Consider the following 288,358-nt stretch of genomic DNA (forward strand, 5'->3'; position numbering starts at 1 on the left):
TGAGATATGATAGAAGAGGAGTCCAGGTATGCAAATTAACAAGAGTCTAGACGTACACAGTTTTCATGGGCCACTGTGAGGAGTTAGAGTTCTACTTTAAGTGCAAAAGACCATCAACAAAATTGTTCAAGTAGGCACGTGACACCATCTAATTCATGTCTTAAGAAGATCACTTCTGTTGCCTGAAGGAAACCAACTATAGGAGTTTGACAACCATATGGGGAGCCTTCTCTAAGTAGTAAAAGATGAGGAAAGTCTGGCTCCAGTTGGTAGCAGAGGATATGTGGAAAAGTAAACCAGTTCCTCTGCATTTTGGAGATTGAGTAGACATCACTTACTGATGGATTAGGTTAAGAGGGGCGAGGCTGAGGGAGAGGGAGGAAACAAGAATGACTTTTTTGTTTCTGGTTGGAACAGTTGGCTGGTAGTGCCATATCCTGGGAAGGGGAAGCCTGGGGTTGGGAGTAGATGGTGGTCAGGACTCAAGTGTTTCATCTTGGTCATTCTAACTTTGAAGAATCTTTGAGACACCCAAGTGAAGATGCCAGGCAGACAGTTTGAAATGTGAGGCTGGATCTCAGAAGGAAGACTTGTCCTAGGATTTACAGATGATTTTTAAATCCGTGGGCTTAGGATCATCTTGGACTATGCTGTTATTATAGAGATACAGTCTGTATACTATAGTCTCTATATATTCCTGTCTTATATTATCCTTTAAAATTCAGGCCAGTTTATCAGCCAAGTTTAGAGATCTACCTGCATTATCTTCTTTATTAGTTTTCCTCAGGAAGGCACTTTTAAAAAGTGTGTTATGACACAATGTCAAATTCCTTTTTTCCTTGAAACATCTGAAACTTGGACATAGCCTCAGAATAAATAATACTCTAGTAAATGGTCTTTATTGAGGATGCCTAGGTCTTTGTTAACCTTTCATGAGAAAATTCTGATATATTTTTATTCATATTTTGAGGGTACAATCAAACAATAGGTGAATAGATCATGCAGCTTCCCAAGGGAAAGTCTCACCTGGATGTGCCCAGACCCTTCACCAATACACAAGACATCTTTGTCAATGGCTCTCAGGTTGTGCTCCCTACCACTTGCCTCTCGACAGGTTTTGGGCTGCCTACCTGGGTTGATTGTGGCAATTGCTGGCACTGAGCCCATTTTTGTATGACATAGGACTCAAGAGGGAACCCATTTCCCTTGACCTACTCTTGACAAAAGAATAAACCCACTGATGTAATCTCTCCACCTGAACCAGTGGTTCAATTTCTCCTTTAAGGGTTTCTAAGCCAAAACAAGCAATGACAACAAATCAATAACAATTATAAAACTATTAATACCTCAATCTCCTTTGCCATACATTTTTTAAAACATTATTTTTAGATCAAATAAACAGGGCATGGTATGAAAGTGATGTGCAGATGTGGTGGGATTGAGGCTAGACTGCTTCTCCATTTCAGTGAATTACTGTTCTGGTGATATTCAGAAATCCCTTTGGCCTCAGTGAGATGAATGTTCAGCCTGAGAACACCTGTTCCTGGGAGCATACCTTAACAAAAGGTATAGATCTGTGTGACCTTGAGGCAACATAAGAGTCAGTATTTCTACCTGATCGACTCTAAAGGTTGCTGTTGCTGGGAAGGACCAGTTTATTTACATTGCAAGCTGTTATTCGAAAGGGCTGCTGTGGGCTATATAATTGCTTCTTCAATTTCTTTCAAGCTAAGGTATCTTCACCAATTAGTACCATAGGAGTCAGCAAAAATTGGTGACAGTCAGTTGTTCATTGTGGTCGATATCATGCAGCATTTGAAGCAGCAAAGAAATAACCAATGGATCAATTCTAGAAGATGGTGAAAGGGGTAAATAAGACTTAATTGAGCAAGGAATTAAGATGCTAAAAATGTAAGAAAGTCCACTGTGGCTCAGACTGGCCAAAGGCAAAAGCAGGTGAAGAAAGCAAATTTTCTCAGCACATCTGCAGCAACTGGACTCTGTTATTTTTCTTGAGTGAAGGAAGGTGGGGAAAATAACTGAGTTAAGTTTCTCAAGTTACAGAAGCCTCCTGCCCAGTGCTGTTGAAAGCAAGTGCCTGCATTTGAGAAAGTGATCGTAGGGCAGTCAGTCCTCCTTGGGAAATATGTTTGTCTCTTGTGGGATAGATAGATAAGTTCTTCTGGAAGACTGTTTATTTGGTTTAAAGCACACTTACATAAAAAGAATTTGTTCTTGACCAACTGTGTAGAGCAGGATGGGCTAAGTTAAATTGAGGTTCAGATAACATAACTTAAGGTGTATGTCCAGTGTGGTCTACTTACCGTTCTGCACCAGGCTTCATTCTTCCAGGATGCCTGCGAGCTGATAGAGCAGCCCATTGTGGAGCACTTCCAGTTGCAGGTCAGAGGAAAACAGAGCACATGGAGGAAACATGAGAGAGTGGTCTTGAAGAACTTAAAGCTTTGCTCAGAAGATGCATACAAAGCTCATGGTTGTTTATAGCAGCTCTATTCGTAATTGCCAAAACTTGGAAGCAACCAAGATGTCCTTCAGTAGTGAATGGATAAACTGTGGTACATCCAGACAATGGAATATTATTCAATGCTAAAGAGAAATGAGCTATCAAGCCATGAAAAGACATGGAGGACACTTAAATGCATATTTTATACTAAGTGAAAGAAGGTAATCTGAAAAGGCTATGCACTGTATGATTCTAACAATAGAACATTCTCTAAAAGGCAAAACAATGGAGACAGTAAAATGATTTGTGGCTGGCAGGGGTTGGAGGGAGGGAGGAATGAATAAGCAGAGCACAGAGGATTTTTAGGACTATTTGTATGTTACTACAATGGTTGATGTCACTATATATTTGTCAAGGTCCATAGAATGTGGAACACCAAGAGTGAACCCTAATGTAGAAACTATAGACTTTGGATGATAATTACATGTCAGTGTAGGGGTATAAATTGTAACAAATATACCATTGTGATATGGGATGTTTATAGTGGGAGAGATTGTGCACATGCGGGGAAAGGGGATACATGGGAACTCTGTACTTTCTCCTGAGTTTTGCTGTGAACTTAAAATTGCTCTCAAAAATAAAGTTTATTAATTAAGAAAAAGTGGGGAGGAATACATCATTTGTTGTCACAGTTTACTGGCCAATATGGTATGGGGGAGTATATTCTTTCCATAAGAAAGGGAAAAGCATATTTTGAAGAATAACACAATATACCATAACAACACACTTCTTAAGATCAAAAATTATACCTGATTTATCCCTTTAACCACTACAGTGATTAACACGGTGCTAACATGTGTAAACATATAGTTGCTGTTCAGTTAAATTAAATTAATTAATCTTGAAGTAGAAGTATTTTACAAACTTGAAGGAAATAGACTTCTAGATTTAAAAATGAAGATTATTCATTGGTAGTATTTAAATTATACATAATTAATTATAGGTTGCAGTAATTGATGTGCATTTTAGTAGGTATTCACTGTGTGCCAACAGCAGACTCATGACATACAGAATATAGCTCCATGATGTAGTTGCTCTGAAACCATGTTGGAGATACACAATCACTTTGTATATATTGGATATTATGAAGTAGTTTATTTATTTGACTATAAAAGGCAAACATCCAGTGCAGTAATTTTGGATAATACATGAACATATTATACATATAATAATCATTTAATTCAACCAATCATAGAAAACCATTGTATGGTAAATCTGTTTTTGCTCACTATTCAGTTGCTTTTTAAAATTTTTAATTGTGATAAAATACACAGAACATTAAAGTTACCATTTTAGCCATTTTTAAGTGTATAGTTCAATAGCATTAAGAACATTCACATTGTGATGCAATCAATCTCTAGAAATTTTTCATCTTGCAAAACTGAAATTTTATATCCATTAAACAACAACTCCCCATTCTCCTCCCCCTTGCCAGTCCCTGTCAATCATCATTCTATTTTCTTGTTGTTGCTGTAAATTTGACTACTCTAGATATCTCATATAAATAGAATCATAAAGTATTCATCTCTTTGTAAGTTTATTTTCTTTAGTATAAGGTCCTCAGGTTCATCCATGTTGCAGCATGTGTCAGAATGTCCTTCTTTTTTAAAGTTGAATAATAATCCATTGTGTATATACCACATTTTGTTTAGCTATTCATCCATCAATGGACAGTTGTGTTGCTTCCAACTTTGGCTGTTGTGAATAATGCTGCTATGAACATGGGTATACAAGTATCACTTAAAGACGTGTTTTCAATAGTTTTCGATATATACCCAGAAGGGGAGTTGCTGGATCTTATGGTAATTCTATTTTTAAAATATTTTGAGGAATTGCCATCCTATTTTCCATAGTGGCTGCACCATTTTATATTCCCATAAACAGTATACGAGGGTTCCAGTTTCTCCACATCCTCATCAATACTTGTTATTTTCTGTTTTGGTTTTGGTTTTGGTAGTAGCCAACCTGATGGATGTGAGGTGATGTTATGGTTCAGTAGCTTTTCAATACATATATATAAGATCATTTAAAAATTATGTTAAATACTTTTTTGGTTAAGATGTCTTTGGCTGTCAGTAACAGCCTGGGGCAGGGAAGGAGTAACATTTTTCTTGCTAATATGATGTCTGAAGATAATAAAGACTTTGATTAAGAAAAATTTAGACATCTCTTTGCAATAGTTCAGTACTACATTATTCCTTATTTTTCTTCACCAATTTCTCTGCCTTTGCCTACTCCTTTAATGTTGTTAACCCACCCTTCTGTTCTCACTAAGCAAGTTAATTCTTTCCCATGGCTCCAATTACTGTCTCTTCACTAGTAACTCCTAGCTCTGTATCTCCAGGTTAAGGACTCTCTTCTGTGTTCTAAAACTGCATATACATCTGCCTCCTGTATATCTCCAAATGGATGTTCCATGGACACATGTCCAAAACTAATCTCTTTTTTTCCCCTCAAAACCTTCTCCTCCTTCTCAGTTATTAGCTTCACCATGCCCTGATCAGAAACTTGAAAGTCATTCTAGAATTCTCCTTCTTTTACTTTACCTTGTCCTATCTATTGCATTGCTTAACGACTCTTTAGCATTGCTATAGCCCTAATTCAGAACTTCATTTCTCTCTTGGAATGTTGCAGAGTTCTCTGAACTTATCCTGATGTTTATACCTAGTTTCCAATCCATCCTCCACACTGCTGACCCTGATTCTTCCCCCAGACACTCAATCCCTGTAGAAAATAATCCAATCTCCTGAACTTGGCACGAGAGACACCTCATTACCTAGTCCTTTCCTTACTTAACCTCCCCAGTGTCATCTCTTCTTCACTGTCCCCTCCCACTCTATGCTCACACATTCTGGACAGCTTAGCGGTCCCCCAAAACATCATGAGAGGATGCACTGGACTTGGAGACAGCCCAAAAGACAATTCATTCTTGTAAACAGGAGTCCTCACAATTAGAAGTCTGCCCTAGAATAAATAGCATAATATTTATGAAATTAGTTTAAAGTACATTTATTTCCATTTATGAAAGAAATTTCTATCCCAATTATTTTCAATAACGTTTTAAAATCATCATCTGGTCAATAACATGGCCTTGTTTTAATCTTTATTACATAAATTGTTTACATATGGCCTTGTGTGGTTTATTTTCACTCATTTCCCAATTATACCATTAAACTCTTGCGCTCTTTCAAGAGTCTAACAAAATGCCTGCAGGCATGTTTGTGACAGTGATGCAACAAATGTCTTTTGATGGATTGGTATCACCTACCTTTCCACTCAACCTTGCCCTATTTTTCTTCATTCTACCCTTTTTTTCCATTCCCATGGTTTTTATTACCATTCCAATGAGGGTTTAGGTAGTTAGAACACGGTGGGTGTTCAATAAATATTAAAGAAGAACGGCATACTCCCCATTCTAACTTAAATTTTGTTTCATTTGCAGGAGACTTTAGAAAGGTGGTTTACTCTTATTTATCTCTGAGTATTATGGAGGCAACATTTCTTTCACCCTAAACACTCTTGCTCCATAGATTTTATACCCTTATTATCCCTATTATGCAACTTTGATATTTTTCTATTTTTCTTTCTTTGCCTCATTTCCTTTGTTTTAACTGACATCTCCACTATTCTACACACAGCCATACTTTCTGTATGTTAATTTTCATTCTCGCATTTCTATGTCTTAGAGTGTTCTCCCAGGTAGTCATCTTCTAATGCCACTAAAATAGTTAATGTTCATTACTTCATTTCCTCACAGGTGCTTGGCCTGGGTGATCTTCCTCATTACTTTAAGAGCCTGAGGATACTCCTGCCCATATTTTCCCATTGTCACCTGTATTAACTCTTACCCAGCTCTTTGACCTTGGACAGGTCTATTGGCCTATGTAGGTATAGCTAACTTAAAAATGTTCCCTCGTTGGAACTCTTGCTTGTACATATTGCTAATGTGACATTAATCATGATAAACTGCAGTTGTATAATATTTGATAATTTCTTTTTCTTTGTGCTTCTCTGGCTTGGAGAGCTGCCATAAGAATTCCTATGAAGACTCCCCAAAACTACGTATTCTCTACAAAAATTATTTGAAAAACAGCACATTATCGTCACTTTTGAGGCATGTTTACCCTAACTATTCCACATTGCTACACAATTAATATGTGCTTATTTATAACTAAAGTGATGAAAGTAAAATGTGAAAGACAAATTTACTTGCCATGTTATTATATATGTCTATTTTTATTGTGGAACTTGTTTTAGAAGTCTCTGGAAGGCAAGAACCCTAAATATGTAGATTTCTTTTCCTGGAACAGCTTGTCAATTCTATGAGACCCCTGTGTTTTTTGTAAGGTCTGCATTGCTCATTCCCATGGCTCTTATTTTATTTATTTATATAATGAGGTAAATTATTCCCAGTAGCAACTAGCAATCTGTTAAATCCAATGTGATCAAAATGGAGGGGTTTTCTGGTAAGGTATGGACAAAATGAGTGTATTTCAATAATGTAACTGAAAAAGAATGAAAAATAAATATCCAATCTAATACCAGTTTGACCTAGATTTGGGGGAATCTGAGGAGGGCATTGTAAGATCTAACTTATCCTGAATATGGGGGTTGTATACTAGATAGGATCTCAAATGATCATGTAAGTTTCATTGTCTCACCATTACCTTGGCATTTTCTTTATGCAAAATCAGCATGCTGCCTGATAGCTTCTGAGAGTAGATACCTGACAATGAGAGCGGTAAAAAGAAAGGGAAACGTAGTGGTCTCATGGCTAGATCCAGGGAGTAGTCGTTCGTGTCTGTAAGTCTGGGTTCTGTTTCTGATTCTATCCTCCCTTCCTGGCTACAGGCTGGCTGCCTAAGCTTTCATTATTACTTATTGTATTGTATTGTATTGTTTTTTAAAGTGATTATTTCCATGGCAACGAGGCACTGTTCCAGGCATTAGGAAGGCATGACAGCCACAGTGGAGTTGGGAATCAGCAAAGAAGATAAAGGGAGCAGGGAGAGAAGGAGTGGGGGCAGGAAGAACTTTGAGAGCAAAGATGTAGGAAGATCCTAGCAAAGGTATTCTAATTTCTAATGTCAGCTAGTGGAAAATTTTAGTTTGTTCATGTTTACTAAGTCAGTGAATAAGATAGCTCGATTTTTTTGTTTGTTTGTTTCTTTGTTTTCTAATAGTAAAAAACAATAGATTACTATTGTGATTCTCTCCTGGTGAAATCACCGGGTCTGGCCTCCAGATACCACTAAGTAGTCTTTCCTGATCTGGCCACTATTCTTATTTTTTTGATTATCCAAATGATCAATGGAGATAGGATAAAATTAGCCATGTTAGTATGAAGAAATATAGAGGATACTTGATCTGGAGGCAGGCCTGATATTAAAAAATAACCAAATAAAACTCACACTATTGCTCTTCAGGCTCTGTCTGTTTTCTGAAGATGAAAGAATAAAATTCCTTTGATGAACTAGATATGGTGTATGAAAATTGATTTATCTCTGCTGTTACATTCTTTGTCATCAAAGTGGATGGCAGTGGTTCCACATGAACACCAAGATAGTTAACAGATCAGTATTAACAAAAATAATAATACAATAATAATAAAGGATTTCAACTTGCTGAGCATTAAGATCCAAGTGCTGGTCTAATCAATTTCAATATATTAACTTAGCAACTTCTTTGATAAGAAGGCAGTCTTTTGAAATCATACTTAGTATGTGCACTTACCTTCATGATGAAAATTTAGCTCTTAAAACTTCTGGATCCCAAGGATCTTGGATAAAACTGATATTAGGTATGTTAGGCATGTACTTTCCAATATTCATCAGATATAATACTGAATCATACATCTAATTCTGTCATTAGTACTTGACTTAGGAGGAAGCCACATTGTTATTGACTAAAGCTGTTTGGGAGGATGAAAATTGCTTGTTGTTGCAAGGAATAATTTACCATTAATAATTTACCACGATGGCATTACCATAGTGTTTGGAAGCTGTTTTAATTTTTGCACATCTGATTAGCAGAGTGAAATGGTGTTTCATACTAATCTTTTCCTTTTCACTGAGTTCTGGAGAACTAATCCAGAGATATTTTATTTATTGGGTAGGAACATTGAAATGATTACACTTAATCTTATCCTCAGACTTGGGATTGGATGTGCAGGTAGTGTAGGTTCAAATGGAGATGAAATAATTTAGCATCTTCTTTTCAACATCATAATATATGTGTTTTCTCCATCTGGTTACTTAAGAAGGTCACATGGTCACATTACATGGGTGCAAAAAAGGAAATATAATAATCTATAGGATTTGAGCACTTTGTATTTTACATAGCATAGTCACAAAACAATTCCATTTGAGCCGCATAAGTGTACAATACTTTACAGTATATAAATTTTTTGTTTTATGAGTGGGCATGCTTAGTTTTGTACAAACACATACAAAGCTTGTTCAGTGACTTATCAGTTTAGAATCTAGTGCTATTTCTAGTACAAGCTCCTGCTGTTTAACTGAAGAGAGATATCTTACGTACCAATTTTATTAGGATTATATTTTCTAAATTTAATTATGTAACGAAAATGAAAATGAATGCTAATGAATACCATGAAAATTCTATTAATATACTGAATATTTTGAGATTAAGTACACAATATTTTACTCATTAATAAATATGCTTGCACAGTAGTTGAATTTTAGAAGTTAGAACTCTAGAGATAATGACCTTTCGGTTAGATGAATATTTGAACATTATTCCCCAGGTAATGTTTTAATGTTTTGTTTGTGCTTTTGTTCTATCTGGATGATGATGCAATAATTCTTAGGACATTTAGCCTTTGTAAAAAAGAGTGAAACTAATTAACCTCTGATTTCTTTGCTAAACTCTGTTAGCAGGCAGATTAGTCATTTGACCTCTATCAGGCAAGATAATGTGGTGGAAAGACATGGCCGGTAGTCCTCTATGAATTCTAAATACAGTGACTGAAATACTGCCTGGCCTTATACACATTTCTTGGTTTCCAAGGTTCTTAGTTGCCTTGGCTTTGAAGTAATCCAACGTGTGGCTATTTAACCTGCATTGCTGAAGTATCTTGTCAAATTCATGTTTGATCAGGGGACTCATTCAGTAAATCTTTATTAAATCCTTATTATGTCCAAGATGCTATTCTGAATTGAGAATTCTATGCATGTGAGGTAGCCTAAAATATTAAATAAATGATATAGAAAAGATTTCATTTTTCATATAAACTTTTCCAGAAAATGGATTAGCATCGCTATCCTTGAGGATTAGCAAATAAATATTTTATTTAAACCCAGGAGCAAAAGACCAGAAATGTACAAAAAAAGAGAGCTATTTTTTAATTGTAAAGTAATTGGTTCTCCTCCAAATTTGTTCCTGTTGTTTTATTAGTCATATATTAAGGAACTTTTCAAAACAGTTTCATACGAAGAAGTAATACTTTAAAAAAATAGTACACTGTTATGTTTTCTTGGCCCCAGAATTATTAATGTTATTTTCCTCACAGTTATTTAATAGATTTTCCTTAAAGGAAAAATTTCAAAATGTAGAAATAAATGTTAACTATAATGTGAAATAAAAATAATATTTAATAATGGCTAAACTTTATTGAGTGCTTAATATTTTGAAAGGGCTGCAAGCCTAAGTTGTAATGTCTATAATTATCTTCATTATGTGTATATATGTGTGTGTGTGTATATATATATATATATATATATATATATATATGAAGAAATTAAAGTTTAGTGAGATGTGCTGGGAGATGAAAATCAGGTGAATCTGACTGCAGAGCCTGGGCTCCTGGTCATTTCACTCCCCTGAGTGAGATAAGAATAATTAGAAAGATATAAACACATGGTCAGAGGCTTAGAGTAGGAAGACACCCCTTCAGTATGAGGAAATCAAGAACTATTTCATTAAAATGGTGATGTTTTAATTGGACTTTGAAGGATGAGCAGGATTTGAGCACAGGTATGTTGATGAATGAAGGTTAAGAGCCGAAGGCACAGGAAGTGGGGGACTCCTGTCAGGTTAGTTCGTATGTGTTGGAACATGGAATGAATGGGAATGAAAAGAGAGAATGGCAGAGAGGTGAGAAACACCTGGTGGAAGACCTTAAGCATGAAATAATAGAAAGGCAGAATTAGTGCCACCAATCGAGATACTTTTACCTTATTCCATGGAAGATTATTTTTGAGGGTTTAGGGAGAAGTGTCAGATTCATCAAATATTACCTATAGACTGACTCTTTCAAAATATGCTCTGTGTAGCTTCTGTCAGTTGGACATTATTGTGCTCATACTTTACAGCATAAATGCACTGTTGAATATTTACAAGACTATTCATTTTTAAATCTATCATCTATCTAGCTATCAAACTACCTATCTATCATTCTGGTTATTTCTGAGAACAACTGTAAGGCCACTTCAATAGATTGAAGAATAGCCATACAAAGTTTCAAACTTCTAAGCCTTAGAGAACAAAACTGCAATGATTTTAGCATGGAAAACTTTCCAGTGGAGCCATATGTCAACCATTTTGAATAGTTCCTGTCAAATATGTATATACCTTTCAGTAATGTTAATCACCTGGCAAATACTACATAAGCTAGTTAGAAATGAATGATTATTGGTTGGAAGTAAATTAAATGAGTATTCTTGATTGTTGGCTACAGTTCCTTGAATTCGAAAATAGGGTGTGCCTCACACTTCAATACATCTGCTTTAATCAAAGCAGTAGGGAGGGCAGTTGCACGTATGCACCAGAGGAGAAATGAGTTGGTAACTGCATCGTGAAGCTGCCTTGTGGAATGTATCTCGAGAGAGGCTGAGTCCTGATGGCAGAACAGTGGACCCAATGACAAAAGACATACCTTATCTGTGCTGTGTCTGGGTGACGGACATGAGACTGGTTAAGTTGTGTACAAGCCAAGAGTTGAGATCCTGGGAAACATTAATGATACGGCAAAGCCTAAATGGGGTGAACCAATAGAAAGTCAGAAGTTGGTAAAGATTATGAAATAGTTTGTGGGGAGTATCTGCTGGATTAAATTCTACTCTCGATGCCATCCCTTAAGTGATCAGCTCAGTGTGCTTCTTGAGACGGGAGCATGTCTAGAAAGTGACCAACTTGCATATAGATCATCTTTAGGAATTGGAATAGGGAGTGATTTGTGAGAAGGAAGTGAGAGAGAGAAAAGTGAAGAAGATGTGTTAATATATATCTTACTTACTTTCTCCCATGACTCTTTACCCTACATTTTTATTCTGTTGATAGACTTACATTCTCCAATCAAGGGCTAATGTCCAGGACTCTCCTCTTATGCTTGTTGAATTGGCAACTTCTTAAAGGTCATTGTAATTTTGAAGAAGTTGTGATTTTATTATGTTTTAGTGGATACTAGAATAAGAATACTTTTCAAAATGTAACTATATTCCTTTTATTTTCCAGGGAGTAATATTTGGGAAGTCATCAAAGATTGTATGTTTGTGATGTTATTACTCATTGTTAAAATCTTTAGACTACTTTTAAGAGTCAAGAGTGAAATTTTATGTGACATTTATATCTATCTCATTTATTCTATTCCTAGAAGAATAGAAACTATTTGTGTGTAAGGAATACAAAACATTAACAATAATATTTTACTTGCATTGTTTTATTTCCTTACGCAATTGCATCTGGGTTTTAAACATGAGATTGATGCCTGCCATATATACTTTAAATGAATAAGCCAATTTACATTATCTATATATTTTGTAAAATTGGCTCAAATTTTCTAGTACATGTCTTTTTAAGGATCTCTTTTTTCATTTATTTATTTATTTATTTATTTTTTATTTCAAAAAATTTGGAGGGTGCAAGTAATTTTTCTTACATGGATAAAGTGTATCATGCTGAAGTCAGGGCTTTTGTTGTACTCATCACTAGAATAGTGTACATTGTACTCGATAGGTAAATTTTTATCACCTCCCTCCCTTCCTCCCCTCTTCTTAGTTTACAATGTCCATTACTGCTCTTTATGACCATAAATGTCCTTTGTTTAGCTCCCACTTCTAAGTGAGAACATGTGGCATCTGTTTTTCGATTCCTGAGGTACTTCACTTAGGATAATGGTTCTAGTTCCATCCAAGTTGCTGCAAAAGACAGTCTTTCATTCCTTTTTACAGCTGAGGAGTACTCCATAGTATGCATATATCACATTTTCCTTATCCATTTATCAGTTTCTTCTTTTATTTAAATATTTTTTATTAGATCTTAATACCTTATATTAAAATAGATACCTTAATTACTTATTTCAGCTGAGTGAGATTCAGTTATATTTTTGGAACATGGGCTTGGCAACTTAATTGACACACCTAGTGGAGTGTTCAACATAAACTATTGAAGAAATAGACCACTTTACCTCTGCCTTAAGGAAGATCCTGGTCTATCGAAGTCATTGTTTCAAAACTGAAAGTTGCTCCCATTTAAGCTTAAATTTGAGGCACAGACTTTATGCCCTGTATTCAGAGAAGGGATGATTGATGCGAATTGGCACCATGTCCTTATCCTTTTGTGTGATTTAAGAAAAAAGGAGAATTTGGGTGGGCAGACTTAAAATGGGTGGGTAGACTTAGAATTGATATAGGGAAAGTGCAAGAGAAATTTTTTTTATCAGGAATCAAAGACACATTAAATACAGAGGTGAGTAGTAAAAATGAGTGAGGTCCATGGAATGGTATTTATGGAATTGTGAGACAGCCACGCTGTTAGGAGGGAAGATCTGTGGTGAGGAAGAGTAGGAAATAAAAATGGATAAGATGGGTTCAGATTAAGTAGTGAGTTAAAGTTGACAAGAGGACAGGATATTTATATTGATACTTCTGGAATGGGTATAGTGTATCCAGCATCTTAGGTGCTTCTGTATTTTGTAGAGTGCTTCCTCACTACCTGCCCAGTCCATGAGCATGCTAGGAGCTATTTTTGTTTATTGATTTTAGCTTTGTTTTAATTATAATTCAGTTTTTAGATTCATACAAGATAACTCTTGATTTTGTCTTAAGGTATCAAACTAACTTGCCAATAATATAGGACTATCAAACTCACCCCAGTTTGGGTGTTAATACCATTTCCTGAGCATACATTTTTGATATTTACTTATATTGCATGATTTTATAAAGTTATAATTTATTGCATTGTTCCTTTTAATTTACCTTTTGTAACTGGAAAGTGATACAGAGTACATGTTCATTATAAAACATTTAAACAACAGAAAACTAAATGTGAAATATAAAATGTAAAATGTGAAAGTCTCTGTTCTTCCCTCCAGCCTCCCCATTCCATGCTCTTCCCATTCTAATCTTCCCTGTAGATAACCATAGTTTTTAGTATCCTTCCAGACTTTTTTCTAATACACACACACACACACAGATAGAAAGATTGATATATAGAATTCATATTATTCCATAATATGGGTTTAATTTGGCCATTTTCTGAAGTACATACTCAATAAGAGTTAACAAATTATGCTATTATTAATGCAATAATAAACATTCTTATACATATTTTATGCATATGTAATTATACTTACATGTGATGTATATCCCAAATTGTAGAATTTTGAGATCAAAAGGTATGTGCTCTTTAAATTTTGATTAATGTAGCCAAGTTGTCCTCCAAAAGGCTCTACTGATTTACACGTCTCCCAACAGTGTATGAGATTACCTGTTTTCTACTGCCTCACCGTTTCTATTAAGAATGTTTTCTTGGCATCCTTTCAGAGTGAATCATGAGTGTGTTTATATTACTTCAATGGTGTGGATTATACATTTTATAAGAAAGTAATAATTTACATGTCACAATAAAAGGATGATATAAAAGAATTATTTTATGAGTGATTGAAGATGAAGTTAATTTAAAAATCCTAAGGAATATAATTTCTTCAATAGAACTTGCTTATTTTTTAAAAGGAAATGTTTACTACTCATCTCATTGAGATCAAAATATACTCCATATTTTTTAAACAAATAAAGCAAAAAATCCACAGCCAATGACTAAAGGTTTTAGAGCTTTTATAAATACTTGACATTTTGAAGCAATGCATTTGCATGAGAAAATTACCTCAGAGTCTGGGAATAATGAATTTAGAGGAAGAGGCCAGTTCTTTTCTTTTTGGAACCTGATGCTCTTCTTGAGCTGATTAGAATTGTAGTAAATGCTCTGTCCAATTTGCAAAAGGCATAGTGCTCACTGGCGTTTCCTTATTCCTGTCTGCATCCAGGTCTGGAGGGAGCGCCCTTCACAAATGCAGTTATCCTGCCTGAACTCTGTGTGTGCATACATGTGTGAGAGAGAATGGGAAATGCATAACAAGGACCCAGAATATCCCTCTGAGCCCCTGGAAATGTCTGGGTTGCATGGTAGAGTTACAGACCTTAGAAGGTTCACTATGTGGGGAAGTGAACAGTACCTCCCGTTCAGTCACTAGGTGGAGTCAGAATTTTTGGAGTCAGAAGGCTCTGACAAGGTTATACTCACTCCAAATCACCTAATCTATAAGTAATCTAAGTAACCACCATCAAGGAAATTATATTTTAAGTGTGTTTTGGATGGTTGTGGGTTAATCTTTGTAACTCCCCATGCATGGGGTGTTGCACTTGCTATATGCCAAGTTCAAAAACCTAAAAACCCAGGGCACTGTTTTGTATACAGTAAGAACTTAATGAAGCTAAGTAAAATTTATTTCAGCTCTACCAAAAATTCAAGGAGGTAAATACAACCAATTAAGAATTGCTGACCAAGTGCTCAGACTCATTCTTTGAATACACCCTAACTTTCTTATAAGACTGTCTTTTTAAGACTAAAGACCATTTATTCTTCTGAATTGGAAGGTTTCCTGTTGATACAAGTTATATTTTGGTGAAAACTAATATTTCCTAAATCAATGAGTATTTCTTCATAAGAAATGACAAAGTTCACAGTCCTGAGATAGGAATAATAGAGTTCCTACAGCCTGAGATTGCAGTGCAGATTTATCACTTTGATTTCCACTGAAATTCTAATACCCATTTATAACAGTGTAAGGACATATGAAATAAAGCGAAGAGAGGAGAAACACAGAATTCAGCTATTTCTATGTGGATTCCACTAAGGGAGTTGTGGTTTTACATCATGGAAAATGTAATCAGATTGAAAGCTCTTGAGATAGAAGATAACAGGTTATAGAACTGGAGTATGTGCCAAGAGTAATTACTGGAGATACTGAAAAATAATTTTAGTAAGTTGCGTAGGAGAGCCCAATGACATTAACAGCTGGTTATTGCCTTGGCCCACATACAGTACTTGAAATAATGCCATTGTATATGCCAAGCATTATTTATGCTTGTGACAGCTTTAGGTAGCTATCTGATACTTTCGATGATCAAATATAATTCAATGTTTTCAGTTTGTTTTCATACTCTTAAAGGTTATTCTTATTTTAGAATCTACAGATGTACCTTTTATATTGATATATTAAATAGACATGTGTTATAAATTAAAACCATCTCTGTTTGCCAGATGTCTATATATCAACATTTGTAAATTGTGAGCTTAAACTGATGAGGAAAAAGGTTGTTTTTGTATATATATAAGCAATGAACTTGATATATGAATTGTCTTAAATATTAGCTAGAAATAAGAATTTTCTCTGAGAAAACACTTAGTATGATAAATTCAACTCTCAAATCATAACTTAATCTAAAGGATTTTATTCTATGCTTCTTATTCAGACTAGGCCTTTGCATAGACACATCTTGCGGTCTCATTATATGCCAGGTGCTGTGCTTGGCACTAGGGTGATCCTAAGGAGTCCTGAGCCCCATCTTACTGTGTACAGACTAGCACAATGCTTAAGACTCATAGTAGAGAGTGGAATAACATTATGCCCCTGCTTTTTTATTGTAATGTTGAAATCAAGTTGATCTTGGAGGCTCTAATAGATCAAACAATGCTTAGAAAACCACTTGCTTTAGAAAAAAGAATGCAACTTTGCTCTCAGGTTGGTTGGTCTCAGTTTTAAAAACCTGAATCTGACACAAAGGAAAACAACTGGATTTTGAAACTATATATTGTTGTGGCAGGGTGCTGAGCAAATGAAGGATGTATAATGTGTTTGTTTGCTTAACATCTGACTGAGTACTAGCAAGGAAACCTCTATTCCTGTTGAAGCTCTAACTGGGTGGAAAGTATCAACAAGATTTAAACTTTTGGATTAATTTAATCCACCTAATCCAAATACTGCTCTGTGGTCTTAGAATGTCATTCTGTAGCTTCATTTGGTTCTGCATCAGCATGCATTTATTAATATTTCATTAAAAACACCCTTGGAACTCTTGGATGAAAATCAAATCAGAGGAAAGTATTATGGTAAAGGGATAAAATTATGTATAATAAAAGTTAGAGGAAAAAAGGGCTCATAGTCACAGAGCGCTCAAATAAATTTAATTTCTGGATTTCCTTCCAAAATTATGTAGGTCAAATTGAATTTTTTTGAATCATGCATCAATTGTTGTTTGTTCAAAAAGCAATAAATCCTCTAAATAACTAGAAGAGAAGAAATGGCATTTTAAGTTTTTCTGATCAGTTTTTCTATTAGTATAGTTAAAAGTGATCTATTTCCTTTTCTTTATTTCCAATCTAGTAGGTATATTTAAGCCACAAATTTACATATTACCTTTAGTTATATCTCATTAGAAAGCATTTTGTAAGGTTAAAAATGTGGAAGTTTATTGCAGGTCACTCAGACAGTATGAATAAATGGAATAGAAATGTCTATACATCATTTCAAGACTCAACCAAGATTTGAATTTAAAATTTTGTTACAGGCAAGGAAATTTGATTCATCATAATGCTTTCTTTTGTTTCTTCTTTTTGTTTTCTTCTTTTTCTTTTTAAGTTTCAACAACATATTTCTCAGTTTTTTCTTTAAAAGCTTGAGAGGTTGATCTCGCCTCATGAAAGCAAGTTCAATGTTTTTCCCAACCACTTCTAAGAGTGCCTTGATCACCAGCTTAGTGGTCAGACTTGTCTGTTTCAGTGGCTTCATCAGTATAGTTCTTCTCTAGGAACCCACACACTGACTTGGCTCCCCAGCCTATGGCACTGGCCTTCCAGGCATGGTATTTGCTGAGGGGTCAGTCTGAGGGTGCCATCAAAGTGGAAACCCACAATTAGGGCAGAGATGCCAAATGGCCTGTGCCCCTTGCTCTGCGTATGATGCTGGTCTAGACTGGCGATGCAGTGAGTGATGTACTCCACTGGGACCGGGTCCTCTGCAGTCAGCCACTGGCCCTGGCCCTCCACCCTGGCCCTGTGGATGACTATCCTTGCTTGCATTGGCAGTCAGGCCGGCAAGGGACACGCACACAGTGTCATCCAAAGCACAGATCTCCCACGCTCATTAGACAGCATTTTTAACTCCCTAATATGATCAATGTTGAAATCAGTGTGTTTTCTCTTCCTCACTTCTTATCCATTTTTCCCATCGCATGATTATGTTTCTTAACATTTACTGTTTTAGCCAAAATTGTTTGATTTGTTGGATTTAAATGATATAGTCTATCCCTAAGACTTAAAGAAGAGGAAATGTGAGTCTTTAAGCTATATCTCATTATTTTACTCTTTCTCCTTCAACTTTTGTGATAGTATTTGCATTCTCTTCTATAACTATAGTCCTATATTTGTTTTAGCCTTAGTTCTGCTGTAGAATAGATTTAGCGCCCACTGCCAATCTCGTGCCATAGTTTTCCCATTCATCTCTTGGATGGCTCTAGTAGTTTCAGCAACTAATGTTCATGCAAAAATATTACTAAATGTTCTTTCATATTAAAAAATGTTGATATGTTGCTTTTTTACCTCCATACCATCTTGGCAGAGAGTTTAAAATTTCTATCTTACATTTTCTTTCATTTTTTGTTTGCAGGTGTGTTTTTTATGAATTTTGCAAGCATTGTTCTATCATCCTCTAGACAGTAATGTGTAGTTAATAGCTAGCCTTCATTCCTCCCGTTAGGTTGTTACTGTAGCCACTGTACTTCCTTGTCCCCTCTGATCCATCTTTGACACTATTATTAGAGTGATCTTGCCAAAATTCAGATGCCCGTTTCTCCTGATTAAATCCGCTCCGAGGCTCCCTCCTGTCTGCACTAAAAAGGATAAAGGCCAATCTCTTTAGCGTGAGCCGTGACCTGACTCTATGTTCTTTTCTGACCGTCTCCCAATATCCAACCTGAAGCAGGTGACACTCTTCTATTCCTCTTTAGCACATACTATTTGGAACTCATTGATTCAGCAAGTATTTATTGAGCATTCGCTGTCATGTCGTCACTCAGCTGAACCCCTTACAAGGTCCTATCCGGGCTCTGCCGCCACAACCTCCCCTAGCACATGTCAGTGGTAACACTTGGTAAGTGCTCGTTGAATGAGTGAAATAGTGATTAAGAACGATTTGTGTTTTTTGCGTGACATGTGTAAAATGGTAATATTAATATTTAGTTTTCAGCCATTTCATGTCTGATTGTGTATGCCTTGTGACCTAGCAAGCCCAAACTTCTCAAGAAATAAACCATATATTGTATTTCTCCTGTACGACATCCACCCCCATCATAACAGTTTCTATTCATTAGGCATATCACAGTTACGTGGCTTTCAAGTATATTGTTGATGTACAGCTTGACTGCTGGCAGAAATATGTGCTGTAAGTGTGATTTAAAGGCAGAGGTTATTTTCTGTATCCGTGAACAGCAACATGGCCTTAATATTCCATCTTTAGAGAGATGTATTATTTTAGGTTAAGAAGTAATACCCATTACTGTGTCCTCCTTCATGACAGGGAATTAAAACAGCAGTGCCTTGATATGAATTAGACCATGAAGGTGTTGGGTCCCTAGTAAGTCTTGCAGCAAAAGGACTTGCTGAAGGAAGGACTTAAAAGGGAGAGGATTTACTCAGAAAGCTGACCTTGCCTATTTCTCCATTTTGCCTCATGCTAATAACACATACAACATTTTTAGTCTCTGTGTGAAAGCTCCACAAATTTGTAATCTTCCTGCATTTTTATTCCTTACAGAAATAGATGCATAAAGTCCAAGTTTAATAAATGGCAACTAAAGAGTCAACAATTAAAAATAGTGGTGATAATGGTGACTCAAAGCTTAGGGCAATGATGAAATAGAGCAGACAGCAAATGATGATTGAAGTGGAGCCGGCTTTGAGTCATCCGACTCTCTGCAGGTTGAGCAGGTTATCTGTTGAAATCACACATGCATGCAACGCGATCTGCTCTAATAAATATTTTATGGATATGCAAACAAAATGCAAGCTTTAAAACCAAGATGCTAAAAGGCAGATTTCTTAGTGCCTTAGTGGAGGTAATAGTTTTCTCACACACTTTTCTCTTCCATTGCCTGTCTGTGAGAGCCAAATATTAATATGTTCGACCTCTTAAGAGAGGCTATTGTAATTACCTATTTATTTATTTTCTATTTATTTATCTATGTCCTTTAGTAGACTGTAAACTCCTTGAGGCTGCGGGCAATCTTGTTTACATTTACACGTCAGGTACCTGGCCATGACAACAAATTGTCGTCAAATGAATGAATGAAACCATTGCTCTTCTCTGCTGGTCACGCCACCCCGGACGTTTCCTGAATCTTTTTGTTTTGTTTTTGCTGAGCATGATTGTGTGTGTGTGTGTGTGTGTGTGTGCGCGCGTCCACTGTCTTGTTGTTATTGTGTGATTATTTTTGACTAAAGAAGGACACTGGGCTGACTATTGTGAACTAATATGTCACTGAAAAAATAGTGAGTTGTTAACTTCAGATGGAGGAGGAGGTGATTTGCTCTTCCCTTACTCTTTTGTTTTACGTGGATATCACAAGCATGTGTTATTTTGAAAAACAAAAGGACACATATGCATACACATATAACAGAATCAGGGAAAGGAGAAACTGATCAGAGAGAGGAATCAAAAGCTCTTACTTGGAAGCCCCTGTCCACTCCCGTCCTCAGGGTCCCCAATGACTCTACCACCTACGCTCCGCTATGGGAGATGAGCATCCAAGCTCGCTCATTTTTCTCCCTGGGGAGATGAGGCTGTAATTAGCCATTGGTACCATTAAGTCCTAAATCAAGATTAGGTAGACCAGGTGCGGTGGCTCACGCCTGTAATCCTAGCTCCCTGGGAGGCCAAGGCGGGCGGATTGTTTGAGCTCAGGAGTTTGAGACCAGCCTGAGCAAGAGCAAGACCCCATCTCTACTAAAAAAAAAAAAAAAAATAGAAAGAAATTATATGGACAGCTAAAAAATATATATATAAAAAATTAGCCAGGCATAGTGGCACGTGCCTATAGTCCCAGCTACTTGAGAGGCTGAGGCAGGAGGATCACTTGAGCCCAGGAGTTTGAGGTTGCTGTGAGCTAGGCTGACGCCATGGCACTCACTCTAGCCCGGGCAACAGAGTGAGACTCTGCCTCAAAAAAAAAAAATAAAAGATTAGGTAGATGACACAGGTAACATTGAGGACAAGAGAAAAAGTCATTGAGAAGCGATTCCACTTTAAAGGTGGTGCTTGGCCTGCAGGGTCTCAGTATAATGACAGTTTTAACTATTCCTGTCGTCACATCTGTCCTTCTGCCTTGCCTTCCTTCACGAGCTCCAGCCCCATCGGCAGTGGATTAGTGAACATCTCCACGGGAATGTTCAACAGGAACTTTCTGTTCATGATCTTACCATCTCCCTCCTACTTGTCCCTCCCCCCACCTGTTTTTCTGTCTTCTCTAGCTCAGTTCAGATGTTTGGCTCCTTTGTCACTCCTGCTTCTCCCTCCCTTCCAACCCTGAGTGTCCAGCAGGTTCCGCTGACTTTGCCTCCTAAATAGTTTTCAGATCCACCCCTCCCATGGTCTTACTACCTTTGCCCTAAGACGTGAATCCTCAGCTTGGCTTCCTCACCTGGACTGGAGCTCCGGCTTCCGAGTACTGGCCTGGCTTACGCTCCCTGCTTCCGCGGCTGGAAGAATAATCGCTCCGATCATGCAGTCCCTCCCTCCTCAAGGCTGCTCCAGCGGGACACCTGCCTGATCCTGTGTGTGTCCCCAGCCCTGAAATGCTTCAGCTTTGACACCGACAGCACCATTCTCCCTTTTTCACTGAGACTTTGTCCTTTCAACCTCATTCCCCCTAGGAACCCCTCCCCAGTCACACTCGCCAGCCCCTCCTCAATCCCTCAACCCCTATACAACCCTATTCCCTTTCACTCTGGGCAAAACTTTTGTCTTCTTTTGTCTACAAAAGCCTGGGCCCGTCTCCCTGTCAAACACTTGCTGTGGCATTGAAGTGAGGCATTTGCCTCTGTTCCCCACACGGCTCCTGGCTATTCAGTGGGTGTATCCATTTAGGTACAGGAAGAATGAGACAGGGTCCTTAGATGGATATCGTAATTCCAAGGCAAATAGACCACATTAAATTATTTGAATTAGGGAAAAAGAAATAAAAGTTGTGGGTAACTAAGGAACTAGATAATGATTCTAGTTCTTGATTATAATTACAACCCAAAGATAAGATTAGGCAGTTCTTGTCCGCAAGAGACAAGATAGGAGAATAAACATTATTATTTGCCAGGTAGAGGAGTTCTCACTGAAATGCACACATACATTCTCACGCACACTCACATGTGTATATACACAAATGCACATATATACACACATACATATTACGGAACATAGAGTTCGGAAAAGTTATTTCAACTGAAGAGTACATCTAGGACATAGGGAGCAGCAGTTCTATTTATGGCTCTTCCATCAGATGATTTCATGACCTTAGAGATCTGTCTTCACCTATCTGAACCTGTTTCCTTCTTTGATAAAAAGAGCTGCATATGGCTGATGTAGTGTAGGATGCTGGTCAGCTGAATTGGGTGAAACTTGCCTGTGGTCTTTAACCTGCTTTGTTCCACGGTTACTCCCTCATTGGTGTTTTCCATAGAAAAATAGAGAGAATGGGGGTCATGTGATCTGCTCAGCCCTCCTGCCTGTCTGTTTGTCTATCCATCTCTCATCTTTCTATCTACAGAGAGAGAGCCATGAATTTTAATAATTATTGTATTTGAAATAGCATTACATTGGGAGTTATTAATATTTACTTTATTAAAAACCTTTAGTGACATTATGCCACCTTTAAAATAAGAAAAATACATTATAAGCCTTTAGTGTCAAGGTTTTCTAGGGAAACACAAACCAATAAATTGTGTATGTGCTTGTGTGTGTGTGTGTGTATGTGTGTGTATGCGCGCGCGCAGAGAGAGAGAAAAGGAGTGATTTAAGCAATAAGTTCACATAAATATAGGGCCTGACAAATCTAAAATCTATAAGGTAGGCTGCAGACTGGAGACCCAGGAAGAAAGAGTTGATGTTGCATCTGGAGTCTGAAGGTTGTCTGCTGCTAGAATTCCTTCTTTCTTGAGATGGGTGTTTCTTTTTCTAAAGGCCTTCAACTGATTGGGCGAGGCCCACCCACATTGCAGAGTATAACCTCCTTTACTCAAAGTCTACTGATTTAAATGTTAATCAGATTTAAAACAAATACCTTTGCAGAAACATCCAGACATATTTTTAACCAAATATTATGGTACAGTGGCCTAGCTAAGTTGACACATAAAATCAACCATCACAATATCCAAGCCATAAAAATTAAATACCATTGGCTAAATTGGGAGAGAAAATTGTGGCAGACAGAGGGGAAAGACTTGTTAGAAAATTCTTAAATTTTCATAACAAAATTTAACCATGATGCTGTCTCTGGTTTACCATCATTAAACTTTTGTCTTGGGTGTTGTATTTGAATTGTTTATTCTCCTCTGAATCATGAATGTACTCTCATGTAATTCTGCTATATGTGTGTTGCTCTTTGCTTCAAAGGTCATTAAAATGTGTACATTGCTTTGTGTGAAAGCTTATTATTATTTATACAAATAGAGGTTGATAAAGCCAGAATCATTAAATTCTATTTATGAAAATTTTTGAATAACATATATGACCAACTAAATACTAAAGTAGTAATACCTTTTGTAAAATCACTTAAGCTTCCTGAAGAAGCTAATTTACTATTTCAGAGTATACCCTTTATCCATATATATATTTGGGGGGATAATGTTTGATAGAACTGCTATTTTTTTAAGGAATAACTTGATTTCTTAGTACTTCTGAAAGAAGTAGATACACTGGATTTAATTAGCAAGCTTTGCAATTTTTTCTTGTAAAAGAAAGCTTACTTAGTAAGATGGAGTGAAAACAACTTAGGATAAAATTAGGAAAATGATCATAATGAATACATTTTTGGACTCTAAAAGCAATGAATCAAATCAAACTAAGATTTGACATTGACCAATTTATTTTTAAAATAATTCTGAAAACGATATGCCCACTAATTCTTCTGAAATTATATTATACCAGTCCCTTTAATGCATTTGCATTGCTACTTCTGAATAACTAACTACATTATGTGTTAGATGTAATTGCTGTTTAAAATTAGTTTGCTTGATGGTCTTGAAACCAGTGCTTCATAATTTAGGTCAAAAAATAAAATGCCAGTGTACTAGATTAGCACAGTTTGTACTGTTTTTGCTCAGCAGCTGGAGGATAAGAAAAGTCAGTACAAGCATTTTTTTCACCACTGACAGAGCAGTATACTACATTATTATATGGAATTTACATATTATGAAAGTGAAGATCAAAAGATAAATTTTTCTGTGAGATTACCTTACTATTTGTCTCTGTAATTATTGTGTTTGATTTATGGCATGAAAATTGAGAAACCCTACTGACTTTTTGGATATAGCCTCTAGAAATATGTTTGGAAAGTGTTAGCTGTATTCTTAATGCTATCTCACATTATCAAGTAGAAAGAATTCAATTTTGTAAGAGTTACTGGCAGGTTCTTACCTATAGTGAGAATTTTTTTAAAAATGGAGGATGGGGACAGAACTAAATAAATGACTTTGAAATTATCTGTAGAAGTATCTCTATACCAGGATTTCTCAGTATTTTTTTTTATTACCCCACTGAGAATTCTTCATCTTTTCTTTTCTTTTCTTTTTTTTTTTTCCGACTTTTTTTCCTGATTTCTCCCCCATGGCAGTTTAATACCACAGATACACTGTGTCCTATGTATGTACTCTGGCCCCAGGAAGGCCACAAATCATGGTAGTATCTAAGATTTTTCATTCCCCGCAAGAAACAATTCTTGTGTTGAGAATGCATGACATCTTCTTTTTAGTTCTTATCTTTTCTATCAGATTTAGAAATGAATGGACTTTTATGCTGAAAGAATTCAGATTTTTTTCTCAAAACTACAATTATCTGAGTAAAATTAAATTCCCCAACTTTCCTTAAAATAATTCAAAATTTCTTATTCTCAGTAGTTTAACATAGATATATTTATACTGAAAAGTGTTTTAAGAGATTATTGAGTATTTTGGACCCAGATGGATTATATTTGGGGTTTCAGGATGATATAAATCTGTCTTATATTGGAACTTAGGCCAATGGAATCCAGATTTAGCACTGTTTTATTACAGAATGTGACCCCTGAGATGAAAATATATGAGTCATTTTAACATTATAGATACAGTATGTCTATAAATCTTTTGCCAAAATTATCGTGATTTGTTTCAATCTTAATTCCACTTGAAAATCAGAGTATCTTGCTAAAGAGATAAGAAGAGACATATTTATACTGACAATTTTAAAAATCTTTGAGTAGTTGCCAAACTATTTACATCATTGTGGAAATATAGATCCAATTTTTGACTTAATATTTTAGGGGTAAATGACATTCAGTTACTTAGTAAAATTTTTAATTTCAAAACTCAAGATTTTAGCAATATTTTACTTAAATATTTCAATTTTAATGGATAAAATTAGAAGAGGATATTTTACCGGCTCTAAAATTTTAAGGAGCAGTACTAAATAAATTTCTTTTTTGTTTTCAAATCTATGCCTATGCTTAGCACTGAATAGCTCAATTTAGTAATATTGAATTTCTAGTATTTGTGGCACATACACATATATATGCATATTTTCCACTGCCAATTGGGTCATTATAGTTTAATAGCTTTATTGAGGTATAAATTACATGCGATTAAATTCATTCATCATAGTTGTATAATTCAATGATTTTAAGTATATTTATAGAGTTATACAATCACCATTCCAATCCAGTTTTAGAACATTTTCCATCACTTCAAAAGGATCCCTTCAGCCTGTTTATAGTCAATTTTCCTTCCCACCCCAAGCCCCTGGCAACCACTAATCTGTTTTCTGTCTATAAATTTGCGTTTTGTGACACTTTATCACGATAATGGAATTCGCTGGCTTTGGGTTTAGTTTGCTCTTCTGTTTCTAGTTTTTTAAGGTGAAAGCTTAAGGTACTGATTTCAGATCCTTCTTTTCTAATATTGGTGTGTGAAACTATAAATTTCCTTCTTAGCATTGCTTTAACTGTGTCCCATAAATTTTGATACATTGTGCATTCATTTTCATTCAGTCTAATATTCATTGCAGTTTCTTCTTTGATTCATGTCTTACTTAGAAGTGTTTAAATTAATTTCCAAATATTTGTGGATTTCTCAAATTTCTTTCTGTTGCTTATTTTTAATTTTTTTTTCCATTGTGGTCTTAGAATGCACTGTATAATTATAGTACTTCTAAATTTATAAAGATTATTTTGGAATATATTCTAGGTGAACTTGATGAGAATGTATGCTTTGCTGTTGTTGGGTAGTTTTCTATACATGCCAGTTATTTAAAGTTAGTTGATAGTGTTCAAGTCTCCTATTAGTTGTTCTATTAGTTATTGAGAGTGGGGTATTGAGATTTACAACTATTATTGTTGAATTGTCTGTTACTCATTTTGATTGTCAGTTTTTTGTTCCTGGATTTTGAATCTCTGATATTAGGTGAATATACATTTATAATTTTTTATATATTTGTTTGAATTGAGTTATCATTATAAAATGTCCCTCTTTGCCTCTAGTAAAAAAATATTCATCTTAACATCTACTTAGTCTGATAGTTTATGACAGTTTCTATTTTTTGCTTTTTCCTGAGTATAGGTCACAATTTCCTGTTTCTTTGCATGTCTCATAATTATTTGTTTGAAAACTATACATTTTACATAATATATTGTAGCAGTTCTGGATTCTGGGCCCAACCATGTTTTATTATCATTACCGTTTGTTTATTTCTTGCGTGAACTACTGTGGAGTCTGTATCTCCTGCAGTAGATAGCTACTGATGACTCCATGCATTTTTAAAAATGCTTCTTGAATTTCAAGTTCAGTTTCCTAGAGGTTGCGGCTGTGTCAGGATAGCTTAGCTATACAGTGTATAGCTATAGCTATATACTTATCGCTTGAATTATCACAGTGTATATTCAAACACCTTGAGCCAGTGAGACTTCCACCTTTTGTGATGGATCCGTGTGTAGGTTAGGTAACACAGAGTTTAGTGACATTCTGCCCAGCTTTTTGTTTCCAGTGGCCTTGTTTCTCCTTTGCATGTATGCAAGACCTCATGGCCATGCCATCACGGGTGTGTGGACAGCCAGGACCCTCCCTGGTCTCCCCTGAATGTGCATGCCGCCTTGTCCATGTGTGCACACTTGCAGGCCACCGGGTATATGTGGGAGCTTATCAAGGCCACCGTGGACATCTCGTTTCCTGGACCTCCCTGTAAATTTCTGGCTAGTCTGCCAGTCCATTGTTTGCTCCAACCAGGATGGCAAACTCAGGCTAGCTGTGATGGTTGCCACAGACATTGCTTCCAGCAATGCCAAGGGGGTTGGGGTTATTCCTTGCTCCTCTCCAAGTCAAGTTAGCCCCCCAGCAGGGAAGCTGCTATTTTCATGGCTTGGCAGAGACTCTTGCTGTTCTTAGCCAAAGTTCGGCATTTTTTTCTTGATTAAATGGCTTTGAAATACTTGTACGTCTTTGTTTGATTTCCAGAGTCCTGAAATGGTTATTTTTTAACACTTTCATCTAGTTTTTTCCCCCAGTTCTCTTTATTATGGCAAAATACACATAACACAAAATGTATTACCTTAACTGTTTTTTAATGTACAGTTTAGTGGCATTAAGTGCACTGATATTTTTGTACAGCCTTCACTGCCATCCATCTCCAGAACTCTTTTTATCTTGCAAAACTGAAACTCAGTACCCATTAAATAATAATTCCCTATTCACCCCTCTCCCCAGCCCTTAACATCCACTTTTCTACTTTCTGTCTCTGTGATTTTAAATACTCTAAGTACCTCACATGAGTGGAATCATAAGTATTTGTCTTTTTACGACTGGCTTATTTCATTTAGCAAATTATCCTCAAGTTCCATTCACGTTGTAGCAAGTACAAGAATTTCCTTTCTTTTTAAGGCTGAATATTATTCTGTTACATGTATTTAGCACACTTTGTTTATCCATTCACCGATCGATGGACACTTGGGTGGCTTCCGTGTTTTAGCTATTGTGAATAATGCTGCTGTGAACTTGGGTGTACAAGTGTCACTTCAAGACCCTGTTTTCAGTTCTTTTGAGTGTATGTTCAGAAGTAGAATTACTGGATCATAAGGTAATTTTTACTATTTTGAAGAGTCACTATACTGTTTTCCATAACAGCTGTACCATTTACATTCCCACCAAGAGCGCACAAGGGTTTCAGTTTCTTCACATCCTCCCCAACACTTGTTATTTACTGTTTTTTTTTCCTTAACTTTATTTTATAGCAGCCATCCTAATAGGTGTGAGGTGGTATATCATTGTAGTTTTGATTTGCATTTTCCTAATGATTGCAGATGTTGAGCTTCTTCTCATGCACTAATTGGTCATTTGTATATCTTTCTTGGAGAAATGTCTACTCAAGTCCTTTACCCATTTTCAAGTTGGGTCTTTTATCTTTTGAGTTTTAGGAGTTCTCTATATATTCTGGATATTAATCCCTTATCACTGCGATCCTCAACCCCCTGGGCCATGACTTGGTACCACAGCTGCAGAGCTCTGAAGACCCTGCCCCCTTTCAGGGAAAAATTGTCTTCCATGAAACTTGGGGGAGGGGGGCCCACATCAGGAAGTGAGCAGTGGGTGAGCAAGCGAAGCTTCCTCTGTGTTTACAGCTGCTCCACTCCCCATTGCCGGCATCACTGCCTGAGCTCCACCCTCCTACCACATCCCCCACCATCTACAGAAAAATTGTCTTCTATGAAACTGATCCCTGGTGCCAAAATTGTTGAGGGCTGCTGCCTTATCAGGTATGATTTTCAGATGTTTTCTCTTATTCTATAGGTTGCCTTTTTTCTTTGCCAATGGTGTCTTTAGATGCACAAATTTTTGATAGTCATGAAGTTCAAGTTATCTATTTTTTCTTTTGTTGCCTCTGCCTTTTGTGTTATATCAAAGAAATCATTGCCAAATCTGATGTTGTGAAGCCTTTGTCCTATCTCTAAGGATTTTATGGTTTTAGGTCTTAGATATTTTTAAATTAATTTTTGTGGCATTAGGTAAAGGTCCAACTACATCTTTTTTGTATGTGAATATCCATTGTTGTCCCAGCACCATTTGTTGAAAAGACTATCCTTTTTCCATTGAATGGTCTTGGCATCCTTGTCAAAAATTGTTTGACCATAAATGTAAAGGTTTATTTCTGAGCTCTCTATTCTATTCAACTGCTTTACAATCTGTCTTTCTGCCAGTACCACACTGTTTTTATTATTGTACCTTTGTAGTTAAGTTTTGAAATCAGGAAGTGTAGGTTCTCCAGCTTTTTCTTCTTTTTATGTTGTTTGACTGCTCAGGATACCTTGAAAATTAATTATTATTTTCTATACAATTAGTTTTAATTTGGAAAAAGCAATTTAATATTTTGGTCCCTTTTGAATATACCATCAATAAAATATATTAATTCATAGAAACATTATTATTAAAATATTAATTTGTTAGACACTTCCCAGAAACTCTTTTCTGAAAAGTTTTTCCAAAATCTAGAAAGAAAAACTATAATTTCTGTTGATTTCCCCTACAGGGCATGTAGCTGTAGCTAAAGTTTAAGTTTATGTTTGTCTCATCATTTGACACTTCTCATAAATAATAGATAATTATAAACACAACTTCTGTTTATTCTTCTTCCATCCCATCAATATTCTGTTGCTTTCCTTTTCATTCCGTGCAGTAAATCTCTTTTGACTATACAGTGCCATGTTCCTAATACTAGATTATAGACTTCACTTTTCTTACCAATCAGCTAAACTTACTTCATTTATCTTTGTTTATCATCTTTTTTGTGGGTGTGTGAAAAATATTTCATTTAAATAACTTCACTTAAGACGAAACTCTTCACTTTCACTTTCATGAGGTCCACTTTTTAATTCGCATTGATTTCTATCTCTGTTTGCTCTCCCATCCTAGTCACCTAGCTTTTGTTTCATAAGTCTTTTCTGGACCCTCTCTTCTCTATGTCCCATTCTTGCCCTTTTTCTATTGTAATCCTATGTGAATGAAATAATTAATTCCTGTTTTATAATTTCTTATTTTAATTCATCCCCAAGCACACATATCCAATTTCACCCTGTCTAGAAACATAACATTAAGTTAACATTAGGAGCACTTCTTGGAGCTCTTTCCTCAACCCTCCTCGTTTTTTCTATCTATATTCTCTTTCTAGGTAATCTCATAGAGCCCAGTGAATTTATACACATTCTAAAAACTCACAGATTTAAACTCTTTACCCCAACCTCTCTACTAGGCTCCAGAATTGTCTACGCAATTCCTTCCCTGAGAACTACACTTGGGTATCTGTCGTTCTTCCTTGTCCACAGCTATTCAAGTCAGAAACCTAGAAGTCATATTTTGATGATGATTTCATGATCCCTCAAATCAAATGAATCAAATCTCTTTGTTTCTAACTTGAATATATATTCCAATTCTTTGCAGTTCTCTGTCTATCCATCAACACCAATCCTAGTCCAAGCCACCACCATCTCTACCCTGAATAAGTACAGTAGACTCCTGCAGAGGGCAAGAAGGTTTATCTTTTTTTCATGCATTACTAGGTTTATGACTGCTTTTAGGGAGAAGGGAGGGAGAAGTCAGAGAGACATTCCTACTTTTGCAGTTTTTTCAAATGCCAAGGTGCCATATTTTAGGATAGCATCTCTTGAACCCTATCATTCCTCACTGGTATCTTTGCTTTTTATTCTTCTCCCTCTATAATTCAGTCCCCAAATAGAAGCTAGAGTTTTCTTTTTAAAACACAAATTAGATCACTGTATCTCTTGTTAAAAAACAAAATAAAAACAAAAAACTTCCTTTTGGAACTTGAGAGGGCTAATAAATTATAATATAACTCTCATCAGCACCAGAGTTCTAAAGCAGTTGAAGGCAAAAAAGGAATCAAATATACAGAGAATGAAGTGTCAGCTTTGTTTCTAATAGAGCTCTTAGAGGATATGGCATAGTGGGCACCAACACTGGGCTTCCTACTGCTGTAGCATAATTAGATGAACTGACCTATGCAGTCACAGGTAGCACTGAATACCTGCAGGCCAGGTGCCACAGAGGTAAGTTGCGACCACAAAGCTTAACCCTGGGCCCAAAGCAGACCAGAGCCCTGCTCTCTGCAGGCCAGGGGAGAGGGCTGAGCTGTCCATGCCATGAACTAAAATAAAATCCTAAGCCACCCTTCTGACTTAATGTACCCCCTCTTGGCCAAAGGGATCCCAGAGAAACCTTAAAACTGAATTCCCAGCCATGATGGGATCAAAGGTCAGACACATCCCATTACACCCCCTCCCTTCCTAACAGCCATCAGGATTTCTTCCCTAAGGGCTAAACAGAAGGCAATGCCATGACCCACTCCTCCTTGTTTGTGGTTTCAGCACAACAATGACCAGCGTTCTTCTCTGATAAGAGACAACCATGGAGTGGTTCTACCCCGTCTGTGGAGGATGTGCAGTGAGGGGTCTTCACGTCCTCTACTTCACTTTTTGACATCAGAGGGCCAAAAATTCTACCCTCATATTATGCTAAGGCTGCCATTTTCTAAACATGGATCCCATGAAGTAGTAAGATGCTCAACTGTGCATGTGACTTATTTTTCATTTCATAAATATTCATGCTTCCTCCTATAGCTTGTTAAATGTGTATATTTGGCCACCCTGCTCAGCATAAATTCCTGTTCCCTGAACATATCAATAATTCCTTTTCCCTGTTCCTCAAAGCATGTGTTTCTGGCTTCTGGCTGGAGGGTCTGCCTCCCAGCCTGTCAGAATGGCCGCTTGCAGGTTATACCCATTTATGAGAAATAAAGCTCTCCTTTCCAAATGTGTAAACCTCATGGTCTTTTCAGTTGAAAATGCCCAGCTCTTCCTTCCATATTCACCAGTAAAAGGTGTGGGAGCAAGAGAGAGGCCTAGAGCGATAATCTAATCGGTTTCCCTTCACATGAAGAAAACACTATGGGTGGAGAGTAAGTATTCCACAGTACATCTCTAATGCCTTTCTTTGCACTTAGAATAAAACACAAACTCCTTGCCTGAGGTCACTAGGATTGAGTAGGTGTCTCATTCTCCACCTTCATCTTTTATAACCCTCCTGCCCACTCTCCAGGCAGCACACACACTGGCTTTCATTCTTTGTTTCTCAAACATGCCACACTAATCCTTGAAGGGCTTTTAAGTTTCTTTCCCTTCTTTAAGGACCATTCTACCCTCAGGTCTTGCATGACTTAATTCTTTTTAATTATTCACATTTGTGCTCAAATGTCACCTCAGAGTAATTACACGATCACCCAATTTAAAGGAAATCTTTCAGTCATTTATCATCTTATTATATTAGCTTCACAGAACCAATCATTATCTAAAATTATATTGTGCATCCATTTGTTTGCAAATGTATGTCATGCAACTCTTGAATATCAACTTCATGGAAGCAGTAATACTGACTGTTCTTGGTCCCCACTTTATCCCCAGTGTCTGGAACAGTGCCTGCTTCCAGTAGGCCCTGTGTAAAGATTTGCTGAACGGATGAACAGTTTATGCTTTCTATTACTCCATCTAATCCTTCCGACAGGCAAACCCTGAGTTAAAAGGGTAGTCTTGGGCAAACACATGCACAGATGTTTATAATCAACCAACTCTTAAAGCATTGACTACACAGTGGTTCATGTTTTAGATTATCTGGGTTGAGAGGCAGCTAAACGCATAGGTAAATGCCTCCTACCAGCTACATTTCTTGCTGCTGTAGGGCTGTGGAATCCCTGGGACTGAGTGGCAAATAGGCCTTGGGCTCCAAGGGCCCTCTTTGTTCCTCAGTGGACAGGTGCTGGGGAGCAGTGGGCCATCTGACCCACAGACCTTGCAGCCACGAGACGGTGTCAGCTGCTCTTGTCAGAGATGTCAGTCATGGAGCAGGTGGGCTTCTCTGTTACTGTGCAGAATTCTCAGGGTGTGGGATGCTCCAGCTACTCTAACCGTATCTTATCTGGAAATAGAGAATTTCTTGCATGATTAGTCAAATAATTCATTCATACTGCAATTATTTATTGAGTATCTTCTATATTCCAGGCATGATTTAGACACTGGAAATACAGAAGTAAAAAGACTCTTGTCCTGTAAAGTTTACCTTCTGGTGGGAACCTACAGATAATAAAGAAATAAATGGTATATATATGATATGATAGATATGATATATGATATGATAGATATGATATATATATATGGCATGGAATGATAAGAATCTTTCTAAAAAGGTGTCATTTGAGCACCTGAGGGGGACAGGGGAGAGTTATCCTTGTGGCTACTCATGGGGGGGAACAGCAAGTGCAAAGGTGCTGTGGCATGTACTCAGCACGTTCTAGAAAGAGAAAGGAGCCCGGTGAACTAGAGAGAGCAAAGAAAGGTGATAATAGTAAGAGATGAGGTCAGAAAAGTAACAAGGGACCAAAGTATGCCCCTTTTGGGGCAAAGGAATGTCATGTGCTAACTTGTAATTTAATAGGATCACTTGGGTCACAGCACTGAGCACACACTGTAGGGAACAGGACAGACTTGAGTGATGGAAAACCATTTCAAGAATCCAGGCAAGAGATAACAATGGACAAGAATAGGATGATACCAGTGAAGGGGATGGAAAATGCTCAGATTCAGCATGTATTTTTAAAGTAAAGCCAATGGGATTTTCTGATGCATGAGAGGAGAAAATCATGACATCAATATTTTTGACTTGTTCCCAGACTTCACTACTATACAACGTATGTATAGTACCCCCTAAATCTAATAAAATTTTAATAAAAGGAAAAAATGTTTTTGACTTGTGTTACTAGAAGTATAAAGTTGTGAATTTTTGACATTGGAAAGAACTGGAATGGGCAGGTTTGGTGGGGTATCAGGAGTTCCATTTTGGACGTGTACATTTTAAGATGCCTGTTAGTTATCTACATAGAGATGTGCAGTGGCTGTTGGATATAGATCTGAGATCCAAAAAAGAAATCTGGACTGGAGACATAAGACTGGGAGTTGTCAGTGAATAGATAGTATTTACACCTAGCAGACTGCATGAGTTTACCAAGGGAGTGAGTCTCTGGGAGATAAAGAGGAGCCTTCAAATGAGGCTGAGAAGGAGCCACTCATGAGAGAAAGAGGGAACCAGGTGGGTCCATGCAGAGAAGGAGTCCTGTTGACTCGGGTGTGATCACATCTGGCAAGGGCGGCATGGGGGCAGGAGTGGTAGATGTACAAGGTGAACGCCTGACTTCTGGACTTAGCAATGTGGTTGCCACTGATGATTTGACAGCGGGGTTTCGCTGGAGCTCATCAGAGCTGTGACTGAAGCTGTGCTCCAATCTGTAAGACAGCATTGTAGGAGAAGCACTAGAGACAGCAAGCAAATAACTTTTGAGAAGTTTGCTGTAAAGAGAGTAGAAAGGGAAGCAGAGAGCAGTAGCTAGATGAGTATGTGGGATTCAAGAGATGATATCTCTTTTTTAGTTTTTGTGTCTTTTCATTTTGAAGTTATAGATTCACAAGAAATTGGAAAAAAAAAAAAAAAAGATGTCCAAGGAGGGCACATGTACTCTAAACCCAATTTTCCCTGAAGTTAACAACTTTCACAACTATATCACAACCAGGAAATGAACATTGGCACAATCCACAGAGGTCATTACATTTTCACCAGTGATCCATGCACTCATGTCTGGGTGAGAGAGTGTGTGTTCTACTTAATTTTATCACATACATAGACTGTGTAACCATCAGCACAATCAAGACCCAGAACTCTTTATAACCACGTGTCTCCCTTGTGCCATCTCTTTAAAACCACATATTCTTCATCCCTGACCCCTGGCAACCACTAATCTATTCTCCATTTCTATAATTTTATTATTCCAATAATATTATATTAATGGGATTATACAATATATAACCATTGAGGGCTGACTTTTTGCACTCAATATAATTCCCTCGAGATTCATCCAAACCATCGCATGCATCCATAGTTCCATTTTACTGCTGAGTAGCACTCCATGATACAGATGTACCTGTTGGAGGATGTTGGGCTGTTTCCAGTTTCTGGCTATTATGAGTAAAGCTGCTATGAACATTTGTGTACATGTTCTTATGTGAACATAAATTTCTATTTCTCTGGAGCAAATGCTCAGGAGTACAGTTGCTGAGTTGTATGTCAAATACATGCTTAGTTTTTAAGATACTGCCACACTGCTTTCCAGAGCAGCTGTACAATTTTACATTCTCACCAGCAATGTATAAGTGACCCGGGATGTCCACTGGCCAGCATTTTGTGTTATCACTATCTTTTATTTTAGCCATACTGATGTGTGTATAGAGAGAGATTTCTTTTTTTAAATGAGAGTAATTGCAGGAAAAGTCAAGAGGCTCCCTCCACCTCTCATTTTTTCATAGGTAGCTTGAAGATTGTTAAAAACCCAGCCTATATTTTAAAATATTGAGTGACTGTTGTGACATGAACATACATACATGTGTATTGTGCATTGCGGGTGTGGAGGTGTGAAGATAGTCTTGATCCACGGAGATGAAGGGCAGAGTGGGGGCAGAAGCTGTGCTACCTCCCTCCCCATCGTAAGAGTTCCGGCCAACACTCCTGTAACAAAAGAAGGTTAATCAAAGTTTTATGTAACATGAGAGCCTTCAGAAAATGAAGACCCAAAGACTCAGGGGAAACTGTCTATTTTGATGCTTAGGTTTAATGAAGGATGGACAGCCATATAGAAATGTCACTGGACAAAAAGGGAATGATCTAATGGTGATAGCCTGGGGGGAACTCAGCAAGGCCTGTCTGTCCAGATTCTTCTTGGTCTCTCTGTGTGGCATTCCTTCCTCCTGGGCATAAGGGCATGATACCTTCTGGAATGAGGTTCTTAGGACAAAGTAGGCCGGAGAATTTCTTTGTGGCCAGCTCCTACACAGAAAGCTCAGGGAAGCCTAGAGGAATATGTTTAGGTTTTATGGCTGGCTTTGGGGGAGAGGAGATCTAGTTTCTATGACCCATCTTGGGGAAGAGAAATTCCAGTTCTATGTCCTGCCTGTGGGAGAAAGGGGAATGGGAGAAAGAAGGGCAGGAGAAGGTCAGAGAGACACTTTGCTTCTGAGGCCCTGTCGGTGCCCTTCAGCTCAAAGTACTCAGCACATCCAAGCGCCATACTTTGGGCTGAGCCCCGACAGCAGCGAGCTTGTGTGTGTTGCAGAACCCGCACACCTGTCGACAGTGGTGGCCGTAGCCAGCTGCTGCTGCTGCTTATGCCTCAGCCTGAGAGTCTCACTCTTTTCATCTGTGCATGTCTGGCCACTAAACCTTCTCAGCCTCTAGGGTGAAATTCATGGTAGTTACCAGTAACCTAGGAATTAGAAATTTGTGCTCTTGTGTTTGTGTATCTCTTGATTTGTTTGTCAGAGGGACAGAGAATATGTAATTTCCAAGTGCCTGAAAGTTGATATAAGCTTATTAAATACTGCTTAGCCGAACATTAAACTTCATGACAAAAAAAAAAAGAAAAAAAAAACCTTGGAAAAACAGAATGGGGAAATATATATATATATTTAAACATATATTAATAGACAAATGAATTATATTTTATATATCTCATGTGTATATGTTATATTTTATATTGTTAAATGTATATGTTGAAAATGTACTGGTTCAAGATTTCCACATTTTTAAGACACAAAATACTTTTCATTTTCAGTCTGAAAATAATGTTTTCTCTAAGCCAAATCTGCTCATCATAAAAAAATTACCAAAAAGCAAAAGGCTCCAGAGAGCCTTGGACAATGAGGGGGAAATTGTCTCGTAATGGAGAAAGCCAGACCTTAAAACTGCCAGTCACAGGGAGGTTGCAATCTCTTAGGAACCGGAAGGAGCCCATGTTGTGGTTGTTTTGCTCAGTATGAGGCTAACTCTCGAAGGTCCTTGTAAGAACTTGACTGAACAGGTAGCTACTTCAGGTCATTTGAAGCATGTTGGCTTGGGATGGGTGACCATCAAGGAATTGTGACTCGCTGCCCCACACTCAGTGGGAAGGCTTTACTAAGCCAACTTATCCCCTGGGACTTAGAAAGGAAGAACAAGATAAAACAAAGCAAAACGAAACAGGAGATAAACAGCCTGGTATTCTGAAGGCAGAGAGCGAACAGTTAAAAGACAGAAAGCTTTGGTGTGTGGAGATTTGTATTTTACATGCTGTAAATTCCTGACTTATAACAGATCCTTTAAAACCAAAGAGTTTCCTGAGAGCCAGAATTGTTGCCCAAGTGCTGGCTTTCTTGCATGTGGGGAGTGTATTTGATTACAGGTTTTTGACGTGCAGTCCTGCCCAGATGACTTTGGAGGAGTGAGTGAGGAACATCTGCAATCCATGTGGATAATTGTCACAGTCACAGAGGGCTTTAGTGCCTGTAAGTGCTTAGTGCCCAGAAAGTCACAAGCAGTTCCTCCTCCCTAGGAATTTACAACCGCACGTACGAAAGTCATGGAGACTCATATGCAGAACATCATCGGTGGAGAAACATTAAGTCATATAAGCATAAAGACTAAGGTTTATTTTTTATCTTTATTTCCACGAAATACTAGTCACGGGTGTGTATTTTGAGGGCACAAGGCAAGAGTGAGTACAGAATTCCAGGTGGTGGTTGTTGCAGGTAGAAGAACACTAGCTTTTCTCAATACCAATGGAGAAGCTTATGGAAAAGTCAAGATGTCAGTCAGGGGTGCGTACGTGGATGAGGGGTTGTTTGACGGCTGGAAGATGAAGGAGATTCCGGCATCAGGGGCTACTTTATAAAACAAGCAAACAAACAGGAATCACAGGACATGTATCTTTGTTTAAGGAAAGCCCCTCCATATGCTGTGCATATCTGTGTCCTGCACAGCAGGTAGAACAGTGACTTTCGTTGAGCAGGGCCTAAGTAGTGTTATTAGCTCGATTGATAGGACTTTCAGGAGGCAGAGGGTTGCCTTTGCAAGCCAAGGTTAGCGAAAGTAGTGTTGATGAGAATGGTATCTGCACAGAAACCAAGAGTAAGAGGCTGAGGAAAGGGGGAGATTGGGAGCGCTTTACTCTGAAGGCTGGAGTTCTTGGCTCGTGTACTAAAATGGACCTGTTATGTTGTAGGTAGAATTGAGAAGCCTGATATGATTCTCCTCTTTTAGGTTGCATGAGGCAGCAGGCAAAGTCAGGTAAGAAAGAAGTTTGGCAGGTGGTAGGGAGGCATGTCCTTGTTTTGATAGAGTTGGCAAATGCCTCTGAGTGATTTTAATAAGTGGCTTGATGCTCTTTCAAAAGTTGTGTGAAGTTTTCTAGAAATAGTACTGTGACGATTTTACCTCAGTGATGATCTTGTTCTGTTGCACCTCATAGTTCTATTTCAGATTTGTAAATTAAGCATGGCAGGGCAATCTGTGAGCTATGCTTCTTATGGCAAAACTGCTTGTTCTTAACAGAAAGAAAAAATTATTCTAAACATTTGAAATATGCCTAAAGAAACTCCTTACTAGAGGAAAGTTATTAATTGTAAATCTTAGCATAGTTCCAACAAAAGGTGTAAAATAAACAGAATAAATTTGAGCCTCGCATGACTTACATTAATTATTCCATTTGTAGCACTACATTTGTACAACAAATCTAATTTATTCATGATAAAACTCTAATACTTTGACAAATGGTTTGCTATTCAGACTTATCTTTGTTCAAAAGGAATCAGAATTAACTGAAGCAGAAATACATGGTTTTAGATATTGATATTTTTGGGTTTATTTTCAGGTGCCATAGATTCAAAAATGTTTTATTGTGTCGTGTGTGCATCATTTTAATTATCTTTTAAGCTAGAAACAGAAATTAAATCACCTAAGAAAACATTAGCTAGATTATGTGTCAGAATGAGCTAAGATTTTAGCATGTGTAATAAAATTAAATTAGTTATCTCACAGCTACTAAGAACTTACAAATGTGACCCTGGAATAGATAAGTATAGCTATTTTTATAAATTCTTACAAACCAGAAAACTCCTCTTCCAAATATGTCAAGCTTAATTTTCTGCTCTGTGGAGCACAGCTAGTGAGGTAGCAAAGCCCAGTGACATTTTCCACAGTGTGAGTTGCCAACCACTAGAAGCCTGTGGCAGTGTTTGAATCTGCAGCAAACACACTAACAATTGGTTGAAGAAAGATTATGTAATTTTACCTTAATATTCCTTTCTGTGGTGCTTACATCACTGTCACAGAATTATAAAGGCAGCATTGAGTGACTGCTAAGGTGGCATTTTCTTACAGTTATGAGCCAATACAATGTCTATCTATGCTTTCTGCAGATTACTTTAGTCAACCTCTCCAGTTTTTGCTAAACTCCTAAAGAAATGGACCATATTTGTGTGTGCTCATTTTAGTATGTGTTGGGACTCTGATTTTAGTGGTCATTATTTCTGCAGAGTGGCCTATATTAATTCCAGAGTCTTCTGGAGAGTACTTAAGAGTAAAATAATAACATGCCACTACCCAGGTTCTAATAATTCTTCAGTAATTAGATCAAACCTGGAATTGGAAAAATTGATAATAGCAGCAGGAAGGAAAAAAATTCACTCTATTTATTGTACGAATAGAGTAGAAAAAACGTGAAAAGAAGACCTCTACAATATAATGGACAAAAGTATGTGTATGTTATGAAATTCTTTTAAAGCTCTAGGGGAGAGATGATTACCCAAATAGTCCTCCTGCAGCATTCCAGTGTTGTTCCTGGATCTGTAAATGTCTTTCTCTGTACGCACAGTAACAACTCATTTACCAGCACTGCTGTTGAACGGAAGACTTATAAATAAGTCTATTTCCTAGATAACTGGAACATATTTCCATGGCCAAATTTATTTTATTATGTTTTAAAAAAATGAATGTATATTTATTTCCCAGGCTTCTTTTAACGAAGATGTTGATTATAATTTAACCCTTTCTTTTTGTCTTAAAGGTGTTACCTTTGTAATTAAAAAAATATATATGTATATATATATTGATGTCTGACCACATTCTAGACACTGTATTACAGGCCACGCAGGTAGTAAGTATAGAGACTAAGAGGGATCTTGACCATCTCACATTCTATTGCTTGAAACCAATACCTGTGTAACTGGTACTCACATTGCATGTGTTAGTTATGGATTTAGTTACATTGTAATTCTCTCTCTTCCCCAACAGAAGGTAAAATGCTCAAGGAAAGGGACTATATATTACTTACTTGTTTAAAAGTGAGACTTTCAGGGAAAAATTCATGGCTGGCTGCAGTTTAAGGGATTTCAAACTGACTAATGTTAGCAGTTGGAGTGGATGTAGATGGGAAATTCTGGAAATTTTACAATTTCTGAGGGAAAATATGATGATATTTACTTTTATGTTAAGGAAAATTGCAATAGATTGTTTTGCATTAGCACTTTTATTTAGCTAGAGGCATTTTGTTAGTGTAGGAAAATATTATAATGTTTCATTTTTAATTTGTTTTTTTCTTAAAAAACAATCAGGTTTGATACACGTATATTAAAAATATTTTCCTATGATATCCCAGAGTGCTAAACTTTATTGTCTCCAATAACTAATATTTCGCTCCATTTTTTGAGAAGAAATAAACACATCGAACAGATGGAATAGTTAGCATTTGTGGCAAAACTCAGCATATTATCTTTTCTCATCCTCCAAAGTGATAAACAGATATCCAAAGCATACTTTTTCAGGAAAGGAGTTGAAAAATCAAAAGTTTTTTTTTCTTCTGCTGTTCTATGAAGAAATACATTCTCAGAAGTTAATACTTATTTTTACTTACATCCTTTGGAAAGCTCTGTCTGATGATGTCTTAACAGTGTGTTTAAACTGTGAAAACTGACATACATCCAAGAAATTTTTTTCTCTTAATTTTCCAGTATTTAAAACCCACCTACAGTCAAGTGCACGACTCTTCAGTGTACAGCTTGGTGAGCATTACAGATTAATATGACTGGGAAACCCCACAAATATAAAGATGCAGAATATTGTCATCTGCCCAGAGGCCTCCCTTGTCACTCCTCCTAAATTAATATCCCTAGAAGTACTCACTATAATGAATTTTTTCACCATAAATTAGTTGTTAGCAGTTTTTGAATTTCCTAAAAATGGAATGATATACTATGCTTTCTCTTGATATTTTCCTCAATATGATCTCTATGGGGTTGATCCATGTTGTATGTAATAATAGTGTGATCTTCGTGCCTGCAGAGCAGTCAATTTTATAAGTATACCATGGTTTTTTGTGGTTTATTTGTTTTTATTCTCTTGTTTGTACCCTTTAACCAAGATCTCCCCTTCCCCCCCACCCCCAGACTCGAGAATCCCCATTCTTTCCTCTAATACTATGAATTTGTACCACCAACGTCATTTCTGCTACCAGACCTGATCCAGGATCACATATTGCATTTACTGGTAATGTCTCTTTATTGTCCTTTGACTTGGGGACTTCTCTAGGTTTTCTTACTCTTTCACGACCTTGACATTTTTGAAGGGTGCTGGTCGGTCGTTTTGGGGATTGTCCCTCGTTTGGTTTGTCTAATGTTTCTTCATGGTTACATTCTGGCTAGTCAGTCTCTGCATGAATACCCTGGACGCTACGATTTACCTTCTCAGTGCTTCCTATCAGGAGGTACACGACGTCGTTGTGTCTCATTCCTGGTGAGGTTAAGTTTGATCACTTGACTGAGGTGGAGTCTGTCAGTTTTCTCCACTGTAAATTTACATTTTTTCCCCTTGTAGTTAATAAGTGTCTTATGGAGAGACAGTTTGAGACTATGCCGATATCCTGTTTTCGCATATACTTTTTGCCCAGGAAGTTTAGCGTCCATCAGTGATTCTTGCATGTAAAACAGTTGTTACCTTGGTGTTTGTGAGGAAGTACTTTTTCCATTTCCATCATTCTTTCTTTCTTTATTAATTTGAATTGTAGTCTGAGGATGAGCTATCTCATCCTTACTTATTCATGGAAATACTTATTTGTAGTATGGATTCAGGATGTTTGATTCCACGAGATAAACATCATTGTTATCATTATTTAGTTTGTTGCTCACCTTGTTCTAGAATTGGTCATTGGCAGCTCCTTCCAGTCGGCTTCAGTGTCCTTTTGACGCACCGTCAAGTTTTGAGCACAGGCTTACTCTCTGGCACCACACGATCTTGCAGCCTTCCGTTTCCTCATCTTGCTCATCTCTGCTCATCCCTGAAATCAGCCATGCTTCGAAGGACTTCTGGCTCCTTTTATTGGAGAAAGGTGTTTGGAAGACAAGATCTGAGGGCTAGGTGTGCTCATTGCTCTTTTGCCATTGCTTCTAGGTCTTCTCTCAACTGACAGAGCCAGGAAATACGTGTGTACATACACATGTGTGCACACACCTGTATCTATTTTATCATCAGTGTAAACACACAAACACACACACAATCCTCTGTTCATACTGAAGTATCCGATTATAGTTCAGCATTGCAGGGTTCATTCTAGCCAAATCCCTTCCATGACTTGTGACTCCTCTTTTTAACATTCGGAAACCTTACTCTCATTAGCATGGATATATTTAATTATTTTCTCAATTCTCAAATACACATTAAAGTAGTTTCACAATTGCAATTTCATATCACTGTGGAAAACAAATCTTTATCCAGTGTACAGTATGTGTGTACAATGTTTCTTGTCTTTAGCCTTGGGGTATGTAGTCAAAATACTGTTTCCAAAAATTCCTTAGGTTAGTTCTATTCCTTTACATCCCTCCAATGCGGTTATGTTTTTTATTTATAATTCAATGTGCATGAAGACTATTAATTTCTGAATATTAATTTAATATTTTGATGCCTTACTGAATTCTTTTATTGTTTGATGTAGTATTTTTATGGGCTATTTAGTGTTTTTTAGATATCTTATCATCTGTAAATAGAGATATTTTTACCTTTTCCTTACCAATTCTAATACCATCTATTGACTGACTTTGTCTAATTGCATTTGCTAGTACTTTCAGTAATGAATAATAATGGAGATACTGGGCATCCTCCCCTCATTCCCAATCTGAGTAAAAAGACTTCTACTGTTTTCTGATTAAGATACTAATTTTAGGACTGTGGAATATTTATTTCTTTATGTTAAGAAAATGTGCATCACATTTATTTTCATGAGTGTTTTTACAATGAGTGAATGTTGAATTTCATTAAGGCTTTTCCGAATATATACAAATAATCATACTGTGTATGTTATTAATAGACTGCCTAACATGAACCAACCTTGCATTTCTGTAATAAATCCCACTTGGTTGTGTGCCTTATTTTCTTAGTATGACATTGTGTTATGTTTGCTAAAATTTCTTTTAGTACTTTTGCGTTGGTATTCATAGACAACGTTAGCCTATAGATCTATTTTCTTTTGAATAAATTTTTTTAGATTTAGGTATCAACATTATACTGGCTTAATGAAAAGGAATCAGACATTTTCTTTCTCATTTCCATTGCTTTGGAACAATTTATAGAGTATTAGGACTACTTGGTCTTTGCATGTTTTGTAGATGTTGACCGTGATGCTATCTGGATCCGGTTGTTTTTTATGATGTTTATCCTTAATAACTTCCTCTATTTTTTGTATGGAAATTGATATCTTTAAACTTTCTGTCTCTAGTGGGGTGAAATTTGGTAGTATGTGTCTCCCTGGGAAATTATCCCTTTTATCTAGATTTTCAAACTTGTATGCATAGATTTGTATAGAACAGTCCCTCATAATTTTTATTTCAATTCACCTATATTTCAATAGTTACTTTCTTCTTTCATTTCTTATTTTGTATAGTTTTGCCTTCTCTCTTTTTGTTCCTGGTCAAGGTTACTAATGGTTTGTTTATTTTGTTAAGTTTTTCAAAAAACTAAGGATATTGATTTATTAATAATTACTGTTTTTGGATTCTATAATAAATAATTTTTACTTTAATCTTCATTTCCTCCTCTATGCATTTATTTAGCTAGAAATTTAATTTGTTTATATTATTAATGATTCTCTCATTTCTCTTGATGAAAGCATTTAATTGATGTATAGAAACAATGCAATTCTACTATATCACCAAAATTCTTTTTGTGGAAATTAACCAACTGATTCATTTATAAAGAGGCCAGAAAATCAGACAGACATGGCTTAAGTCCCAACTCTACTGTTTTTTTTGTTGTCCAACTTTACCAAATTCCTAATTACCTGATTTTCAGTTTCCTTATTTGTAGACAGAAATGATAACATCTCATCTGAGGATTAAGTGAGATCATTTCTGAAAAGCATCAACCCAGTGTTTTGCATTGTGTATTCCATAAATGGGCCCTCTCTCTATCTTCCTGAGAGAAGGAATAAAATAATTACTCTTTATTGAGCACTGTAAAAAGAATTTTACTTGTATTAACTTATTCTTTTCACAACCTTCTGCAGAGGACATGCATAGTTTGCCCAAAGAGACAGGGTAGGTGACTGAGCTCTGACATGAAGCTCAGCTGTCTGACCCAGAATGCTTATTTTTTTTTATGATTTCCTTTTTTTTTTTTCTTTTAGAGACAAGGTCTTCCTCTGTCTCTCAAGGGATCTTCCCATCTCAGCGTCTCAAGTAGCTGGAACTACAGGTGCTCAGCACTGCACCTGGCTAATTTTATAATTAATTTTTGTGGAGATGGGGTCTCTCTCTGTTGCCCAGGCTGATCCCAAACTCCTGGCCTAAAGCAATCCTCCCTCCTTGGCCTCCCAAAGTGCTGGGATTACAGGCATGAGCCGCTGCACCCAACCAAAGCCTACACTCTTGATAACTAGGTTAGCCTGCCTCCAAACTAATGGTTAAAAGATAAGACTAGGGCTGCTATTCATGTTGTTTAACATGTATAGGTAACATTGAAAAAGTAATGATGAAGCTCTGTTAACAGAGTTCCCGTCCTTCTTTGTCCTCTTCTGTATTTCAGCACATTGTGAGTGGTGCTCCTGAGCCTATTCAAGTGATTAACACTTAGACCTTTCCCTGGAACGCTTCCTTGAAAGGACCAGTGTACATCCAATTTGCTTCAAAATAATTCCAGATTAGTGGAGCTGTTCCAAAGAAGACTACACTTGTCCCACTGAGACTGGGTAAGAGTTTGCAAATATATTTATCGTTTGCAGATGGTATGTGATGTCATGACTGGTTCTGAAATATTCTGCCTTATAAAGTACAAAGCTATATTAACTAAGTAGACCCATGAAGCGGGGAACAGTAGGCTATTACAAAAAGGCATCGGTACCTTAATTGAGATGTTTGTTATTAGCTAAGCATATGCTGACGTATTTGAAGATATTTTTATTACTCATGTAGAGGGAGTTAACATTTAGTGCACATGTAATTTCATGACGAGCATTCTTCTTTTAGAGTATAACTGTAATACAGTTTTATGAAACCTATAATTGCTGCAATCTGTGTTGTTCCTACCACTATAAAATCAGTAACTGTAAAATGGAGAGGCTATCTCTTGAAATTGGTTATGAAAGTGTGCCTATTGTGATTATCTATATGCAAATCCTTCCCTAACTGTGGGCTTCCCATACATGTACTGCTAGTGCATTTCTGTTTACTTCTGCATATCTTTTCCTCAAGCTTCAAAATTTTCTATCCCATTGCTAGTCACTCCAGTAGAGATCATCAAAACAGAGAACTGCAGCTCAGAAAAGAAAGTAAAGTTGAATCACATGGCAGGATAGGAACAGTTACTGCAGGGGATCCTTGGGAAGATGAAGAAGAGCAATGTGATGAAGACTTTGCATCTCTTAGAAGTACACTCCAGGGACTTCCATAAGGACAGAAATTAAAGGATGAAAATAGGTGCTTGGGCCATGACATGAACTTACGTTGGGTGGACAGGTGCTGAGAAATACCAGTCAACCAGAGTCTTTCCTTGTCAAGCGTAAAAGTCATTCTGCATCTCAAAGACCTGAGATTCTATAGTGAGTCAGTACCTCTGAGACATAAATTAGAAAGATGTTGAATATTTAGACAGAAGACTAGATCTCTGGAAATGCATATTCATCTACAATATGTAACAATTTTTGAAGTATTTTGTGGATGATGTAGGGAAGGGATACCCCAGAAGTTTCCTAGGGAGCAGGGCCTGGTAAATGGAAACTGGGAAGGTTGATGGTTTGTAAATGCCCCTGGTCATAGCACGGTGACTAGGAACATGGGCTCCGGGAACAGATTAGTTTCTCTGGTTTGAATCCTGACTCTGCCATCTTTTGGCCATGATTCCTGGGGTAGCTGTGAAAATTAAATGAGCTAACTTATAAAGCGTGCTTAGTACAGGACCTGGTACAAACTAAGTGTTCAATAAATAGGTATTATGTTAAGTCATTATACAAATATTTATAAGGACTTTGTAGGCTCACTAGTGACCTTAATACTGTTTTCTCTGTGAGGGCTTAAATTTATCACCTGTAAACTCTCCTACTATATTGAATTTTTCCTTAAGTCATAGTTGAGAAGACATTACCATATTTTTGGGTCTTAAATCTGGCATGTACTATATTTCTGGAGATCACTGATATTTTAATTTTTATCATCTCAAATCTACCACTTTTTAGCATCATAGTACTTGATAAATTACCTAACTTTTCTCAACCTTCTCATCTTTGAAATGGGAACAGGAGAATCTCTATCAGAATTATTGTGAAAATTAAATAATATAATTCACAGAGCCTGGCACAGAAGGACCCAACACTTGTTAGCTACCACTAACACTATTACCACTCTCATTATTATAATTACTCTTCTGAAATACATTCTTCACTACCTTTGGTGTGATTGCTACTGCCAGTCTTTAAATTGTGAAATTTGAAACAGAATGTTTTATGCAATTTTAAGTAACATATTAATATATCCAAAATCTCAGGATGCAATTTAACTTTTGAAAGCATAATTCATCATCATCATCTTGTACCCATGTAACACAATATATTTAGCTTAAGCACAGATCTCGTGTCATGATGTTACTAAATTAGCTCCAAGGACAACTGCTTTTAAAACTTCCCAGACGTGATCCTTTGCAGAGGAAATTTTACAATTTTAATGATTCTTAATATCAGAGTATGGCTGCGTCACCCTTATTTATAACTTTAAACTGCTGACCCAACCTGTTGAAACTATAAAATCATAAACTGAGGCATCAGGATACCACCACTGTCTACCACTCACTCCATGTAACTTATCTGACTTTGTACTACTCAGTCTTATTTCCATGGTTCTGAATGCTTAGAACTTGATTCCATGATCCAACCTTCCTGTCCAACTCTGATTCAGATTGTGTTCACCAGAGTACAATGCTGAGTTTGAAATAACCAGTGAACTTGGGGAAACCAAATATTCTGGCTCCATCTCTCGTATTTAGATCTGATGTTCATGCAAAGCTATTCACCAGGGTTTAAAATAATGTTCTCTATGAATTCTTATAAACAACGAAGTAAAATTTTTAAAAAATTTTCTCTTCATTTCAGATTCTTCATTTTTAGGTTTATTTCCAATGTCTCTTAAAATAAGTTAATAGTATGAGCAAGCAGGAATGAGAATGATATGTCAAATCTTTCAATATACAGCTAAAGATTTATGGCATATGTAGTATTAAACAATAAAAATAAATTTTCAATAGCTCTAATTTACCTTTTTATGTAATCTTGGCCTAAGCCAGATTCTTGACAGGAACAATGTATTTAAATTGTTTCATTGAAGCATTTACAAGTAAGTACAACATATGGTCTTTCAGAGTGGGCAACAAAGTAGCATTAGACCATCTGAACAAAGTAAGAAACTGCTTTTATTGAAAACAAAACAAAATTTTAAAACTATTCAGTCTTAGTAGTATAAAATATTTCTTTTCCAATTTTTAAAATGTAAGATCTTTGGGAGTGTATATCCAAATGCTTAATGCATTTTTCTGTTTATATTCTTCAACATAGTGTTTTATAGTTCAAAAATGTGAATAAAAATCTAATACAAAAAAATCCCTTTGCCTACCATTAGAATGCAAGCAAAATCAAGCTCGAGAACTGTGTTTTAGGTGATCCCAGTGTTACTAGGACTATTTCTAGAAATAGTCCCCTGCCACATTAGGGGATCAGAAGAGACTTATCACTCTGGGACTCTTGTATATTGCCAAGTATTGAATCTTGTGTTTTTAATTTTATGGACTTGGGAAGTAGTATTTATTTAGTGCTTACCACATGCCAAGAATTTTATCTGCTCAGAAATTCTGGAGATGACCTTGTGAGATAATGCCAGCTATTTTTTAAAATTTTTTACCTGTGGATAAATTGTGATTCAAAGAATTAAGTAACTTGCTCAAAGTTACACCACCAAGAAATTCAGAGAGAGAGAGAGAGAGAGAGAGAGAGAAAGAGAGAGAGAGAGAGGTCTAAATCATATCAGTTTAATTTAAAGCTACCTTTCATCATTTTATTGTGCTTTCTACTTCACTATTCTATCAAAAACTCTTTGAGAAAAAGTTTCCTCTCAAGTAAGACAAAATATTAATAAATCCATCTTATGTTTGATGTCTAACAAATATGCAATGTCAAGTATATCAAATACCATTTAAAATTTTTGCTAGACTATTTGTCATATTTCTTGATTATCTATGAGGACTTTTTTTTTTTTGGAAGGGCAGGAGTAGGATGGGGGTAGGTTTGTACAAGGGGAAGGCATACAGAGAAACTTCAAATGTCTGCGCATACTTTCAGTGTATCCCAGGACAGTTTTTGGGAAGAAAAATTCTACTACTTCTCCAATGTTCTGAAGGAAACTAAATATTTCGTTTTGGTATTAATGATTAATGAAAATTTAAGTTTCACTTAAATATCATATTCTTTCATTAGGTTAGTACCTAGTCATTTTGAGTACTAATTATAATGTTCATTGATAGTCCAATTATCATGTTTTATTAATTTGTTTAAGATGTGTTGGGAAAGTTTCAGAGACAAAAATCTCTTAATACCTAAGATATTTTTTTATTTTCCAGAATGAATTATAATAATAAGTAACTAGCCTATCTTCCTATTTAATCTTATTTCTACTTCATAAATAATGTCTTCCCATTTAGTCTTATTTCTACTTCATAAGAAACCAAATACTTTTTCGATTTTGAACATTTAAAAAAATTTATTTTATTTATATACCTCTATTCTGAAAATAGATAGATAATAGCAGTAATTCATAATCCTTAGTATGAATTGAGAGGAAAGAATATGGAATTTCAGACAAGTTTGGAATTAACTATACTTGTGAAACATTTGAGGATCCCTTAACTCAAATAATATTAAAACTTTAGTTGCTTAAACATTCTGGAAGCTCTTTTACAAGAGTCATTTTATATATAATCTCTTATTTATGTTCAATTCCATAATATGACTTTATAACAATTACAGCCTAATGAATTTTTTCTCATATTTTCTTTGTAAAAGTCAATATTATTTAGTAATAGCAAAATGTTTAGTGCATTTTTTGGCAGTTTTATTCAAAGAGATATTCTTGGGTATGTCAAATCTGACAGTAAAATTTCATGATGTTGAAGGAGTAGGGATGGTTATCAAGCAAAGAAAACTAAAGTGAGTTCACAAATATGTTCCACTTTTTTATGTTCACCCTAAAACTAAATCTGTTTATGTGAGAGAGTGATGGACTTGAGGGCAGAGGATCAAGTTGCTAACTGTGATTTTAGGCAACACACTTTCTTGACCTGAGCTGTAGAGTTTCTTTTTTTTTTTTTTCTTTGAAAAACAAAAACAGAAACATCACTCAATTGTTGTGGCTATTAAATGAGATAATGTTTATGGAAGTGTTTTTGAAGTTCAAGGCCCCATAAAGACAGTACATGTGAAGGTCGCCATTGCTAGTGGTGGACAGCAGTTCCCCTTCATCTGCAGTTTCGCTTTCTGAGGTGTCAGTTACCTGCGGTCGGCCATGGTCTGAAAAAATGAAATGGAAAGTTCCAGAAATAAACACTTCCTAAGTTTTAAATTGCACGCTGTTCTGAGTAGTGTGATGAAATCTTGCACTGCTCTGCTCTGTCCTGCCAGGGTGTGAATCAGGCCAGTGTCCACCGTATCCATGCTGTAGACGCTGCCCACCCATGAGTCACTTAGTATTTATCTCAGTTATAAGATGGACTATTGTGGCACCATGGTGCTTGTGTCCAAGAAACCCTTATTTTACTTAACGGTACTTTACTAATAAAACTGAATTATTAGTTACTGTTGTTAAGCTCTTACTGTGCCTAATTTATAAATTTAACTTTATCACAAGTACACATGTATAGGAAAAAAGCATAGTATAGATAGGGTTTGGTGCTGTCCATGATTTCAAGCATCCACTGGGGGTCTTGGAACATATGCCCTGGTGGATAAGAGGGAACTAGTGGAACATGAAAACTTCTCTTATAAAAAGAGTGTTAAGGGTTTAAAAGTAAAAGTCTTTAAAATCTTTCAATTTAAAGAATTGCAAAGTTAAGCATGTTTAGTAGACCAAATATTGTACTTACTGCTACTTCTTATGTCAAAGCATAATGTATTCTTCCCTTACATATGCAAGAATTTGTGTTTTTTTATTGGCATAATTTGCATATTCAGAGTAAATATGCATTGATAGTCAATATTATATTTTGTTAAATATTAAATCCATCTTGGATTATTGAGTTTTGAAGATTCAGAGTTCCCTCACATTGATTGGTGTCAGAGAATTTTAAGTAAGGAATAATAAAGAGTCTATAATTTCAGTGATTCCGAAGAGGTCAATTAAAATTATGTATATTTCATAATATAATTGGAAGTTGGAAATTGGAGTGAGCTCATTATTATGTGTGAGCAAGACATACAGAGAATTGATACGAGCCATCAGTTCGCCTGTACGAACTATACTTCTTGATGCCAGCAAAAAGTTTTTAGGTGTAGTTGAAAACTTGGTCCTTATACCTGAAAACTTGGTAGATTGAAACAGTCAGTAATTTATGTGAGTGGAATCAAAACCCAATTTTGTCTGAGTCCAAAGTCAGTGCTCTTTAGCACTAAACTATACCTTCTTTGTATATATTCTGAAAGAAATAATTGATCTGCAGTGTGTTAAATGACTGTTTTGTCCCATTAGTTGGACACATAGTCTCAGTATTATATAAATTATAGAACATTTGTAATAAGTTGTTTTCAAGGAAAATTTTATTATATGAGCAAGTAAGATATTTTTGAAACTCTACTACTAATTTTAGGTCATTTACCTCTAATAAATCACCTTTTTAATGTCACAATCAGTGCCTTGGTGACCTGTGAAGTGATTCATAGATGACTACATAAGAGAAATAATTTATTTGCATTCTGGAATCTAAAATTATACTTCTCAATCTATGTGTTAAGAAACAAGCAGCTTCTTGTTCTAAATTTATTAAATGTTTTATTCATTCAATTTCTGTCTTACTTATCATCTTGCTATTAAAAGGATGTACACTTATCAGTTTACTTTTTCATTGTGAACTCCTGGAGAGAACTGTCTATAATCTATGCATCTTGGCATCCATGCTCCCAGCCACAGACCTGATGAATAATAGGTACTCAATAGATATTTAGGAAATGAATGATTGAAGGAGAAATATAATCACATACATACTCAGGGTCATTTAACAAGCCAGTGTTATAATTGACAATAAAATGCTTAATTTTTATTTCCCATTTACTGTTACATTCTATACTTGATTTATTCACTCAAGAAGTATTTACTGGACATGTACTATGTACCAAGAAACTTTTCTGGATGCTGGAGATATATCAATAAACAAAACTGACAAAAAATTCCTACCTTCATGGACCTAACATTCTAGCTGATAAAAGTGCACCTGACCAAACTTTTAAATCCTTTAAAAAGAAAAACATGATTTTCCCCTCAAGAAATTATTTAGAATAATAATTTTTAAATGAACTGCCTTCACAATGGAAAGTAAATGTAAAGTTTCACAAAATACTCAATGGTCTATGAATTGAGAATGATTGGAATTTTTTAATGGATGCTAAAAATAATGATCAGATTAGTTTCTACTTGACATCTAATATTATCTTAAGAAATTCAACAGGGAGATAAAAAGTATGCTGTATGCTTCACTGCATAGTTTTCAACTCTGTTTTTAGATATGGTAATGTTTCAGATACCACTAATAATTTTTTAAAAAGCAAAACACAGAAGGAAAGGGAAATGTTGAGACAATAGGAAAAAAAAAGATGACCACTGGCAAAAGATACTATAAAAGGAACATTGTAAAGCACAGATTGAAATAGATTTTCATTTCAGCTATAAAAGTATGAAATAAAAAGACTACAATGGCTCCAATATAAGAAAGAGTAGCAGTTTGACATGATTATTCCAGTACTTCCAATAATGTTCTCAATGATGTTTGTGAGGAGATTATCAGTGTACGTATGCATGTATTTATTTATTTTTTAGGTTTAGGCTGACTGATAATTTTCCTTGTTAATTAGGATGGACAATTATTTCCTAAAACACAACTTCCAAGAATGTTTGTGTAATTTTTGTAGACTACTAGAGCTAAAACGTTTCTGTATAAAATGTCATATATTTGTATATTATTCTTACAATCCTTTTTAAGGATATAAACTATAATGGTTTAAAAAGTACAAATATAACCCATTCTTGGTCTCTCAGTTTATCAGTTAACAAAAAATTGGATCTTATCCTCAAGGAGTTTTCACTCTAATAAGAGAGATTAATAATTCAATAAGCCTCTACAACAACAAACTAGAAAAGTTTTGTTAATTTAAGCTATTTTGTTTAGTACATGTCCAGGTCAAGTGTTAATATAATATTAAAATGCAATCTAAAATAAAGCAGAGCGGATATCAGACTTTGAATTGATCATTGACCGAGCCACTTACATGAGATAAGATAAGATGTTGTAGGATCATTTTGTCATAAGAACCAGGAGCTTTGGTAAGGAGGATTTCTGGGGTGGCACACAGGGAATGTTCCATGTGGGTATGCACACTTTAAATACCTGAATGTGATAAATTGCTTATAGAATTTTTAATTCAAAAGCCCAATGGTGTGCATACTTTATCCTAACATCATAGCCTTTTAATTCTCTGATGTTGCTGATTGCCTCCATTAAGACACATTTAGCACCAAAAATTTTAGAATATTTGATTCCTGAGGACTTAAAACAGGATGTGGGTAATTCACTTTTCTTTTTTTACATAATCAGGTTTAGTGTATAAACTTTAATGTGAAGAACTGGAGTTAGCCACATTGCATTGAAAGAGGACCTTTCCCTCCAAACAGTACTGCCTTACAGAGGACTTCCCATTTCAGTCTCAGTAGTGTGAATTTTCAACTAATATATCAACCTAACAATTCAAGCCCACTTAGAACAAGCTTAACTGGTGTGATGAGCCTGCAGGCCTTTCCGAACTATTAAATTGTGTATTCAACAATTTTTATTACTTTTATTGTGCAAAGCACTGAGTTGATTCCTGGGGACCTTGGGGTGATCCTTGTCCTTTCTCTCATGCAGTGCGTCTTCGTGTGGTGGGAGGTAGGGGAAGGTAAGAGCAGCCTTATGGTTTGGCACACTTTTGCCATCTACTCAAATGTTTCTGCTCATTCTCTGGGATGGCTTTGACGCCAACTGCACAAGCATCTCTGTTTCTATTCTGGACATTCTCACTCGTAAGAAATCTGCTCCTGTAGGGATAACTGTTTATTGCCTAGGTACCTGTTTTTTTATTGTGATGAATTAACTGCTTACTGCCTTTTAGTATCTTCCTGCAGCCATTTGGTCTATAATACATAAGGAGAGAGATTCTTGAACCAACAATTTGTTTTTAATAGTATTACAGTCTCCATACATCTATTGTGTGGAATTATAAATAAATTCACATTCAATTTTAACAGTTGTTCAAAGCCAAATGTAAACACTGCTGAGCTTTTTAAAATGTCTCATGGCTTTCTTCATTGTTCCTTTGATTTTTTTTTCCAAAGACTTAAAGTACCACTAAGATGTATTGCTGCAGTCATATTTTCTATAATTCATATAAAGTCAAACTCAAAGGAAATATTGCTTCTATTTAAAAGCATTCTTAAGATAAAATCCTGCACACAGAGGCAGGTTTGAAAGTGAGGAATGGTATTAGTGGTCATAGCCACTGTTGTTTCAAACCTCTTCCCACTTTGCCCTAAGAAGGTGGGAAACCTCCGCTCTCTTGCATGTTGTATTCCTATACAGTTGGTCCCTCAGCAGAATTTGAGGTTCATCTGCATGATATGAGAGTGCTGAAGACACTTGGACCCACCCTAAACTCAGAATAGGACTTTTTTACAAACCCTTTTGCAAACTGAGGTCAGGAATCTCCCGGCCATCATTAGAGCTGTAGGATTCTAGTCTGCTGTGGCAACAGGGAGATATTTCTATAGAACAAAATCAGATCAGGAAATCCATGCTAATTCACAGGTTCCATGTTGTCCAATCGAAAACTTAAGTTATCTCATTTCTTTTGATCAGCTTGTATGCAAGTGGCATTAAAGCATTATTACAAAAATGTTAAGTGACACTTATATTGTCACAGAGACTAAGATATGAAATGAATTGAAGTGGGGGTCCTTCATCTACCTCTTTGTCCATTTATGCATTCAGTAGAAATGTGTTTTGAGTGCCTTTTATATCTGGGTGACATTAATATGAAGATTCAAAGGAAATTCTTCTTGAGTTTTGCTTTTTTTCAATCTAAAGATGTGGTTCAATATAAAAAAATGACCAGAAATTCTTTTCCTTTCTGTACTGATAGTGATGTTACAGATCTTCCTAACCAAACGTGGGTTGCTTTGGCCAATGGAACATTTGCAAAAGTAATTTGAACAGTCTTGAAACTTGCTTGTACAGTGGCACTTGCCCTCTGAATGTCTTTATTACCCAGCATCCGAGGGAGGAAGCATATAGGCTAGCCTGCTAGATAAGGAAGTGCATAGGGCCCACACCGGCCAACTACCAGACCCAGGGTGAAGCCATCTGGAAAGAGTAGCCCTTGGCTGACCCTCAAACTGACTTCAGATGCATGAGCTGACCCAGCTGAGATCAGCAGAACCCAACCAGACCAGACAAGTTGTGCGGCAGAGTCACAAGCTAAATAAATGGTGGTTGTATTCCTCCATTGGATTTGGGGGTGGTTTATTAAACAGCACTGATTAACTCACATGGGGCATGTAAGTAATGTACCTACAAAACAGTTACATAGGAAGGCAGCATAATATGTGGCTAAATATCACCACACTTACATTACCAGCATTTGCTGACAGAGAAACTTTTATAAAGATGGGAGAAGCTGAGTAAGAAAAGTTTAATTTTAAGCTCAATTTTTAAAAATAAATAGGATTGTGGTAAATGTAGGTAAGCAGAAATAACACTATAGGTGAAGAAGACATTAATTAATTTCAACACAGCTGAGAGGCCAGAAGAAACAATGGCACTTGAATGTAAAATCTCAGTTTGCAGTCAGTTTGGAGGAATAGATCAAGTGATGCCATATATCAAGTGACATAAAGGATGGCAGAAACAAATGTGAAATATTCAAATGTCCCTGGCCTTTATTCGATTCTGCCTTTAGTTTTAAGTCTACATCAAAAGAATAGTTGAAGTGTGTGGCCATATTTGGATGAGAACTAAGAAATGCATTTTTGGAAACGCAAGTATTTCTTGTTTTCACTAAATTAATCTTTACTACCACTAAAATGTGTTTTAAGTTTAATAAGTTTACAAGTTAGGAATCAGAAGTTTATTAAAAATAAACTTTGCTATTACTCTTTCCTTAGGTCTTCCAGCTCACAGTGCACAAAATATCATGCCTTTCTATTGAAATAATATACCCATAATTTTAGTTTTAGATAAATGACAAGGCTGAGCCAAATTACAGTTGTTGTAACTAATTACTAATCATGACGCATCTAATCAAAATTGTCATAACATATCTTGTTAACAGTACGTGTATATGAACTAAAATTTCAATTAATATGCTTTTTATTGCCACTAGATTCACAATATCCTGCTTAACTCCTACTCTCCCTTCAGATCATGGTCAAAGAATCCATCCTCAGGGAAGCCTTATTTACAACCTCTGTTGATTTCAGTTTTTTAATGGGTTTTCATAAAGCTGAGCTCACTGTCTTTATGGGAATTCTTTTAGTGCATATTCATGGAGTGATGTCAGTCTTCCCCACTGAATTGTAAGCTGCTTGAGAGCAAGGACCCAATATCTTTAAGCCTGCCATCTTATTCTCAGCATGGAGCTCAGTGTCTGGCGTCTCATATGCACTGAACAAATATTTGTTGAAAGGATGAATTAACAAAGAGATAGCACTTTTGCGTGCTTGAGGTCTTAATTTAAATTCTAACAATGGAAAACACTGAGGTGAATTCAGGCAGAGGTAACAGCTGAGACCCTAAATGGGAAAGAGTTTAATAGAATTCAGAAACTTTAAAACCAGATGGAACCAAAGCGTGGTGATCCATGAGGAGAGGTAGGCTTAGAGAGGGAGTTGGGCACCAATCATACAGGGCCTTCTCCACCATGGGCAGGAGTTTGCATTTTGTTCTAAGTGCAATGGGAAGAGACTGGAGGGTCCAATCCGGGCCATACTGTCACGTATGTTAAGATCACCCTTGCTGCTGTGCAGGAAATGGCATGGGGGAGGGCTGGAGTGGGAGCTAGGAGACAGGACAGGAGCTGTAGAATTGTGAAGATCTCGACCTCTTTTAGGCTCATGCTGTGCATGTGGAGAAAAGTAAATACATTTTTGATATTTTCTGAAGACTCATTAGGATGCCCTTGGTGGATGAGAGAAAGGGGGAATGGAGATATTTGCTGTGTTTCTGTCCTGAGCCTCTGAGTGTCTGGTGTTCCATTCACTGACATGCAGAGAGCCTGAGGGTGGGAGGGGCGTGCAGTGCTGGAGGCGTGGAGAAAACACAGCTCTGAGACACGTTGAACCAAGACATTAAAAGCAATAATTACAGGGTTTCTTTTTTTTTTTTTTTTGCATTAAATGCCTATATTGGGAAAGAAGAAAATATCAAATCAATCGTCTAAGCTTCTACCTAAAGAGACTATATAGTAAGAAGAGAAGATTAAACCCAGTGCAAGCGGAAAAAAGGAAATAAGTATGAATTAATGGATTGAAACAAAAAAAGGAAAATCATTAATAAATAAATGAATAAAATGAAGAGGTAGTTCTTGGAAAAGATTAATAAAATTGACAAATCTTTAGCCTGACTGATCAGAATACCGAGAGAAGAAACAAATTAATAACATCAGGAAAGTCACAGATTCTGTAGAAATGAAAGGATAGTAAGAGAAGACATGAGCATCTTTAAGCCATTTTGGGTTGGGAACCTGCTGCCTCCAGGCCACATGTGGCCCTTCAGGTCCCCAATTGCTGCTCCTCCATGGAATCCAAACTTCACAGAACAAATCCCTTTATTAAAAGGATTTGTTCTATAAAATTTGGATTCAGTCAAAAGGCCACACTCCAGGATCCAGAAGGCCACATATGGCCCCAAGACTGCAGGTTGGTAAATGTTGCAAAATCCGATATCTATTAAGGTTTTGAATCTATTGTTTAAAATTTCCCTACAAAGAACATTCCGAATTCTTCATGGATGATTACTACCAAACACTTAGGTGAAAATTATTTCCAATACTATAGGAACCTTTCCAGAAAACAGAGGAAGAGGTGATACTCCCAACTTCATTTATGAAGTTAGCATCATTCCATTAATAAAACCAAAGACTAAGATGTTATAACAAAACTAAAGACCAATGTCTTTCATGACTACGAATTGTATTTCTCTACACTAAGAACAATTGGAAATATAAATTTTAAAAACAATGAAGTTTATAACATAAAAATATTAAACAGAAATAAACTTAACCCTATGTTCAGCCTCTATAAACTGAAAACTACAAAATGCAACTGAGAGGAATTTAAAAAGAACTAAATGATAGAGAGATACTCCTTGTTCATAGATCAGAGAACTCAGTAGTATTAAAATAGCATTTTCAAAGTGATCTACAGTTTCAGTGTAATCCTAATGAAAATCCTACAAAACATCTTAGTAGATTGACCAGTTGATTATAAAATGTACATGAGACTGCAAAAAAAGAAAAAAAGGGAAGAGTCAAAACAATTTTTAAACAGAAACAAAGTTGGAGAAGTTATAGTACTTGATTTCAATCCTCACTATACTGCTACATTAGTCAAGACAGTGTGAAATTGAAATAAGAATACTTACATAGATCACTGGAAAAAAACAGAAAATCCACAAATATGGTCAGTTGGCTTTTGACAAAGGAGCCAAGGTTATTCAATACAGAAATGCTAGCTATTTCAACAAATGATGCTGGAACAAGTGAATATCTGTATGGAAAAAATAAAACCCAACCTCACATCCTACACAAAAATTAATTCAGACTGGATTATAGACCTATAAACTGTATATAGAGATATAAACTATAACATATAGAAGGAAAAACGGGGAATATCTTGGTGACTTTGGGTGAGGCAAGAAGCACAAGGCATAAAAGAAAAAAGTGATAAATTAGACTTTTTAGAGTAAAATATTTGCTTTTCACGATACACTACTTAGAACATTAAAAGACAAGTACAGACTGGGAGAATATATTTGTAGGGCATATATGATAAAAATTTTATATCCAGTATATATAAGAGCTCTTGTGACTTAAGACAACCTGATTGTTTTTAAAAATGTGCATTTATTTAAAAGGACGCTTCACCATAGACAATATAAGTACATAAATAAATGCTCACCATCAGTAGTAATTAGAGAAATGCAAATGAAAATCGCAGTGAGACACCACTTCACACCTACTGGGATGGCTAACATGAAAAAGACTGTCAATAACAAATACTGGGGAGGATGCAAGGCAACTGGAAATGTCATATGTTACTGGTAGAAATGCACAGTCGTACAGTTTATTTTAAAGATAGTTTTGCAGTTTCTTACGAAGGAAAGCAAATGCCATGTAGCCCAGTAACTTCACTACCAGGTATCTCTCCAAGAGAAATGACAACATAAGTCTACAGAAAGACTTATATTCAAATGTTCTTGGAAGCTTTATTTATGACAGTCAAAAATGGAAACACCCCTACGTGTCCATCTATGGATAAATAAGTAAGTAAATTGTGGAATATGGATACAATGGAATGTTAATCACCATAAAAAGGAACAGATTATTGATTCATACAATATAGATGCATCTCAAAATCATTTTACTAAGTGAAAAAAGCAGTAGAGGGGAAATTTTTTTCCTCTTAGATTCATTGGCTGGAACCCTGTAAATCAGACTGACAAAACATGGGTTTAACAAGAGAAAAAAAAAGAAATTTATTAACAGGTGCGTTGCCTATATACATGTGAGTACTCACTGATGAGAAACTCAAGAGGTGGATGGAATTTGGGGGCTAAATACTTAAGTTAGCATGGGAAGGGAGAAGGGAGAAACGGCACTTACTGGGGAAAAAGATCACTCTTGCAAAGATAAATGAGTCCTTAGGGAAATAGGTGAGGAATATGATAGTTGCTCTGGGGAAGGGGGTTTATGACAATTGAGTTCTTTGAGTTCTTCTGGGCAACTCTACTTTTAGGCAGATGAGGGATTTCAGGAACTCAGATTCCTTCAGTTCAAAATAATTCTTATGCCAATGTGACATATTTTGGGGTGGTATATCCTGATCCCTATCAAAGCCAAACATAAAACATTGCATACTGCATGATTCCATTTATAGGAAATTCTAGAAAAGACAAAACTATAATGACAGAAATAACAGTGGTTTTCAGGAGCTGGGAATGGGCTGAGAGCATTGACTGCTAATGGCCACAAGGGAACTTTCTGGGGTACAAAACTATTCTATATCATAAGCATAAAAAATATTCTATATCCTGAGTATACCCTTTATACTAGGGTATATTTTACAAATTAAGATGTATGTGTGCAATTGGTAAATTACATTTTATGCAGCTTACATTTCAACAGAAATATAAGTTCATATAATTCATACAGAAAGATTTGATCTTCTACAAAGACCTTAAACATTATCTAATACTATATTTCAATATTGTGTAATTTCTAATTCTATTAAAATTGATCAAAATTTTTTAAAAAAATTTAAAAGCTCTTGATTACTTATAACTTCATTAAGTGAAAAATGGGCAAATAGAATATAATTTTTTAAATTTTTATTTTTAATTGGTACACAATAATTGAATATATTTATGGGGAACAGAATACAATGTGATGTTTTGATATATGTATATATATATATATATATATATATAGTATAATGATTAAATCAAGCTAAATAATATATCCATCACCTCACATACTTATTTATTTTTTGTGTGTGGTGAGAACACTTAAAATATATTCTTTTAGCAATTTTGAAGTATAGAATACATTATTATCAACTATGGTCACCATATTGTGCAGTAGATCTCAAAACCTTACTCTTCCTGCCTAACCAAAAATTTGTGCCCTTTAATCAACATCTCCTTATTCCCCCACCTCCCGCGGCCCTGTCTTTGGTAACACCATTCTACTTTCTTCTTCTGTAAATTCAACATTTTTAGATTCTGCACATCAGTGAGATCATACAGTATTTGTCTTTGCGTGCCTGGATTATTTTGTTTAGCATAATGTTCACAGGATTCATCCATGTCATTGCAAATGACAGAATTTTCTTCCTTTTTGAGGCTGAATAGTATTCCATTGTGCATATATGTACCACATTTTCCTTATCCATTCATCTGTTGATGGACAGTTAGGTTTATTCCGTATCTTGGCTATTGTGAAGAGTGCTGCAGAGAACGTAGGATTGCAGACATCTCTTCAGCATGCTGATTTCAATTCATTGGATATATACCCAGAAGACAGATTGCTGCTAATTCTGTATTTAGTATTTTGAGGGACCTCCATACTGTTGTCCGTAATAGCTGTACTAATTTACATTCTCTGCTGCAGTGTGCAAGGGTTCTTCTCCACATCCTCCCAACACCTATTTTTTGTCTTTTTGATAACAGCCGTTTTGACAGGTGTAAGGTGATATCTCATTGTGGTTTTAATTTTTGTTTCCCTGATGCTAGTGATGATGAGTATTTTCCTCATATATCTTTTGGCCATATGTATGTCTTCTTTTGAGAATTGTCTCTTCAAGTCCTTTGCCCGCGTTTTTTTTAGAGACAGGGTCTCACTCTGTCACCCAGGCTGCAGTATAGTGGCACAATCACAGCTTACTGCAGTTTTGAATTTCTGGGCTCAAGTGATCCTACCCCTTCAGCCTTCAGTAGCTAGGGCTACAAGCATGTGCCACCACACCTGGGTACTTTTTAATCAAAGCATTTGTTTTCTTGCTATTGAGCTGTTAAGTTCCATATGTATTTTGGATAATAACCCCTCAGATGTATGGTTTGCAAATATTTTCTCCCAGTCTGTGGGTTGTTTCTTCACTCTGTTAATTGTTTCTTGAGCTGTATAAAAGCTTTTTAGTTTGATGCAATTCCATTTGTCTGTTATTGCTTTTGTTGCATGTGCTTTCTGGGAGTCATTTCCAAAAAATAATTGCCCAGACTAATGTTGTGGAGCTTTTCCCCTATATTTTCTTCCAGTAGTTTTACAGTTTCATGTATTAGGTTTAAGTCTTTAATCCACTTTGAGTTGATTTTTGCTTCTGGTGTGAAATGAGGGTTTAATTTCATTTTTCTGTACGTGCCTATTTAGTTTTCAAAACATCATTTATTGAAGAGACTGTCCTTACCCATTGTGTATTCTTGACACCTTGTTGAAAAGCAGTTGACTGTAAATGCGTGCATTTATTTCTGGGCTCTCTATTCTGTTCCCTTGGTCAATGGGTCTGTTTTTATGCCAGTGCCATATTGTTTTTATTATGATAGTTTTGTAATATATTTTAAAGACAGGTAGTGTGATGCCTCTAGCTTTGTTCTTTTTGCTCAAGACAACATTGGACTTCATGCATAAAGAAAATACTTCTGAAAATTCTTTCAAGGTGTACACTTAATTCACTGTATGATACCTAGAATCAAGGAATGTCCTAAGTGATAAAATATTAGTAAATTCTTATAATGGTTTCTAAATTCTTATTATCTTATTTTTTATTATTGAACTGAATTGGTTTAGTATTTTTCCCAGATGGTCTGCTCTGAGTTTTAGGAGTGTTAAAAGGCTATATCTTCAGTGTCTCTATGGATACTATGAGGTTTGGAAGTCATGAATGTCCTTTCAGTCTGATTTTAAAGTGAGTGTGGTCTGTGGGGTGAAGACTGCTTTTAAGTTGGAAGTTGCTAGAGATAAACTCTCCAGTAGTATGTGAAGCAGCTCTGCTGTTCTTCACTCTAGTTAAAGGGTAAATAATAAACTACTTCCATCCCCAGCCTAGAAGCTGCTGAGTAATTTTTCTGTAGTTGCATTTCTTTGTGATGATTTAGTGCTTTCAACTAAGAGTATAAATCCAGTAACTGTTAAAACGATGATGATATATCATAATACTTATAATTATTTGATTTTTATGGCTAACACACATTGAGGCTGTGTAAATCATTTCTATCAACTCATTTTATATTGATATTAATCTCATATATTTATAAATTTATAGTGAATATTAAATGCTAACCATACTGAAAAATCTCTCATCTCAATTCTGCATATTGAAAATGATGTTTTTGTTATTTGCCTCCATAGTCCTCAAACTAAGAGATAGGAAAAGGGGACTGATGACAGTAATTTTAAAAATACTTTTCTTTTATGAATGATGACAAAGCCAATAAGCATTTTCTACTTGTATCTACTGCTATTTACTCAAAAAATTTGTTCCATCCTGGAATTCTGGAATTAAAAGTGTTATAAAGGTTGTTCTAATGTTAGCATCCAGAGAAGGTTTATTAAATTTCATAAGGCACAATAGATGCAAGGCCAGCAATGGCCTTTGTAATTTTTCATTTCCTTTAAACATCTAAGAATCATAAGTTATCTTCTTTTTCAATCTTAGGAGTTTTCTTTTTTGCAATGGGGGGGGAGTGGTGTGTGTGTATAAAATTGTAATTAGGGTTTCTACCACAGATGTTCTGAAAGCTTTGAAAGGACAACTTTAATTCATTATATATGAGGGCAAGAATGAATTAAAATCAGAGCTTTTGATTGTGTTTACAGGAGAGCAAAGGGGGTGGGGGCGCAGGCATGTTGATTATACAGTTGCGTATTCCACATTTCTCCTGCTGCCTCCCACTCAGTTTCCCTACTGCTCTGGCTAAGAAGAGAGTCAGAATGTACTGTGGGGGTGTGTTCAAGAGAACAAGAGAATTACAACTCTTGAGACAATGACAGAATATGTCATTTATTAAGCTATAATGAAAAATAAACATTTAGTTCAAAAAGACTTTAAAAAGTAGGCCCAACTTAACCTGTTCAGCTTTAATGCATCTAGAAAGAAAAAGAGAGCTCATCAAACAGGCATCTTCTTCCATATTTGGAGTTGTTATGGTCACTTCCGTTAGCCCACCAGCTAAAATGACGCAAGCAGCTGGGAAAGTAGTGGGAGGAAGAGAAACAGTGGAAATATGAGCAATTATACAGTATCTCACTCTGTCTCTCTCATAATTACTGCCCTTCGAAGCATGCTGTGTGTAGGGGGAAGAGGACCTTTTACTGTGCTCCCATAATACTTTTGAAAGTGAGTCTATTGGAATTTAATTAACACCTGATCATTGAGTTCTCACAAGAAAGGTTTTTTTTTTTTCGTTTTGTTTTATTTTACAAGAAAGTTTTAATAACAAAGACACAGTTGAAGATAGAAGGGAGAGGAGACAAGTGATGGATTAAGTTCCCTCTCGAGTGGGAGGGCTGAGACTTGAGACGAGGTGCATGGATTGGCCTCAGAACTGAGGAGGGAAGGGGCAAAGCTATTCATGGAGGAATGAGAGATGCTGAAGTTTCCCCCAAGTATTGCTGAGTTCTGTTTCTAAAATTCCAATGTTGTTCTCCTTGTTTGAAACATTCCATGACTATTGCCTTAAAGTATGTAAACAAAATGGGACTTAATGACACAAAGAGCCAATGGGTCTCATCTCTTATCAATGTTTTCTCATTCTCACTTTAATGCTGTCCCTTGAAATACTGAACTCTGAGTACACCAAGTAGAGTTGAGCCTTTTAGAGAATCTCTTCCTCTACCTGTGTTCCTGTCAATTTGTATCAGAATCTTCAGGACCCAGTTGAAATGTCTCCACCTTTCTCTAAAATTCTATGATAATCACCTCCAAGAGTTCAAATTAGTTTCTCCTCCTAGGACCCCCCTTCTTATTATTAATATGCCTCTAATGGAGCTTGTCTGATGTGCTAGTTTTATCAGTTTGGCATCCAAAACTAGACTATGCACCACTTTGTCTTTGCAGTCCTCATGTTCTTAGCATGATTAGGCAACCACTGAAGGTTTAAATTAGAATATACAGAAGAAAATAATTTAAGACAGTACAATCATCATATAAAAAAGCACAAAAAGCTTGAAAGGCCATATAATACAATATAATATTACTGTTATTTTAATGTTCCAGAGATAATACATTAATAACTATTTAAACTGTTACAACAGGGGTAATTGTTAGTAAAACAGGCAGATTATAGAAATTTTGTTTTAAAAAAACTCTTAGATATATCTTTTAGAATTAATTTTTAATCAACAAATACAAATTGTATATATTTATGGCATACAACATGATGTTTTGATATATGTATACATTGTGAAATGGCTAAATCAAGCTAATTAACATGTCCATTAGCTAACATAATTATCTTTTTCATGTAGTGAGGACACTTAAAATCTACTCTTACCAATTTTCAAATATATGGGACATTGTTATGAACTGTAGTAACTATGTTGTACAATATATCTCTTGAACATATTCCTCCTATCAGAAAATTTGTGTCTTAAAATGAAAACATCTGCATTATCTTAATCAGAAGTCCTGTAAAATGTTTTTGATATATATAGTAATAAACATAAGACACATAAATACCTAAATCATAAAAGACTGTCTTCAGTAATACCTTAATAGACAGGTAAGTACACTGAGAATTTTTTTTTTTTTAATTGAAATATGGTAGCCTGCACAGCACCCACCTCAGGCGGTGCAAAGGCAGTTTATGTGACCAAAGCGTTTGTACCCTCGTAATATTCTGAAATAAAAAGTATATATGTAAATAAAAAATAAGTAAATAACAAATAAATATGGTAGCCTAAGACTCCCATTCCCAATGAACTTGCAAATAGAAAATAACATTTTTGGAAACTAAGTAAAGGGGACCTTCCTGTTCCTGATTTTCTTTGCCTCAAGATGGAACTCCCACGTCTTCTCCAGAAAAGCCTTTGTGTGTGATACTTTCCCCTGATCTGTTATCTCATGCAAACAGAGCAATTCCAAGCAATTCCACTTTGTGTAAGCAAAGAGTCAGACTGAAAATTGGTTTAATGCATTGTTCTAGAGTCAGCTTGCACCTGAATTGGGCTTTGATTTTAATATAATGTTACAGCTTTCAGATTTCCTACCGTCTTTCAAGCAGTGCAGTTTCATGGTTCAATAGTTCACATCTTAATAATTCTTATTCTCCATAAAGATTTGTAAATTTTGCTGTGTCGAGCAATAGAAATGCACTAAATTTTCCTTCAAGTTATGAATGATGAAACTATTATATAAGAAGAATGCTTTAATGATACTGGAAATAAGAAGATTCCTGGGCAGTGTTTGAGCCATTTTCCATATCTGGATGTGATGGTATGTCTTTCTTCTTTAACATCACTTTCTCATAGTAGAGAAATATATTTTTACAAAAGATAACTTGTAGTTCTTTTTATCTATTTTACTTGCTGTTCTATACATGCCCAACTGCAATAGCTGTTAAGGAATTATGCTTCAGCTCTCTGCCTTTCCTCCCCATCCCATATCTGTACTTGAGATTCTGGGGGAAATAATAGAGATGCTTAAATAGAAATAAAATCCCGGGGAGGGGGATAGGAAGTATACAGTTCACTTTTGGGAGCTTATTAACTTTCAGACTTTTTAATACCAGTGAATTCAGTGAAAGAATTATTCATGAAAGAGTGACCACAGAGCCCTGGAAAACGTATTTCTTCCTCCAATCTTTTTATTCCTAACTTCAGGCACAGAAAATAGGGCAAAAAATAGACTCCTTTACTGTGACAGTGTGCAGGAAATCACATTGTGTCAAATTTCAAAGGTAATTCCATGTCATGATACCTTAAAAATTATCACGGATCTATTTCTATGTCATGTTATGATTAGTCATGGCCTGTCAAATATTATTAGGGAAGAGCAAACACATTAGCAAGTCCAGCTCGGTGAGCAGAATATATCATTCAAAAAAGATGATAACAGATGGAGAATTATATAAGCAGGTGAATTTGTCAATAACAAAGATCTGACGGCAAGGAATGAATGGGTGTCCCAGCAGGTGACAAAGCAGAGCAATAGGGAATCTAAGGTCATGACGGTGAACATGTGTGAGAAATGGGAAAGAAGGCAGAACTCTACTTCCCCCCTCACATACACTTTCAAATTTCACATGGAAATATTAAAACCTGGCCTCATTTCCAAATAGGCAGTTGACATCTCCACAGATGGTATCTCGAGTCTGAGGTGCCTCCAGAGTGCACCTAGCCATAGACCTAGGGGTAGGTCACGAGGAAAGGCTGGTGGAGGTAGGGGAGAGGCTGCTGGTAGAAAATGATAACAAAACCTGTGAATCCCTGAAAGGGGGTGACAACAAGTTGATGTCCCTATCATAAATAAGCAGGGGTGTTCAGCAGGGATACGGACATGGGGGAAAATCGTGGATCTAATGGCCAATTGTGATACAAGGGCAGCAACAGTTCTCAAGAAGAGGTTGATCCTGAGAATTTAATCATAAGCGGGTCACAGAGTATTCAGGCCCAGGTTGTTAAATCCTTCCTGCACATAGTCAGCACATGCTGCAGCCCTGCAGAGAGGGAGTTTTCAGTTGCGGGAAACCGTGCCGAAGCTGACACTATTTACCAGTGGGCTCCATCATTGTTGTCTTCTGTGCCTAGAGACCCCTCTGCTCATACCTGGTCCTCCGGGACACAAGGGGAACACAGGGAAAAATATGAACACTTGCTGCAGTCATCGTGGGCAGAGAGAATTGTGGTTTCCTAGGATATTGCTGATACTGAGTGGTAGTTTAAACAGGGTTGCTAACTACACCTGCACCACCCTACCCCTGCCTGACTCCCATCTTCCCCATCAAACCTGTAAAGCCACTTTACCACAGGATGGGGAGGAGAGATAGAAGCCACTTGTTTTCTGTATTGTACACCTGTGTGTTGTAACTAGAACTTGTGGTATTTTCATATCCAGTGCAAAGCGTTTAAACGGTAAATAGTTCTTTATTATGATGCTCCTGTAAGATTGTTATTATTACTTTCAGAGCGCGCGATGCTATGCAACACATAGATAAACATTAGCAGTCCACAGTTAATGAGAAACACTTAGATGAGAATATCAATGGGATGGATCCAGTTGGGCATAGGCAATATGCTTCCTCTGGCTTTCCTTTTAATCCATTGTATTCTCAAGTAGGAGAAAAGCATTATAGATAGCAATGGAAGATTTTTAAAAATTATTTTTCTTGTGCTTATTCTTTCTGTTTGTACCTTGTTTTTCCTTGTGTTTACATCAAGAACCTGTGGTACAGTTACTGGTAACATGTTTAGTAGTGACAGATCCCAATCATTCTATGAACTCTTCACTCCATCTCGTGGGAAATATCACCAGTTCAGCCATTCATTCAATCACTATTTACTGAGCACTATGTTCCAAACATTGTGTTTCTTCACTCCTTCCTGCTTCAGAGTCAAAAAATTACTATGAAATGTAATGTAAATGCTAAAGACAAATAGTATGAATATTTATAAAGTATATTTCAAAGATTTGTGTAATTTTACCAATTTTTCTTTAATATCTGGTACCCAGGCTGAATTAACTTTCATTAGTTTCAGCTTTCAAATCACTCTATTTTAAAATTAATTGACCTTCAGACTAATTTTGAAGGTATAATTGCAATGAATTTGGTAATTATAAGCATAATAAATAGCATTCAATGCATAACACTTAAAGGATTATAACTTTTTACTTGTCTACTTCTAGAAAGCATTAGAGGCAATTTACAGTCTTAAAATTCCTGTAAATCAGTATAATTAGGGTGGTCAAAAGACATATCAAAAACTAATTAACAGAAGAAAGAGAAAATTACCATGTGCCAGGGATGTTTGCTATTAGTAAGTAGGCATTTAATTCACTGCAAAATGTCTGGGTAGTAACATGTAGCCCATATAGTCCATCGTATCAGAAATATACAGATAATAACAACAACAATGATAAATTTGTATCCCATTTGCCATATGCTATGTACCATTATATGATTGATTACCTTCTTACAACTCTGAGGCTCACTTTGCTGTCACTATCCCAGTCTGGCACATACAGAAATTGAAGTTAAGTAACTTACCCAGCTAGTAAGGGACAGAGTTAGGAGGCCCCCCAAGCTATTTGACGCCAGGGTCTGTGCTGACAAACCCTTTCCCAGATTATCAAGTTAATGTCTATATTATGGATAATATTTTTAATATTATGGGTAATAAATTTAAATAATTCCAAAAATTCAATTTTGGGGAAAAATAGATATTGTTCTTTAGATACATGTTTCTCATATTTTCCCCCTATAAACACAGGAGGAATAACCATGTTTTAAATTATTGAAATTGGCCCATTTTCTTTATATCTATAGACTCTGGGTATTTTTCATTTATCTCCTCTTGTCAACGTACTCTCTACCTCTTGGATTTTTTTTTTTTTACACTTTTCACCGCAGCCCTATCCTGCATCCCACTAAAATAACTGGCTACATTTTATGTCATAATCACTCCTAAGGCTCTGTGTTCTGGGTGTTCTCGTTGATTCGATAGAGGAATATTTACTGCGTGGCTCCTTTATCCAGGCACTGAGCTAGATTCTGGGGAACCAGTGGGAAATAAGACCAATGAAACTGGTTCTTACCTTTTTATAAAGCTTATATTTTAGAGGGAGAGACATGCTGTAAATCACAATTATATGATTCATTCTTTAATTACAATTATAGAAGTCCTATGAGATTGGAAAGCCGAGCAACTTTATATAGTAGGGGATTTGGAAAGGCTTCTTGGAGGAAGTAATATTTGAGCTGAGGAATAAATAAGAACAACAGAAATTACAGATTTGCAATTTGGGAAATGGTAGAGGTTCATGAAATCTTATTAAGTTTTCAGAGTAGTTGCTTGGTTTATCCTTCCAGACGTCCTTTCTCAGATCATAGTGCGTCATGAAGTAGTTATGTAGTGTCCCCCAGTCATAGTTTGGAGACTTTAGAATCTGCTCACCCAACTCTGAATCAATTTGCTGCCAGTTGGCTCAGAATATAGATAAAGCTCAGTCATTTGAAAAACTAACTTCCAAATTTCCTTTCTAGATGCCAGTCCCTTGGCTTTGCCCCATTTTATACCTGCGGGAGGAAGAGAGGCTTTCTTCAGCTCACAGAGGTGCTTCTCTTCTCTCTACCCTTGTGAGTCTTCAAGATTTGCAGTCAAAGGTCTCCGACTCTGGCATCTGAAACTATGATGCTTACCCTTGGCCCCATGGTGACGGAGGACAGTTCTTCATCTGACCTCCAAATGACATCCCCCCTGGACTGCGCTTAGCTGAGACCTGTCTTTATCCATCCTAGAAGTCTTGTTGAGCACCGATCTGGGCAAGTTCTAGTCAATTCTTGTTAGTAATTTCTTTATTCAATGCCCCTGCAGCATTCATCCTAGCCATTTTAATGTCCCAACCTTTGGCGAAGGTCAACTTGTTACTTATTCTTTTTCTATTTATTACAAGAGTACATTCCATTATTTCAGGAGCCTCTCCTTTTGTTCAAAGGATAGCCTGGGTGAATTTTTGTTTCTTATCTCAGGAATGTACTCCCCCTCTATAGCGCATGGCTGCCTCCCTCTTTGCTCAGAGAGCTGTTTCTCAATGGTACCAACCAGGACCACCCTATTTAATATTACAACTTACCCCAACTTCCATTCCACAGCTCTCTATCCACCCAGCCCAGATCTATTTCTTCTTTATTCCGTAGCACACATCATCTTCTAATCTACCATAAAAGTTACTTATCTAATGCATTTATTATCTGTCTTCTAATATAAGCTCCATGAAGGTAAATGTTTTTCTATTTGTTTATTGATAAACGCCAAGCACCATGAACATGGATAGTAAGCAATAAACATTTGTTGGATGACTGAATACAACTTATAGAAAATGATACAAGCATTATTTTTTAGTAGACGAAAAGATGGGTCATTTTCTAAAAGCCTTTAGAAGACTAAAAAAGTGAAGTGAAGACATAATATGGAAGAGCAGAGCTTAAAGTGAATTTATGTGTCCGTATGCAGGCACACGTGTTTGTGCAACTAAGATACCACTATAGTTAACAAATTATTTTTAATTTTTCCTAAACAAATTTTCCAAGTGCATTATTATATTTTAAACACATGTAAATTCTAAAAAAAATTAGAAATAAGGATCATCTGTACACTGGCACTGAAATGATTATATCATAAAATTATTTAGTAAAAATGGTATCAAAAATAAAATGTGTTAAAACTGGGAGTTAAATGTAATGCTAAAAATGCTACAATTATGTTTTGTAGTTTTTATCAGAAATTTTGATTCAAGTCAATGTTTCAAAGGTGAAGTTCAGATGCTCCTTCACTTATGATGGAATTACATCCCATAGCAAAGTTGAAAAATTGTAAGTGGAACCACCATAAGTTGGGGACCATCTGTACCTCCTTATTTAGCATTGTGTAATCTTTGTGTAGGATGGAGTGGTAAGACCATGTTCAAATGTTAGACCTGTGTACAAATCCTAGATGTTGCTGCTGCTTAGTTATGAGACACTGAATAAGTTCTAAAATACTTCTCAATTTTTTATATGTAAATCATTTAGAACAGTGCCTGGCAAACTCTTATTACTGAGTTATCTCTTAGAAAAAAATTTATTTTTTGAGACAGGGTCTTGCTGTGTAGCCCAGGCTAGAGTACAGTGGCATGATTATAGCTCCCTGCAACCTCAAACTCCTAGGCTTCAGTGATCCTCCTGCCTCAGCCTCCCAAGTAGCTGGAACTACAGGTACACAGCTGGCTAATTTTTTCTATTTTTTTGCAGAGAGGAGTTCTTGCTCTTGCTCAGGCTAGTCTCGAACTCCTGACCTCAAGCTATGCTCCTGCCTTGCCCTCCCAAAGTGCTGGGAAGAAAATTGTTAATGAAATTATTGGCAAAAGGAACCCATGTCTAGATTCAAATGTAGAATTAAGCACCAGTAATGCACTACTAAAAATGTTCAGGAGGAAATGATACACTAGTGGACTATAATTCTAGTGTTGGAATCAATATAGAAATCTCAAGAAGAAAATAAACAGAACTTGACTCTAATAAAGCCCCTAGACAATTCAAAAAGATTTGTTACAAAAAGATATTAAAAACCTAGTATTACTATTTCACAAATGTTGTTCACATATATTGTGTTCTGTGCTATAGATAGAAACTGCAAAGGCATCCCTGGCCTTTTGGGCTTATAATCTAAGTAAAGCCTACATGAGTGAAACAACCACTATAATTATCCCAGTGGGCACTCTAAAAAAGTGAGGCTGTTGCGTAAATTAGGTTTTATGAATTGGAGGGTAAAAAGATTTTGCCTTTGTCAAAGTTTAGCTGTATGCAATAAAATGCTGAATAGTTCTGCTCAAGTTAGTACCCAGTAGCTCTGATGGCACATGAATCTTGCCCAGTGGGAGAACATGTCCTTATCAAATATAATAGGATGCTCACACCTAAAGTACTGGAATTGCACATTGACTGATGCCTAAACCTCCTTTGTTTAATGCTGCAGAATTTTTTGAGTTGTTTTTCTCTTTAGACTTAGGCTTTAAAGGGAAAAATAAGTCAGCATTGTTTATACGCAAGCATAGAGTAAATGTGCATTTAGTGGGCTAAGAAGAATTGGAAAGAATCAAACCCAGCAGAGAGAAATAGTAAGGTGTTCCGTCAGGCATATAAGCAGTTGGAGAATTGCTTAGATGGTGTAAAGAACTAGGACAGGGAGGATCTATCTTATATTTAAGATTGATTTGGAAAAGCACTGAAGCAAGAATGAGTGAACCTTTTTTGTATATAGAATAATGTTTGATATTTAAATGGGAAGGGACAGGGTGACATTTTTGTTGCCTTCAGGTATCTTGTGTTCTTATCTACTGAGTGCATCATTATATGCCAGGCAGCTAAGCACAGGCTACAAAAAGAAATAAGAGGGTTCCCGCTCCTGAAGAACTCACAGCCTAGAGTAGGAAAGAGTGCATAAATATGTATGCTACGGTAAGCACAGTGCTAAAGATGTGTTTAGGGTATTAGGAAATCAGAGAAAAGAGGGGAGTGAGGGAAGCCTTCTTGGAGAAGTGACAGATGAAGTCATTTTAAAGAATGAAGTGGGAAACTTTCTGAGCAAGATGGTAAGATTTTTGTAGATTAGTTAACGTTTTCAAAACACCCAGCTAACTATACACACATGCACACACACAATAAGGTTAAAAAGAGAGTAAAAACAAAAGAGAAAGTGTAATCTAATGCAATTAAAAAAAAAAAAAACTGGCAGCCAGCCGAGGAAATGGGGAGTTATCTTCTGAATGAGGACTCTCATTTTCCACAGGAATGATGCCTTTTTATTATTATTATTTCAAAATAACAAGAGGGTACAAATGTTTTTATTACATGGATAACTTGTATAGTGCTCAAGTCAGGGATTTTAGTGTGCCTGTCACCAGAATGGGTAAGGTTTTATCCCTCCTTACTCCCCTCCTATCCTCCCTCTTCTTGGTTTCCAATGTCCTTGACATCTCTTTGTGCCCGTGTGTGCCCATCATTTAGCTCCTACTTATTAATGAGAACATGTGCTGTTTTTCCATTCCTGAGATACTTCACTTGAGATAATGGTCCCCAGTTATATCCACGTTGCTGCAAATGACATGATTTCATTCCCTTTTATGGCTGAGGAGTACTCCATGGTGTGTGTGTGTGTGTATACACACACCACATGTTCTTTATCCACTCATGCATTGATGGGCACTTAGGTTGATTCCATATCTTCACAATTATGAATTGTGCTTCAATAAACATCTGCGTGCAGTTGTCTCTTTGATAAAATGACTTCTTTCCCTTCCGGTAAATATCCAGTAGTGGGATTGCTGGATCGAAGGGTAAGCCTACATTTATTTCTTTAAGGAATCTCCATACTGTTTTCCATAGACGTTGTACTAATTTGCAGTCCCACCAACAGTGTATAAGTGTTCCTCTCCCGCATCTGTTGTTCTTTTGACTTTTTAATAATGACCATTCTGACAGGGATAAGGTGATAGTTCATTGTGATTTTAATTTGCATTTCTCTGATGATTAGTGATGGTGAACATTTTTTCTTCTTCTTTTTTTTTTTTTTTTTGGCCATTTGTCTTTCCTCTTTTGAAAAACTTCTGTTCAACAGGAATGATTCTAATCGACCAAACCCTTGTATAAGTCCTCAGTGAAGTGTCTTATAGGTGAGGACAGAGCCCAGGTATTCTAGCAAGGATGGCGAGATGCCCCAACTGAGGCTTTCCTGTATATTTTCCTGATATTTAATTAGAATGAAAATATGGATAGATCACAAAATATTTAGCCCTCAAAGCTTAGCTTGGAGGGGAAAAATGATTTTATATATTGTTACCATGTCCAAGAAACAAACCGCTCACACTATATCAGAGCAAATACTCAGGCCCTCCTTCTCTAGACTTTGAGAAGAAATGGTGTAAAGAGAAAGAAGCTAAATGGTATCTCATATAAATTTCATTTTCAAAAACCCCATGGAGTCTGAAAGCTCCCATTTTATAGGTAAGAAAACTGAGATTCAGAAATACTACATAACTTGTCCTAGGTCATCAGAATAGGAAATTTCTGGAATAACAATTTGACTCTTCATTCCTAGAAATCCAAAGCTTTTTTTTTTTTTTTTGTTACATATCATGTTGCTTCCTTGGCTTTCATAATTAAGATATCTTTCTTTCTCCACTGATCTTGAAGACACTGGGCTAAGGAAGAAAACATACATGTGATAAACAAATTGTTTCCCCTCCCTTTGCGTCTCAGTTCTGTGATCGGTGTTCTGGCGAAGGCAGAAGCTAATTTTTAGAATGAAGTGCTTAGTTTATCCTGACTCAACCTTCTGGGGTTGACCTACTCATCCTGCTCCCCGCTTGGACCTTTCCAAATCCCATCAAATCTGCAAACTCAGGGCAAATTCTCCTGCGCTCTCTTGCTTCCAAAACCTACCTCAGCATTTTAAAACTTTTCTCACCTGATTCACAAATTCAGCACCGGCTTATACTCTGCTACATACTTAGTGTTATTTCTACGTGCACTATTTCCATTTACCCAAGTGGTTTGAAGGCCTGTCGTGCATGATTGTGCCGTAACTTTCTGCTCTGGAGAAAGGAGATGCTGGATGAAGTGTACATTCTCAGTAGATGCTGTTATCAGAAGGATACTGGTAACCAAGTCCTAAATCGTAAATGAAACCACGTGTGTCATCATATCTTAACCGCTTACATTTTATTTGATGACTGTGCCGGTCTACAGTTTATAGGATGTTTCCATATAGATTATTTTATTTTATATTGCACCAAATGTATCTATATGACTTGGTTTTTATAATGACTAGGTGTTTATTTTCCAATTCACTTGTTAATGAATGAAGCAATTACAACTGTTCTTCTGGCCTCTGGATCCTTAAAAGGCTTGGATTTCACACATTTTACTGTTTAGTAACTTACTTTAGCTTTGTTGGAGCTTTTAAAAGGTGAAGTTCATTTTATTTGGCAAAGGGTGGGATAGCAGTTCCTTTGCCCGAAGCTTTGTAGTTCTGTTAATTAGGTTTGCTGCCAGCTCTTCGCATAGAAATTGAAGTTGTCCTTTAGTGTTTTTCTTTTTCCTTTCCTATTTGAGGCTCAATCATAGATCTATTACTATTTGTATGAATTTAGACCTTTTAATTTGTGAATATTGCCTGATCTTACTTTATGATTCTTTGTCAGGAGAGTTTGAGGATAGTCCTTGTGTTTTTATTGATAATCTGATGGAGAAGTTTTATGATTTCCCTACACCTGAATAAAATCGAATGTTTAAACTTATACGTATGGTACAAAAATAGAGAATTCTCCCTATACTGCGGGTTTTCTAATTAGATTTATCCTCCATAAAATTGAAAATGTCACTAGTAGTAGCTATTACAGCTTACAATATACGAATTATTTTAAAGAGCAGCTGTTAAATACAGTAGTTTTGATCACTATTTCATGTTTCTGGCATATTTATTAGCTACCTTTTTATTACTCCAAATAAATTTATATCTGTTAAGTACTTAGTAGAAATCGGTACAATTATAGAGTCCCTCTGTATGGCTTCAGCCGTTTGGACGCAGGCAGTTTTAGATGTGGAGCCAAGACAGCAGAGGGCGGTGGGCGGGCAGAGTCGTCTTTGGGTCACATGACCTGGCTGCTTGACCATTCGTTAGACATGCAATTTTCCTCAAATTACTGAGTCTCTATGCGATTCAGTTTTCTCACGTGCATGAGTGAATAGTAATAGTGCCTTGCTCATCAATTTGTGCTAAGATTCAGACAGGACGACAGGTGTGAAGTGTAGTACAGAGACTGGCATAAAGTAGACCCTCAAGTTCACCACCTGGTGGGCAGAGAGCTGGGTGCAGAGTGCAGAGACCACGGGCCCTGCAGCCTGGCTCTGCCATTTCCTACTTCTGCGACTGGGCACACCTTTTCCCTCAGCCTTAGTTTTCTCCATCTGTTGAAAGAGATCATATTATACGGGAGGATTGTTATATATAAATGAGATAATGTATGTAAAGCGTCTAGAGTATTGTGTGGCATTTAGTAGGATATAAACAAATGGTGGCTCTGTGGGTGCAGAAATATTTGACAAATGAATGAATTGATGCATTTCAAAGGTGAAACCAGAGATGCCATTTGAGAGGCTTTTGCAGAACAGAGTCTTTGGTTGAGGTGACATGACGAAGGAGTAGGAGTTTGCCACCTGGCAATGGGTATCCGAGTGGAAAGGAAAAGAACCTTCTGGAATGTCTTAAATACATGTGTCTCTTCAGTCTACAGCACCAGGACTCTCAAATTCTATTGGATTAAGTTTGTCTTTAGGGATGCATTCTTTCGAGGAGATCTGGATATAAACAGCGTCTCTATCCTACAGCGTGTTAACATATTCCAAAAGGCTGTCCCACAGAGAGACTCACTGGGTAAAATCTAAAATTTCCAAGGTATGAATTTGGGTGGTTTTACTTATTAGCACCAAACTTTCAATGGCTCTGTATTTGTATTTCTTGTGACTCAATTATGAATTCAGATTGTATGCCTTTTACCATTCAAATGTTGAGAAGGAAAAACAAAATGAAACAAAACAAAAGCTCATAGGTTCTCCAAAGAATTTTTTTTTTTTTATCATTTACCTATAACATAAGAACATAAGTAATCTGTTCCTCTGGAATAAACAAGGTTAACAGACTTAATAAATTCTTATGAAAATTACTGAAATTGCCTCTGGATAGATAACTCATATCCCAGGGTTTAAGGTAACAAATGTAATTTGAAACAGGCACGTAAATCTCCGAAAGAGGCTTTAGAAGAGAATGTCAGTCAGCTAAATCCTTAAAAGTAGTAGTCTAACTCCTCTACCTTTCAGGAAATCTGTTACAAAATGTAATAAGTTATAATACCTTTTAAATTTAAATTTTATTTTTTTTCAAAGCTAAACAAGAAAATAATTTAAAGCCTAATAGTTTTACAAGGTTTCTGTTTCCCACCCCTCCTCTCCTTGTACCTCTTCTCCCTCTGCCTCCCTCTCCTTTCCCTTCTTTGTCCTCTCTTTCCCTGTCCCTCTCCCTCTCTCTCCCTCTCCCTCTCTCTCTCTGACACACACACACACAAACTCTTACTTTCTCTTCTTTTTCTTCTCATATCCTTCTAATATAATTATAATAAACTTTTTGGAGAGATGCTAGCCTGATTGTTTGACAAAGTACAGGAAAACCATAGGTCTTCCTGCTTCTTATATAGGCTGTTCATCAATCACTCTGCTTGTACCCCACTTTCCTAGGGACCTGGGAGATCTGACATGTGAATCAACTTGCCACTAAGCTTTCTTCACTCAAAGCTTAGGCAATTACCTTCCTGCAGTGAGACTAAATGGCTTTTAGGCATCCATCATTTTTCCAGATTCAAAATTTTGTCTTGATCATCTATCTGCTTTTCTGTAATTCTCTCTCTCTCATACACACACACACACACACACACACACACACACATACACATATACACACATACACACACGTTCCAGGAGTTGCTTCATTAATGACAGTAATATCATTGTACTCAATACCTTCCCCAAAAATAAAACCTAAAATTCCTCTGACCAAAACAAAAAACAAAAACAATAATCGTATTACATTTCCTTGTACTCTCCTCCCAGTTTCCAGGTACTATATTCTTTATTTCTATTGTCATTTTACGGTTTTATTTTTGTTTTGCCTTAACATTGGGAGTGATAGGTAATATCGTGAAGTGATTTAAAACATAGGCTTTGGAGTAAAAAACACCAGAGATGGATACCTCAAATTACTAATTCTCTGATATTGGGAATGGTACTGAATCTTTCTGAGCATGACTGTATCATTTGTAAAGCTGGAGTAATATTATAAGAACAGTATTTCACTCAGAAAATTACCGAGAGGATCATGTCGGATATATGCACACCCCGATCATGAGTTTTGAATTCAGCGTCTGTTCCTTTTTCTTATCCCCACCATGAAGCCTGGCACATAATAGGAACAGAAATATTTATTGAATTAATTGCATTATGAATTAATTTATTTAATAGTGTCAAGGCTGAGAGGAGTAGGTGAGGAGGATAATATACAATGTTAGGAAGACCTTTAAATTAGTTACGTTAGCAAAGTTAAAATGACTACACTTTAGTTAGTACTATTTTAAATACCAAGATAATAATTTTAGAATACATTACTTTAAAGAAGCTTCTGTGATATTAATGGTGTATACACCTGTACAGTGAAATCATCAGCTAATTTTACATTTTACCAAAAATGTTCACAGAATTACCCAGTAATTGTTGTTCAAGTAGGATTGAATTATGTGTAAGATGATAACAACTGCAGACATCAATACAAATAATCAAAAATAGATGTCTGAAAAATTGTTTGAGCTGTGATTTATAATTATTGAGGGGTGGGTTTTTTTTGCCCCAAGGGCAGGACACTGGAATCTGCATTTGTTTTATTTTGATAACATGTATATAACATAAAATTTACCATTTTAACTATTTTTAAGTGTATAGCCCTGTGGTATTAAGTACATTCATCTTGTTCTGCAACCATCACCACCATCCATTTCCAGAACTCTCTCTCTTCCCCACCTGACATTCTGTACCCACTAAACACTGACCTATGACACTCAAAACAACTTCTCAGTGCTGCACAGTTTTAAGAATTCAAACTTTAAGATGTAAATATTAAGGTCAGCAACTGCTTACCACGAAAATGTCTGAGTGAGGAAAATTTGCATTTTCAATTGGGAAGTATTTAATATTAATATATGTATAATTTTGCCTAGATAATACATGGGTTTTCTTATCTTCTTGGTATTATCTTACATCATCTTCTCTTGAACACTTTTCAAAACCACATGCTAACATTGACCAAGAATGGAATTAAAAAGAAGCTTGGATTTTCAGACCAATATGGTATCCTAAGCCCATTTGCATTTCTCCCTCTTCTAATATACTTCAGAACAGACTCAACTAAAATAATAGAGACCATTTCTCTAACAGGCACAGAAACCAGGGACCATTCCTCTTCACATAATTGAAGGTCAGTAGGGTTGGAGCAGGAAATGAAGTGGTATGCCACACCAGTGTCCATTCTCTATGTGAATCCAGTTGGTGAGTGAGTCCAGCCGTGTTGCGCTACTTCTCCTAACTTAACGTTGGCCAGTTTGGAGAGGAAATTGGGACTGTCAATGCAGTGGTGCTCTAGCTTCTCACATGGCACTGCTGTCCTTGGGGACCAGCACCCTAGGGTCCTCACTGCTCCTAGAGAGGCAAGCCTAACTACTAGAGGGAAGTTTGTGGTAGTAGGTTCCTGCCAGGTGCCTCTCTCAGCCATGGCTGTTAACATACACAAGAAAGATTGCCCACTCCGGTGACTGGAGCTCCCTGCTTTCAGCTGTGACCATCTCTTTACACCTTGGTTCTTTCTCCACAATAACCTGGACTCCCTAAGTTGTTAATGAAAATAGTAGAATAATATGTTCCTCTTCTGGCTCAAACAGAAAGAAATGAACAAAAGCCACACATTCTTTTCCAGAGCTCAACTGAGCTACCAATTATTGGACTAACTGGACTTCATTCATCCATTTACTCATTCATTTAGTCAACAATTGCTTTAGTGGCCTCTATGTACCAGTCACTATTCTGGAAGCTGGGAACTCAGCAGTCAACAGAAAAGGTTCCAGCTCTTACATAGTAATGGAGGAAATAAACTTGAGGGAGGAAAATGCTACAGAGAAAGTTAAACAGGCAATTCAATTTATAATAGCTACAAAAATTAACATACTTAGGAATAATTTTAACCAAGGAGGTGAAAGACTTATACACTGGCAACTATAAAATGTTAATGAAAGAAATGGAATAAGACACAAATAAATGGAAAGATATCCCATGCTCATGGACTGGAAGAATTAATATTATTAAAATATTCATACTACCCAATGTGATCTACAGATTCAGTGCAATCCCTATCAAAATTTCAATGTCATTTTTCATAGAAATAGGAAAAACAATCCTAAAAACCATATGGACCCACACACACAGACACACACACACACCCAATAACCAAGGCAATCATCAAGCAAAAGAACAAAGTTGGAGGCATCACACTACCTGACTCTGAACTATACTACAAAGCAATAATAATTAAAACAACATAGTACTGGAATAAAAATAGACACATTGACCAATGGAACAGAATAAAGAACCTAGAAATGAACCCACACATGTATAATCCATTGATTTTTGACAAAGGTGTCGAGAATACACAGTGGGGGAGGAAAGGTTTCTTCAGTAAATGGTGTTGGAAAAGCTGGTTATCCACAAGCAGGAGGAAATGGGACCCTTCTCTCACACCGTATACAAAAATCAACTCAAAATGGATCAAAAACTTACATGTAAGGCCTGAAACTGTAAAACTACTAGAAGATAACAGGGGAAAGACTATTCAACATTGGTTTGGACAGTGATTTTTTTTGTACTTGACCCCTAAAATGCAGGCAACAAAAGTGAAAATAGACAAATGGGATTACTTCAAACTAAAAAGCTTCTGCACAACAATTAACAGTGTGAAGAGACAACCTACAGATTGGGAGAAAATATTTGCAAACCATACATCTGATAAGGGGTTAATATTCAAAATATATAACAAACTCTAATAATTCAATGGCAAGAAAACAAATAACATGATTAAAAAGTGGGCAAGGGCACTGAGTAGACACTTCTCAAAAGAAGACATACAAATGACCAACAAATATATGAAAAAATACTCAACATCACTAATCATTAAGGAAATGAGATTAAAACCACAATGAGGTACCATCTCACACCTGTCAGATTGGCCCTTACCAAAAGACAAAAGATAACAAGTGTTGATGAAGGTATGGAGAAAAGGAAACCCTTGTACACTGTTGGTGGGAATGTAAATTAGTATAGCTATTATGGAAAACTATTTTAGGGAGGTTCCTCAAAAAACTAAAAATAGAATTATCGTATGATCCAGCAATCCCATCTTTGGGTATCTACCCAAAAGATTTGCAATCAGTATGTCAGAGAGATGTCTGCACACCCATGCTCATTGTAGCACTATTCATAATAGCCAAGTTATGGAATCCACCTACGTATCCATCAGCAGATGAATTATGAAATTATGTTATACGTACACAATGGAAGACTATTCAGTCTTTAAAAAGAAAGGGATTTCATTGTCTGCGACAACATGGATAGATCTGGAGAATATTACGTTAAGTGAAATAAGTCAGCACAGAAAGAAAAATACCACACGCTCTCACTTTGTGGACTCTAGAACAATTGAACTTGTATAAATAGAGAGTAGAATGTGGTTACTAGAGGCTGAGGGGTGGGGGGAATGAGGAAATGACTGTCAAAGGGTACAAAGCCTCAGGAGGAATACGTTTTTTTTGAGATCTATTGCATAGAATGGTGAATGTAGCTAACAATAGTGTATTTCACATTTCAAAATTGCTAAGACAGTAAGTTTCAAATGTTCTTACCACAAAAAGTGATAGATTTTTGATATGTTAATTATTCTGATATAATTATTCCACATTGTATTCATAAATCATAACATCATTTTGTATCCCATAAATATGTACAACTATAATTTGTCAATTTACAATCAAAATAAATAAATAAATAGAAATTTCTTAAAAATTAAAAAAAAAGGAATAAAATGATGAAAAACCAAGTGAGTATCTTTGGATTGAGTTGTCAGAAAATAATGTAGCCTTTGATCTGAGAATTAAATGACAAAAAATTACCTAACTTTTGCAGTAGAGGAGAGAGATTTTTCAAAAAAGAACATCAGAATGACCCTCATATGCAAGAACACATAACTCTATGACTCATTAATAAACCTTCAGGGGGTGACAGCAAAAGAAAAACATGTTTTAACACATAAGGCCTCCAAGTGTATGCCCATGTATGTATAATACCATGACAAAGACCCCATCTCGACACACTCAGGGAAAACATTTTAAGAGCATAAGTAATGGTGATTAATAATACTGTTAGTGCCCAGAATCAAGTCTGAACTATTATTGTTAATGTGGATGTAAAGTTTAATACAAATATATAAAAAAAAGAATTTCTGGAGAAGAAATGCAAGGGTTTTTAAAATTGTAAAATGAACAGTGGCATGTGTCTATGTTTGCTGGAAATGTGTGTGTGTGTGTGTGTGTGTGTGTGTGTGTGTATGTGTATGAAGGGTAGGAATAGTTGTTGGGGCAAAGCAATGAGTGAAATTTTGCTCAACATTTTGTCTTGCGTGTAATATTGACAGAGATTCAAGTATTTTAAAATTTATAGATAAACCATAATAGAATATAATTACTATGTAAAATTTATAAGTGGCTTAAAAATTTTTCAAAATTACCATTTTATCAAAATGAGGCAAAACTGATATAATAAAACCATAATCACAAGAGCATTAAATAATTATAAAAAATCAAATACTGTTATTGGTGTGGATTACATCCTTCTACTAGAAGACATTCCCTCTTAGAATAAATCAAAGAGCAGTATTTATATGCTTTTGTATAAAATGTTCAAACAAAAGGACACACTACTTGCAAGTAAAGACATGGGCAAAGCTTTATCACACAAATGAAAAAGAAAATTTGCTAGTACAAATGAGATTGCTTTTTCCTTTGAATGTTCTAAATGGATTTTACTGGTATATAGGAGAGCTACTGATTATTTGAAATTACACATTTACTTATTTCTTATTAATTTTATAATTTTACAATTGATTTTACCCTAAGGAACTGCTTAGAGCACTCACTGTGTAACTTTTTTTGCAATAAATAGTTAAAAATATAAACCTTTATGTATCAGACTGGTTAAATAAATTATAGTTTATATGAATACTTCAGCGTCATTAAGACCATATTATCCTAAGGTAACTTTTTTTTTTGGTAAAATCTTGCAGGGAAGAATATAGAACAGAGATAAATATCTTTTAATTTTTCATTCTATTTTATATATGCTGAGTATTTTTATGATGAGTGATAACTATTTTTTAAGTGGATAATTATATTTTAAAAAGCAAGACATATTTCTACTTGGTGACAATGTGACAAAATGAGCTTTTTATTTTTATAGATGCTCAATACAGATTATTATTTTTGGTGCAACTAAGATATATAGCATTTGAAATTGAGGAAACTCTTCTGAGCTGTACTAAATCATGGTCAGGAGTACCCAGTTTGTACCACAATAGGGAATTTTGAATAAATGGTACAAACAGATAGAAATGGTATCTTCCAAGAAATTGCAAATCTTTTAGAGATAGATCAGTTGAATTCTTTCAAAATGAATTTATGTCAGCAGAGCACTGTCAAATGGAACTACTCTTACTAGAAATATGTGAATAGAGTATATTTCGTGGTTCATAAATTTTGGTGTGCATCAGAATTACTGGAATGGCTTATTAAAGCATAAATTGCTGAGCTCTAACTCCAGAGCGTCCGATTCACTAGATCTGGGCTGAGGCCCAATAATTTGCTTCTTTAACAAGTTCCCAGGTGATGCTAATACAGCTGGTCCAAGAATCCACTTTGAGAACTTCTTGTGTTAATTTTGAAACTGGAAATGGTCTCAGATCACAGTTGATCCTTGAACATTTATACACAGAGTTTTTTCAACCAAACACGGATCAAAAATGCAGTATTCGCAGGATGGGAAACCCACGTATATGGAGGGTCTACTCTTAGTATATGTGGGTTCTGTTAGGGCTGACTGCGGGAATTTGAGTATGCTTGAATTTTGGTATATGCCGGGGTCCGAGAACCTATTCCCTGAGTATACCAAGGGCTGACTGTACTCTGCTTGCAAACTGACAAGTTAGCCTGGCACAGTTTTACACACATATACTAATAGCAGACACCAGAGCTTAGGGCAGAGACAAAGAGGCAGTCAGAGAAGTGTCTTTTCTCTGGTGTTTAGTTCTAGGTCCCCCACACCCCAGTCCCCACAGGGCAATGCTATAAAGGAGAGATGTTTACCTGAACTTGCAGTTGGTTTGCATCACGGGAGAGGAACCCCCAAATTAGAAGACTCTAAGCTTTCATTGGTTGCTGGTGCCTCTGGCTGCCCTCAGGAGAGGAAGGGGGGGAGAGAGAGAGACAGGGAGGGACACAGATTGAGTATCCATTATAACTGAACGTAAGCAAATCTCATCTGGAGAACAGGAAGGAGAGGGCTTTGTCTTCAAATCTCTCCTGTGCTCTCTACCTTAATAGAGACACTAATCTCTAGCATCTAAGACTATCTGTTATGTAAATATCCTTGCAGGACTCTTTGTTCAGAAGACTCAGAACCATACAGAAATGTGAAAATAACTAGGATAATAAATAACCAGGTATAATTGTTTCCCAACAATGGGCCTAGAGGATATGTTAACATGCCAGCTATTTTAAATTTCTAAGTAAATATCTTTTTCATCTTCTCTTCATGAATAAGTTTTAACAATGAAGTTTTGTTAATTTTCCCATGTGTACATTATACTTTAATAGTTTTTGCCCACAACCTGAAGCTTCTTAGGCATCATTAGGCATTGAAGCATTTTGTCCAGGTCCCAGTGTTGTGTGGTGGGAAGTGTGTGGTCTTCAGTCACCTGAACGGGAATCCATTGTTAGCAACTCACTTAAATCTCTCTGAGCCCCAGTTTCTTCATTTGTAAAATTAGGACCCCTTCCTTATACTATTGCTGAAAATAAAAATAATATTTATCTAGTGTTTTGTGTAGCACCTACTGCATATCAGGTGTTCAAAAACTGTAATTATAGTTATTATTTGGTGCACAATGGTCATAAGTCCTCCGCTAATCCAAACTAACACACAGACCTATTCCACACTCAGTTTAGGCGAAGCACCTGTCAGGCTCAAGTGCCATTACCAGAAAAATAACTCCGGATGATGCACCACTTCTGGTGAAGTGCTATTTGGTGATTAAAGATGTTGGAAGTTTAAATCCAGGTATAGGAGAGCTGCTTGGTCCGATGCCACCTGCTCCACCATTCAGTGCACAGGTGATGGGAAAAGACCGGAAAATATGATTTCCAATGGCAATAGCCTAGCCTTGGGAATACAGTTCCAGGGGGTTATTTATTCTTTTGATGCTGAAGTTGCCAACATGTAGAGGTAAAGAATTACTTTGGAACACAAAGTGTTTCATCCAACAGAGAATGTAGACATTGCAGAGCTATTAATCAAGGCAGCCATGCTGAAAGTGGTTTTTAACTACAGGATTTAGGAGAAAAGGAAACTGAAATTAAACTGTAAAATGATTCGAGATTGAAGGAGGATGAACTAACTGAATTACAGACTTTAGAAATTCAATAACTCTTTGAATGTGTCGGTCCAGTTTATCTGCTCATTATTAGAGTGTTTTTGAGGCCAGCCTTCCTTTAATCTGCCTTGTCCTTCCCACCAGTGTGGATCGACTTTGTCACTGCTCCACTACATGTGTGTGTGCACACGCACGCACTTGTTTGTACACCAGCTTTGGGCTGTAAGAGTTATAAAAGTGAGTGACACAATCTCAGTCTTCAGGAAATTTATAATTTATTAGAAGGTAAAGGAAGGCAGTGCATATAATTATAATAAGGCAAAGTCTAACAAAATAAGACAAGGAGACCTGGGCTGCAATGTGTGACTATCCAGAGAAGTTGGCTTGAATGTTGTATATTTGCTAAGAGCCCAGATTATGGAGTGAGAAGCACAGTTTTGACTCTTTCTCCTTATTAACATTGATCCTGTTATATTTCTTTAAATCTGTTTCCTTGTTGTTGCAATTGTATAATACAGTGAGAAGAGATGACTGGCTTATAGTAAGAACTCAATAAATATTGAGTCTATTGACTCTCGTTACTTTAATCATTAGTCTCTTTAAATACAGTTAATAAGAGCTTTTCTTAGCAAGTGTAGCTGGAGGCCTCTTAGAAAACTGTAAGATGATAGTAACTAACACTTATTGAGCATAAACTTGTATTTTAAGCATTCTGCTAAGTGCTTTACTTATCTTTATTTGATTTTATAAACAGTGCTAAGAGCTAGGTATTATTTTTATGCCCACTTTACAGATAATGAAAGAGAAGATCAGGGAGTGTATGTATGTGATTTGCCGCAGGTTGCATGGCTAGTGAGTGGTAGAGCCAGAGGAAGTGGTACTGGCTCATTTGGTATTACAGGTCTTTGACCTCCATTTATTTGTTCATTTGTTTGTTTTACTCTTTTATGCTCACCCCTGCACCCTACTAGAAAAATCAGTCTTCTGGTTAATCTAGTTATTCGCTACCTCAACAAACATTTGTTGAGTTTCTAAGTGCCAAACATCTGTGCTCTGGGGAAATAAGGCATGACTCCTGCTCTGGAAACACAAGTCAATGCAACTCAACAAATATTTATTGAGGCCCGTCTAAGAATCTGGCCCTGGGACCACCATTAGTCTACCAGATAGCACAATGTGGTGTGGTTAAGTGCTGGAATGCAGGCAAACTTGGACCCCTGTGGAACCACAGGGGCAGAACAAATAAAGAAACTGAAATATTTTGTGTCTGCACCAGCTGTGTGTGCTGCACATTCTTATACTCAGCTCTGAACAATCGCAGAGGACACATGTGGTCTTCCCACTCTGCCCCAACTCTGGCCCTATGGATCAGGGATGCTATAGGGGACACTGTGACATTCGAGTTGTGTCCAGAAGAATAAGTGGTGTATGTTGGGGAAAGCATTTTAGCTGGGAATATATCATAACAAATATGGTCAGTTCTGGGAAGAATGTATAGTTTTGCTTGATTAGAATATAGTGTATTTTCAGAAAAATGAAAAGGAAGTGAGATGGGGAAGTTGTTTAGAATCAACTGATAAAACAAAGGCTTTGAATATCATGCCAAGGCAAATTCTTGATTTGCAAGTGAAAAACAAAGATTATGTCCCCAAAAGGGGGGTTATGAGATACTTCAACTTTCTGCTCAAATTAAACCGTTGGGATTTATGACACACTGATTTGATTATAGTTTGAGATGGGAGAAAAATAGAATGCAGACAAAGAAATAAAAGAATACTAGGTTTAAAAGACATAATTTTTTTGGCATATAGGAAAGTCTTGTAAATATGGATTAAATTAATGAAATGAGGTAGAATTACGTTATTTTAAAGTGACCTATCTTGTTCTTAAAAGGTTGAGTTCTCTCTTTGGCACAGGGTAGGGCAGAGATGCAGAAAGAAAGTAGGGAGAGGGAGGGGGTGGTTGGGAATTGGGCTGCAGAAAACCATTGAAATACTACATTAGGCATGACAGTTGTTAATACTTTAAATGCTATAAGGATTTTTCTGAGCTAAAGCTTTTTGTCATAAAGATATTGCTTCTGTATTCAGGAAAACATAAACATAACCTCTTTAGCAAATGTCAGATGGCCTTATACACATCTGAATGAAAATGAGACTTAATGACATATAGTCTCAAGAACCTGGTATGTGACCTAATTGTTTTGTCTTTGCATACAGATATCTCCAAGAGGACATTCTGCTTTTAAATGATGCATTATTGTTTTGAAGTGTAGTTTGATCTGATTTTGCAAAAAGCAATGTTCTTATTTTGATCACTATAACTGTGATCTCTATTAATATCATTGAATTTATCACAAACTAGATATTATCTGTCCCTTCTCTGAAAAATGAGGAAATTTGATCAGAGCCAAAGTTGACCAACCACTGAGTCTGCCAGACAGTTTTCAGAAATACTATTCCAAGTAGTCTTTTCTCTATCCCAGAATGGCAGATGTCTAAGCATCAATCTTCACATTCTTCATTATGGGAACCACACCCTACCTTTGCTCTTTTGCTTCTATTATCTTGGTCTATGCAGAGCAAACAAATTTCTGTGGCAGTTTCCAGATACTAGAACCATAATTACCTTTGCCCTTACACAGAACCTTGAACCCTAAGGGATTCCATTTCTTCTTTCTTGGGTTCTTCGTAATATTGTGTGTGATGTAAACACAGCTTTATCTTAATGCGTAGGTAGAAGTCCACTTTTCAAAGCTAAAGGAAATCTGTAAGCGGACTACACTGGATCTTCTGTGCTCACTGTGTCGTGGGCAGTCCTCAGGAAGACTGGGACAGGGGCGAGCTGGGTATCAATCAGGTATTGATCTTGCATTCAGCAACAGCCTCTTCCACAGGTTGTTTTGGCCCATCTTACAGCATTCCTCACCAGCTTTCTCCCTGTTTCTCCCTTCTGTGAGGAAGGCCTCTTCTACAAGGTTTTTGAGCCTCTTTTACAGGCTGTTTGGCTCCACCTCGCATCATCCCTCACTGGCTTTGTAACCTGTTTCTCAATTCTGTGATTTTTATTTCCCAGTGGAGAGAAAAGATTACCCTTGAAATGCTACCTGGCCTAATTTTTACTTGCAAGAAAATGTAATATACGTGTGTGTGTGTGTGTGTGTGTGTGTGTGTGTGTGTGTATTTAACCAACAGCCTCATTTCTGGAAACATTAATTTAAAATATGTAGGGAAGAATTTGTTCCAAAGACATAATCAAAGAGCAGTATGGTAATAGATAATTTTATTCTAATTTTTTCAGGTAATAAATTAGTAAAGTATATTATGGAATCAGTGAATATAAATCATAAAATATTATAAGAGATCATCTGACAGCATAGAAAATGCTCATAATGTTACTACATTAAAAACATGATAAAATACAGTCTAGTGCTCTGATTTTTAAATGTTTGTATATATATATTCAAACATCAAAAGAAAACTTTGGTACCTGTGGCAATCACTGAACATTTTGATAATGGGTAATTATATTGGCTTTTTGCTTTTATTTCTGTTTTCCCAAAGCAACTACATTTTGCATATATTAATAAATTTAAAAATAAAACAAACAATGAGAAAGATGAATATTTTACATAAACAGGATCAACTTTTTATTACTCTGGACCATTTTTATGGTTGCTGACTCTGCTTAATTAGGGCAATTCCATATTACTTATGCTATTTAGCTCTCAACAGTTGAGTTCATTAATGGCAGAAAGCAATTCTAATGTATTGCCCAAGTTTGGGAACTGCTAGTCTACAAACAGCTTTGATAAAATAGATTTCCTTCCTAATTTTATTTTTATGCAATTTAAGCTTTTTTGGTTTTGTAGCACTCTTCCTTCAAGATCAATGCTTCAAAATTTTTCTCACATTTATAATTATCAACATTCATTAAATTTGTAAGTGTATATAGGACTGGTACCTCATTAGACCATATGCTTCCTCTGCCAGCTGAGATTTTAACAATAAACCTAATACAAACTTTCAGTGAGACATAAAATATTACATAGCATCATATTTCTCATGGTACCTACAATTGTACCTACTTTATTGCAATAACTAAGACCTATTGGTGGCATTAAATATGTGTGTACATACATATGAAATAATCCAAAATTTATTTTTTAAGGGACTGCTATATATACATATACACACATCTATGGCCTATCTGGTAACAATTGGAATTTAGAAAGCTAGTTTTCACTGGGCCTTCTGGTTGTGAAAACAGTATACTGAAGTGAATATTTAATTAAGTAAATATTTAATAGTCTCTTATGATAAAGACCACATCTATATACATCACACCAAGCAAGAAGAGTCATGACCACTCAGGCTAACCCCTCCCTGGACAAAACCAGAGAAATGCCAGCAGCTTTGTACTTATATGTACAAAGACTTTCTGCTTCCTTTCTAATGAATCTTGACATCTACTCAGTCTGTATTTCAGTTTCCGTTTGTATTATTTGCCTGAACTGGGCTGAGAGCAGGAAGCCCAGATGTCATCACTAATGCCATCACACATAATAGAAATATTCCAATTAGATCCCTTGTATTTTCAACATCTAACATGTTGGGCTAACAGAAAATATTTGTTTTAAAATGAAACCTAGATTTCTTCTCTTACTATGCTTTTGATTTTTAAAAAGATTGAAAATATAATACAACTGCCTTTCAGTTTCTATTGTCAAATGTCCATTTCCTTCTTAACAGAAATAAGAAATATCAAAGCATCCTGACCATGTGCTGCAAGGCAATTTGTGTCAGGGTTTTTCATCACAGATTGAAAGAGTTAATAAGATAGACCACGTGTAGATTTTGTTTTTTAATTTTTTATGTTTTTTAGAAAATTTTCATTGGTCCCTCCTCTTTCAATACTCATTATTTGATATTAAAACAAAATATTATAAACTGTCACCCTAAAAATATGGGCAATCATTTTGTGACAGCTTAAGCATATGGCCTTCTCTTTGTTTCACTTTCATTAGATTTTAATTGGCAATTTACATCTTTACCCTTGGGAAACTCAAATATATTCCTTAGACTGAGTGTCTTTAGTGAATCCTAGGAAATGGTTCAAGACAGACTGAAATTCAGTGACCGTGCACCTTCTGTCTGTGCACATAGAGGTCCTGCCTTTCTGTTTGGTATCCAGGTTGCATTTCATCTCCATATAAATGTACTCAGCCATTGTCTCTTGTCAACCAAAAAAGAAGGGCAGATGGTTAGATTTTACAGATTATCTCAATTAACATTAAAGTTTTATATAATGTTCAACGCTCTATTTTACACCCATATTTTTTCTCACTTGAGTAGTTTTTAATAATGTATTTCTCCTGATACTGTTTCTCTATTAATTTTGGAAAGTGCATGCACAGTATCCAGCATCTAAATACTAACCAAAAAAAGTATTTTTTGCAAGATTTGAAATGGTCACATTTTTCTTTCTGGTGACAAGAACAGAGACCGTAAGTACCTAACTGCAGTTTAAGCCACTGTGTTTGGAAAGCCTGGTTTTGCAGGGGGAATGTAATTTAACAATCACCAGATGTGGTAGGGCTTCTTTAAAATAACTTCTGGCTTTATTTCCTTTCTATATAGAATGTTATAGAAGAGCAATCTAAGAAAAAGAGAGTATATTTCAAAAGATAAAGAGTCTCAAAGATAAAAATTAAAAGGAGACAGAAAAATTATCTTAATATATGTATGTTGTGATTGGATACATATTTATATTATTTTGTGTACAGAGCTCTTATAATTATTGAAAAGCCAGGTTGCAAAATAAGTACAATTATTCATAAGTGCAGAGTGACTAAGAGGTGCTTAAATTCATAGTTCTAGGACAAATGCATTACCACCTAAGAGAACTTCAAAATTAGGTTTCCTCATTTTCTCCTCTTGGTTTGTAATTGAAATTTATTTTCAAATTATTTTTCGTGAAAAACAAAATCAGTTTCATTACTTTAAAATCTGTTGAAGGAAATACCCCCACCCCACCCCGCACCCCCACTGATAATCTCCATACTGTAAAGAACTTTGTGATGGTTGTGGGGATCAAATTTGGGCCCCTAGGTGTCCACATGGATGTTAGGCAGAATCGACATTATCATAGAATTTGGGGAAAAATTTGTGATTTTGACCATGTTTCAGCAGCACTGTCATCATATTTTATTGTTCTGATTTCAGATAGCTCCTGTCATTTGGACATTAGAAGACTGTCAGACATACGCTAATCTCTGGCCACATGAGCTTTTTCAGTGTCTCACCCACTTCCCTTACTTGTTGCTGATTGTTGCTGCATACATAGGTAGAGAATTGTTCACCCTTTGCAGGATGCTGTCATAACCCCGTGATGCCCCCCTAGACAAACACACAAAAAGAGCAATTGCACATAAGGAAAACCTGGCCCATCGTCATTCAGCCAGTCCTTCACTGCTTCCCGTAGAGTGTGCAACTTGCCCTCCGAAGGTTCTGAAATAGGTCAGAATAGGGCAGTATTTTAGTCATCTCCAAGAACCCTTCATACCCCAGGCCGAAAGTTCATCTGTTATTCCATTTTCCATCTGGCATTTGCTCAGACACTTAATGCAATAGAGTAAGACACGAGAAAGTTTGCAGTGAGCACCGCATGAGAGAACACAGGTCAAAATGTCCAGCCGCTACACAAAACTTCCCAAATTAGATGAGGGACCTCCATCTAGCATTATTATATCCCCCCACCAAAGAAATTGAAGTTAAAAATGAAACCTGCTATACCAATCAAATTCCAGTAACACCAAAGACTGGAATTCTTGCCTCTCAATTTCTTTTTGTACTTAGCCTGAGGCAGATGATGAACCATGCAGGAAGTGGACCGATTTTAATCTGGCTTCTGGTGTACTCTACGTTGAAATGGTTCTGAACCTCAGACATTCATATGTCTCTCGCTCATATTTTTTTTTTCAAGAGCCATGGAACACATGAAAACATTACAGAGCCAGGCCCACCCACAGAATTTCAAAAACACGAGCAAATCCTCGGGGCCTAGAGCAGTGATCCTGCAGCGGGGGAGTTCTCATACATGCCTGAGTTAATACTTAACATTAGCTGGATCTGCCCTTCAGATATCAGTCATGGACCAGAGTAGAGCTTTGGGGTCATTCGGAGGAAGGAACATCTAACCACCGGGAAGGAAAAGCTAAAATACTCTCGCCTCTGGCCTTTGCAGGGTACTCATCAGTCATTTCCAAGTTCCTGAACTCTATTACTTGTTAATTGAAATTCCTTTGGGAGAATTTTCCCATTAAAAGATTAATTGTGACACTGTTCCTGCCATATCCTTAGAGAAAATCCCCCAGGCACAGAGCTACTTTCTCATCGAGTGGAAATTGAACCTCACCTGCCTTACTGCAAACTTTAACATTTGTCACGTTGCCACCCTTATTCTCCTGATCTGATTCAGGTTCCTTCTTTGCCTTAATGCTGAGCACCTGCCTATGCGATGTTTATTCTGTTCCCAGTACCCCAAGGCCAAGTCTGTATTGTGACAGTTCCACTGGCTTTGCTAGCACGATGCCCTCTCTTGTAACAGGCAGCTCTTCATGGCCTTGAATTTGTCCTGCCCTTGAGTCTGAAGGGGACAGACTCCCAGATGCCCCTGTGGTTCGCTCCCTCATTTTCTGTTAAAAAGCCATTTCTTTCCCTAACCACTGTATTGCAGCCTCAACCACAACGCTCTATATTCTTCTTTCCTGTTTATTTTTTTTCTTTTAAGATCCTCCCTAACAGAATTATTTCACTCGTGTGTCTTGAATATTTTCCTTTACCTTCCTGAGAATGTAATCTCTGGAAAGACAGAGGTTTCTGCCTGTTTTGTTCCTTTCTGTATCCTTAGCATCATGCCCGGTGCCTGAAGGTGCCTGACTCTCGCTGAATATTTCTGGAATGAGTGACTGAGCCATCAGTCCCCAAATCCTGCTCCTCTCCCTGCGTTTTCCCCTCCCCAGCAAGACCCCCTGACATTTTTAGCTCTGTGCCAAATGACTGCTGTGCTCTTCTTGCCCTGAAATTCTGGAGGCCTGAGGACCTCTGTGTGTGTGTGTGTGTGTGTGTGTGTGTGTGTGTGCATGTGTGTGTGTGTGTATGTGTGTGTGGCGGGAGGAAGGAGGGGGATGCTTCCTCCTGGGCCCCTTAGCTTTGGAGTCACTCTCAGGTGCCTGACCTGAGTCATGTGCTGATGCTTTTCCCCGCTTGTGCCCTGAGAGACCCGGACGAGTCCTTTTTGCCATATTTTTACCTGTAGCGAGGGATCAGCCTCTGACATTGTATTTCCTTTCAAAGGGGCTCGGCTGGGTTTACATGCTCGGTTTCTTGTTTGTTTGTTTGTTTGATTTTATTACCTGCTGCCACTTTGGCGCATCTCTCCTCTGCCACACGATGCTGTTGTGCTCACAGTCATTTCTCCAGCCTCCCTTTTTGGCTTCCGCATCCTGAAATTGCTTTTGTCAGCATTTATGTCCAGACTCAGTCCTTTGAAGGAGTCCCTCAGGAAGAGATATAAAGTCGTTGTACTCTGAGTTTGCCAAAGCGTCATTTTGTTTTTCAAATAAATTTTGTCCAGATTCTTCTCTATGGGTGAGGTGATTTTACCATCTGTCCAGGACCGAGCTGCATCAGTCCAGGCTACCTGAAAAGTCCCCAGGATGTACATAGTTCGTTTTCCCTTAAAAATCTGTCTGAACTCTCCTGTATGTTCTTAAATATTATCCTCAGATAATTTCTCTTTTCCCTTTACTCTGTCAACATCTAATTTTCTTTTCAATTCCCTTTTCTACCCCTGTCCTCACTTTAGACTTTTGTTTTTAACTAATCCATTTCTCTTTGAGTCTCATTCTGGGATTCTAGATAGAAAGATATATTAAGCTGTTAGAATCTTCAGTTTCCTTCTTAGTTTTGAATTTGCAGTAATTGCACTGAACTTTCTCTGTGTGTACTTACATGGAAAACATTGATGAGATTTCCTTTCATCCTTCTTTGGTTTTTAGCAACTAGATGTCACACCTGTGGGTCTGGGTCCCTTGTATCCAAATGATGATCTGGACTTAGAGTGAGAACAGCCAGAGTCACCTGAGACCTGTGTGGCCATCACTCCAAAGGCCTGTGGTTCTGAACCCACCTCCTTCATTGTACCCAATAGAAAACAGAGCAAGGCAGCTGATCGGGTGTCAGACATAAGTGCCTAGTGATTTATGGATGGAAAGCTGAAGAGTACCAGCTTCAACATTACATGCAATAATTCTGCTCCTTCCATACGTCAAAGGCCACAGTGGTGCCTGTGAGACTTACACCTTCTAAAACTAGAAACCACATTCTCCCCCCTGTAGCTTCATTAGCACTACAATTTAGTCTTCCTTGGTGCTTCAGTTCACGATCTTCTTGCTCATAAACCTTTGGTGAGATAATGTATTTTATTTTTTATTTTTATTTTTTTTGTAGAGATGGGTCTCACTGTGTTGCCCAGGCTGGTCTCGAACTCCTGGCCTGAAGCCATCCTCCCACCTCAACCTCCCAAAGTGCTGGGGTTACAGGCATGAGTCAACATGTCTGGCCGATAATATGTTTTATGTAGTAACCAATTCCCTTCCCACTATTACTTTTCATTTCTTCTGTGTCTTTCCATTCCCACCCCTACCGCCACCCACATTCAGCTGGTATTTACTTACTGGGCCCAGTTTACCTCTGGGAAGAACTGGCATTTATACCTCTGCTGCTGAAGGGCCTCTCCCTAGTTGGATGGCCACACTTAATCTTTAATTGGAAATGACCTCCGGTCAATGCTTCTGAATCCCACCCGTATGTTCTCTTGTGTGTTTCCTTTGGTGAAAGAATCATCTGTATTTTTTTCCACATTCAAGCCCTTGTCTTCTATTTAATCCTGTTAGCCTGTCAGGACTGAGTCTCTGTTTTCTTGGATCAGACAAAAGCATATTTATTCACCAGTTTGTATACGGCTATATGCCGTTTGAAGTTAAAGTTATAAATGCTTTTATTAAAAATAGTGCTTTTCTATTTACTTGTTAACCTCACTGAATAAAACATTTATGCAAGTACCTGTTTTACCAGTTGTATCTTTATCATGTTTAGTATGTTCAAAAGGTTCTTTATCCCACACAGCTTGATCTCTTTAAAACTTTACAAACTACTGATGAGGAAGCCTTTCGTACTCTGCCATTTAAAGTTGCACACAAGGTTTCTTGAAGAAAAGGTTGGATAGAGTGAAATGGAATGGAATTGCCTTCATCAGAGTTGGCAGTCCCTGTCAGTCATTTCTTTTTATATATATATATATTTATTTTGCAGAGCCTTTTACCCATGGATGGTAACTGGTATATTTTGGTGTTACTGCTGATTCAGAAAGCCAAAATAAATCAAGTTGTTCTGCTACATCATATCTCTTAAAATATTTAAAGACACAAATATCTCCCTAACCCCCCATGTTACTTAATAAACATCCTCACTTTATGTGTCTCTCATATTGCAAGCTTTCAAAAGCATTTCCTGTATTCTGAAAGCACTTTAACTCATAAATGTTTCTTTTGAAAAGTGACCCTCAGAAATCAGTGTTCTATATCAGATAGGGTTTGATTTGCACAGAGTACAATGAGATTATTACTTTCTTTGTTGTGTTCACTACTTCAGTGCTGCAGCCTAATATTTTATTAGCTTCTTTTGACAGCCATGCACACAAGAGACCAACATTGAGCCTGTAATCCATTTCCTATAGCTTGTCCCATTCATTTTGTCATCTTTCCCATGAGAAAATGTCCAAACAACTTTTCCCCATCCCGTGTGGCTGAAGTTGACACTTTGAACAGACTGATTACTATTTTTGAAACTAAATATTGTACAGTGACATGTCTGAGACAAAACAATCTGGACAGTTTATTATATTGTCTTCTAATTTACGACATATTTCCTGAAATTATTTGCCATCATCATATCCATATTTTTAAAAATTGAACTTTAAGTCAGGCATGCTGCCATGTCAGAGCTGGCAAAGTGTGCTCTTTCTATCAAAACTAGCCCCTAGTTATGTGATTACAGAAAAGGTTGCTTCTATTTTTTATGTGTATAAATTTAGCAATTGTCAACAGATATAAAGATTTGTTAATGCTTCTATGGCAAACTCTTCTTTTCAGATCCAAAGCATTTTATTATTTACTGAAATGTTGTCAATGCTGAACAGATACCGGATGTAGTGCTTTACTTGAGTTGGAATGAAAATTGATGAGTTTGCTTAAGATTAATTTATGGGTTGACATCTACCATTTTAATTTCTATAAGGGACTTATTTATTAGAGCATGTTATTATCAGTTACATGCCTGTACCAGCTCTGATTCACAAACCATTTTGTCCTACCATCATAAAAATCTATCATTTTCACTCTTTTGATAAAAACATTATCATAGATATTTATAGCAATTGGGAATGCTGATCATATGAATTATTAATAAAAAAAATTTAGATGTGATTTTTTATATATATATATACATACACACACACTGCATGGTATGTGTGTGTGTGTGTGTGTATCTCACATTTTCTTTATCCACTCATCAGTTAGGGGACACTTAGGTTGGTTCCATATCTTTGCAATTGTGAATTGTGCTACAATAAACATAAAAGTACATGTCCTTTTTATATAATGACTTCTTTTCCTTTGGGTAGATACCCAGTAATGAGATAGCTGGATCGAATGGTAAGGCTAATTTAGTTCTTTGAGAAATTGTCATATTGTTTTCCATAGAGGTTTTACTAATTTATATTCCCACTAATAGTGTACAAGGGTTCCCTTTTCACTGCATCTGTGTCAACATGTATTGTGTTTTGACTTTTTAATAGAGGCCATACTGACAGGGGTAAGTTGGTATCTCATTGTGATTTTAATTTGCATTTCCCTAATGATCAGTGATGTTGACCATCTTTTCATGTGTTTTTGGCCATTCGAATATCTTCTTTTGAAAAATGTCTGTTCGTGTCATTTACCCAGTTTTTAATGGGGTTATTTGTTTTTCTCTTACCGAATTGTTTGAGTTCATTATAGATTCTGCATATTAGTCCTTTGTCTGATGCATAGTTTGTGAATATTTTCTCCCATTCTTTAGGTTGTCCGTTTACTCTGTTGATTATTCTTTTGCTGTACAGTAGCTTTTTAGTTTAATTAAGTCGCATTTATTTATTAATATTTTTGTTTTTATTACAATTTCTTTTGGGGTCTCACTCATAAGTTCTTTGCCTAGGCCAATGTCCAGAAGAGATTTTCCTACATTTTCTTCTAGAACTTTTATGGTTTCAGGTCTTACATTTAAGTCTTTAATCCATCTTAATTTTTGCATATGGTGAGAGATAGAAACTCAGTTTCATTCTTCTGCATGTGGCTGTCCAATTTTCTCAACACCATTTATTGAAAAGGGTGTGCTTTCCCCAATGTATGTTTCTGTCTGCTTTTCAAAGTTCAGTTGGTTCTTGGCATTTGGCTTTATTTTGGGGTTCTCTATTCTGTACCATTGGTGTCTACTTTTATACTAATACCATGCATTACCAGCCTTGAAGTCAGGTAATGTGAAGCCTCCAGATTTGTTCTTTTTGTTTAGGATTGCTTTGGCTATTGGAGCTCTTTTTTGTTTACATATGAATTTTAGAATTGTTTTTTCTAATTCTGTGAAAAAATGACATCAGTATTTTGATAGGCATTGTATTGAATTTGTAGATTGCTGTGGGCTATAGGGTCATTTTCACAATATTGATCTTTCCAATTCATGAGCATGGGATGTTTTTCCATTTGTTTGTATCATCTATGATTTCTTTCATCAGTATTTTGTAGTTCCCCTTATAGAAATCTTTTTTTTTTTTTTTGAGACAGAGTCTCACTTTGTTGCCCGGGCCAGGGTGAGTGCCATGGCGTCAGCCTAGCTCACAGCAACCTCAAACTCCTGGGCTTAAGCAATCCTCCTGCCTCAGCCTCCCGAGTAGCTGGGACTACAGGCATGCGCCACCATGCCCGGCTAATTTTTTCTCTATATATATTTTTAGTTGTCCATATAATTTATTTCTATTTTTTTAGTAGAGATGGGGTCTCGCTCAGGCTGGTGTCGAACTCCTGACTTCGAGCGATCCACCCGCCTCGGCCTCCCAGAGGGCTAGGATTACAGGCGTGAGCCACCGCGCCCGGCCCCCTTATAGAAATCTTTAATCTCCTTGGTTAAGTATATTCCTATATGTACACACACACACACACACACATATATATATATATATGTTGCTGCTATTCTAATTGATTTTGAGTTCTTGATTTGATTCTGACCTTGGTCATCAGTGGTGTATAGCCACTGATTTGCTTATGTTGGTTTTGTAACCTGAGAGACACTTTACTGAATTTATTTATCAAAACTAGGAGTCTTTTAGAGGAGTCTTTAGGATTTTCTACATGCAAGATCATATCGTTGACAAACAGATAGTTTGATCTCCTCTTTCCCAATTTGGATGCCCTTTATTTCTTTCTCTTTCCTGATTCCTCTGACTAGGACTTCCAGTACTATGTTAAATAGAAGTAATGACAGTGAACAACCTTTTCTTGTTCCAATTCTCAAGGGAATGCTTTCAACTTGTCCCCTTTCATTATCATGTTGGCTGTGGGTTTGTCATATATGGCTTTTATTATTTTGAGGTGTCTTCCTTCAGTGCCTAGTTTGTTGAGGGTTTTTATCATGAAGGAGTGCTGGATTTTATCAAATGCTTTTTCTGCATCTATTGAGATGATCATATGGTCTTTGTTTCTGCTTCTGTTTATGTGGTGAATCATGTTTATTGATTTGCATGTGTCAAACCATCCTTGCATCTCTGCAGTGAAACCCACTTAATCATGATGAATTATCTTTTTGATGTGCTGTTGCATTTGGTTTGCTAACATTTTGTTGAGGATTTTTGCATCTATGTTCATAAGAGATATTAGTCTATAGTTTTCTGCTTTCTGTTGTGTCCTTTCCTGGCTTTAGCAATATGTAATATTGGTTTCATAGAATGAATCAGGGAGTGTTCCTCCTTCTTGATCTTTTGGAATAGTTTCAGTAGTATTGGTATCAGTTCTCTGAATATCTGGTAGAATTCAGATGTGAATCTCACATTGTCCTGGGGTTTTTGTTCTTGGGAGATTTTTTTCTCACTGATTCAGTCTCACTACTTGCTATTGGTCTGTTTATGATTTCTATTTCTTCCTGATTTAAACTTTGGCAGTTGTATGCTCCCAGGAATTCACCTATTTCCTTTAGATTTTCTAGTTTGTGTGCATAAAGTTGTTTATAGTAGTGTCAGATGCTCTTTTGTATTTCTGTGGCATCAATTATGATGTCTTCATTTTCATTTCTGATTGAGTTTATTTGAATTCTTTCTCTTCTTTTCTTGGTTAATCTAGCTAGGGCTCTATCAGTTTTGTTTATCTTTTGAAATAATCAACTTTTTGTTTCATTGATCTTTTGTATTGTTTCTTGGTTTCAATTTTATTTAGTTGTGCTCTGATCTTTTTAATTTCTTTTCTTTTACTAGTTTTGGATTTGGTTTTTTCTTGTTTTTCTCATTCTTTGAGATGTGATGTTAGATTGTCAATGTTTGATATATCAGTCTTTTTGATGTAGGCATTTAGCACTATAAATTTCCCTCTTAGCACTGCTTTTACTGTATCCCAGAGATTTTGGTAACTCATGCCAATTATCATTTATTTTAAAAAAACATTTTTAATTTCCATCTTGATTTCATCATTGACCCAATGATCATTCAGAAACAGGTTGTTTAATATCCATGCATTTGTACAGTTTTGAGAATCCTCTTGATTTCTGGTTTTATTCAAATGTCATCTGAGAAGAGACTTGATATGATTTGGATTTTTAAAAATTCACTGAGACTTGTTTTGTGGCCTGTCAGATGGACTGTTCTGGAAAATGTTTCATGTGCCAAGGAGAAGAGTATATATTCTGTCAATTTTGGATTAGAATGTTCTTTTGAGTCTATTCATTCTACAGACCACTTTAAGAGAAAAATAGCAAATTATTTAGTGTTCTCTGAATAATATTTACAAGGTTAAACACATTTAAGTTATTGTTATAGTTGAGGATATAGGCACTTAAATGTTTGTTGAGCTATCAGGAGACAAGATTAATTAGTTTTACCTACACTTGTATCTGGATTTTATCCACCATGCACTTCAGCACCAGGACCAAGATTTAACCAACATTTTATTTGTTAAAGCCCACATACCTTTTCCCCAAGATGAAGGCTCTTTGCTACCTTACTTTAAATACTCACAGTGTCTTAAAATCATTGTAAAATCACATTACTTGATAAGTAATTGGGCATCTAAAATGCCCAATGCAAGAAATACTGGATGAATAAAAATTAGATGTCAGTGCCATTTTCTTCTTAATCTAATGTTAAAAAAATAAAACTTTACAGATGTTTAAGGATTTCCATTTTATAATAAATACACTTTCATGTATGTTACTAAGTAAAGAAGTGTTGTTATCCCTATTTCATAGAAGAAGAAACACAGAAAATTTAAGTGACCTACAGAGTTTACATAGATAGCTGTTAAGGACTAAAGACCAGGTCTGCTGCCTTCTCCTCCACTTCTTATTCTGCCTGTCACTATTGCCCACATAACCTTTTTCTTTGCAGGTGGCTGTTTCCCAGAGGATTCTAGCTTGTTTGAGCCAGCAAATAGACACACTGTACTAGTGTTTACAATGGCATTCAAGGTTAAGGGATACTTTTTTTTTGTTTTGGGAGGAAGAGGTAGTTAAAGGATTTTCTTGTTGTTCACTTATGAGGACTATAATAATCTTTTAACTTATCATTTCAAGAATAGAAGTATTATATCAATGCAAAATGAACTCTCATAATTCTCTCATGTACATGGTTAGCTCATATAACATATTTTAGAATGTATAGATTTATAATGAAAATATTGCTACCAAATACAAAACAGCAACAAAAGGGATAAGAAAGAGTCAAAGTTAAGGGCCTTTTTCTCTCCTAAATCAATGTGAACATGTCTAGAAAAAGAAGACTCTTTCCCACTTAGCAAAGCAGGCCCCTAAATAAAGGACTGTCCAAAATTAAGTTTATATGACAAGACCGTAGGAAAAGTCTTTTAGAGAGGGAGCAGATATTTTGCTTCCAAGGGCTGAAACTCCATGAAGAATAGATATTAATGCCAATATTACTGATATTTCAGCAAATAAAAATTTTGACAGCCAAAACACAAGTGAGAGGAAGAGATAGCTTTGTGCTACTCCTGTTGAGTCCTATCGCAATAGCATCTCTGGAAGTTATTTGGGTTACAGTAATGTAGGATAACAATCCACCAAAAGTAATTAGCACTCAATAGCCCAAAAAAAAGGTAGTTATAACAAGTACAATCTCAAAATGGTTTTTATACAAAGGATTTAAGGTTCTCTTTAAAATACAAAAACTATTCTGTTTCATATGCTAATCTAGTAGACATCCTTTATGGAACACATGACATATATCTTCCCCCACATGAGACCCACACAAACTATTCTTACTTTCAGAATGCTAACACACCTTGGGTTCAAAGTAACTATGCCATCTTAAAATTATCAGAATAAGAATTACATTGAAACAGTGCATACTGCCTTACACACAGACACTCATACACATACTTTCTATTTGTGAAATTGAGTTGTAAGTAATAATTCAAGAATTCTGTAGGGAAGTTTTAAATTAAGTAAAATTGTGTGATTCCCTGAATTTATTAAGGCTTTTTCTGATAGATGAAGCTCGCAGCATTATTGGATCATGAGGGCATCCATTGCACAGTCCTCAATTGGAACATACTTTTTTCTCACAGTCCTCTATATCATCTAAGTACACAGGAAGGTGATCAAAATACCATTATACTGGAAGGAAAAAAACCTCCTACTGTTTTGGTGATAAGATTTTATTTCAACTTTTTCTCCTTTTTAAAAATCAGCATGAACTAAGTTACTATGAAAATTTATTTATAAGTTAGAAACTACATTCATTAAAGTCTAGCAAGCAACTGAAATGTATAATGAGGCTGGAGCCAATATTTATGCATATTTAACAAATAATTTAGGATACACATTCTTTTAAATATTATAGATGTATTGCTGTTTCTACATACTTATATTTCTATTGCATACATATTTATCTACAGCCAGATACACAGAAAATTATATTTCTTATTTAAGCTTTACATAAAGATGTCACACAGAAGTTGAGTGCAATAGTCACTCAGAAGTTGAGGCTGAGTCAGGAGATGGCTTGAGCTCAGGAGTTCGAGACCAGCCTGGGCAACACAGTGAGACCCTGTCTCAAAAAAAATTTTTTTTAATAACACTAAAATAAAGATAAAAACAGAATTTGGAGTTCCAGATATCCATTACTTGAGTTTCTCTGACCTTATAAATAAAACATAGAATTAGAAAATTACCTATTGGTAGAATCATACTGTAAGACATTGTACTTTTACTATGAAATATTCCTATGAGAAAATACAATTGTTTAATTTGTTTTAACCTCTGTCCTTAAACAAAAATTCTGAAAAGGTCCCAAATAATCAAAAGAGTTCATTATAATTCTCCACACTGTAGCCAAAGTCATCTCACCATAGCATAATCATGATCATATAAGGGAATCAAGAGTGCCAGCAGTGGGGAAAGACATGGCAGCAGGTTGAAAATTTAAATAGGATTTCAAATACATGTATATCTGTTTGAGAAGGTAACATCTGAGCAAAGGCTTAAAGGAAATGAGCTAATTCACCATGTGGCTCTCTAAGAAAAGAGCATTCCTGGGAGAGGGAACACCCAGTGAAAAAATGGGAGACCTCTTGAGACAGCAAAGTGGCCCCATGTGGCTGGAGTGAAGTTGTCCGAGACATAATGCAGACCAGATACTTTAATGGAAATAATGAAAAGTATAAGGTTTAAAATGCATTTTGACACTGTCTCGTTACTAGTAACCATAATTTACAATACTGATTATAATGTGCTAGCAGATAGAGATATGATTATTATGTATTTCCAGAGTAATTCACCAATTGCCCAAATTAGAAGTAAGTCCCATTTCCAACAAATTCTTTGGGAGATTTTATTTTTAGTTTTATAAGTATTATTTAGTGGCATAATACCAATTTGTTCATCTTGAATAATCAATGGAGTCTAATTTTTCTTGGAACACTCATGGTCAAGAACTGGTTTGTCTCCCACTACAGCATATTAAGTTGAGTTGAATATGACTTACGTGATTACTTAAATGGTTTAGTGTGTTCACTTATGACAAACTAAACATCATTTCTACTTGTTATCCACTGAGAGCTTGTCGTTGAGGTTTCCTCAATCATAGCTGTCAGAATTATGATGTTATTGAATTGCCGCAAGTACCAGGTTCTGGAATGATTTAAATGAAAGATACCTGCTTCAATGGGTTGTCTATATCTACCTGTATTTACATTTGAGTAAACACAGCCTGATTATAATACCAAAGGTCTCAAATGCACATCACAAAGAATTGATTATAAATTACTTGTGTTTTAACTTAGAACAAAAGATACCAAGTAAATTCTTGACTGTCCAAAGTGACAGGAATATGGAACATTTTCCAAGGTAAACCATATGCCAGGTCATAATGTAAACCTCAATAACTTTAAAAGGATAGAAATTATACAAAGCATGTTCTCTGACCACAATAGAATGACAGGAATATGGAACATTTTCCAAGGTAAACCATATGCCCATTCATAATGTAAACCTCAATAACTTTAAAAGGATAGAAACTATACAAGGCATGTTCTCTGACCACAATAGAATAAAATTAAAATCAATAGCAGGAAAAAAATTGGGGAGAGTAACAGGTTTGTGGAAATTATACTACACAGTCCTAAATAATCAAAAGATCGAAAAGGAAATCAAAAGGGAAATCAGAAAATATTTTGAGATGAATTAAAATGAACACAATATACTAAAATTTATAGAATGTAAATGAAGTGTTGCTTAGAGGGATATTCATAACTATAAATGTAAATGAAGTGTTGCTTAGAGTGATATTCATAACTATAAATGCCTATATGAAGAAAGAAAAGAAAAAAAAGTTAAATCAATAACTTAACTGTCTACCTTAAGACACTAGAGGGAAACAAAGCAAACTAAATGTAAAGGAAAGAGATAGAGGGAAACAATAAAGATTTGAGCAGAAATTAATGAAATAGAGAATAGAAAAATGATAGAGAAAATCAATGAAACTAAAAGCTGTTTGTTTGAAAAGATAAAAAAAAAATGACAAACCATTAGCTAGACTGATCAAGGAAAGAAGACAAGACTCAAATTACTAAAATCAGAAATGAAAGTGGGGATGTTACCAGCGATTTTACAGAAATTAAAAGAATTGTAAAAGAACATTATGAACAATTGTACTCCAACAAATTAAGATGCAGTTGGACCTTTATTTCACAAAATATATAAAAATTAACTTCAAATAAATCAAAGACCTAAAATTACGAGCTAAAACTAAAAAAATCGTAGAAGAAAACAGAGGTAAATCTTCATGACATTGAATTTGACAAAGGATTCTTATATGTGACACCAAAAATAATAACAAACAGAAAAATTGTACTTTAACCAAAATTTAAAACTTTTGTGCTTCAATGGACACTATGAATTAAGTGAGAAGACAACCCACAAAATGGGAGAAAATATTTGCAAATCATGTATCTGATAAGGGACTTATATCCAGACTATATAAAGAACTCTTACAACTCAATAATTTAAAAAACTATCCAATTAAAAATTGGGAAAAGAATTTCTCCAAAGAAGGTATACAAATGGCAAATTAGCACATGAGAAAATGTTTGACCTTATTAGCCATCAGGGAAACGAAAATCCAAGCCACAGTGAGATACTTCCCACCAACTAGGATGCCAGGTAAATAGCACGTCAATATTAACAGGTGTTAGTGAGGTTGTGGAGAAATCTAAACTCTCATAAATTGCTGGTGGGAATGTAAAATGCTGTAGCTGCTTTGGAAAATAATCTGGCAGTTCTTCAAATGATTAAAGATAAAGTTACAATATTCCCAGGATCTCCAATCCTGTAAATATACCCAAGAGAAATTAAAACACATGCCTGCACAAAACTTGTACACTTATGCTTATAGCAGCATTATTCAAATAGCCAAAAAAGTATAAATATCCGAAACGCCCACTGACTGATGAAAGGATAAACAGCTGTGGTATATCCATTCATTGGAATGTAATTTGGCTGTAAGGAGCAATGACATACTGATAGCTGCTGTAAGTGAACCTTGAAAACATTATGTTTACTGAAAGAAGCAAGTCATGAAAGACCAGGTATTATGTGATTCCATTCATAGGAAATGCCCAGAGTAAAGAAATCTATAGAAACAGAAAGTACATTATTGATTGTTTGGGGGGGGGGGCGGCAGGAGGATGGGGATGATCAGATGACGGGACAGACAATAGCTAAAGGGTACAGGGTTTCTTTTTGAAGTGTTGAAAATGATCTAAAACTTTGGATATTCTACAAAAGCAATTGAATTTTACAATTTAAATAGGGTGAGTTGTATGGTATGTCAACTATGTTTCAAGAAAGCAGTTTAAAAAAATAATGTGATTGAGAAGAAGATTAGCATAAAGAACTGGAATCCACTAATAATGTGCAAATCTTAGTTTATCCAAATAGCATATCTTCCTTTTTATAATGTTGTATTGGCGCTACTGTGTCTGAGTTCCATTGTCTGGAAGAGAATCTAATGAACAGTGTAAAAAGCAAAACGATCAGTCTACAGATGGAGAAAGAAAGCCGCAAGGGTCAAGTAATCCCCATCAGTCCGGTGTAACTACCAGTTATCTGTGTACTGATGCATGAGTCTCTGTATACGTAAAACGTGCTGTAGCCTCTCTTTCAACACCTTTCATAGAAGAAATGTTTTGGTAGAGTAGCAGCTTAATATAATGTGAATGTCTCTAGCAAAGGCCTAGCCTCTCCTGATCAGTCAGGACCATGTGATCTGCGGAAGGCATTCCCTGGAGTGAATCACAGGGAAAGATCAATGCTACTGAGCAGCTGAATAATACCATGCCAATTTCAATTCAGCTTAGTACGTGTGTGTTTTTGCTAAGTCTCTTCTGAATTTTAATTTTTCTTATGGAATATATTGTAATAGTTTTTGGCATAAATGTGTGTGTAATAGAAAAGAAGTACTATGTAGGAGATCCATTACCTCAGAAGAAACTTCAAAGGTCTGGGATCAGGCATGCCCTGAAGGAAAGTTTATGTTTCATCCTACAACAATGGTGGACAACCTTTCCCTACATAGTAATGGCCAATCTAGGAAAATAAAAACTGTTTAATGGTAGCTTTATATTTATTTAAAATTACAAAATACAGACTTTGTGATCAGACTTCCATGTGATTTTACTATCACCAAAGGATTCCTTTTTCTAGGAAATAAAAACCACCACAAGCTTTAAAAACAACATGCAGAGCATGATTGTAATGCTGTGCTTTGGAACATGTCAGATAATGTCGGGTGGTGCTGGGTGAAGTGCACGAGGGATTTCTTGGTTCAGCCAAGACCAGGAAAAAAAAATGCAAGCAGCCAGAGAAGACCCACAGATGCCAGGGAGGCAGGAGGGGGACAGCGGGGAGCAAGGATGGTTTAAAAGATCAGGCTATTTCCCAACATGGTGCAAGGCTAGCAAATGACTGCCTTCCTTCTCCACTCTCAAATTTGTTAGAATGGAAAATTTTTGTTTCAATGCTGTATTGAATAGTTTCCTGGAGTCCAAAATAACAAATTACCACAAATGGGGGGCTTAAAGCAACAAAAATTTATTGTCTTACAGTTCTAGTGGCTGAAGTTCAAAATCAAGATATTGGCAGGACCATCTGCTCTCTGAGTGCTCTTGGAGAAAATCCTTCCTTCACTCTTCCTAGCTTCTGCAGGTGCCAACAATCCTTACTGTCCACTCCCTGGCTGGTGGCTGCCATGTCTGCCTGTCTTCACATGGCCTTCTTCTCTGTGTTGGACTTCTCTGTGATTACACTCTCTGGGTGCCCTCCCCTCTTTTTGTAAGGACATCTGTCATTGGATTTAGGGACCACCCCAAACCAGTGTTATGTCATGTCATTATATGTTATGTCATCATAACTAATGACATCTGCAAAAAATGCATTTCCAAATAAGGTCATATTCACAGGTATCGAGGGTCAGGACTTAAGCATATATTTGGGGGCATGCAATTCAGTCTACAACAGACACTTTCCCAGAGAAGAGTTAGAGCAACAGGAAATACTTTTATATACATTAAATCTATGTCTCTTTTGCTTTTTACCTCATTTGGTGTTGCAAAGAGTACCAGCTTGGTCAACAAAGTCTGATCCCATGGTGGCCTGCTGATGGCAGAAGAGTAGCCTTGAATTAATTGTCTGGGGACCAAGAGACTGAGTGAGATTGTTATTTGAAAACTTTAACATTTTTAGGTATTTTGTAGCTGAAATGGCATGACATGGTATGTAATGATGTTAGATATACCACAGACAGCCCACGGGTGCTATGTTCTCTGTATGGATTTATAAGGAGTTTTATCACAGGGACACTATTTATGAGGGCGTATATTCATCTCATATTACATATCTATTCCATACATAAAAGTCTCTCCTGGCTTTAACCTAAGGAACACAAAAAGTTAAAAACAAAACAAACAAAAAAAAAACTGAAATCACACCACACCTGATATTGTGACTTTTTGATGACTTCTTCTTACCTATCTTATATGTAAGATCTTATACCCATTTATAGATGAGAGTTTTTCAGAAGCAGTTTCAATGACAGAAGTAGACAAAGAGTTATGCAGCTCTAAGAAATGAGATAAATATATATTTCTTGAATAATATTTAATGCTGTCAATACAATCTAATACTATTAATACTATGCTATCTTAATATTAATAAGCTTCATAAAGTTGGAATACACCCTGCACAGACCATGAACGCCAAATGTGAAAACCTAACATACTCATGGAAGAAAAAAGTGGATAACGAATTGAAAGGGGAAAACTGGTCTTAGTATTCATGTGCTTTCCTTTGTAGAGGCCTTCCTGTGTTCTCAGCATAGGCTTAACAAATATGAATTGTATGTGTCATCGAAGGTATTGATTTAATAACCCTGATTATCTGTTTTCTCAAGCTTTTAGGTCTTCTGAAGTTAAATGATGTCATTTCAGCATAATTGATATTGACATCATTAGATTAGAAGCAGGAAGGGCAAAAGCAAAGGGAAATAGTTGTGTGAGGTCAGACAGTTAAAAACATTAATAATTTAGATTGAGGGGTGATAAGAATCACTACCTCCAGAAACTTTAAGAACTCTGATACCACTTGGTAGAGGCCCCTGAACATCACAAAGACAAGACAATACAATAACCGATGTCTACAGTGAGAATATTGAATCATTAAGAAAAGATTATATTTAGTGTATTTTCTTCAAAGTACAGACTTATATAATATTTATTAGAAAAATTCCCAGCAAAGTTGGTTAAATATTTAATATTCACCATTAACAGGCTAAATTTCCATTATCTGGAGAATTATTTCATTTATAATAACTATTCTCAAGGATGTCAGACAATGATGTGATAATGTTTCTTTAAGATTGCCTTATTTCCTGTCAATTCATATATGTAAACTTGTTTAGTATCTTAAAAGGCAAGATGTTCTAACTAGAGGTTTTCAATCATGGTTGCCCATTAAAAATACCTGGAACCTATGAAACTATCGGTCCCTGTGCCTCAGCCCAGACCAATTAAATCAGGATCTTGAGGAATTGGGTCTGCACTTGAGTTCTTTATAAAACCTTCCCAATTGATTCTAATGTGCAACCAGCTTGGAAAAATCTGTGCCAAATAAAAACATTACTGTACCCCAAGAATCTCAGACCACTTTCTAAGTCAAGAACGCTCCCAGTTTATAGATGGGATTTTGAGTTGCTGGCTTCTGTGCCTTCTAGAATATGAGTCAGGAGGAAAAGTTGCCTCTGAAATCTTTTCTGTGTCTAAGTTTTAGAAAATAATCCACAAGAAGAGGAAAATTCTCTTATAAAAACTGTTACTTCATAAATGTTAGAGTAATAGGATCAAACAATAACAGGACATGTGAATAAGGAATATTATTCACCATTAAAACTATTTAAGGTATTCGTCAACATCTGTGAACAGACTCTCAGACATGCCCACACAAAATGCATGACCATAGTTCGACAGAAAAGTGTTCTCAAAAATCTGCTTTTGGAAAGTAAACTTCACAAAAAGCATGTGATTACTGAATTAAAATTGAACCTGCTAGTAATAGCCATAGAACACTTGTCACAGGTTTGGGGAGGTTAATTTAGCGGGAAGAGGAGGGGAGGGAGAGTTACAAGTTTCATTTTCCAAATATAATAAATAATCTAAAAGATATTTGTTCTAATATAAAGGAAAAATGTGATTCCCTTTCTGTGTGTATGTTTTCTAAATGCCTTTCAGTTTTAGTAAAGTCTCCTCTTCAGAAAAATATATTCCGATTATTAAAAATTATTAGTTTTATTCGATAAAACCACCACCATGGAATATTTTGGTGGGATATTAATTTATAATAAATAAATTTAGTCTCATGAAAAATTATTTACTCAAGTTTTAAATTAACAGACCATCTTTCCTACACCAAATATTTCATTTTACTCCAAAATGGTGCCATTTGGGATACTGGAATAAACACTAACACAATGAGTTGAAAGGAGAAACATTGCTACCTAATAGCAGGGTTACTCCAGAAAAATAGCAAAGTGAGGCTTAGCTTTGCATTTCACTTTAAATAGGCCGCAGTGCCAAGAGGATGAAATGAAATGAAGCCATTGCAAAACAGTCTACCTGACAGGTGCCATGTGTGCATGACCCTGCCCCGTAGTATTAATAGAAATGACACAATGCAGTGGTGTGTCCCATCTACAAAGGGATTTTCCCCAGAGAGTAAGAGAGGTCTGGTTCCCTAGTGAGAGAAACTTTGACCATTTTGTCAAAAACTAAATTTTAACACAGAGTTTCTGAACAATTAAAATTGTACTACTATAAAAGTGAATGATTCCATCCCGAATAGCGTAAATTTATGTTTTAATCATTTGCATGCAAAAGTGCAACGAACTGCAGTAGGGAAGGCATTTCTGAAAAGGAGCTAGAACGAAGACTTTACAAACAGAATCCAAAACAGAGAGAAGTTCAGGACAAAATTTATGTCAGAAGTCAAGAATGTTTCCACCTAATATTCATGGTTAGAACTAGCATTTTTCTAGATAAAGGTATGCATGTGTAGAATGTCTACGATGTTCAATAACCAGACTTATCATTGGCCGTTTTTACCTTATAGTTGTAACATTAATCATAGACTACTTCAATGCCCCTTTCAAATGGCTTTTTTTTTTCTGAGTGAAAGTAAAATGATATTAGAATATGAATGGTGCTGTGATTGTTTTACAAAAAGATATGTTGTGTTGACTCTACTTTCAGGGAGTCAACATTATGGTCAGTATCATTTGAAAATTAAATAGACATGTGGAAAGGTCAAGCTGGTATTTGTTGGATACACTTACTATGATATCTTTACTGCAATTTGGCATAAATTCAACAGGAGTTTGAGACCAGCCTGAGCAAGAACGAGACCCCCATCTCTACTAAAAATAGAAAGAAATAGCTGGGCAACTAAAATATACAGAAAAAAATTAGCCGGGCTTGGTGGCACATGCCGGTAGTCTCAGCTACTTGGGAGGCTGAGGCAGAAGGATCGCTTGAGCCCAGGAGTTTGAGGTTGCTGTGAGCTAGGCTGATGCCACGGCACTCACTCTAGCCCAGGCAACAGAGTGAGACTCTGTCTCAAAAAAAATAAATAAAAAAAGAATATGTATGGAGCATTTTAAGTTCAATAATTATTCCTTCTCAAAATAGTTTTTATATTTAATATCTCAAAAATTCTTATAGAAAACTAACAACTATGCCATATTTTCATGCAAATTACATAAATGAAATTGTAGTTACAGGACATTAGGATAGCTCTAACCCATAGCCCCTACTACTAAAACCAGAAAATAGAGCATTAATCTGGTCCTATAAGGAGAGAAGAGAGGAGAGATAAATTATGGTCAGTGTGGCAGGAGTGGTGCACTAAATCATTTTCCTTATACTTACCTGAGCATCAAATAGGCATTTACTGATATCTGTCTGCATTCATATCTCCCTTTCTCCTTCGTTCGCTCTTGTTTTCTTCCCTGGTATACTGTGTTTATTCCTTTTTAACAGTTCCAAAAATAGCAGTCAAATAGAAACTTTCATATGCTAATAATTACAAGAATATAGAAGCTATCAAAATCAAGTGAATTGTACTTGTTTCTGTCCCCTCAACTCTTGTGAAGGTCAATTTGGGCCTCTCTAAGACAAGCTTGTCTAACAGCTTTAACTGGGCAGAGGTGACACGGATGCTGTCTGTGGAAGTCGTCATCCTGTCAGAAGCCGAGCAAACATCTGTGGTGGCCGGGTTCGACCAGGGCCGCCTCTGACCCGCATTTCCTAGTATTCACACCCTGTCTCAAACCTTAGTAATTATATGTGACCAGTAGAATGCAGCAGAAGTGATAGTACATCTCTTCCAAGATTAGGTTGTGGAAAACACTGCACCATCTGTTTTGGTGACTTTCTCTCAGTGTCATGGATCACTCGCTCTTAGGGACATCAGCGGTGGTTTGCAAGTGGCCCCCTGAAGACACCTATGTGAGGAGGCAGTGAAGCCACCTGCCAACAGCCACATGAGTGCCTTTAGAAGCCTCAGCCCAGCCGGCAGGCGACTGCAGCCCCAGCTGACAGCTTGACTGCAGCCTCCTGAGCAATCCTGAGCCGGAACCCCCCAGCTAAACTACTCCCAGATTCCCAACCTCACATCGTGTGAGATAATAAATGTGTGTTGTTTTACACTGCTAAGTTTGGAAGCAATTTGCTATGCAACTATAGATAAGTAATATACCATCTGACAGGAATACTTCCTTGGGGTACAAGATGGGATTTTATGATTACCAACATATCTTCCAACTCTGGTGTTGTTAAAAAAAAGAGAAAGAAAGAAACAGAGGTGGGAGAAGCTTCTCATTAATCATTATAAGCAGACAATGCAGCTGTAGAGTTTAAACAAAGTAATTCTGTAGGTGAAAACATATTTCTGCACAGAAAAGATAAATATCAAGTAATCTTTATAGTTTCCCACTGGTAGCCTATCTGTCTCTGCCTCAAATTAGAACTTCTAAAGATTAGGAACGGAAGAGGGCAGGTAGCACGTGGCATTAATCATAGGATTAAGTCAGTAGTTGCCTGAAATATCAGGTTCATAAGATATGTGTGTGTGTGTGTGTGTGTATATGTGTATATATATTTACCTACATTACAGTGGTAGAAACAAATATTGATCTTCTATCTCACTAGGATAGTTGTGTTTGTAAGAAGCTATCATCATTAAATGTCCCAAACCAATATATAAACCCAAGAAGAAGTCAGGCAAAAGGAAATGAAGAGGAGAGTAGATGCAAAAGGGCAGGTAAGAGCCGTTAACTAATCCAGGTATCAGTGAGTGGGTGAGCACATTAGTGAACTCAGCACCCAAGATGAGTGTATGGATATCACACTTGCCAAGAATGCAAAAATTTATATGAAGATGACTCTTGGGGTATCTTTGTTTGTTTGTTTATGTTACCTCATGAGTTAATAAAAATTATACACCTTGCCTATAATGCTGCTTTCAGAAGTCTTCTTTTAAAAAAAAAAACTCACAGAGGGCTTGTTTGCATAGAATGTAGTTGACTCTTGATCAATGTTGCCATAAGACATGGATGTATGTAGTCTTCCAAAATTCACCCAAATATCACTGAGCTTTTAGTTTTGACTTTGCAGCAAATGGTGCTACCTGGAGAAATCCCTGCCATCTGCCACCTTTGGATGGCAGTTTGCTGGAAGTGTGAACAAGCAGTGGAAATAATAATATTTAGTTTATTGTTCTTCCTCTAGCCTACTAATGGAAACACCCACAAGCAGTGAAATAAAGAAAAAGTGGACAGAGAAAGAAGCAAAGAACGTGTACAGTCAGCCCTGAAGAGCCCCATGCTCCATGCCGACCATTCAGCTAGGGAGGCCTTTAGAAAGGAGTTAGTCCACAGGAATCTTCCAGTTCTTAAGATGAGCATTTATGCCCTAATTGCCATTATGTTGATTTTCTATGCTCCCTAGTTCGGTATCATTGTTTTCTTTATCATCCAAGCAAGCAATTAGGAGATTCTATTCATGCTTTATCTGTGGCAAACTCAAAGGTACATTCTTTCCCAAATTGAGGACTATTTGTTCTATAGTTAGGTAGAGTGTAAAGTTACTTACAGAGGGGCTGCAAGGAGGAGTGATTGGCTAATGGGGTAATTTTATTCAATATAATTGATTTTGAAAAATAGCTCCCTGGTCAAATTGATTTCTTATTTGTTCTACAAATTTCAGATTCCATTAAATCACTGAGATTAATAAGCACATTATAAGAAGCAAAATGTCATTGGAGAATTCCACATATTGAACAATTTAGTGTTAATTATATTAATCTGATTAAAACTTACCAGAAATCTGTCATTCTTTGAGAGAAAGAATTTTGACTGATCCGCAGAGAAAAGGAATGGGAATCTCAGTTCTAGGTGGGTATTTTTTGCATATCCAGAAGAGCTTTGGAAAACAAGTGAAAGAAATTCAAAGGTGAGATTGAAAGATTCCAATCTTTCTGCCTTCTTCGTGATTTTTGCCTAGGGCCGTGACAGCAATTGGTACACCTGGAGAAAACCCTGCCATCTGCTCCCTTTGGGCAGCTTCGAGTTTGCCTCTGCTGGAAGTCAGCTTCCAGAATCTGTTTGGAAGAACCTGTTTCCATTAATTCAGCTCAAAGCCCCCAAGGACTGGCCTATTTAATCTAGATTTAGCAGTCTAGCCTGTATTTCCCTATGTAATTCCCATCCTTCCCCGCTAAAAGTGAAAGTAGTGATTCCTACTGGGATTTGGCTCAAGGCAAGGATTCTGAGAAGCCAGGTGGCAGACCACCTGGGAGGAAGTCCAGACTGGGGAAACAGGAGAGAGGCAGAAGGAGAGGGTAGAGCTGGAAGTAAATGCAGGTGGAAAATGAATCTTATGAACCAGTTATTGATGCAAAGGCAGTAATGTAGCCTCTGACAGAGAGCTCATCAAGGACCAAGAGCAAGTATTATACAACACAGAGAACAATGACCTTGGGTCCCTTGCTCTGGCTGTATTGGATCTCAGAATATGAGCTGTGCATCAGGCAAGCCTAGCACCTGCACCTGGTGGCTCAGAGGGACAGGATTCCAAATATGGGGAGGAGGAAAGCCACTATTGCCCTGGAATGATTACCGCATGTGGATGCACCTCTTCTCTTTCTCTCTTTATTTTTAGTTCAATGTACAAGCATTTCCTTGGCTCCAGGGAGTCTCAACAGCCTTTTCCTAAAACTGCAAGAATCTGCTGGATGGACTTCATGGATTTTCCATCTTACAACTGATTTTGCCTAACATGACCTTGGTCCTCCAGAGTGTAATTTAACAAAGCACATACGACCTATGTGTATTTATGAGACATTATGGGGAAATATTTTCATGTATGATGCTTAAAGAAACTTTGACAAGAAAAAAACTATTTGCTTGCTTTATAATTGAGTCAATATTAATGACATCATTTTTAATGAGTAGGGAGTCATTCATTTTGAGGGAAAATATTTATAAGTCATGTCTTCTTTTTTTTTTTTTTTAAGACAGAGTCTTGCTCTGTTGCCCGGGCTAGAGTGAGTGCCGTGGCATTAGCCTAGCTCACAGCAACCTCAAACTCCTGGGCTTAAGCAATCCTGCTGCCTCAGCCTCCCAAGTAGCTGAGACTACAGGTATGTGCCACCAAGCCCGGCTAATTTTTTCTATATATATATTTTAGTTGGCCAGATAATTTCTTTCTATTTTTTTTAGTAGACACGGATTCTCACTCTTGCTCAGGCTGGTCTCGAACTCCTGACCTTGAGCGATCCACCCACCTCGACCTCCTAGAGTGCTAGGATTACAGGCGTGAGCCACCGTGCCCGGCCTAAGTCATGTCTTCTCATTCATGTAGTTTAATGTCCTGAAGTAAATGAAGTCTATTTAAAAAAAAAAAAACAAAAAAAAACCCTTCAAAAATGCAAAGAGCACCTTTCAAATTTGATAGCAACCACCCTTTCATTGGCTAGGTTGAAATGAACCATAATTGGTTAATTGTACATTAATTCATTTTTTAATAAATATTTGAGTTCTAGGCACCAAGTACCAAGATAAAGTGAACAGGAAGACATAGGCCTTGCCTTTACTGAACTTAAAATTTCAATGGAAATTAAAGAAAGTGAAATAAATCTATAGTTTTAGTAAGACAAAACTGGACAGTGAGGTATGAAGTTTATATTTAAACAAAATTTTCACAGAAACCTACCACATGTCTAAAAATATTTTACAGTGTAGCTCTAGAGAAGGTCTGGATGATGTCAAGAACTGATGGAGCTCATGATTCAAGCCAGAGCATTTGGGCTATCAGTTAACTTTTAGGATTTTGTTAAAATGCTTTTTGTTTCATTGGTCGCTTGGGTTTTTGTATTTTAAAGTGGGCCACTGCCCCAGGATGAAAGTTTAATCTCCTGAGATCAGGGCTTTTGAAATATTTCAACCCTTGAATTGATTCAGTGAAATTTGTGATGTCAGTGACTGTACCCTGCCACCAATGGTATCAGAGTTCAAAGTTCAAAAAACACAGAGACTCCAAGAGTTCTCCACCCTACGAGCATGAGCCCTGGCCTTTCCCTGCCCCCCCCCCATCTCCTACATGTCACCCTCTTCCCTTTGTCCACTGCCTTAGCCAGTGGCTTGGAGGGACAAGCTGATGTATATAATAATTTCAAACCTGGAAAAGAAAGTATCTTCTTGTCTAATTTCAGGAATTAGCCCCTCTAAGACAGAATGATCTGCCTGCTGGTACATACTCTCCAGTAACAGACTTTCCCTCCTTAGTAAATTTCTGTCTCCAAAATGGCAACTTTGGAAACTTGTAAGTTGGCTTAGTCCTTTGTGGGAACAGCATTAAGCTCAGGCAGGGAACACCTTGGCTTACAGGTTTTAGGCATTTACAGCTTTTAAAACAGTCACAGTTTTTCTTTATGGTGCCGATGACATTTTTTGGAAAGGTAAAATATTCTGGACATTGAAGTGAGTCATTAGTTGTCTGCTCTTTCCATTCCTTCCCCATTTCCCCAATCAGGCCCCAAATTTTAAACAAAATGATCCTACCCAAATCCCATCCTCCCCACCCCCTTTCACCCTAAAATAATATACCAGTAATAGCCCAAAATGACACACATGCTATGCTGTAAAAATGCAGAGTTAACACTATTGGGGAAAGGGCTGTGAGTGGTGGAGATGCCATTTGAAGATCTAAAATACCTTTTTGCTCTCCCACCTACTCAAAAGGCCCTTTCCTTTTCTCAGTGAAGTGCAGAACCAGCTACCAGCTTCCCCTCCTTCCCCTCCTCTGGGCTGGGTATGCAAACCAGACAGAATTCGACACTGGGCTTCCTTGGCAGGGACCAGGTCAACCCCATCAGTTTTCCCATTTCCTCAGGAACATCCGCTCTCCCCTGGAGTCTGTAGTTCCAATAATCCGCACAGGCTGCAGACCTCCAGCAAAGCCTCTTGGCTTCTCTGACTCTTTGTTCTTCTTCTTTGGTTTGCTCTCCAATCCCTTATCTTCAGAATCAGAATCAGCTCTGCGCTTTCGTCCCACCGCATTTATTTGTTTTATTTGTTCTTAAGTGTGACGACTGTTTGATGATAATGCAAAGGTACTGCAAGTGTCCAATATCTTCTCTTCAGTAATTTCTGATAATAGGACCCACTTAGACAGATAAACACACTGCACGCTTGCATGTACATGCATCAGGCACACACACATATGCAGGAACAGCCTAAAAATTGCTTTTACTTCCTTAGTTAAGGGAAGTAGATAGAAGTGGAAATACAAGCTTACATTTTTGCTGTTTGTGTTTTGATTGTATCCTGCTACTCTGAAGCAAACACTTCCTTTGCATAGCTTTAGTTTTAATTAAGTGTAGAACTACACAGCTACAGATACGTCATTTAAAGATGCAAATGGATCTCCCTCACCTTTGATAGGGGGAGAAGTAGCTGAGACTATAGAATCTATAGGAATCTTAGAAAGTATCTAATGATCTAGTACAGCTTCCCCATCTTGAAATCATTTTTATATTGTATTCCTGGCACTTTCAATGATGGTGAACAAACTACTTTACCAGGCATTCCATTCCATCTTTAAGTAGATCTAGTTATTAGAAAGTTGTTCCATTATTGAGATGAGTTTCTACTCACCTTTTCTTTTTTTCTGGGATTAGCCAGCTCTCTGTGCTTCACTACTTGGCACTTAGTAGGAGTTCAATATACATTTGTGACAGGTGAAGCTCATTTGCCTTTTAATGTGATGGACTATCAGCCAGTTCAGCAAAAGTCCATTCGCAGCCACTAGCAGTTAGATAGAATTTCTACTTACCAGTTTACCTGCTATAGGAGACACAGTCTTACTCATGTCATTTTAATTATGTGCTACAAAATGTGCACAGGATTTTACAAGATTCCAGAGGAGGGGCTTTGGATGGGGCAGAGTGGTAGAACAGAGAGGAAGGGGTCACAGAATGTTTTCTGGAGCAGATAAGTTTGAGCTGAGTCTTATAAATGAGTGGAGATTATCCCACGAAGAAGGAAAGCAGAGGTGCAAGGGCACTTTAAAAAGAGGAACAGTAGCAAAACAGCATGGAGACATGGTAGTGTGTGTCCAGAAAATATAAGGAGTTCCATAACGCGAGAGTTAAAGTGGCGAGCAGAGGGGTGGGGCTGGAGCATGGTGAAGCCAGGTCACAGGGGCCTGTGAGTACTGTGTGTGGTCACTTCACATTCGTGGGAGTTGGGGACCAAAGGAGGCACAAGGTCCCACCTGGGCAGCTATCCTGTTTTCCTTAGTTCTTTTCAGGCTAAGCAGCTACTCCCTTTCTTTCTCACCCTCTCTGATGTATTTTCAGTGCTGTACTCACCATGGGCATACTCTGCCTTTTAGATACCAGTGTACCACTTGAAATGAGGACCCAACAATTGAACTGAATATTCTAGATGTTTCCTGACAGAATCAGGGCATGAAAAGATTTGTGTTTCTCTTTTGCACACTCTAATTCCATTAACACAACCTTTTTGTGTTAACTTTTTAGTAAGCTATGCCACACTGTTGATTTGAGTCTATATAGCCAATTAAAATGCTAAATCTTTTTGAGATGACCTACTTTATAGTCAAGATTTTCCAATTCTTTCTGGATTTTTTAAATTTTATTTAACCTATGTCCATTTCTTTGCATTATACAGTTTCACCCAGTTCACCATGTCTTGTTATTACTTCCTGATGAGATCATTGGAATACAGATTTTTGTCTCTAGTGTAATCACCAATTTAGCTTTTGCCATTTACCCATTTAATAAGCATGCTTGTATCTCGGGGCAAGGCATCATAGATATGTTTGTTCCTAAGAATCTGAGGCTTTGTAAAAGGCATGAGAAAGTTTCTCACTCACCTCTCCCTTATAAAATATTTATGTAGTATTTAACTAGAAATATGGATATTAAGTAACAAAAGCAATTTAGCCATATACGATAGACATTTATATTTAATATGTCTTTTGTTAAAGTAAATTAAAATAGAGATTAGGCTTGAAGAATCCGTGTGCAAAGATTAGGCCTCACAAGTGACCTTAACCTTTCACAATTTGCAAACTTAATTGAAGCCTAAGGAGCTATTTCATGTAAAATGCCTATATTAAAGAAAAATGAAACATAAGGCTAGCCAGTCAGAACTTACCAACACTCATATAGCCAGGACTTTTCCAGCAGGACAATAAGGTAACCGTATAACTGTAACCAATCAAATAGTTTCTTCGCTTTACTTCTGTGTTCGTCATATAGAAAAGCCTTCCTTTTGCATTCCCTCAATGGAGTCCCCAAACTCCTTCCAGTCTGGAGCTACCCAATTAATGAGTCACTGTTTGCACAAATAAACTCTTTAAATTTTTATTTAAAATTAATGCACAATTAGTGAATCACTGTTTATACAAATAAACTCTTTAAAATTTTATCTACCTTTTAACACTATATAAACTTAAACTGAACCACGGGCCCTAAAGAAGATAATGTTAATTTCTTTTGTTTTCTTTTCAGGCAAAGGTGGAGACATTATTAAATATTTAACCACAAAATAAATGCTGGTTGTTTTCAACTGATACAATCCTGAAATTATATATATTAGTTCCTTGATTTTTCAAGGTCATTTACCTTTTATTACATAAAATTGTTTTCATTTCCAGAGCAGTTCTGGTCCTCAATACTTATAGACTGGAATCTGTAGAAAGTAACAGAGAATTGAATGTATAACATACAATAGTAAAAGATAGCAATAGACCTAACATAGAAAGATTTTCTGATGGACTGTAGATATTGTTTCTTTGGGGGTATCTATTTTACTAATTGACTTGTCTGCTCTCTGTAGGCCCCATGACAAAGGTTGACTGCTTATATATTTTTTTCTTTATATTATTTCTGTAATTTATGTTAGCTATCAAAACACATTAACTATGCTACTGAATATTAGGTGTTACACTGTGTAATGAAACAGAGGTCAAATATTCAACCCCATGAATCTCAAGGGGCTATTTAGATTTTTTAGGAATTTGGTGTATCTCTAGAGATCACATTCCTCCTCTTTCAGAGTGGTACAGCCCTAGAAACTCAGCCTCCCTGCTACAACCGCTGAATATGTAATATCAGTAAAAATTTTCAGATCAAAATCTGTCTACCATTTACTATGGAGAAAGTTGACTGATTGAATTAATGAATAATTTATCGGTGCCTTTCTTCTGTATCTCAGAGTATCCCATTTGTGCATGATTAAGGCATAAGTCTAATTCGCTGTCTTCTAAATGACTTTTTAAAGAGATATTCCACGTGAAAACAGCAAAGGATTATATCTTGGAGTTTGTTCCACGTTCCATACCCGGGTGCTCTCGTCTCCTCTCACTGATGAGTCTGGTGCTCTCTCAGTGCCTCTTTCTTCTCTCCCTCCACTTCCACCTCTGCCTTTTCTAGTTCTGATCTTACCTTCTGTGGCAGCAGTTTTTGCCCTATACCCTCTGGAAGGTGAATGTTTGCTAGGTGTCCTTGAATCCATTTTTGTACCAGACATTGTCTGAAACAAAAATCGTTGTTGCCCAGCACATACATACAACTAATATATTCAAATGAATCTAGATGTTTTAGTGACTAATAAAATACAAAATCATATAAAAGCATTGCAGAATTTGCTTGGCAGTATTCCTAACTAGATCTACAAGGTACACGTTTCATGGGATTTGCACTGGGAGTTTAGAAAGATGAGTGGATAAAGGGAGTCGCTGGGCTCCTGTTGTTCCTAATACCATGAGATTTAAGATCCTGCAGGGTTTCTGTTCTTGACCAAAGACAAAGAAAAAGCAAAGGCTCAGAAGCTTAGTGCATCCTCCACACTTTTATTTCCTTCCTGTTGGTGATCATTATTATTAATATTTGGGTAAATGCACTAGGATAAGAAGAGATCCTGCTATAATGAATGATAATTAGTTAAGAAGTTATTGAAATAGAATCAATTAAATTTTATTAATTTTATCCAACTCACAATATAATTTAGTTGCAATGTATACTATTTTAACACTCTCTATATTTTCGCTTTCCCACTTAACTTTGGTATTTCTATTTTCTCCCCCTCTGGATAGGAAAACATTCTGAACCATATTATGCCTGATTTTTTTCAATCATTATGTTTTCCACATATGCACATATGTAAACACGATGTCTGATAAATCTCACTGCCTGTGGGGGAAATGGAATATAAAATAGAATGTGACTCCAAATCAAAATGTCTTGCTCTTCAAAAATGGAAACTTTAAAAAGGGGAATTCTTCAAGGGGTAGTCTTGACTGTTATATTGAAAACAGGAGTCCTCATTTGGTCTCAATATATACTTGGCTCTCCGGGGTAACCTTCTCAAGGTTAACCTCTACCCTTGAATTTTGGGGGATAACATCCATTGGATGAGACACATGCTTGTCCAGGCAAAAAACACAAACAAACAAAAAAACATATGTTTTTTGCTGTCAGAATTTGACACATGTTTTTGTTTCTTCTTAATATACGAATAACTCCTGTTATAATCCACAACAAGGAAATAGAAAATGAAGTGGCCAAAAGAGCTTTGGTCTTCAACCAGAGTTTATAAAAGTTCTGGGAAATAGCTCACTGAGGGATGTAAATGATATAATGCATAAATTTCTTTGACGAATAAGGTTGTAAAATAAACTTCTGTTATAGTTCTAACGTTACAACAATTTCCTTATTTAACCATAACTATTTAGCCAGATGCTGCCAAATAAGGTAGTATATACATTAATGTATATTATAAATCCCAAATTACAGATTTAATAACTTTAGCAGTTGACTTCAAGCTGTCTTTTGTGTTTGAGCTCGAGGACTTAGGTGAGTACCCTCCTCCAGCCATAAAGCAGACAGCAGGCCGTCTTACCACGTTTGTGCTTTAGGCATTCTCCATGCCATTTGGACATTTTGCTCGATATTTCTCTCATTTCCTTATTATAGATCACCACAGTTTTCTGCTTACCCTGGCAGTTCAGTATCTTAAACTTTCAAGGAATTATTACTGTTTTTAAAGTGTAAACATACCTAAGCCCCTTACTCTGCTTTCTGTAGGCTGCTTGTTCCCTTTCCGTGAGAATTAATATGCACACTGACATTAGCATCCAAGGCAGTGTGTCACCCTGCTCCTTGTCTCAGCCAGAATCAATGCTGGAGTCACAGGGTACGAGCAGGACCCAGCATTTGCATTCCTGTTCCTCCCTTACAGCTGTCTTCACCCCTCCTCTTGGTAATGTGACATTCCCTGTATCCTTGGGCTGTCGAGGAAGCCTGCCCTTAAAGAGCAAGAAGTCCAACTGTCTTTATATTATAGCACATTCTACTTCTCAAGGGGGACACATTTTTGATGATTTATACAGTTTCACTACTAAAAGTTCTCTCAGGAGAGAGTAAAAGCTAGAATATTAGTATAATCTGAGAAAATATTCATATAACAGGCAAATGAAAATGTCAGTTAATTTTGATGTATGTGTGAATCTGTATACATACACACACATACGACTCTAAATTGAGTAAGTCTTTGTAAATTTTACAAAACACAGTGGATTAAATACATTCTGTTTAAGTAGGAGAACTTAGTATAGAAGTATGATTTTTATTACAGAGCGTTGCTTTCGATTCATTGTCGCCGTAGGGCTGGCCAGAAGAGCAGGGCGTCAGACGATTTGCTTGTATTATCGTAATGCAGAGAGTCAGTGGTTCAACTTGGATTAGCATCTACATACTTACTTGTTGCCTTGAGTTGTCAGAGCTCTCTGTGCTCTCTCCAGTCTTTGTTCTTACACATAAGTATTGAAATAAACTTATTGGGTAGGGTGGTAAAATCTGACCTTTAATTCTACTGCTAAAGAAACTAAGAATTATTAATACTGAATTTTTTTAGGGTTAAATGACATTTTCTAGATAAAAAGTGTCTAGTATTTTATGTTAAATATGGTTGCCTTTGTATTTTTTTTTTATTTTGCAAAAGTTAAAAAGCATTAAGCTTATATTTAGTTTATTTTGGGAAAAGCTTAATTCATACCTCTTCACTAAAGGTTTAAGTAGTAACACCTCTTGGCTTTGGTTTTAGACCCGAAGCATGTGGAGGTGATGTATAAGAAACGGCCCAGACTTCGGGGTAGATCCAACTGTGCGGAAAGATGCCAGGTTTCTTTGGTTGTGTTCTTTTTCCATACTCAAAGCTGGCACATTACTGAATAAGGAAAACAATGTTACTAAGGACTATAGTTGAAACAGGAAATATATATATACATATATGTAAAGTCAGTTTGAAAGTGTGAACAAAAGGTGAGGAAAAAATGCAGTTTCCTTGGGGAGCTGATGGAGAGGCAATACTGTGTTGAATAAAGACATGAATTAAGAGCTCAGAAATCTGCAATTTTGGACTAATGAAAACAAGTTTTCATATTCATTTGTCAGATGTTCAGTAAATCATGGCAGAGGCAATCTAAAGGATGATGAACTTGGAAGTGTAGTCTTCTCCGTAATGCATCAAGTCTAAGGCCCTGTGCGGGGATTTTAATCTGGCATGCCCAAAACTAATCCCTGCGTTACCTCCCGCGCTGCCCCAGCACTGGTCTGTGCTTTGACCACTTTGGTTTCCTCACTGGTCCATCATGCTAATGCTGGGCCTTCCTTTGAGGTTTCCCTTTTGGTTTCTTCGCGGCTCAGCCTGCCTTCCTAGATTACTTTCCACTGGACTGTCTGGTCTATTCCACACAGCTTAGCACCTTACTGCAGACTGTCTTAATTCATGTTTTTGTATGTCGATATTTCCTCTGCAAGGATCACGTCTTCCTCGGTTGTGTTTTCACGGCTGTCAAAGAATCAAGCACACTGCAAAACATTTCTTAATTCAGTGTGTTTCTCTGAGAACTGGAAGCAGAGTCAGATGGGAAGAAAATGTTTTCACTTTAATCTTTTTTCCAATTTTCATAAACTGGGACAGAATGACATGTATATATTTATGTATAAAGGTCTCTGCTTTCTTGCTTCTTGACCTCAGAATGTGGTCTCCTTATCTGTCCTCTGGATAACATGAAATAACATGATTGAAAGCATTATTTTAGATTTTGAACAGTGCTCCCAAATACAGGACACATTTACTGGAGATAAAAGGGATGTCTTGGATAAGTCCTGATTGAGTGTGCTAAAACCTAGGCATTAGCCCTGACTCAGTTGCTAACAGCTGGGTACCTCAGAATGGACATCCTAAGCTATCAGTTTTCTACTAATGAGCTGGATGACTATGAGCATGGTGTTTACCTTCTGTGAGTCTGAATGGCCTTACCTTCAAGGTAGTTTGGACCAGTTGATCTATCTTGAATCAACCTTTCAGCTCCAAAATTTCAGTTTCCATTTAATTGTTAATAACTAGGGTCATCAGCAGAAATGCCTCTTTATACAAAATAGGGCACCTCTGTATCATGACTCTTGGAGAATGCAACCACCTCTAGGAATCAGGATTCCAAATCTGAGGTTCTGAAAAGAAGGTACCTCCTAGGAAACATTTGCCACAGATGAGCCTTGCTCTCCTATCATCAATCCCTGCCTTACATAGCACAATGTGGGAAAATAAATATGTGTTGATCTTTAAACTTATTGTACATTGTGGGGAATCTAGAGGGGGTGGAAACAAGGGGAGGGAGGCCAAAATATGAGGTGTTTTTTTTACCAACCACTTATTTTTGTCTTTTCTGAAGCGTGAACATTTCAGAAAGGGAATGGGGGTGAGAGGGTCTGACACAGAAGTGGTAGACAGGCCTCCAAACCCGAGAGCAAAAGCAAGTAGAAACAACATGCAAAGCACAAATATAAATGGAGGGAATCATTGGAATTTAGTTGAATTCCAAAAGAATTTCGTCTTGTCTTTAGCAAAAATCTACCAGGGATTGGGTATTTATGTTTATTCTGTTCCAAAACAATAGTTTAAAACTATTTGGAACTATAGTCTCTAGAACCTTGGAAATAGGGGTAGTGTCTTTTTGTATAATGATAATAGTTCTAAGAAATATCCCTGTTGTGTTTGCTTTGTTCCAATGTTTCAGAATATCATTTTCCTTTTCTCACTGAAACTTATCTTTTGTAAGTCTTCATAGCATCTAATACAGCATCCTACAAAAGGTTAGTTAGGGCTGGATGACTGATTGGCCACAAAGTCCTACTGCATAATGCATTAATGTATTTCTTAGGGTTTTTTTCCTTTATGTGGCATTACGGAGGGAACGAAGGATCCTTTGCTGTTTCCCCAGAAGCAGAGCAAGTTGGTGAGTGTGCTGATATACAACTACACACAGCTCACACTGCAGCAATCGCCTGCATTTACCTCTCCCAGGGATTTCAAATGCCAGCCACTGGCACTGGGCCTGTTGATAAAAATCTTTAACTGCTGTGGTACTTTGAATCTGAAGATCAATCTCCAAGTGGCTTGAAAACATTCAGCTTCAAAAATTCTTGAGAGTAAGAAAAATATGACTTTGTTTAAGAAAAAGGCAGCCCGTGATTAGTGGCCCAGCCATTGTGAAATGTGAATTGGATTCTGATGTGCAGCTCTGTGGTGATAAATAATTCTGACATCTGGGGCAATGTTCTCTTGTCTCCTCATCAGCAAATGTTTTATCTCCAATGGCTGCATCTGAATGCTGCAAAAACTATTATTCTTGGAATTGAAGGTAAACCTAACTATTTTGTTTTGTTTTGAATATCTGGCTTCCCTTTCATAGCTATTAGTTTAAAGGGAAAGTGCAAATGTTTTGTAAGCCCATTGCTGTAAGAGTTATGAGCATCCTTTTGTGCAAAACAAAGAAGTCTAAAACATAATGCTACATGAAAATATTGCCTATTTTTATTTCTTTTCTCTTTTCTGACTCTCTTCATCGTAAGTGTGCACAAATTTTATTTTAGTTTATACAATGAGGCCATTGCCAACCTCAAATTCAAATATGTTTCTCAGTTCCCTCATCAATACTAAAAGATGATTTATTTAATTTCAAAAAATACCCTTCCCAAACTGTTTATATGTCAGTTTCCTATTTATAGTTGTCTAAGTAAATAGATACCATTTGCACATTCACAATCTCAGAATGATAAAAATAAGGCAAAACAGAAATAAGAGACTAGCTCAAAATTCCACAGAATACCATCTTCCTTAGTCCCAGGAGAAGCAAGTTCTGCTAACTTTTAGGCTGGAGCCATCTTCCATGAAGGTGTTACCTCTCTGGTTACCCAACCCGCCAGGCAGACTCCATAATGGGCCCTCATGCCTTGAGATGACTCAGCGCAACTCCATTTGAGGCCACATTGTTTTTGGTTGCAGGTGCCTGGACACTTATTAAGCTTGTTTGTTCCAGAACTCTGTTGACTCCCTTCCAGAGCTCACAGAGAACCAGAATGGTGCCTGGAACAGAGCAAATGCCCAATCCCTGTGTGTTACCTCCCATCCCCCACAACGCTGCCAAAAATAAATGTGAGTGCTTGGAGAGAAGAGCCATGGAAATGACGAATGGGTTGGAAATAAGCGAAGTTCAAGTTATTTGTCCTACAGACACATAAGCTGAAAGCTGTACCAATATTCTTTTTCCTACAGAAGTAGCTGCAATCATGCCTGAGTCTTTCCTAAGGCTCAGCACAGACTTTAGACGAGGTAGCTTCCATAGGTTTTTAATATTGGCTTCTCTGTATGATTTTATTTGCACAAGGGGTTGTAAGTCTGCCACATATTTTACATATTTTAAAATCCTATTTTATTTTACAAAGAAAAAAAGTATGTGACAAACAAATGTACTGTATTTTCACTGGATTTTAAAACAGGGAAAGTTGTCATGGATGTCTGCTTACTCATCTGTCAAATGAGACATTGGATTCTTAGTCTTTTTCAACTCGACACAAATTCTGTAACTCTCCAAGGAGACGGTAGTGAGTGGATTGCTTCTGACATTGGTTACTAGAGACAGACACTGGAGGAGAAGTTAGGGCCCCGTGGTCCAGCCCCTCTTGACCACAGCTGACCTTCTCTGGGCCTAGCGCTTCCATCTGTAAAGTCAAGTCCTTGGACTAAATGAGCTCTGACAGACCTTCCAGCTTTAAAAGTTATATAATCCCATGCCTGGAAAACTTTCTTAAGAGAAAAGCAATTTATAGGATTTATGTCTATGAGGATTTTAAGGAGAAAGATAATCATCAACTCTCTCTCTCCCTCAAATGCATGTTAGTGTATTTTTAGGGAGGCTGGGAGGATATAAAGACCCTTTCCCTTGTGTATTTCTGGAAGGTATTCAGTGCTCTAACACTCCAGTTTAACTCCATTTCCAAGGGCATTATAGATTTTACTTGTGTAAATTCTCTTTGTGCTTTTGTAATCTCTTTCAATGAGTTTTGTTATTTGTTTTTGTGTGTGTGTTTTTGTTTTTTTGGTGTTGAATATATTCATATAGTAGCTGACTCAAGTTACATGGTTATATTCTTTCTAAAGTCACACTTTAAAGTTTTTGGTTTTTTCCCTTCAACGTCATGTGAATCTGCTTTTAAATAAATTAATGGGCGGGACATGGACAATGTATATAACCTGAGCTTTTGTACCCCCATGAAGAGCTGAAATAAAAATAAATAAATAAATAAATTATTTGAGCAATTCAAATATTTTTTGAAAAAAAAAATTGTTTTAGAGTCCAGCTCTACCCATTAGAGTCTACTGTATTAGAAGGAAGATATTGATAATTTTACTCCACTTCATGGTGGGAAGTTACATAGAACAAGTACCAAGACTCAGCTTTTCTCTCATTTGAAGTCAAATTTTTTTATAAAAATCCTGCTCAAAAATGAGGCAGGAAGCCAGGCACAGTGGCTCATGCCTGTAATCCTAGCACTCTGGAAGGCCAAGGCAGGAGGATCACTTGAGGTCAGAAGTTTGAGACCAGGCTGAGCAAGAGTGACATCCTGTCTCTACTAAAAATAGAAAAATCAGCCGGGAGTGGTGGTGCACACCTGTAGTCCCAGCTACTTGGGGGCTGAGATAGGAGGATCAATTGAGCCCAGGAATATGATGTTGCAGTGAGCTACGATGACGCCACTGCACTCTAGCCTGAGCAACACAGCAAGATCTTATCTCAAAAAAAAAAAAAAAATGAGGCAGGAGAAAGTGTAATGCCATTAAATATAAATATGAACATTATAAGAACAAATGTTCCTGAGCTGAAAATAAAAATTAGCCCCTCAGTAATTTAATGAAACATGAAGTATAAGACAGTAGCAAAATAATCTTTAATGGTAATCTGCAAAACTGTTGACATCAGGACTTTCTCAGGTACAGAGAAACAATGTGACACCGCAGCTGATGAGATTATTTTTTGTTCCTGTTAACTGTTCAAGGAGGTGACAGCCTAATAGCAAAAGTGAGCTCACCACAAATTACAAATGCCAAGGTTAATGTAGTGATAACTTCTTCCACCTAGATATTTTGTCCTCTTTGATAACAAGATCTTCATTTCATCTAAGAGTTAACTTCGTTTTTGAAACTGCTTTTGTGGGCCCAGGGCACAGAAAATATGTTGGAGTAGAAGGGAAAAGAGCAATTTCCCCCAGACATCTGCCAGCCCTGCCACGCCTCCAACCAAGTTCCAGTGTCTGCTAGACTGTGTGTGATTTGCTTAGTGGCATCTAATCCCTGTGTTCTATAAAGAGGCACAGAAAGGTGAAGTTACCTACCCAAAGACCATGAAATATAACTGTTGACAGTGGAGCCAAAGGACAGAGATAGAAGAGTTTATAAATGGTATATGGATATGGGGAGACTGAAACTTGAGGAACAACCGCCCGAATCCACCTCACTGAATGACTACTGTACCTACGTCAAGTGAAAGTGTTGCCTGGCTCCTGTGGGAAAACATGTCTAATACACGCAGCCAACATCCACTTGTCAGTTTTCTTTGCCAGAACATTTGAACAAGTCAAACCGTTAACTTGGTGGGCTCCTTAGTACTCCCAAGTAGCCAGATGCACTGTTGCTTTTTTCACATCTAGTCCCTTTTCCTTGCCTTACAAAATGAAATCCTGTTCATCATGAATTCATTCATTAGTTCAAGAAATCTACGTTGAGCTGTGTTCTATGTGCCCAGCAGTGTTCTGTGCATTAGGAAACTGTAAGCAAAATAAACTATAATTTGGCCTCGTGCAGTTCACATTCTGGAGGGAGTATACAGCAATGAACAAAACAGGGTACATGATATGGTGACGAGAATGATGGAGACAGACGCCACAGGGAAGGGTGGGGGTAGTGCACTGGGATTTTCAATAGGGGAGCAAAGGTACAGGCTCACTGAGCAGGGTGCATTTGCCTAGAGATGGAAAGTGGATGAGCAAGTGCCCTACGTGGATATCTAGGTATCCTGGGCAGAGACAGCGTACCCAGGCGGAGGCGGGATGGTGCCTGGCGGGTGGGCACTGATGCAGCAGGGGTGACACACAGGGCTGAGGCCACATGGGGTACGAATGCCATGCAGGGACTTGGTGTCCACTGTGATGACTTTGGCTTTACTGCGAGGAACAAAGGAAGCCACGTGGTAGGTTTTAAGAAAGGAGCGAACTTGACTTCTTTAACAGGATCGTCCTGCTGTCATGTTGAGAATAGACTGAAGGGGACAGATTTGAAGGTCATTTTTAGGCTTGCGAAGTGTAATAGACATCCAGGTGGAGATGGCCGGGGGGCCGCTTGGTAGATGCGTCGGGTCCAGGTGAGCTGTCCCTCGTCCACATTCGTGGTATGTCAACGTGTCTAAATGTCTCTCCTCGCCCCCACCCCCCACGTAATTAAACACATTCAGCAGTCTCTGTAAGAAAATGTTATAACAGGCAGTCAATTAGAGGGCCATTTGTGAGCCTGATTTTCTGGAAAATAATAAACAAGAAAAGAAAGTTTTACTTCAGGATAAAATAAATCCTTACGCAGTGAAATCTCCAAGGATGTTGCAGAGTCCAAGGAGTAAATATCCTGAAGGAATAGAAAATATGGTTAGGGCTCCTGTGTTCTGTTCTTCATTTCACAGTGAAGGTCATTGTTAATTGTTTCCTTTGAGCTTTAAAGTCAACGTTGATGTTCCTTTCCTCTTTTTTTTTTTTTTTTTTTTCCTGCTAAGCTAATTAAAGACAGGCTTTTGGAGAGGCAGCAAGGGCTTGCAGCTTGAGCCCCTGCACGAAGGGCCAGGGAAGGCAAGTGCCTTGAAATCTAACTCTGCCATTGGAGGGTGACGTTGACCAAAATCGCTGACATTTTTTTCATCTCTCCATCCCCAGTTGCCATGTTAATACCCCCAAAATTAAAATGGTTTTGCTTTGTCACTGGCATATTGAATTTTAAGTCTCAGTATATTCTGAATTCTCAGATAATGGAGATTTGATGATAAAATAGAAATAAGAGTGAAAACCCAAGGTTAGATCCCAAGAGCTAGCATTTAGTGACCTTGGAAAAGACATTTAATCCTTTTGACTGCACTATCCTAATCTCTCAAACCCTTGCTGTGAAAAACGTATGGGGTAATATTTCTAAGGGTACTTTGCATACTGAAGGCGCATAGAAATAAGGCAGTATATTGTAGCTGGTGCAACCATGAAAGCCGAGGCCAAGACCTGTGGGTTCAGATTCTGGTTCTGTTCCTTACTAACTAGGTGACGTTGACCAAATTATGTAACTTCTGTGTGCTTCAGTTTCCTCATCTGAAAAAATAGGACTAAGAATATAATGTCCAGTTTAGCAGGTGGCTCTGAAGGTACAATGACTTAATACACAAAAAATGCTTACATCAGTGCCAGACACATAAATGCTCTCAGTAATGAGTTACAATAAATATTACTACTGTTACTACTAGTAGTACTACTATTGCTACTGCTACTTTCCTCCTCCTCCTCCTCCTCCTCCTCTTCCTTCCCATCTTTCTCCTTCTTATCCTCCTCCTCCTGCTACTATTACTACTACTCCAACCCAGCTGAAATTCTAAACATAACCAAAGCCTCTTAGGGACTAGCAGAATTCTAAGACATTATCTTGGAATAAGATAAACGAGCTTATCTCATGGAGCTCTACAACTTTGAAACAAGATATTATGATGAAGGAATTGGTTGGTATCTTATTCTCCCTCTCTCTCTCTCTCTCTATCTGTCTCTCCTCTCTTTTTCTGAAAAGAGAGGTAAAGGCAAAATGAGTTAACAAACGTCATGATGAATTGAAAAGAAACTAACAAGGAACTTGAATGCTTCTGAGACAACCTTTGTTGTCTTTGTCACTCATTTTGTTGTCCTGTGATAAACTTATATAGAACCTTGTTTTCTGTTCTCAGTAATTACCCTTAAGACTGAAGTCCTGATAAACAAGAAAGAGATGTGGCGGGCAGGTGGTGGGTGACACAGGAAGCACCCCTGTCCTTTCAGCCTGGCTTTGACACTGTGCTCTGTCAGGGCCAGCGCTGGCCGGGGGAAGATAGCTGACTACCACAGGAATGAGAAGTTGGAACCGGCTTTGCTCTCTGTTGAGCCCTCAGTACCCCAGAAGGTAGAGTTAGAAGACAGGATAATGTCCTAGATTGATGCTTAGCAGTTCATTGATGTAAATGCTCTCAAGCTCACAGTGCTTAGGAAACATGGCCCACTCTAAAACAAGTTTTTTGTTTTTTTTTTAAAGCAACAACTACTCCAAAACAGAGCACTGGTAATAGAGATTATCTATGTCAGTAACATAAAACAAGTGTAGAATGATCTGAAACAACAGCTATATAATATTTATTTTAAATTAAGTATATATGTTATGGAGTTAGCTGCATGTATACAAACACCAATAATACCATTAGTGTGTACTTTCCTATTACTGGCAAATCATCTGTTTTCATTGCATCCAAAACTGTTACACATGAATGCTTTGTCCTAGAAACTCTAAATGAAATTTGTTTGGCCTTCTTGAAATAACACCTGCCATGGCTTTTTTCTCCTTCTTCTTTTTTAAATCTAGGAGTCGAAAAAATGATTTAGAACATTTCCTTAGCATCTATGTTAAGAACTTCATAAAACCTAATTATGTTTATTGTGTTTTATAATTCTATCATGCTGCTCATGAAGGACATTATCAGATATATATTCCTGGGATAGGACCAAGGTATACACACACACACACACTTCAGTAATAAACACACAAACTCTTCAATAATAATAAGAAACATACAGGGAGGATTTCTTTCTCATCAGCAAGTGATGCTAAAATATTGCAGGTTTTCAATGGTAAGATTTGAATATGCATTTAAGGTGTTTAGTTATTGTGAAAAGGTTCCCCTATTCCATGAGGATGACTTAAAGTGAAGCTTTGCACAGGAAAAACAGATGAGTTGGAGCCCTGCCCCCAAGCTCTTGGCTTTCTTTTCAACATGTAGGTGTGCTCATGTTAGGTGAATAAAAGAGCATGTTTGCATTTCATTGATATAAATGCTCTCAACCTCTCTAGAAATAGCAGCAAAATCAAATCTTACTTAAAAAGGAAGCCTAATGCTTCTTGGCAAAGTGATACCGCCCAAGTGGATTCTGATGATACATCATTATTTCCTGCTCTAAGGTCAATGAATTGCTCTGGGACTCTGTGTGTTATCTCTGTGCTGCTGTAGTCTGGAACTTGCTGTTCATTTTAAAATCTAGGCCTATTGCTTATAAAAAAGAATAGCTTTGCTAGGATTAATACTTTTGAGAGATTGAAATGTTTGTTTTATTGCATCAAGAAAACAAAAAGCAATAAAGGTGCTAAAACAGCAAGCTTTGCTTTTTTTCTGAAACCCCTTACTTCACTAAAGAAATGTGCTAGAGAACCTCTTTGTAGCATAAGCTCCCAGAACAGTATGTATGTCTTTTGTGGATTTGATGTCACCATTGTAACGCATCACAATATATGTTTTCATAATGCTGATGGGAGAAAGGGTATGCATAATGTGTGAAGCATCAGAAAATAGAAATATTTGGACTTTATTGAATTAATTGTCATAGTAATACCCCTTATGAATTGAATGTCATGTGTCCAGCACTTTCCTAAGCACATGTATAAGCTGATACAATTTGAATATTGGAGCAATGTTCTGAGTAATTGCAATAGTAACTATAATAGTAGTAGACCATGGCTATTGCAATTACTAGGTTGAACAATATGAAATTGCTAATATTAGATCCTTCTTAATCCATCAAATGGCAATTTCATATGATTTAACCTTACTATATTTATAACAGAATAAGGAAGAACTGTTTATTGAATTCTACACACTGTTCAGAAAATGTATTACTAGATGCTGCATCATAAGAAAAGTTCTTCCAATATGGTATGCTATCCCAGTGTACTTGGCTAAAAGCCATTTCATTACATTGGATGACAGCAGATATCATTGAGATGCATACACTTTGGATTTATGACATACTCTATCACCTGTGAACTAAAAGCAATTTCATCCTATATCCTTTAGAATCTTCATGTCCTTGTGATGTTGATGGTGATGGGATCATTCCTGTTTTATGATTAAGAAAATGAAGCATAGATTACATAACTGAGCCATAATCACTTAAATATTTTGGCTTGGGAAGGGGACAACCTTTGACATAGAATCAACTAAGAATAACCAATGGTATTTACTTTATTTTCATTGCTGTCAGTAATGTATGACTCATATTTCTGATCACTCCTTTCTGATTACATCTAAAGCAGTATTTACTCCAAAATATGCACCACATGAGTTGCTTGCTATAAAGGTAAATAAGTAAATTGTGTAGATTAGGTAGCTTTTTATTTTCTCTTCAAGAGTAAATTTAATATACTCTGGTACTGACAAAAATCTAGGAAACATCTCAAAAAGCCTAAAAATAAAGGATGTTATTTAATGTGTAATTTTTGTTAAATGGAAAACCAGAGATGTTTTTTAAATTCTTGAGAATTGATATACTAAACTGATCAAAGTGTAGTTGTCCTAAGTATCTTCCCCTCCTACATAAGACTTGGAGGGAGAAGATGAACTTTGTTAGTTTAGATTTCCTATTGATACTCTTACTCATGAAAATAGAGTCCTAATAGAATGGACTCCATATTAAATAAGTGATATTTTTGAAGTATTTAAGATAGTGTGATTATACAGGAGAATGTCTGATTTCTTAAGATATGCATGCTGACATTTAGCAGTAAGGTAGCATGATGTCCCCAACTTAACTTCAAATGACACAGGAAGAAAGATAGCAAGAATGAGCAAAATAATAATTGATGAAGCTAGATGGTGGGACACAGGTGTTCATTGTATTAGTGTTAAATTTTTCTGAAGGTCTGAACCATCTGAAAATATAAGTGTTGGGAGAAAATATCCCAAAATACAGATATATTAATTTTTAAAGGCTATTTGGATATTACTTACCTTTTAGCCAGTGTCCGGTAACCCATCTAGGTAAAAAACAATAAGTAGGTTTCATTTTTTCCAAAAATCAAAACTACACAGATGACTGAAATATCCTTTTATTATTTTAAAATAGTGAACATTTCTAATGCCAAGGGGAAATCCCAAAATAATATTTATCATCGAAGTAAATGGTCTTAGAAAGAAATATGGTGGACATGGGCATGTCATGGAAGATCACATTGCTGTGACATTGTTTTGTTTTGTATTCAAATTTGCTTGTGTTATCATGGGTTTGATATTGAAATCTCTGACACACATACTATAAAGTCACCTTGAATTAACTCTTGATATGACAAGACCATTGATGAAAACTGTCTCCTCCCATGGAGATGAGTTCTCTTCTCACAATGCTCCAGAAATATGGTGACTTGGAAAGATCTAGCAATAAGTACCCAGAAGCAAAACTAACAACAAGACTGTCCTCAGATTGTGCTCATCAATTTTCAGTCAACCTCTACATACTTTAGAGATGATAACAATGCTACTTATCATTTTTGTCACTGTTATGTAAGGAGCACTTATCATGTGCCACGCACTCAATTACACATAGGCACTTCCTATGAGGAAGGAACTATTATCATATCTGTTTTACAGATGGGGAAAATAAAACTTAGAAAGATTTTAGGTAATGTGTTTCAAGAAACAATTTTTTTAAGCGTCCAAGAAGGATGCTGGAACTCCCACTTACACATTACACTGCAGTGCACAAGCCTAGCAAAACATTGCCCAGTGGCGGCTTCATCAACAAAATTAGCTCTGGGCTTGGGGCGGCTGGGAGGGTAGTTGTGTCAGGTGTGCATTCTCACCTTTCTCTCTGGCCTATCCTCCCCACACTGGTGTGAGCTGCAGCACAGAGGACCACCGGTGAGCACATTGCTCCCCACATCTCTGGCCTTGGCCCTGTGTACCACATGCGTGATCACAGGTGCCAAGCTCTCGAGTTCCTCGTGCAGCTGCCTGCCCTTCCCTCCCCTTTCTTCCTCCCTGGTGTTCTACTGTGTCTCAAAAGAATTTTGGAATGAGCATAAAAGCACGATCCCTTTGCTCTACCACTTTGCAGAGGAAATCATGATTCTTTTTTGAAGTAGAAAGTTTTTCCCAGGTTCGTATTTCCAAGACCGGATTTACCCCAAGTCCTCCTTAATGCATGGCTGCTTGTGTTCTCCTTCATTTCAGGTCTGTGTGCCAGAATTCTGGGCATACATTCTAGCACCCACTGGAGCAGTCAGCTGTGAGAGCTGCTTGTGTCCTTGAAAAGGTGATCCATGAGCAGAGTTAATTCCAGTGGATTAAGAAAAACAGAATGCATAAAGTATTTTAAGATGAATCTGGATAAAGTCATACAGAGAATACTCCTTTAGCCTCTGAAAAAGACTGAGGAGGAAGCTATAATCTTTTTAAAACAAAGAAATGGAGTGTATTTTATTGTTACAGAAGGATATGTTCTATGAAAATCAGAATCATAAAATACGAGGTCCAAGTAGCAGATAGGTCTGGTGCCCAATGGTTTCCAAGATGGAAGCAAAATAATGTATTATTTCTCTACATAATGGCAGGTGGCCATCCTGGATTAGTAACTATAAGAGATAGCTTGATTTCACCATTCCACAGTGTAGACATATTTCAAAACAACATGTGGTACATGACAAATATATCCAATTTTTATTTTTCAATTGAAAAAATAAATGGAAAGATGTCTAGAAAAAATAACTAATTATAAAGGAGAAAATCCCAGGATGGTATCATTGGCCAGTCGATACGATACTTTTAAGAGAAATATTGCCTGAGTTTCTTTCCAAAATGTTCAGGAATATACCAAGGTGTAGCAATCTAATGGCATTCCACAAAACCAGTTTGGTTTTTTTTTGTTTTTATTTTTTGAGACACAGTCTCACTCTGTTGCCTGGGCTAGAGTGCCGTGGTGTCAGCCTAGCTCACAGCAACCTCAAACTCCTGGGCTCAAGCAATCCTCTTGCCTCCACCTCCCAAGTAGCTGGGACTACAGGCATGCGCCACCATGCCTGGCTAATTTTTTCTATATACATTTTTAGTTGTCCATATAATTTCTTTCTATTTTTAGTAGAGACGGGGTCTTGCTCTTGCTCAGGCTGGTCTCCAACTCCTGAGCTCAAAGGATCTGCCTGTCTCGGTCTCCCAGAGTGCTAGGATTACAGGTGTGAGCCACCGCGCCCAGCCACACAAAACCAATTTTTTAAAAGTAAAGGGAAGAATGAGGCTTTTTACCAGTACTACCCCATGTCTCACAGTGCTGTTGGATTTTGCATTTCTATATGTTTCAGGTTGATGGTAAATTATTTTCTTTTCCTCATTAATCCTAACAATCCATTTCTTTGTAAGTACTGTGCAATTTCTATAATATGTTTGTACTAATGTTTCATATGAAACCATTCTTTCTAAGAGTTGTGTTCTAAGCTGAGACAGTGTATTTTTGTGTTGATTTTATCTGTGGATTTACAGTGAGATTTAATCATCATAACTTACTGGAAATGGAAGGCAATCCATGAAAATTCACAGACCAGTTCACTTACCAATGCTGTAAACAAAGTGTGCTTTCCAGATAGTAATATCAGTATTGCTAGTGAACCCCTTGGAAATGCAAATTTGGAGGCCTAATCCCAGACCTACTGAATCAAGCACTCTGGGAGTGGGCCCCAGCAGTCAGCACTTGTAGAATCACAGGGTATCAGAATCCCCTGGAAGACTTGCTCAATCACACATTACTGAGTCTCATCCCAAGAAATCCTAACAAGAACAATCAGTAACAGGGCAAGTTTTATACAGCGATGAAAGATGTGATCCAAGCCCTAGTAACTTACTGCTTTGGCTTGTAATAGAGCAAAAATGAATTGCTCAAGTTAACCAATAAAAGAGATGAAAAGGCCATGTTTTGTTTTGTTTTTTTTATCTTCATTAGTTCTCAGCATCTCCATTAAAATTGGGAGTAGCATGGTAGATAATGATGGACCCATTAATACTGAGATCAAAGGGCACGTGCATCCTGTGTTACATTTGTTATCCATCATCATTTAGCCAAAATGAAATTGTGTAAATTCATGTGATTGTGTGGAAATTAGATGGAACTTACAGATGTCATCAATTCTTGATCTTTTCAACAGCATACCTTGAAAGAGATTTGAAGCTTTTGCCAATTTCTAATAAAATACCTTCCAAATTTCAATGCTCTCAGCAACTCAGTTCACATCAGAAAAGATAAAAGTTATTTCTGTGGATCATAACTGGAAGTAGCCAGGAGGCTCTGATTATGTGAGTCATGTTAAGGCACTGACAATTTTATTCTATTTGTTTCATTTTTATATTTATCCATATATAGAAATAGAAAACTATTGCATAACTTAATTTCATTTTTTTCTTTAAGTTTTGAATCTGGTCTTATGTAAGTTCTACTTATCATCAGAAAATCTGATTTCAAGATATTGTTATTAGTCTGATATTAATTTTCTTGGAATACCATTAAAAGGATTACTTTCTTAGGATCCTACCTCATTTATTTTTCAGTTCTCAAATTTTTCTACAGTAATATTTTTACTTTTTAACATTTTTCTCTAGTAGTATATTTGGTAAATAAAGCTAAGGCATCATGGGGTTCATTCTCACTAATAAATTATACCAACTAGATTTTGATGCATAAATACAGGTGTGATAAAATACATCATCAGGCTATAAGGAAAAACTACACATAAGAAAAAACTATCCTTTTTAATTTAAAAATACATATAAATACTGTGGAAACTACATAACCAGTAATCCTTGGGATTTCCTTGCCTATTAAAAACAACAGTTGGAATCTGACAACTAGTTTGCATTTCAGCAAAGGACTATTTGGTTAATTGAGAATTTCTAACACAACAAGTAATTTACAAGATAAAAGAAATGTCTCTTTGGAGGGCAAACTTGACATGCTTGAAGGACTAAGAAGATGAAAGAAGAGATTTAAATAAACAAACAGAGCGTGGAAAAAGAGGGTAAAAGATATGGGAAGGAATTGATATTAAGTAGGTCCTGATGGATTCAGTGTGGCTTTGCAGAACCACGTCCAGATTGAAAAATACCCTCTTGAAATTGGACCAATTTAGATGACCTGCACTGAGAAAAGTGATAATCTCACTTCTTAAACCTTCTAATTAAATATTATTTTAGACTCTATTACTGAAAATATCCATGAACATGCAGATAACCAAGGAGGCGTCTACAGTTTGATTTTAAATTGAGGATACTGTACTGAGCGTCTCATTTGCAGAAATGGGTGTTGCTATGCTACAATTCTTGGTTGTGGCTCCCAAGGCCACTCACCCTGATTATCACTTAAATGTGGGCTAAGTTTTATAATGTGAGACTATTTTTTAAAGCACCAAGTCAGTTTTTGGTACTACTTCCATAAGAAAAGAAGAAATGGATTTTTTAATAGATTTGTTTTCGTCAAGGACTTTTTGAGACTATACCAAAAAACTACAGACTAAAAACTGATAATTCTCATTAGTTAAAATTGTTCATCCAATATTTTAATGGTCCAAAATTTCTAAACACAGGATTTTCTTTTTTCTTCAGCTCCTTGGTTTAAAAAAACCTAGACTCCATTATATAAATTATGAAACATTTATTTGATAAACTAATTTTTAAAATGATGTCAGTAATTTATTTAGAATGTAGAGGGTAGATCAAAATACAACCTCTCATACATTTTATACTGGATGACATTGAAAACCTGGGGATTTGAAAAGTACAAATGCGGTACATTCTCTCAGTTGCTATTTTGGTAACTTCTTCCCGGCGACTATATGAATTAAGTCTTGCAATCAGAGCTGCTGTGCAGCACAGACTGTGATGTCAACAGCACCCTTCAAAGTTGCACAGTGCACAACCCTCCCAACATCACAGAGTGGCCTGCTTTGCCTGCTGCCTACTCGGCGATAAAGTCTACCACAGATGAACTGAGCTATCGTCCTCAAATTTTTATGCTCATGAAAATTACATGTTACCAGGAAAGGTTTTTTTCATCAATAATCATTCCTGCTTTCTACTCCTTAAGAAATGGTAATTCAATAATTTGGGGTGGGAAGGGGCATTTTAGAAATCTGCCTTATTGAAAAGTAACTCTGAGTAATTTGGATAGAGATGGTCCATGGATTACTCTGGGAGAGATCTTTGCCTAAAGGATGCCCATTTTCAACAATCTAAAAGAAATCTGAAAGCAGCTCCCATTGCCAGCTCATTTGCTTCCAGTAGCTTAAAAGGGTAGTTACATATTTTGATTAGAATTAATAGTGCTACTATTCCCATACAATTCCTCATTATCTTGTATCGTCATTTTCTTATTTACTGAATAAAACCTCTGAATAAGTAGTTACTGAATAAGTTTTCTGAAAGAAGGTTACCAAAAATGGACAGTTAAAAAAGGGATATTATTTTTCAAAATTTCTGTTGTGTATTTACGTAGTTAAAAAAAATTCCAACACTGAGAAGTCTTTTCTGCTTGCATTTAATTAAAAGAAAACACAATTCATCAAAACATTGTCAAGAAGTTGTCAAATTTACTTAAATTAAAAAGCTAGATTTATTCTTTTCTATGACCTAAATAACTTCAGATGTCAGTCTTTTTTATTCTACCTAACAAGGGCACAAACCTGACCTTGGGTTTTCAATAGAAAATAGTTTGGAATGGCTAATTTAGATTTGGGTTATAATTTATGGAGGGTCTTCTAAGAACTTTCACAGATATCTCATTTAACTCACAATACTTTGAAGAAGGTTGTGTTCTCTTTTACAAATGATGAAACAAACTGAGAGGAAGTCTACCTTGTACGACAGTGGTATATGTTGAGCATCCAAAATCCAAAGATATTTGAGCAACAACATGATGCTCAAAGGAAATGCTCATTGGAGCATTTTGGATTTCAGATTTTTGGATTTGGGATGCTCAACCACTATGCTATACCTGAAATACCACTTTAAATGGCATATGGCATTTACAGATTGTTTTTGCAGGTATGAGATTCAAAGGAATTTTTCATTTTGCATGTATGATAATATTGCAGCATAATATTTTTATTATAGCTTTACAACTCATAATAACTCATTTGGCACTAGTCATGATCAGTGATATGAAATAATTACAAAGTGATTCATGTTAACATAACTTAGTTTAAGTTTAATAATTCATGCTGTCACTGGAGCCATTTGTACATATTGAAATATTGAATTTCATCTACTCATAACTCAGGCAACAATTGCTTCCTCTTTTTTTTTCTTCCTAAATGGCATCTATTAAGGCAGCAGTCCCCAACATTTTGGTACCAGGGACTGGTTTCACGGAAGACAGTTTTTCCACAGAGGGGGGAATGATTTCAGGATGATTCAAGACCATTACGTTTATTGTGCGCTCAAACCTCTGTTAATGATAATGTTAATGATGGGCTAGCATCACTGCCTCAGTTCCACCTCAGATCATCAGGTATTAGATCCTCATAAGGACCACGCAACCTAGATCCCTGGCATGCGCAGTTTACAGTAGGGTTCCCGCTCCTATGAGCATCTGATGCCACCGCTGATCTGACAGGAGGTGGAGCTTATGCAGTGATGCGAGGGATGGAGAGCTGCTGTAAATGCAGATGAAGCTGTGCAGCCTGGTTCCCAGCAGGCGGTCCATGGCCTGGGGGTTGGGGACCGCAGTGTTAGGGTCTCTTGCTGCAAACGGAAACTAACTCTGGGTGACATAAACAAATTAGGAATTTATTAGAAGGACCTTAGGGAAACTAACAAGTATGAAGAGAAGACTGCAGAGTTGGCCTCAGAAAAGGCAGAAATCTGGACGCTCCAGAGCTCTTGATGGCAGCGACAGTGCGGCTGAAGCACTCAAGTCCCCCTCCTTCAGAATCAAGGCGTTAACTCTAACCATTCCTTCTGTCTGTGCTTTTTTTCACTCAATTCAAATTCCTACCAGAAGGAGGCCCCAGGGACTCGTTGAGCTTCCAGGATTTATCATCTCACCAAGATTGTACCTACTAGAGGACAGGAAATTCCCCAAAAGAACTAGGTGTGCTGCTGAGAAGCGGAATGAATATTAGCTGGCAACCAACAATGAATGCAAATTGAAAGTGGTTCTCGTGCAGGACCTGCAAGTCTATCCTGTCCTTCAGATTGCAAATAGGAAAGGACCGAAGCCGAACATAGCTTGGTAATTAATTGGTGAGCTCGGGATTAGTAACAGAAAACCACTCACGGCATTTCTGTCTTTAGGGCTTCTTCTGTCCCAACACTGAGCCACTCGGTAGCTTTGGACAATGTCCTCTGGGAAGTATAGTGGAGACAGCGTCATCTTGACTAATCCCATAGTGTTCCGTGGTGGGGTGAATACACCTGAACTAGGAAGAGCAGGTGGGCGTGATTTATTTATTTAGTTCTCAAGGATAGGAGAACTGTTTATGTGTTGGTCTTTGCTGCTGAATTGTGCCCCGAAGCACATCTTCTTGAACTGCTTAATAAACATCTGCTAAATAAAAATGAAGGAATAAGAATAAAGGACCTACATGCAGTTTGTTACTTAATATTCTAGAGACTGGTAGGGCCATAGGTCTTACATGTTTTTAGATCAGCTAGAAAAGACAGGTGTGTAGATAGTATTCTTTTCTTTTACGTAGCAGAAGCCACCTCTTCTAAGATGAGTGGCAGTGGAAGTAGCTCAACATGGGAAATAACAACATTGCATCGAAGCGTTAAAATTACTCAGTAAATGGAGGGGTGGGAGGAGAGCTAAAGTTGATTTATAAAACTTAACAGGTGTGAGCTATGAAATGTCACCTGGGAATCGGGGCGTCACTTTTGACTGACCTTTGAAGACACTGGCTGTGTGTGCTGCCGTGGCACGGGAGCCGGCAAATTCCTGAGCATCGCCGAAGCTCAGGGGAAACCGCGTGACGTCCTTGCACCGCACCACGCGTCACCCGCACAGGTGCCAGGTGCGGCACACCAGGCCTGCAAGGGACAGCGTGCATTTGACAAAAATCCAGTGAAGGAAACATTACATGACTGAAGGAATTATGGCACTGCTGATAATATTTATTATGATAGTTATATCCAACACTGCTTCAGTCCTTACCGTGTGCCAGTCCACACCAGAGCTCCTTTTTGTGTTTACCGACTGATTCCTCACAGTATCCCGAGGCAGGTAATGTTATTTTATCCTCATTTTACAGATAAGGTTACCGAGGATCGGAGACTTTAATCGACTTGCCCAAATCAGTGACTAGTAAGTGGCTGAGGCAAGATCTGAACGCAGGCAATCTGGTCCTAAAGTCCGTGCCCTGCGACTACCAGGGACACTGTACAGGGAAAGTCACCTGTTCCGTTACGGAAAAATGGAGAAAAAAACATCATTGAAATTTATGAAATGGTAAACCATGCTGGTACTGAAAATAGGTTGTATTTTCAGAAGAACGAGAGAAAGTGTTAATTTAGGCAATGCAGGCAAAACTCACCAAACACAATTTTTCATTTAGCACATTATTCCAAATAGAATAAAATACCGGCAGGGTCAAAAAAGGCTCAGATAACTTCGTGGATTGTGGCTCCATAAGCAGAATTACTGCTATTTTACAGACAGATGTGAGCAATTCTCACGTAGTTCCCATGATGTTAATCTCATGATGTCACCCCTGGCCCCAGTCACCCCCTCACATTTGGGGAGGGGGAATTGCCCCAGGCTTGACACCTGTTTTTCTCTTCTCCTGTAAAGGGTGATGTCAGGTGATACTCCTGGTTACCCTCTCGGCCCCGCAGAACGTCCACCAATGTCAGTCGTACCTTTAGTTAGACCTTACTCACACAACTCCACGTGTGGAATTTTTAATTGGCAGTAAGCCATGCTTATATTAATCCTTTTTTTTATTCTTATTATCCCACATCTTTTACACATTTAATGGAGGCCCCTAATCACTCAGACTCTTATTTTTCTGAATACTCAGTCTCTCCAGGCTAATATCACCTCCTACCTAGATAGTTATCGCATTAATATTTTCAGCAACACCCTTGATTCCTTTTCCTCGTAGTCATGAGACTCAACATGCCCTGAGCCCACCTGTAAATTTAACCCTTCTGTTTCTGCTTCTAGACAGCTGGAGAGATTCTAACAAATATGATTCCTAATATTTGGCAGGGAGTTATTAAATAATATGATAAACGAGTCAATAAATGGAAGAGAAAAGAGAACATTTCTCCTAATTGGCTGTCACACATTTACGATTTCCAGCTTCGGACAGTTCTTTAATACCTACCAGAGGGTGTCATTACTAATACAGCCCCTTCCCATGGGGTGAATGATAAGCTGATGCTGGAGACGCATCCTTGGACAACATAACCTTTCTGAGCCTCAATTTCCGATCTCTAAGTGGGGGTAACAATAGTACCCACCTTCTAGGGAAATTTCTTTTTCCTTTTTTTCCTCTTTCTTGTGCTTCCCCAGTTCTCTACATTGACTATATGCAATTTTGGAATTTTTAACATAAAAGATGTTTTTAAAATCCAATTTAATACATAGTTAATAGGTGTCCGCTCTGTGGCGGCCACCATGAGGCACAAGATGAATGTGTCGTTCTCTTTAATTTCAAGGAGTGCTTCATCAAGTCGCAGAAGAGTATGTGCTTCCAGTGAGCTGGAAAACAGGTTTGAGTAGGACAAGTGTTGGAAGGGGGACAAAAACGTTCTGGGCGAGCTCAGAAAAGGGAACAACCCCGACCTGGGCAGAAGTCAGGAAACTTCACAAAGGAGGTAAAAATGGCTCTGAAATTTTCTTTTTCATCCCATACCAAACAAAGGAAAGGAAAGGAGAGGGGAGGGGAGGAGAAAGAAATGAAATAAAAAAAGGAGAAAGGAAGGAAAGTTTAAAAACTAGATTCCAGTGTCTACCTGCACGTGCATGTGCTTTTTTTTTTTTTTTTTTGGTTACATGCTTTTCTGTTACTACTACTTTTTGTTGTGAGACAGGGTCTTTTTTTTGTCGCCCTGGCTAGAATGCAGTGGTATCATCATAGCTCACTGCAACCTCAAACTCTTGAGCTCAAATGATCCTCCTGCCTCAGCCTCCCAATTAGCTGGGACTACACAGACGTGCCACCACACCCAGTTAATTTTTCTGTTTTTTTTTTTTGTAGAGATAGGGTCTTGCTCTTGCTCTGGCTGGTCTTGAACTCTTGGTCTCAAGCAATCTTCCTGCCTCGGCCTTCCAAAATGCTAGGATTACAAGCATGAGCCACCGCGCCTGGACTGTTACTTCTTTTAAACTCTTTTTTTTAGATTTATTTTTATGGATAAGTAAAAGAGAAGACAAAGAATGTCAGTGTCTACCCAAATTGCCATGAGTAGAAATGGCTGTAGTGAGAGTTGATGCTAACGCTTGTCGTGAGTTGACATATTAAATAGTAATGTCGTTACTAGAATTATCAGAGTAGCTTGAAATTTGTTCTCCTATCATTCTTCTAAGGGAATATGTATTTGCTAAAATATGATTCAGAGAAGTACTACTGTTTTGATAATTTAAAGAACAAAAGGACTGTTATGTAAAATATTTTCCATTTGATATATTCTTTCTATCAAAGTTAAAAATCTGAAGAAATCTTTCAAAGTAAATTGTTGTTCTCAGAAGGGAAGGTGAAAGAGTTTATGATTTTAAAATTAAATTACCTGGGTGAATAACCAAGAACAAACTGAAAACTTACAGCACTTGAACCATGCTGTGTTCTCACAAGTTTTGCTTGGTTACTGTCAAATGGAAATAGAAATTATATTTAAACAGAGCTTATTAAGAATTGTTAGTCTGAAGAGCACTTCATCAGCTTTAAAGTATATATAAGTGTCGTGGCTAATTAAAATTGAATTTTAGTGCCACTAATATAATTTTCAATCTTAAAAATCTGCTATCTGGGAACCCCTCCAGTACTTTGTCAAGATGTTCTTGGTACCATTATTAGTATTCATTAGAGACCATTGTATTTAATGTCTATTTGATCTTTCCTCCAAGGAACTAAAAAACAAAGCAAAACAAGAAATTTTACATGCCTTGTGTTTGGAGGACAGTTTTTCGGTGCAATTTTTGGTAAATGCTTAGAATTTCTCTCAAAGTGAGTCGGGGTAAAAATTAAGACATTTAGTTATTAAAATCATGCTTCTCAAAAGATTTTATAAAATTTTGATGTAGTACAGTTATGACAAGAGGAAAATATAATTTATCTGGATTATGTTTACTTATATTAAAATAAGTATAGGAATGAATAAGTGGTGATAGGCTATGAGCAGTCAAAATGAAGTTGAAATACTTACCCAGATCTCCTGTGAGTTTACATGTTTTCTATGCAGTCCTCCATCTCCATCAAAAAGTATCTTTTATCTCCAATTAAAAACTAATTGATCACTGTGGAGGTTTTAACATCTGTACACAAATTCCTTTTTAATACTCCTTCTAGAGGTTGAGCTTAATTCCCATCCCTTTGAGTGTTGGCTGGGCTTAATGACTTGCTTCTAACAAATAAAGTACGGAGAGGGAAAAACAGTCACTTTACAGCAGAGAGAGAGAGAGACCCGGCATACAACGTCTTAACCAGGCTAGGGTTAACAATAACAGTGAGAAGTCGTGTTTCTATCACATACCCTTTGATATGATGTGATAAGAAGGTCACTTCACTTCCCCCAAACCTACAACTCCACTCATTTGTGAGAAAAATAACAGGCAGTCCCAAACTGAGGGACATTCTACCAAATTTCTGACCAATGTGCTTCAAAATTTTCAAGGTTGTGAAAGACAAGGAAAGACTAAGGAACTGCAACAGATTGGAAGAGACTAAGGAGACATGACAACAAAATTCAATGTTTTTTTCTGGCGTAGATCAGGACTAGAGATAGAGCATTAGTGAGAAAACTGGGGAAATCCAAGCAAAATCTATAGCTTAGGTCATAGCATTATACCAGCAGTTCTTAGTTTTTGATCACTGGTTATGGTTATTTAGGATGTTAACATCAGGGGGAAATGGGTGAAGGGTGTAGGAAACTCTCTGTACTGTTTTTTTTACCTTTTGTAAATCTTAAATTATTTCAAAATAAACATTTTTAAAAATAATGAACACATGAGCATTCATGATTCTCCTAATTAGTTACTCTGGTAGCTGAGCTTCAAGGTGGCTGCCTATAATCTTTGCCTTCTATAATCCCACACTTGTGAGATTCCTTTATACAGAGATAACCTTTGTACAAGACTACAGCAGAGGACGGGTGCTGTGGCTCACACCTGTAATCCTAGCACTCTGGGAGGCTGAGGTGGGCGGATCGTTTGAGCTCAGGAGTTCGAGACCAGCCTGAGCAAGAGTGAGACCTCGTCTCTACTAAAAAATAGAAAGAAATTAGCGGGACAACTAAAAATATATAGAAAAAATATCAGCCAGGCATGGTGGTGCATGCCTGTAGTCCCAGCTACTTGGGAGGCTGAGGCAGGAGGATTGCTTGAGCCCAGTAGTTTGAGGTTGCTGTGAGCTAGGCTGATGCCACTGCACTCTAGCCAGGGTGACAGAGCGAGACTCTGCCTCAAAAAAAAAAAAAAAAAAAAAAATACTACAGTAGAAGTCAGGGTGTGTAGCTTCTGGAGCTAGGTCATAAAAGGTGCTGTGGCTTTCACCTTGGTTACTTGGGTTGCTTGCTCTGGGGGAAGCTAACCTCCATACTGTGAGGTCCCTCCTGCAGCCCTGAGGAAAGCCACATGTGGTGAGAAACTAATGCCTCCTGCCACCAGCCAGCACCAACTTACTAGCATGTTGAGCCACCTTGGAAATAGATTTTTCAGTCCCAGTTAGGCCTCCATATGACCATAGCCCCAACCAACATCTGACTGTAACCCCACAAAAGACCCTGCACCAGAAACACCCAACTGATTATTGTTGTTGTTTTAAACTACTAAGCTTTGGGTGATTCCTTATGCACCAATAGATAATTAGCACAGCTACTTAAATTATAATATGTAAATTCTTTAAATGCTAATCTGACCAAGGAGATGATGTTATTTATTATAATCAATTCCTATACCTATTTAATGTTACTTAGAATATTTTAGGACTTCCATGGATGAGATGATCAACAGTAAAATTTGCTACAGATTTTAAGTCAATGCCTAATGAAATATGTGCTTATTTTGAAAATAATAATAATAAGAAGAAGCTAAAATCCACTAAACTGAAGGATGCTTAAGTCGAATTTGAAATATTCATATTTCTTGTCTTTTCTCCTACTTGAAACTACTACTATTTCTGCCACATTACTATGAAACAGATGAATTTTCATTTTTTGAAGAATCCAAACATTCCTAAATCTGAAACTCAAGATCAACTGGAGAGCCAATATCTAAGGAAAATTCACACTGTTTTCATACAGTGTCACTTTTTTTTTTACTGTTTTACATTTATCTGCTGTTATATTTTATTTTTCAATTAACTATACCAGGAATTTATCCTTGACCATGGATTGAATTACATTCTAGAGGTCCACAAACCAGAGACTGCAAAATTTCTTATATTTGTTATGATGGAACTTTGTTTCCCTTTTCTTAATATCTGATTTTTAAAGTTGATAGTAAATTCAGGCTCTTGCATTTCTTTCTGCAAAATGACCTTTTACATTACAACATCCTTGTCTTATCAATTTTCTTGCACTCTTATAATCTTCATACTATCATTCATAAAATGACCCATGCATTAGATCAACCAACAGACCCTTTCAAGGTGGTTTTTGTTGTGGAAAGATGATTATTGAGAAAACACTCCTAATCATTGAAAATTTCTCATAATTTCTCTCTTCTGTGGGCACTGACCTGTTGATTCATGGGTCTTTCTAGTATGAATAAGAATACCTTTAGCTACATTTAAATTTAAGTTGAGCTTCTTTCAAATAGGATTTTAAAAACGTTTAAGAGCTATCAATAGAATAACAGATCACATAATTTTTCCTGTAACTAAAGTTGTATTTTGTGACCAGCAACATCTGTTTCTGTGTTGGATGGCAGAGATTCTTGGAGTGGTGTATAGGTCTGTTCCCCAGTTTTTTCTCTTTGTAAAATTAAGAGAAATGTAGTTAAAGGAATCCTTGATTTAATAATACCTTCTAAAATTTCAAGCTAATCTCTTGGTAAAATCCAAATAATTATGAAATACTAAATATTTCATGTATTTATGTCTACATGAATTGAAGAAATATGCATTGATGCTCATCATTATTAATAATAATGGACACAATGGGCTAGATGTTGGGGATTGCACACTGACCAAGTTGCCACATATGTGCATTCACAGTGTTTATAGCCTATTTCCTACTAACTTGTGTATCTTATAGACATTTAATGTTCACTTCTTGTCTATTAATATTCTGTCTTCTCAATTAGATATATTAGTTTTGATTCAAACACATTCCATATCATTCATGGTCCTAATAGCAAATAGGATGCACTCAGATGGTTTAAATGAAGAAACTTTTTAATGAAGAATCTATTTACTGAAGGGTTGGTAGAACTAAGGATACACATATAATAGAAGATGTGGACAGACCCAGAAAATAGCAGTGGCAGGAATAAGTAAATTTCCTTAAACACTAAGAAAAAAGTAGGTGCACCTAGAGAGGGCTGAACCCATAAAACAGAGATCACCCAGTAGGAGTGGTGGTCTTTAAAAGACCTAATTGTTTCTTGATACTTTGGCCAAAGTAATAAAATTGCAAGTAGAAAATACCCCAATCTCTTTCTCGTCTTACCTGCTAATCTCTTGTTCTCCTGGAGATGCTTCCCACAGGCAAAATCCAATCAGAAGCCAGCTAGCTTGGCAATATGCCCGATAGATCAGCCACCCAGGCCTCCAGACCAAGGCAGAGAAGCATAAAAGAAGGATTTTGGAAATAGGAATAATGGAGAATAAACAGCATGTCTTCATGAGAAAATGATGTAGTGGTAGCAAACATTCTGTCTTTGTAAGTCATATATTAAATGTACTTAAATGTAAGGAAGGATTTACAAGTGTTTGAGATTTCATTCAAATACTAATATAAATTGAATAACCATAACATTACTGAATCGTATATTTGTTTCTTCTCAAAAGATATTTCTGACAATAAATATGCAGTAAAAAACTACTTGCTAAGTAATCTTGACATTAATTTGTATAAATTTTGGCCAAGTGGTGAAATAAACCCTGGTGGATGGCCTCTTCAGGACCATGGACAGATTCCATAGCATTGCCTTTTATAATAGTTTTCAGTAGTATGTTATAGTCAATCCTTTTTTTCTGGCTAGAATTTTCCAAATTGTATTTAAATTATTGATGCCGTTATCTGACTGGTTATATAAAGATATTATGAGATTACAGCTAAGAGTTTAGTTATAAAGATTAGGCTCCTTAATGTAGGTATTCTTCTTCATGTGGCTGGCTATATGAGTATCTGCCACAAGGATGCTCTTAGGACTACTTCTCTGTTCTCTGTACAGACTGGGAAGGGTGATGTTTCATGTTATATAACTGACACTAACACAACTTCAAGAAAATTTTCATTTCTGGCAGGGAAATATAAGCATTTAGGCTAGCTTTCAGAATTATAATAATGCTTTCACATATCTAGTGACCTTTGTGATGTCAACTGTTGTTGCATAATCTTGAGATTTATTAAAATCATTATAAATGATGAAATTCCACATGACTTCACTAACCATATTTTTCCAACCTTGTCCACTAAATCATTTCCTTTAAAACAAAAACAATGCTACTGTGGGTTTTTTGCACTTAGCACATCTTATTCGGATGTCAAAAGCATCATTTAGTGCTATAGAAAAAGATGCAACTATGTTGGTACAGAACCGTAGACTAAGCCACCAAGCTACAAAGTTCCAAAATATGGATCGGTTCTTGGAAAACATCTTCAATTCAAGAAGTATAAGTAACAGTCACCTAGGCCAGTCTTACTCTCTAATGAATTATAAATTTTACTCCTGCATAAACATGTTTCAAACTCAACTGGTGATAATAAAATTCATTTTTATATTTTTATTAAATATTAATTAATGAGAAAGTGATGTTTATAAAAACATCTCTATGGTATAAAGAATAATGATGCACTAAATACCTGTGTTACACACACACAGTTTAAAAACAAAGCAGTAACAAAATCTTTAGTGTATGTTTATCATTCCTTTTATTAATATTTTCTCTTATTTATGGTCACTCCAGTCTTGAATTATGCCCTCTCATTTTCTTTCTAATTTTAATTTCCCCAAATTAGACATAATTATGGTTTTATTCAGCAAATTCTTATATAGATTTATCCACATATTTGTAACTTTTCTGTCCCTTGTTATTGTTGCATCTCAGCCTTTCATCTAGTTTCATTGCCTTCTGTTTAAAACATATCTTTTTGGAATTCCCTATAGAGAGGAGCCACTGGGAATATATATACATATATATGTGTATGTATATATATATATATATATACATACACATATATATATGTATAAAGTACTTAATTCTATTTTTTTCTTGCAAGATATTTTCACTGAGTATACTATTTTAAGTTGATAGTATTTTCTTTTTCTTTTTTTTTTTTAAAGTAAGAAACCTTAGGCAAATTTTATTTTCCCATGAGGAGTAAGTCATATAAATCAGTGCTTAAAATTAAAATTCTGCCAGTTCAATGGTACTGTAACAACTGTAATAAATGCAAACATCGACAGTGACCACAGTCCCAGTATGTCGATATGATGTCTGTATAAGCATACAGTGATGTCTGTCACTATATATAGTGATAAAAACTGGAAAACAGAAATTAGCCATCAATTTATGCCACTAATGTATTCTTGAAAACTTGCTTGTTTGGCTGTTTTAAGCAGCTGACACTTGGGCAGCCTGCATATACTCAATGATACTGGTTTTCATTTGTGAGGTCTGCTTGAAAGTCTCCCAGTACAATATAATTTCTCCTTGATATCAGTACACATCTTCAGGACGCTTTTAAAATTAGATCTTCATGCAGATCTGACTCATCAGAAGATCCTAGAGCAGCAGCTCTATAGGATCCAGATTCCAATTCAGCAGCATGTGAGGAGAAAAAGAAAGAATTATATTCTTTCCCTAAAGACTTCATACTAAGTGTAAATCACTAAAAATAAGTTGAGAACTTTATCAGGGTTAATAAGAATGAAAAATATGTATGTATGACTATAAGACAAAATGACTATTAAATATTATTTGCCCACAGTAGCACACTGAATTAACTATAATTGTGGTTGAGTGTCATAGCTCTGGTTTTCCCATTCTTCATTCACTAGTTGATAGCATTTTCTTGTAGCTTCTTAAATACATTATTCCACCAAGTTCTGGTTTCCATTCTTGTTGCTGAGGAATCAGCTAACTGTAGTCAATCATCTAAACACAGGGGTTAAGCATTATGTTTTGGGCATACTGAATACGATGTGTCTTTAAGGTATTTAAGTGGTGACATATGGTAGGCAATTTGATATATGTGTCAGAAACTCAGAAGTTTGGACTGAAGATATAAGTTTGAACATTATCTAAGTAAAGGAAGAAAATAAAATCATAGATTGAATGAAATTGTCTAAGAAGAGAATACACAATGAGAAGAGATGAAGTTTTAGGAAAAAATCTTGAGAAACTACATCATTTAATGGTCATGGAAATGGGGACTGAAAAGACTGAGGGGAAGCAACAAGATATTAAGGAGAAAGCAGAAATGTTCTATGCTCACAAACTGCAAGGTAATCTTTGAAAGAGATTGTTTCAAAAAGGAGGTAACAATCAACTTTTTGCAGTGCCCCATGTAGAAAGGTCAACTGAAACAGTACTAAAAAATATCCACTTAACTGTATGAAGTAGATATTAACATGTAGAAGTGAAGAGAAAACCCTGCAGTCAGATACAAGTGTGTTGAGGAATGATGGCAGGAGAGTGTGGTGGAGGCAAAAAGCCATGTACTAGTCAGTTTTGGCTGAAGTATAAGGCAATAGAAAACAATTATAAAATTTCAGCAGGCACACTATCACAAAGATTGATTTTATGCTCAAACAACCGTCCACTGTGGATTGACATCAGCTTTGTTGATGTCCTGCATCATCCAGGATGAGGATGAGGCAGTAGTCATTATCTGGGGCATTGTTGGTCTTATGGCGGAAAAAAAAGAGAAAGAGTAGGAGAATGCAATTACTCTACAATCTTCTTGGAAGTGGCACACATCACTTTTGCATATATTTCATTGGCTAAAGTCACATGGCCAAACCTGATGTCAATGAGGCAGCAGTCGAGAGGAAATATTTTAATTAAATATATAATCTGTCATATGTATAGAGAGATCTTTTAATTATTTTTGTTGTAAATGAGAGGAATGGTAGATGAGAAACCATATTAAGTTGAGAGAACTTTTTAAAAGATCATTGGTGATGTTTAATTATAATGGACAAAGGCTCTAATTGTAAGAAAATTATTGCATATATGGGAAAAAGAGGGGATGGTTGCTATTTTGAGGTTTTTAAGGAATAGGATTTAAGTTACAGTCATGCATTGCTTAACTATGGGGACACATTCTGAGAAATGCATTGCTAAGCAATTTTGTTGTTAGCAAACATCATAGAGTGTACTTACACATACCTAGAAGGTATAGCCTACTACACACCTAGGCTAAATGGTATAGCCTATTGCTCCTAGGCTACAAACCTGTACAGCATATTGCTGTACTGTATACTGCAAGCAATTATAACACAGTGGTATTTGTGTATCTAAACATAACTAAATATAGAAAAGGTACAGTAAAAATATGATATTATAATCTTATGGGGCCACCATAGTATATGCAGTTTGTTGTTGACCTAAATGTCATTACACAGGTACATTACTGTACAAGAACAAGCTCTGGCTCTAGAGAGGGAGGATTTCTCCCCCACTAGTGAAATAAAAGTTAAAAAAGAAAAAAGGATGAGAGTTCACCAACATAGATTTGTAGGGTTGTTAAAGAGTACTATATGGAATTTCCATATGTATGATAGCTTCTCCTTGCTCTGTGAAGTAGATCACAAAGAAATCTATTATGACAATGGAGAACATTAAGAAATGTGTCAAAAGTTGAGGAAAGTGGAAAAGTTTTGAAACAATCACTGTGGTGATGTGTAGAGAGAGTAGAAAAGAAAAATATAGTCAAATTGTTAAATAGTCCTGAGGGCAAGTTTGATGTTGCTGATTATAAATTTACAGTGTCACCATCTGCCCTCTTCTGATTTCTCCAGCTGTGTTTGCTCAAATGTAGGCAAAATAAAGCAGTTGAGTTGCACTCATGCACAATTGGGATTTTGCCAGATGGAACTGAAGAAATTAGAGGAACAAAAGATACTAAGTTTTTGACAAGATTTTTGATGAAATTATAAGTCATGGAATCTAAGCTTGAAAAAGAAGGAAATAAAGAAAAAGCTAATGTGTTAGGGTGTTGGTAAATCAGACCACAGATTTTGATGGGGGAAATGTGGAAGCAGTTGAACACAGAAGCTCAAAAGAGAGGAGGTAGAAGTAGTGAGTCATTTTAGTGCTATTACTTTGGGATTTGAAGAAGTTTACAGTGATGATAAGTTTTGGAATGTGACTGTAGAAGTGGAAGTGGGTGGATTAGTTAGCTGAGAAGTTGGAGAGCTTATCCACTTGTGTGCTGTAGACATTTATTGTCATAGCAGGAAAGAGAAACTATATGCAAGTGCCAACAGCTCTGATGAATAAACAGTGATCTGGTCATCAGTAGCTGCTAGTGACAAGGAGGGAGAAATAGCAGCCCACCAAAATAACATGGCACTCCATCAGTAGGCCTCCCCACCCCCAGCCCCCAAAAGGCAGGGGGAATAATGGTAGCTAGAAATAGAAAACAGATAAATCTAGTCTTCAGAAAAATTATTTGACAAAATCCAACACCCAATCCATGATAAAAACTATGAGGAAACTAAGAATAGAGGGAACTTCCTCAAATTGATAAAAAACATACACAAATATCCTGCCTCTAACATCATAATAAGAAACTAGATACTTTCTTGTAAGATCAGGAACAAAGCCAGGATGTTTCTTCTCACCTCCCCTGTTCTACATTTTACCAGATCTCCTAGCTAATGCAATAAAACAAAAAAAAGAGAGATAGAAGATATATAAATAAGGAAAGAAGAAATAAAACTGTCTTTATTCACAGATGACATACTTGTTTGTATAAAAAAAAATCCCATAGAATTGAAAAAACACTACTGGAACTAATAAGCACTTACATCAAGGTTACAGAATATGAAGTTGATATAAAAAAGTCAATTGTATTCCTATATAATAGCAATGAACACACAGAATTTGAAACTAAAAACACAAAAGCATTTACATTAGCACCCAAAAAGTTTGGAATATTTAGTTATTTCTTTTTTAAAATGTACAGGATCTATATGAGGAAAATAAAAAGACTCTAAGAAAAGACATCAAAGATCTAAATAAATAGAAAAATATTCCATGTCCATTGATAAGAAGAGTCAATATTGTTAAGATGTCACTTTTTTCCCAATTTGATGGATAGATTCAACACAATCCTAATAAAAATCACAGCAAGTTATATTATAGATATCTACAAACCAATTCTAAAGTTAGTATGAAAAGACAATAGAGCCTGAATAGCCAATATAGTACTGAAGCAAAACAGTCAGAAGACAAATGACTGGTACTACCCAGCTTCAAGACTTACTACAAGTACAAAGATCATTCACCATGATCAAAGGGTATTTATCCCTGGGATTCAAGTATGATTCAACATACACAAATCAATCAGTGTGATATACCATAGTAACAGAATGAAAGACAAAAACTGTATGATCATATCAATAAATGAAGAAAAAAACATTTTACAAAATTCAACATACTTTCATGATAAAAATAATTGACAAATTAGGCATAGAGGGAATGTACCTCAGTCAATAAAGACTATATATGAAGAACCCACAGCTAATATTATACCCAATGGTGAAAAGTTGAAAACTCTTTTGTTTAAGATCAGGAACCAGAAAAGTGTTATCCTGGGGCAGAGCAGGATGGCTGAATAGAAACATCCAGCATCATCCCTCCACAGAAACACCAAATTCAACAATTATCCATGCAAGCAAGCACCTTCAGAAAGACCAAAAATCAGGTGAGTGATCATACTACCTGGTTTTAACCTTATATCAAGAAAAGAGGCACTGAAGAGAGCAGAAAAGACTATCTTACATTGTCTATGCCACCACTTCCCTATCCCCCAGCTGTGCCATGCCAGTGCACCAAGTGGAGAGAGAATCTGTGTGCTCAGAGGAGGGATAGTGAAGTGATTGTGGGACTTTGTATTGGAACTCAGGACTGCCCTGGCACAGGGGAACACACACAGAGCAGAATTCAGCAAGTGCCCCCAGACGGAACATTAAGGACAGCCTGGCCAGAGGGAAATCCTCTGCCCCAAAACCCAAGTTATGGCTAGCCCCACAACTGGCTGACAAAAAGCAGCCTGGGGCCTGGACTAAATTCTTAAGGCAGTTGGGCCACAGAGGCTGCAGTCCTTGGGCAGTTCCTATGGCTGTTGTTGCACAGACCCAGTGGACTTGACCCAGTGAGACACCAGCTGCAGTGGTCAAGCTAGTACCTGTGTCACTCCTCCTCCAACTCTGGGCAGTGCAGCTCAGGGAGAATCTTCTTCCTCTTGGGGAAAGGAAATGAAGGAGTTCAGAGGACTTTGTTTTGGAACTTTGCTACTAGTTCAGCCACAGTAAAAATAAAGTACCAAGCAGACTCTTGAAGCCCCTGAGCCCACCAGGCCGTACTTCCTGGAAGACATTTCTGGACCCACCCTGGCCAGAAGGAAACATGCTACCCTAAAGGAAAGGACCTAGTCCTGGCACCTGCTGACCAAAGAGGTATTGGGCTTTGAATAAAAATCAGAGGTAGCCAGGAAACAGTTGCCAAGGACTGTGGGTAAGACTGGGCTGGCTTCAGGTGTGACCTTGTGCGGGTGACCATGAGGGAGTGTTCACATCACTCCTCCCCCAACTTCAGTATCTCAACACTGAGGGAGAGAAGAGAGTGAGAGACTTTGCCTTGTAATACAGAGAATTCTCCCATGACTTACCCAAGTCTACCAAGGCAGTATCACCAGAAAGCTCTAAGAGTCACAACATTACTGGGCTTCAGGCACCCCCGGTGATGATAGGACTGCAGTGACCAAAGACTTAGATTACATCACTCAATTCCTCTTGAATATCTGGAAAATCTTCTTAAGAAAGATAGGTTCACACAAACCCAGACTGTGAAGACTACAATAAATACCTAACTCTTCAATTCCCACACAATGACGAACATCCACAAGCATCAAGAATAACTAGGAAAACATGACCTTTACCAAATGAACTAAATAAGGTACCAGTGACCAATCTTGGAGTGATGGACATATGTGACCTTGCAGACAAAGAATTCATAATAGTTGTCCTAAAGTAGCTCAATGAACTTCAAGACAACAAAGAGAAGGAATTCAGAAGAAGCCTTTCGGAGAAAATTAACAAAAAGATTAAAATTTTTAGAAAATCAAGCGGAAATTCGGGTACTGAAGAATTCAATCAACAAACAGAAATGTATCAGAGTCTCTCAACAGCAAAATGGACCAAGCAGAAGAAAGACTTAGTGAGCTTGAAGACAGGCTATGTTAAAACACATAGTTAGAAAAGAAAAAATAAAAAAAAAAGAATTAAGCAAACCTACAATATCTAGAAAATAGCCTCAAAAGGGTAAATCTAAGAGTTATTGGCCTTAAAGAGGCGGTAGAGAGAGCGAGATTTGAATAGAGAGTTTATTCAAAGAAATAATAACAGAGAACTTTCCAAACCTACAGAAAAATATCAATATTCAGGTACAATAAGGTCATAGAACACCAAGCAGATTTAACCCAAACAAGACTACCTCAAGGCATTTAATAATCAAGCTTCCAAAGGTCACAGATAAAAAAAGATCCTAAGGGAAGCAAGAAAAAAGAAAAAAAAAACATATAAAGGAGCTCTAATATGTCTGGCAGCAGACTTCTTCTCAGTGGAAACCTTACAGACCAGGAGAGAGTGGCATGGCATATTCAAAGTGCTGAAGGAAAAATGCCTTAACCCTAGAATATTATATCATGCAAAAATATCCTTCAAACATGAAGGAGAAATAAAGACTTTCCCAGACAAATACAAGCTGAGGGATTTCTTCAACAGCAGACCTGACCTACAAAAAATGCTAAAGGGAGTCCTTCAGTATGAAAGAAGAAAGTCCTTCATCTGACAGAATACAACTCACTGGTAATAGTAAGTACACAAATACAGAATACTATATTACTGTAATCACAGTGTATGAACCACTTATATCTTGAAAAGGAAGACTAAAAGACAAATCCATTTAAAAATAACTACAACAACTTTTTGAGAGACAGTATAAAAAAGATATGGATTAAAACAACAGAAAGTTAAAAAGTTGGGGGTGGGATGGAGTTAAAGTGTAGAGTTTGTTAGTGTTAACTTGTTCTTGTTTATTTGTTTGTTTGCTTGTTTGTAAGCAGAGTTGTCATATGTTTAAAATAATTGATTATAAAATGTTTTTTGCAAGACTTATGATAACTTCAAATCAAAAAACCTGCAACAGATACATGAAAAATAAAAAGCAAGAAATTAAAATGCACTATCAGAGAAAATCACTTTTAACAAAGAAATACAGGAAGGAAGGAAAAAAGAAAGAGAAGACCACAAAATGACCAGAAATCAAATAACAACATAGTAGTAAGTTCTTACCTATCATGACAAGAAAGGCATAGAGTGGCTGCATGGATAAAAAACAAGAGCTTACTGTATGTTGTCTACAAGAAACCCACTTCACATATAAAGACACCCATATACTGAAAATGAAGGGATGGAAAAAATATTCCATGCAAATTGAAACCAAAAAATGAGCAGAAGTAGTTCTACTCTATCAGATAAAATAGATTTCAAGGCACCTGACAAGGATGTTCACTCTCACTGCTTCCATTCCACACAGTACCAGAAGTTTTAGCCAGTGCAATTAGATGAGAAAAAGAAATAAAAGACATTCAAATAGGAAAGGAAGAAGTAAACTTGTCTCTGCTTGCTCATGACATGGTCTCATTTATAGAAAACTCTAAAGACTCCACCAAAAATTTTTTAGAACTAATAAGCAAATTCAGTAAAATTGTGGGGTACATAATTAATACATAAAAATTAGTAGCATTTTTAAACTAACAATGAACTATCTAAAAAAAAGTTAAGAAATCAACCACATTGACAATAGAATAAAAAATACTTTCAAGGAGGTGAAATATCTATATACTGAAAACTATAAAACATTGATGAAAGAAATTGTGGATAACACAAGTAAATGGAAAGATATCCAATGTTCGTGGATTGGAAGAATTAATATTGTTAAAATGTCCATATTACCCAAAGCAATCTACAGATTCAATGGAATCCCTATCAAAAATCCAATGTCATTTTTCACAGAAATAGAAAAAAATTCTAAAATTCATATGGAACAACAAGAGACCTCAACTGCACAAAGAAATCTTGAACAAAAATATTAAATCTGGAGGCTTCACACTACCTGACTTCAAAATCTATTAAAAGCTCTAATAATCAAAATAGCATGGTACTGGCATAAAAACAGACATGTTGAACAATGGAATGGGATAGAGAGCCCAGAAATAAACCCACACATTTATAGTCAATTGATTTTCCAAGAAGGTGCTAAGAACTCACAATGGAGAAAGGACACTGTCTTCAATAAATGATGTTTGGAAAATGGATATCCACAAGCAAAAGAATGAAACTGGATCCTTATTTCACATCACATACAAAAATCAACTCAAAATGGATTAAAGACTTAAACCTAAGATCTGAAACTGTAAAACAACTAGAAGAAAACATGGGGAAAATGATTGACAACATTTGTCTTGTCAAAGATTTTTTTTTTTCAGCTATAACCCCAAAAGCAGAGGCAACAAAAGCAAAAATTAACAAATAGAATTACATCAAACTAAAAACCTCTGCACAACAAAAGTAACAACAGAGTGAAGAGAAGACTCACAAATTGGGAGAAAATATTTACAAACCATACGTCTGATATAAAGGGCTAATATCCAAAATATAAAAGGAACTCAACTCAATAGCAAGAAAACAAATGACCCAATCAAAAAAATGTGCAAAGGACCTAAATAGACATTTCTCAAGAGAAGACACATAAATGGCCAACAGATATGTTAAAAAATGTTCATCATCACTAATCATAAGGGAAATGCAAATTGAAACCACAATGAGCTATCATCTTACACCTGTTAGAATGGCTATTACTAGAAAAACAAAAGATAAAAAGTGTTGACAAAGGTGTGGAGAAAAAGGAACCCTGGTGCACTATCGATGGGAGTGTAAATTCATACAGCCATTATGGAAAACAGTATGGAGAGTCCTCAAAAAGACAAAAATAGAACTACCATATGATTTAGCAATTTCACTGCTAGGTATATAGCCAAAAGAAAGGAAATCAGTATATTGAGGAGCTATCTGCACTCCCATATTTATTGCAGCATTATTCACAATAGCTAAGATATAGAAGCAACCTAGGTGTTCATCATTAGATGAATGAGTAAAGAAAACGTGATGTGTACATATATATATTTTTTAAGGAAATATATCATATTATATATATTTCCTTAAAAGGAGGGAGGCTGAGTGTGGTGGCTCATGCTTGTAATCCTAGCACTTTGGGAGGCCGAGGCAGGAGGATCACTTGAGCCCAGGTATTTGAGATTGCAGGGAGTTATGATGATGCCACTGCACTCTAGCTCAGAGACTAGGGCGAGACGCTGTCTAAAAAAAAAAAAAAAAAAAGACAAAAAGGAGAGAGAGAGAGAGGGAATCCTGTTATTTGCAACAATGTGGATGAGCCTGGAGGAGATTATGCTAAGTGAAATAGCCAGGCACAGAGATATGAATACTAACTGATCTTACATATGAGTCTTAAAAAGTTGCACTCATAGAAGTAGAAGGTAGAATGATGGTTACCAGAGGCTGTGGTGGAGGATGAATGGGAAAAGGGAGATGTTGATCAAAAGGTACAAAGTTTCAGTTAAATAGGAAGAATAAGCTGTAGAGATTTGTCACACAGAATGGTGATTGTAATCAATAATAATGTATTATACACTTCAAAATTGCTAAAAGAGTAGATTTTAAATGTTTTCACCACAAAAAAATGATAAGTATGTGAGGATGATATATTTGTTAATTAGTCTGATTTAATCATCCTACATTATAAATATATATGAAAACATCACATTTTATCCCATAAACATGTACAATTATTATTTGTCAGCTAAAAATTTTTGTAAAGACTTACTACAAACAAAAGTAATTAAGGCAGTATGATATTTGTGAAAGAATAGAAAAATACATCAATGAAATAGAATAGAAAGCCCAAAAATAGAACCACACAAATGTCGCCAGCTGATCTTTGACAAAGGAAAAAAGGCAATTCAATGGAAAAAGAATAGACTTTTCAACAAATGGTGCTTGAACAATTGGAAATCCATATGCAAAAAAGAAGAAGAATTTAGACAGATTTTACACCTTTCTCAAAAATTTAATAAAAATAAATCATAGACACACAGATTATAAAACTTTGGAAGATAATATTAAAGAAAAAATCTTGGTGACCTTGGTTTCAGTGATGAATTTTTAGATATAATAGCAAAAAGCATAATACATGAAAGAAAAATTGATGTTGGGCTTTATTAAAATTAAAAACTTCTGCTCTGCAAAAGACACATTTAAAAGAATGAAAAGACTAGCCACAGACAAGAATAAAATATTTGCAAAACACACATTTGATAAAGCACTTGTATCCAAAATATACAAAGAACTCTTAAAACCTAACAGTGAGAAAGCAATCAACCAAATTAAGAAATGGGAAATAGATCTGAACACAGACACCTCACCAAAAATGATATACAGATGGCAAGTAAGCATATGAAAAGATGGTCAACATCATATGTCATTAGGGAATGACAAATTAAAACAAGATGTCATGACACATCCATTAGAATGGCTAAAATCCAAAACATGGACAATACCAAATGCTGGTGAAGATGCAGAGAAACAGGAACTCTCATTCATTGCTGTGGAAATGCAAAGCAGTACAGCTACTTTGGAAGACACTTTGGCAGTCTCTTACAAAATATAACCATATGTTCCAGCAATTGCATTCCTAGGTATTTTTCTAATTTAGTGGAAAACTTATCTCCATATGATAACCTGGACATCAATATTTATAATCAGCTTTATTCATATTTTCCAAACCTTAGAAACAACCAAGATGTCCTTCAATGGGTGAATGGTTAACAAATTGTGATACAATAATATAGTGGAGTATTATTCAGTGCTTAAAAAAATGAACAGTCAAGCCATAAAAAGACATGGAGGAACCCCATATGCATATTGCCAAGTGAAAGAAACCAATTGGGAAAGGCTATATACTACATATTTCCAAGTATCTGACATTCTGGAAAAGGTGAAAATACAGAGGGTAAAAAGATCAGTGGGTGCCAGGAGTTCAGGAAGAGGGAGAGAGGGATGAATAGACGAAACACAGGATATGCAGAGCAGGGGAACTATCCAATATGATACCGTAACGATGGATACATGACATTATGCCGTTGTCAAAACACATAGAATTGTACAACACAAAGAATAAGCCCTAATGCAAATTATGGACTTTAGTTAATAATAATGTGTTAATATTATATCGTCAATTGTAAAAACTGTACCCCAATCACGCAAGATGCTAATAATAGAGGAAACCGGGGCTGGTGGTAGTGAGGGGGCTCATGAGAGCTCTGTGCTTTCTGCTCAATTTTTATGTAAACCAAAAACTTTTCGAAAAACAAAGTCTATACATTTAAAAAATTCAATCCTAATTCAATCTCCTTCACCCTAACTCTATGAGGGAATAAGATCAATGTTATTTACTCTTTGTAAGTATTTTGTACTCATCTCAAAACTGAAATCCTACAAAGATAGATACAAGGTAAAATCTGCAGACTCAGTCATTAATATATTAAGCTAGGATATATTCATCTTTTCTTAATAGAACAATGTGAATGTGTCTATACATGTGTTTGTGTATGTCATGTCCATGTTTTTCCTAAGCATTCAAAATGGTATTTTCAAAGTTTGACTGTGAGTGTGAATAAAAGATAAACAGGCAGAAAATTAAAGAGTGTGACATTTAAAATCAGTTGGTAGGAAGCAGTGACTTTAAAGGATACAATATATTTGTGTGCTCTAAAATTGCTTCATGTTTATCTCCTTTTGGTCGAAGTCCCTGGTGTAACCATTGACCTTGTTCCAGTGAATTCCCAATCTCCGTCTTCCTTCCCAAATCTGTTCCTGCTACTGCTTTTGGCAGGAGAAAAGGACCACCCACATTAGGAGGAGATGCACTGCCAGAGATGTGATGTTTTACCTTTGCTATGAAAACTGCATTAGTGCTTGTTTCAAAAACACACGATGCCATTACTTGAGTGTTAATAATCTGCCAATATCTTTGGCACAGAAAAGCTGCCCCAAATTAGTGCTGATGCTCTTCACTTTTGGCCAGTAAATGAGCCCATCTGCTTTAATGAAAGGGGAAAAAATGTCCCTCTTACTTGCCACATAGAACTGGAAACCCTGACTGCAGTATCAGAGAATTGTTGCTGTCCTTCCAAGAGCACTCACTTTTAAGGTTCATTTGGTAGATCAATTCAATACAAACACAGCACTGAGGCTGACAGAAACCTGGATCGTATGAGATGTACTGTTCAAAGAATGAGACTCTGCTTGTCCCCTTGGTTATCTCTCAATATGTTCACTCTTTCTTGTGCAAACCGTGAAAATAGTGTAAAGCCTGTCTTTAAATATTGGCATAGATAATTGATAGCAACATAAACGCTACATAAAATAGGATGCTGTCATACAGCACTTTTATTTTAAGATATTTTGTGGTGAGATCTCTCAGTTGATATTCATCTAGATAATTTCTTTATGTTTTCACATTGAAGTATTTTTTATATTATCAAGGGAGCTATTTAAATTTATGCAATAAAAATAATTTATGCATATGGCATCATTTCAAAGTATTTTAGAGTAGTTTGTCACTTTCTTGTCTATTAGGTATATAAGATGTTGATTGGAGAAAACTATCTTGCATCTTATGAAAAGGGAAACTGGTGCAAAATAAAACAAGACAAAGTGAGAATAACAAGAACACATTTGATGTTACAGTAAAATAAATCTCAGCTTCCCTAATAGATTAACTTGAACTTTTCACTTATCTCTTTCTTTATCTATTTATAGTAAGAGAAAAATGCCATTCTCATTTTATTGCATATTTTATTATCAGAGGAAAGACACACTGTATCAAGGATTGTATTAAAATCTTAATAATTAAGGAAAAAATTCTAGTGTTTATTTGGATGTTTTGTTCTTTGGGGTTCTTTCCCTAAATGAACCAGATAATTAATCATGTTCTCCAGAGTGGAAAATTGGCCTGATTAGACCACGGCCAAAATGCAATTCACTGCTAAGGTTAATTAATTTCAGTCCCTTGGCTAGATTAATAACTAATGTATCTATATAGTGGTCAACATTCATGAGATTGCTATTTGCAATTATATTAGAGAAGGTGAACTATTTTAATATTGGTTTTCATGTCTAAGAGATAGAAAGGTATATAGGGCTTTTCTGTACTCATTGCAAACTGTCAATCAATGCTGAGATTTTTCAATTGCCTTGGGTTAAAAATGTACAGATGCACTGTACCTCTACCCCTCCAACAACAGGGTGGGTTCTTTGTGGGCAGGGACCTTTTTTGATTTACCAGTATGTCCTCTGAGTGTCTAGTACAATCCCCAGAATAGACAGACCTTCAGTAAATCTTGTTAAATGAAGAGGAAAAATGGGCCGCTCTCTGAATGAAATCAGAGTCACACATGTGAGGCCTTATACCAAATACTTTCCCCAAATAAAAAACTCTGCCTCCTTAACTTGTACCTGTATGCCCTGATCTATTAATATCTGTAACCCAGGGCTTGAGTTCTCGTCCTCACCTGACTCATCACCTGGTCATCAGTTTCCCTCACTTTCGTTTGAGTCCCTGATGTTTCCCTCTCTACTGTCTCTTTCTTGTAATGTTTAAACATTTCTATCTTCAAACAAACAAAATCCAAAGCCCTCTTTGGACCTTTGATCCATCGTCATGGTTTTTCATAGTCTGCACAGTTGGGCCCCTTGGAAGCATTGTCTTCACAGAATGTCTCCATCTTCTCACCTTCTGTAGCAAGGACTCCTCAATCCAGGGCACCCTGGTCTCCACTGAAACTTCTTGGGACAAGGTCTCAGAGGATACCTTGGTACCAAATCAAGAAGTCTTCCTAACTGGGCTCTGAATCACCTAATGACCTCAGCCTGGTCTTCCTTCTTTCTTCCTTCCTTCCTTCCTCCCTCCCTCCCTCCCTCCCTCCCTTCCTTCCTTCCTTCCTCCCTTCCTTCCTTTCCTTCCTTCCTTCCTTCCTTCCTTCCTTCCTTCCTTCCTTCCTTCCTTCCTTCCTTCCTTCCTTCCTTCCTTCCTTCCTTTTTTTCTTTCTTTCTTTCTTTCTCCCTCTCTCTCTCTCTCTCTCTTTCTTTCTTTCTTTTTGACAGAGTCTCACCCTGTGACCCTGGGTAGAGTACAGTGGTGTCATCATAGCTCACTGCAACCTCAAACTCTTGGGCTCAAGCAATCCTCCTGCCTCAGCCTCCCAAGTAGCTGAGACTACAGGCATGCACCAGGACACCCGGCTAATTATTCTATTTTTAGTAGAGACAGGGTCTTGCTCTTGCTCAGGCTTGTCTCAAACTCCTGAGTTCAAGCCATCCTCTCCTGCTGCCTCGGCCGCCCAGAGTGCTAGGATTACAGGTGTGAGCCACCGCGCCCGGTCCAGGTCCTCTTTTTTTACCTTTGGCTTCTGGGACATTAACACCACCTATAACATTTATTTTCCTCCTGCTTGTCTGGCTATTTTCCAACCTTCATTACAGGCTTGTCACTACTTAAATCTTAGGAGTCAGAGACTCATTCTTGCCTAAGTCTTGTCGCTCTCAGAAAACTTTCCCTGGGATGATAGTGGGGATGAGGGGTGGTTTTCTCTATTGTCTTCTGTACCTGTTAAACACTGTGAGTGCTGATGTCTGTATACCTCCCACTTAAATATCTCCCCTGGTCTTCAAGGGGAGCCATTTCCACTAGGATTTCCCACTGACATTTCAAATTTTATCTCATCGTTTCCCCCAAATTAAACCTGCTTCCAAGTGCCATCATCTACCCAGAGGCTCAAATTAAAGTTTGGGAATAACCATCCCCTCATTCCCTCTCAAACCAGTGGGCTTTACACTCTCTAATGCATCTCTTCCTACTGACTGCTGTTGGTGCCGGCCTGCCTGGCATCATTTCTTGCTGAACTACTGCAGTGCCCTGCAGCTGGCTCCCTCAAATCATTCCCACGCTAATCTAAATGCAAAGCTGATCATATCATTTTGCTCCTCTAAGTCCTTCAATGATCCTCCATTGCCCTCAGGGAAGGATGAAATCCTTTAGTGTTGACATTCATGTTTTGCCTTCTATTCCCTCTTCCTAATCTGCTTCAAGGAAGGGCAGAGACTGTATCTCATTAATCTTTATACCCTCAAAAATCTAACTCTGTGCTTTGTACTTAATTAATGCCCAAAACATGTTTTTGCTCAATACATAAGCAAACAGATGAAAATAGTGTTACCATTATGCTTTAACATGTGAGAAAGTACCTTATAAAATAATGTGACTATAATTTATTTGCCACTTTATCATCTAGAGATTTCTTATAAATCTATAGATGATAGATTCTCTCACTTATGATAAATATTATATATTGCTCATGTTAATAATGCTGATTCATTAGGCCTTCCTAAAAAACTTTTTAAATGATTAAAGTTGATATATTATATTAAATGTGATTTCACTGATGGGGTATTTTTATACTGATTAAAAATTGATAATCCATATATGATATATATTTATTCTTAATTAACCAGAATATTTGTATCATGAATGATATTATTAAAAGCATATAGCACCAGTTTGGCTTTTTAATTTTCATAAAGGACTTATGATGTGGTATAATTATCAGCCCTACTTTAAAGAACTAAATCACCTTATAACCTCCTGCATTTCCAGATTAATAACAGAATCTGTCAGTTTGGGAATTATTGACAGAGACGATATGGTTTACGAACTCAATAGCTCTGGTGGTACCTGTGGTCCAGCAAGACCCATCTCAAAGCCACCGTATTTGATGACATTTAAGTTCAGCATCCCTTGCCCCTCCTGTCAATGCTATGCATTAGGCACCAACTCGCCTGCCTGCTTTCCTGTCACAGAGTTAAGTCATGTACAATTCGACCTGTGTAGATTCTAATACTATAGGGAAAACATAGTCCCATTGGGAATACCTGCTTTTGCAAAAAATAAACACAGCAAAGAAGCAGTATATACAAAGTGTGATGAATTAGTACATTTTCAAAGATGCATACAATACATAGATGTATTTATATTTTTAAAGAGACTTTCTTAGGGCTGCTAAAAATATGGAAATATGCTTGCATTCTCTCCTTCATTGGGTGAGTGAGCTGAGAAAGAGTGGTCAACAGAGGAGAAGGGGGAAGGAGTGAGACTAAAATCTAATTCAGGAAAGCCTCATTACTACAGTGACTTACGTTGATTTTACAAGACTCGCACCCTGTCACTCGCCTGTATTGATGCAGTCATTTTACATAGTGATGCACTCTTTCTCCTTGTCTCCAGAGACAAAAGAAAAATCCTGACTGTTGTTTCTCTGCAGAAGCATATTGAGTGATTGCTGATGTTTCTGGGTACAGTGCAGGGAATGCACTTACTACAACATCTTTTGAATAGAATCTATGCACACACTTGCTGGTTCTGTTAAGGACTGTCTAGGATATTCCACTGCGGCAACACTTAGAGGCCAGAAGTCTCACTGGCCTTTAATGGGGCCCTCTGTCATTTCAAAAGATTAGGTCTAATGCTTCCTAGATTTAAACTAAAGAATCCACCAAAAAGCATAATTAAACAATCTTTCTTGATAACCCTTTCTAACATTTACTAATGAAAACAGTTAATGCATATCCAGCCCAAGTCAGTAACACTGTAATGTTGGTCCATCATTTTTCTCCTGCACTTAGGAGTTAGGAAGAACAGATGTTTATCATTCTGTACAATCTGCTCATGATTAATGCTATTAATAACTCACCCTTCAGCATAAAACACCCGGCCATCTGTAGATGCATTGTCATCCCAGGTCCAGAAATCTGTGGGGTTCTGTTGATTTGCTGTGATCTCAGTTCATTAAACAAAGTCCTTATATTTTGCAGTGTGGTCCCATCTCATTCTTGAGCTTCAGTAGGCAGGTTGAAAGAACTAGTTTCTACCTTTAACTTCAAAAATATAGTATTATAAGTAGATCAGGCTACATTGTCCTCTTTGAATTTTGTTCTTTCAACTTCTATCTAGTTAATTTTGGGGCTTATTTAGAACTGATCTGTGATCCTTGACCTCAAGGCCAGGACATTGGAATTACAGCCCCAGCTCTGCGGGTAATGGCCTGCACAGTGCCACCCGGCCTCTCCCGGGTCAGTTTCCTTCGGTGTAAGTGAAAGAGGTGAACTAGAGGACAGGTGCTCTTTGCACATCAGGATTGAATGAAGAGCTTTAAATAGATTTTTAGGCCCCATCCAGATGTAGTGGATTAGAGTCTTCTAGGATTGGAATCAGGAATCTTCTAAATTTTGGTTTTTATTTAGCTGTTCTGTTTCTGGGAGCCACTCAGCTAGATAAACTGGATGTCCACTCTAGCTCTACAATTTCTGTTCTCTGAGAGGCTGGTGTCCTCTTCCACCTGCAAATGTTTCCATTCTCCTGGCTCATTTTCCCAAGTAGTGTCATGTAGGTAGTAAATTTGAGCTAATCAGGGCAGTAAGAATCATGTTAAAAAGTCTGTTCCACCTGAATCATCATTCCTTTTCCCTGGCCAGCACATATGTGGGATTAACCATAACTCTTGAGTCCAATTCCAATTTTCTAATCAGTAGGATCCCACCTCAACAAAAAGATACCCAAGTCACTTTATGAGCTGACTACATTCCCACCTTCATCCCCCCTCACTCTCTGCTTTGAACTTGATGCTTCTGATTATTACCATACAGTCATTCTTCCATTCATTCATTCATCAGATACTACTCAGAACCTTCTAATTACCATGAACTTGATAGGGAAGTGAATTTGATGGTGAACCTAACTGAAATGGTGCCAGACTTCAGGGCGCTAACAGGCCAGTGAAGGACTCACACAGACGATGAATGGACTTTAAAAAATGATGATGCGTGAAAGGACGTGGAGCACGCCATGGGAACACAGGGAAGGAGCAATTGACTCATTCTGGATGCTTAGGGAAAGTTTCCAAGGAAGTGAATTTTAAGCCCAAACTGAACTGCTGAAGAGAGTTTAATGAAGTGGAATGCAGGCGTGTTTAAGTCCCGTGCAAAACCATGCGTGATGGCTCAGGGAGAGACGTTCTGATGGAGTAGAGCTGAAGTCAGATTGCAATGCATGAAGGAGTAGGTGAGAGGCCAGGAAGTGCAGATATTGAATATTTCACGTCCTTCCTTTTCCTAGAAATCATCCCTGTCTGCCCTCTCTGCTGGGCACTAAATCCTCTCCTACCCCCCTGGGTGTCAGCACCAGTAATGCACTGACTGCATTATACTGACCTTTTGTGTGTGTATCTTTCCTCCCCCTCTCCCACCCCCACTACTAATCTGTGAGCTCTTTGAAAGCAAAGACCAACATAGACCCTGGTGCCAATATGTACCCACTAAAATTTTGTATAATGAATAAACCTTTATAAATTATAAATTTCAAACACATATTAAGTAATGTAATATCTTGTTTCATAATGTATTTGTTTATACACATGCTTTTCCCAAAAAATGATTTACATTTGATGTAATATAACCATCGTACATATATTTAAATATGAGGCATGTGATCTTCTTAAATTTTACTAAATTAAAACAGGGAAGTGTACACCTCAATGGTTTGATAACTATATCAGTTTCAATTACTCAAGTAATTGGAGTAACAAGTTGGAAGACCTATTAAAAAGCATGCTTTGAAACACCAAGCAAGGTAGGTCAGCTTGTCGGATATATCAAGGATTGAAAAAGCAGTCACTGACTTATATGCACACAACTCGCTACCATCCTTTAAGTGAAAACGGTGTTTCTCTTTATGACCAGCTAGTCTTGATTTGCCTCTTTGAGCTCCTTTTTATGGCTCTGGTTCTCAGTTCTCTCTTCCTGGCAGCTCTCAGGCTGCCTTGTGGTGATTCAGCACTGCCATAACCCTACTCCCCACCTCTCCAGCACCACAGCGAGGGGAGCCCGGGTCCCCGGCCTTCTGCTGCAGGGACATGTGAGGGCAGCGGTATTCTCAGCCTCTGAACCTCACCCTCAGCACCATCTGTTGACCGTTAACCCTTCCCCCTTTTCTCTCTGATGGAGGGAGCAGCTTGCCCCCACCCGAGGACTGTTGTTTACTTCTCTTGCCTCTACTTGACAACTTGATTACCACTGACAGTTGCTGTGGTCACGTGGGAGCTCTCCCTTCATTTCTGCAAGTAGTCAGTTCTCTGCCTATTAGAGCTGCCATTTTGGCTTCCACCTGAGGACACATCTGGATTATTGGCTGTTCCCACGGCTCTCGTATTCTCTTTCTCTCTCTCTCCTTCTCCCTTCCTCCTTCTCTCTCTCATCTTTCTCTCTCTTTTTCTCTCTGTCTCCCTCTTGGTCTTGGTTAGAGAGTGAGTATCTTGATTATTTTGGGTTTAAATGTGGTGAAAATTAAATTTTATTTCTTAGCTCAAAAACCATTTAACAATCTTTCCCTGTTGCAAAACCCTCAAGCTACAGTCAGACTCTCCCCATTCTCGTTGTTCCATTCATCCTGAATTCCAATAACATATGTTACTAGCATAATGGAAATAGACCAAAATGAGCTCCCAACCCCACCAATGATAAGACTGCAGCATTAAATTATTCAAGTCATTCAGCTTTGCATTGATTCAAAAAGTGTTTTAACATGTGTAAAAGAAAAACAGATCATGATCCATATGCTAGCTTCTATTATTTCATGTAAATTTATGATATTTCAAGAATATTGTATATCAAATTTGTTTTTATGAGCTGGCCTGGAAACTTAATTAAAATTTGTAATATTTTTTCTATGGAAATTTCGTTCTATGTTCCAAACACAATGTACAAGTGAACTTCCAATACACAGCCCACTCCTAAGTTGGAGACAACCTGTACAGGAAATCATAATGGTAGAGATTATGTGTTTTCTTTCCTCTTTGTTGTATTGAGAATAAATAGAGAAATTTTCATTTTAAAATTTAATTGTGTAGAAATTTTCCCTATGCACCTGAACTTTCACTGAAAGTGAAAAATATTTCAAAGGTGAGGATCCTCAGAGTTGGTTAAGATTCTAGATTAGAACTAAAATGGCAGCCTGGTACCATCATGTTGAAAAAGTAGCAGGTTCATTCCTTCAAAAAGGGTGTATGATTTCTGGTAGATAACTCACAATTTGAGGCATTCATTCTGCTCCATACACATAAATGATTTTTTTTAAATAGAGGGGAAAAAGAAGCTTAAAAGACAGAGCTAGGATTCAAATCAAGATGAATGTATTCCTGGACAGAAACACAAATCTGGGATTTAGGTCCAATAAGCAGTCAGTAATGGATGGCAGTTCAGCTCTTGGGGTTATGAGGACCAAAAGTCATCCATGTGGAAGAGGGGATGGATCCAGAGACAGGCCCTATGTGTGGCCTCTCACAAGGCTGGAGAAACTGCTCCCAACCAGTCCCAGAAGGCACGATTTACATGGAGCTACATGAATTGGGAGCCATGCTGAGCCACACTGCAGGTGGGCTTGGTGACTATCTCAACTGGAAAATTCTTCTGAAGACTTTAGGATTCAGGCAAGATGTTTTCTCTTCCATGTCTGCATTCTTGCTTCCTTTCCATTAATATAATGATAGAAGAGTGGTCCTTCCTCTACCCCAGTGCTAATCCACCTCCTGCACTTGGATCCCAACTACGCTCTTATCGGACCTCATCAACGATCGTTTCTCTTCTGTATCTTTAACTTCTTGGTCTTTACTGTCTCTTTTACATGAATAGTTAAGTATATTCGATTGACCTTCATCCTAAAGAAATTCTGTGTCTCCCTCTATCATTCTTCAGTTGTACTGCATGCCTTCTGTGACTTTCTTTTTGCAAATCAGCAAATAAATAGAGATGACTTCCTGTGAAATAAGCAAGAAATTGATGGAACGAATGAAGGAAGCAGTGAATTTGGAGTCGGAGCATACATCTGTTTTCTTTTTTTTATTTCAGCATATTACAGGGTTAGAAATGTTTAGGTTACATGTATTGCCTTTGCCCCACCCGAGTCAGAGCTTCAAGCCTATCACCCAGACAGTGCGCACCACACCCATTAGGTGTGAATACACCCGTTCCCCACCCGGACCTGCCTGACACCCGATGAATGTTATTACTATGTGTGCACTTAAGTGTTGATCAGTTAATACCCATTTGATGGTGAGTATGTGTGGTGCTTGTTTTTCCATTGTTGTGATACTTCACTTAGTAGAATGGGCTCCAGCTCTATCCAGGATAATACAACAGGTGCTAGATCACCATTGTTTTTTGTGGCTGAGAAGAACTCCATGGTATAATATACTACATTTTATTAATCCACTCATGTATTGATGGGCACTTGGGTTGTTTCCACATATTCGCAGCTGTGAATTGTGCTGCTGTAACATTCGGGTGCAGGTGTCTTTTTTATAGACTGTCTTTTGTTCTTTTGGGTAGATGCCCAGTAATGGGATTGCTGGATCAAATGGTAGATCTACTTGTATCTCTTTGAGGTATCTCCATATTGCTTTGCACAGAGGTTGCACTAGTTTGCAGTCCTACTAGCAGCGTATGAGTGTTCCTGTCTCTCCACATCCACGCCAACATTTATTGTTTCAGAACTTTTTGATAACAGCCATTCTCACTGGAGATAAGTGATATCTCATTGTGGTTTTGATTTGCATTTCCCTGATGATTAGAGATGTTGGGCATTTTTTCATGTTTTTTGGCCATTGTTTTGAAAAGTTTCTGTTCATGTCCTTTGCCCACTTTGTAATGGGGTTGTTTGATTTTTTTCTTGCTGATTGTCCTCAGTTCTATATAGTCTAGTTATCAGCCCTTTATCAGATGTGTGACATGCGAATATTTTCTCCCATTCTGTAGGTTGTCTGTTTGCTCTCATGATGGTTTCCTTGGCTGTGCAGAAGCTTTTTAATTTGATCAGGTACCATTTATTTATTTTTGTTGTTGCTGTGATTGCCTGTGGGGTCCTCTTCATAAACTCTTTGCCTAGGCCAATGCGTATAAGAGTTTTTCCAACATTTTCTTCTAGCATTTTTATAGTTTCATGCCTTAGGTTTAAGTCTGTTATCCACCGTGAGTTGATTTTTGTGAGAGGTGAGAGGTGCAGATCCTGTTTCAGTCTTCTACATATGGCTATCCAATTTCCTGTTTTCTTTGTGAAGTAGGAGATGTAGTGAATAGTGAAGAATAAAGAGGATGGCAAAGAGAAGTAAAGGAGCATGAAGAAGAAAGAGGTAGAATACTAAAGCCTTTAACTGTGGTGCAAAAAGAATTCCCTTATCTGATAGCAGGCAGACACTTGCATGCTGATGTGGGCCCTCTCCAGGCTAACGCATACTAAAGACTAGAAGCCACAGTTCCTTTCCTGTGACCTGCGTGGGCATCACTGATCCTCAGAAGGAACTATGGTGACATCAGGGACCAGCAGCCACTTCTTGGTACCCTCCGCTGGCATAATTCCTGTTCACTGCTGGTTTGCAAGTTTGGTGGTAAAATGAAGTGAGAAAACCTACACTGAGACTAAGTCATCATTTTTGCCAACTTGAACCTCAGCTCTCCTTTCTCGTTTAACCTAGTTTGAAAGCTCTGGGAGTTGCGTGGGAGCTTAGAATGCTTGTTGGGGGCAGTTGAGAAATGAAGTTGATTGTAAAGGAAAAACTGACCAGAAATCACTATTGAGACCTATTGACTCAAACCTCCCCCTTAAGTCCCTGAGTCCCAGGCACCTCAAACTCAACAGGTCAAAAATAAACTAATCTCCTCTCTTTAGCTCACTATAATTTCCTCCAGTGGCTTCTAGTGAAGGTGTCACCGTCCACTCAGTCATCTACGCTGGAAACTTAGCACAGCCCTCTTGAGTCTACACCTCGAAATCTTCTGCAAGAGCAACTTTCTACATCTCCCCACAGCTACAGTTTCATTTGAATTGCTAAATAATTTCCTTCTTACTAGCCCCCTGCAGTCCCACTCACCTGTGTGCCAGTTTTTCAGGTATGTGAGTTACCTTTTTAATCAACCACAGCTTTCATCAGGTCAGTTTCTTGCTTTCTAATCAGCAGTTGATGTGGCTTCTCCTCATTTAAAGCAGCGCCGTCCCTTAGTGCTGTGAGTGACAGTGGAAATGGTCTGTGTCTACGCTGTCCAGTGTGGGAGCCACGAATCCCACGTGGCTCTTGAGCCCTTGAAATGTGGCCAGTGCCACTGAGGAACTAAATTTTGGTTTGTATTTATTTTTCATTGAAATTCAAATAGCCACCTATAGATAGTGATATTGGACAATGAAGTCCCAAAGGATAAAATCCATAATCTTTGGCGTGGTGTGTAAGATCCTCCACAGGCCAGCTACAGCTTCCTGGTCTCCCGTGTCCTGCCCCGTCCCTTCGGTGCTGTGTGCTGTACCCTCACACCGCTACTTATCTCTTCAGAGTTCCCAAAGGGCCTCTTGTTATGACCTGCTCTGTATGCGTGTCAGTTTTTGTGTGTTTTTGTCTAATACTTTCTTTCTCTTCTTAACCTCCTGAGAACATCTATAGATCCCGTAAGGCCACGGTCACATGTGACTTCTGAAAAGCCTTCTTTTACCTCCTCAGGCATCTGGCAACATCCTTTTCAGGCTTCCCATAACAACTTATATCTTCTCTAATAAAAGCACTGAATATACTGCCTGGAAATTATTTCTTTATCTATTATCTTCAATCTCACGTTTTCCCCTTAAGCAGTTAGAAAGAAGATTTCAAAATTATTATACTTGATAGACAACTGGTATGTTGGGGAGAAAAAAATCAACTTAAATTGCAAGTGAATTACAAAAGAAAACAGGGAAAAATAAAGTGGGAAGATGCTCACCACAGTTATTACTGCATACTCCACGGTATATAGTCTTTTGAAGGAACTTAAGGGAAGGAGTTGACATTGACCTTCAAAGAACAGCCAACACTTGCCTTTACAATTCTAAACTGAATTCTTTTACCTCTTACTTCATCTGTATTTCAAATGTGTTCCTGTTTGATGTCAAATCTCTTAAAACTAATTAAGTAATAGATTTTCCATTGAGCATACCATATACTTTTCAAGGTCAAGCAAGAATAAAACACTTTGCCTGGATTTTCCATTGTGAAATTGATGGTAGAGAGGGAGGATGTTTTTAAAGAGATGCCCTGCAATAGGAAAGAACAGTCCTGCCAGTTAAAACTGTGAAACACAGCCAGCCTTATAAATGTTTTATAATCATTGTAAAAAATCAAAGTGAATTAATGATATTTTGAAATTTCCTGGGAAAATGACTTCCTGCTCATTGAATTATCTTGGCACTATTCCCACCTTTTGAGCTTACTGGAGGGTGAAAAGAATAGCGTCCTTCTTGTCCTGATTTCATGGAAGGCAAAGCAATCTGCTGTGTTTTTGAGGATGCTATTATTACCATTTTTAAAAAGAAAGAGTCTGCTCCTTAGCACTTATTCAAACTATTCTAGTTTCATTGACACTATTATGTACAGACAGTTGAAAGAATTACGGCCATTAAACAGAGTTAAATATTATAGAAAATGAATGCATAATGACTGGGTTTCTGTTACTTCCTATTTTTACTATGAAGAGTTTTATAGTCAACCGGATGTAAAATTATGGACCATGTGTTATTTGACAGTCAAATCTAGAAATGGTGGTAAATCCTAAGCCTGTTGTTTTCATGCAGATGCTATCAGGGAAGAATTTTGAGAAAGAGCTGAAGCCTTAACACAGCTGCCTCCTCTTCTGCGTCCTTTCTGACCTCCTCAGGCTGAGTAGGAAGCTGCTCTTCTGTCTCTCAAAGCACCCTGTGTCCACACACACTTATCACCGAACGTACCTGGTTATTTTGTAATTAGATGTGAATATTTCTGCATCCCACTGACCTGTGAACTTCCGGAGGCCAAGTACCATGTTCTGTTAGTCATCAGTGTCCCGTCCCCCTGCCAGAGCCTAGCACTTTGCTGTGACCTAGCTAGGCACTCAGGAAATGTTTCAGGCAGGGAGAAAAGGAAGAAGGGGAAGTTATTTTCTGGGCCTTACGGAATAATGAGCATATTCTCATTAAATTTTATGAGACCTAAAAACCTAAAAGCTCCTAAATTTTAAGAGACCTAAAAGCTTTAAAATGTGTCAAAGTGGAAGCCCAAATAAAAGCTCAAGGGAAAACAAATTTATGTTTTTTAAGATTGATTGATAACTGCTTCTGTATTAAAGATCTGAAAAATGGAACTAGATTCTACCCATTCCTAAAGAATTTCCTCATGACAAATGTGGGTCCTTCGAAAATATTTAATGGATATTTCAAGGATGCATTGTTGCAACTAGGGAGTATTTTATACTACATTTATGCTTTAAAATAACATGCTTATATAAGGGTAGTTTAATAGAGAGAGTGCTTTAAAGACCAATTCAGGGAGAAAATCTGCCTGTGTTCATTTGTACCTCCTAGAATGTAACATGATTTAAATTACCATTTTCCTATCAAATAATATTTGTCTGTCATACTATATTTGTGTTACAGTAATAGTTGCCATGTAAAATGTGGAAACAGATGTGGCTCTTCCCTGCTGGTGTTGCTATGTCCCATGTTTTATTGATACGTGAAATGCCACATTCCACGACCTCCTCAGTTAGAGGGTCATAATATAACTCAATTATGTTCATCTATTTTAAGAAATTCAATTATGTTCATCTATCTCCAGCATGACACAATTGTCTAAACTGTCTTGCTCCACCTCTGATATGCCAGTTATGTTAATTTAGAGAATTGTAGTCTGATTTGGTGAATTTACATTTGGGGTTTTGGAATGGATAGCCACAAAAATCACCATTAATTTTTTAATTGCTAATTTTAGAAATTAAAAGACTTTTTTTGAGAAAGTTTTGCTTAATTTTGCATCTTGGCAAAAATCAACTGTCATGTGTAACCATTGCGTATTCAGTGCACGGGTCCCCGAGACCAGTGACTGTCCTCACTCCACTCTCGTCTACTCTCCCATACCAGATTTTTTTTTTTTCTTCCACTACCCACCATAATGTTCGAACAAGTTTCTTTTTTTATACATCTCAAGGCCTGGTCATCTTAAAATCGAACTTTGTTTTGCAAATTCTGTTCTGTAACATCTTACTTAGCCTGTTTAGTTCACTAAGTAAAGGAATGAGATAAAACTTTCTGGTCAGAAATGGTAAAATCTTACTGCAAAAATACTCCTATCTTCCTTCTGTCATATAGAAGTAAAATTCTAAAATGTCATGAATTGTGTTAAGCACTCCCAAAGCCACATAGACTGAAAAAATTATGAGTGAATATTTGCTAACATTAGTGTGTTGTTGCATTCATTGCACTTCATTATCATCAAGTACAAAATCTGTACTTTTCTTCTTTTACATGTTTATAAATGTTTTCTGAAATATTCGTGGCTTGCCATAACATGTTAATCTTATCACTGTTGGTTTTAACTAGATTTTATATTTCTACTGGCTATGGTCTATCTTTCTAATCATATTTTACTCAAAGTCCAGAAGAATTAAACAAAGCATATTCTTTTGATTACAAAGTTGTGAAGATAATAATGATGTCTAAGACTTCTATGTTTCTTAAGTTTCCTAATTCTATAGTATTCTGTAGTAATTCCTTTAAATCAGATAAACAGAAATGCAGTTAACAAGATGTAACACCGCTGTAGAGATTATGACCAAATACTTGCCTTACATGTGGAAATTAAGGGTAAGACTTGCCCTAGATTCAACATATACTAAAGTGAGGCAATTGTGATATACTGGAGGCATTTGTCTTACAATAAGAAATACAATAATGCTGCTTAGTATCGCCCTAATTATTTAATATTGTTTTGAAAGTTTTGTCCAATGCAATAAGAAAAATAGATGGAGGTAGAGGTATAAATATTAGAAACAATTATAACCTTCCTTTTTTTCCTTTTTTTCTTTCTTTTTGTGTCAATAGATTTGGGGTGTACTAGTGCTATTTGTTACTTAGAAGAATTGTGTAGTGCTGAAGTTACATCTTTTAGTGTACCTATCAGCAGAATAATGTATTATACATTGTACCTGATGGGTCGACTTTTATCCCTCACCCTCTTCCCACCCTCCCTTCTCCTTAGTTTTCAATGTCCATTACACCACTATATGACCATGTATACCCCTTGTTTAGTTCACATTTATAAGTGAGAACATATGGTATTCAGTTTTCCAATACTGAGGTATTTCGTTTAGGATAATGGCCTTCAATTCCATCGAAATTGCTGAAAAAGACATTATTTCATTCCTTTTTATGGTTCAGTAATACTCCATGGTGTGTGTGTGTGTGTGTGTGTGTGTGTGTGTGTGTGTGTGTGTCTTTTGGTGGAGGTTTATAGTTTTGTAGATATAAGATCACATCATCAGCAAACAAGGATAGTTTGAGCATCTGTTTCTTGATTTGGATGTTGCTTATTTCTTTCTCTTGCCTGATTTCTCTGGCTAAGACTTCTATGTTGTTTGTAAATGGCGACAGTAGGCATCTTTGTCTTGTTCTCATTCACAGGGGGAATGCTTTCAACTTTTCCATATTTAGTATGATGTTGGCCATAGGTTTGTCATGTATGGCTTTTATTATTTTGAGTTATGTTCCTTCTATGTCTAGTTTGTTAAGGGTTTTAATCATGAAGGGGTGCTGGATTTTATCAAGTGTTTCTTATGCATCTATTGAGATGATTGTATGATTTTTGTTTATAATTCTCTTCATGTGTTGAATCACATTTATTGATTTCCATATGCTGAACCATCCTTGCTTTCCTAGGATGAAACTTATTTGATCATAATGAATTGTCTTTTTGATGTGCTGGTGGCTTTGGTTTGCTTGTATTTTCTTGAGGATTTTTGCATCTAAGTTCATGAGGGATATTGGTCTATATTTTCCTTTTTTATTGTGTCCTTTCCTGGTTTTGGTATCAGGGTGATACTGGCTTTGTAGAATGAATTAGGGAGGATTCCCTCCTTCTCCATGGTAAGGAACAGTTTCAGTAAGATAGGTGTCAGTTCTTCTTTATAGGTCTGGTAGAATTCTGCTGTGAGTTTGTTTGTTCTAGGATCTTTTTGTTGTTGGGAGATTTTTTTTATTATTGTTTCAATCTCACTACTTGTTATTGGTCTGTTCACAATTTCTATTTCTTACTGATTCAAGCTTGGGAGGTTGTGTATTTCCAAAAATTTATCTATTTTTTTTCTAGATTTTGTAGTTTGTGTGTGTAGAAGTTTTCATAGTAGTCATAGATGATAGTCTGTATTTCTGTGGTATCAGTTGTAACATCTTTTTCATTTCTGATTGAGCTTATTTGAGTCCTTTCTTTTCTATTTCTGGTTAATCTTGCTATTGGTCTATCAATCTTGTTTATCTTTTCAAAGAACCAACTTGTCACTTCATTGATCCTTTGTAGTGGTGTTTTGGTTTCAATTTTGTTTAGCTCTGCTCTGATCTTTGTTGTTTTGTTTCTTCTGCTGGCTTTGGATTTGGTTCCTTTCCTAGTTCCTCAAAATGTGACATTAGGTTGTTAATTTGTGATCTTCCTGTCTTTTTGATGTAGGCATTTAAGGTTTTGAGCTTTCCTTTTAACCCTGCTTTTGTTGTATCCCAGAGATTCTGGAAGCTTGTGTCATCTTTGTCATTAAATTCAAAAAAAATCTTTTTATTTTCATCTTGATTTCATCAATGACCCAAGGATCTTTCAGCAGCAGGTTGTTTAGTTTCCATGTATTTGTGTAGTTTTGAGACTTCCTCTGGGAAATGATTTCTAGTGTTATTTCACTGTGGTCTAAGAAGATATAAGATATGATTTAGAATTTTCTATATTTGCTGAGACTTGTTTTGTGCCCTAACATATGTTCTTCTTTGTAACTTTCCCATGTGTTGATGAGAAGAATGTATATTCAGCAGTTGCTGGGTAGAAGGTTCTAGAAATGTCTGTTAGATCCATTCATTCTACAGTCCTGTTTAAGTCTCCTATTTCTTTGTTGAATCTATCCAGTTGTATCAGTGGAGTGTTGAAGTCTCTGGCCATTATGATGTTGCTAATCACTTTTCAGTCTTTAGACTAAAATCAAGTGCATTGTGATGTTGCTATTTATTTCCATGCTTAAATCTAGTAAAATTTATTTTATGAATCTGGGAGCTTCTGTGTTAGTTGCACATATATTTAGGATTATTATATCTTTTTCTTGAATTTCTCCCTTTACCATTATATAATGATCTTCTTTGTCTTTTTTTACCATTAATAATTTAAAGTCTGTTTTATCTAATATGGAATAGCTACTCCTGCTTGCTTTTGGTTTCCATTTGTGTGGGATATTTTTTCCACCCTTTACCTTGAGAATCTTTGTGAGTTCACCGGGTTTCTTAGAGACACCATATATTTTGGTTGTGTTGTTTTATTCATTCAGCCCATCTATATCTTTTAAGGAGAACATTAAGACCACTAACATTCAGTGTCCATGTTGATATGTGAGATACTATTCTGTTCATTGTATTGATTGCTACCTAGTTGCTTTGTTTTCTCCCTTGTGTTACTGTTTTATATGAGCTATCAGTTTAACTTTCAAGTGTTTTTACGCTGGTGTGTATTGATCTGTTCCATGCATAGAGTATTTTTAAGCACATCTTATAGGGCAGGTCTCATGGTGACAAATTCTCTTAGTGTTTGCTTATCTGGGAAAGACTTTATTTCTCATTCATTTATTAAACTTAGTTTTCCAGGATACAGAATCTTTGTCTGTCAGTTATTCTGTTTAAGGAGACAAAAAATGGGACCCCAGTCACTTCTGGCTTGTAAGGTTTCTGTAGAGAAGTCTGCTGTTAGTCTGATGGGGTTTCCTTTGTAAGTTACTTGATGATTTTGTCTGACAACTTGTATGATTTTCTCCTTCACTTTGACTTTCACCAGACTGATCACTGTGTGCCTTGGTGATGTCCTATTTGCCATGAATCTTTCAGGTGTTCAAGGGCCTTCTTGTATCTGGATGTCTAAATCTCTAGCAATACCTGGGAAGTTTTCATCAATTATTCCTTTTGCTTTTTCTTCTTCCTCAGAGATACCTATGATTCTTATATGTGTTTGCATTACATAGTCCCATGTTTCTTGGAGAGATTGTTCATTTTTCTTAATTCTTTTTTCTACATTTTTGACTGACTAGGTTAACTCAAAAGCTTTGTCTCTGAAATTCTTTCTTCTGAATGGTCTAGCCTGTTGCTAAAACTTTCTGCTACATTTTGAAATTCCCTAAATGACTCTTTCACTTCCAGAAGTTCTGTTATATTTTTTCTTATATTATCTTTCTCTTTAGTGAATTTTTCACTCATGTCCTGAATTATTTTTTTAGTTTCTTTGTGCTGGTTTTCAATTTTCTCATCAATCCCATTGATCTTACTTGCCATTCATATTCTGAATTCCACATCTGACATTTCAGGAACTTTCTTTTGGTTGGAGTCCATTTCTGGAGAGCTATTGTGATCCTTTGGGGATGTCAAGATAACCTGTTTTTTAATGTTGGCAAAGTTCTCATGTTTGTTCCTTTTCATCTGGAACTACTCTCAGCTCAAATGAGGTGGCTTTGAGGTACACCTGTTCATCCTTGCTGGGACCTCTGTTGCTTGGTGAAGAAAGGGAGAGGTCCCTGAATGATGTGCTTGAGTCCTACTCCATAAGACTGACAAAGCAGGAGAGAGGCAGATGCACTATAAGCGTTTAACACTGCTGCTCTCCTGCATCTCACATTCTTGCATGGTTGTCACAGGGCCGCTGCAGCAGGGCTGGATTGCAGTGGGGCAGGCCCACAGCAGAGGAGGCCCATGGTGGAGCAGTTCACCCAGGTCTGACAGTGGCAGGTGCATTGATATCCACCCCACCCAGGTCCATATGTGATGGGGCTTCCCAAGTGGCGGCAGTAGTGGCTGCACTGCCCAGACAGTGGGCAGCAGGTGCTGAGGGCGATGGGTTTGTGTTCCTTCTGGGTCTTGTGGAAAGCGTTGCTGAGTGGGGCCACCCAGGCTATAGCAACAGGCAGTGGGTCCACGGGCACCTGCTCTGGCAAGGTCCTCCGGTGGAGGAGGGATGAGCAGCACTCACTCACAGGGCAAGTGAGAGCACCTGGCCTTCCCACCCCCCTTCCAGACCCAGCAGGGGTAAGGGGGAGGCAGCAGCGATGGATCTGACTTTTGGGTAGATTCAGTACTCTGGGCCTGGGACCTCAAAATGACATCAGCCACAGCTTACCTTCTTTCTGGATCAACACTGCTGCACGGCCTCCAGCCAGATGTCTTCAGTCCAGAGGCCTGCTGCAGTGGAGGGGCCCTCCCCCAGCTCTGGTTACGGTGTCCACAGGGGAAGTGTGGAGCCCCTGGGTTCTGTCCTCTGGCCCTTCCCCAAGTGTGAGCATCTTCCCCAGGGACCTCTGATCCTGCGGAGCCGGAGGTCACACTGCCCTTTCTTTCAATCTGGGTGGCTCCCCTCACCTCTCTGTGAATTCCCAATGCTTTCTCTTAGATAATCAATCCTAAGATGATTATCTATTTGCTACTTTTGATCCTTTCCATGAGAGCAGCATTGTATAGGCTGCTTCTAGTCTGTCATTTTGGTCCTTCTTGCTAAATACAGCAACCTTTACAAGTGATGCAATATATCTTATAGATCAAAAAGAACAAACCAAAACATAATAATGAATAAATTGTTGGTAATTTGTGTACATGAAAGATACTCAATAATCAGTTGTAATTTTACAAACATTCTTTTAGAAGATAAAATACAAAAAAAATTATTTATAGTGGCAAAATTATATAAAACCCTCATAATCGTTTTAATAAGAATTACATATAACCCATGTGAATAAACTAAAATAAAAGGGCATATTTCTGAAATAGAATGGTACATATTAGAGATATTTTAATTCTCTATGATTTGACAGACTTATTGCAATCCTAATACAAATTTCAAAGATATCTTCTAAAAACACAAAATATTTCTTAATTTTATCAGAAATATTGAGGAGGAAATATAAACATATAAAAATGAGTAAGGAGGTCATGAGCAAAGTGAATATTATAAGGTATCTGCACAATAATAAAGTCATGTGTTTTTACCTTGAGAATGGACAGATGGATTAGTTAGCCAAGAAACAGACCCTGATATATCTAGAAATTTAATGTATTACTAGACTCATTACCAATCTCCGAGGAAAATACCTAGTATCAAATCAACTTAAACCCTTACCTTATTGACTACAGCAAAATCCTTAAGAATTAAAAAGTTCATTTTTTTAAAAAGAACATTTGAAAGCTGGTCTGATGGTGGTGAGTTATCAGAACTTATTAACATTAGTATCACTAAAGTTGTATAAAACTCCCCATTGGTAAATTTGGCTGGCTAGAAACAAAAAGAAAGCATTTGAAGAAAGCTCAATTTAATATTTATCAGCTCTCTGGTAAAGAAAAAAATTCTTAAGCTTTAAAAATATACAATCAAATTTAGATATACTTAACATAAAAATTCTTTCAATTTCTGAATATCAAAAGTATTCATATAAAAATGTCATACAACAGAACACTGCATGATATATTTGTTATGCAATAAGATTATAACAATTGAGTGAGAAACTGAAGTAACTAAATATATAAATGGGTACAAACATGGGCAGATAATTCATAAAAGAGGAACCATGATTATTAAGAAGACATATAGGAAGTTATTTAATCTTATAGTTAATCAAAGACATGCAAGTTAGGTTTAATTTCTCCTCTATTAAGAAAGGTCAAAAATAAAGGTAAACCTAATGATCATCACTAATTAAAGTACAATAGAAATAGAATCTGTATGGCTATAAATGGTATACAAATCACTATAACAGTATATTTGTTCTACAAAAGCTATAAAAAATATATACCCATTGATAACCTAAATCTTATTTCTTAAATTCTGCCTGAAGAAATATTTCAAAATATGTAAATCTTATATTACAGCTTTATATTGCCAAATATTGGAAAAATAGGGAAAATCACATGTATTATAAAATACAGTGCATACATTTAAGAGATTATTATGCAGCCATTAAAGATGGCAGTTACCAAAGGTTGGATACTACTCAGAAAGTACTTGTGATCCAATTGTAGCTAAAGAGACACAAGATACAAAGTTTCATACACATACAATAACAACGCAAAATATGGTTATGAAAAAGACTACAAGGAAATATATTTATAATATTAATAGCTATGTTTGAGTGATAAGACTCTGATTTTATACTTGGACAATGAAAAATATATTGAAGTGTAGGATCTTTTGAAGAATAAATTTATTTATCTAGGTAGTCAAACTATGCTACTCAATCTCCTCCAAAGTTCTTGGGGAAATGTTTTCAGCCACAATGAGACCTTTACATCCTTTTTATAACATCGGGCCTCCCAACATTTTGAGGAAGGAAACTGCCTCTGAGAATTAAGCAAATTACCTTGCCTCCTCCCACCAGCTCTCCCAGTCTTAAATGCTAATCCACTAAAATTGTTTTCCAAACATGGCTTAATTCCTAAAGGCAAATCCAGAAGTTAGAGATTCTCCATGGAGATGTGGTGGTTATTTAAAGGCAATGGTTAAACGGGACAATGTTTTTCCCCAGTTCACACAAACCAGATGATATTTACACAGATGACACACTGTCATTGGTATGACCAGGATTATTCACAATCACCTTAGTTCACCAGCTATAAAAAACTGTGTACTGCTGAGTCGGAATGCAGAATTGTTTATAATTAAATGATGACATGCCGTTGCTTGTAAGCAGCATTATCATTGCATATATGTTGAAATGTTTTTAAAATACATATTAAAATTAACAAAAACATTAACATAATATGCTTGCAATCACTCTTCCTTTGCCCTACGCAGGAGAGGATGTCTGAAAGCAAGCAAGAGGAGACAAAGATGTTTACCACCAGGATGTGTTCATGTCCTGTTGGAGGCCCAACCTCGCCAAGGCAGAGGGTTTGGGCAGGATTATCTATCCGGGCTTCTATCCTCCCTCCCTGAGCAAATTGCACGTAGCCTCAGGCTGATTTTTCCGCTGTTTTCCAGTTTCACACTCACAAATGCTATCATCGTTCATTGCCAATGAAAAGCAGGGAAAGTGAGTAGGACGCCTCCTGTGGAAAAACGCACAAGTTGCTTCCAGCTGCAGCTCCCGGCTGAGCCTCCGCCCACCTCCAGCTGCAATGCAATGCCTGCTTTTCCTTTGAACCACAGGAACTTGTGGGGTTTGCCCACCACGCCAATGCAAGTAAATGAGAATGGATAATATAGAATCCATCTTAATTAATTTTAAATATATCCTTGGAAAACCTCATGTAACAAATCATTTGAAATACACCTACAGAGGAGTTTGAGAAGAAAGGTCAATTGTAGCTTGAGGCCAAATACCATAATTCTCTTGTCCTTACTCTTGTCAAGCTCCTGGCAAATTAGACCCTGTTAAAGATGTAATTTTAAAAACTGAATAATTAGAACCTTTTACAACAATATGATAACTTGAGAGTCTAGCAATTCACTGACATTCCTAGCCAACTGATTCATCCTATTAGATTTGATGGATTTCATTTTTTAGGTTAGAAAATTTTTATAATATTATCAATTACAATCCTAATCCGTTTTTAAAGGATTAGAAAGGGTGACATCTGTCTGATGCATTATTTCAATATGCATTATTCAAATATATTCTCTATTGATTTCTTCTATTGTTTAGTGGTCACATTACAGTACTTAAATAAAGAAAAAGAAATATACGTTGTCATGGACTTTGGGGACAGAGGTCATTGATGTCATTGATAAAACCCTTGTTTGAGACCCTGTTGGGATCTGGCTTCTTCCCCAGGTGTGGAGTATATCTCAAATAATCCATGACCCTCTGTTAGGAATCCAAGAATGGGTTTCAACATCTTTCTCTGCAAAGGTTCAGCTTCCTGTGTACAGTATTGCAGCAACTATGAGGGCCTTGGGAAGTAAGTGCTGTCTCCGCACTATTTTCATTCCATAATCTCTCCCTACTCAGTCTCTGATATTCAAGAGGTTTTAGTGACACCTGAATGTAAATAATTCCCAGTCTTTGCATCTTAACTTCTCTTAGAAATCCCAGTCCTAGATATTTTGTGGGCAGCTTGAACTCTGCATGTCTAGAGTGGACCCAACATGCCCCACCACACCTGTCCCTGCTCTCTTTTGTATCTCATTTAAACATTACCATCTTTGCAGTAGTTCCAGGCTTTTATTTGGGAATTCTCTAACTCTGTTCTCTCCCTGTGCCCCAAATTTAATTAATTCTCAAATCCTATCAATCTGATCATGCTCTGCCTCTTCACACTGCCACCAGCACTATCTTCCTCAAACACAGGCTTGGTCAGGCCTTCGTGGCTCTGCCAGATGCTCACATCTAAACTCCATTGTCCACTCTTCTAGACCCTCCATATTTTGAAATCGACCTGTTTATGGAAACTTCCATCCTATGCAGGACCCTGTAATCCAATTTACCAACAGTGCCTCCTTCTCCAATACGGCCTTTGTATTTCCTGTCTCTATGCCTTTTCCGTATTTGGATAGTTCTCCCATTTGGAAAGTCTTGCTCTGGAAGTGTTGCTGCTTTTTTCTTCTCTCTTTTTCCTGATTTTCACTTAATATTTATTTACTTGTGCCTCTCTCCTCTTTGTAAAAGGTTTTGAGATGTTTCACAAAATGTATGTGTATACAATACTTGGTAATTACATAAAATAGAAGGGATGTGAAAAATCAAACTAAATGTACACACATAACATAAAACCAGAAATAAGCTTAGTTAAAGTTTTTAAAAGCATTATAACAGATTCCATGTGCCTTACATGGCAGCCGCGTCGTTGGGATTGCCCTCGCCTTTCGCCTGTGCTCCCACTGGCTTTTATTTGCTCCTCTATCAGCTCTCAACACATCCTGCTGTGCACATAGTAACATGTCTTTCTGTCCAGCTAGTCAGTAAACGTGTTGGAAGCGGACGTTGTTCTGCCACATTCTCATTTGTATTGCTGACAGTGCTGGGTAGACACTTGGTCATGTAGTAAACATGCAGCATTTTTATAAATGAATAATACATGACCACCGTGTGACACTTTGCAAATAAGGTCCTCATGGCAATCAACATTTTTGCTTATGTTTTTTCAAGTTGGGAGCAGAGAACTTTCATTTCCTTCCCTGAATACAGCATTCATGGAAGTGTTGCCTGTAACCAGACAAGATCAATTTCCTTTCTTATATTCGCTATGTACCATTTCTCCACGGCCCATTTTTAGTTTGTTGTAATTTATACATTAGTGCAACACCTTGCTGTCTTTGTTCTTTACTGTAACGTCTGAGAACAGACGCCCTGCCTGTTCCCTTTTCACGATGACAACCAAGTGCCTAGCTAGACTTTTGACACTCTGCAGTGTTCAGTACAATATTGAACGAAGCACCAGATGGTGGTCCCACATGGATATTCATTCACCTCCCTGTTCTTAGCCACACTGTCACCGGCACGTGCACACAGCTGCAGCGCCCACAAGTGTGAGAGCTGAGTGACCAACTGACAATCACAAAAACAAAGACACAAGCAGACTGGATTTTCTGTGCCCTGATTTTCTTACCCCTGAGGTTTATCTTCCTGTGTGCAAACTCCTTCATCTTTGACTATGTCATCTGCTGGAGAGAATACAGTCTTTCTTAAAAGAGCAATCTTCTTTGAAAACAATATCATCTGATAGTCTGATGATGATTTTGAAAAGTCTTTATGGGTAGCATGCAAATTTCTCCTCTTTCATCATTTTTTAAAATAGTTAAAGACAGTGGGGACTGACTAGAAGTAGGCAGCAAAGTACACAATACAGCTGGAACATACTCAACTCGTGCCTATCTGCGGGTTTAGGAGTTTTTAAAGATGCATATTGTTTCTTCAAATGGATTGATTTTTCACAAGGCTGTTGTTCATGAGATAAAAAGGAACTTTTACAGTCTCTTAACTACTATGTCTCATGAATCTTGTATGGGGATTGCTCCATTTGGATGTCTTCAAGTACACATAGATAAAATTTTTTAGAATTCATGTGCAGATAAAACTCTCTAGTGTTCTAAACTATACTTCTGTATCTCTAAAACAGTAATCATTAGTGATGGCAATTTTAAATATTTTGGGATTTGGAGTTTTTTTTTCTTTTTCTTCCAGTGATCTTTGTGAGTTACAAAGTTGCAGATAGATAGGAGGAATAAGGTTTGAGATATATTGCATAGCAGGGTTATTATAGTTAATAATAATGTATATTTCCAAATGAGAGAATAAATTCCAAATGTGTTACCATAAAAAATGAGAGGTAAGGGAGGTGATGTATATGTTAATTAGCTTGATTTAACCATTCCACATTGTATACATACATATATCAAAAATCACATTGTACCTCATAGTTATGATTTATCAATCAAAAATAATATTCATTTAAAAGTAAAATACCCCTATAAACCCTATTAAATAATAGAAGATATCCTAAAATTTCAAAACCAGTATATAACCTTGAATTTTATTAAATAAGAAGGCAGAATTGCAAAATAAAATAACTATATAGTTAGAGTTTTTTCATTGCTAGAATTTTGCTGAAAATAATTTATAAATCTAGAAAATATTAAGTAAAACACTAGGCTATGTTCTAAAAACAAACATACACACATACACATAACGTACATATATGTAGAGGTATATACACATACACACATATCTATAGAGAGCTATACATACACATTATTAATAGGAAGTCTTTATTGGTATTGATTCTAAACAATTTCAAAATTAGTTTGACCTTGAATTTACTAATTTCCAAATTGGTTTGACCTTGAATTTACTAATCAAATTTGACAAGATTTTTTTAATGTGTAGGAAAGCTAATTACACCAAGGTGTTTGACAGCACTGACTTCCTCTTCCATTCAGTGGCTGACTCCTCAACGCAGGCAGAATCCTGCACAAATGACAAACAGAAATTTACAGTGAGCATCCATAAAGAAGACACAAAAATCTACTGTATTCTGTAGGTTAAGCGGATTAACATGTCTTTTCCTGGAATTTGGATTATCAGTGCCTTGTTTCAATGAGTTGATTCCTGTCTTCGACTCTCTTCTCACATCAACAATTTCTGTCAACTCATCATCCAAAACATAGCCTAAATTCCTCCCAAGCTTATAAAGCTCGTGATCCGGCATCTGCCTGCAGCATTAACCTCATCTCTAGTTAGCAGCAACCAATTGGCCTCATTTAAATCCATTGTCCTACCTTAGGGAACGCTCGCTCTTTCCTTTGCCTGGAATTTGCTTCCTCCAGACCTTCACTTGATTGTTTCTTGTTGGGTTCAACAATACTCCCTCTCAGGAGCACACAGTATTGCTATACAGTCATAGAAATGGGAAAGATCAAAGTCTGCTACAATTGCATCCCATCTGGCAGCCTGGTTTCAGGAGCAGTCTAGAGAGGGAAGTTCAGACTAGTTGGGGTTGTAGGATAAGCATGTTCCAAGGATAGCTTCTGCTTCTAATATTAAATTAAATTGGTTCCAGCACCACTTCTAAGAGCTCTAAGTTCTTTGGGGGAAAGAACAAGTTACAGTAGTTATTAAATGGCATGTTTATGATATTCCCATTCTTTCTTTGCAAGGTACAGTAGGACAAGCCGTGACTGTTCTATCATAAGGCCCACTCTGCGTTCTTTTACTCAGTCAGTTGGCTCATTGGCACTTTAGAGGAGAACAGAAATTCAAATGAGTGGGTTTTATTTTTTTTAATGTTTTTTTGAGTATAATGGGAGAAGCATTGTGAGAAATAGAATCCTCCTCCCTTGCTCTTAGGAAATTTTATAAATAAGAGCTTTTTTATTTAAAAAAATGGAAAAAAAGTGATGCCTCAGACCAACTGTGTTGTTGAAGTCTCTTCCTCCATTTAGTTAATTGTTATCTAATTTGATTACTCCTTCCCCTCTGTCAACTCTTTACCATGAATGAGTCTTTGTGTGGTTTCTCATTTCTCTTGATGATAATTTAGTCATTCAGGAAATATTTATTGAATATGTATGTGCTGGGCCCTGTGCTAGGTTTGGGGGATAGATACAAGTTTTTTGTGCCCATGGAGCACATGTTCCATTAGAAAAGATGAGTAGCAAATCTGTAATTATACAGATCATTGTGTCATTGCAGTTGCGCAAATGCTGTAGAAGAAACAGCATGCTGAGACTGCAAGAGGTCTGCTAACCTACACCAGGGAGGCTCAGAATCTGCCCCCCTAAGGAAGTTACATTGAAGCCGAGTCCGAGTCCTAAAGAATAAGAGACAATTAGCCACAGAGGAGAAGAGAAAAGAGTGAACTGTATGCTTAGACCCTTTGGAGGATTTTAAGCACAAATGTGACATGATCAGATTGTGTTTAAAGTGAGATCACTACCGCTATTCTGTAGAGAATGAATTATTTAATAGAAAGGAGGAAAAATGAAAACAGAGAGAACAGTTAGGACACTATTAAAGTTGCCCATGAAAGAGACAGTGGTAGCTTACATAGGATAAGGCTGTTGGAGATGGAGAGAGTAGATATATTTTTGAGTTATAATTAAATCTTATATAAGTACTACATGGGGACTTGCAGAATTCTAATTAATAGTGTATCTGTGGTTTTCACCATTTATTATTTAGGCTTTATTTAAAGTAAAATATGTGTAAAGACTTCTTTGGTATGAATTATTAAGTTAAAAGAACATTTAGAAATATGCTTGGTTTATCAGATCTTATTGAGTAATCACAAAATTCATGCTGCAATCATGAAAGGCATAGAAATAAATGTAAAACTGGAGGAAAAAATGTCATTTTCATTTGTAATTATGGCAAACATATTTTGATGTTCTAAATGTAGCAAAAAAAATCGTTTAAAGGAAAAAATCATTTTCAAGTATACTCCATGGAGAAAAAAAAGAAAATTTGTAACATTTGGGGAGAGGGTTTCTATGAAGTAGATTCTTTCTAAATATTTTTTCTTCCTAAATTAAGGGATTAATAAAAAGACTCCTTTAAGCCATTCATTTCTTACTTAATACATTTCACATAAGATTATTACACTTGGAAATATTTCACATGAAAATAATTTTTCAAATAAACTTTTTTACTCTATGAATAATTGAATATTATTTCCAGAAAATGGTTTAAAACTTTACTTGTGTTTTAAAGAGAATGAAGCTACAGTTCTTAGAACACATGTGTACAGAAAATTAACTGCTATTTCTTCATAGCTCCAAATCTGGACAAAAGGATTCACTGAAAAATCATAATAGATTAAGTAAGCAACAATATAAACTTTTTAAGATAGCCATTGTTTTTTAGAGCAGTTTTAGATTTGCAGAAAAGTTATGTAGAAAGTACAAAGTTCCCTTATAACTCCCTCTCTTCTGCACACAGTTACTCCTATTATTAGCATCTTGCATTATTGTGGTAAGTTTGTTACAATTGATGAGCCACTGTTGATACATTAAATATTAACTAAAGTTCATATCTACATCAGGGATCACTCTTTGTGTTGTACACCCTATGAGTTTTAACAAATGTATAATGTCATGTATCCACCATTACATTATTATACAGAAAAATGTCACTGCCCTAAAACTTCCTTGATGTTCAACTATTGTTTCTCCCTCTTCACCTTCTAAACCTCTGGCAACCACTGATTAATTTATTGTCTCTATAATTTTGCCTTTTCCAGAATATGATATAGTTGGAATTATAGAGTATGTAGTTTTTTAAGACTCTTCTTTTACTTAGAAAATATGTATTTAAAACCCCTCCATGTCTTTTTAATAGTTTGATAGCTCATTTTTTCACGTTGCTGAGTAATATCCCATTGCATGAATGTGCCACAGTTTATTTATCCATTCACATACTAAAGGACATCTTAGTTACTTACAGCTTTGAAAATTATAAAGCTGCTATAAACGTTCATGTGCAGGTTTTTGTGCAAACATAAGTTTTCAACTCATTTAAGTAAATACACCCCTCAGCCTGCCATGCTGGGAGATGGGCCATGCCCCCAAAGCACCACACAATGCCACACCTGCAGTCTAGCTCTCCACTATGGACCCATGAGCCACAAGCTGCCCCCTGCCATGTACCACCACTACACCTAGACCTGGATGGAGTACACCCCCACAGCCCTAACACTCACAGCCACTGCCTAGATAGCCTCACAAAACAGCCACTTCCACCATCATGAGGAGAACTAATTAGATTAATCCTCTACAACACCCACCTTAGTGGAGAGCGACTCACCCAGTCCCCTGACTGACCTTCCAGCAATGGCCTAGGGTCCGATCCATCATTCCACACAAAGATCCGCCAGCACTATCCCAGGTCCCACAACCTACCCACGTATGTACCATGAACCTGTAATACACCTATGCACCCACCAAGGTCTCACAACCCACCCAGGTGCTAGCCAAGGTCATGTCACCCATCTACATGGAGAGGGACTTGAGCAGGCCTGAGCTTGCAGCAGTGGCTGGGGAATCAATACACCAATCCAAATGAATATCCTCCAGCATCAGCTGGGACTGCAAAGCCACAGAGGATCAAGAAGACACAGGAGAACAGCTGTGTTACAGACTCTCACAGCATCTGCCCCTCTCCCGCTGGGTCTCTACTCTGGAGTAGGGCATAAAAGCATTATCTGGGGACCTCTCCTCCTTCTCACAAAGTAGGAGAGTTACCAGCAAAGGAGAACAAGTGCATTGCAAACCCCATCAGTCCTGAACTGAGAGGAGAGGTTTCAGATGAGAAGAAACCAGCAAAACAATTCTGGCAACATGAAAAAACAAGCTAGTTCAACACCCACAAAGGATTATAGTAGATCCAGAGCAATGGACTCCAACCAAAAAGAAACCGTCAAAATGTCAGAAATGTAATTCAGAATATGGGTGGCAAATAAGATGAATAGAATTGAAGAGAAAGTTGAAAATTAACACAAACAAGCCAAAAAAAAAAAAGTTTCATGACATGAATGAAAAAATAAAAATCTCACTAACGAGACAGGCAGCATGGAAAGGATATAAGAGAACTAGAAGAAATGAAAGACTCATTTAAGCAATTACAAAATACAGCAGAAAGCTGCAACAACAGGTTAAATCTAGAAATGGAAATAATCTCAGAGCTAGAAGACAAGGCTTTTGAACTAAACCACTCAGTCAAAACCGTAGAAAAAGGAATAAATAAGAATGAGCAATTGCTCAAACATAGGACTATGTGAAATTGAGCCAATATATAAATAATAAGTATCCAGAAAGTTGGTTCTTTGGAAAAATAAACAAAGTTGATAGACCACTGACCAAATTAACCAGAAGTAGAAGGAAAAGGACTCAAATAACCTCAATCAGAAATGAAAAATCAGACATTACAACTGATACCACAGAAGTACAAAATATCATCCACAAATACTATGAAAATCTCTACATAAACAGACTGGAAAATTGAGAGGAAATGAATAGATTCTTGGAAGCACACAACCTCTCAAGCCTGAAGCAGGAAGAAATAGAATTCCTGAACAGAACAGTAAAGAGCAACGAGATGGAAGAATTAATAAAAAATATCCCAGCAAACAAAAGCCCCAGAAAAGACAGATTAACAGCCTGATTCTACCACATCTACAAAGAAGAACTAGTATCTATCCTATGGAAACTATTCCATAATATCAAGGAGGGAATCCTCCCTAACTCATTCTCTGAAGCCAGTATCACCCTGTTACCAAAGCCAGGAAAGGACACAACAAAAAAAGAAAACTACAGACCAGTTTCCCTTATGAACATAGATACAAAAATCCTCAACAAAATACTAGCAAACCGATTCAACAGCACATCAAAGAGATAATTAACCATAATCAAAGGGGTTTCATCCCAGAGATGCAAGGATGGTTTAACATGCAGATCAATAAGCGTGATTCACCACATAAACAGAAACAAAAACAAAGACCATATGGTCATCTCAATAGATACAGAAAAAGCATTCAGTAAAATCTAGCACCCTTTCATGGTAAAAACCCTCAACAAACTAGGCATAGAAGGAATATACCTCAAAATTATAAAAGCCATAGACAACAAACCCACAACCAAAGTCATATTAATGGGGGAAAAGTTTAAAGCATTTCCCCTAAGAACCAGAAAAACATAAGGATGCCCTTCCATTCAACATAGTACTGAAAGTTCTAGCCTGAGAAGTCAAACAAGAGAAAGAAATAAAGGACATCCAAATTGGGAAAGAGGAAGTCAAATTATCCCCATCTGCTAAAAATATGATCTTGTATATAGATAACCGTAAAGACTCTACCAATAGACTTACGGGATTGATAAATAAATTCAACAAAGTCTTAGGTTACAAAATCAATTTACACAAATTAGTAGCATTTCTATATAACAGTCAAGCTGAGAGTCAAATCATGGATTTATTACCATTTATAATATTTATAAAGAAAATAAAATATCTAGGAATATACTTAAGCAAGGAGTTGAAAAATCTCTATAAGGAGAAATACAAAACACTGATGAAAGAAATCGCAGATGACACAAACAAATGGAAAAATTTACCTTGCTCATGGATTAGTAGAGTCAACATTGTTAAAATGTACATACTGCCCAATGTGTTTTACAGGTTCAACACAATTCCCATTATAATACCAACATCATACTTCACAGATCTAGAAAAAATAATCCTGAGCTTCATTTGGAACCAAAAAAGTACCCAAATATTCAAAGCAAAAAGAGCAAATCTAGAGACATCACATTATTAAACTGAAAATTATACTACAAGGCTATGTAACTAAAATAGCATGGTAATGGTATAAAAGTGGAGATACGGTTCAATGGAACAGAATAGAGAACCCAGATATAAAACCATCTACCTATAACTAACTGATCTTTGACAAAGCATACAACATACAATGGGGAAATGAAGCTCTATTCAATAAATGGTGCTGGGAAAACTGGATAGCCACATGCTGAAGAATGAAATAGAACCCTTATCTCTCACCATATACAAAAAATGAATTCAAGATGGACAAAAGACTTAAATGTAAGACATTAAGCCATAAAAATCTTTGAAGAAAAAGTAGGAAAAACTCTTCTAGACATCAGCCTAGGCAAAGAATTTATGACTAAGACCCCAAAGCAAATACAGCAACAACAAAAATAAATAAATGGGACTTCATTAAATTTAAAAGCTTCTGCACAGCAAAGGAATTAATCAGTAGAGTAAATAGACAACCTACGGAATGGGAGATAATATTCACAAACTATACATCCAGTAAAGGGCTAGCATCCAAAATCTACAAAGAACTCAAACAAATCAACAAGAATAAAACAAACTCCATTAAAAAGTAGGCAAAAAAACATAAACAGAAGTTTTTCAAAAGAAGATAGACAGATGGCCAAAAATCATATTAAAAAATCTTCAACATTGCTAATAACCAGGGAAATGCATATTACAACCACAATGAGATACCACCTCATCCCTATCAGAATGGTCATTATTAAAAAGTCAAAAAACAATAGATGCTGATGTGGATGCAGAGAGAAAGGAATGCTTATACACTGTTGGTGGGATTCCAAATTAGTACAACCTCTATAGAAAACAGTATGGAGATTCCTCAAAGAAATAAATGTAGACTTGCCATTCAATCCAGCGATCCCACAGTTGGGTATCTACCCATAGGAAATGAAATCATTTTATCATAAAATGCTTGCACTTGAATGTTTATTGCAGCACAATTCACAGTTGCAAAGACATGGAATCATCCTAAGTGCCCATCAATTCATGAATGGATAGAGAAAATGTGGTATATTTTCTGAGTATAGCTGAGTACTACTCAGCCGTGAAAAGGAATGAAATACTATCTTTTGAAGCAACTTGAATAGAACTGGAGACCATTATTCTAAGCAAAGTATCTCAGAAATGGAAAACCAAACACCATATGTTCTCACTAACAAGTGGGAGTTAAACAATGGCTATACACGTGCACAAAGTGATATAAAGGACATGAGAAACCGAAAAAGGGGGAGGGCGGGTGGGGAGGTGTGGGATAAGAACTTACCCATGGGTAATGAGCACTATTCTGGATATGGGCACACCAAAAGCCCTGACTTCAGCATTATACAAGGTATCCATGTAACAAAAACACTTATATCCCCTTAATTAATATTTTGAAATTAAAAAATAGTATTTAACATACATTGTCCAGGGCCTCGGGAATAAAGTGATGAATGAGAAAAAGATGACTAGGAAAGTATGCAGTCCAGTGGGAAGAGGAGCATATGCAGAAAGCATTAAGATCAACTGTTCAAGTGATCTAAGAGAACATCAAAGGAATAGCTGGGAGCCAGGAATAGCTGGGAGAAGAGAAGAATCTCTGAGTGACAGTGCCAGACACTGGGCATGTGCGATTCAGATCTCAAAATATAAGTGGCTTTTCCAGGGTACTTGGAAAACATTCCTCCATTAAAGCTGTGTATTCGGTAGCTTGCACAAGTATCGTGGAATCCCAGACTATGGTTCCGTGCAGCAAAATAGGAAGCAAAAAGAAAAGCATGTTGATGCTCTTAACAAAAAGAAAAGCATGTTGATTTCCCTTTTATTTTAAAAAAGCAAAGGCAGAGGGCTGTTGGCTTTTTATCCAAATGGTAGGATTCTGGGTGGTGTGTTTTACTGCCTCTGTAGGTTTATTGGTGCTCAGAAACACCACCACTGAATGAGATCAGGATGTATGTTTGTGAGGGTTGTATACAATCCAAATTTATTGAGTAGATTTACAATTGTGACACAATCTTTACACTGAGAGATTTATCTTCTCTGGGTAGGCTAAAATTCTGGTCTACCAAAACCCAATGGGAGAATCCCTGGCTGTTGAAAAAGCGTATTTTAATGCAGCTTTAGCCCGTGAAGCCCTAGTTATCGGATCTACCAACAAAGTGATCTTTGTCTCCACGTTAATAAATGTAAATAATTATTCTACCATTTAGTAATGTTAGGAGGCTAAGGCTTTTCTTCCCCGAGGGTTTTGGTTCCAGTGCCTAATGCAGCTCTATAAACTGTGCAGAAGCAAATTTAGGTCATGATCAATACGAGCAATTAAAAAGCCTTCACAAAATGGCTTAGCCTTTGCATTAATTATTGAATGCATTATTTTAGACTCAATGTGGGAAAGGGAAAGGTTACTTTTTCTCTTAAAGTTTCTCCATAATTATTTCAAACATTTAAAGATCTTCTTTTTGCCTTACAGATTTGCTTTGCGTAAACTAGTTCTATTAGTCTAAAAATAGACTCCTCGTAGAATATTATTAACTTTTCTGCGTGGGCACAATGCACATTCTGTACCGTCACTCTGTGCAACAAAAGGAGAAAATACCCTTAGGTCTCTTTTTTTTACTGTGAAGCTTTCTGGAAAAATAAAATGAAAAGGCTGCTTAGGCCATATTTGATGTGAAGAAAAGCATAGAGTTTTCAGATCTTAGTAGTAGACTAAGAGGCAGAATTAATTTGTAGGTATGACTAATGCTTACTCTTGTTAAAGAAGTGATTGTGCATGAAACTGAGTGACGATTATTCGATGTCCTCCAAGGAAGCCTACATGGCACTTAGTTCTTCTTGGCTTCTAGCAAGAAGGTTGAAATCTATGAATCTTCCCTTCCTGAAGGAAAGAGGATGTAGACCACCCTAACATAACTACATAATTTTAAAAGATTAAAAATTTACAAAGGTAAAGGAACAAAGTGAAAAATTCAGAAAAGTGAAATGATAGTGCAAATGGTACTGGAGACATTTGTCAATAATGTGGCTTTTGCCTTTAAGTAAATTTCTTCTCTCTCAAATACCTACTTTTGATAAACATATATAGTTAGGAATAATAGACAAGAAAATTTTTTCTTTAATCTGCCTAATATCATCCTATCTGTGAAATCCTGATGTGTCCCTCTTCTTTCTAAATATTTATTTTCTCTGCCTCTCACATTAAATTAATTTTCATTCTATTTTTTGCTAGCATTAAGCTTGTCTATTAAAAAAATCTCAATTAGGGAAAATCATTTGCTTGGTAGACATCAAGTTATGCACAAAAAGACTAATTGTTTTCAGCATGACTTGTGTATTCAACTTTCTTGCATATTCAGGATGCCAAGAATTTGATGTAATGTATTTTATTTCTAAAGGGTTTTTTTTGTATATATGTTTTTTCTTTTGTTTTCTTATAGTCTTATCTTGACAGCTCATGTTCTTTGTAACCATCAGTCACTGGTCTATCTGTGAAATAATGGAGATGTGTTTATAATTGCTATTTTAAGGAACCCAACCAACTATGATCATTTTTATAAGGAATATCTTCCCTGTCCACAGTCTTCTCTGAACATTGTTCTCTTCCTCTTTGCCTTTTTGGGGTGAATTCAATGTTATTAACCATTGACAGACAACAGCTCCCTAATGGCAGCACATTTTTCTTTCACTCTGTTCTACTTGTCAATGGTCCAGCGTTTATAAAAACAGAATCATAACCCAAAGATCCTTTATAAGCAGTGATGTGCTGGTCACATTTAATAACCAGTGAAGGGAAACAAATAATTTTTTCTTCAACTCTCGTAAGCTCTTACTTGGAGGGTAGCCCTGTAACAAAGGAGAGTTTACCAAGAGAAAAACAGAGGCTTCTTAACAGGTTTGTTTCATATGTGCATGAGACGTAACCAGAGAATGAGCACTTCTCAAAGAAATGGCTTTGAATTTCAGCTTATATGGCATCTTCAACAAAGAACAGTAAATTTTTAGAGAGGTGACAAAGACAAGGAAAACAGCTTTGCATTTCTAGGGGCGGCAACATGGGGGAAGGCAAATAACTGGCAGATAAATCTTGTTAACGTAGATTCCTCTACTACCACCTCCAAGCCCAAAGGGTCTGAAATTGTCTTCAGTGGTTAACCTTTTTATAAAGGGGAGGTGAGATATCTTCTGTCCATGTAAATTTATGTCCCACTTTTAGGCAAACGGAGGGAGGCCAAAGAGCTTTCCTGAATCTGCTACTTCTTAATTGCATTCAGCTCAACAATCTTTATGCCAAATAGGCGTATTTGGGGTGGCATATTCTCCCATACCAGCTTTCAGGAAAAGACTGATATTGTTTGCCAATTTTTGCGGTGTGTACGCTTTCTCCATGGCCAGCTTCAAGCTACCAGCAAATCTCCAAAGACCCCTGTTTTGGAAAGAGAGGAATGATCTCTCCAGCCAGGCCCCCACACAGCACCACAAAATAGGCCCGAGCAAGAGGTTTTCGAATCCCTTCTTCGTCTTCTCTTTAACTGGCTGCACATAGTGCTACAGATTGGAAAATATGTGTTGCCACTGGTGTTTCTTCTTTTTTATTTTGTTTTATTTTATTATTTTTGTAGTCAAGTGAAGCGGTGGGAGTGGAGAAGAAACAAAGAAATCTGTAACTGGTTGTGATCAATTAGTTGTAAACACCACTGCACTCGGACCAGCCTGGTGTTTCTTCTAACGGATAAAAAGAACCCCTGTGTTATATCGTAGTTCTGCTACTCCTTTATCAGTAAGAGCTCCCCTAATTTCTTTCCTTGGAGCAAACAGAACATTATCTGCCCAGAGTGTCAGCTGTAGATGTGTTTGTTTATAAGAACAACACATAAATACAGCCCATGTGAGAGGTAAGAGTGCCGAAATACCAGACACTCAAGAGAAATCCAAAGAGACTTTGACAAGGGAGCAATAAAGGAAATAAAGGTTGATTTGTGTTTAGATATAGTAGTGGATATTGCAAAATGGGTCTTTGAAATTCTTTAAGATGATCAGATAGAGGAGCTTTAAGTTTTGTTATGAATAAAGGTGTTTCCAACCAAGATAGTAATGCTTTTCTCATTAATGGATTCTTATGCCACAGGTGGCCCTTGCTACATCTTCTCCTTTATGTTGCCATAGTATATTTTTCAACCACCTGTGAAATTAAAAAATTCTCCCTGTAGCAGTTGGATTCAGTTTGTTAGTTTTTGTCTTATCAAAAACTGTTTAAATGCATCTCTGGTGGCATTTCAATGATAATTAAAAGCAGGATTCCAAAGGTTTAGGAGTGAAGCACAGTTTCAGTTACTACTTAACTCCTCCAGTGTAACTCTGCCAAGAAATGAGCTCATCACATGAAATAACAGGAGCCTAATTTTTTCTATGATCCTTAATTTTATCATTTCATTTATGAATAACCCAGGTGAGAAGATGGATGTGATAAATGGGTCTCTGTTTTTTAAAAGAAAGGTGAAGAATCCTAGACAGAAACCATTTTATTGTCAGGTCAGATAGTCAAGGAAATATGAGGCACTGTTGTCTGGCTTGAGCACTGCAGGAATATCATTTCATTTTTGCTCAAACCCGTCAGTATCTCCTGTCCGTTAGTAGAAGTCCCTGGTACTGGAACTGCTGAGCTGCCTCCTGACTTCTTTCTAGACCTTACTGGACACCTCTGTAACTGTCATCTTCTGCAAGCAGATCTCTGAACATGTGACTCCCCAGTAACACTTGGCTGAAGGCCAGCTCCTTTATTATTTCTTCCCAGTTAGAAGTGCTTTCTCCCATCTCTGAACATCTCTTCATACTACATTAAAAATTTTAAAGCCTTCACCATCTACAATATATCTGTGTGAGAGACAGAACACAAATAACGAGGCAAAGTGGTAAAATGTTAATACTAGGTGAATCTGGGTAAAACATATGTGTATATTGTTTGTATTAGTCTTCCAATTTTTATATTTAAAATATTTATTTTTAAATAAGTAGTTTTTTTTAAAAAAAAAAAAAAACTTCAGTATCTGATCCCAGACTATCAAACCCAATCGTAATTCTCCTATAGATGCCATCTGCTCCAATTACAACAGATGATTAGGATATTATTGGCTTTGAATCAAGCCTCGCAAGGTGTGTGCTTCCTGATAGAGCAACATGGAGGGAAAAGTCAAATGCGTGGGAAATTGGGAAAGTGTAATGTCCTTGGGGTGGGTGATCAACTCTCCTACTTTGCCTAGGACTGAGGGATTTTCCAGACATAGGACTTTCAGAGCTAAAAGTAATAAAGTCCAGTAGTAAAGTCTCAGGAAAACTGGGGTGATTTGGTCACCCTACTTTGTGGGAGACTCTGAATAGATAGATGAGTGTAGCTGAAGCCAAGAGCTGGTGTCCAGAGTGCTAGGGAATAATTCCAAATGAGGACACTTCACTTTCATTCTGTGGGCAGTGGGGAATAAGACAAGCCCGTTCAACTACAACTGGGGAGCATTGTGCTATAAAAAGTGTAAGTATCAAAAAAGAAAAAAGTTGAGCCTCAGCTTTCTCATATACAACATCAATATAATATTACATCATTTATGGTATTATTATAAAAATTAATGAGATAAGTGTATAAAAGATAACAGTATCTGACCATTGTTACCAATGATGTTTTAAAACTCTTAAGGGCAAAAATTCATCTTCCAATATTTTTTTTCTTTTTTAATACAAAGCACTATGTTTTAAACATATAAGGCACTCAATAAGTATTTGTTTAATAAATAAAATAAGGGCATTATATAGGGTGGTGGCATTGGAATGAAAACGAAGAAAGATTTTTTTAAGGAAGAATAAGTGAGATTTAATGGCTAGATTTGTATTGGCTGAGGCTTCTGGGGGAAGAATTCAAAATGCCTGAAGTTTTGATTCTAGGATTCATGTACTGAAAAAAGGAGACAGAGCTTTCATTTCTTTTTCATTTTATTAAAGATAAAATTATTAAGCCACTAAAGCCACATAGGGTACGTGTGATGCTTTTAGAGGCTAAAACTTCAGCTTGCATCTCGGAGTCTAGGCTAACGTATTGGTCATACCAGCTATGTGACCTTGAATACTCCAAGCCTCAGTTTCCTCGTCTCTCATAGAATGATAATAGCACTTCCTATAATTAATGTAAAGCATTTACCGCAGTACCAAGTACTCGAGCACTAAATCAGTGAGAACAACAATAACAAAAGTAGTCACAATTATTTTAATGTTAAAAGGAAATGATCTTAAATGAGGAATTTTAACTTAGGTGGAAACTAATTCTATCTATTTTATTGAATAGTAAGCAGTTCTGCCTGTGAGCATTATTAGAGCCATTACTTTTGACAGCTGTTACAGTCGCTGGTGTCATTTAGCAGAATGCAGCGCATTCTCAGATGATTCCTATGAACAATGATGACTTTCACTTATCGCTTGGTGACATTTTTATGTTCCATAATCCCCATCAGTTTGAAGGTTAGAAAAATAACAGATTTATCTAATAAATAAAAAACTTGTTTCTTTATCTTAAGCTTAAAGGACAGTGTTGCGTTTTAGTTCATGTTGTGTTATCCTGCAAAGGAGCTACCTTTGCACAAATCACTCTTAACATGTAAATATTTTATAGTTCTAGGATAGGAATCATGTTTCTAGCGTACTGTGATTTTCATAGTACACACAAAATTTTCCTTGCAATGAGTGAGTTTATTATAGATAAGAATGTTATGAATAAAGTTCTATTTCAACATAATCTATCATCATGTAAGTGATCTTTTCATATTTTAGTTTAGACATTTCTATATTGAGTAGTTAACAACCATATATTCACAAATACTCTAAAAAGTAATATCTTTCATCTCAGGTAGACATCCAAAAATTAAAAAAATAGAAAAAAAGTAATATGAAAGTACATTTTCTTTGCCATATATGTACTATTTATCTATTTATTATTTAAGTTACATGAGATTTATCAAGCTCTATACATTTTAAAATTCTTGGAAAAATTCTTGGAACTTTTTCATAATATAAAATATGATTATAAAAAGTATGTCCTTTATAGATAGTTGATATAAAATAAGACCTTCTAAACTTTGAAGTGTCATTAGCTAATTTGTCAAGGAAATGGGTATGAAAAAATATTTATTTGACCATTTACTAAACAGTCACTTAATAAGCACCTAATTCTATTAATATTTCTGATGTACCATCTAGATACTATGGGACACACAAAGATAAATAAGATTTAGCTTCTGACCTTAAGATTATTCCTACTAGAAGCTAAGAAAGGTAAGCAAAAAAATATCATAAAACAGACTGTGATGTGTTCTAAAACATGTTTTAGAATCAAGGTAGGCAGAGATCAAAAAATAGAGCCAAGTGTGGTGGCACGCACTTAAAATCTCAGCTACTTGGGAGGCTGAGGTAGGAGGATTGCTTGAGTCCAGGAGTTCAAGTCCAGCCTAGGCAACATAGCAAGATCCCCTCTCGTACTCTCTCTTCCTCTCTCTCTCTCTCTCTCTCTCTCTCTCTCTATATATATATATATATATGAATAATAAAAGACTTTATGCAGAAGGTATATGTGGACTAGGTTTTCCACGATCAGTAGGATTTCTATAGTAGAGATAAGGAAGAGAGAACAAGACTCCATAGTGGTATAATCTGAATTTGAGAAGTAGATACTACTTCAATGGGATTCAATAATGATTTGAATGGAAGTGGTACAGATTTGAATAGGAAGAGTAGGATTTCAATGGAATAGGAATGGACTAGGATTTGAATGGAAGTAGTAAGGAGTTATGTCTGGAAAGTAAAAAATAAAAGAACTAGAATCTCTAACAAAAGAGTTGGAACCAAACTTGTAGGCAGTAGATAACCAAGGAAGTATGTGTGTGTGTGTGTGTGTGTGTGTGTGTGTGTGTGTGCGCATGCACATGCACACATGTGTACACATGTGTTCAAAGGTAACGCACATGCATTAGTCAAGTGTTCATCTCGAAAATAGTCACTCTAAGTATTGTGAGAATAAAGTATTTCATATGGGAGTTAGACCCTGCACAGTTATGGGAGAAGGTGGGAAAGGGAAGATTGCCAGAGTCATGTCAGAGTATCAGAGAAATAGTCACTACCTTGACCATCTTAGGGCAAAGCCTGCAGGGGACACAGGGAGCCAAGCACACTGTGCCACTGACATGCAACCACTAAGGAGGAGCTGTGGGGAGATGAATGCCACTCCTGTGGAAGCTGCTGCCCTGGGGTAGCAGTTGTCGCTGAGGGTCTGCATCCAGCTGTGAGCCTGGGGCTGATGTTGGGACCAACAGGCAGGAAGATGAGCTGGGCAGGCACATAGTGCAGGAGAGCAAGGACAAGCTGGACCCTGCCAGGCACTTCTGCATCTTTCTTTCACCATGACTCACCATGATAGCGTTCCAAGAATAATGGCATCTGCCCCGTTCCACCTTCCACATCTCAGGCAATTTCCTCCTTTGGCCAAACTAACTCAGAACAATGGCAGAAGAGGGAATTCTGGGAAAAGTAGTTCTAAACTTGGCCAAGTTAGCATAATGTGACACAGAGCATGACCAAGGCTGTGCGTCAGGAGTATTACTGTCAGTGATGTATAGGCTGCAAGTGGAGCAGGGGTGGGAGGAGGGAAAGGAGACTAACTGCTACAGTGTTGCAAGAGATTGTAATAAGGATCCACATGGTGGTTCCTGGAATAGGGCAGATAAGGGAGACTGAGGAGTAAGAGTTAACTCTGGGCCTTTGAACCTATATAACATGAATGTGTTGGTCCGTTAAAAATGTACAACTCATGAATGGATGCTAGTCTGGAATAGAAATAAACGTGGTTTTAAATGTGTGGAAATGCTGCATAACTAGTGAAGAGGTATATACAATAAATGTGTGGAAATGAAGGGCTGGAACACTAAAGACAGAGATTTGGGGGTCATTCATTTAGAAATGATAGTTGGAGTCAGTATCGATTTAGACCATGCAATAAGAAGGGGAAGTCAGGTAGTATAAGCTTCTGACCTAGATAAAGAGACTGGTGAAATTAAACAGTGTGTTCAAGGAATCTCAGGGCAGGTGTTAGCCCTTGACACAAGGACTAGAATTGCGCAGACAGGAAGCTCCTTCTTGGAGGAAAGGTTGGCCTCTGGGCTGGGATGGGTGTGGTTAGGATTCAGGTAATTAAGAGTGCTGTGTTTGGGGCATACACTCAGCCACCTAAGATTTATGCCTTGGAAGCACAGAACCAAGGATCTGGTTGACCCAAAGAAAACTGGAGATGAGGGTGGAGGTTGGGTGAATCCTAGGTTTAAGCAAATAACTTATTTCTAACTTTCAGTGTGGGAGGTGGGGGAGAGGGAGGACAGGTAGAGGTAGGCGTGCAGTAAGCAAAGTGGGATTTATACAGTACTGATACAGGTTGTTCCTCTGTGGGTAGAAGAATTGGAGCTACCCTGGGAGCCAGGTAGAAACCATGAAAGGATCTAGTTGGTCCAGAAATGGGGCAAAGGAGGGAAAGGACCACATATTTGAACTTGCTTCTTTGTTGGGGAAAGAGTTCTCAGCAGCCATTGCGTGGATGGAGCTTCTACCAGGTTTGTTTACTTCATTGTCTTCTTTTTCGCCACAAAGTCTCCCTGGCCCAAGGCCTGGCTGGATCAATACAGACATTTCTTTTTCTCCTCTTGACTGAGACCTGTAGTCTTTGGTTATGCTAGGCTGCAGTGTCATGCTTCACAAGTGACTAGCAAAGTCCAAAACTTTGCTACACCTGCTTTGAATTTTAATAAGTAGAACTCAGGTTTATTAATTTTTTAAATAAAAAAACATGGAAAATGAGTTGATTAAAACAATAAATGTCTCCAGTGGTTGAATATCAGCCCACTTTGTGTGCTTAATCAACCATATGCCTAGCGACCCTGAGGAGAGAGGCCTTCTATGGCCACATCACCTCTACTGCTCACGAAGAACTTGACTCACTTCTCTGCCTTCAGTGACAAGCTCAGAAGTCTACCCTTGACTTTTGTAATCACACGGGCTTCTAGAGAAACCAGCATAGAATATTAAAGAAAGTCTATATATATATATAGCAAAATTCTGAGTTTGGGTCTCCGCTGAAAACCTTGAATTTTACACAGGTCAAACTAATGTGATGGTGTAATGCACCCAACTATAGGCTCCTTCCAGCCGATGTTCTTCCACCCTAAGGTTCCTTGCATCCCTCAGGATGACATCGTCACCAAAACTCAAAGATGAGCTGGTGTTCACAGAAGTTGTTCCTTCCAAGACTTAGATGCTGTCATAGATGGCTGCCTTGGCCTTTGATTCACAAGAGAAAGGATCAGACTCTCCTTCCCCTCTGGAAATATCCAGTGATCAAATTCTTACATGAGATATGCCCAACATACATGCAAGTATTCAGCTCATAGCCTGGCAAAATCTAATTCTGCAGATTTTTATTTTAATGGAATTTTAAAATATTTATATTAGTCAATACGTTTCATTTGAAACCTTAATTTCCCTCAAGTGCTAATGAAGTGGATTCATAACTTCAGTAAAATTTTCTCTCAAATGATCCTTTCAAAAAAGTGTGAAAAACCTTTTAGCTTAGCGAAATAAATAATTGAAGAAAAGATCGTTCTCTAACATTGCGAGAACATAACAGTTTGGATGAGAACAGCCTAGGAAGTTTTAGCGTCAAAGCGCTTGGTCTTGAGTGTTGTAATCAAAGTGTCTTTCAGCCTGTACCAGAGCACTCACAGGTGCTACGCAATAGTATCGTTCAACACATTCACGCTCACAGTTTCTTTTGTTTAAAAATGTCATATCTGACTTTAGCATGGATTATGCTTTTTTCCAAGAATATTTCTTCTAATTTTTCTGTGGTGAAGCAGCTGTGGTTGCTATGCCATCAGCTCTGTTGCTATGGGGGATGCCTTGGGTGCTTGCCAGACAATGATTGGTTATTTCAGCACCCTTATGTTCAGCAGTTGACATTTTTCTATGTTGAATCATGCTATTTTATTTTAATTTGATGGGTAGACTCAATAATGTTGATCAGCTTTGGAAGAACTGAAATTAGATATAAAGGAATCCCACTATTTCCCTCCTTAGAAAACTTATTAAGAATTCAAGTGGTATGTACGGGAAACATGCACGTATACATGCACACGAGAGACTAAGTGGTGCTATATTTAGAAACTTGCCTGTGTACAAGACATGTGACTCTTAAGTCATCTGGTTCAGAGGAATAAAAAGGGATGAACATTGGCATTTATGCAATTATCCTGAACAGAAAAATTATTTCAAATTGGAGGTGACCACATCCTGTCAACTTCAGTGACAGCTGTCAACATTAACACAATAACTTCTGTTTGGGGCCCATTTTCCATAAATGCAGTTCTTTGCCTTCCTGTGCTTTTAAAGCAACATCAAGGTGTTTGTGCCTGGGGTAAAGGTTCTGTACCATCGGATCAACTTTCTAAGGGGCTGTCTTTGCCTCTGTTACTTGATGATGTTAGTTGAGTATTTCAGACAATTGCCAACCCAAAATCTGAAACTCTTTGAAAAGAAAAAAGAACCTCATTATCATATGATTGTCTTCCATCTGATCTTCTTTATCTCAAGTGCCAGAATAAGAAAACTTTGGAAAACAAGATCCAGGAGCTGCTGTACCCTGGTTGCTTAGTCACTAGTCTATATAAGCAGGACAAGACACAAGTTTGTAATTTTTTCAAATATACACTAAGAAGTGGGTTTGTGAAAGGAATATAAGTTAAGTTAGCTTATTCCTGGGGAATCAAGATTTTACTACTGGGAAGCACATAATGACCATATTTTGTAATTTTTTGTCCTATGGCACTCTGAGAACACTGGAAGCTAGGTTTATGAGCAAATTTGACATTTCGATAATAAAATTTATTTTAGAAAATAACTTTGAATCATTTCCTGAAAGCATTTATTCTCAACTGCTGAGTGGCTTTTTCATCTCAATAATTCCCCTCCTAAAAATACTTTCTGTCTTTAACAATTAAAGAGGCATGTATGCATTTGGGTTGCAGAAAACACAACTTAACATTGATTTTAAGGAATTATTTATACAAGACTTTTCAGACTAGTGACATATATATGGATATATAGATACAGATATTGTATTCTTGAATGAAAAGTGAGTTCTTTTCCTTCTAAATAGGAAATGAGAACTGTGGAGGACTTCAAAATATGAATAATTCCCATCTCATCTCCAAGTCATGATGGTAAATGTATACACACATATATATGAGTACATATACTCATACTCATGAAAATTTAAGCCTTAAAATTGTGGCACGTTGAACAGCAGAGCTCAGTGAAATTACAAGAACAGAAAAAAGTGTATGTGGTTCTCAAGCTCAGTCTCCTCTCCTACTTCCATATACCCCACCACCAAAGCAAACAGACAGATAAATGTAAAGCCTGAATGAACACTAGTGTCCTTTTACAAATATTTGCAAAATAATTTGAATTATTCTTTTTTGTGGAAAACATTTGGGAGGGCAGGAAGTAATCATATTCTTATTTAAATAAGGTTATTTTTATTTAAATCTTAGATTAAATTAGGCTCAATAGTGTCACTCATCTTTCCCTACTCACATTTGCTTCTTTCCCCATAGTCTGTTCATCTGTTACCTCATGTCCCAAGCCAGATGTCCTGAGGTCAATCATGAGTCCCTGTATTTTTTATATCTCACCTCTAATGATCAGGTTCTGTTAAACTCCCTTAGATCTCGTCCTCATTCATTCCCCGTGGCCACAGCATTATTTCAATTGCTACCTGATTCTTGCTTAGACCATACCAATCAATGGCGTCTATCTGGTTTCTCTCTCCATTCTCCTTTCCAGGGATGTTTCTAGAACACAGATCTGGCTGGCCTGCTTACTCATCATCCTCATTGGGATATCTATTATAGTAGACATTTTATACATTTAACATGTCCAAACCTAACACTTGAACTTCCCTAACACCAGAAACTTTTTCAACCTCAATCTTCTTCATCAAAGTAAATGGAACTCCATTAATCCCCTCTCTAAGGCTAAAAACGTTGGGGTCTTTCTCAACTTCTCTCTTTCATGTCCAACCTTCAATAAAAGAGCAAGTCTTATTGGCTTTGCCTTGAAAATATGTGTAGAATCTTGCCATTTCTTCCCACCTGCTCTGCTACCAGCCCACTCTAAACCATCATCACCTGGTGCCCAGACTTTTTCAGTCATCACTACCAGTCTGTCTCCACCCCTGCCTCACTGCATTACCTAATTTGATTCTGACGAGCAGCTGAGTGTAAGGTAGAGTGAGTGGATTACTTCCACATTTTGCAGCAAGGACCCTGAGACTCTCAGAGTTTCACTATGAGCTATGGAGCTAGGACTTGACTCAGGCTGTTTCCTGAGTGAGTTCATGCTTTCTTCACCTAAGACAGCTGAGTCTTATAAAGGGTTAAGTGACTGGTTCACAGTGACACAACTATAAAGAAGAGGAACACAGACTGGAACTAGATTCAGTGCTCTTCCCATCCAAGTATTGCATAATTTATATAAGTAAACATTGAAGGTACATTTATTTTGACTAATAACATTTTGAAATGAAAATACTGCTGGGACTTTAGCAAACGGAGCTTTAGTTAATTCTACAGGGAAACATTAAACTTTCCTGTGATAGCTGAAATCAAGGCATTGAAGGAAATGGAACTTTTTAAGTAGGTTTATAACAAATAGTATGTGTTAATGGTAACTGCAACAAGAGTAGACACTTTTAATTTGCCATATACATTTTATGAGGTTACCTTCCTTGAGTATAAATAGTATATGGACATTCATTCCATAAGATTCAAAATAATTTATTTTTCTGGTCATAAAGGGGTGGTACAAATTATGTTCTTTTCACACCTAAATTATTTTTAAAATTATTATCCACATTAGGGAAATGCAAATTAGGAGAACCACAATGAGGTACCAGTTCACAGTCATTAGTTGACTGTTTTATATATACCTGTGTGTGTGTTATACCTGTGTGTGTGTATATATATATAGACATTTATATATACATGTGTATATATATACATATATACAAATACACACTAAAAAACAGAATATAAGAAGTATTGGCAAAAATGTGGAGAAATTGGAACTCTCAGGCATTGCTGGTGGAAATTTAAATGGTACACCCACTTTGGAAAACAGTATGGTGGTTCTTCAAAATGTTACACATAGAATTACCATACGATCCAAAAATTCCACTCTAGATATATACCCCCCAAAAATGAAAGCAGGGACTCATCTGGTGCTGCTGGGGTTTCCATTGGTCACTGCTGGCACCACATGAGTGAGCTGAATGAGTGTTCACTGGCTGGGCTTCTGGGTGTCTGTCAGTGAGGGGGGAGAACCTTAGATCTGCAGGAACAAAGAGAATTCTTGGGCAGGGCCTCCTCTTGTCAAAATTAAGGGAAATTTGAATGACAATATCTAGAAAAAAAACATAAAAATGAGAAAGAAGGATACAGAAAAAGGACACAGAAACATGCAGAAGACAAAGTGCCTCTCCTTCACAACATTCCCTACAAACTTTCCACCCATGATGGAGGCAAAGGAAACAAAAAGAGGCTCCCTATATTCTTGTTCACTCTTTTTGCCTCTGGAATGGACTGTCTTACCTACTGACCCTATCAACTAGTATTAGTGCCCTCTGTTTTGGCAGACATTTTATTGGGATGACATTCACCATGGGAAATATGTGCACAGTTTACTTCTACTGAATCTGCTGCTCATTGTGAACCATGAGGGAACTGAAGAAAATAAGTTAAAATAAACTGTATGATTTGGGGACTCTACAGTTTACATTATGCTTTCATGTGGATTTCATGTTTCCCTCACCAGGTCTCCTAAAGGCACTGTGAGGAATAATAGTAGCTACAGATAATACAAGGTAGTTCAGTTGCAATTGTTAAGCTTTTAGATTTCTCTCCCACAGCCATTAAGTATATTTTCTGAATGTGAAGATGTGCATATTTGCCCCTTAAAAGTAGTGGAAAAGGAAACCGTTATAGATGAAAGTACACTTCTGAAAAGTGGGTATATGTGTATTAGAAGATGCACTGTTAGCAATTAAACTCTTACGAGCTGCATTATGATCATGAACAAGCTTATGAGCAACAGTGAATGGTTATGAGTTTGTAACAGTAAATCATTTTTTGGCTTCAGATGTCTTTCTATTGCATGACATTAGTCAGGATGTCTTAGGGCTGGCCTTTAATGGCAGCCTTCAGGGGACATGATATCAACTGTACCTACTCAACATACTTATTAGTGGGAGAGTCAGACACTAAAGCATTACTAAAGCATTGTCTTGGAAGACAGTGAAGCATACTTTGTGATTAGCTCAAAACCTAACTATATTTTTTTGAAACTCTGATTGTTGCAGATAATGGTCTGCACTGACATTACCAAATGTTGTAATTACAGAATAGGCTTAGTAGAGTGCTCTAAACTGCATTGTTTTTTGTTTTTCATTATTAAATAGCTTAAGGGTGGCTGTTTCTTTTCAGAATAATAGCAAATGCAACCATCCTTTGTGACCAAGACCTCAATTTTCTTACTTTGTTATAAAGATTATTGGCAAGAGAAGAGGTCATATGTCAATTTAGAGGCAAATTTACATTTGATTATTGTTATTTCTCTGCTACTAGATATGTTGATATAAAATAAAGTATATAATATTTTAAAAGACTATTATTATTATTATTTCAGTAAATTTAGGGAATACAAGTGTTTTTTGTTAATTACATGGACGAATTGTATAATAAAGTCAGGGCTATTAATGTACACATCACCAGAATAATATATATTATACCCAACAGGTAATTTTTGATCCCTCACCTCCCTCCCACCCTCTCTTTTCTTAGTTTCCAATGTTCATTATATCACACATAAGTGAGAATATGTGGTATTTGTTTTTCCATTCCTGAGTGAAAAGATGCTTCACTTAGGATAATGGTCTCAAGTTCTATCCAAGTTGCTGAAAAAGACATTATTTCATTTATTTTTATGGCTGAGTAGTACTTCATGATATATATATATATATATACACCATATTATCTTTATCCTCTTATTAGTTGATGGGTACTTACATGGATTCCATAGCTTTGCAATTGTGAATTGTGCTGTGATAAACATTCAGGTGTGGATGTCTTTTTGATATAATGACTTCTTTTTCTTTGTGTAGACACCCAGTAGTGGGATTTCTGGATCAAATAGTAGACCTACTTTTAGTTATTTGAAGAATCACCCTACTATTTTCCACAGGGATTGTACTAATTTACATTCCCACCAACAGTGTATAAGCTTTCCCTTCTCACCACATCAGTGTCTATTTTTTTTTTGACTATTAATAGTGGCCATTCTGATAGGGGTGAGATGGTATCCCATTTTGGTTTTAATTTGCATTTCCCTGATGATTAGTGATCTTGAGTATTTTTCATGTTTCTTGGCCATTTGTCTATTTTCTTTTGCCACTTTTTGATGGGATTATTTGTTTTTGCTTGCTGATTTGTTTCAGTTCATTGTAGATTCCAGATATTAACCCTTTGTCAGGTGCATAGTTTGTGAATATTTTTGCCCATTCTGTAGGTTGTTTATTTAGTTTGTTAATTATTTCCTTTGCTTTGTAGAAAATTATTGGTTTAATTAAATCCTGTTTATTTATTTTTGTTGTTGTTGTATTTGCTTTTAGGTTCTTAGTCATAAGTTCTTTGCCTAGGCCAGTGTGCAGTTTTTCCTATGTTCTAGAATTTTTATGGTTTCAAGTCTTACATTTAAGTCTTTAATTCACCTTGAGTTAATTTTTTGTATATGGTGAGAGATGGGGGTCTATTTTCATTCTTCTGCCTGTGGCTATCCAGTTTTCCCAGCACCGTTTGTTGAATAGAGAGTCTTTTTCCCAGTGTATATTTATGTCTGCTATGTCAAAAATCAGGTGGTTGTAGATATATGGTTTTATTTTTGGGTTATCTATTCTGTTCCATTGACCTGTGTGTCTACCATTATGCCAGTATCATGCTGTTGTGGTTACTATGACCTTGTAGTATAATTTGAAGTCAGGTATTGTAAAGCCTTCAGATCATAGTGGAATAAAACTAGAAATCAATTCCAAGAGGAATTCTCAAAACTACACAAATACATGGAAATTAAACAACCTGCTGAAGAATGATCCTTAGGTCAATGACTAAATCAAAATGAAAATCAAAAAATTTTTGTAATTGAACAACAAAATCAATACAAGATAGCAAAATTTCTGAGATACAGTCAAAGGAGTGCTAAGAAGGACTTTCATAGCATTAAAGGCTTACATCTAAAACAGAAAAATCATAAATTAACAACCTAATGTTACACTTCAAGAAACTCAAAAAGAAGAATAAACCAAACCCAAAGCTAGCAGAAGAAAAGAAATAATAAAAATCAGAGCAGAATAAATGAAATTGAAACAAAATGAACAGTACAAAAGATCAACGAAATGAAACATTGGTTCTTTGAAAAGATAAACAAAATTGATAGACCACTAGCTAGATTAACTAGGAACGTAAGAGAAAAGATTCTAATAAGTTCAATCATAAATGAAAAAGGGGACATTACAAGTGATAGTACAGAAATACAAAATATCATCTGAGACTACTGTGAAAACTTCTACATAGACAAACTAGAAAACCTAGAGGAAATGGATACATTTTTAGAAGCACACAACCTCCCAAGCTTGAATCAAGAAGAAATAGAAATCTTAACAGAGAAATAATGATCAGGGAGATTGAAACAGTAAAAAGAAAATCTCCCAACAACAACCAGAAAAACCCAGGACCAGACAGATTCACAGCCGATTTCTACCAGACCTATGAAGAACTGACACCTATCCAACTGAAACTTCTATAATATCGAGAAGGGGAGAATCTTCCCTAATCCATTCTACAAAGCCAGTATCACCCTGATACCAAAGTCAGAAAATGATACAACAAAAATGAAAACACAGACCAATATCTCTCATGAACATAGACGCAAAAGTCTTCAACAAAAGGCTAGCAAATCAAATTCAACAGCACACAAAAAGGATAATTCACCATGATCAAGTAGTTTTCACCCCAGGGATGCAAGGAAGTTTCAACATATGCAAATCAATAAATGTGATTCACCAAATAAACAGAATTAAAAACAAAGACCATAATCTAGCACTCCTCCAAGATAAAAACCTTCAACAAACTAGGCATACAATGAACATACCTCAAAAGAATAAAAGTCATATGTGACAAACCCACAGCCAATATCATACTGAATAGGGAAAAGTTTAAAGTTTTCTCCCTAAGAACTGGTACAAGACAAGGATGCCCATTGTCACCACTTTTATTCAACATAGTACTAGTAGTCCTAGACAGAGCAATCAGGCAAGAGAAAGAAATAAAGGGTAACCAAATCAGGAAAGAGGAGATCAAACTATCTCTGTTTGCCAATGATATGATCCTATATCGAGAAAATCCTAAAGACTCCTATAAAAGACTCTTAGAACGGATAAATAAATTCAATAAAGTCTCAGGTTACAAAATTAATGTACACAACTCAGTAGCATTTCTATATACTATTAACAATCAAACTGAGAGTCAAATCAAGAACTCAATCCCAATTACAATAGCTGCAAAGAAAATAAAATACCTAGAAATATACTTAACCAAGGAGGTGACAGATCCCTACAAGAACTCTAAAACACTGATGAAAGAAATCATAGATGACACAAACAAATGGAAAAACATTCCTTGCTCATGGATTGGAAGAATTAATATTGTTCAAATGACCATACTACCCAAAGTGACTTACAGATTCAGTGCAATTCCCATTAAAATATCATGACTTTTTTCACAAAACTAGAGAAAACAATCCTAAATTACATATGGAATAAAAAAAGAGCCTAAATAGCCAAAGCAATCATAAGTAAAAAGACTTAAATGGATTAATTTCAGAAAATGTAACCAGAGTTTTGGGATTTCTGATTATTTACTCAATTATAATTATAATTGACTCACCTCAACATCTATAGAGAATGATTTTTAATTGTCACAGAGTGAAAGACAATTTTACAATGTTATAGAAATTTGCTTAAAGAAATTTAATTTCAGGGTAAAACATTTTCCTTTAATCTGTATGACTCATACTTTATCCTTAAGCTCCTTGAAAGTAGAAAAATTATCTTCTCCATCTCTCCATCGGTACCAGGTAACCAGCAGCATCCCTAGTTATTGGTACCCATAATTCTTCCCATGTAATGACTAGGCTTTGATTACATGTATGAAACTGTAGATACAATAATAAGCTCTTATATCTATGAGACATTATAGCTTTGAATCATCTTTATTTCAAGCCAGAGCTTCTTAAACAATCACTTTTTTAAGTGATTAATTTCAAAATAACTCATTCATGTAACATTTTGTCATTGAACAACTCATCATATTTTCCCATTATAATGCCAAAATGTAAACCTCCATGAAGGTAGGAATTTTTCTTTTTTTTTTTTTTTATTTACCCCCTATCTCCAGCACCTAGAACGGTGTCTGGCACATGGTAGCCACTCTGGTATTTGTTGAATGTATGAATACTCTTTTCTAAGACATAGTGAAAAAATAGCTGCATAGGTTGCTCTCATTGTATGGAATGAAGACCCCCAGATTTGGTGTCAGAAAATCTCAATGATTGTCTTTGTCTTGCTACAGATTTACTGTGTGTTCTTAAGTATGCTATTTAATCTCCATGTGCTTTCTTGTCTATGAAATGAAGACATTTGATCTGACAAATGATAAGGTCCAGTTCACATTTTAAAATACATAATTCAGGGATTCATGATTAGCAACATGTATTTTGCAAGTGGATGGCTGGGGACAGAGTTACAGTTTGTGGCCCTGGAACCAGTGTTGCCAATTGGCATATACAGAGCTTGGAACTAAGACTTTGGTCTTTGGCAACTAAATATCTGGCTCTAACAATTGAACTAGTCACCAACTTGATTTAAAAAATATAATGCTCTTCTATACTTTGGCATGGAAAATTAATTTTTAAGAATAAGGAAAACTAAATCTGCCAGAAGAATGAAATGTAGCATAATGACAAAAAGAACCAGGTTTAAAGCCTGGCTCCAAAATTTTCTGAGACCTTAGCCAAGTAACTAAATCTCTTTGTACCTAAATTTTGGCATCTATAAAATGAGATAATGATAATAATACCTAAATGAAGTAGTTTATTGGAAGTTCCTGGGACATGGTAAGCTTTCAAAGCCTTAACAACAAGGCTGATATAAAGGAATTAGATAGGTGGGTGGAAATTAATTCATTAAAAATAAATCTGTATATTTGACTTCAGGGAAACATTGAGAGGTGAAATTGAGATAAGATTGCCTAGTTCTGTCTTGTGGCAACCCCACTTACCAGCTGTAATGATTTGGTCAGTTTCTTAACATCTCTGCATCTCAGTCTCCTCTTCTATAAAATGGTGATAACAATAGCACCTACCTCATTAGGGATATTATGAATTTTAACTGAAATAATCTACGCGCTATGCTTAGAACAATATCTAGCATATAGTAAGTACTCAATAAATGTAGTTGTTCTTATTTTGTTCTGTTAAGCTCATCCAGAGGTGGGAACATTGAAACAGATGTGGGTGGCAGTCAGCTCAGTGGATGAAGAGAAAGTAATGGGAATTCAGTGGGACCAAACAGAAATGCCATGCAAATGCAAGACATTGAGAGTTCCCACTTAAGTCATTGACAGTATATATCACAGCCTCCCATTTATCTCTAAGCTTAGGTGATGAACTGTCCTCTTAATCAAGAAGTCTGCCCTAGGGAAAGGTCTTTTAATCTTCTGCACACGGTTTAGAAGATATTGCTAAATAGTGCTCTACAAGTTGTAAATAGATTGTCAATTTTTGCAACAAGGCAACAGTTGTGATATCACAATGAGTCATTACCCACTTTCTGTTGACTGAGGATCCCAAAAATCATCTTGTTTGCAGAGAAGTGAGACAGTGGGGGGGGGGGGGTAGTACCTTAACATTTCAGAACATAGTGTCCTTCAGCCAAAGTCATGCTGCCACAGACAGACTGAGAAATAAAGGTACGATGGAATAACGTGGGCCAAAAAAATAATAAGACAAAGTTTCCAACTAGCATTACACATTTTAAAGTGCATTTCTTTTTGGTGAACTTGAAAGAAATACAAAATGAGCCTATGTATTTCATGACCGAGAGCTCCTTTTCAATTAACTAGAAAAAAAATCTCGTTGTGTTTGTGTACACATTACTTCATTTTTAAAAAATAATGTATAATTGTTAAGAAATAGGCAACCACTCATTCTTTCAAGTGAATTGGGCAGAAGGGTCTTCTTAGCAGAAAGTGATAGGAAGTTTTCTCCCATAAAAAACGTTGCTCCTTACACATTAAGGTCATTTAGGCTTAACAAGTACTTCTTTTTTTAAACAACTTTATTGAGGTATGACTGATATTCAAAAATGCTGTAAATATTTAACGTACACAAGTTGATGAGTTTGGACATATACTTCTTTAAATATCCATCAAAAGTGTCAGGTATCTCTGTTATCCATACGTTAGAGTACAATTTCTTTTATCACGGACTTTTCTCTCTTCCCCAACTGAGTATTTGACCTTGAAGGCAGCGGAACTTCAAATGGAAGATTTAAATTAAATTAAATTAAATTAAATTAGAAGTGAAATTAAATTAAGGCTGGGGGACTGCTAAGGGAAGTTGGCTTGAATCAGGAACTTTAGTCAGATGTCCAAGGAATCATTTGGGAAACAGGGAGAAAGCACTAAGGAGAACAGAGACTAAATCAACTTAGTTTGCAGTTATACTAGGATTTTCAGAAGTAGACAATCCATTTCCAGAATCTTATATATAAGACTTAAGCTGTAAGATAATAATGCTCAAAGCACTTGCTAGAGTATGTGCCAGTTCATTACAACAGGGTGAATGTTAATGGATACATAACCTTGCAGGACCCAAAGAAAAATGAAAATGCAGGCCCCTTGTTCAGAAAACAGGAACAAAGGGTCATTAAAGGTACTAAAGTATAATACTGTTCCCTTTCTTCCACCATCCCTCTCTTGACTGGTCATAGTGGGTTTTGTTTGCTACTTAATGTTATTCCAAGTAAAGAAAAAACAAAAGTGTAAGTTATTAGCAAGAATTTTGCCATTCATTTTTAGATGGTGCAATGCAAATATAATACTTAACTTGCATGTAGAATCACCAAAAAGTGCACAATTTTTATTTCATATATCGTGCATATGTATACTATTCTTACCAGAACCGTGGAAACACTACACAAACCTTACTCAACTGTTTTGTTTCATTTCTGTATACACTTGTCTTACTGATGAGTAAGGCAGGACTACCAGAAAAAGAACTATGGGGTGCCCTTTCTTTCCCATTCCCTCTATGTCATCATTTTCAGCATACGTGATTGGCTAATGCGGGGAAATAATTCCAGGAAGAAAGGATACAATAGGGTTCCTTGCTTGTCTGTGTTTCTTGGAACCCATTGCCTTCTTGCTAAACATGAAGCAAATCCCGGTCCTGGTGCAAAGCATAGCCTTTTGGGACTGCCAGCTTCCCCACCTGGTCATAGACATAACACACTTACTCGTGTTCTCACATGGAATCTCACTGAACTCCCATGAATTGCATGTCCTCCAGCACTCATCATGCACACTCCGTGTGAATGAAGCAGCAAGGAACGGCTGAGGACAAGCACAGCGTGCAGACATCCCCTGCTCCCCCAGCACTCACTGTCCCATTGGACATCCCCCGCAAAACACTTCTTCGTCTACTAAATGCATTGAACAAAGCACTTCTGAACACCCAGCCCTGTGCAACTGCACGGGTCACACACCCGTGACTCCAGCCTGCCTTGAAGTTGCCTAAATTGGGTGAAACAATGTAGGAGAAACTATTAGAGTAGAAAGACTATACTGGGAGTTAGAAGGCTGTGGGGCCTGGTCCTGGCTCTGCTGTTGGCTGACTGTGACCTTAGACAAGCCATTTCATCTCTCTAGTTTTCATTAACTTCATCTGTAAAATAGGAATTGAACATAGACAGTTTATGGTTTAAAATTTGTTCAATTTAAGAGGCATTTATAAGTCAAGAAACCCATTTTGAGGATATAATTGTAGACTTGAAAGAATTCACCCCAGAACTTCCAGAATTCCTTAGCCATGCCTTCCACCAATGTACTTCCTCAGCTATGCGTTTGGATCAATGGTTTGAATAGTCCTCATCTTTCCTGTATTTCTGCATCTTCTTCATCCCAAAGGACTAGTAATCATTGCTAAAGGGCATATTCTTCTAAAGTAAAAAAATGAGATATCCGTCCAAAAAAATCCAGGGAGATTTCAGAAAAGTTGAGTGACTTTTTAAGTCCATGGACTCATTTGTATTCGGCTTTCATTTTTTTCTTTAGAATCCTTCAGCTCTTGTCCAAACCAAAATTTACCTTTCTACATGGAAGTTCTATTTTATGACTTACTGAGTACTATCATTAACATTTTATCAGGATATTATTTTCCATATATTTTTGAAAAGACTGCCAAGATGTAAAATATGATTTTATTATGTCTTGCAGAAAATTGATGTTTTTTTACTGAAGGATAAACTTAATCTTATAATGTAGTCAGTACAAAAATAAATAATGTAAAATGAAGGTAGAAAACAGAAGGGAATCAAAATGTTACATTCCTCTTATGTACCAGGTCCTGTGTTTTACATATATCACTTTGTTTAACCCCTACATAATCATCTGCAGCAGGTAAAAAGAAGGGTACTGTCATTTACCTATGCTATTCTGAAAAGTTTTTAATGCCAACTCCCACCCAGACTTCTCTCCCCCATTCCAGTGGCAAGTCCCCTTGGCACTGACAACTCAAAATCTGTATGGCCAGACTGAACACATCATCTTTCCCCAAAAGCCTGCTCTCGCCAGAGCCGTTCTCATCTCAAATGATGGCAAGGTCCCTCTTCCAGTTGCATAGGCTAGAAACCTGGGGGTCATCCTTGTCTCTTTCTTTTCTCATCCTTGCCACTCAGTCATCAGGAGATCCTGTCAACTCTCACTTCAAAACAAGTTCAGCATAGATCCAACCACTCCATGCCTGACCTGGGCTACAACTGGAGCCCACGTTGCCTCTCTCCAGATAACTGATGAGCTTTCCAACTACCTACATTCTGACCTCCCAACCACAGCCTGGGTGAGCCTTGAGGAACATAAGCCACATCAGTTGTGAGCTCAAGCTCCTGCCATGGCCCCCATTTCACCCTCCGGGTAAAAGCTGAGGAGCCTTGACCCTCCCATCCACTCCTTCCCCCTCCCCTGCCCCATCATTTTCTCTTCCATTAATCTCCCCTCCCACTGACTTCCTTGCAATCCCAAGACATACCAGGCACACTCCCTCCTTAGGGCCTTAATCCCTGCAGTTCCCTCTGCCTGGAACACTCTTCTCTTGCATATGACTAACTCCCTCATGTCTTTGAAATTTTTAGTCAAATCTCATTTTCATAGTGAGGTTCCCTCACCTCCCCACACCTCCCAATCAGTTCTGATGCCTCTGACCTTGGTTTATTTTTCTTACATCGATAGCATGTTTCACCTTTTAAACTACTCTATAATTGACTGTTTCACCATGTTTATTATCTATTTTCCATTTACTCATCTTCACCAAAATGAAATGTTCATTGCCATCTTCCCAGTCCCTAGATAGTGCTTGGCATATGACAGATGCTCAGTAAGTCTTTGTGGAATGGTGGGATGAATGAATGAATGAGTGTTTTCATTTATTCCTCATACTAACATGCCTAAGGTTAGTCAGGAGACATTTTACCAATAAGGACATGGAAACTCAGAGAGGACAGAGAACTTTTCCAAATCAGAAATCTTATAAGAGTCAGAGCTGAGATGAAAAGAGACCTCTCTGATCTGGACCTTTTCCATTTTGTCACACTTCAGAATATGTATTTTATGAAAATATAGGTATTCCATAACATGCAATGCATTTGTAGTTTGTAGTCCCCTTTCTCCACACTCTTGGCCAATAGTTTTTAAATGAACCTCTTAGAATACTGTGACTAAAGCTGCTGGCTTACAGAGAAACTCACATTAAATGAATGATATCAGGTGTATTAATTTGAATGCTGGCTGCAGAGTTATAGAAACAAACCAACTTGAGCTAGCTTAAGCTAAAAAATTTTTTTAAATAAATAATTAAAATTATTTTTAGAAATGTAGAATGTTTCTTAAGGATATATGAGCTCATGAAGATTGTGGACCTTAAGCAGCCACACGTGCCACTCTCAAGGAGAGGACCAAAAGTTGCAGGTGGATGCCACCTACATACAGATGGGCCCTCTTGGAGAGAGCATTGGGACACATCAGAGAAGGGAGGGGAGAAAATCAGAGTGGAAGAGAAGGGGACTGGGTGATCCACTGGGCAAGATCAGAAGGTATCTGGGGGAGGCATCCACACACAGGGAAGAACAGGAGGAGGGAGCCCTGGGGCTCTATGATCCCCCGATGGACACTGCAGCCTGAGCTGTGAGGGGGCCCCCCCCACCACCATAGACCTCTGGACTGACCAGGGAGCTGGTTGGAGTCTGTGTAGCAATGTTACACTAGAAAGCGAACACAACAGGAACCCAGTGACCTCCATTCCTGGGTCATTGCAACGATGCCATTCTGGGCTCTCTGGTCCAGAGCACCTGGTCTACACAGGGCTCCGCTTTGCTGCAGCCACCTGCACATCACCCCAGCCAAGCCAGAGAGGGAACAGGGAGAGTGGATGCCCTCATGTGCCCTTGACTGAGAGCCAAGCACCCTTTCCCCTCATGGAGGAATCAAGCAGAACAGGCAACACAGATGCCACCAGAGAAGCCCCGTGGTGACTTCCTTGGTGTGTCCTTGGCAAGGGGAGAGCCCTGCTCTCCAGTGGCCCAGCCCCACACCCCTCTCCCAAGGTTCCCATGCCACAGCCACAGGGCCCCATAACCCAGCCCGTGAGACTCTCACCTACTACCTGGCACCTTCTCCATGGTCCAGTGCTCCACCGGGTACCTGCCTGCTAGCTGCACACCACCATGATACCTGTACACCACCATGATACCTGGACACAGATGGGGTGAACACCCATAGCCCTGATGCCCATGACCACTGCCTAGACAGCATCACCCAGCTGCCACTGCCACCACCACGGGGAGACCTGGGCAGAATGCTCTCCTGCAATGCCAGCCTCCATGGAGAGGGACTCACTCAGCCCCCTGCCAGAGCTTCTAACAGCAGCCTAGGATCAACCCACCACTTTGCATGGAGATCATCCAGCCCCAGCTTGGACTGGGACAATCACAGGGGAAAGGACAACATAGAACAGCAACATTAAAGGTTTTCAGTATATCTGCCTCTATCCTGCTGAGTCAATCTTCTAGAATAGGTCAGAAAAGCACCATCTAGGGACCTTTCCTTCTTCTCACCAAGTAGGAGGGTTCCCAACAAAGGAGAACAGGTGCACCACAAACATATTTGGCCTGACCTGAGAGAAGAAGTTTCAGATGAAAAGAAACCAGCAAAACAACCCTAGCAACATAAGAAACCAAGCTAGTTTGACACCTCCAAATGATCACAATAGATCTATAGCAATGGAACCTAAGCAAAAGGAAATTGTTGAAATGTCTGAAATGGAATTCAGAATATGGATGGCAAATAAGATGAATGAGATTGAACAGAAAGTTGAAAACCAACACACAGAAGCCAAAAAAATATTCCAGGACATCAAAAAAAAAAAAAAAAGAGAAAGTCACTAAAGAGCTGGACAACATAAGGGAGGGCAGAACTCAGAAAATGAAGGAGTCATTTAGGCTACTTCGAAATACAGCAGAAAACTTGAACAATGGGCTAGACCAAACAGAAGAAAGTATCTCACAGCTTAAAGACAAGGCTTTTGAACTAACCCAGTTAGTCAAAGATGTAGAAAAAAGAATAAAGAAGAAAGAATAATCACTCAAAGAAATATGGGACTATGTGAAAGGAGCCATTATACGAGTTATAGGTATTCCAGAGGTAGAAGAAAAAGCAAAAAGCATGGAAAGCTTGTTTGAGAGAGTTATTGAGGAGAATTTCCCTGGTATCACCAGAGATTCAGATATCCAGGTACAAGATGATTATAGACCAGAAAGATTCATAGTAAACAGGACATCACTAAGACACATAGTGATCAACCTGGCTGAAGTCAAAAGAGGGATAAAATTCTACCAGCTGCAAGACAAAAGCAACAACTAACCTACAAAGTAAAACCCATCAGGCTAACTGACTTCTCAGTGAAGGCCTTACAAGCCAGAAGGGTTGGGGCCCCATTTTTAGTCTTCTTAAACAGAACAACTGCCAGCCAAGAATTTCATATTTCATAACCTACTAAACTAAGTTTCATATAGGATGGAGAAATAAAGATTTTTCCAGACAAGCAAACACTAAGGGAATTTGTCACTATTATGTCTGCCCTACAGGAAATACTCAAAAATACATTATACATGGAACAGCACAATAGATACCAATCAGTGTAAAAACTGAAAGTTAAAGCTCATAGGTCTTATAAAACAATAGCACAAGAAGAAAAACAGAAGAATAAGTTATGATCCAACATGAAGAACAGAACAGTATCCCACGTATCAGTACTAACACTGAATGTGAACAGGCTTAATGCCCCACTTAAAAGACACAGACTGGCTTAATGGATGAAAAACATAGGCTAAGTATCTGTTATCTCCAGAAAATACATGTAACTCACAAGGACTCACACATACTCAAGGTAAAGAGATGAAAAAAATATTCCACACATATAGAAACCAAAAATGAGCAGGTATTGCCATTCTCATATCAGATAAAGTAGACTTTAAATCACCAATGATTAACAATAAAGACAAAGATGGTCATTATATTATGGTAAAGGGAACAATTCAACGAGAAGACGTAGCAATCCAAAATATGCATACACCTAACACAGGAGCTATGGGAGTCATAAAGCAAATTATAGTAGATCTAAGCAAAGAAATAACCAGTAGCATTATTATTGCCAGAGACTTTAATGCACCACTGACACAACTGGACAGATCACTGAAGCAAAAAATTAGTAAAGAAACACTGGATTTAAATGAGACTCAAGAACAAATGAACCTACCAGATATTTCCAAAAACTACTAAATATACATTTTTCTCAACAGCACATGTGACATTTTGCAAGATTGGAATAATCAGATATGAGGCTACAAAAAATTTCTCAGCAAATTAAAAAAACTCAAAATCCTACTATGTATCTTGACAGACCACAGTGGAGTAATAGAAATCAAATCCAAGAGAAACACTAAAATTTTCAAAAAGTCATGGAAATTAAAGAACCTCCTGCTGACAGATCCTTGAGTCAAAGATTAAATTTGGATGAATTTCCTTGAAGTGAACAATAAAGGGAACACAAGCTTTCAAAATCTATGGGATACAGTAAAAGCAGGGAAAATTCGTAACCTTAAAACTCTGCATCAAAAAGACAGAAAGATGACAAATTAACAACCTAAGGTCACATCTCAAGGAACTAGAAAAAGAAGAACAAACCAAACCCAAGGCCGTCAAAAGAAAATAAATAACAAACCTCAAAGCAGAATTAAACAAAATGGAAACCAAAAAAAAAAAGAAGAAGATCAACAAAAGGAAAAGTTGGTTCTTTGAAAAGATAAACAAAATCAAAAAGCCACTAGCCAGATTAACCACAAATAGAAGATAAAGAACTCAAAAAGCTCAATCAGAAATGAAAAAGGAGAAATTACAACTGATACCACAGAAATACAAAATACCATGAAATACTATGAAATACTTGAATACTATGAAAACCTCTACACACACCAACTAGAAAATATAGAGGAAATGTATAAACTCCTCAACACACACAACCTCCCAAGCTAAATCAGGAAGAAATAGAAATCATGAACAGACCAATAACCAGCAGTGAGATGGAAGAAGTAATAAAAAATGTTGCAACAAAAAAATCCCTGGACCAGATGGATTCACAGCCAAATAAGAACTGGTATCTATCGTATAGAAACTATTCGATAACATCAAGAAAGAGGAAATCCTCATTAACTCATTCTATGAAGCCAGTATTACCTTGATACGGAAGCTAGGAGAGGACAAAACAAAAAGAAAACTGCAGACCAATATCCCTTATGAACACAGATACAAAAATCCTCAACAAAATACTAGCAAACCAAATTCAACAGCATGTCAAAAAGATAATTTACCATAAACCAGTGGGTTTCATCCCAGGGATGCAAGGATGGTTCAACACATGCAAATCAATAAATGAATAAATTATTTACCACATAAACAGAAGCAGAAACAAAGACCATATGATCATCTGAATAGATACAGAAAAAGCATTCAATAAAATCCAGCACCCTTTCATAATAAAAACCCTCAATGAACTAGGCAGACAAGGAAGTTACCTCAAAATAATAAAAACCGTATATGACAAACCCATAGCCAACATCATACTAAATGGGGAAAAGTTTAAGGCATTATCTCTAAGAACTGGAACACGAGAAGTGTGCCCACTGTCACCACTTCTATTCAACATAGAATTGGAAGTCCTAACCAGAGAAGTCAGGCAAGAGAAGGAAAGAAAGGGCATCCATATCAAGAAAGAGGAGGTCAAACTATCCCTGTTTGCTGATTATATGATCTTGTATCTAGAAAACCCTAAAGACTACACCAAAAGACTCCTGGAATTGATAAATAAATTCAGCAAAGCCTCAGGTTACAAAATCGATATACACAAATCAGTAGCATTTCTAAATACTAATAACAGTCAAGCTGAGAGTCAAATCAAGGAGTGAATACCATTAACAACAGCTACAAAGAAAAAAGATACCTAGGAATATACTTAACCAAGTAGGTGAATGATCTCTGCAAGGAAAACTATAAAACACTGATGATAGAAATTATAGATGACATAAAACAAATGGAGAAACATTCCATACTCATGGATTGGTAGAGTGAACATCATTAAAATGTCCATACTTCCCAAAGGGATTTACAGATTAAATGCAATTGCCATCAAAATGCCAACGTCATATTTAACAGATCTACAAAAAATAATTCTAACCTTTATTTGGAATCAAAAAAGAGTCCAAGTAGACAAAGCAATCTTGAGCAAAAAGAACAAATCTGGAGGCATCACATTTTTAGACTTCAAATTATACTACAAGACTATGGTAACCAAACAGCATGGTACTGGTATAAAAGTAGAGACATAGTCCAGTGGAACAGAATAGAGAACCAAGAAATAAAACCAATTGCCTACAACCAACTGATCTTTGACAAAGCATAGAACAGCATACAATGGGGAAATGAAGTTCTATTCAATAAATGATGTTGGGAAAACTGGATAGCCACATGCAGGAGAATAAAAAAGGACTCCTATCTCTCACCATATACCAAAAATTAATTCAAGATTGATAAATGACTTACATGTAAGACATAAAACCATAAAACTCTTAGAAGAAATAGTAGGCAAAACTCTTCTAGGCGTCAGTCTAGGCAAAGAATTTATGACTATGACCCTAAAACAAATACAGCAACAACAAAAATAAATAAGTGGGACTTAATTAAATTTAAAAGCCTCTACACAGCAAAGGAAATAATCATCAGAGTAAATAGACAACCTACAGAAAGGGAGATAATATTCCCAAACTATACATCCAGTAAAGGGCTAACATCCAAAATCTACAAAAAACTCAAACAAATCAACAAGAATAAAATGAACTCCATTAAAAAGTAGGCAAAAAACATAAACAGAAGTTTTTTAAAAGAAGATAGACAAATGGCCAAAAAACATATGAAAAAATGTTCAACATCACTGATCATCAGGGAAATGCAAATTATATCCACAATGAGATACCACCACACGCCTGTCAGAATGGCCATTATTAAAAAGTCAAAAAACAATAGATGCTGACATGGATGAATAAGAAAGGAAACACTTATATACTATTGGTGAGACTGTAAATTAGTACCACTTCTATGGAAAACAGTATGGAGATTCCCCAAAGAAATAAATGTAGACCTGCCATTTGATCCACCAATCCCACTACTAGGTATCTACTCAAAGGAAAATAAGTCATTATATCAAAAAGACACCTGCACTCAAATGTTTATCTCAGCACAATCCACAATTGCAAAGATGTAGAATCAACCTAATTGCCCATCAATTTGTGAGTGGATAAAGAAAATGTGATATATATATATATATATATATATATATATATATATATATATATATATATATATATATCATGGAGTACTCCCCTGCCATAAAAAGGAATGAAATAATGTCTTCTTCAGCAACTTGTATGGAACCGGGGACCATTATGCTAAGTGAAGTATCTCAGGAATGGAAAAACAAATACCACATGTTTTCACTAATAACTGGGAGCTAAATGATGAGTACACATGAGCACAAAGCAACATAAAGGACATTGGAAACAAAGAAGGGGGAGGTGGGAGGAGAATAAGAGATAAAAACTAGCAGGTACAATGAACACTATTATGCTGATGGACACACTGAAAGCCCAAATTTAAGTACAAAGTATCCATGTAACAAAAACATTTGTACCCCCTTAATATTTTGAAATAAAATTTTTTTAAAAAAATGGATATATGAGCTATGGAAGCAACAGGAAAAAAATAAAGTGGGAGCAGGAGGCAGATGAGTTTAGAGACCTCTTGCTCCACCTTCCTTGTGAGTCTGTTTCATTCTTCTTTCTGCAGTTTACCAATATTTGCTCCTTCTGCCTGTAGGGGACAAAATGACCAAGCTCTACCCATCACTCTGGAACCTGACAAGGCTACAGTCCCAAGTTATGGGCCTATTTCAGTGAAATACCTCTTCTGGTCTTATCAGCTATGGCTGGGAATGAGGACTCCAGTGCCAACAACTGATAGAGGACCCCTTTGAGGACTGTGGGATGGAGCATGCTGAGCAGACCCTAAAGAAAGGGGCTCAGCAAACACCCCAAAGTAGCTGACTCTGGAAAAAGACACTGGGTTAGTGGCAACCACACTATTGACAAACAGCTCAAGTCCAAATTCCTGTTTTTTGCCCTTCATCTGTGTAAACTCAATAGTTGCCAATGAGAAAACCTATGTGAATCTTCTGACACTCAAATAACTATAGTTTACTTGTTCTTGCATTTATCCTTTCTCAGATGTGAGAGCTAAATACTGGTTACTTGGTAATAGAGCAGGAAGAAAAAAATAAAAGTACTGTGGGGGTAAGGAAAAGGAAAAAGAAAACAAAAACAGAATCGGGAGTTCTTTGTTTTAATCTCAGTCCTGTCACCCAGAAGCAAATGCCTTGGGCAGGTCAATTCTCTGGTTTCAGTTTTCTTATCTGTATAATAAGGAGACTGCACAGAAATCAGGTTTCCCAACCTGCTTGATCAAGAGAAATAGCTGGGAGCATTTTCAAAATGCAGATTTCCCAATTTGCCCATGAATATTCTGATTTAAAAGATCTTGCATGAAATTCTATAATTTATATTTTCAAGTAGCTTTTCAGATGACTATGATGAGCAACTATATTTGGGAACCATTAGAATAGAGGACATTTGAGACCCCTCCGAGTGTTCAAAATATTTGTTTACCTAACAATTATCCAACTTAAAAAACACTCCAATTGTAATAAAATTGATTTCTTATTATGTGTCTGGTGTCTTTTTCACAAATTGCATAATCTTTCCACCTTGTTTCCACAGAAAATTAAGAATAATATCTAGTACAAAACAGATTCTAAATAAATACTTGTGAATGAATAAATGGTCGGTTCCATATGTTTTAGCAATTATTAATTCTCAGTATCTCCTGAGTAACCTTTTCCTCGTAAATTCGGGAAAGAAATTCTTTTCAGAGTTTGTCTGGTTTACTGGAATATTGAAAATGCTTAGTGGGATTATAGTGTATAAACCAGGGCTCATGATCTTTAAATAATACCTGAAAGCTTTTGATAATGGAATCTCATTTTTATCTTCTATAACATGAATAAATGAGATGCATGTGAAAGTAAAATTTTCCTAATGTGCTTTGTTAAGTACTAAGCAGATACATGAGGCTGTTGTTCTTGCATTTCACCACCCACAGCATTTTAATACTTGTCAGTTTCGCCAGTCTCAAAATATTGCTTTAATAAGTTCTGCAGAGAATTGTATTAGCCCTGAACTTTTTGAATGTCTTGTGTTCATTTTGGAAACAAAAGGTATGAGTTTCTAAAGGGACTGAACTTCTAGGCAGAGGATCTGGGATGTCATTCTGCCTTTGTGTCTATTAGCTGTGTATAAAATTGATCAAGCCACATCACCTTTTCTGGTGTGTAACTCCTCTTCTGTAAAATGAATTCTACACTCATTCAAGTACTGTAATTCTAATAAATAATTAGGAGGCAAAGAAATTCAAATTGACATTCTCAATTCTGAATATCACTGCATCTCTGCTTAATGATTTACAATTTTTCTCATTCCCTCTGACACTATTTTAATATGCTACCCACAAAAATATATTGCTAAAAATAAACAGACCTTTGCAGATACTTAGACTTTTCAACACCAGATTGTGTTTGTATGTGACAAAAGTCCTTTTCTCGGTGACCTTTCAGAAAGGAAACTCACAGCACAGCCATGTAACATGTGGTATCATCTGGAATTGTTGCCTCTTTCATAAGTGTGGGCCCAGTTATAAATTCCATTTTGTCACTTTCCTAAGAAAGCATTGTTAATAATTAAGGATAATGGTTTGGCTTAGACATCAGCAAGCCCATAGTAACACACTAGGAAATAGTATGCTATGATTGGTGTCCTGTGATATGGAAAGAACCTCCCTGGAAAAAATGATATTTTTTAGCCCTTTTTTAAGGCACACCTGCTTAGTTGTAGCGTTAATAAAACAAATAATGCTCAGGAAGTGGATCCAATCTTGTATGTATACTATATCTTGCAAAATCAGATCATCAATGTTTGCATTTCATTGCTTTTTAAGGAGACTATAAATGACATTAGTAGAAAAGTATATTGTAGAAAATAAGACGTAATTATTAGTGACTTTTTTTATTTAATGTGGTAGATGTTATTTTCTAAAAAGCATGAAAATACAAAATGTGACGTCATGCAAGAACACTACCATGTAAATTTTCTATGAAACTCTTCTCACATCATTGAATTAATGGCTGCCAGAGTAGTTCTTAAGTGACAATCTTAGGTGACTTCTTGTTTCAGGCTAGTTATTACATCTAATTATCGTACATTATTATGTTTCAGAACAGTTGAACACGACATACCAAGAGTGACATCAGCTTAAAAAAAATATATCTGCAGTTTGGACCTTTTCCTGCCTCGGAAGCAAGAAAAATGGAAAACTGATAATCAAAGGTAAAACTGTCTCCTTTTCCTTTGTATATATAACACATTCTTACAGCTTCCTCCTCAGCCAGCCTATGTGAAACAGTTTCTTTTTGTTAATAGCATGGTATATTTGAACAAAAATATTTCTGGCTTATACATCCTGGCTGCTGAGTTTAAAGCCTGTGTTTTTTAACTTCCTAGTTACCTGCACAGAATCTGGACTAGATGTAATTTATGTTTAATCTTCATCATTGTTATTAATCTAGAACAGCATATCAGCCAAATGGCATTTTCATGAATCTGTGAGCTCAAATATTGTACATTAGGCTAAGCCTGAAATTATGGAAGTAAATGGCATAGTATCAGCTTTTTTTTTTCCTTAGCATGCTCGTCAAATTTGCATTTATCAGCACTGACATGCTCAACATGATGTAAGTGTGCTAAGAAAGGCCGTGGAACACTTGAGTCTATGCTGTGATCTCCACTCCTTTCATTTCATTGTATAGTTTTTGGAGGGGAAAAAATAAGGGACTTACCCACGTAGAGATCAGATATACTAGGTAAGTGGTGTCAGATCAGAGGGGATTGATATTGCTGAGTACTGTAATAGGCTATTGTCATTGTTTGGGTTACTTGCTTAAGACAATGACTCGCGTGTGGCAATTTACTGGGGAGCCAATTCCAAGGATCAAGACTTAGAGGCAGGGAGACTGAGGCAGGGAAGAAGCACAGGCCAAATGATGTGTGGGTGAACAAGTCCACCGCTATAAGCAATGGCAATTTGATTCCTTACCGGTACCTCCCAGAATTTCTGCTGGAAGGTTGTGCAGCAAGAGCTTCATGCACTGGCTTTTCCCCCTTGGTTGAGGATGACCCCCAGGGGCATGAATTCCCCTACAATTCTGACTGTGCTGGCACTGCATGGGGTGGAAAGCGGAAAGCCACTCAGTTGTCCCTTGAAGTGGACCCCATAAAGGCAGGGACAATGCCCTGCAGCTGTGGCTGAAATCAGGCCTGGGGGCACCAGTGACCTGCGTTAACTGCTCCTTTTCCTTTATTTTAAATCATAGCATTTTCCTTCTAAATGAAATATCTTTGAGAAGAAAATGTTTTGTGTTTTAGAGACAGTAAACAATTATATCCAAATGTCATGGAATCGGAGTGAACTCTATTGCAAATCTAACTTCATCGATAAATTGCCAATGTTCGGTAAGCGGTGTAGTAACAACTAAGTGAGACATGCATCTTGGTTCCACATGGGCATTTGAGACGTTATATTATAAGATTCAAAGTATGACCAACATTTTGGAGCAGTTAGAAATAATATAATAACATTTAATTATACCTGTGCTTGTTATTCACTGTATATTGTTTCATTTACAAGAAGATGTTTGTGCATACACAAAAATATAATTATTTTCTTTCCTATTTGGAAACAATTCCATTTGTGAAATGCATGATTGAAATGATGAACGTCTGAGCATAACGTTAGATGAACCATCAGCTGGCAAAATAGATTTAGCACATTAGAGTGAACCGAGGTTGTTTTGTTGTGTTTTGTTGTTTTGTTTTGTTTTGTTCTGCTTTGACATGAAGACATTCAACAGATTTAAAATAAAGTTGGACAAAGGTTATTGAGTTATGACCTAGAAGATCATATGTTCAGAGCAAGAATATAGAGTTGCTCCTCTCTAAGGAGCAGCTATTAAAAACAAAACAGATACCAACAAACATTTAAACTTATGCACATTATCATACAAATTTCTAGTGAAAAAAATGAAAATAGAGAGGACAAGGAGAAAGGCAGCAAGAGTGGTAGGGCAGGGACACCAGGGAAGTCACTGCAGATGGCAAAGCAGAAACGCCACATGGAGAAGACAGAAGCAAATCGTGGGGTGAAGTGGGTCCATGACAGTGGAGAGAGAGTTCTTAGAACAAACCGCATCCTAAGCACAGAGTGCAGGCTGAGTGGATGGCCCCAGTGGATCCGAGGCGAGACAAGTTCCTGAATCACCAAAGAAAGATTAATTTACAGTATCTTCTCACCTGAACGATTCAGTCGGGTCTCATTGGTTTCCCTCTTCATGATCCCCTTTGGCTCCAAAGTCTTCCAAGATAACAGCTCTAACATGCTGGCTTTTTGCTCTGAAAATGTTTTCTGATTTACCAATCCGTCATTATCCAAACTCCTTAATCAGATATTTAAAGCCTGCCACTCTAAGTTCTCAGACTCATTTTGTATTCCTTGACGTCACTTACCGGTGGTCTAGCCCATTGTCTAGAAATGTAAATTCTGTGATTTAAGCCTTCCAAGTGATTTTAAGGTTTTGTGGTTCTCAAACACAGATTGGTCTAGGGTGAGGCCAAAGAATTTGCATTTCCAACAGGTTCCCAGATGATACTGATGCTGCTGGTCCATGAGAACTTAGTTGGAGAACGGACAACCACTCTGTAAACCAAATGATCCAGGCTGCAACTGCAATTTCTGCATCACAGTTTGAATCAAAGACTGGTCACAATAAAAGGGCTTCCTTGCCAACATTATCATTGTGGGGGAGTTTGTTAGTTGAAGAACAGGATCTGAGTCTGCTGGTCAAATACCATCTTAATATCATAAAATTCCCCAAAATAAGCTTCCTGATCATTTTGATGTCTCCTAATGTGTTGTAGACTTTGGAGACGCATAAATATTTGTTGCATGGATGGATAGATAGTTGGATGAAAGGAAGAACAGACGGACTGGATTGGCAACCAAGGATTAGTTTCAGCAAGAAACTTAACTCCTTCCAAAGAAATTGCTCTGGAATGTACTATAGGGAAAGACTGATTTCCTTTACGTGGAAAACTTCTTATTACATAAGACCATACACAATAGCTGAAACATTTTATTAGGTTAAATAAGTCTATGCATTCAAAGCCAGATTGTCTGGGTATCAGTAGTATTGTGCTCTTGAATAAGCAGAGTCTCTCACAAAAGACTTTCTGCTATTTGATTGAGTCCAACAGAAGGAGATGTCATTTATATCAAGACAAATCCTACATTTATTTTACTTTATAAAAGAGCCACAGGTTATGTGAAACCAGGAAATCACATCTATTTAATAAATTCCTTTGCAAATGGCTCTTCTTTGAGTTTAAATTTTGCAGCTGCAGCATAATTTGGATGTTTATTCACATTTAGGACAATTGCGCTTTCTGGTTTTTTGCTTTCTTGCATTCAAATGTGTTCATGTATCAATGTTGCACATTTTTGCTCTGCATCTTTTATCTGCATACATCATCCCATGATTGGCTTGGTAAATTTATCCTACTTTTCTTGCTAAAATAACCGTTCCTGCTGTCTGTTTTCTGCCTACTCTTTGATTTATTCCAGAAATTGGGCTCAATGCTTACTTTTAGAGCTCAGTGTGAAATTTATTCTGCATGTTTTTAAACCAAGTTCCCACTTATTTTTTCCTGTTATGTATTTTGTAGTGGAGTCAACCTCAAAATGCACCCATGCAAACCTGTATTTATATATTAGCATAAAAACGATAGGCGATAACATGAATGCTTGAAAATTTGTTTTTAAAGATTTATCTCACAAATCACTTTAGTAATAGAAAATTAAAATTTTCATTTTATTTTATGGTGTGCCTAATAGTAAAGCTTAAATATTAATTAAAGCTAAATGTCCTAGTTCCAGCTTGGTTATTACCTTGATGTATGTTCCTGGCTCAGTCCCTAGGCCTCAGTTGTAATAAGAAGGCTTTAGGATAAATACCCCTGGTATTCATTTCAGTGCCTTATCTTGCAATCTCAAGGTACAGGTCGTATAAAATGCTACCTAAAATCAGGCACAGAAGTATTAGTGAGTCAATCAGTTAACTAATAGCACATATTTGCAGAGCAGGATTTTGGATTCAGAAAGATCTGCACTCAAAACCCAACTCTTTCACTTATTAACTGAGTGAGCCTGGAGAATGCACTGAACTGCCCTGTGCCCTTCAGTATCTGCTCCTGTAAAATGGGGGCAGTGTTATTAATATCTTCAAGTTCACATTAAAGACCAGAGATAATGTATAAAAAAATCTAGCACTTGGTTGGAGCTTAACATGTATAGATCTAAAGACTTGTATAGACCTCAAAGTTGACCAGAGCCCCAATCAAGAATGTAGAGGTTAAAGGAGATGACTGTATGTTCTTTTGCTCCAATATAATTCTGCAAGGCTAAGAAATTTTTATTTGGGACTCTAAAACATGGACTCTAAAATGTATTCATAATTTAGTCATCTGAGACTTGAGTGGCTCATGGGAAAATTCAACGTACTTTTTCATCCATATGAGATATCTCTAGTTCTATACATTGCTATGGTCTCACACAGCAAGCCGCTCTCTTCATCAAGAGTGACTCCCAAGGGTCAAGCATGAAGTTTGCAAATTACATTCTGTCTTCTCTCTCATAATCTAGCCACAGTTTGGGAAGAAACTAAAATAAAGATTCTTAAAGGCATAGGTTTATCCTGAATAAATGTTCATATGCTCTTGGTTTTGAACTGATTCCAATATGTCCAAAATTATTCCATTTTTTATTTCTTCTTCTCTAAAAAATTTTTTTCATAGCCAATTTGCCTGATACAGCCTTATGCCCAGAAGCAAAAGAAATCAAATTTCAATCAATAGAGGATTCATTTACTATGGTATTAATGCAAATATTGAATAGTTTTCTGTTCTTTTTATGTGTTTTCAAGACAGAATTGTCACTTCGATATTGGTTAACCCACGTACTTTGTCAGCAGAAAATTCAAAGCTGCCTACTTAATAGGAGTGGATCAATAAAGTTTTGGTGGAATATTCCATCCATCTTAGCTGAGGATTTAATCCCGTTGACTGTTTTTCTATTTTAATATTCTGTAAGTCCTCTGCAAGTTAAGGTGTTCTAAGATAAATCTTACTATTTTACTGTTCTATACTTTTTGGGTCAGAAATAATTTAGAAGCTAAGAATTACTGGTGCTATTGAGTACCTTGAATATTTCAGGCATCTGTAAGATAACTGAAATCTAATTGAGGGATGTTATGTTTATTTGTCATGTCTCAGAGACATATGAGCATCAAGATGAAAATCACACCGAGGAGGCTGTCTCAAGCCTTATGAGATACAGATAGATGAGTGTGTGAGTGAGTGCGTGTGCGCACACGCGGTGGTAACAGTGGTGGTGATATTGTGTACTTGGCCACCTCAGCCCTTCTCAATAGCATAGTTATTTCCACATAGACAGTATCACTGATATTGGCATTTTTATGAAATAACTTATTAAGTATGTATGTATTACTCCCTTGTATTGTGTATATATGAAGTATGTATTATTCTATCATACAAAATAAATGTTATTTTTGTTTGATAGAAAATGTCTTTGTAAAACAGTTTAATAGTGTTCGTTACAACTCATATTTTCGAGTATTTGTTTAAACTGTAAGAATACCAAAGACAACATTTTACTATGTAGTAAAAAGATACAACTTGACAAGAATTAAAAAGAAAAAGAAAAAGAAAAGAAGAAAAGGCATGTCAGCTAGGTTTATTTTGTCCTGGCTATATTCTTGTCATGTGCTAGAAATTTTAACTTCAAATATCGTATTTATTTAAAGGCTAAGTTTAGGGAAACGATGATAACATATTAAAAAAAAAAAAAAAACAGCATTAGCACTGGGATTCCTCTACCCCTCCACTGTAATCTGGGAATTGTAAATCAAATTAGGTGCAAATTTAACAAAATAATTGTGGTGATACACAGTGCCCATCTCTTTGCCACTTCAAATGTCTGTGTCCTGTCTTGGTATTTCTTTATAATCAAAAGCATAATAGCTGACATGCATTAAGCACTTAGGTGTATCCCAGGCATTGCTTTAAGCACTTTACCTGAGTAACCTCGCTTAGTCCTTGCTACAACCCTGATGTGAAAATTTTATATGTCTACAGGGAGAAATTGACAGATCCACTATCATAGTAACAAATTTCAAGGTATTTTTCCTCAATCAAGGACAGAGAAAATTCACAAAAAAACTCATTGAAGATACAGACAATATGAACATCACACTGACAAGCTGCATTTAGTGGTCGTATGTGGAATTCTTCATGCAAGAGTTGGAGAATAGCAATTCTTTTCAAGTGTCTGTATAATTTGTTTACAGTTATATACTAAGCCATAAATCAAAGCTAAAATATACTCTTCATTTCACAGATGAAGAAACTGAGGCACAGAGAAGATGAATAACTTGCCAAAGAACACACAGTTATTATGTGCTAAGTAGGACACAAATCCAGACAGGTCAGCCCACTTGACTATCACCTGTATTACCTGTCCCTATGGCTGAAAAGCAAAGAGCTGGCCTTTAATGAGATAATTTAAAACTTATATTTCAGGAGAAGAAGTCTAGAGATTAAACTTAGTTTACTAAATAGTATTTTGAAGCAAGGATGTTGCCAATTTGAGATTAACCCATTGGAGTGTTATGTCACCTATGAAGCTAGACTTAGAAGAAAATAATTCAAACCACAAATGAAAAGTAGATTTAAAGAATTTGATAAATATTTAAATATGGTAGCAACAGCAAAGCAAGAATGACATAGTTTTAATTATTACCCTAAATTAACTCCCTTTGATAACTCATACCTGAATTATGATTGATCATTTTTAGGGCCTGAATATTAAATGTGAGGACATCCACTGGTATCTCATGGTCATATCAAACTTTTTATTTCCAATACTGAACCCATAAGCTCTCCCCCCTCACCTGCTCCTCCCTGTTCTGCTGTTTGCTGTCTCAGCTGATACTACCACGACCTACCCACCCAACTGCATAAGTTAGAAGCAGGGTAGTCTTCTATGAAATCTCCTCGCCCCCTACCTTTGATAAGTTTGAATGAATTTCTTGAATGAAGTACCATCGTAACCATAAAATTTTAATGCCCAATTAGTCATTGGTTATGGTCAGAGAGGGTTTGGAGCTACGTCCTGCTGATGCTTTCCCTAATGTGTTTTGCTTTCTGGCCACACTCTTCCATTCCTGTGTTTTTTGCAATTTGTTGTTGGTGGTGGTGGTGCTGGGCCCAAATACGTTCATGGAAGATGCACTGTAGAACAGCTGAGATGCTTCCTCTCTGCAGGAAGGCATTGTGTGTGTTGACAAATACAGCATATTGTTTTTGGCACACATGGTCCCAGCAGTAGTGCCTCTTTAATTGTGTCCCCTGGGAAACAAATTCATTTCCTGACAAGGCAGCTTTCCTGATCAAAGACTTCCTGGGTCTTCAGTAATAAGAAACTCAAACATTTCAACCTTAAATTTATAGTGGGGCTTAATTGCCCATGTATTTTAATCTCCTTTGGGAATCTAGAAACTCTAAATGTTACACATAAGAAAATATTTCAGGCCAGGTGCAGTGGTTCACGCCTGTAATCCTAGCACTCTGGGAGGCCAAGGCGGGAGGATCACTCCAGGTCAGGAGTTTGAGACCAGCCTGAGCAAGAGTGAGACCCCGTCTCTACTAAAAATAGAAAGAAATTAGCTAGACAACTAAAAATATATAAAAAAAAAAATTAGCCAGGCACGGTGGCGCATGCTTGTAGTCCCAGCTACTCGGGAGGCTGAGGCAGGAGGATCACTTGAGCCCAGAAGTTTGAGGTTGCCGTGAGCTAGGCTGACGCCATGGCACTCTAGCCGAGGCAAGAGAGCTGAGACTCTGTATAAAAATATATATATATGTATATATATAAAAGAAAATATTTCATGAAGGACACAAGGAAAGTTTCACACATTCTGATGCATTTTTATTTAAGAAAAATTAATGGTAAATAATATATGCATTGGTATTAAAAGCTTGCATAATTTCTATCTTCCTTCACTTCGAAATTACTACTTCTCTCCTGATATTTTTATTATCATTATTTTTCACTTGAGCTTATTTCTAGGTGTGGAAAATTTTGTACAGTTGGAATTTAGAGGAAGGTGCCTGGGGCAGGTAAACGGAAGGCCTGAGTTCAATAGGATATTAAGAGTAAGACGAATCCCGCACCTAACCTCCCACCCGAGGGAGGCAGTTAACAGAAAAAGAGAAGGATGGTGTCTTGAACTCCAGAAAAGGCCATTTTTAGGGGGCAGGAGAGGAAGAAGGAATTAGCTGGGGAGGTTGCAAAGACAGACAGGAGAACAGGGGTGCTTTTTGGCATGAAGGCTGAAAGAAAAGTTTTAGGAGTTAGACTAAGAAATTTAATTAACACAGTCATGTAATAATTTTAAATTTGGAAATTTCTCTCTTTTGAATATGGCATCTATCTTACAAGTTTGTATAGTTACAAGTTGTGAAATTATAAATTCTGTCATACTATCTCACCTACCTGACTTCTCCATCTTTTTAGGACCACCAGTATCTCAATGTCAACATCTTGGGGTCAGCCTTGATTCAACCCTCACTTTATTTCCAGCTACTTACCCAGCCCCTCACTAGGTCTTGGTTGTTTTTTCCAGGTACTTTCAAATTCCTCCCTTCCTAACAGCCTCTCGGCCGGCCACTGTGCTAGACACTGCATCATTTCTCAGCTGCAGCCGCAGCAGCCATACCAACGTGTGTCTCACGCTAACCTCATTCCAAAATTCCATTTTGCAAGCCATCCTTATAGTAACCTCCCCAAAATACCGTTTCTGACACATTTTAATAGTCGGTGTTTGTTGAGTCGTTATGGACCAGACACTATGATGTGTGCTGTTTCATTTAATACCTATTACCAATTTTACAGGGTAGGTGCTATTATTATTCCCACTTTGCAAATGAAAAAATTGATCTCCAGAGAGTTTAAATAACTCACCCGGGCAACTAAGTGGAAAAGTCTGTCTACCTCCAAAACCTGAATCCTCAACCGCTGCTGCATGATACCTCCTGTGCCATGCATGGAGGAGACCACGGTGACCAGACTCTGGCAGATAAAGCTGGGGAAATTGCACTCAGATTGGGAAAGATTCCATTCATTTCACACATGGGACAAAAGTTTATTCAAGATTTTTAAGCAGGGACTGGAGAGACATAAACACGATCAGATTTTATTTTACTACATAGTTCTCACAGGCACATGGTGACTGGATTGAGGGATTTGAGTCTGGGGCGATCCTTGTACCTCCAGGGCTGAGGCAGTGAATCTCTCACCCTCGTGAACACCGTCAGGAGCCCTGGCCTTAGCATGTACTGTCCTCTCTGCGTGGGATGTTCTCACTGAATTTCCCTGCCACCCGAACCTCCCTCGTGACACTCTTCTGTTGCCACCTTCTCGGTGGAGGGCTGAGTCTCCCCGCCACACTGGTAACAGCCTCTGCTCAAAACATATCGGGTCGCAGACCGTCGTGCAGCGATTCTCATTCGATTCTCACCCAATCTTGTGGAGGTGTTTCTACTCCCCTTTCGAAGATGAGGAAGTAAGGCTTGTGGAGTTGATGCGACTCACCTCCTTACATTGCAACTGAAGCATCCTGGCATTACCAAAGCCTGGTACCTACTAAATGTTCAACACATGTCTAATGAGTACATTAATAACCTTTATCTGTTTATATATTATATTGTATTAAAAAGATTTTAGACTTTTGGATAATAGGAATTGTGCCTTTGTAGCCCTCATATATTCAGCAGCGTGCATTGCACACAGTAAATACAAGTACTTGAATCATTTAACAGGTTTTCATTTTGTGTTGTTTTCCTCTTTACATTTTGAAAGCAAGATACTTTAGAGTAGAATTTGAAGTGACTACTGTTTTGCCAGAAATCAGCGGGCCACCAGGCTTTCTGGGAAGACCCATTTCTGCTCTAGAATTATGTGGTGTTTACATGCTAGATAACTATTGTACCGAGTAGAATGAAAATAGAAGTGGAAATAAGGTTATCAACTTTCACTGAATTTTGGCTATGTAACATGCACTGTGCCATGCACTTTACAGCTGATATCTCATTTTATTCTCATTATACCTTATGGAGTATGTATTGCTTTTAACTCGTTTTATCACTGAGCAAGGAAGGTACAAAAAGGTTGAGGAATATCCCCCAGGGTTGCATAGCTAGTAAGTGACAGGGCTGGAATTTGAACCCAGGTACCATAGCTTAGAATTTTATGTTTATTCACTCAGTTGATGAGCATTTTTATACCCTAGTCTAGATCAGGCTTGCTTTTAGGCTCTAATAGGTGGTCAATGAATGTGTGCTTCATGATTACATCATATGAGTGCTTAGTCAGGGTATTTGCTGACTGATATAGAAAAGTAGTTATATGGTTTAGTGGTGGTTGAGTCATTTCAGTGAAAAGAATGAGTTGTCTAAAGCCTCCGTTTTTAGTTTTCAGATTTTACATGCTGTACCAATTCATCCTCAACTAAAAGAAAGCAATTGCACAGTGACTAGGAAGTAGTCAATTACTGCTTGAGCTGCCAAGCTTCAGGAATTAGCATTCTAGAATTTACAAAAATGTTAAGCCAGGAAAAAAGAAATCATAAAACACCATTTCAAACGCTTTTGAAATTCTGCCAGATATTAGTAATTGCATTATAATTTAAGTTTTGGAATCTTAGAATTTCAGAGTTGGATGGGAACTTTGGAATCATCTGTGCCAACTTCCTACCTCATGCCAGAAGCATTCATACAACATTTTAAAAATAAGATCATTGACAAATGTTCCTCTAACACTTGCAGAGTCAATAGAAACAGTTACGGATTTCTTTATACTATCACGTAACTTTGTGCCTGTGGCTAGTAAAATGTTAGAGCATCTAATTAATCCAATCCAGTGGGGTTTCTTGTCACCTTTTCTTGGTTCTTTCTCATGCCTGCATTTTGGGAATCTGCTTGATCTTTCAGAGCTAGTCTGTTAGATACTATTTTGCATTGCCCCCTAATCCTGTAAAGCAGGGATCAGCAAACTTCATGCCATGGGCCAAATCTGGCCCATCTCCTGTTATTGCAAATACAGCTTTACTGGGGCACAGCCATGCTTGTTCTCTTACATACTGTCTATGGCTGCTTTTGTACTAGAAAAGCCGAGCAGGATAGTAGTGATAGAAAAATATGGCCCAAAGAGCTTAAAATATTACTCTCTGGTCCTTTGAGGAAAAGCTTGACAACCTGCACCTTAAAGTATTGCAGCTCTTCCTGTTTTATCTTTAAATCTCATTATTTTTTATTCCATTCGTCATGTGGAATAAAAAGATTATGATGGCCTGGATGACACAAACCCACACACGGTTTGACTTTCCTCTCATAGTGTTTAGTAAATAATTGTTCTTTCTCTGTCTCTCTCTCTCTCATTCACATACACATGCACAGAGACGCACACGCTCTTCCCGAAGCTGATAAACGGGAGACCACAATGGTCTTTGTGTGTTTCTGTGGAGATCCTGAATGTCTGCGGTTGCCTTAGGATACAAATGACATAGTCACAGAATATAGTTTTGAAAAAAAAAAAAACAGTGATATTGTCCATGATTATTAAAGACATTGCTTATCAATATCGCATATGTTTATGACTCTGTTTTTTTTAATAGAATTAGATGCAAATATTCCCTTCCTTAGTGACTCCTTCTCCACATGGCCTCAGACCCCTCGTCACCTTCCCCATGGCTCCTCCCAAGGGCCACCTCCTCACCAACCAGGGTGGATGATTTCCTTACAGTTTTTGTAAAAGGCCAACTTCTTGTTATTCTTGCTCAGACACTCTCTGAGTTTTTTTCCTGCCCCCTGTGTCCTCCTTTAAAAGGTCTTTGCTAAAATGTCATCTTCCCTGAGTAGCCTTCCCCGACCTACAAAGTCTCTGTCAGCTCCTTGTCTGTGGCGTTTCTGACACTCGTCACCATGGGCCGCTCTCTGTTCATCCATATTTGTGTTCGGGGTGTGCGTGTGTGTGCGTGTGTGTGTGTGTGTGTGTGTGTGTGCGCGCGCGCTTGGAGGAGGTGGTACCTGCCTTCTCTATTGGGATGTAAACTTCACAAGGGCAAGAAATGAGTCTGTCTGGTTTGCTGCTGTTTTCCTAGTGTCTAAGATATAACAGTAGGTGCCCAGTGTATAAATATCCAATAAATGAATGTCCTAAACTTATAAGAGTTGAAATGATAAGAGATACTAATGCACATTTAAATGTCATTGGGATCTTCACCCAATTTTGCTGTTGCCATTTATGCATTCATTTACTCAATCGATCACCTCTCATTAAATAATCATTATTCCAGGTACTGTCTGTGTTTACGTGTTCCTTTCCTCCTCACTCATGGTGATATGTGTGTGTATTTGTATCTGCAATGCCTCTGGAATTTCCCCCTTCAGACAATTTGAGAAATAGGAGATTTTAATGAAACATGTAGTGATGTTCTTGTAATGAAATTCAATGGACCCTAGGCCGGGCATGGTGGCTCACGCCTGTAATCCTAGCACTCCGGGAGGCCGAGGCGGGCGGATTGTTTGAGCTCAGGAGTTCGAAACCAGCCTGAGCAAGAGCAAGACCTCGTCTCTACTAAAAATAGAAAGAAATTATATGGACAGCTAAAAATATATATAGAAAAAAAAATTAGCCGGGCATGGTAGCGCATGCCTGTAGTCCCAGCTACTCGGGAGGCTGAGGCAGAAGGATTGCTTGAGTCCAGGAGTTTAAGGTTTCTGTGAGCTAGGATGATGCCACAGCACTCACTCTAGCCTGGGCAACAGAGTGAGACTCTGTCTCAAAAAAAAAAAAAAAAAAAAAGAAAGAAAGAAATTGAACGGACTCTAATAGTTTAAATTCCAATGTTTGAGAAAGTTTGCACATGAAAGAAAAGTGGTTAAATGAGCATGTGATTAAGCTTTTCTAAGAAAAGGTGATAAGGCATCTGTTTAGCATTCTATGCCCAGGGCCCAGAATGTTCTTTTCAGATATGTAATAAATTGTTAGAACAGTACTGATTATGTCACAGTATTGTTGAAATGTAAGTCTTTACCTGGTGGTCAAAAAAACACTTTGAAATATTATTTTCTAGCTTTTTATATTATTCCTTCAAATCATTATTTTAGAAAGAAGAGATTCTTTTCCTAAGGAATCCCAGCCTGTTCATGGAAGAGCTGTAGACTGAATCCCATTGTCCTGTCCAATACCAGGCTGGCATTGGGATTGCTCAGAGGGTGGGATTGTCACAGGGAATTGAAAACAGCCCCAGCTTCCCATGTATCCTTCCTCACCTTGCAGTGATCCAGAAGTCTCAGGGAAGGTGGCAGCGTTCCTTATGGTCTTGAAGAATCACGAGTCTACAAGAAAGCAGAGTGGCCCCTCGTGGTGATGGACCAGTAGCCCTGACCAGTTTCATTTCAGGACGCACCACGATTTCCCACTCTCTTCTTCGTGATTATGGAAAGGGAGAGGAGCCGGCCAACATGGCCCCATAGGATCTTGTAAGGAGACAGAGCTGTGCCACTGCAGTGCGGTGGGTGGTGCTCCTGTTGTCACCTGCCTGCTTGCCCAAGCCATGGCACATGTGTGTAATACTTTAATTTAGTTTGGAAATGGGAAGCTCTTTTTGGGTTCCTCTTAAACATACGGACCCTTTAAAGGCTCTTCCTGTCTTCATTTCCAAAGATCATTACGTTAGTTTTTCTTTCTGTGGAACTTACCAAAATCACATCTTTATTTTCTTGTGCTGAATGCATTAAGCAGTAATCTGGCTGTCACATTTCGGTAGCCCTTCTATTGTGATGTCGTTAATTAGGCTGAGATAGCGCAATTGTGCTTATGGATGACCTTTGACTGCAAAGGCTTCTCCCCTCTCCCTCCTACCAAACCCAAAACACTTCTCTTAACTCTACGCGCTCGTTAATTGTTTTGAATTTATCCTTAACTTATTCTAGAAAAATAAGCACAGCCTTTAGAGGGAAAATTTTCAGGCATTTTGGAAAAAAAAAAAAAAAAGAATGTTATAGTGGAAGTCAGGAGATCCTGCATTGATTCCCATCATTGACTCTGACCTTGGGCATGTATTTTTCTCTCCATTTCGGTAAATGTGGTGCAGCCTTGGAGGTTTTGTGAGTTAACTCGGATCTTTGCTGATATCAGCTCCGCTTTCCTGCTCCTCCAGGCCATATTACCTGTTGAGGATCCCCTTATCTTCCTAAGGACTCTGAGGGTGCAGGTGTTCCCATGGCTCTTGCCTTCCTGTGTACTGAGGGCTTCATTTGAATAACATAAGGAGATTGTAAAGGATTTAGAACACAGGAAGTGGCGCATAAGTGATAAGAAGTATAATCATATATTCACATATGAAATCAGCGGTTGCAAGAGATACATACAGTCCTCCCTCCATATCAGAGGGGGATTGGTTCCAGGACCCCCACGGATACCAAAACCCGCAGGTGCTCAAGTCCCTGATATAGAATGGTGTAGTATTTGCATATAAATTGTGCACATCCTCCCATATACTTAGTTTAAATCATCTCTAGATTACTTAAAATACAAGGTAGACTGTAAATGCTATGTAAATAGTTGTTATACTATATTGTTTAGAGAATAATGACAAGGAAAAAAAGTCCGTATGTGTTCAGCACAGATGCAGTATTTTTTTCCGAATATTTTCCATCAGTGGTTGGTCCAATCTACAGATGTGGAACCCGTGGATAGGAAAGGCCCATGTAATTGCCTCTAGTGACACGGAATGCTGTTATTGAACTTGCGGGTGATCTGAAGGGGAAATATTATGTCTCTAACAAAGGAAGAAAAGGTCCCATTAAAAATAAGGTTTATCTCAAACTCAGAATGCTTTTTGAAAAACCTCAGTCTTGCTGTGGACTATTGTATTCAGTGATTTCTTTTGACACATGAACCTATTTTATGCAGCCTTAAGCCACATAAAATGAACCTTCTGTATGTGTTTCTTTTCACAGTGATTGGATAATTTAATTGAATAAGCCAAAAAATCACATATGACAATTTTTAATACAATTTGTGCCATACTTAGGACAGATATCTTTAAAGTCTCTTGTCTTTCAGGTCTTATTTTCTGAAGTCTTAATTCGCTATTTCGCTAGAAGAGAAATTGGCAATATATTAATAGTATTTTAATATCGTTTTTCCTATTTTGTATTAAATAGGTGATCCTCACAATTATGTTTTAGAAAAATCACTATCAAGCACTAGTGTGGTATCTTCAGTTTTACTCCTTGAAATCAATTGACTTTTTTTGTTTTATTGATAAGTCAACTAAAATGCTTCTAAATGTTTTCCTCTGAATCTGAAATCCTAGTTTTATTTCCCTTTCCTCTTTCTTTTCTCTCCTGTCTTTTTTCCATGTTGGACTTTTGTATACCTCCATATTTGCAGTAAAATTTGACTAATGATTACAAGAAGAATGTCAATATTCCATGCCTTGGTATGTTGGAAACAAGAGATTAAATAATGTGGCTTTTGTTCCCCTTCTGGAAAAATATCTATTCTTCTTAAATTGTCTGCTAATCTATTTTCTCAGCTATCCCATACCACACCCTACTTTGAGAAGAGTGTGTAGAGGGGGTGCATGGTTTTTGAGTGAGCTTGAGGGTGCATGGTAGCCCCTGCTAAGGGCCAGAATTGCCACTTTGCTTATAGGTTCGACTCCGGTGGCTTCTTCCAGCTCCTCTTCTGAAATGATACAGTTATTCTTGGAATTTTTCAACTGTTATCACACTATTCTGAGCCAAATTACTAGATATTATCATGCAAATCTGTCTTTAAGGTAGAACTGAAAGGCTACTGCTATAAATGTACAGAAAAATGAAGCAAAGGAAATTCATCTTCTGGAGATACTGTCATGATACCTTTTGCTATTTCCTGTAGGATGTTCTCATTTCCCTGAGGGAAAAAAGGTTTCATTAATCTGGGACAGCTAGCTGTCTGATGAGACGTTATCCTTTTTAGAGGTTGCCTTTGAAAGGTGTCTTTGATATCTATATTTTGGGGTTTCTGTGATTTAAAAATAAAAACCGTCTTTCAGCACCATATGTAACCACTGTTAAGAGTAATGAGGTTGCTGCTGTGAAGTTGCACAACACACTTGTGGCGGGTCAGGGGGAAAAGCCATTTTATGATGCTAAGCAGCTGTAAATCCCTAAAAGGATCTTCCAAGAAGAAATGCATCCTTATTTCTTTAGAACTAGAAGTGCATGGCCAATATATTGAGATACATTTAAATATTTATATATTTACACTGTGTGTGTGTATATGCAACACACACATACGTATACTCCATTTGGACAACTATATAATCAAAGCAAATAGGCATGGAGATGTCCAAAAATGTGCTATGCAAATATTTTAAACTGTGTGTGTGTGCATGGTATTTAACAGGTTAACCCTGAGCTGAATGGTGAAGGAGCGTTGTATTTTACTGAGAGATGTGATCATCATAGAAGTTGTCCCTTTGTAACTGTGAGCAAATGAGTTGGTACACTGCTGAGTTTCCTTTTGCTATTCTCTGCACTTAAGGGCAATACAAAGTCAGCTCTGAGACAAAGTGTTTAATAACGGTAGAGAGGTCTGCTGTATCCATCTTTGTCGTAGCTTTTATTTATTTTTTAATACGATTCCCCAACCCCCACCCATGAGAGGGTTCACTTACAAAAAGCTACAGCTGGGTCCCCCGCTCTGCGCAGGCTATCTTGGCCAGGTGCTTCAAATTGCAAGCTTCCGTCTCCAGCTGTGCTGGGATTGATTCCTGCCACACAGGAAAGGAAGGAGAAAGCCCGAACTAGGTCAGAAAACTGCCTCACTCATCAAGTCTCACCGACTCAGGCTTGTGCCCTTATTTTTGATTTGCTGATGCATTGTCCCTTTGTCTCTGCGGTTCCCTGATCTTGCGGCTCCAGTCACTCTGGCCCTGGAGATGTTTATAGCATCCACCTGTGGACCCAGTGCAGTACTCTGACCTTAGGAGAAGTTCTTGGCCCCAGACCAAGACATAAAGAGCAGTAAATCTCTAGCCAAGAAACAGGTCAAGCTGTATCTAGTCTCTCTGTTTTGTCTTCAATCTCATTTCTTCAACATCCCTTAGATTTCCCTGTGATTAGAGTTTGTGCCCTGTGTCCTAATACATGACCTTCCTGGATTTTTTATTTTATTTTGAGTGCACAGCTCAACTTTCTTGGGGTTACAACACTTCCCTGGCCATGACCACGGTCCATGTAGACCTGCCTCTTGAGTCTCCACTACTCCAACCCTACATCTGCACAGCTAGACACTGGGTCTGGGTCTTTTGTTAATTTTGCTTGAGCCTGCAGTCTGTGGCAACACAATGTGAGACCAGACGAGCCTGTTGTCCCTGATGGCTGGAATCCTGCTTTCCTTTGTCTGGTGAATTGCTCTGCATCTGTTACAGCTCAGCTCAGGCATCCATTCTCCATGAAGCCTTCTCTAGCCAACCCTGGGGCCCCCAGCCCCACTACGAGACTGGGATAGATGCCCTTTCTCTGTGCTCTCATGACAGCCTTTGCATATTGCAAACATGTGCACTGATGTATATTGTAATGTCCATTTATGTGCCCATCACCCCTACACACATGTCTAAGTGCCTCTCAGTGCCTGGCATAATGCCTAGTACTAGTATGGCTTTTGATTGTTTTTATTTTATTTATTTATTGTAGAGATGGGGTCTCTCTCTGTTGCTCAGGCTGCCCTTGAAGTCCTGGCCTCAAGTGATCCTCCCACCTCAGTCTCCCAAAATGCTGGGATTAGAGGCATGAGACACCATGCCCAGCTAATATGTGCCTTTTTAATGAATCTTGGGTAAATAAATGAATCCTCAGACTTGCATCTCTTTGTGCTAAGTCTGCAATAACTGACTCTTTGCATTGCTCCTGTATACTGAGCTCTGAGCTTCATGCAACTCTATCACTAGCCTTCTCTGGCCATTGTTATACTTAAGCTATGACATATACCCAACAACCTATACCACATGCTTGCCTGCCATGCTCTAGGGCCTGACTCCGGTGTTCTTGCCTTGCCCGTTAATTCTGGCTAGAGATCTCCAAGAAGGTCCATTAAAGTTTCTACTGCTCTTGACAACGGCTAAACCCAAGAACACATGCATGGCCTTTCTCTGTTGCAGGCTGGGAAATAATCTATATTAAGATAATGTGATTCTCATGAACTCTGAACCCTTAAGAGGAAATGCCAAGCACATCAACATTCTCCCTTAATAGAAAATAAAAAGTATTGAATGAATTACCTTTAACATCTTTAATGGTCATTAATGAGATAAGCAAAATATTTTATAGTGAAGGGTTTCTGAAAATTCAAGGCCATTGTTTCAAAATGAGCTGATGGTGTCAGCTGAGGCCCAAACTCTGCCTGGGGTCAAAAGCTATTCTGTATTCTGTGAGCCAGAGGCCCTGACCAGTCATTATGTTTTTAGATCCTGGGCCCAAAAAGCTGAGATCTTCGTTTCCTCAACCAAAATTCAGAAGTTATTTATAGCTGGTGAGAGATATGACTTCTGGAGACAGGAGAATTATTCAAACATTTTTCCCAATAATACTACATGCTGATAGCATTCATTCTGGGGATGTAGAGGCAGAAAAATTCCACCTCCATCCTCTTAGGGTCTTGGCTGAGTTCAAAAATTAAATTGTCATAACATCTAAACAGTAGAAAAACATAATACAAGCTTTATGTGGCACAGAAGCCCTCATAAAAGAATAAAGAGAAGCAGTTAGAGTGAGATACTTATATACTGAATTGAACAAAGAATAGTAAGTCGTGAAGAAAACAACTAAATTTTGTTGGAGGCTTAATAGATAAGTTGTTTTAACAAGGTCTGTTCAGAATTCTCTTGGTCTTAACATCCCATCCTTGACAATAAGAATGTTGTTTCTTTCTGGGAGGGCATCTTTCATGTGGCAATTTCATCTTCTGCTTTTAAGGAACAGCACGAAGGTCAGAGTGCTCTGTTGGCAATTGCTGTTTTTCAAGTGCCCTTAACACAAATAGTCAATATGCCAGGATAGCATATTTTATCCCTTTCAGGAACAAAACAACCCAAACATTGTTATCAGAAATCTACCTGGTAAGTAATATTCTGTTTTGTCCAAAATCTCTGTGACGAATTGAGCTCAGATTGAGACACTGGGGAAGAGAGAGGATGGCCCTCACTTTTTGTGTTCACAAGACAATTGCTAACAAGTTTCATGGTAGTTTCCAGAACTCCTAGATCATAATCTGTTTGGTAGGCATCTCCAGTTTCTTCCTTCATAATTAAAGAGTAGATCAGGGCCAGGTGCGGAGGCTCATGCCTCTAATCCCAACACTTTGGGAAGTCAAGGTGGGAGGATCGCTTGAGGCCAGGAGTTCAAGAGCAGCCTTAGCAAAATAGTGAGACCCCATTTCAACAGAAAATTTAAAAATTAGCCCAGCATTGTGGCACACACCTATAGTCCCAGCTACTTGAGAAGCTGAGGCAGGAGGATCTCTTGAGCCCAAGAGTGCGAGGGTGCAGTGACCTACGATGGCACCACGGCACTTTAGCCTGGGCAACAGAGGGAGACATTGTCTCTAAAGAAAAAACAAAAAAAGAGAGAGTAGATCAGCATTTCTAATTGCTCTGCCCACCTGGGCACTTAGGATCATTTCGTATTAGGGATTAGGATATTAGGTAAACATTACATAAGATTGTCATTTTTGATATGTTCCTGCCAGAACATTGTTTCTGTCCCGCTTTCTGAGTATATTCTAACAAATATACTTCGTTAGACCCTTCCGGTCTTCCTCCCTCCTTCTCTTCTGTGCCTCCTTATGCAAACATTTATTGAGGGTCTACTGTGACCTTGAGAGTGTATATTGTCCCTTTTCTACACACTGGAAATTCGACTTCCTCTGTCTACATTTAACTTAACGGTGCAGCTGAACCCGCTTCCTCCTTTTCTGCAACCAAAGTGCGGGAAAAGAGCTGGCCCAGAGTCTGAGCTCCTTGTCCCTAAAACTCTCCTCAGTCCCCCCTTTCCCACCACCCACCTACACAGGTTGCTGCTTCCCAGGTCCCACCTTGCCAGTTGATACCCGCAAGGGAGAAGGAGCTGGATGGACAGTAAGTTTTCAATACCTGTATTTATTATTATTAATATTGCCCTGAATGCAAACATGAGGCTCCTGGAGCAGAGCAGATTGATTATTATTACTCACACAGTAATTTCCACTTCAGTTCCCTTTGCCCCAATCCTTGTCCCTGGGGCAATATGGTGACAGCCAATTTCATCTTATAGGTAGCAGGATCTGCTGGAGACAAAGAATCCCCCAAATATAAACCTGGGCTGCTATATAGGAGAGGGACAGCTGTCCCTGTTCTCCTGAAGGGTGGGAGAAGAATCTTTGCTCCTTGAGGAGGATCCTGGGTTTCTACTCCTAGCCTTTGGAATACAAATAAATCTCTCCAGGGAGAAAATAAATCGAGTGTCTCCAGCTTTACAATCCAGGGCTCTCTCCTTGGCCCTGGGTCTCAGTTTCCCCTCAAAATGAAAACACAAGCCTCCAGGGAGGTAAATCTCTCTGGATGACTCTCATGAGCTGATCCACCACCATTTAACTTGCAAGCTAGTCTTTTAGCCCAAGTCCCAGAATTTAGTAAAATTTGTTCAGAAAATCCTAACTGTGCAAAAGCATGCAAATATGTTTATGACAGCATCATAGAGACTTGCCGGCATGAGGTAAGGCCTCGTGACTAACGTGGTCCTGAACAGCAGCTTCATTCCTCTCTCGTGCATCACCCCTTTGGAAGGAGAAAGACAAAACAAAATAGTAATGAGGGGAAAAAGCCTTTCTTGGGAATTACAGAATAAGATTTCACTCTGAAATGGCTAAAATTACTTAGCTAAGAACCAGAGTGAACTATCATTAAAGTTTTGACCTGCATGTGATATCTGAACTGTAACCATTTCAGGTTTTTGGTTTAGTATCTTTCTAACTCATTCTAGAACCCATGTGCACTTGTCTTGTTCCTGGTTATGAATTGAATACCCTGAAGGCAAATATTGTGCCTATGTGACTTTCTCTGTGGAGCTGCTTCTGAATGATCACAGGGATGAGGTAGACAGTATTTTTGGACAATGACAGAGCTCTTTTCTGGCTTGCTAGTTTCCATGCGATTGCATTCTGTCCATCACCAAAGCATATAGTGCTTAAGCTCACAGATGCTGGAGTCAGACAACCTTGGTTCAACTCCTCATTTTGGCATTATTTAGGCAAATTATCTAACCTGTCTAGAGACTTAGTTTTCTCTCCTTTAAAAAGAAGGTAATAATACCTATCCGCTCAGTTTGTTATGACGATTAAATGAGATCATACACTTTAGTTTCTTAGAAGAGCTGACACATAGCAAGCTCACAGTAAACACTGGCTGTCGTTGTGATCATTACTGTTTAAAACTTACTCAATGATACTTGTTAAAGCATGGTAAGGAAAAGTTTTATTCAAGACCATCACAATGGGCATAGGGAACACTTGCAACAGGGTCTTGCAGTGGAGGAGAGAGACTGGGCTCAACTTTGATTACAACACAAGCAAGTGAGAATTTACAGCCAAGGAGCAGGGTAGAGGTCAGTGAGTGGAAAATTACTAAGAGGAAACATCAGGAGCGAGGGGGATTATAGCTAAAGACAGGCGAAGTCACCAGACACCGTCTGGGGGATGGTGGAGGATGGTGGAGGAACTTGATCAGATATCAGAGGTGATCAGATATTGAGGGTGGGGGGTTCTTGCTAAACTAACTTTGCAAGGTTCTTTGCTAAAACTGGATTTTACAAGGAAGTACACAGATGGGCATAGGAGAAAATTCAGAAGGCTGACTAAAGTTTGGCCAAGCAAAGACTCTTTGTCACGGCATCTTCTTGCCCATTCCAGCCTCCCCAGCGTCATCTCCTGTGCCTCCTTTTCAGTGCTTGAGTCCACCACACCCTTTCCCATCCCAGGGGTTCTGCTCTTGCTGTTTCCTCTGCCTGGAATGTTCTTCTCACGGTCAGTTCCTTCTCACTCTCAGGTCTCAGATGTATGTCTTCAAAAATGCCTTCCCTAATGGCCCCAACTAAAGTGACCCAATCTCTACCCCACATTACTCCCCAAGCCTGTTCTAGACAAGTTCTGCCACATTAACCAGTTTACTTCTTGCATAGCAGTTACTGTAGCCTGCACTCACCTTATATTAGTTTAATGCGCACTGTCGGTATGTACCTCACGCAACCACCACCATTAGAATGTGAGTACTGAGGAGAGGGACAGTGTCCTTCTCATTCTCTGATATATCCCCAGTGTCTAACAAAATACCTAGCCTTTTGTAGGCACTAGGGAAATGTTTGTTGAATGAATAAAAGAAAGAAACAGAAAGTGAGGAGAGAAGAAGGGAGGGAAGGGGAGACAGAGAAAGGGGAGGGAGGAAGGAAGGAAGGAAGGAAGGAAGGAAGGAAGGAAGGAAGGAAGGAAGGAAGGAAGGAAGGAAGGAAGGAGAAGGCACACAGACATTACAATTGATTTGTTTGCATGACTGAATACTTTGAATTCGGAAGAAAAAGAGCCGGTGGAAATGGTGGGCAATTACTCTGCCATATTTTGATCTCTTCTCTTGTCAGGAGAAATCTTCACACCTCCCTAGCTGCTTTGAGCATGGATCTCATTCCCACCTGTCTATCATTACCCTTCTGACATTGCAGATTTTACGATCACCAGTTATGTCTCAGTGATTCACATCAAGATTAAACTGTGGACAATGGCTATGAAAAGCCAAGAGTGATGTGCATATCACCTTTTCATATTGGCTTCCTGTCATGCCATGGGTTAGACAGAACCACTGATGTCTGATTGTTTCCTTGACAGCGAAGGGTTTAACTTCAGCCTTTCTACCAGCCAGTGACGCCACATAGCGACCTGTAACAATTTAATTGGGCACTCTGATATATTTAGTAGCAGCTCACTGCTCTTTTCAACCATTGCTAACATAAATGTCTGAACAGGTAGGAGCTTAATTTTATGGGTGTTTTTCAAACAAAGGACAGTTTTTAAAGGTCTCTTAATAAATGGCATTATAATTAATCTTCATTAGTTTTCAGGCATGATAAATATTCATTTTCAAAATAGTGATTGTATTGAAGAGAGTCCTTCAGTTAAATGATGAGTTGTAATTCAGAACATTCCCTTTTATTAGTTCAGCCAGCCCCCTCTGCTGTTAAAAGGTTGTTTTTTTTCCCCCTCAGTTTCAATGGCTTTTTTTTAACCTCAGAGAGATACTTAAAATTCAGTCATTGTAACAGATAAAGAATAGGTGCATATGTCAAGCAATTTTGCCGGTGAGAATATTTATCTATCCAAATGATGTCTCATTTCGTAGGAAATCTTATCAAAAGCACAAGTTTCATCACATTGCTACTGAATTAAAATATGGAAAGAGAAAATTTCCAGATTAATAATAATCCAAATCCTTGTGGGTAGAAAAGCTACTATTCTAGACAGGAAATAAACAGATTTCTTTTTAAAGAGTTCATTCTTTGGGAGTTGGTGGAAGAGTTGGAAGTAGGGAGCCCCGGATTCTAGTCCCAGCTCTGCCTGGCTGTTATCCTGGCTGTATTTGCACATTGCTAGAAACATCCTAGCCACTTCCCAATGAGGACAAAGTGCTGTTATCATTGCAATAGCATTGAAAAACAATAAAGTGCTCAAGTGCTGTTCAAATGCAAACTGATTGGACAGAGTGTTAGCTCTTTACTGTGTCTTAAAGTGCACTAATTATCTGTGGCTCCATCATTTAAAATACTGAAATAAAGTTATTAGTATATAAAAAATATGGAAGTAATAGAAGATATAGTCTTTGTCATGAAGAAAATGAATACCCAAAGGTAGGAGTCATTATTTGTATTATTTGCATTGTTTATTATGCGAAGGAAAAGATGACTCTGGACAAGAGTGAAGAACACCTCAGATTATCTCCCCAACAAACATCCACTTAATGGAGAAAATCTTTTTTTTTTTTTTTTTTTAAGACAGAGTCTCACTCTGTTGCCTGGGCTAGAGTGCCATGGCGTCAGCCTAGCTCACAGCAACCTCAGACTCCTGGGCTCAGGCAATCCTCTTGCCTCAGCCTCCCGAGTAGCTGGGACTACAGGCATGCGCCACCATGCCCAGCTAATTTTTCTACATATATTTTTAGCTGTCCGTATAATTTCTTTCTATGTTTAGTAGAGATGGGGTCTCGCTCTTGCTCAGGCTGGTCTCGAATTCCTGAGCTCAAACAATCCGCCCACCTCGGCCTCCCAGAGTGCTAGGATTACAGGTGTGAGCCACCGTGCCCGGCCTAAAAAATCATTTTTTAAAAAATATTTATTTAAAGAGAATTTTCCTAAGGACATAAAGACAATAAAGAAGTAGTCATTCAAGAAAATGAGATAATCAACTAAATCTTGTTAAGACAAGACCCGCACCTTCCACCCCAAGCTTAGGGAAGCTGATTGAGGAGCTCTAATCCAGGCAGGTGCAACCAGGAAGATGGGACTCATCCCCTCTTCCCCTAGTTCCCAGTCTATGGTAGCAATTTCCCCCTGAAAGTGATGGGATGTCAGCATTTCCCATGTCTTCCGGCCACATTTTACAGAAGCTCCATGACAGGCAGGCATGACTCAGAGGTCCAAGACTCCTTTCCTCCACCTAACCCATCTGTAGGACAGAGTTCTATCCTTGGCATAGTAAGCCAAGAACAGTGGGGTCCTGATCACCCTCATCCCAGCTCACTTCTAAGGCTGAAGTTCCATCCCAGGAAAGGCAAGTCAAGAAGATGGAGGCCACGCATAGCCCCCTCGCCACCTGCTGGTGGGGCAGGGTGTCACTCTGGGAAAAGCCAGCTACCGTGTCCTGTCCCCAGCTCTTCTGCAGCTGTACAGAGATTCTGCTCTAGCAGAGAGGCGGGTCAAAGAGGCACTCTCAAGGATGAAGAACTCCACAGCTCTGCCTGAGGGAGCTGACTTTATTTGGAACAGAGCACAGAGAATTTCATACCTAAGGGCACTGTCAAAAGTAATGAACATCTCGGTGGGGAGCAATTTAGAAGGCAGTCATAGCTCCATGATACAAGCAGCAGCCAGCAAAATGGCAGCGCAATCAGTTTACCTGAGAACAGTGGAAAGACAGCAAGAAGAGCCCTCGTAGGATCACGCATAACCAGGGTGGTCAGGAAGGCTGTGCACAGTGCTGGGCTGTACTCAGAAGCAGTGAGTCCAGGATGTGGGCAGATTTGAAAACATCCCTAAACTACACACAGGCCAATCAACAAATGGCAGGAGAAGCCTCACCAGCACTAGAGCACAACCTTTCACCAAAAACTGATGGAACCCTAAGCTACTCTCACCCAAGGCAACACCTAGAAAAGTAGGCTGGAGAACAAAAACCACTCCTATCCCTGACAATCTGAAAGCCTGTGTACACACCTAAGACTCCACCTTCCCAGGAGTGATGGGAGAGGGAAAATCCTAGGGGGCAGTCCCTAACAAAATGTGAAGGCAAATGCTTAATCATTTAAACTGTGATAGCAGCCTGTGAGCCACACACACACATCCCATGGTGAAGAGTAAACATACGACTGGCTAAGGGAGCTTCAGCACAAACTATAAGCAATAGTGGTTTATGCTGACCAGGGGAACCTGTAGGAGGCCAGGCTAAAAGATAGAAACAAGAGGCTGCACATGTGTGGAAAATAGAGTTCAAGTCACTAAGTACATAAATAAATGGCCAAGAAAACAACAACATCAACCCCTTAGGGTGGAGGAGAGGCAGTAAATACACAGAGTTACTGCAATGTATTATGCAAAATGTCCAGTTTTCAATAAAAAACAGGAATTTATTTTCTCAAAATTCTGTATGCTAGAAGTCTAAGATCAAGATGTCAGCAGGGTTGGTTTCTTTCGAGGCCTCTCTTCTTTCCTTGTAGATGGCCATCTCCCTCTATGTGGTCTTTGCCGAGGATCTTCACAGGGTCCTCCCTGTGTGCATGCCTGCACACATCACCAGTGACAGTGATTAGGGCCCACCCATATGACTCATCTTACCCAGTCACCTCTCTACAGGTCCTATCTCCAAATACAGTCACATTTGGAAACACTAGGGGTTAAAACTTCAACATATGAAATTTGAGGTAACACACTTCAACCCACAACAGATTCAGCTCATAGCAGACCCATATACAGAAGAAAGGCAGGAAGTAGGAACTGCTTTTGAAGGGGCCTATATGATTGACTTAGCAGACAATGACTTTAGTCATTATAAATATGTTCAATAAACTTAAGGAGATCATGTCTAAAGAATTAAATAAAATGCATGATAATAATGTCTCATCAAATGGAGAATACCGGTAAAAGAGAAATTATTTTAAATGTACTAAATGGAAATTCTGCACTTGAAAAGTACAATAATATAAATGAAAATATGACCAGAGGGGCTCAACAGGAGATTTTAGCTGGCAGAAGAAAGAAACAGTGGACTTGAATATAGATCAATACAGATTATGTGATCCAGAAAAGAGAAACAGAATGAGGAAAAATGAACAGTGCTGTTAAGAGATGTGGGACATCCGTCAGCATACCAGCTTATGCATAACAGGAGTACCAGAAGGAGAGAAGAGAGATAAAGGAGTAGAAAAATAATTCAAGGAAACGATGTTGGGTAACTTCCCAAATTTGATGAAAAGCATTTATCTATACATCTAAGAAGCTCAATAAACTCCAAATAGAAGAAGCACAAAGAAATCCATGCCCAGACACAGGATAGTCAAAATGTTGAAAAATACAGAGAAAATCTTGAAAAGAGCAAGAGCAAAATGAATCATCATTTACAAGGGAAGCTCAAAAAAATTAACAATTGGCTTCTCATTAGAAATAATGGAGGCAGTGGGATGACATATTCAAAGTGCTAAAAGTAAAAAAAAAACTGTCAACCAAGAACCTAGCAAAATTATCTTTGAAAAAGGAAGGCAGCATAAAGACATTCCCAGATAATCAAAAGCTGTTTCTTGACCTGGCTTATAAGAAATTCTAAGGAGAGTTTTTCCAACTAAAAGCAAATCACACCAGAGTATAATTTGAATCTGCATGAAAAAAGAGTGCTAATAAAGCTAATGATGTAAGTAAATAAAAAGACATTATAATCAAATGTTTATTTCCCTCATTCAAATGCATTTTCAAAAGAAATTGAATTAAAAATATGTATATCATTATATTTTTGAGTTTATAACATATATAAATTTTGAGTTTCTAACATATATATTTGAAAAAGCAACACAGAGAAGGCGGGTAGGAGTAAAACCATATTGGAGTAAGAAAATGACACCAGAGGGTAGTTCAAATCCACATGAAAATAATGAATCATAAATGGTACATAAGATGGTTAATATAACGAACTACATAAATATGTACTTCCTCTCCTCTGTTTCATTAAAAGACATCAGATTATATAAAGTAATAATTATAACAATGTATTTTTGGTTTGTAACATACATAACCCACTATATATAACATTAATAGAACCCAAAAGAGAGGAAGGGAATAAAGATATATATGAATAAAATTTCATTATTTCATTGGAGTTAATTTTATATAAATCTGAAATAGATTTTGATAAGTTAAAACATACATGGTAAGCACTAGAGAAAACATTGAGAAAATAATAACTAAAGATGATGAAAATAAATTAAACATCACACTAGAAAATGTTTGGTTAATACAAAAGAAGCAGCACAGAAGGAACAGAGGAATGAAACAAACATAAGATATACAGAAAACAACTATACAAAATGGCAGATTAAATCCAAATATTACAATAAAAATATTAAATAAAAACAGTTGAATCAAAAGGCAGAGATTAGTGGAACAAAAACAAGATCCAACTATAAACTATTTAAAAGACACACTTTAAGTTCAAAGATACAAATAGGTTGAAAGTAAAATGATAGAAAAAGGTATACCATGCAAACAGCAAACTTAAGAGGGCTTGAGTGGCTATATTAATATGAGACAAAATAAAGTTTGAAATCAAATTATTGCTAGAGATAACAAAGGATGTTTCACAAAGATAAGAGTGTTAATCCACAAGGAGGATATATTAATAACAATTAGAAACATATATGTACCTAACAACACAGCCTCAAAATACATAAAACAACAATTAACAGAACTGAAGGGAGAAATGGACAAATCCACAGTAATAAAGATTTCAATACACTACTTTCAATAATGGATAGAACAATTAGACATAATAAAAAGGAAATCAAAGATTGAACAAGAGGATAAACCAACAAGATCTAACAGACAATTAGAGTACCCTCCACCCAACAGCAGAATAAACATTCTTTTGAAGTGCACATGAAACATTTTCTAAAATACACCATATGGTAGGCCATAAAACAAGCTTCAGTAAATTTAAAAGAATTAAAATCATACAAATTATCTTTTCTTAACACAACAGAATTAAACTAGAAATCAACAACAAAAAGAAATTTTGGAAATTCACAAATATGTAGAAATTACATAGCACATCCTAAATACCTAATAGCTCAAAGAAAAAACTCACAAGGGAAATAGGAAAGGAATGAAGATAATAATACAACATACAAAAATTTATGGAATGCAGCTAAAGCAGTGCTGAGAGGGAAACTTATAGGTGTCAGTGCCTATATTAAAAAAGAAGAAAGACCTCAAATTAATAACCTGAGCCGCCATCTTAAGATGCTGGATGAGAAAGAACAAACGAAACCTAAAGCAAATAGAAGAAAATAATAAAAATTACAGCAGAAATAAATTACATAGAAAAGAGAAAACATGAGAGAAATTCAGTCAAACCAAAAATTGATTATTTGAAAAGATTAACAAAATTGACATCCCTTTAACTAGACTGACCAAGAAAAGAAAGAGAAAAGATTCAAATTACGAACATCAGGAATAAAACAGTGAACAGCCCTATCAATCTTACAAAAATAAAAAAGGATTATAAGAAAATAGTATAAATAATATATGACAACAAATTAGATACCTTAGATAAAATGGACAAATTCCTAGAAAAACATAAACTACTAAACCTAACTCAAGAAATAATTAGAAAATCTAAATAGACCTATAATAGAATGAATTAGTAATTTAAAAACAGTAATTTAAAAATTGAATTAGTAATTTTTAAACTTTCCGTAAAGAAAATCCATGACTCAGGTGCTTCACTGATGAATTCTCCCATACATTTTATAAAAAAGTTAATTCCCATCCTTTAATTACTCTCTCCAATAATAGAAGAGGAGAGAACACATTTTAACTCTATTTTATTTAAAAATCAAGTAATATAATATATCATATTAATAGAATAAAACACAAAATTCACAAGATCATCTCAATAGACACAGAAAAGAATGTGACAAAATCTTACAACCTTTCATGATAAAATCATGCCACAAGTTGGGAATAGAAGGGAGATTACTCAACCTGATAGAGGGCAACATCAAAGCACTTAGGGCTTAGGTGAGAACAGCTTCATGAAAAGGGTCAGAACTTAATTTGTATTTGGAAATGAAAATGGTTTGTATGTCAGCAGAGAGGGTTTTTGGAGGAAGAGCCCGCCTGGACGAGGGAGCATGATGATGGTGGCCAGTGAGGCCAGATGGGCAGCCAAGGGATCCTGGGGCTCTAGGGAGACTTTCCAAGCAATAGCAGAGGGATAAAAGTAAGTTAACACAATGTGCAAAGAGTGTTTGAAAGATATGAAAAACAAACTCCTTATTTCAAAATATTCCCCCAAATGGCCGATTCACAAAAATAAGAGAAAGAGAGAGAAGAACATATTCTTTTCCTTCTCCCTTTCTTCATGTTCCCAGGATCCTGATTTCTAGAACCATTACCACTATAGTTCATTTTCATTATGGGCTAATAAAATCTACAGGGAATCCACAGAACTCACCAGCATTTCCCCAAAAATATAGTATCTCTGGGACTAGGCTCCAAACAATTGACTTAAAAATGAACTTTGGGGACCTGACATATTCATAATTTGAAGACTGCCTGTGCACAGTATTTTTTACAGATGATTTGTTTTCCTAATTACGGTTTATTAAGCTTAATTCTATAGTCGGTTTCCATTCCATCAGTACGCACTGAGGGAATTAAATGGCTTGACAGTAGATCGCATTACCAAATATATATACAGTCATGCACCACGTAATGTAGCATTTCAGTCAATGATAGACCATGTATATGACAGTGGTCCCTTAAGGTTATAATGCCATACTTTTACTGTACTTTTTCTATGTTTAGATATGTTTAGGTATACAAATGCTCACCATTGTGTTCCAATTGCCTACAGTATTCAGCGCAGTAACATGCCTACAGGTTTGTAGCCTAGGGGCAATAGACCATACCATGTAGCCTAGGTGCATAGTAGGCTATACCATCTAGGTTGGTGTAAGTATACTCTATGATGTTTGCACAATGACAAATTCACCTAATGACACATTTCTCAGAATGTTTCCCCATCATTAAGCAATGCATGACTTATAGCCTTTTTTGGGGACACAAGAGAAATCTATATGTGAAATATATGTATGTATACACATATATTTAATATAAATATATATTTCAGAAATTAAGACTGGAATTCCCCCAGGCCCCATAAAAAAACAAACTAGGAAAGGAAAACTGAAGCTAAATCCTACTTCGTAGTAGGAGATGAATAAGAAAGAATTAAAGGGTGAGGATTTAAAAGGAAAAAATAATTTGGAATGGTTTAAGATTAATGGTAATTAAATTCATTAGAGTTGGGGCTGGATCAGTTTTGAATTTGATATAGGCCGGAGTCCTAGAGCAAAACATTCTAGGAGTGAATCTCAGAAGGAGGAAAATCATTTCAGGAGCGGCGGCTCAGGAAAGCCTCTGCTGGTTCACACCTGCGGACTGGTTCATTAAGTTGGAAAGGACCTTCCTCCAGATCAGGAGCTAGAAACCACCAATGTGGGTAGTCAAGTAGTGAAGCAAGAGATCTAAAGTCAATGACAGTTTAGCCTCCTCTGAATATTACAATAACCATTGAATATTTTATTTTAACTACAGTCACCTTGTGACAGGCAGAATTCTAAGAACAATTCCAATGACCCTTGCTCATGTATAATCCCTTCCCCACTGAGTATGGCTGGAAACTGAAGATGAGGAGATATCACTCCCTTTACTATGTTATGTTATATGGCAAAAGGGAGATTATTTTGATGGACCCAATCTAGTCATATGAGCCCCTTGAAAGCAAAGGGTCTAAACTCCAATTGGTACAGCTTGGTGAGTCCACACTCACAGCCATTTTCCCAAAGTCCACCCCCAGCATGGCTGCAGATGGTGTGGGAAAGTTACCAGCTATTAGTCACAAGCTGGGCCTGGAATTAGTACATCCTTCCTACAACATAATCAGTGATACTGAGTCCAGATCATGAACCACACTTCTCAGATAGGAGTTCACTGTTTAATGAAAGAACTTAGTCCCATATAGACAGCTCCAAACATTGCAAATTTCTTGCATAAGTCTACCTATAACTTATACCAAATGTACAACAAATACAACTTTCTTCTGTAAGAACTATGTCAAAAAGGCACTGGTTCTTTGACTTGATAGCCCTTCAGTTATTTGAAGGTAGGTGTAGGTTTCTCCTAAGTTTTCCTGAGCTCTTTCTCTTTTTGCTGGAAGTATTCCAGGCTATTCTGTTGTTTAGTGTTAACACCAAGCCCCAGATGTGTCTGACCAATACCAAGCAGAGGACACTTCCTTCCTTAGTCTTAGCACTTTTCTTTATTAAATGCTACCTAAACTGTTTTAAAATATTTAGCTTCTGTATCACATGATGAAATCATTTTTATGTAACAGGAAATGATCCCTAACATTGTTTTGCATATATATACATAATTGGCATTGGGTAATAAATATAGGTTTGCTTTTTTTTCTCTTTTTTTTATGTCCTGCTTCAGGAGAAGGTGCAAGAGTAATTCTAGTTCCTGTGGCCCACTTGGGGAGAGAGGAGGCGGGAGAAGGTCAGAGGGACCTTCCTGCATCTGTAGTTTTCCCAGTTCCTTCAGCTTAAAATACTCAGTGTGCCAAGGGGCCATATTTCGGGGTGGCATTTCCTGCACCCCAAAGACAGATTTTCAATTCTTTGAGAGTAAAAAACAAAAAAACAAGACTTTTAGTCAGACCTGAAGCAATAAAAGAAACATCTAGAAAGAAAATCAGACACACAAACACCAAATGGAAGCATAAAAAAACTAAAAGGTAATAGAATCCGACAGTCAAATTATGTTGCTTTGACTCTCATCTTGGCTGAAAAGCGAGAGAATGAACATTACTATTCATTACGTTACCTTCATTACTATCTTAGTCAGAAAGAGAGAAATCAATTTGTTTTTTAACAGTTTCGCTGAGAAACACTTTACATGCCACACAATTCACCCATTTAAAGTGTATAGTTCAATGGTGTTTAGCATATTCATCCACAGTGTAGAGCGACCATCACCAAGGTCTAACTGTTAGAATATTTAATTCCCCCAGAAGGAAACCCTGAAATCCCTTCACTGGTAGCGGTGAGGTGGAAGGTACCGGAATCCACTCTGGGCCACGGAGAGTAAGTAGGTTGGGAAACGGGAGCGAGAGATGGGAAACGAAGGTCCATATTCCTCCTGGATCACTCTTGGCTCCTGTGCTTCTTCTAGAACGCAGACATCTTCAGAGCAGTTCTCCCTAGTAAATTTAGCTTGTGGAAAATTCCCTGTGTGATTCCGTCTAAACCTGCCAGGAGTGTCAGGGCTTGTGAAAAGGCTGAATGGTGCCTCACATTCCACGACAGGCTCCCCCTTTCCTTTCAAAAGGAAGGAAGTAGAATCTAAGCTCAGTGTGTGTTTTGCTTCAGCAAAGAGGCTGTTGTAATCCAGGGGCGCTGTGTTTTAGCCCGGCAATTTTAAAACAAATGCTTGCACTGGGTTGCTTTTAATAAGGCCTATGTGGTTTTCTTTCCATTTCTTTCTAAGTTTTAGAGACCAGAATGTTAAAGAAAATCCAGTACATTTTATTTTTAAATGATCAGAATGTAACTAGAATGTTCACTGGCAGCAAACAGCTATAACAGAATTCACAAGTCTTTTCCATTCTGAGAGTTATAAACTCTGAGTTGATCCAAGAGTTGACTAAGATTTGAACTGTGTCTTGTTCTCTTCCACCTCATGCCTGCCTTGGTTAGGGTGGGTCTGGACATCTTGGCACTGGGCACATCCAGTACTAAAGTAGCCATATTGTTCTGACATTAAAAGCCCTGGTGAACAGCCCCCTTAAAAATGCTAATTTTCTATGTACGATTTTTCTAAAGAAACAAAGGAAACCTGGATTTGGGTTTTGATTTTTGTCTGTGAAGACAAGCAGTGCATTACCATGTCTATGAAGTTCTGTTCCTTGTTCCCTCTGCCGGCTGAAGGAAGTACTACTGGCACTTCGTGGGTTTTTTTTTTTTTTTTTTTTTAGCAAATGTGGGAGCACACTTTCTGTCTTGCACAATTAAAAGGGCTGAATGAAATGCAGTGACCAGTCTTAAACTTTCCAAAGACAGATGAAATTTCTTCTATTTACTCTTCCTTCTGGCCTTGTCCTGCCCCACAGAACGTGGGAAGGTAACACAAGCAGGGCTCCAGGATGTGACAGCTGATAGGGCAGCCTTAGTTTCCACCAGTGAAATACTCTTGTAATAATTGCACGAAGGAGAGGATTCCAGGGGAGGAAGTGTCGTGTATGGGGGATTCTCAGGAGGGGCCCAGGATTTTATGTGTTCTACAGCTATATCAGTGATTTTACAACATTGTAGGTATCTTGGCATTGAATATGCTGTTCTGTAGGCCTTGGCCTCTGAGTTGAGGAGATGAGGAATCTCTCTTTTTCCGGCTATGTATTATGTCTAAGCCAGAGATAACCCAGTAACCAACTGCTGCTTCTTAAAAATGGAAAAAAAAGCTTTATGTTAAGCAGTTTTTTGTTTAGTTACTACTTTTAAACCCTCTTTTCTCCCTGAATTTTGGATATTGGGGTTACAGCGGCAATGGGCACTTTTAGAAATAGATTGCACTTAAATTATTTTAAATGGTGATGCGTTTCTGTCACCTCCTTGTTTCTTTGGATTAACTGAAAAGTTCAAAGGCTAAATAAAAATTGCTGAGTTGAAGTAAATTCATTTTATCACAAACTCAGTGATAAATGAGTATAACATGGCTTTAAGCCACATTGCTAAATTATTGGAAATAACTTAAAACTTGAGATTTAGGCCAAATTTACAGTTTAATTTAAAATGGCCTCTCAGTGACTTATAATAAATCTTCATCGATTGATTTATACTGTGAAGACATTCAACCTTGTTCCTGTATTTTCCAATTTAAATACTCATTCTCTAGAGTTTTATAGTGGACATTACTTGAAGAATGGGCTTCTTGTATTTTATTTTACTTTATTTGACTTCTGATATGAATCTGCAACCATCAATGATATGAGGGATTGAAATGATGCTAAGTGAATGACATCAACGCCCTCGCTTGTGGAAAACTATCTCACCATATTTGTTGACATTCAGGGGTTTCTGAAGTCTTGTGGGAAAGTGTATCTTTCTGACTGTTCTGTTGAAACATGTAAAACTTTTGTTTTTAACAAGTTAAGGAAGCTGTGCTGTATAGTGCAGCCAAAGTATAACCCAAAAAATGTGTTCTGTGCCTTATACTCCTTAACTAGGGTTTATCTGTATTAGTTCGATTCAGAACAACAACTGTCTACAGGGCTCCCACCATGTGAAGACATGTCACTGGAACTTCAGGGAATGCACAGGAAGATTAGTTTAATTCCTGCCTGTGAGAAGCCTGGCGTTGGAAGGGGAGGAAGAGAGGAGAGTGGCCACGTCCACTGTGCACGTCACTGTAGCTCTCAGTATGTGTGGCTCTAACAAAGGACGATGAGGACTCCAAAGACCAAGCTATCACACCTGATGGGGCAGTTCTGCTGGGCATTGTGGGGAAGGTAGAATTTAGGATGAGGTGTGAGGGCCGCAAACAGGACAGATGGCAAGTATTGGGGGCAATAAGGACAGCTCTGAGGCAGAAGAGAACAGAATAAGTTGAGGAAAATGTGAAATCTCCACCATGGCCTGAGCACAGCACAATGGACCAGGGAGAGGTGGGGGTGATGTCCTGGCCCCTGTGCTAGAATTCTCTGAATGCCCCGCCCAGAAGCTGGTCCTTAATGTGGTAAACAGTGGGGGCCTTTGAAAGTTTTCTGTGGTTGAATAACATAACTGGGTCTGTGCTGTAGAAAGATTAGTCTGGGAATAAAACACAGGATGAGCTGGATTGGGAAAGCGCGGAGACCCCTGTAAGAACAATGATGACAAAAACAGCACCAACTAATACTCACAGAGTGTTTACTTGGTACCAGGCACTAGTCTAAGCACTTCTATTAATTCATGTACCTTTGGCAGGTACCACTGTTAGCTCAGTTTCATGGATGAGCAGGAAGAGGAAATAATTGGCCCAGCACTCACAGCCAGTAAATGCTGAGCCAGAACGTTCTCCCAGGCAGCCTGGACAAAAGCTGCTGCTTCAGGCCAGTAGACGCAGATTTTAGAAAGAGCCATTAGTCACAGGAACGCTGGCTGGGGACTCTGAACCCATCAGAGTCCACTGCACCTTAGGATCTAGGAGGGCGAGTCTGGCAGCGTCCTCAAGAACCCGGAGGGCCCAAAGGAAACACATGCCATGGGTCAGTTGACTCACTCTTCATTCAAGGACGAGATACATGAGACCTGTGAAAAAATGCCAGAAAAAAAGAATGTAATAAGTGCCTTGAGCAAAGGAAAAAGCATATCTGCCAAAAGGACATATAACAGCAGACAAGAAATGTAGTCTGGCTGAAGGGGAAGAAGGGTGTGGAGGAAGGCATCCGTGTTTTATTACTTAAAATGTGATCCTACTAAAAAGATAGGAAAAGGAGACAAAAAGGAAAATTGCAGATACCAAAGAAGAAAATATGTATATAAAAATGTAAAAAATGAATTTATATAAGGCAGTTAGAACAGAATCAATTCTACAAAAAATAGAATTCATGATATAGTAAAAAAACAAGAGAACTTCATCAAGAACACATATTGCATAGAGATGACAATGGAAATGCAAAATTAAAAATTGTTAAATATAATTAAAAATTATTTTTAAATTAACAGCCAATGTTATCCATAATTATATACCATAGAGACATTTTCAATAAAATCAGAAATGTGACAAATATTACCATCTTTAGTGTTTTTATCTCCTCTGAAAGTTCTGACCATGATAATAAAAAGAGACAAGATTATGACTATATAAAGAACTAAGAGTTAAAACTGAGGAACCAAGAAGAGTTAAGAGAAATCTCTTTGAATTAATATTAATTTTAGAAGTCCAACATAATACATATCAATTGTTTTTTGATTCCAGCCATTACATTAGATGATATAATGGGGGGTTGGATTGATTCATAATGGAAGTAAAATCACACAATACTAAAGAAGAATCCTGACAACGATGATGTCAGAACCACATGAAGAAAATTATAAAAGGTCATATGTGCTCTTAAAAGATTTAAATACATGGAGAGTCCTGAATTAAATTGAAGGTTAAAAGCAAGAGTTCGGGACATGAGGATGAAAAATCTGGGAACATTAACATTTCAGAGGTCTGAGGGGCAGAAGAAAGGATAATCAGAATTAGAGCCAGAATAGCATAGTTTCATAGAAGTCACAAGAAGCAGGTATGCAGGGAGACCAAGAGGATAAAAACAGAAAAAAAAAAAAAGCCATCACATTTTATAATAAAAGGAAGGAGACAAGGTGATTGCTTATAGCGATAGAAAACAGCTGCATGTTTTCATTCACTCAGTAACAGACACATAAAAGCAAAACAAACTCTGCCCCTGTGGAGTTCTCTAATTTGTATCTCTTGAGTGTACAAACTTGGAGGAGTACATCAAAGGCAACTTTTTAAAATGATTAATGTTTAGATTCAGAGATTTGGATTTAACTTTTATTTTCATATGTGCATTAGAAATAACCTCCATGTCCAAGTGAGGAGGTGTTCCATTCAGACAAAATACAAAATCAGCTTCTTAAATTTTTTTTTTTTTTTGAGACAGAGTCTCGCTTTGTTGCCCAGGCTAGAGTGAGTGCCGTGGCATCGTCCTAGCTCACAGCAACCTCAGACTCCTGGGCTTAAGCGATCCTACTGCCTCAGCCTCCCGAGTAGCTGGGACTACAGGCATGCACCACCATGCCTGGCTAATTTTTTTTTTTATATATATATTTTAGTTGGCCAGATAATTTCTTTCTATTTTTAGTAGAGACAGGGTCTCGCTCTTGCTCAGGCTGGTCTCGAACTCCTGACATTGAGTGATCCACCCGCCTTGGCCTCCCAGAGTGCTAGGATTACAGCCGTGAGCCACCGCGCCCAGCTTAAATATTTTTTAAAGACCAGTAAGCTTACCACATGCTCATATCTAGTTATTAATTTTATCAACACCTCTATTTTTTTTTTTTTTTTTTTTTTGGAGACAGGATCTCGCTCTGTTACCCAGGCTACAGTACAATGGCTTCATCATAGCCCACTGCAACCTCAAACTCCTGGTCTCAAGTGATCCTCCTGACTGAGCCTCCCGAGTAGCTGGGACTACAAGTGTGCACCACCACGCCTGGTTAAGTTTTCTATTTTTTGTAGAGACAGGATCTCACTATTGCTCAGGCTGTTTTCAAACTCTTTGCCTCAAGCAATCCTCCTGCCTTGGCCTCCCAAAGTGCTGGGATTACAGGTGTGAGCCACTGTGCCCAGCCCCAGTTTTATCAGTATCTCTTAAATCAGCATTTGGTTTCTCTGGTTCCCCACAAAACCTAGTTTAGATAACAAATTTTAGAAAATTACGGTTTCCTACTTGTCCTTATAGGGAGAAAGCTCCAAGCCTAGATGTAACTAAATTAGATTTTGCCTTTTTATCATCTCTGTTTTATTCCATAAAACATTCTTATTCAATAGTTCTAATGCAGTCTTCATTTTTATAAGCTGTGTTTCTGAAAGGAAACAGGAATATACACACACATAGGCACACGTGTATATGAATGTCTATAGGTGTCTATGTGTGTGTATAGATACACACACACAATACATATAATTGAATAAGCTGCTACATTCAGCTAGGCTGTGGTAATTTAGCTGGAAAGAGTATGGCTTCCACCCTAACAATAAAAAAAAGCCAGACAGGCTGGACTGGGCATGGTGGCTCACACCTGTAATCCTAGCACTTTGGAAGGCCAAGACAGGAGGATCACCTGATGCCAGGAGTTCGATACCAGCCTGATCAACATAGTGAGATTCCATTTCAAAAAAAAAAAAACAGAAAAATTTGCTGGACATGGTACATACCTATAGTCCCAGCTACTCAGGAGGCTGAGGCAGGAGGATTGCTTGAGCCCAGGACTTTGAGGTAGCAGTGAGCTATGATGATGCCACTGTACTCTAGCCCAGAGAACAGAGCAAAACCTTGTCTCAAGAAAAAAAAGTCAGATAAACTACCAAATCATAAATTTTCTTAAACTCATCAGAGAGCTTAAACCAAGCAGCCTGAAATCCCAAGAAAGACAAGCTCCTCCAAGGAGATATGGGTTGTGAGGAGGGGAAGAGAAGACGCCAGGCTTCAAACAAGGAGAGAAAAAGAAATCAGCTAAAATGTTTAACAAATTGCTAAAGACTGAGTGTGGCTAGCATGAGAATGCAGCACCCTGAAAGCTGCACACACAAAGGGAGCGCCCACCCTGCCACAGGCTTTTCTCCACGGACGTTTACTGGTTGCTCACAGGAAGGATCGAGGAGAGCTGGAGACAGGATGGGGCCTTTCCTGGTAGCATAGGCCTGAAGGACGGGAGCAACCACCACTTCAGGAAAAACATGAAGCACCATCTGGCCTCTCCCTGCTGTGGAACAAAAGCCTTAAGCTGCTTGAGAAAGAGCAGCAAACCATGTTGCCCCCAGGCACAAGTATGACCTATTTTAGATAAAGAAAGAATAAAAGAATAGAAAAAAAAAAACCACCTCTATACCTGGGTGAGGGTTAGGAAAGAATTCTGAGCCCAGGGCCAATACCATTAGGTGTCTTCTACCACCAAGGGAGGGGCAGGAAATCATCTCTCACAGGAGACCTACCACAGACACAAGGCAGAGTTTGGCTGTCATTGGGAGGTGGGGAGGGACCACCAAGAAAGCCCACCCCTGAGACTTAGACACACAGGGCCTCCCTAAGACTAATGATGGACCATAACAACAGAGAGCCTTCCCTCTGCTCCACTCCCCCCAGCCTCATAAGCACCAGGTAACTAGCAATAGAGCTCTACTTCTGAGTGGCAAGAGCAAGAGAGAACCATTGTGTATTGCAGGCACCCAGGGAAAGCAGAAAGCTGAGGATGGAATAGGAACATTGAGACAAACCCATTGACACCCTAGCCCCCATACTAAATACAAGATAACACTAGAGGAATTTGAAGCCAGTGACACACTGAAGTTAACCATAGCAACAAAATCAAACCCAGCATAACCCCTAACTAGACTTACTCAACTCCAGCATTGAAGGCCCACTAGAAGAAGTGTATCTTTTTCAGGCATAGATATTATTTCTCTCAGTCCATACTATTCTAACCTTGATATTTGTGATTCACTGAAAAATTATGAGACACATAAAAAAGCAAAGGGAAAAAAGAAAAAACACAACCAAGAGACAAAATTATTAACATAACCAGACTCAGATACCACCTAGATATTGGAACTATCAAACAGGGAAGTTGATATAGCTATGCTTAATATGTTAAAGAATTTATTGGGAAATTAAACAACAGGCACAAACAGATAGGAAATATCAGCAGAGACATAACTGTAAAAAAGAACCAATTGGAAATGCTAGAAATAAAAAACAGTAACAAAAGTGCATCATACCCTTGATGGACTTATCAGTAGACTCAGCACAGCCATAGAAAGAATCAGTGATCTTGACAATAAGTCAATAGATATTACCCAACTGAGTGACAAGGAAAAAAGTAGGTAAAGACAGAACAGAGTATGCAAGAGCTGTTAGACAGCATCAAATGGTTGAACATACATTTGATTAAAATCCGAGATGGAACAAAGAGAAAATAAGACAGAATTATCTTAAGATATAATTGTGGAGAATTTTCCAAATATAATGAAAGAGCAAAGCAAGAATCCAATAAGCTCAGAAAAACCTCAAAAAATATAAATAGAAGAAAAAATCCACACACCCACACATCACATTCAGACTGCTAAAATCCAAAGATCAAACAGATTCAGAAGAAAAGAATTATATAAGAATTACAGCAGACTTCTCACAAGGAAACATAAAAGTCAGAAAACAATGGAATGACATCTTTAAAGTACTGGAGAGGAAAAAACTCAGAATTCTATACTAGGTTAAAATACCTTTCAAAATCAAAGCAAAATAAAAAACTTTTCCAGGCAAACAGAAGGTAAGAGAATTTACTACCAGCAGATAATGCCACAATAACTGTTAAAGGGATCCATTAGGCAGAAGGAATCTGATAATAGACAGAAACTTGGATTCTCACAATGAAATGGTAAAATTGAAGATATGTATGTTTGTATACATATGCAGTTATACACACGCAAAGGGAAATAATGTGAAGGTAAATAAAAGTACAGCTTTTCTTAATGTTTAATCATTCTATGCAGTAGTTGATCGTTTAAAGGAAAAATCGTAACAATGTATGTTTGTAGCATATGTAAAGGTAAAATGCATGACAACAGCACCACAGAAGATCAGAAGGAGAAATTGGAAGGATATTTTTGTAAGGGTCTTACCTTCCATGTAAAACAGAACAAAATTACTTGAAGATAAACTGCAATAATTTTTTTATTTTTTTATTTATTTGGAGACAGGGTATCACTTTGTTGCCCAGGCTAGAGGGCAGTGGCATGATCACAGCTCACTGCAACATCAAAGTCCTGGGCTCAAGTGATCCTCTTGCCTCAGCCTCTTGAGTAGCTAGGACTACAGGCGCATGCTACCACACCCAGTTAATTTTTCTATATTTTGTAGAGATGGGATCTCACTATGTTGCTCAGGCTGGTTTTGAACTTCTGGCATCAAATGATCCTCCCACTTCAGCCTCTCAAAATCCTAGAATTACAGGCATGAGCCACCATGCCTAGCCGTACAATAAATTTTAAAAGTACATCATAAATCCTATGGAAAACTACTTACATCAATGTTTAAGAAATATGAATAATAGATCAATAGATAAGGGAAAAAAGGAATCATAAAGGTTACTTATTTGAAAAACCAGCAGAAAAAGAGGGAAAATGGGAACAAATAACAAATGGAACAAATACCACAAATATTAGTCAGATATTAGATTTTAATCTGAACATACCCATAATAACACAAATGTAAATGGTCTCAACATACCAAATGAAGACAGATATTGTCAACTCAAATAATAAAGCAAAGCCCAACTCTACACAATTTACATGAAAACCATTTTATATATAAAGAAACACTTAGATTAAGAGTTTTACTATAATAAATACCATGCAAATGCAAATCAGAAGAAGCCTGGAGCATTACATAATGATAAAGTGGTCTATTCAAGAAGACATAACAATCCTAAATGTATTTATGATACCGAAAGCTGGGCCACTTGTCCATGAGGCCAAATCAGAAGAACAAGGACAAGCGGTGTGAGGAGGAAGGAAAGAGAGTCTACCTGGCCAGAAAAGGAGGAGATATGGTAGACCTTCTCATCTCAGAATCCCAAATTTCCCGAACATAGGCAGAAATACAGAGGTTTTAAAGGGAGGGTTCTTGGCTTCAGACAATTACTGTGGTTAACTATTCTCATCTCCCATCTCTGCCAAAAACAAACCCTGTGAGCTCTGCCAGCCACCCACCTGGGGGGCTGGTGAAGGAAAACGTTCTAGTGTTCAATAGTGCAATAGGGCAACTATAGTTAACAATAATTTATTATACTTCAAAATAGCTAGAAGTTTTCAAATGTTCCCAACATAAAGCAACGATAAATGTTTCAGATGAATCATGTCCCAATTACCCTGATTTAATCATGTTATATGCTTGTATCAAATTATAACATGTACTCCATGAATATGTACAATTATTACGTATCAATAAAAAATTTAAAAGAAAATAAAAGACCCTGCCTCAGGGAGGCAGGCCAGGCTGCAATTCTCAAAAGAGTGGGGCAAGTTTTCCAGGCCATTCCCTCTGTTACATATATACTTAACAACAGATCTTCAAAATACATGAAGCAAAAACTAGTATTAATAGAACTGAAAGGAGATAAATTAATTCACAATAATAGTTGGAAACTTCCCCACTTCTCTCTCAGTAAAGAAAATCAGTAAGGCTATGAAAGAACTGAACAACACAATCAACCAACTTGACCTGACATTTTTAGAATCTCCACCGAATAGTAGAATATACATTTTTTAAGTGCACTTGGAACATTTACCAAGACAAATCATACTATAGGCCACAAAACAAACTTCAACACATTTCAAAGAATTGAAAACACATGAAGTATATTCTCTGACCACAATGGAATGAAACCAGATATAAAAAAAACATAGAAAGAAAAATTCCCAAATATGTTAAAATTAAGCAAAACACTGCTTAATAACCCATGGATTAAAGCGAAAGTCACAATGGAAATTTAAAAATCATTTTGAATAGAATGAAAATGAACACACAGCATATCAAAACTTGTGGGAGACACAGCTTAAGTATTGCTTATAGGAAAATTTATAGCATTAAATGTTATATTAATTGAATAATTAAATTAGTAATAATGCTGTTTTTACTTAGCATTTCCCAGTTTAGAGAGTGTCTTAATTCATATTGTTATTGGGTCATTACACTAAGAAGATTAAGACCAAGGGAACAATCAAATGACTGCGTCTAAACCAGCTTTAGCAAATGGCAGACTAAACCTATTCTTCAAAATCCAGCGCTCTTGGGAATGCCTTCTCAACCTTCTTTTTCTCAAGTTTGATCTACCAGCTTCCCCAGATCCTTCCACACCCCACCCCCATCCCATCATGTACTTCTGTGCTGTCCCCACGTCTCAACTTTATTGTAGCTTCTATCGTCCCCACCAGGGAAAAGCAGAGTTGAGCATTATACAACCTCACCTTTCAAATAAATGAAAGGTAATTATTTGGCACAGATGACCTTCCCCTGTTTCTACCCTGCTTAGGTTTCATTTAAGTTACCAGATTATTAAATCAAACCAAGTTGAGAGCAAAGTCAGTTATCACTTTTAACAGAAGTTCCCACAGTAAGCAAAATAGGGATAACTGAAAATTGAAAAGAGAATGAAAAATAGAAAGACCTCGGAAATGCTGGTGGGAGGAGTTGGGTCAGAGAAAACTGCAGGACTGGGATTTCCAATTGTTTGACTGGCCCAGGTCGTTATGTTTTGAGGTTATTTAAGGAAATCCCTCTGTGTTTAAAGTGGAAAAATACATTTTGTTTTCTTTTGGGGCAGGCACTAAGATCAAGCAGGGTGAGCTGCCAACAAGAAGCCCTAAGATTGCAAAGGAACACCCACTCGTAGTTTGTAAAGGGGATATTGGCAGTTAGAAGGTTTTGTTTTTGCTTTCAAACTATTTTCATGTTTCCTTAAATCTATTTCTAAAAATAGTGTATGACAACTCTAGATGTATGCGAAGTATAAACTGATAGTCTTGCCCTAAATGTGAAGGAAGTTTCTTCTGTGACAAGGAGGGGTAAAGGTTTCCTACATAACAAACTTCTGCCTTAAGTTGGTTTTGCTGAATTGAACAAAGGAAGTAGATTCTTCAATGAAGATAAAGCCTCTAATTAGCATGTAAGTGAATCAGATGCTGATGCATATAATCACTGCTTGGGAGAAATAATGAAACCTCAAGCCCACCCACATTTTTTTCTGCCTTGGTGACTAGTCTGTGCAGTAAATAATTAGCTTCTTGGTTTTTAAAGAGGCTGACATTTGGAAAGATTCTGCAAATAGTATATTCCCCTCTCCTTTTTTATTTACCCACTTAATTCTACCATTCACTTGCACCAAGACTGCCTGGCCTGCCTCAGTAATTTTCTTATGGTATAGAATGACCTGCTGTATTTGTATGCCCTGGAAGTACAGAAAACCCTCCTGATTAGTAGACTGATAATCTCAGGTTTGAGTGTGCAATGTGTTCTCCATTAACCATCCTGAATTTAGCTGATGGCTTCTCCTTGCAGCATGCTCTCGTTGATTTAGATTCAATCAGAAAAAAAAACAAGATTTAAAAAGAAGAGAATGTAAGGGAGAGAAGATTTTCCTTGAATCTCTTGGGTCCCTGGCTGGGTCTGAAAATGCAGCTGATGAAGACAGATTGACAGAAGAAAAGCATACAAATTTATTTAATACGTTTTACATGATATGGAAGCCTTCATAAGAAAATGAAGGCCCAAAGAAATGGTTAACCCTGTGAATTTTTGTACTAAGTTTGATGAAGAAGTGGATAGTTGTGGAGAAATATGATGGACAAAGGAGGTGTGACAATGGTAATAAACTGGGGAAAACCTTAGCAAGGCCTGTTTGTTCAGATTCTCCTCTGTGTCCCTGAGTCTCCAGAGATAAGGATGTTCCTTTCCTGTGGGCACAGGGTGGACATCTCTCACCCGAGGGCCACATGACCTGCTTCAAGGGAGAAGGGTGGCAGAAGGTCAAGGAGACCTTTTTGCTTTTGCAGTTTTCTCAAATTCCTTCAACTTAAAATAGTAAGCATACCAAAGTACAATATTTTGAGGTAGCACATTCTGAGTCTTGTCAAGAACAAATCTAAATTTTTAACAATGGAAAGATTGTTAAACAAGTTATGGTAAAGAATCATTTTTTTTCCCATGAGGGAATTTTTTAGGATAAATTAAATTAAAAAAAGAAACCTCACAGCATTCAAATTCAAACCATGAGTGCTATGATTCCAGGTAGTGTCAGAGGTCACCCCAGAAGTTTCACGGAAAGATCAACTCACAATACTGCAGATTAATAAGATAAAGGGATTACAGATTTATTTCCCATGTGCATGGGGAGAATCACAGGGATTACCCACTATCCCAGTGGGGTCCAGAGGTCTATATCCCCTCATTTTAGAGGGGAGGGGCAGATGAGGAATATGGGTAATTCTGTTCAGGGGCAATAAATGGTCACTAGGGAGAATAAATAGATACATGGGAGAATGAATGGCTGAGGGAAAGCAGATTGACTTGTAAATGATTCTCTTTGGAAATTAAACTAACCTGAGAGGCAGGTATTATTTTTAAAATGGGTTGGGCGAGGTCTGGTTGCATTCTTGATCTTCTTTCCTGCAGTAGATACCGAGATATCAGGGAGGGGACAGAAAGACAATTGTTCTTCTTGATGGGTCCTTCTCATCTGTATGAAGCTGGAGGAAAAGCCCCTTCCAATACCCATTGCTCTCTCAGGGCCTTTAATTCAAAATACTCTTTATACCAAGGACTCTAATTTTAGGATGAAATTCCCTGAGCTCCTTCATTTGATAGATAGATATCAGTAGAAATAAAAATGTATACCTATACATATATAAATGCATCAGAAAAAATTATTTACACCAAAATTTTTTCTCTACTTGATTAATTATTGTTTTCTTGATATTTTCCATGGAGAGCATGCATTACTTTTATAATAAAGAAGAAGATGTACTGTTTTTATAGAGAGAGGAAGATCAGCATCTAGTGGTGCTTCTCCCCCAATATAACCAGGAGAAATTAAAACAAAATATTACAAAAAAAAATTAAAACAAAGTCATTTGTTCAGAAACCTAAACAGCAGAGTATATAAGATCAAATCCCTGTTAGTGCATAAAACCTTCCCCTTGCATGGAATATTCCGGGTGTTCCTTCCCTAAGCAGCTGTACTCTACGCCCCCAACAATGGTGAGAATCATGTGTACATTCACCTCTTCATTAGTAGAAATTCATCAGAATTTCTGGCTTTGAGTTTGAAACATTTGAGGGATCCTAACCTGAAACAGCCCATGGAAGTAAGAGAGCTACATAATTTGCAAGGCCCTGTGCAAAATGAAAATGTGGAGTCCCTTGCTGAAAATTATGAAGAATTTCAGGGTGGCCATAGTGGAGCATGAAACCAAGTGTGAAGCCCTGCCAACCGCTGGGCCCCACATGACTGAGCAGATGTCACAAAGCCAACCCCGGAACAGAACGTGTGCCCTACAGCAAAGACTGATCTCAGTTGGAATCTTATTCTGACACCACCTGCCTAACTTTCCCAACTTACTTAACCTATCACAGTCTCGGTTTTCCCATCAGTAAAAATGGAGTATAAGAGCCAAGGGAAAATTTCCCTTTCACCTTCCAGAGGTTCACTGAAAAATCAACTCACAAAAGGAAGATTAATAGGGAAAAAGTCATGTGGGCAGGGCAGAGGGGCAAAGAGGGGCAGAGACCACAGAGTGATTCCCTCCCGATGGGGTGCAGAAGTTTATATACCATCTTGAGGTTGCAGAAAGCATGAGGGCTTGGAGCATGGCCAAATAACAGGTTATGGTGGTAAATCAGGTTTTAGTGGCAAGACAGTTTATGGGAGGGAGAGAAGAGGAGGCCCAGCTAGCAAAGGTGGTCTTGCTATAATAAATGAAACCTCACAGGTAACAGTCCTCAGAGAGAATAGATGGCAAATATTTCTTTCAGACCTTTAAAGGTGTCTGACTCTCAATTAATCTTTCCTAGATGCCGACAAGGGAGGCCCTCGGAGAAAGCTTGGCTGCATGCAAATCTACCCCACAAAAGACAGCTTTGCAGCTATTCTTATATTTTCAGCCCTTCTGAGTAGCCATGTTGAAATACATTAAAGAAGTATATTTTGGGGTGAAATATTTTGATTTCCTTCAACAGAAAATGTGAAAAACCATTTTGAAAAGTCCTGCTCATTTCCTTAATTTGTATTCCACTTTAAGTAACTTCCAGTTACCATTAATAAAATTTTATTAAAAGCCATAGTGCAGCACAGTAAAATAGAATTTAAAATTAAATCCTGGGTCCCCGAAAACAAATTTTATGAAGGAAAGTACTACAGTATGCCTATTTTTAGGCATGAAGAAGAACTTCGAATCCATTGTTCCCTCGGTTCACATTCTTAGTAAATAGGAATGTAGCTCTTTCACTCAATGTCATAAAGCTTTCTTGATAGAACAAAATTGAACTTGAAATTTTCTTTAAAATTGGAAATTACTTAGCAAAGGGAAAAGAAACTGCTCCTAGGAGGATTACAATACCAAGCATATTTGTCTTTATTCTGAACATTCTTAATGAAGAATTTGATGAACGAACACTTTAATATCCTGAATTAAACTACAGCAAAAATTTATTATGAGAGTTACATTTGCTGGTTAATGGATGGTTTGAGCCACTGTTTCTCAAAGAGTGTGTAAGTCTCACTTGAGGGAGACGATTTAAATTACAGATTCCTGGCTCCACTACTAGATCTACTGAATCAGAGACTCTGGAATGAAACCCAGAAATCTCACTGTTAACAAGCTAGTGATGCGTATCCACATTAAAGCCACACCTGTATAACTTCTTATTCATATGGAAATAGATGAAACATGAGTGATTTAGTAAGATCTCACATATATAAAGTCCAGCTTGCTTTCTACCATTTTTCTCTCCCCTGGTCAAGGCAGGTCTATTCCAACTCCTAACACTGCACTATATATGCAGGATTTTTCCCCTAATCCAAGCACCAGATCCTGAATCTGGAGAAAATGAAACCAAAAAGTGGCCCCTTGGCTCATGTCCATAAAAAGAACTCCAATGCCCCATGACCACCACCACCAATTTTCTCCCTCTCTCTTCTTGTCCTGTGTCCTCTGCCAGCTGATGATGCTGGCTGGACAGCTTATGCTGAATGGGGCCAAAAGTACAAACCTGCCCCATCTGTACTGGGCTGGCCTTGAATTTACACGGAAAGTCGATGCTTTGAGCATCCATAACCAGTATGGGCTGGACTTCAGGTATCTTCCACCAAAGATGATGGTTTTCTTCCTCAAACCACACTCCTTCATCTATGCTTTAAGAACAAGAGTAACTATTTGCAAAACAGTAAAAGTTTAGGAATTTAAACTGTGGCCATAAAATAGAAAACTGCTAAGTAGTCCACATGGCGACTGAATCTGTGGTTTTTATCTTGTTATCACAGGGCTCTAAAGCTGGACTTGGCAAACTGTACTGCTTAAGAGTGCTCAGGTTCCACCTCCATCCATTTACATATCCATCTGAATCTCCCACCTTCCTCCCTAGAACCCTGCATTCTTCCACCCAAGAAACATGGTCGAATACCAGGTTTCCAGATTGTATGAAGTTACTTCAAAGTAAGTTAGACAGACTCAGTGTTTTCTAAAACTGTGGCATTGGCACTAACAGAAGTGTTTATGTAACCTCTTTGTACACCATTTTTTAATCTGAAAAATGGAGATTTGGGGGATATAACCGTATCCCATGTTGAAGTCTCTAGTGCCTAACTTCGCGTTGACTCTTTCAGCTGCCCTGCAGGTTGTCAGCGCTCATTTCACATGTCACCCTGGGGAGCTATTGCACATGACAATTCATCGGTCCCTCCCTAGAGATTCTGAATGTGCTTTATGGCCACTTGTCTTAAATTTGGTCATCTAGTCGATGATTTCTATTTAAATATAAATGTGTGCAATTTCCAAAAGCTTGAAAGTGTGTGACACAGAGCTTTATGAGTCCAATCAGCTCTTCCAATGTTGATCCTGCCTACTTCAGTTTTTGATTATAGGGGCTTTAATCTCTCAAGATTTTAGTGTTAATTATTGTTTATACAGAATAACCTTTCTAGAAGGATATGTATGAGGATAGTAGAGATTAGATCCCACTGTAATTCTGTAAAGTCTCTGAAGCTTTAATAACTTACTTCTCTGAAAAAGGATCCAGTTTACTTAGGGAAGTATCTGTTGTTTTCAACAAATAGAAGAACTCCTAGCCTTGGAAATCCCTTCACACTTTTCACATCAGTGAGGCCATTGCACGTTGTCTCCAGGTCATGTTCCACCATGGGCTTTGGCGTTCTGCCTGTGTGCATGGCCTGTTCAGATTCCTGTGAGGTAAGCTGGCACTTCCTGTGGTTTGGAACCAAGTACCAAATATTTCCTTCACAGAATGCCTAAATGACCTGCAAAGATTATCTAATAGCTAAATTTCCGCAGGACTCTGGGACCCATATATTCCTGTCGTAGTTCCTTTGGTGTTGCTACAAAGAAATACCTGAGTCTGGGTAATTTATAAAGAAGAGAGACTCATTTGGCTCACAGTTCTGCAGGCTGTACAAGAAACTTGGCACCAGCTTCTGCTTCTGGTGAGAACCTCAGGGAGCTTCACTTATGGTGGAAGGAAAAGGGGAGCTGGTATGTGCAGAGATCACATGGTGAGAAAGAAAGCAAGAAAGAGAGAGAGAGAGAGAGAGAGGAGACACCAGGCTCTTTTTAACAAGCAGCTTAGAAACTAATAAAGTAAGTATAGCTTCACTCACCATCCCCCCTTGAAAGATATTAATCTATTCATGAGGGATCCACCTCCATGACCAGGTACCTCCCATTAGACCGCCACGTCCAACATTAGAGATCACATTTCAACATGAGATTTGATAGGAACAAACAAACCGTATCCAAACTATAGCAACTCCTAAATGGCTTACTTTTCCTAGTATAATTTTTAAGATTTAGGAAATTAAACATCAATGGGAACATTGATTTTGAACATGTCTCTTCTCTAATTAGAGTTAAATACCTTTTAAATTAGCATCAGAAAAAAATTACTGGAAATGTAACGTGTTTGCATTTATTTTATTTTATTTTATTTTATTTTATTTTTGAGACAGAGTCTCACGCTGTTGCCCGGGCTAGAGTGCCATGGCATAAGCCTAGCTCACAGCAGCCTCAGACTCCTGGGTTCAAGCAATCCTCCTGCCTCAGCCTCCCGAGTAGCTGGGACTATAGGCATGGGCCACCATGCCCGGCTAATTTTTTCTGTACATATTTTTAGTTGTCTATATAATTTCTTTCTATTTTTAGTAGAGACGGGGTCTCGCTCTTGCTCAGGCTGGTCTCGAACTCATGAGCTCAAACGATCCACCCGCCTCGGCATCCCAGAGTGCTAGGATTACAGGCTAAAAGGACAAAGTCTTTAACCATGACCCTCTGGGTAGCGTAGAGTGAAGGTAATTCATTCAGCTGATATTTAGTGGTAACCTTCTCTGAGCAGAACCAGTCCCTTCCACAGTGGAGCTCAGCCTTGTGGCAAGAACAAACATTGAGCAAACAAGGACTTAACATATGATAACAAATAGTGATAAACACCATGAAGAAAGAAAACTGTGTTATGTGAGAGAAAAAATGGGAGTTTTTACAGTTTACTATAAATAGTGAGATCAAAGTGTTTAAATCAAGACGCTAGACTCTACTAATGATATTAAGTGATAGTTTACCTCCAAATACAGAATACAAACCCTTTATTTTCCAAAACTTAACTCTTTCGCATTAGGGTTTTTGTTTGTTTTTCCCCACTTCATTGGATTGATTTCTTATCTTTAGTAAATTTCATACATGAAAATATGGTTTCTTGAACTTACAAGGTATGGCTTAGGTTTTGAATTCCTTGATAAATGAAACTTTTATTGTTTCTTTCTTAACTCAGTTCTAGCAAGTTTATGGCAGATCCAATCAAACATACCCGCTACGGTGAGTTCTTTCCCTTACACATAATTTAAAAATAAAATATGTGGTGCGTTTCTAAGGAGACAAGAAAAACATCGTATTTAGGGGAAACTAAACCAAGCTGAGAACCAAAAAATGAAGTTTCAGATCTCTGTTATGCACTTCCAAACTGTGTGAGTTCACTGCAATGAGTTGTGTACTTATTTCTGAGGAAACGCAATAGGCATTGAGAGAGAGAAAACAGTTAACTGTGGAAGGAACCCTAGAGCTGTAGCAGGTAGAGGGCTGACAATGAGCTCCATTATTAGATTTCAGACAACAGACTCTGATTTAAAAAAAACCCTTTAGATTCTTCCTTAAATAATCAGCATGTCTCTTGTAAAGCACTATAAACTCATGTTGCATTTAAACAGAACTGAACAAAGAGCAACTCTATAATGAGAAACAGTACTTGACTTGTTGCTGTCGGAAAGAAATATCAAAGTTGAATCTTTTGTTGCTTCACTTAATGCTATTATGAATATTTATGTTCTAGATAATTAAATAGCATTCTCTGCCTGTTGTTTTTTTCCAGATTAATGATGCCAGACAAAACAAGCCATCTCTGTGGTTTTGTTCACCAAGGACTTTGTCACTCATTGTTTACTATCCATATTTTAGGAACAGTGTACCCCTAACTTAAATAATCACACTAACTGGGGACCCAGCCCCATTTCCCCCGTGTAAATGTAGCCATAAGGAAGTGTGGGTGCTTTCAAATGGGGTATAGTTGCTAAAATCTTCTCTAGTTGTTAGAGATTCAGTTCATTTTTTATTCCAGTTGGATAAATGTTTTTTTTATTTTGTTGTGTTTGTTAAGAAAGGAAAGAAGAAATAGTTTTTTTATTTGCTTCCTAGCATTTCTGCTAACTCAGTAAAGAAAGCTTGACCCAGTCACAGCTGAGACTAGCACTAGCAGTCGAATGAAAATGTTTGAAGATTTCTTGCTATTACTCTCCAGCACCACGTGGTATTCAAACAAGAACACATATCTGGAGAAACTATTGCCACTGATTTTTTTTAATGTAATGAAACACTGAGAAAGCTATTTAATATCAGGTGGTTGCCCCCAGGAAGTGAATGAGAGGAAAATCCCCCTTGGTAAATTTCGGTGATTCTAAAGTGGAAAAGGTTTACTGTCAAGAAAACTAGTGAGATGAAAGCTTTGACCTTCAAAAGGTTAGATTCATGGAAAAAGAAGAAAAGTGTTCTGAGCAGGAAACAAAGTTTCTCTAGGAAAAGCTGGAAGTTTTACCATTCTGATTTGTCCTGTGGGTGATAGGTGTAGAGATTGATCCATTTATTTGGAAAACGTTTTCTGAGTGCAACCGTATGCCAGACTGAGATGTGCTCACATCGCAGTGAAAACTTACATTTACAGAACAAAAGAGATAGCAAGTTTGAAAATACAAATGGTCTTTATCTGAGGTTTTCAGAAAATTGCGTGTTGTGTTTGTTCAATGAGGAATTTATGATGTTGGTTCAGCTTTGTGATCATAGATGAGCCTTGATTTGACACTTTAAATAAAATGTTTCAAAAAAAAACCTCCTTGGGCCGTGGTGGAAAAGACATTTGCCATGATAATATCAGTGCCTGAACTATTTTAAAATCCTATATATTAACTTATTTTTTAACTTGTTGCAATTGATTTGCCTTCCATAATTAAGACTAACATTAAAATGAGTTTTGGGGGGTAATGCTGAAATTATAGAAAATTGGCAATGGTGAGATTTAAGAATGGATTTATTTCTGTGATAACAGATTCTCCCTCCCTCCCTTTGTTCTAAATAGAGTAGACAGCCATTTTTATTAGAATTTAAGTGAGAGAATCTTCCTGAACCCCTTCAAGCCCTGAGATACTACATAATCAAAACAGTATGTCTAGCTAGAGTATGAGAGGTAGAGAGAACGTAAGAAGTAAGATATCCATCCAACAATCTGACCTCCCAAAAATTTGCTGATGTACAAAGAGGTGAATATACTTATCCAAGTTCAGGTCAGGCAGTTAACAGAACTAAATCTTGAGCCCATTTCTATTGGCTCCTTGTTCAAAGGTCTTTATTTTACATGAAGCATTCTCATCTACTATGTACATATGTCTTAATGAGTAAGTATTTCAGGCTTTATAAAATATTAGTTGTGGGGAAAGATGAATTTCATTGATTTTCTTTAAAATAATCTATTCCTATAAATAAGGTTACCTACTCATAAACAAGTTGTGAAGAATGAAGAATGTTCTACCATGCCTTCACCTCCACCTTATGCTTTTTGTTGAAAACATTGACCTGTTTTATTCCTTTTATCTTTATTTTATCTGCAAAAACATCTTATTTGGTTAGTTGTTTGTGGTGTTTAAATTATCAGAGTTTAAAATGGCCCACTAAAAAAAGCTTTGCTATGAATAACCTGACTTTCATTGACTTATTAACTCATTTGACTGAGGATCTTCAAAATAGGGTGATTTTTAATATCTAAATGTCTTCTCCTCCCAGTGTTGAAAATGATTTTTTTTCTACTTCTTATTGAGCAGCTAATGTCAAAAAAAAAAACTTCATAGGAAATTAATAGAATTTCTATCGACTTAGTTTGCTGTAGGTAAAGAACCTCTTTGCTTATTTATTTTGTTTCTTGCTAACATTAAAATAAGGTCACTTTGATTTATGTATTAAAACACTTTTATCACAATTTTTAGATACGCTTCTATCTCTTTTTTTCCCCCTTCATTATCCTCAGATAGCACTGCCTGAAGGTGACTTCCATGATTTGAAAGTGTAAAGTCAGAGGATTAAAATGAATTCATCCACCTTCTGGAAAACCGTGTTGTGTTAGTGATGATGGGGCATTTTAATATCTTAGTTCTTTCCTTACCAAAGTGAGAACTCCTAATTCCATTTTCCTCTTAGATAAACAGCTACGTGTTCTAGGTTTTGCATGAATTTTTTCCCTTTGAGTCTCCTTTGCATGAGAAAATTGGATTTACCAAATACTGCTCTTTATTAATTTTTAAAATTTGGTTATGGGTTAAGAGCCTGGTTACTTAGACATGTATAGGTAACAGCACAAGTATAAAAAGTGAAGCTTAGTAACCCAGGCTGATTCATCCAGTTTTTCTAATCTCCCCTTTCTCAGTTTATACTTCTCCTCTCCCCATCCCCTCTTAATCTCCTTGGTGTGTGTTTATTATTATGTGACACTTTTACAGATGAGGAAACTAAGATTCAGGGAAGATAAGAAACCTGCCTACAGTCACACTGTTTGTAAGGAGGGATCCCAATTTTGAATGCAAGCAGACTTACTCCAGAGCCCAAGTTCTGACTCCAACATTACTAACTCTGTGACCCTACGCAACTTCCTTAAATTCCCTTGCATTTATCTCTTCTTCTGTCAAATGAAGGTGTAACAATAATAATAATACCTACCTCATGAGGTTGTTGAGAGAGTTAGGTGAGTTAGTACTTATCTATAACTCATAACAGTAAAAGTAGCTATAAGTAATAATGAATAGTAACTATGAAGATGAAAATAATGATGATAATGATTATGACAATGAAGTTAAAGGACTATGATTTCTAATATAATTAACACATTGACTATTCAGGGCAGAGCACATTGAAGGGAAGCCGATCTCAATCAAAAGAAAAATGTTTCACCATTCCCAATGGAATCAGATTTCAACTAAAAATGCAGGAAGGGCCTCTTGCTTTGTGCCTCCAAACTGGCTGGGCTCCTTAAAAGAATTCTTCTTAGGAGAAAGTCTGAGGGAAAACATGGACTTAGATCTGCTCTATAATGCCAAATGTCTATGCAGAACTGATGCTACCTGTTTAATATTCACTGTCGGCAGTAGTGGAGTGTGTAACACAGACAGGCACAGCACATGTCCTTAGTCTCTACAAGGCAGCTGCAGCAACCAAGAGATTATTAAAATTTAGACACACATATGTGAGCATATTCTTCATATTCTGTAATAAAGAAATACTTTTCAGTGGGGGAAATGACCTTAAGTCAAACTGAAACTCCTCTCTTACAGTACAGCTCTTGAGGCTGTGTTATACTTAGGAACAATGGGAATTCTGAATTAACAAAGTTGAAATTCTCTCTGTAACAATGGATGGGTATTTGAACAGAGTTAGAAAATCATGACAGGCTGCAAGTAAGAAGGTTATCATTGTCTCGTCCTCTTCTTCGAGACAGCTCAGACAGCCAGCTCCATCCTTTTGGACCTATTATAATGTCGGAGACATTTTTTTTTTTTTTTGCAGTAAGGATTTCAAAATAGTGTCATTGTTATACATTGTGAAAGAGTAAGCATTAAAATAATGGGACTATCATTAGAGGTAATTCTACCTTCCAATGTGGCAATAGCCGCGTTGTCTTCCTGAGATAATGCTGACATGTGTGTTTTGGGAGCTGTGGGAGGCGGTGCTGTGCTGGGCAGTCTGAGGTTTGGTTAGCTGGGCTGTTAGGCTGGTATCATTAAAGTAAATTATAAAGCATCTTAAATAGCAAATTGACAATTGACCAGGAGAGCTTTAAATAATTACAAGCATTATCAGTTTATCCTTTTGATGTGCATATTATTGTCTCTTATGAAAAGGTAGTTATATTCAGATTTTATTGTCCCAAGGAAAGATACAAATAGAGACCAGGGATTTCTCAATAATTTTGCTTTTCAAACAAATATTTTGGTAAGGTATTTGAAAACACACACACACACACACACACACACATATACCCCATACACATACATACACACACACACATACATATATATTTATATTTCATTTTAGCTTTTAAATTCATATTTTCCCATTTCTAAAACTCAATCCTGGGAAATAAGTCAAATATTTATGTTAATAGCTGGAGAATTTTTATAATAGTAAAAACTGTAAATGCCTAGAATAGACAAAAATAATCATTTGGTCAGTCTCCCACATCAGCCTGGCTTATCTCTGATTTAAAAAAAATCACATTCCTCGTAAGTTATTGGAAGCCCCAAAGAAGCAAATCGCAGTTAAGTAGAGGTGAGAATAAAGGTTTCAGCCTTGAGTTTTTGAGATGGAGCCAGTTTCTGGATGATTCTTTTGGTCACTAAAATCTGAGAAATAGTGCCTTAATCATCATTTTCAAAAAAAATTTAATCTTTTTTTTTTTTTTTTTTTTTTTGAGACAGAGTCTCATTTTGTTGCCCGGGCTAGAGTGAGTGCCGTGGCGTCAGCCTAGCTCAGAGCAACCTCAAACTTCTGGGCTTAAGCAATCCTACTGCCTCAGCCTCCCGAGTAGCTAGGACTACAGGCATGCGCCACCATGCCCGGCTAATTTTTTCTATATATATTTTTAGTTATCTAGATAATTTCTTTCTATTTTTAGTAGAGACGGGGTCTCGCTCAGGCTGGTCTCGAACTCTTGACCTTGAGCGATCCACCCACCTCGGCCTCTCAGAGGGCTAGGATTACAGGCGTGAGCCACCACGCCTGGCCTAAAAATTTAATCATTTTATAGATATATTTCTGGGAGGTATGTATTAAATTCTCCCAACATGACTTTTAACTTCTCATGACTATTATTTTTGCTTCATATGGTTGAAAATTTTTGTTGTATATGTTTATAATTATTATGTCTTTGTGGGCTAAACCTTTTTAATACATATGGAAAGATCACTTTTTGTCCTTTTTAATGCTCTTTGCCATGAGTTCTATTTTATCTCATATTAATACTTCCTCATCTCTTATCTTCTTATTATTATTATTCTGGTATATCTTTTTAAATCTACTTCTTATCAACCTTTCTGTGCCATTTAGTTTTAGGTATATCTGTTGTAAGTGAGAATTTTGTAGTTTTGATTTTTTCTTTTGTTCCATGTTATGTAAAAGCCTCTATCTTTAAGTAGAAGACTTTATCCATTTGAACTATTATGATAATTTATATGTTTGAAATCATAATTTTATTTAAAATTCTTTTTTCCTTTTTCTTCCTTTTATTTTATCCAATTTTCTTTTCATTTTTCCTAATGATGTTCAAGAATCTTATTTCTAACCCTGTAGAAGTTATACTTAAATCTTTAGCA

At 37.2% G+C, this 288,358-nt stretch overlaps 1 pseudogene; it reads right to left on the minus strand.

Moving 5' to 3' along the window:
* Positions 1-17,357: 17,357 nt before the first annotated feature.
* On the minus strand, positions 17,358-21,599 carry LOC123621700 (annotated as a pseudogene).
* Between the last annotated feature and the right edge of the window lie 266,759 nt (positions 21,600-288,358).

The sequence above is a fragment of the Lemur catta genome, chromosome 16 (genome assembly GCF_020740605.2).
Source record: "Lemur catta isolate mLemCat1 chromosome 16, mLemCat1.pri, whole genome shotgun sequence".
NCBI classification, from domain to species: Eukaryota; Metazoa; Chordata; class Mammalia; order Primates; family Lemuridae; genus Lemur; species Lemur catta.